The following is a 288358-nucleotide window of genomic DNA, read 5'->3' as shown; positions in this document are numbered from 1 at the left end:
GATAAAGTTCAATGTTCCTGTATTTGCATACCAGCTCACATTTTTTATGCAAGTTTCCAGTAATTCAAAACATTCTTACTTAGATCTAATGGCAGGAACAGGAAATGATTGTTTACTCTTTCTCTCTTCTTTGAATCTATTTACTATCACTATGCAAACCTGCGCTCAGTAGAAGCTAACTTGTGAATGAATCATTTAACCAGTGCCAACTAAACAATTACTTTTGGGTCGTTTTTAGAAATATGTGTGTTGGTTTAGAAGCAGAATTATTGTTCCAAGTCCAACAATCATATTTGTACAGGCAGTGTCCTAATATTCACTCTAGTGATATACTGTGTTTAAAATAGATCATTCCTCGTCAAGGAGTAAAGTAAATGACCATCGTGTTGTCCTTACTGCTGTAAAATGCAGACACTGGTGACATCTCCAACCTAGTCCTGACGTGCTGACCATAGATGCTGCCATAAACAGCACGTCCTCAGGAACAAAAGTCACGTTGTCTGGGACGAAGCATGAAATCCAACCCCTTTCGGTCACCCCACTGTTGTTTGCCTCCACCCATTATAGGAGACAGCCAGTGAGATGAGAAGTGGGAGGGTTTTCATTTTCGTAGAAAACAACTAGTGTTGAGACTGTGCCTTCTAAATTCTCATGCCAGTTGCCACTCCAGGCCACATTTTGAAGCTCTAGTTTGAAGAGTTAGTTATACCAATAATAGTTCTACTATTTTGGGGGTGAGGAATTTTGCTATCTGGCAAGAGATTAATGGAAAGCTTAAGTTTCCACCCCACCCTTCTGCTTTCCTGGCAGGGATCCTGTTCCTTGAAGCTGCTTTGTGGCAAGCAGAAATACGAAACGAGGCTTTCTCAAGCACGAAGTTGAACACTACCTGCTGAATTTTCTGTCATGCAGCTGTGAAAAGTGCACTGTGAGAAACAGATGACACCCCCTACAAAGTATTTCTAGTACGAAACACTAGCTGGCAAAGATTGCCTCGTACATTGCTCACTGGCCCACGTGGCAGGACGATGTGGGAAAAGGGCAGCCTTCAGGTGGCGATGTATCGCACCTTGGTCAGTATCCAGGCACTTCCGAAAGCAATTAAAAGTGCATGCGCAGAGAATGACGTAACAAGTTAAGGTACAACGTGTAGGAATGGTTGTAAACTCCACCACCCCCCTCCTGTGCAACAGCCACGTGAAGAAAATTCAACCGGTGAAGTTATTCCCTTCACTGCAACACGAAGGCTGGGAAAGGCTTTACCCGCAGAATGTTTTGTCCTGCAGCTGTTACCCAATGCAGGCGGGCTGGGATGTGTGTGGTGGAGGGGCGGGTAACTCTACGGGGCAGCAACCCGAGAAGGGCGTTTCTGTGGCCCTTCTTGCACGTCTAAGCTCGACGAAGCGTCCTGTAGCATCCGAAAGCTTGCTCCCCACATTTGAAAAAGCCCGTATCCTATCAGCGTGCTTCCAAGCAGCCAGCTCCTCACGAGCCCAGCGCTCGACCCGGCCTCCCTGCTGCGGCTCCGCCTTCGCCGCCCCTTCCCTCAGCCGGCCTCCCCTCCCTAAGAGCCGGAAGTGGACGCGCGGCAGCAACAGCCATCCCAGCGCGGGGAGCGAAAGAGGCGGGGAAGCAGCAGGAGGAGGAGGAGAAGCGGGCTTGGAGTCGAGCTCGCCAGTAAGTTTCTCCGCGGCGGGGACGACGGGAAATGGCTGCGGCGACGGCTGGTGCTTCGGGATGGAGGCTCGCTGAGGTGAGGGCGAGTCTGGAAGGCTGCGAGGGGAAGGAGAAGGGAACGGGAGAGACCCCTCGGGGGGCGTTTGCTGCAGGCGAAACGCGGCTCCGAGGGGGCGCATCCCCGCGCTCAGCCTCTCTGGGCCGCCTGCCTCCTCGCCGCTGAGGCCGCGCTTCCTCGCTCGGTCCGAAAACCCCAATGCATACTCAATCCCAAGGCGCCCGCCGAGGGGCTTCTTCGCTAACTCCCCTAGAGAAGGAGGAGGAGGAATGAATGAGGGGGGCTGGTCTGCTTGGGTCGTCTGGCGCCCGAGGCCAGCCAATTAAGGTGGCGCCGAGGAGGAGCTGCCTGCGTGTGGCTCCACTTCGGGGTAAGGAGACGCTGGAGCAGATAAGGAGGCCTCTTCCATGCTGCCTTGCGAGAAATAGGGCAGCCGAGGAATAGTCTCTGGCTTTCCCACTCCTCCCACCCACCCCCTCGCCTTCGCGGCCTTGCAGAGCAGTTGTTTTGTTTTGGGGTTTTTTGGCACACGCAAATGACTGCGTCTTCCCGCTAATCGTATTGCGTCGAGAGACGGAGAACAAGCTGTAGTTTTGACTCACCGAAACAAATTCCCACGGGTTTGGTTTGTGGGGGGGGGTCTAATAAATTGCGGCTTGAGCATCCTTGGGCAGGTTGGCACGCAACCTAGAGACATACGATTGCTCGCACCCCAGCGCGTGTTGACAGTACTTGCAAATGCTGCTGGTGTATCACCGGTGTCCATGTGATCAAGCCTCAAAGTAGTAATTAACGGTGGTAATATAGATGCTGTGGTGCATAGGAGCAGGTTTTTATGGCCAAAGGCCCTTGGGTACCACAAGTTGTAAAGCAGCAGTTGGGCTGGGAAACGTTTAATACATGCAGCCAGATTTGATTATCACCGGTGTTATTCCTGGGGTGTTCTAATAGATGCTAGAACAGCTAAACAAAACACTGTAATGTTGCCATGGGTGCTTATAGGAACTGTAGTAGAACTCTCTGGTTCTAGATTCAGACACAAGTGGTATTTGATTGTATTTGTGGACATCAGATATAAGGAGCAATATTAGTTACTGGCTGTTTTATATTTTGTATCATGTAAATATCTTTGTTTACTGGGATACTGAAGAGCTTAATTGATTTTACTTGTTGGCCTTTTATTATTTAAAAGTGGGTTTACTTTTAAAGGTCTGATGCTCAAATGCTGAGTTTTTATCCCTTTAGACTTCTTGGATGTATAGTCTCTTTGCTGCGAGAAAGCTTAGAAGTCTTCTGAGTGTTTATACTTCTTACTAGCTTTTTGTTACAGAAGCTGGTAGGGAGGACATATACAATGCATTCTGTATTATTTTGCAACTGCAGTTTTCTGAAGAGGAATCATGTCACAGGGTGGGATTCAGCTCTGTTTACTCAGAGTAGACCCACTGAAATATATGTACCTAAATTATTCATGCTTGTCAATTTCAATGTGTCCTGAGTAAAACTTAGTTGAATACCACCCATAGTTTCACAGAATTGAGACATGCTGTGGTAAACAGAAAAGAGCAAAATTGCTGCATTCAAGTTAAACTTCACTTGTATATGATACTGGTTTTTGATCTTAACTGTTTGCTGTTCAAGTGACTCATTGGGCAGTTTTATATTTCACAAAAGAGTAAAGGTCTTGTTATTCAAGGAAGAGGCATAAGAAATGTAAAAGTTTAATGTGTACAGTTTTATTTGAGGCAGAAGCCGATAAGAACTGGAGCATACAGTATATGGTAGTAGCATAAGTGTAGGTTGTACTTATTTATAGCCATTCAGTGGAAGTTAATATATTTATGGAATCTCTATATTTAGTATGCACTGACGTACAGAGGAGAAAAATAAACTATAAATGATTAGAAAATCTGTTGCTTCTGGCACCAGTACAAAACAGGACATAGTTAAAGTTCTGATTCTGCAAGTATTGAAACTTATCCACAAGTTCACTGTTAGTTGTATTTTTGCTTTAGCATGTCAAGTTAGGGACAGGAAAGAGAGAAGCAAGATGTGACAATCCTGAAAGCAGAAATAAAAGGTAATCTGGGAAAACCGAGGGAAATTCACATTTCCTAGGGATTCTCCCTATGGTTTCATGCTTAATATCCCCACATATCTTCATACTGGATATTTTCCCCTGAGGAATGTTTGTCCTCCACCCACCACATTCCATTGTCCTTTGTGGCAGGCTTTTTTGTCATTCTGCGTATGTTGCTCTTGCCACTTTGTGCTGCAGAAGTAAAGATCCCATTAACATAACTATTTTTACAGTGACATATTCAGTGTTAGCATGCTGAACTCATTTGAATGTTTTGATATGTGAAGCTGCTTTGTACAGAGTCAGACCATTAGTTCATCTAGAAATTCCCCAGTTTTGAATAGATTTTTTCCAGCTTTGCCAGGGCATGCCAGGGATATCTGCTACTGATGTTATACGCCTTCTCTATCTCCTTAAATGCCAGTGGCTTCAAGATTTAATCCTATGTTTTTTGTTTGCAAAGATGCCAGTATTGTATCATCTTATTAACTATGCTGTGCATGCCTCTGGCAGCTGTTTTAATGTCTTCCATGTCTTTCATCACATAAGATTTAATATTCTGCAACCAGAAAATTATATGGATTGTGCATTAAATAAGGGTAGTGGGTTAAATTTGAGGGTGTCAATTCCAAGATCCAGGTACTTATGGATTCAGTGGTTTCACTTTGAGGCACAATTTGCCTCAAATGCAAGGAGTGCCTATTACCCGGTCAGGCTGATGTGCTAGCTATGCCATCTAGATAGCCATGCCATGATGATCTAGGCTCCTGTAGTCTCTAGTCTGAACTGTTGCAATGCACTCAATATTGGATTGCTCTTGAAGATGGTCTGGAGATGACTGCTAGTACAGTATGCTGACACAAAAGCATAAGCAGGTGTGTCTGTGTGCAGTTATCTAAGAGCAATTATTGGCTTTTAAAGTCCTTCATGCACTGGACCTCAGTTACTTTTCAAAGGGCCTTCTCCCAAGGGAAGCCTTGTTTCTCATGTTGATGGACTTAGTCCATTGTGTGGTGCCATAAAAGAGCACTTTCTCTTTTTTGTGCAAAACCCACACACACCCCATGCCCAGTAGAACTCTCTTCCTGTGGGAGTGTAGATGGTGGACTTGGGTGGATTTACCTGTTGTCCCTGGCATTTGGGGTAAACCTGTGAAGGACAGGATTTCTTTAGGTCTTCTCATGCTGTTGTTTATTAATTGGATTTACTAATGACACTTTTAATTAATGTATCTTTTGGGTTGTATATTTTATGATATGTTGTAAACCACCCTGGGATCACCATGTGATGAAGGGTGATCTACAAATTTTAAAATAAATAAAGTCTGGATTGAACCCATTGCAAGTAATTCATTGTATATGAGCAATGCCAGATGAAATGTATGGTTTCCAATGCAGAACATTCTTCTAAGTAAGAAATCTCACCTGGTTTAAAATGGATTCTAGAGTTGGACTGAGCTGTGTTGGCAAGACAGTGCAGCACAACTTTCCACAGTTACTGATGTAGAAATAAACTGCTTTTAAGTTTAGATATGCTCTTCCAAGCATTGCATTTGTGGCAATATATAGAAGTAATTAATATACATAAACAATGCACTTGTTCTAATAATTATGAGAAATATGTAGCTGTGAGTAGCTGCTTTTAATTACAGCTGAAATATTTTATATACATTTCTTGCTTAGTCTTACTGTTATGTGTGAGTGCAGCCACTGAGTAACACTCTTATTTGTTTATTTCCATCACCTATGTTCTTTTGCTGAATTCTAATGCCTGTGCTTATCTACCCTATTCAGCTCTGTTGGAAATACTGGAAGAAGGGTAGCCAGAGCTAACCCTGACACCAGTGGAAGTCTGAACAGCGTGCTTGCTGAAACTTGAGTGGCTGTACTTTTTCAGCCCCTGTTCTTGGACTACCTACAAAATTTGATCACACTCACACGTCATTCTTAGGGTTTGCATGTTCCCCTCTAGTTGGGTTATGTGTGTCTGTCTCACAGATGAAGAACCTAGGCTTTATTAGAAACCAACAGTCCTTGGGACTGTGCACCTGAATGACACAAAAGGAAGCAGGAGCAGCATTTATGTGCTGCCTCATGACACAAAATTCTATAGGCTATAGGCTACTTAGTGCAAACAAAATGCATATGCAGCTGGTTTGAGAAATGAGACAAGTGGTTGCTGATTGATACTGCATTGTTTTTCATTTTACAAGCATATAATAAAAGCTTGGACCTAGTTCTTGAAGCGGTTTTAGAAATCTACCATTTTGAAATACTTTTTCATTTGATTTTGCAAATATAGTTCATTTTGTTTCTAACGAGTGTTTTCCTTTCTCCTTCCAGTGCTTCTGAATCTGGCTTTGAACATTTTGGGGCCAAGGATTTGCAGAAGAGGTGACTGGAGTTGTTAATGGACATCTGTTTTCACGGCATGGCCCAAATATCTAGCAGCAATGAAGTCAAACAGCGTTCATCACCATCTTTGGGCACAGCAAAGGCAAAAGAAGTGGACAAAGAGGAGGCGCTGCAGATGGAAGCTGAGGCTCTAGCTAAGATGCAAAAGGAAAGAGTGGTAGCTGGTAACAGACAAAGTGTTGACATTTTAAGCAACTCTTGGCCAACTGTACAATCCCACAGGAAACAGGACCACGATCTTATGATGTTTCCAGAGTCCGATGCCAAGAGAAAGATGGATGATAAGTTAAATACAATTGAGATAGAAAAACTAAGCCATGCTGAACTAGAGAAACTACTACTTGAGGACAATTCTGAGTCAAGCAAACACACCACGTTGCCAGCAACTCCTATTCTGAGTTCATCATTTTCTTCACAGTTTTATGCCAACCCTACTATTCAAAGAGGACAGTGGACACCTGGGTTTCCTGGGCCTTCTACTTGCACTGTACCTTCTATTTACCCAGCAAATTCTTACAGCAAACAAGTTGGTATCTTTCAGAATGGCTTCCATCCAGGTATGTCCACTTACCAGTCTTCAAAGCCTATTTATCTAAGTCTTCCAGAGAGGTCCCAGTACATTACATATGCACTGCCTGCTACTTCAGCCTTCCATCCACAGAGAAGTTTGCCTATATATCATCCAACACTTACCCCTGAAATGGCAAAAGTATTTGATAAGATAGCAAGCACTTCAGAATTTCTGAAAAATGGGAGATCAAGCACAGACTTAGAAGTGACTGCTACTAAATCTACAGTTAACTTACCAACCTCTGAAAACTCCAGTGATATTAGTAAATTTGATTGGTTGGATTTGGATCCTTTAAGTAAACCGAAAGTCGACAGTATGGATATATTGTATACAGAAGAAGATGATGCAAAGGTGACTTGTAGTACAGTTGTAGAAGATCCTTGGGATGCTGTGCTACTGGAGGAGAAATCCCCAGGGAAATGTCGTCTTGAAAGAAAAGTTAGTGGGAAGTCTTCTTCTGGGGCAACAGTTACAAGAAGTCAGTCTTTAAACATTCGAACCGCTCAGCTTACTAAGTTACAGGGCCAAACATCACAGGTAAAACATATCCTGAAAGCTTATTTTCATTTTGTAAGCTTACTTTCATTTTGAAAAGTTGATACTATTTAATGGAATGAAGAATTTGTTCCCTGCCCAACCATAATTCTACAAATAATTGATTATTAGAACTTTTAAGAAAAATTGTGAATTCGGTAACTTGTGTGTTTATTTTGCATTAATTTTTAAATTGGAAATTTTAAATTAAAAAATATTGTTCCTGATAAGTACTACAGCCACATTTTCTAAAGAGTGCAGTATAGCTTCAGACAATTGCCTTCTAGATGTGCAGAAGTCAGAAGAAAGAACGGTGAGTAGGGAGAGTTTTATTTGCCTTCATTACTGCCCCCACCTTGCACCCCCCCATCAGAAACCAGGTTTGTGTAGCTGCTTCATTACTGAACAGTACACAGCTGTGGGTAGACCTTATGCAGCTCCATCAGATGACAGACCTTAGAGTGAGACACAAAGTCAGCAGATTAAGGGAACCCTCTTGTTACGATAATTTTTTGACGTGATATTTTTCCTCATACTTGTAAAGTCCGTCAACCTCATGAAAATACACATACTTGGGGCAATCCTGACTGTGGGTGGCCCTGGTTTGCAACCCTGCTAGTAAAGTATAGGATCACAGAATTGGGAATTAGAAGGAAAAATTTAGGACCCACAAAATGTTGCCGAGTAGCCTCCTGTTGAGGCCCCACCCAGTCTAAAACAGAAGGCCTGGTCTCGTGTCTGGAAAACTTTTCGTACTGTGCTATTTAGTTCCAAAGAGATTCAGAACTGGCTTCCAGAATGGGGTTTTGTTTATGTTTTTTTTGGTATCTAATAGCAGTGATGGGGGGATACTTTATTTGAGGAATGTGAGTGAATACTCCACATAGTGCTGTGATAGGAATCCTAATCTCATGGTTTGCATACCCCAGACTTTAATTCCTCTGAAATACTGTAGCAGTTAGCAGCTCAAATATGCCAAGCCAATGCCCTCTGCATCCCTTTCCCCTATTATTAATTATTATTATTCTCCAACTAACACTTTCAACACTGTGCTTCTTCAAAGCTGGTGACTGTGCTCAGTCCCCATTAGGATGTTTTTGGAGTTCTTTTCCTTTTTTAAAAATGCAGAAACTACTGTATTTTCTGTGGGCAGCTCCATTTCACCGCTAAACTAATTGGTCCAGAATCACCAAGTGTGGTATTAGAAGGGATGATTATTATTCAGTTTAATCATTATCGAAAAGTCACAAACAGTTCAGGTAGGTCAAGAGTAATCGAGTGTATGTGCAAGTAAACTTAATTGTGATGAGTTCTTAAAGTCTTGTTATTCCTATACTAAAGACTTACTGACATCACATGGGCTACTTGTGAGGAAGTGGTTTCGGGATTTCTGCCATTGTGTAGTTGGTTACTTTGCAGAACTACTGTAATAAGATACTTCTGCTGAAAAACATAATTTTTAAATATTATTTTTCCATGTAAACAGGCTCTTCTAAAAAAATGACATTAGAAACTCTTATATTCCATATTTCATACTGATGTTGCACACATAATGTGCTATATACTATATTAAATATATAAACTGCTTCTAAATTAGGTAGTATACACATATCATGGCCAAAACTGTTAACTTGGTCCCCAAATCTCTACGGTATATCCTTTACAAAGAGGCTCCATCTGTGTGATTTGTCATGAGTATTAGGAGGAAGTAGACATTTAGGCCCCATGCATGATCAAAACTATCTGGCATGGGAACAAAGCTTTACAACTCTGCAGGATAACACTTCAGCAGAACAAAACAAAGGCCTGAGATTTAATATGCTCACAACGGTTCTCAAATATTGAAGTGTTTTTTTCCTAGTGTAGGAAGTGGCAGTCATATTAACCCCTACTGTTCATTTGTTATTCTTTAGAATGTTCATATAGGACCTCTGAGTCTGTTGGGATGTGCGCTATTTGTTTGCCATGACATGACAGCCAGATAACAATAAGATGGATTAGTCAGTTCATTTGAATGTCTAGGGTGTGGGTGTTTTCTGGGGCTTCTCTAGTTGTAGTTTTTGTCTTAAATTCTTCTGCAGGGATAGTCAGAGTGATGGGAGTTGTAGTCCACAGCACCTGGAGAGTACCACATTGGCTACCTCTATTGTAGATTATGGGTTCCGTATATGTGGTGGTGTTAGATAAGATAAGATAATTTATTACGGTCAAAGACCAGCTCATATGTGTGGTGGTGTTTTTATTATATTCAATTATTTTGGTTTCTACCATTTTTATTGTAAACCTCTAGTTAGGGTTTGCACTGAAATACAGGATAGAACTAAATGCGTCAGATAAATTTGACTGCCGTTAAAATTAGGCATTTTTTATTCACAAAATTAAAATTAAATTAAAATATCAGGTATTAGCTTGATCTAAGACTTGGGCATTTAATTTTGTTTCCAGCTACAGAATATAATTGTTATGCTGAATCAGACCATTTAATTCAGCATTCTTCCTTGCAGGTGAAACTAATGAATCAGTTGTCTATTAAATGTAGCAAAATCCCTGGAACAGGAGCTATTGCCATTTAATGTCATGTTCACTTCTGTTAAAACACTATGTGATATCTTCATAAATTAAACCCTTACTCTATTCACAATTTAGTTATGATAGGTAAAGCTCAGTATTTAAATTGGAGACATGTTTTTCTTTCTTTCTTCAACACAGGTTCTTCAGAAACCTTGATGTTGTGGAAAGTTTAAAATGACATACATATTATCAAAACTAAATCTAGTGCAAGTCACATTAGCACATTGGAAACTTATTTTCATTTTTATCACATTTGCAGCAAAATCAGAATCGTGTTTACATGGAAATAAAATCTGTGAGGCTTAATATATGAATGGTTGGTTTATACCTTGGAAAGTAGGAAGAGATATGTGAGGTTAAAACATCTGGTATATTACTGTATTGTAAGCCACAGTCTTTTTCTTTGAGGAAAAAATGACAAGCCAAATAGGCAACTAGAAGTAAACACAGCTAAAATTCTCCTCCCATCCACACAGGAGGGGAATGTACATGTTCAAGGTTCACTACAATACACTTACATTGTGCTAAGTTATGGTTTAGCATTACATTCAAACATGGCTAGCTTGTTATGTCTAGGATGAACTGTGGTTAGTTTCAACTATAGTTTGTACAAACAAGTATACTTCAAACTGTGATTTAGAATCTTGACTTGTTAAGATAAACTATAGTTGAAAATAATTGCAGTTCACAGTTGAGACAGAATGATGCACTGTGGTTAACTGAAAACAGAAGCAAATGCTTCTAATCTTCTCTTGGCCACGCTGTAGGATCAGGGGAGGAGAGGCAAGCTTGTGCATATAATGCTAAATTTTTTTTAGTATTCCATCCAAACCAGGTTACTTTTTTGTCTATCAGCATCGTCATTTACCCACATTTCACTCTCAAGGTCCTGGGGCAGGCTACAACATTAAAACAATATTAAAAAGGGTTTAAAACAATTTACAACAATCACAGAACCTTGAAGAATGTACTTCATGAGAGTTGTAAAAAAAATGCCACTTTCTGTGGGTTAGAGCCAAAGATCTTCAGGTATTAGCAGAAGACACTTGATGGCTCCCCCAGAGTAGTTTGTAGTGTGGTGGAGAGGCTGCAGCCTTAATCCAAGCCAATGTAATTTTTTGGTACCCATTGGTTTAATTGATGCTACCCAGCAACGTGACAAATGGCAGACCAGGACCAACATACTTGTGTTATTTTATTTTACTGTTGGCTATTGAATGGAGGACTAATCATATGCTGCCTTTCAGAGTGTATTTTGGCACTGATAAATGGGACATTTCCTCTTGTGGCATGTCATATGGTACATGTGCTTTAAATCACAAGCGAATGTGTGATTTAAGCAGTTGGCACAAAAATGGCACAGGTGGCAGGAGCTATGGCATTAAAGCAACTCCTATTTTGAAGTTGTTCATATAAGACATTGTATGAGTTACTTTTTTACATTTCCCCCTAGAGATTATCTTTAAAATTTTGGATTTTGACTTGACTAATAGCAGCTGCATAAATATTTGTTCAGGTCTTTTAATAACATGAATAAAATGTTCCATAGACTTTTGAAGTAAACCTACTCACATCTTATTTCAGGACTTAATTCCACAAGAATGCCATCAAATTCTGTATATTGGAAATTAGAGGTAGAAGCCATAAAACTGGGATTATTTTAAGACTAAATAATTAGAACTAAGAATTCCTTTAGTAGGAGTTCCAGATCATAATCCATTTCACTTGCTTTTATTTGAAAAGTGGAATCAGAGAACAGAAAATACCCTGTTTATGTCTGTTGCAATATCATCATATTAAATTTGAGACTGTACGCCTCAGTTTAAATAGATGTAGGCTGCAATCCTGTACCCACTTACTTGGGAGTAAACCCCATGGAACCTCTTTCTGAGTGAGTGCATGTAGGATTATGCTGTTGGTGGTGGGGTTGGGATGAAAATGTGTTATAATTATGTCATAATGATGTGTTTAAATCTGGTTTTTCCATCTTCTGTCTATATGTGTTATGCAATATATACTGTTGATTATATTGTGTGTGTGTCTGTGTCTGTGTCTAAATAAACAGAAAACGAATCCATCATCAGATAATGAGAGTACCAGGTTGAACTGGAAATTTTTCAGAGACACAGTTGTTGCGTATTAAGGTGGAGAATTTTTCAAAAAAAAATTTTAGTTTCTATACTGGTTTTTGGTAGAAGGCCCCCACAACAGTTAAAAGCATATTAATACAACAGAAGGTACAGTACAGTATATAATAATCTACCAGAACAATATATGACAACAAAATCTCAAGATAGAGACAAGACTAAAATAGAATTTTCCCAAGCTAAAGAATTATCTTAACAACCCTACATTCCATACATTTAAGTGTTAGAAGCCTGAACAGACAATGAGCCACACTAAAAAAAAAATACCGTATTTTTCGCTCTATAGGATGCACCTTTTCCCCTCCAAAAATTAAGGGGAAATGTGTGTGCGTCCTATAGAGCGAATGCAGGCTGCGCGGCTAAGCCCAAAGCCAGAACAGGGAGACGGAGCGCTGCGGAGTGCTCCGTCTCGCTGTTCTAGCTTGGGGATGGCTACGCACAAAGCCTCTGCAGGGGTGCCTTCACCCCACTCCCCTGCAGAGGCTACAAAGGCTGTTCCCAAGCCAGAACAGCGAGACGGAGCGCTCCGTCTCGCTCTTGTAGCTTGGGGATGGCTGCGCGCAAAGCTATCCCTGAAGTGTTTGGAGCACAGCGGGACCTCGCGCTGTGCTCCAAAGGCTTCAGGGATCTTTGAGGCTGGCAGTGGGGGAAAGCAGCGCTTCCCCCCACTGCCAGCCCCAAAGAGCAGGTCGAAAGGAACCTGAAGCCTCCGGAGCCCAGCGGGAACTCCCCCCCCCCCCCGCGCGCTCCAGAGGCTTCGGGTTACCTTCACTGAAGCCTGGAGTGCGAGAGGGGTCAGTGCGCACCGACCCCTCTCGCTCTCCAGGCTTCCAAGGTCTGAAGCCTCCAGAGCGCAGCGGGAACTCCTGCTGCGCTCCCAAGGCTTTGGGTGAATGCACCTTGAACACACCTTGTTTTAGAGGGGGAGAACAGGAAACAAAAATTTTTCCCCTGTTCTCCCCCTCCTATGGTCTGGTGCGTCCTATAGAGCGAAAAATACGGTACATCTGACAAAAGGAATTAAGCGGTACTCTCACTTCTACCCATTCTAACTATTCAGGGGTTTAGGGCAAACAAGCAACCCATGTAAAATGTACACACGAAAACAAAAACCAACAGGGAGCATGCCCAATATCTATAGCTGCCACAATTTAACACACATGCATTTTTTTTTTTTTTGCTAAGACAGCAGCAGAAGCAAATACATTTCTGTGATCTTGAGACTTGAGGCATTTATAGCACAAAGTGATAGCAATAACCTGGAACTGCAATGTTTGAAGCTACCTGAAACATTGCCAGAGGTGAGCAACCCACGGTTTAGACTAGAGGACCCATGGCGCCATGCACTACTTCTCTTGGTACACTTCACCCGCCCCGAGAAGCCTGAAGGAAAAGAGACAGAGAAAGAATGAGTAAATGGTGACCGAGTGATGTGAGGAAAGGACAAATGTTTGTGTGAATAAATGGGTGTGTGGTATGAGAGAATGAAATGTTCAGTGAACAGCACAGCTAGACAAGGTGTCTGACCCTTTATGTGCTTTGATCCCATTTGCAACCATCAATAGGACCACTTCCTGACCATTGCCCCATCCCCTGGGAATGTGGAACTCAACCCTGGGAAGGTTGCCCACCCTTACCTACTCTTAGCAGTGGTAGACTGCTTTCTATGAAACAAACATATTTGGAATCAAATACACTTAGTTTTGCCAACTCTCTCCCACCTTTAGCCACTGCAGGTGAGACTAGGGCTATACTTTCACTGGCTTCTTTCTTCAAAACTTTCTTAGGCATTACAGATATAGACCATCTTAAAACATCAATATATGCAAAAAATTAAAATATATACAAAGAAGCAGCCTTCAAGATATATAGTAACAGAATTTTTCATTGGAATGTCTTCCTGCCAAACCATGCCATTCACCACTGTAAAAGATACTATTGACAGAAATTCAGCCACCCTTTCAGCCACCTTTACCTCCAGGTTAATATCAGACAGGTAGAATCTGATATTTTCATTGTGGCATGATGTTAAACTACTCAAAAAAAGGGGATAACACACATTTATGTAGCTGGTTGTACAGTGGACAGTAGAAAATAATATGTTATACAGTGTCTAGCACATTCAAATAACATCCGCAATGTCTATCATTTCTAGGGATGTTTAAATATCTGCCCTTAACAAAAGCTGAGGGGGAAACATTCTGTTGGGCTAACATAATTGCCCTGTGTTGGGCTGGAATTATTAACTTTGAGATAGAAGTGATCCTGTTATTGGTTGCATTTAAACCATAGAACTTGGGGGAGCAGATTTTATTTACAGCTGATTAAATGTTTTCTTTTTCAATATCCCTTAATCAAATTTGAATATTGCAATAAATATATTGCTTACTAGAATTATACAGTAATTCCAAGTCAATACCAATAGATATAATTTTGCTGTGTATGAGTTGGAGCCATCTGGATTTATAGGAGTCCTTAAGTAAATCAGAAAGCAGACTCAAAGGTTGGGAACAAAAGTGACAATGCAGCCAGTATTTTCTAGTGCTGGTCCGTGCCCAGTATTCTATCATGTGTATACGAAATTCTGCACATATTGTCTCATACTTGGTTGAATTTGGGAGCCCAAGGAATAAGTCTCAAGAAAGGCTTATAGGAGTCATGTCTATCACTGCTTTACTTCTTTATTCTTAAATTTCAGACAGACAATGGGACCAGTAACCTGCCAACAGGAAATAAATTTCTCAAAAATGGTGATGGCCAAGATCAAGAACAAGCAGCATTTTGTGATGCCATTGCAAAGTAAGCAGTAGTGTGGTGCAAACATCTTTAAGGAAGTAAATGACAGCACTAGTTTCATTTATAGGCTTGACACTTGAGTATTTTGTTTCATGTGTCATATGTTATATTCATGCTTTTTTACTAGTTTGGAGGAAAAATGCATTTTTTTATAGTTATTAAAGCAGCAAAACACTAAGATTGATTTCTGATTTTTTACTGCATATTCATCTGGCTGTAGGATGTTTTACCATTCCTCTATTCCTGAGCTATTACAATACTATGTAATGGAGAATTGGGGGAAAGGGGAACCTGAGATTTGTGCACTAGGAAATGTTGAATTCTGTGATTACTTAATTTATTCCATGATGGGTAGATTTGCATAAACTTGTTCACTTTTAAAATCTGATTCAGATGTATTTTGTATAGATTGGATGGTTTGAGATTTTTAGGATAATGGAACATTAGGTTCCATGAGTACAAGGCCAATGACTTGTCTCATAGGGTGGAGGGGAAACAAGTAAAACAGTTTTTAGGCAGATGAATTAACTGTGTGAATCTAACTCTGTTTACTATGAAATAAGTAACATTGTGAACTCCATGTAAGTGTACTTTATCTTCATCAGAGCAAGGAACTTACATACATATTGCTTACAGGTTGAGGACCAAGTTTCCCCATGACAATCTTGATACAAACTCAGGCTTTGTGCTGAGCCCAGTAATGTTGCAAAGAAACATCAGTGGGGAGAACTCAAGCATCAAGATTTCAATAGAAATTGAAGGTTTCCAACAGCCAGTGATATTTACATGTGATGGTATGGGTGTTTTCATTTTTTTATAAATGATGTTTCCATAGATCAAAAGATTACATCAAGATGAAAATTCCAAGAATTATATGCATCCTAAATGATTAGCACACAGGAGAATAGTCATTATTCTACAGTTTATGTTTTAGTTGGTTGTAAATATCAGTAGATAACATTCCTCTTATCAAATGCATCTGGTGTAATTATTAGGGAACCGTTAAATGGGCTGGGTTTGGGTTTTTGTTTTTACTAGAACTAGTTTAAGTGTTTCAAGTCTATTAATTGAGCAGCCATTGCATGTCATGTCAGCCTTTTAAATAAGTCTGGGAATAAGCCATCTCCCGTGTGATAAAGTTGGCTATCTTGGGTTCTAAAGTAACATTTTATTATTTAGATTATCACCGCCACTCTCTTAAATCAAGCAGTTTAAATTAAAGTATAATGAACAAATCATTTTCCTTGTAGTTGAAAACTTGCAGACATGTCATTGATCTTTTTAACGGAGAACCCTCATAGAACTCACTGCATATTCTGGTATGGTCACCAGGTTGCTCTAATAGTGACCACTCCCCTAATAAGTTACCTTGTACTGGATTTTATGTCTTTAAAGGACTTCTGCACTTAAATCAGCTGGAAATACAAATTATACTTCATATAAACGTCTATTAACTCATTTAAATTGGAAAAACCTCAAGAGTTAGTGCAGAATAAAATAGTACTTTCTTAATTATTGTCTTCTATGTTGTTGTTTTTTTTTGTCTTTAAATAGCAAGTTCTCCAGTTGAGCTTATAATAATGCAAGCACTTTGCTGGGTGCACGATGACTTGAATGATGTAGACATTGACAGTTATATCTTGAAAGTTTGTGGACAAGAAGAAGTTTTGCAGAAGTAAGCAGATACTTTCCCTCTCAATATTTAAGTGGGCTTAGGGTGCTTTCAGAAAGAGAATATTGCAAATAATGCAAATGTTTGTTAACTTACTGGATTTTCTGCAAAAAGAGTAAATCTGGATTAAATGCAGGCTCTCATTTTGATGATGATGTCATGTAAACACTGGGGGGTGGGGTGGACTTGTATGTATAGCCAAGAAGATTTTTTGCTGATTCCTCTTCCACTCTGCACCTAAAATCTGTTTGGGAGAGAGGGTCCTCCACCTCTCAAACAGATTTATTGGGTGGTTTTGAAGCCTGCTGTATCTCCCAGACTCATCACACAACTATGCTAAGCCATAGTTAACAAAGAAAAAGAGAAGAAGCAAGGGCAGTAGTGAGTGGGAGAAGAGGAAGGGAGTACATGTTGACTGCAAAGGCATGTTACGTCTGCATTGACCACAGTGTTGCTTTCCAGATTCCAGTCACTATTACTTTCCAGGAAAATATTTTAGAAAAGGTTTTGCAAATTTGAAATGGTAGGCAACCACATGCATTTCTTTTATAGTAAGCACGGTGTAGGAAGCCATGAATACATTCAGAACTGCCGAAAGTGGGACACGGATATTAAACTGCAGCTCTTGACCCGTAATGTTATATGCAGAGATTTGGCACGAACAGTAAGTACAAAGTGAACACACATTCTCAAAACAACCTGACTTTATTGATTTCATGTGTATTATTGAGGTTGTGCACATTCCTTGCTCTCTTCTTGTAGCTTGGAACTGAGGAAAAATATAACTTGTTTTCATTATAGTTATAAGTGAGGATTAAAAAAACATTGCAGCCTCTTAACTGTTCAGGAGCAGGGAGAAATAAATACTTGTTGCTAGTGATTTCATTTTATATATTCTGTAATATTTTGTCAGCACTTCCTTAAAGTGTTAAAAGAACTTGATAAAGCACTATAATTCCCCCCTCCCCTGTCATCTACTGCATCAAGTATCTAATTTTCTTTTATAAGACAAGCCAGTCCAGATACATAGAATGTTAATCTTGGTTTATTGCTGTTTTTAATTTTTAAAAAATGTCTTAAATGCCCATTTTAAACTGTTTTTACTTTACATTATATTGTTTTATGCTCTCTTTGTAAACCACTTTGATGTTGTTGGTTTTTGTTTTTGTTTAGAAACAAGCGGTATTTAAAGTTTATGAAATAAAGGAATGAACAAAAAAAATTTTAGCTTATTTCTTGAGTTAGGAAGGTTCTTTCCCATTGTTATAGTTAATAAAAATTAGTCCTACTGAAATATGCTGTAACATATCAATAGATATTAACAGTGCTTTAAAAAAAAGTTTAGGGGTTTTGACTCAAGAAAATCACCATTTTATAGTTCAAATCAGGAAAAATAAATACAGTAAATGGACAAAAGTACAAAGATTCACAAAATGTTTCGGGGTATGCGTACCCCCGCATACCCCCTCAGAAAAAAACACACTGGATATTAATCCAGTTCAACAGCAGACATTTCTTCCGTCGGGATTCTTCTTTTGCAGATGATGGGTTCCAAATTTATCCAACATGTTAAAGACCAGAGCACAATTCTTACTTAGAATAGAGCTTTTTTTTGTCACCCTGTTGTTAAATGGTATTGTTGCATGTGTCATAGTATACTGTTAGTGTAGGTCTTAGGAAAGTTTCTGTAAAATGATCTTCAGGTGTTACTTAACATTAAAACATCTTAGCCATATATATAAAACAGCAAGTAGTCTTTGTTGGAGAAGTAAGATGCCCAGTGCTAGATGTTTTACACATCTTTTGGAACCGTCATAAATTAACAAAATTTTGGACTAACATTAAAGAAATTGAAATTCTCACAGGACATACCATGCCAAGGGACCCATTGAAGCTTCTTTTTGGTTGCCTATGGGCAGCAGGGGGATGATCCTTCATTAAGTGCATCACATATCACTGTTTTTATAACTGGAACAAAATCTGGCCTCCAAGTTTGGAGGACTAGCTGATTAGTTTGAGATATAGCTTGCATGGTTAAATTGACCAATATGATTCAGTTCAAAAAGGGTAGGCACAACTATGATTGTTTTGTTTAAAAATGGATTCTTCATCATCTGTGACAAGGCACAAATAAACTTAAATCTGTATGCTTTTTTCGATTCTCTAAGATCTTTATTTACTACGTTAAACATAACCAACTTTTCCTCTCCTTTTTTGCTGTTTTGTTCTGTTTATACATTGTTTAAAAAAAACAAAGAAAATAAAGCAACTTTAGAACAGCAGTCATCACAATGAATAGGGCTGAAAGCAAAAAATGCAGGAAATTCCTGTGCACATATAAACGTTTTGTACATATTATGGAGCTCTTTAGCACCTGGCCTGGGGCTTTTTAAAGTATTTGTAGAGGTGAAATAGGTTCATTGGAGAGCTTAAGGGCTAACAGTGCAATCCTTTTCATGTCTGCCCCCAAGCAAGCCCCACTGAGTTCAATTAAACTTACGTATTCCTAGGTCAGTTTTGGCTTACCGCCTAAAACATTAGTTAACCTGAAATGGATTTTACAGTAAAAAAAAGTGAGTTGGCTTTCAAAATTCCTATTTGGAGAGTAAAAATATTGGTACAAGTTTATAGACATTGTGACAAACCCTTAACTAAAGTATTTGAAGATAGAGATTTGTGCACTTTATTCTTTAAAGGAAGAGTGGGGGAAAGCCAAAAATCTCATTTGCTAAACTCCAGACAAATTGCTGTCCATGTTTATATTACTTTTTAGAGTTCCTTTAGAAGAAACATGCAGTTATAGCCTTCAAATAACTTGCATATCTCTCATTTTTAGGAAGATGATGACAGTACACCTGTAGATTTGATGAAGCATCTTTATCATGTAGAAAAGCTTTTCAGAGAAAGCATTCAAAGGTAACCACTGTCATAATATCCTTTGTATTGAAATGAATTACCTCCAAGTTGTCAGTATATTTCTTTTTCAAATGCATATAGTAATATAATCATTGTTCGTTTCAGTCAGTCTCTTGAAGAGCTGTTGGAAGCTTATCATAATCAAGTCGATAAACTACTTAAGAATGAGGTAAGCATTATATCTTGCTGCACTAAACTTACTTCTATGGTAATAAAAAAAATTCTTCCAGTAGCGCCTTAGAGACCAACTAAGTTTGTTATTGGTATGACCTTTCATGTGCATGCACACTTCTTCAGATACACTGAAACAGAAGTCACCAGACCCTTATATATAGTGAGAGGGTGGGGAGGGGTATTACTCAGAAGGGTGGTGAGAATGGGTGATTAGCTGATAGGTGTGGTAAACCTGTTGATGACTGTTAACGACTGCAATTGGTCTTACAGGAAAAAGCAAGGGGTGAGATGGCTAAAAATATTTTTTAGCGGATGGCGCTGTGGTCTAAACCACAGAGCCTAGGGCTTTCCAAGCAGATGGTCGGCGGTTCGAATCCCCGCAACGGGGTGAGCTCCTGTTGCTCGGTCCCTGCTCCTGCCAACCTAGCAGTTCAAAAGCACGTCAAAGTGCAAGTAGATAACTAGGTACCGTTCCGGCGGGAAGGTAAATGCCATTTCCGTGTGCTGCTCTGGTTTGCCAGAAGTGGCTTAGTCATGCTGGCCACATCACCCAGAAGCTGTATGCCAGCTCCCTCGGCCAGTAAAGTGAGATGAGCGCCGCAACCTCAGAGTCGTCCGCGACTGGACCTAATGGTCAGGGGTCCCTTTACCTTTAATAGTAGTAGAACTGGACTATTGCAGCTTTCCCCAAATCTGCTAAGTCTCACCACCATGGTCCATACTTCCCCATGTCCACATTTCTCCACATTAAAAACAAATAATGGTGCTCATGTGTATTTTTCAGAGTACAAATGAGAATCCATATAGATCTTAATAAGGGGCTATACACCCTTTGCTGGACAGGGATAGCTTGGCTGCTGTGAGTCTTGTGTTCGTACCCACACAATTGGACTCCTAATTCAGGACTCTGTCATGTGCTTTTCTCACCAGAACCAGACTAAAGCTGTAGATCATATCATTAAATCTGTTCGGAAAATTTGCTATACATTGGATGGGGTAGAGACTCCTGCAATTACAACATCTGTAAAGAAGCTAAGAAGAGCAGTTAACCTTCCAAGGAGTGCGAGTCCTGAGGTAATTGGTTTGCCATGTTTTGTGCTGTGTACATGCTTTGTGAGATATAAGGAACATTTACTCCCATCCCTCGCATTACCTGCAGACACGTTGATAGGGCAAATTTGGGAAAGACAGGTTTTTGTTTCACTAGCCAAGAAGCATGGCGTGAGGTAAATGGAAAATGTCTCTTCTTTATTCTTTTGAGGAGGGGGGAGGAAAACTATTTGTTTTGGAGCAGGTGAATTTTGTCCTTCTGCAATTACAGCCTTTGAAGAGACTTGGGGCAGTGATAGTGATGACGTTCCTCCTCCCATATCCAATTCTGTACTTTTACAGTGGAGGGTAAGAGGACAGAGAGAACTGTGGCATTTACAGTAGGTGACAAGAAACCCATATTTTGCCTCTACAGAAGTAAAGAAAGAAAGAACTATTATGAAGTTTTCATAGGATAGTTTTAACAATCGGTTGGATACCTGAATACCGTATTTTTCGCTCCATAAGACGCACTTTTTTCCTCTTAAAAACTAAGGGGAAATGTCTGTGTGTCTTACGGAGCGAATGTGTGGTCCCTGGGGTTGGGGAAACCCGGGCTTCCCCCGCCAGCCTCGACAAGCTTTGGAAGCAGCGGGAAGGCTGCGTGCAGCCTGTCCGCTTCTCCCTGAGCTGCTCTTTGGGGCTGGGGGGGGACTCTGGCTTCCCCCGCCAGCCCTGGGAGCAGCGGGCAGGCTGCGCGCAGATGCCCCGCACTCCTGAGCAGCTCTGGGGTAGCCCGTGAAACCTCCGCAGGGCTGCGGGATGAAGGCTCCCCGCTGCCCTGCAGAGGCTTCGCGGGCTACCCCAGAAGCCAGAACAGCTAGAGAGAGCGCTGCGCAGTGCTCCCTCTAGCTGTTTTAGCTTCTGCCTTAGCAGCACAATGCCTCCACAGGGCAGCGGGGAGCCTTCATCCCTGGCTTTTGCGGGGGGTGGGGGAAGGGACAGAGCGCGGCTCTCTCACTTCCCCCACCTCCCGCAAAAGTGCCCAAGAGCCGTGCTCCCTTTAAAGAGCCACGTGGAGTGTGTGTGTGGCTCTTGGGGGGCTTTTCCTCCTCGGGGAAAAGTCTGCAAGCACTGCACACACGCTCCACGTAGCTTGTGAAAGGGAGCGCTGGGCAGAGCCTGGGATGCATACAGGCTCTGCTCAGCACTCCCTTTAAATAATATTTTTTTTCTTGAATTCCCCCTCTAAAAACTAGGTGCGCCTTATGGTCAGGTGTGCCTTATGGAGTGAAAAATATGGTAACTTTCATTTATAGTATAGCGTAACCAAGGGTTTTCACATATGTGAGGTTTGTGTTTTCCATATATTATTGCACAGGTGTCTTTAACATCTTCTGATGAGACTAGCAAGAATGCAGTTGGTAAGTACAAAACTTGAATCTAATTTTGTCTTTAATGTTTGTTTTAATGGTTACCTTCCTAAAGCAAAATGTTTCATTTTAGGTGCCTTGCAACTTGAAAACCCTCTGCAAACGAGCATAGATCAGCTGACCTCAGCAGTATATGCTCTTCTTCAACTCCACTTGAACTCGTGCAGCAGTCCCTTAAACACTCCAAAGATTCAGAAAAGCACTAAAGAAGCATGGACTGCCACAGAGCACCTCCAGTTCACAATATTTGCAGCTCACGGAATCCTTAGTAGCTGGGTCTCTGTGTGAGTAACTAAAGCAAAACGCACCTTTTACCCCAGTGCGCATGCACAACAATGTTTTGATTCATCATAATGTTTGTCTCCCTTTTACAGTTATGAAAAATACTATTTGGTTTGTTCTCTTACCCACAATGGAAGAGATCTTTTCAAACCTGTGCAGTCCAAGAAGGTTGGCACTTATAAGAATTTCTTCTATTTGATTAAATGGGATGAATTGTAAGTGGTGATTTTTTATTTATCTGACTCATAAAAATATTATGGTCTCTCAGAGCAGTAGCTATCACATCCCCTGAGATTGTTAATTAATGCTACTGATTCCGTCAGACCACATTGTTAACAATGTCTTTCATTTTCTATGCTCTGTCAGTGCATGAAATTCTGAATAGTTTACCAGGTCCTTCAGCGTAATTTGCATAGATCCTCCCAACTTTTCAAGATAGAAATAACTAAAAATAAAATTGGTGTTGTTCTACTCTTCAGTTATTAATGTATTCAGCTGGTGAAGAAAACAAGGAAGGAAGCTTGCAAGCCCAGGTCCCACCCCCAGTAATGCCTTGGGGATCAAGCTGCTTCCCACACAATGGAAATCCCTATACAGAACTGGGAATTTCCTCATGTGGGAAACTATGAGGAATCATGTGTGAAGCTGATAGCATATGAGACATGTGCATACAACCAAGTAGGCATGTGCTTTTTCCCAGATGGCAAACAATTTCTTACACCAAAGTGATGGATGTTGGAAATAGCCATCACCATATTAAAAGCATGGCTTTACAAAAGTCAGTTGATTATTCCCGTTCCATTTCTCATCATGCTTCTAATGACTCCGTTTCTTTTGTCACTAATGTTTATAAATATTGCATAAAATATTTTGTCCATGTAAGAGGGGTTTCTGTTGAAGTATGGTGAGGGTTAGTGAGATTTGCAATAGTGCAATTGTCTACATTTAGTTGGCAATGGAGAATAAAGCACTGTTTTAGCAATGGGGGAACTACGTATTGATCTTCTTGAACATATGATATATTTTTAAAGCATAGTAGTCAGTAATTCCTAACGATTCTATTTCCTTGTTTTACAGAATAATTTTTCCTATACAGATCTCTCAGTTGCCATTAGAATCCATCTTATGCCTTACCCTCTTTGGAATATTAAATCAAAATGGTGGTAGTTCACCAGATTCCAATAAACAGAGAAAAGGCCCTGAAATGTTGGGTCAAGTTTCCTTACCTCTTTTTGATTTTAGGCGGTGAGTATTCAAAATGTCTTCTGTGGCAAATAGTATAGTTTTGTTAGAGAGAGGTTACCAATTTTAATCCAAAGAAAATAGAGTTGAACCTAAGAAAATGAAAAGAGAAATGCATTATATAGGTGGGATGGACTCTAGATAACAGTCACCTCCTATTTTGAATAATATATTTTAAATACGTTTATTCTTTGGAGGGGTGAAGTGATAGGCTGGCTCCAAGTTAAGGATTGTGATACTTTTGAATACTGAGTGGTATTGATTGCAGCCCTGCATATGGACTGATTAAATCCCTGATTCATAAGATTTCAGCTATTAAGGTTTTATCACCCTAGAAATTCCACTATGTGTACGAAATTCTCTAGGTTCCCAGTACATTGTCCAACCAAATGTAGTTGGAAAGCAGTTCCCATCATCCTTGACCACTGGCCATGGTGGCTAAGGTTAATAGGTGTTGGGGCCCTCCAGATGTTTTTGGTACTACATGTTAACAACCGCAGAGTGAACTTAAGGAATACTGCAGGTACAGCCTTTTTTCAAGTGGGCACTAGAACACAGTCAAGTTGGTTGTCATCCTCCACTTGCTAGAAGGCAGGGAAAAACATTACCACTTCAAAATAACCTGTAGATTACTCCTGTCTTGGAGTGGCAGTTTGTTTTTCTAGCCTTGCTTGAAGCAGACCTGATTTTGCTGGTGCTCTTCTGCCCCAGTCTTTTCTGGCTCATTGTGTGTGCGATCTGTGATATTCTAAGTGTAGTGAGTGATTCTCTGTTGTTGTCCCTCCCCACGCCACCCCCTGAGGCCTTTTCCTCAGCATTTGTGTCTTTCATTCTGAGCCATTTCCCCCTCAGTGTCTGTCTTTCTTTGTTTTTCCATTAATTGTACAGCTGATTCTTCTCTCTCTCCCTTCCAATTCTTTCCTTTGTCACCAAATTGTACAGTTGGCTATCTATTGCCTCAACCCCAAGTAGGGAGCTTCCTTACTTATTAATTGTAATTTTCTTACCTGGGTTCAACCTTCAATTCCTTTCTCTAATTATCCCTCCTGAATTAATTCAGTTTAACTCTTGAATGTATGCATGAGGCAGCAGCATTGTCACTGTGAGCATCCTGCACGACTGTGTTCTTCTCTAGGGTAGCTGTCCCGACGGATGGGCGACATCCTCAGCAATTCCACTCTAAGATGTAGATTGCCTTCATAAAACATCTTTCAACTTCTTTAAGGTTGCTGTGTTTGTGGCAGATGCATCTGTGGACACAGCCCATTTGTGTCGCATGCTATGGCAGCGGAAATAGTAGCAAGACGCATTGTGTGAGAAAACTGATCCCAACTAGACTGATCTTAGCAACAGATTCTTTTGATGGCAGGGAGCTTGTGGGAGATGACAATTCATTAGGTGACATTCTCATAGAGATGGATAAAAAGAAGACAGTGCCATAAGACTTCTGAAAATTATCTTTATAAGCATATGGAAAATTATCTTTATAAGCCTGATGATGCTGAAGTATATAAATCAGGTCTTGGATGATTCTATGAACAAAACTTGTTTTTTCTTCCTAGTAATAACTGCTTAAGTTGGCTCCTTATTTGATTTAACAAGCAAATTTTGTCCTCACATTCCAACTGCTATCATTTTGTAACTGATAGTTCTTTCTCTGCACAGAGCACTAAATTCTTCTTGGTTTTGTGTCTGTAGAACGTTGACTTGTGGAACAAAACTTTTACACCTTTGGACACCTCCCACAAACCTTGTCCCTGGAGCGGTCCATAAAAAAGGAAATTTAATGGAAAGAATAGTATTGCAGGTAATGCTAGTTCCCTCTTAATTGCTTTTAAAAGCTTTTATACCCTATGCAGAATTATTTGAGTAGTAATAAATGATCCCTTCACAATCTCATCTTCTTTAATCCACAATGAAAATTTGAGTGCTGTATCTCGTCATTACTTGGACTCATTTTGCAAAACCGTGAGAGGATATATCTGCCCTTTTTCTGCTTTAGCCTTTTTGTATATGGCTGTGCAGTCCATGCACATACAAAAGAGTAAAATAACTGCAGAGTGATGAAGAAATATGAAAACTTCTGTGACATAGCTTGCCTCTGAGGGTTTAGACTTAAAGGTCTCTGTCTGAGGGATTTGCACATTACAAGTTCTTATACACACAACCCTTTTTTTGGTGCAAGGGTGAGTGTTTAATGCAGTTTATCATCCTGATAAGCATGCTGGGAAATGATTGCACGGATCACATTCTCAGTATCCTGTAACTGCAAAAATATACATAGATCCTTGTACTTGAGTATGGACCTTTGCATCCCAAAGTGTGATGCATAATGTCTGGCCTATACATACAATGTAATGAGATGGTGTAGTAGAGGCAGACTGTAGTACTTCAAACTGCTGGCAGCCATAATACTTTTGAATGTGCCCCTATGTAAAAACAAAAACTAAAAAAAATATAACAGAAAGTTAGAACCTCTCTTCTTAGTACTTCAGTTACTTGTAATAACTTCTAGGGAACATTTTAAAATGGGCTTCTCCACTTGTAGCTTCATTTGGTCGATTTTGCATTCTAAGGTCCGCTTTACACATCACAGTAAAGCTATTTTTAATGGTCTGGGCACATAACACCAATCCTGGCCTGACTGCACCGGCTGCCAATTAGTTTCCAGGCCTAATTCAAAGTGCTGGTTTTGGTCTACAGAGCCTTATGCAGCTCAGGACCACAATACCTCAAGGATTGTCTCTTCCCATATAAACTGATCCAGACCCTGCCGTCATCATCTGAGGCCTTTTTTCATGGTCTCCCTCCTTGGGAGGTCTGGAGGGTGGCAATATGAGAACAGGATAATTCAATGGTGGCTCTCACTTGTTGAATGCTCTCCTCAGGGAGGTCTGCCTGGTGCCCTCATTACATAGATTTAGGCACTAGGCATTTCTTTTTACCAGGCCTTTGGCTCTTAATTATCTGTGGTGTCCTTGAGTGGGTGGGGCATTTTAATCCAGTGTTTTAAAAATAGTTTGTCTTTGAGATCCCCCCCGATGCCAATTTTAATGTATATATTTGTTTATATATTGTAAGTCACATTTTGCAATGACAAACGTCATATGGAAACTTTATTATTATATACTATATGTATTATTTGTGAGAACACTTCACACTAAATGTTCCTTTATGGTCTGTGGCTTTGATGTTTTGTTACTTTATTGTGAGGGGAAAGAGGACAAAAAGTGGGTGCTGGAAATGAGGTCATAATTAGGATGTAGAAGTTGTTCTCTTAGTTGCCATGTCATAGTTTGCGTCAATAATAAGTTTACTTTTTAAATTTTTCAGATTGATTTCCCTTCCTTATCATTTGATATTGTATACAAAATTCCTCAAGCTGCAAACAGTACCACATGTCATTCCATAGAAACATTGGAAAAAGATTCAAGAGAGCGTCTTCTTTCCATTCTTTCCAAGGAGGGTACACTTGGGTATGTTGCATTGCGTTAAACGTGGTTAGTCATCATGGTGCCCTCCAAATGTTTTGGAATTCATATCTCATCAGCTTCAGTTAGTACGGCCAATATTCAGAGATTATGGGAGTTTTAATCCACAATACATGAAGGACTTCACTTTGGTTATTCTTAATATTAAGAGTAGTGGTTTGCCTTTCTACATAATTATCCTACAGTCACCTTTTAATTTAATATGCATGATCAAAATGTTGCACTTTATTAGGATGTTGAGTTTCTCTGTCTTCTAGTTTACAAGTCCTGACAAAATTATCTTCATGTAGACGTAGATGCAGAACAATACTGTATTTCCACACATTTGAATCTCACGTCTAAATCTTTCCTCTTTTGTGTGCGAGACAACTTGAAACCTGACATTCTTTACAGAAAATACTCATCAGAATACCATAAAGCATGCTGCCCATCTGTATATTGTCATATGTGGCAATCATCCCTGCATTTATTTTTGTTTTTTATACAGCTTGTATTTTGACTGGATTTTTGGTGATCTGGGGAAATATTGTCTTTTTATCGTCCTGTTTGCAAGAAATAAGTGGCAAAAAGCTGGGAGATAGTTGTTAGTGCCTCCCTGAAGGAAAATTGCTTCTTGCCCATTTGAAGTGAGGGATGATTTACCTTTTTATGTCAATATGTGTAGATTGTGTTGATCCTGATTAGACACATCACAATCATTCCCTTTTTAGGGAAGCTGACTGAAGATGTGATACAGTATATTTCCAGGCGTTGCAGATTCAGATGTCTTTTCAGTATTTCAGTAATCTCTGTCCAGAGGTCAACATGTTAAATTTCCCGGGTGATTATCCTGGACCTCAAAGCTCCTCCTCTTAATCTTTTTGAGTCTGCAGAGCCTGTTGACATATAGTACCACAGAATAATAGAAGGGTTATTCCATGTCAAATGATCCAGGGACTTTTACCTTACAATTTCATATTGCTTTCATTTTCAGTTTCCTAAAAGTAATATAAGAGAAGCTACCTGATCTCAGTTTTTAATTTTTTATCTCCTTCTGTTTTTGAGTTATGAGCGTTTGAAATTTCAAAAAATTGACAATTTTGGCCTTGCTGGACTACATAAAAACCTTAAAATCTCAGCCCAGGACTGAAACCCACCCTACCCATGATGTCAAGGCCAGGGCTTGGGCAAAGCCCACTTAAGCAGTTTCCAAAGTTCTGTTGGGAGCCTTTGAAATGCTTCACAGAGTAGGGTGCAAAGGATGGCAATCCTGTTGGGTTGTGTGTGTGTTCCTGGTCTGGGTGTCCCATCCCCCCCCCATTCATTTCAAGACTTTTCTCCTTTGAGATTGGGACTTCAAAGCAGCAAATCCCCTGACTTCATTTGTGGCATCAAGTGATTGTCAGATTTGACTCGTGAGGCAGATCCTAATAATGATATGGCCTTTGGAGTCAAAAGTGTTGCCGGGGACTGGAAAAAATTGAACCTCTGCTGCAGTGGATCTTCTCTCTGACTAAACATAGGAATATAATAAGGTTTACTTGCTGACTTTTTATGGGGAATACAGTACTTTTTAGCGGTATATGGAACAACCTTTTTAATTTCATTTGTGACAGAGTGTGAAAAGCAATGGTGCATTAGCACTAAAGTCTCCTAGCATGACTTCAACTCAAAAGCCTTGCTTTACCGTTCTGACTGTAGCAGCATTTTTCTGCTTGGGCCTTTTGCAACAGTAGAGTATAATACAGTGGTACCTCTGGTTGCGAACGGGATCCGTTCCAGAGGCCCGTTCGCAACATGAAAAGAGCGCAACCCGCAGTGGTGTGTCTGTGCACGGGCGGATCGCAATTTGCTGCTTCTGCGCATGCGCTTAACGTCATTTTGCACATGCGCGAGCGGCAAAACCTGGAAGTAACCCTTTCTGATACTTCAGGGTCACCGCGGGACGTAATCTGAAAGAACGTAACATGAAGCGGACGTAACCAGAGGTACCACTGTATTGTGTTCTGCATGTCCTAAACTTTGCGGCTGTTTTCTTCCCAAGGGGCATGCATTAATGACGGCTGTGATAATCATAAATATACTGTCATGAACTAATAAAAACGTTTTGTCTTTCTTTCTTTCTTTCTTTCTTTCTTTCTTTCTTTCTTTCTTTCTTTCTTTCTGTAGATTGTCTAGAAAGGATAAAGCATTTTTGTGGGAGAAGAGACATTATTGCCATACAGAGGCAAGCAGCCTTCCAAAGATATTGGCCAGTGCACCAAACTGGGATATGACAAATCTGTCTGAAATATATTTGCTGCTTCAGCAGTGGCCTCCCTTACCTCCTCTGACTGCATTAGAATTGCTGGACTCCAAGTAAGTAACAAGTTCTGAACTATGTTGTGCTATTCTCTTCTTCAAGTGAGAAGTGCAAGTCACATTCATAATTCATTAACTAACTCTGCAGCCACACAAATGTGTCCTTGGAGATTGCAGATGATTAAATGTGCATCTTGCAAGGCTTAGGGTTATAAATTGCTTTTTTTTTTTTAGTAGGCTTATAGCCTGATTACAGTGGTGCTGTGCCAGTTCATAAGTGGGATGGAACGTGGTAGTCACCTCAGCAGAACATTACAGTGTTAATGTTGACATTGGAAGAATGTTATATAGTTTTGCAGGCAGATTCCCAATTAAGAATATCCCTTATTGGTACAATCAAGTGTTTCCTGTTGTGTTATACTGTATGTACTGATTTAGAGAGTCACAGAATGACAGTGCATTCTGAGAAACATTTCAACAGTCCCCATAAGGAGGCGAGGCTGTAAATTCTCAAGACAATTTTCTTTGTTCCCTTGCGGATTATAGCACATTTTATATATACCGAGAACTGGTTTAGATTCTTCATTAATAAAAATAATTATTTATTCCAAAAACCACCAGGGAAGTATGCGCTTGTCAAAGTTAAACGAAACGCTGTTTGTTACAGATGTTATGCTTTGTAGCTTTGCAGATCAGGAAGTAAGAACAAGAGCTGTGCAGTGGATTGAGGCAATTAGTGATGATGAACTTGCTGACTTTCTTCCCCAGTTTGTGCAGGTGAGATGAATGACACATTTAAATATCTTGAAAGCGAGGGGGTAGGGAGCTTGGCATTTACTAATTGCACACAAAAAATATGGATCATTTTGACGTTTTGAAAGTGTAGCATTTAGATACAGTGTTATTTAGTCCAATAAATTCAAACTATGGTTTGTAATTTACCTGGTGTGATTGGCAGTTGCTTTTAAAAGACAAACTGGACCTCCCACCTTTTTTCCTAACCATTTCCATGCATTCCTGGTTGCTTTTGATACCCCTTTAATATAGACACCCTCCTTCCTTCTTGGCAAGGGCCAGAGAGAAGGGAATACTGAAGGATTAATGCCAGGCGAGGCTGTGTGCATACAATACTGGAGAAATATTTCCAAGGCTGCAATGGAACTCAGTTCTTTGGTTCCTATCTAAAATGATGAGAGTGAGCCTGCCCAAATGCTAAGATCATTTGAGACCATTTTCAGTGCCTCCTCCCCACAGCTTCTGAAATAAGGCACACAGTGACTGAAGAGAAGCCTTAAAAGTGGTTAATTGTTGCTGATCACAGATTTTATTGTTACAGATAGGTAGCCGTGTTGGTCTGCCATAGTCAAAATAAAAAAAATCCTTCCAGTAGCACCTTAAAGACCAACTCAGTTAGTTCTTGGTATGAGCTTTCGTGTGCATGCACACTTCTTCAGATACACAGATTTTATTGTGTATGCTAGTTGTTGATTGCCCATTTGCTTATAAGCCAGTATAAATTTTGTTTTATACTTAAAATTCATGTTTTGTAAGTAGTTCTATTTTTCATTGTTATAGGAGGTGTCAAACAAAAGGGCACATATTCTAAATAAGTACATATTTTCTGAATGAATAGTAATTTAATCTGTGCTGAATAGCTTAACATACCCAGGAATATGGTTATGGACATAGTCTCCCCCTTAAAATATCTGTAAAACTACATGTGTCTGGTTGTAGTAAGCCACCTACAGTTGTGTTCATTGAGTATTACAACTATATTTTATACTAGTTCACTGTAGCCCCTCAAATAGACAGCTGCTTTAATAACTATGTTGGTTAAAACTTGATCTCTCTTATATATTTAGGCACTAAAATTTGAAACCTATCTGGACAACGCTCTAGTCAGATTCCTTTTGGCCCGAGCATTAGGAAATATTCGAATAGCACACTATTTATATTGGTAAGAAGATCTACGTTCTTTTTGTTATCAGATTTTTGTTCTAAGATTTTATATTCCCAGACTTTAGTTAGTCTGAGAATATAAAGTATATTATTATTATTATTATTATTATTATAGATCACAGTTCCTTATAGCGTAGAAAAATACCTGCTGCCACCACTGGAAATATTTTTAATTACGTGTTCTGAAAAACCAGGAGTGTACTTACTTTATGATGCCCTGGGCTGCTTCTTTCTTTTCCAGCAGGCTAACTTATATTGTAAAGTACCACATTTTACATCAGCCTTTCTCATACTAGTGCAGTTAGTTCATCATTCTGTATCCTAAGCAAGATGATGCTTCATAATGAAAACCCACGCACAAAGGGTAACAAAACGATAACACCAATTTAACCTCAAATGTAATGTTCCACTGCAAATGTAGTGGAAGTAGCATGGCCCTGAACCCAGAGATGAAAAGTAGTTAATCTATAACAACACTTTCTCTAAAAGTCATTGATAGGAGTCTTCTGTGGAAGCTGAGGACCCTTTTATGCAGTACTAGAGAGAGCATCTTAACTTTTAATTCTCATTTCCTTGCCCAATCCATGGCATGTTTACTCTGGTGTAATTCCCACTGCCTACACTGGAGCTTACTTCCTTGTATTTAGGATTGTAGCCTCTCTCCCTTCACACCTTTTCTTGCATTGCTTGTGTTGTATGTGTCAACTAATACTGTGTTCTGTGGCACTTTATAATCTAGTTACTGCAGCAGAAAATTTAGTAGCCTATGGAGGGTGTGCATGTGTGCAGTTTGTGAAGAAAACTAATCTAATATGTAATATTTCAGGTTACTGAAGGATGCCTTGCATGATATCAAACATGGTGTAAGGTATGAGCATATCCTTGGTGCCTTCCTTTCAGTCTGTGGCAAAGGATTGAGAGAAGAGCTGGAAAAGCAGACAAAATTGGTTCAGATTCTGGGAACCGTAGCCGAAAAAGTAAAACAAGCAAGTGGATCTTCCAGACAGGTTTGTTACATTAGGAATATATATTTGTATGTGTATTGCTAATTAAAATCACTTCTTAATCCAGGTAAATTTTAACCTTGTACTGTTCATTAACAGATTGTCTTACAAAGCGGAATGGAGCGTGTTCAGTCCATTTTCTTAAAAAACAAATGCCGTTTGCCTCTCAGTCCCAGCCTTGTAGCTAAAGATCTGAATGTCAAGGTATGGTGTGTGTCTAGATTTCTAATCCAATATAATATGTATGTACTCACATCTAGTAATACATGCAAGAATAACCAGCAGGAAAGAGCAAAACTGTTTGGCGGGCATAGGGCAAATGACTTGAAACTGTAAATGATTAAAACCATTGTTGGATGAGACGAAAGGTCAATCAGTCCAGTTTCTAATATTAGCCAGACAAGTCCCTCTGGGAAGTTCACAGAATGGCATGAAGTCAAGCACTCCTCCCTTTATCTCCCTAGGATATGGCACTTGGAATCATGTTGCCTCTGTATATAGAAGTTCCAGTAATAACCAGAAGACAGAACCTAAAATTCTCTGTATGGGAATTTTCGGCACAGATTTTGAAAGTGCTAAAGAAAATAAGACCACCATAATTAGAAATACGCATACAGTGTTTGCATAATCTCATCTTGACTTCAGTGCTTTGTGAAATTTGTAGACAAATACAGTCATACCTTGGAAATCGAACCGAATCCATTCTGGAAGTCTGTTTGACTTTCAAAACATTCGGGAACCAAGGCGCGGCTTCCAAGACAGGAAACTCCTGCAGCCAACCAGAAGCTGCAATGGATGTTCAGGTTCCAAATAACGTTCGCAAACCGGAACAATAACTTCCAGGTTTGCAGCGTTGGGGAACCAAAATGTTTGTCTCGCAAGGCGTTCGACTTCCAAGGTACGACTGTACCGAGGTACCATTGTACTAAACTGTCAAATAAATTTGCGTAGGTGCACAGCTGTAGGCAGAAACAGGAAGTTGTTGAAGCCATACTCCTTTGCAAGTCCCCCCCCCCCATGCATTCGTGAGCGCAGGGTAAAGCTTTTTTTTTTTAATAAAAAAAAGATACATTGCTAATAAGATACAAAATAAGTAACAATAAAAGGAGGAAGAATGAACAATATAGATAAATATGTATAGTAAATGCAAGCAGATTTTTTATTTAAAAAGCTTTATAATACTGTTGGAACATACTTTGCTATTTTTATAATGAGGCACTAGGGTTAGATGATACAATTCACATCTCTGTAAATCTGTGATCCTCACTTCATCAATATGGCCATGAGAAATAACAAAAAAATACTGCTTTTAAGTTGGGCTTCCGTATCCTTTGTGGTTCCCTTATTTGCTAGTTTAGCAAAATTAACTATAATATTTTCTTGTAAGGATAGTTGGAGCTCTTTGGTTGCCTTTGTATTGCTAGTTAGTTTGCTGTTGCAGTAATTAATGTAAATTGTATTTTGCAGGCATGTTCCTACTTCAGTTCTAATGCAGTACCTCTTAAACTTGCTCTGGTGAATGCAGATCCCTTGGGAGAAGAAATTAATGTCATGTTTAAGGTACAGTTTTTCAGCATGTGTTTGACAGACATATTTTTGTGGTAACATAAATTTGATAAATCTTTTAAAACTAGTTAGCTTTATGATACATACCTATGGCATGTATGGCTATTGCAGTAAAGTAATTGGGTGGGGGGCACCAATACAGCTACTTGCCAAGGGACCCTAGGTATGCCTCTGAAGGAGATATACCGGTAGATGGCAACGAAGCCCTGAGCACAGAATGCTGTTCTCTGAGTTTCTGAGGTTTTTCCAGGCCTTGCCCATTCATCTTCAAATAAGAAGTACTGAATTTTCTAGCCAAACATCCATTTCTGGTCTTGTGTAGAAATGTAGTTGACTATGCACACCCCAGCTTATGACACATGTCCTGTTGAAAGTCATTCTCTCTATTTGCATCCTTACTTTTGTTCTAGGTTGGAGAGGATCTGCGTCAAGACATGTTGGCGCTGCAAATGATAAAAATTATGGACAAGATCTGGTTACAGGAAGGACTGGACCTGCGGATGGTTATCTTCAAGTGCCTTTCAACTGGCAAAGATAGAGGTGCGAACCGTTCGTAGTTCCCAGAGCATAATGCCTTCCATGCCATCTAGATTTTGGTCTGCTTTTCGTGTCTGTTCCTAGTGGGAACACAGCTTTAGCATGATTGCTCTAAAGCCTATGCCTCAAAAGTATGTCTGCATTTGCAGAGCAAGCTAGAGAAGCACCTTGCAAGTGTAGTAGTAGCATCTTTGGGGGATGACATAAACAGAGCTATCTGATATAAAGCACCCTCCTGCAGTTTCAGCTGTGTTTGAAATCAGTTGGATAAAGTGTTAACATGGATGTAAAGGAAATTCTATCCCATATGAAGAAATCTCAAATATATGATTGGAGAGGAGATCTAAAAATTGTAAGGATTCTGCTGCTAGCAGCTTTTAAGTCTAAAACTGTTAACATCTTTTTGGTTATCTACAAAGTATTGATTTGATTTAAAGATCAATTTGAATGAGCACGGATACAAATATTTCATGTCATGCAACATTATTTGTCAGCAGGCACTTTGGATTCACAGAAGAATTTCTTTAAAATGTTTGAAGTTAAGACTTAATTAAACCCATTCTAGAAATAGAGTACAAATCCTGTATGTCTGACAGTAAATATTTTTTTGCTTATTGGATTTAAGGTTTGGTGGAGCTTGTTCCAGCTTCAGATACACTTAGGAAAATTCAAGTAGAGTATGGAGTGACAGGGTCCTTTAAAGATAAGCCCCTTGCAGAATGGCTAAGAAAATACAACCCTACAGAAGAAGAATATGAAAAGGTAACTTTAATATGCAACTGATTGAAATTCATGAGGAAAGAACAGATGCTGGGGAAACACACATGGAGCCAAGCCACCTCTCCTCCTCCCTGCCCCCTGACTTTTCCTTTGCACACCAAGGATTACTGTCTTGAGTCCTGCTTCCCTCTTTCCTTAGAAGAGCCCTACTGTGTCAGTCAGAAGTTTATCTAGTTCAGCAACCTGCTTCTTGCAGTGGATAGTCAGATGTCTTTATGTTTTTCATAAGCTTTACATTGTTTTAAAGTATATTTTATGTAACCCATTAAGAAGACCATTCAGTGAGCGGGAGGCTATAAGTAAATATGGCTTCAGAACATGAACTGATTATGATATGTAAACTGCTCTGTGATGTTTGGATGAAGGTATACACACACACACACACACACACACACACACACACACACACGTTATGAGATGTAGAGTAATCGTTGCTATTGAGAAAAGGACATAGCTCAGTGGGAGGGCACATATATTGCATACATAAAGTCCAGCTTCAACCTCTGACATCAGAAGCAGAGATAATGACGTCAATGTTTAGATCCTAGTAAATAGCTTCTGTCTGAACTAGATGGACAAGGATGTTACTTAAGGCAAACTTTATTTTCTTGAGGAAAAAATGGTTAGTAGGCTTAGCTTAATTTTTAAAACTAAGATGCTAAATATTTATTCTAGCATTTATTTATTTTAAAAGGAAACTATTCTATTGTGCCTTGGGGTGGTCACTTTGGTGCTGCTAATGCAGCAGTTTGACTTCACCCCCAGAGGCACATTCTATTGTCTCTCGAGGCAGATGGATGCCAACCAACTAACCAACCAGATTCTGTTGTGATGTTTAGAAAGTCCTGTTGAAGTACATAACAGGTTTTTTAAAGCAAATATTACATATTGGAAAGAAAAGGAAGATCTACAGTAACTTTATTACAGTGGTACCTCGGGTTACATACGCTTCAGGTTACAAACTCTGCTAACCCAGAAATATTACCTCGGGTTAAGAACTTTGCTTCAGGATGAGAACAGAAATCGTGTTCCAGCGGCGCGGCAGCAGCAGGAGACCCCATTAGCTAAAGTGGTGCTTCAGGTTAAGAACAGTTTCAGGTTAAGAACAGACCTCCAGAACGAATTAAGTTCTTAACTTGAGGTACCACTGTACTATATTACTTTGATACTTTTTATTCTAATTTTAGTGCAATTTTTTCGTTACACTTCCTAATTGCGCATGTTTCCTATTAATTTGTAGAAGCCATTTTACTGTGTGCCTTAGTACGTTTTTAACTTTTCAGGTTTTCTCTCCCCTAACCCTTCTTAACACTGCTAAAACCTACTTGCAACACCTGACACAAGATGGTGCTTACTCTTTTCCAGTTGATCATATTACCCTATTAACTTCTCAAAAATTAAGCAAAACTTAATACAATCCTTAAAAGTCCCTAATCATGTTCTATTTGAGTGACTGGCAGTTCTGCTACCACGCTTGACTTATATATGATAAACCACAGGAGTATTCTCCAAGTAGTAAATTAGTAGTGAATTAGATTGAATCTAACTTCACATTTATTTTTCCTTATACTAGGCTTCTGAAAACTTCATATATTCTTGTGCTGGGTGTTGTGTGGCCACCTATGTCCTAGGTATCTGTGACCGTCACAATGACAACATCATGCTTCGAAGTACAGGACATACATTCCATATTGATTTTGGAAAGTTTTTGGGCCATGCACAGATGTTTGGGAGCTTTAAGAGGTATGATTTCAAAGTAAAATTTGAGGCTTCACTATACAGCTAACTTTACAGCTATAGTAATAAATGGTCTTGAAAAGATCGATAGCTTTCTGTGGCAGTATGCTCTGTTAGCTGTAACTTTTCTTCCAAAATAATGTTAAATATGACAATGTATGATTGCCATACAGACTCTGCACCTGATAAATAGAGCTACATTGATCTTATTTCGACCTATGAAAATATACAAAGAAGGGAAGGGGGCTGTGGGCCACTGATACACTCTGAACCATTTGCTTACAGCAGTTGCTTCCTTCTCCATTTTGCACAATTTGCAGAGTTCCTGTGAAATTCCCTCAAGTTAGAAGTTTAGAAAATGAAATTTCAGTACTTAAAAATCTGTATTTGATTTATCTCTTCTTTCTAAAGGGATCGGGCTCCTTTTGTGCTGACATCAGATATGGCCTACGTTATCAACGGTGGTGAAAAACCTACCATCCGTTTCCAGTTGTTCGTAGATCTCTGCTGCCAGGCTTATAACTTGATAAGGAAACGAGCCAACCTTTTTCTTAACCTCCTATCACTGGTAATAGTTTTTGTATTGTTGGAGGTTTCGCTAAATAAGGCAAGAGGCTTCCTCTCCTCCTGCAACCTCTGTTCCAGACTGTCCCTCAATCTTCAGGGCATATTTTGGAAAAAGGGGGTGCAGGATGCTGAAGCAGAGAGGAGAGGATGAGGAAGTTCTGTTTCTGGGAGGGGAGGTCAGTTGTGCACGTGGGCTTGTAACCTTTGGATGTTTTCAAGTGAATGGTTCTTGTGCTTAAAGACTACTACGTAGTGTTAAGTGCAGGAAACTGCAGATTAAATTTATGTCATAATGACTGCAGTAATAAAACCTGGAAATGCTATTTTAAAATATAGTACTGGTTTGGGTTTGGTTTGGTTTGGTTTGGTTTGGTTTGGTTTGGTTTGGCTGTACCAGTGAATAATTGATCTTCTCCATTTTTAAAACATATCTGTTCACTCTATAGATGCTCTCTTCTGGATTACCAGAACTTACTGGAGTTCAAGACTTGAAATATGTCCAGGATGCTCTTCAACCCCAAACTACAGATGCTGAAGCTACAATTTTCTTTACAAGGTACTACTTTTTTCCTTTTTACAAAAACCTTATTTATGCATGTTCATCAGTTTTAATAAAGTAGGTGTGATCAATTCTGTGATCTATGAAAATAGTTTTCCTTTTTACTCCAATTAAGCAAATGTACTGTACATCTCAAAGGAAATGAACATGATCTGATTTCCTTCCACTTTTTTGTTTTTTAGGTTGATTGAATCAAGTTTGGGAAGTGTTGCCACAAAGTTCAATTTTTTCATTCACAACCTTGCTCAGCTGCGTTTTTCAGGCCTGCCTTCCAATGATGAGCCCATCCTCTCTTTTTCTCCCAAAACGTACTCGCTTAAACAAGATGGTCGAATCAAAGAAGTGTCCGTCTTTACATACCATAAGCGATACAACCCAGATAAATATTATGTAAGTATGTGGATCCATACGGTGTCTTTAAGATTTCCAGGTTTTGCCATTTTTCATTTTATTACTGGTGCAACTTGCAGAGTCCTGAAGCTGTTGCTTCTCCACAAATATTGCCTATGTATTATCTAGGAACTTGACATCAGGTTCATCAAGACATGGGGTGAAATAAGTAGTTTGTTACTTTATTAAGAAGGGTTCCAGCAGAGAGGCAGTTGGCCATGGAAAAGCTCCCTTCATACCATAACGGGATAGACTCTGAAATCCTTGTTCTTTTGCCTTGCATGCTTCTGCAGATCAGGAAGCCATGGCCAGTTCCTGTCTGCCATCATTCAGTGTTTATATAACAGCTTAGCAATACTATTTCAACAGCTCAGGATCCCAGGTTATGATCAGTCTGAATTGCGTTGTCCACAAATCTAAGTGCCAAGCTTTAATTCCACAATCTAACATTACAAGGGAAGCATATTTCCAGGATAGCGTCATACAGTAGAAAATGAATTCTGTAAATGTTGGGTGGGCCTGCTCAGCTTTTTTGGCTTCCTGTTCATATACATAGTGTGCACACGCACCCTGTCACAGCAAACATAAAACCAATGTAACCTTGAAAATAGCTTGCAGCCTGTCACTGCTGCTTTTCTCATTAATGAAACTCCGCTTTCCTGCCCTCTTATGCAAGAGCTTTGAGGAGCTATAATTCTGAGGAAGAAACTTGTATACACACTTGCAACACCTGGTACTGAAATTATTATTGTTCTTTTTGTGTGTTTACACGCTAGAGACAATGACACTATCTCTTTGCTTTCTTTTGTTGGGTGATGGGAAATAGATAAAATAAAGAATTTATGTGTGTGTGTTTTTAAAAGTTATTAAAGTGTGTTCCTTTCTGATTTGGCAGATCTATGTTGTCAGGGTTTTAAGAGAGGGGCAAAATGAACCCACGTTCATTTTTCGGACATTTGATGAATTCCAGGAATTCCACAACAAGCTTGGCATCCTATTTCCTCTTTGGAAGTTACCAGGGTAGGTTCCTAAAAACTCAATTAAATATAAACAAAGTAATTTGAAATCCACTGAGCTTTCACGTTTAGCAACAATTCAATTTTCTCAGTAACATTAAAAAGTGGACATAGCAATAGTTCAATGTGTAAAATCTATGCTATGCCATGCTATCCCCATCAGCCATAGCCTTTCCTGTGAACTGAGGCTCACTTCCTGGGATTATACACAAGTGTGAAAGTTAACCTTTTATGAGATACATTTCCCCATGCATGCAGTACTCTTAAATTCCAGGAGCTAGGCTGTGAGTATACAACACTTTGTTGTAATTGGCTCTGAAGGAAAGTATCAAAGAAGGATACAGAACAGTCACTGTAGTTCCATAGCCCTAAAGCCTTCATTTATTTCAGTATCTCCTTAAGTGCTGTTGAGCTTTTTACTTTTTGTAAATGTAGTAGTAGCTTCTCCCTGAAACAAACTGTATTTCATGACTCATTTTTTAATTGAGGAAAGCATATCATTTTAAATTAGTCTAAAATTCTGCCTGGGTCACAGACTGGTATACAATTTTCTGGCATTCTTAAGGATATGGTGTGTGAGAATGACTCAAAGGATGTTATAGTAACATACTAAGGGTAACATGCAGTGCTGGTCATTCACCATTTATTTCAGCAGGTCTGCTCTGAATATGACATAGATGTCACACACAGAACTTTGACTAGTAATAGCTATTGTTGCTCAGTTCTCTTGAGTGATGCAGACACATGAGAATTTATTTTCTGTATTTGTCATTTCATTTCTGAAAGGGACTATAACAGTTGATGGTGCTTGAGTATTTGCTTTCAGTGATTTTAGAAAAGGGAGAGGGGGCAGAAGGGAGGAAAATATTTCCTTGGAGCATGTGTGTTGCCATGTTACCTTATACTTGGAGTACTCTTGATATAGTAACAAATACTGGACAGCTGACAACAGTATAATTTGCAGTGTTCCTTCTGTTCTCTTGCAAGATTGCCCAAGCTTTTGTACCAACTCATAGATTATAGTGGTATCTTGTCTTACAGCAAAAGTTAAATACTGATTGTTGCTACTTACTCTTGTTATTAATGTTGTGTTCATTGTATCTATATTGCAGCTTTCCTAGTAAGATGGTTTTAGGAAGAACACACATAAAGGATGTAGCAGCCAAAAGGAAGGTGGAACTGAACAGCTACATACAAAGTTTAATGAATGCATCTGCAGATGTTTCAGAGGTAATTCTGCAAAGTAATATAAACATCATTGTTTTAATTCCTTTATGTTGGGTACAGTCACCTCATAATAACATTTTGTCTTTCCACATCTAGTGTGATCTTGTTTATACATTCTTCCATCCCATACTTCGTGATGAAAAAGCTGAAGGAATAGATGGAATAGCCAAGTGTACAGGTAAGAATATCACTTTTAAAGAAGAAAAGGCAACTTGGATCATGTCCTGAAAAGTGAAAATATTTGTTCTAGTTACATTCTATCAAGCACAAAAAGGGAAAATCATAAAGACAGGAGGACAACTGTATTGAACTAGTTATTGAACATTTCAGTCATCCCTCCCCCCCGCCCCCAGTTTTTCCTAGCATACAAACCAATAATTCAAAATAACTTGAGTGTGAATAAAAATATTTGCCTGTTTAAAGTGTCCTTGAAAGAGAATGTATCTCAAAACATTTACATTTGAGGGTTTCTTTTTCTTTTTCTATTTTAAAATACAAGTTCAATGATTTTGTGTGCTGGCTTTCTTCTCCCCTCCTCCTTTTTTTGATTCATTTCTTATTTTATATTTAATAGAAGAACCAGCAAATAGAATATATTTCAACAAATGTCACATTTCTCATTTTGCCAAAGAAGTCCACCCATGAATAAATGTCTCCCTTCTACACTCATCTGTAATTTAAGCTCTGTGGGAAATTGTCAAACCACAAACATATTGGTATAAAGTAGTGAAAGTCTTTGATGGAGAGGAGGTGAATTTGTTATCTAATAAAGTGTGTGTGATTTGTCCAGTGGGCTTTGTGCAGTTCACTCTATTTTGTCACTGTCTCCTCAATGACAGTTTGTTGGATTCATCTCTGATAGTAATGTGATATTACATGTTGTCATTTCAAGTAGTCAGAACTCCATAAACTGGCCTTTTCAGGATGACCAGTACTGATCACAGAGAGTGCTTTTCTCTCGCATCCCAGTTAACCATGGTGCCACTCTCTGATAGCAGGGAATGATTTTCCCTCTGTGGGAAAAGGGAACGACAAGTGCACAGGTTAGATAACGTTCTGACTATGGAATGTAGAGGGAAATATCATTCTGCCTTTTCTTTTTTTAAGATGTGAGCCCTTCAAGTCCTACCTCGGGCAAAGTAGGAGGAGAAGTAAAACTATCTATCTCCTATAGAAACAGCACTCTGTTTATCATGGTGATGCACATTAAGGATCTGGTATGTACAAAACTGGAAAATGCATATGATAGTTCATAGTAGATTTTGGTGACAAGTAGTTTGCTCTTACCAACAGTAATTTCTAAGGGTATGATCCCTATGATAAAAATCCCTGTGTTATTTAAACAGCAACGCCAGTGTCTTACTTTATTTCAGTATGGTTGATGGTTGTTTCTTACACCAGAGATGTGCTCTCATTCTCAGGTGACTGATGATGGCACAGACCCAAATCCATATGTGAAAACATACCTGCTTCCGGACATACATAAAACCTCTAAACGGAAAACCAAGATATCACGGAAAACAAGAAATCCAACATTCAATGAAATGGTAAGCTGAAATAAGCTATGTATAAGCAAATCCGTGTTACATAGCTATAACTGATGGAACACATCAGAGGGCCCCCATTGAATTGCCCCATTGGGAGTAAGACACATACTCTAAATCACATCTATCCTGCAGCTGCCGTAACCCATGCTGTATGAAACTGCTTGGGGTCAGAATATATATATGCCTGGCTGTACAATTTTCCAGTTGCTTTTACATCCCAAGATGCCTTAAGAGAAGTCTACCACCTTTTCAGGATGACCAATGTGGATCACAGAGAATGCTTTTCTCTCACATCCCAGTTAACCATGGTGCCACTCTCCAATAACAGGGAATGATTTAAAAAATTGGGAGGTTAGCTTTATCCTTGAAAGCACTGTATCCCTGTTTATGAATTCGGAGTGAGAGAGGAGAGCCTCTTCTAAAATATTTTCTTCAAGCAAGAATCCAGTGCCAGGATTTTTCCTGAAAATCTGCCTCTCTTAAAAAAAAATATTCTCAGTCTTCTGAATGTTACAGTTAAAACAATGGAATATGAAATTGGGGGTGAAGGTAGGGAAGGAACTTTGTAAGTCCATTTTTAAAGCTTATTTATACAAGCCTATTTTCAGTAGATCAAATCACTGAGGTTTTAAACTGTACACACTTGGGGGAGTGGGTAAGCTCAATTTGGTTCACTGGTATTTACTTCTGAGTAGATACCCAAAAGGTTACAAAAGGCTTGTGCAGGCAATCTGGTGATCCTTGTACGTCCCTCTTCCTCTCTCCCTCCTGTCCTGTACCCCAACAAATCTCTTCTGCCTAGGGGGTGGCAGACTAGAAATACACCACTGCAACTGCATTTAAGCTAAAATGTTAGAATATTTGTGAACAATCCTTTGACAGCAGAGCAAATAGGTCAATGACTAATTGAAGAATTTTTCATCTAATGTAGGTGGGTGGGTATAGGTGGACATCTAAATCCATATATTCACAGCTGAATGAAACATTCCAGATATATTTATGGATTAATCTAAGGGTGTGCCCACGATTACAGATGTTCCCATATGACGATAACCTGTTGAGGGGATTTAAAATCAATGCAGACACTTGCTGTTGTAATCCCAGGGGATGCAGATGGGAAGTATGTGCATGGAAATCAGGGACATGTAACTACGTTGACATTGTCCCTTTCCAACTTTCATCACTAATTAAACTATTGCCCTTCAAAGGGTAGGTGCTAGTTCAGGGAGTGGAATGTTTTGAAACATAAATTAGTGAGCAAATTCAAGTATTTAATAAAAGAATTTAAAAAAACAACAACCCAACACCATTCCCCCTCTAAATGAATGAATGAATGAAGGTCAAAAGAAATACAGTGGGATCCATTCCAGAGCCCTGTTCGTATCCTGAAGCGAACATAACACGCGTGCATGGGTCACGTTTTGCTGCTTTCGCGCATGCACGTGACGTCATTTTGAGCATCTGTGCTTGCGCAAGCGACGAAACCTGGAAGTAACACACTCCATTACTTCCGGGTTGCCGCGGAGCGCAACCCGAAAATGCTTAACCTGAAGCGTATTCATCCAGAGGTATGACTGTACCTTAAAAACATATATTTGTGTTCAGGTACCAACGGGTGGCACTGTGGCTTGCCAATCAGAAGGTCGGCGGTACGAATCCCCATGATGGGGTGAGCTACCATTGCTCGGTCCCAGCTCCTGCCCACCTAGCAGTTCGAAAGCACATCAAAGTGCAAGTAGATAAATAGGTACCACTCCGGTGGTAAGGTAAACAGCGTTTCCGTGCACTGCTCTGGTTCACCAGAAGCAGCTTAGTCATGCTGGCCACATGACCCAGAAGCTGTCTGCAGACAAACGCCTGCTCCCTCGGCCTATAGAGCGAGATGAGCGTGCAACCCCAGAGTCGTCCGCGACTGGACCTAACAGTCAGGGGTACCTTTACCTTTACCATATACCTATCTTCCATATGGTTGATTGAGGCAGAATGTTACCCCAGTCACCCAGCAAATGGTAATAAGCCTAGGAGTAGAAAATAAAAGACGTATTCTATACAGGGATCTGTCTTACTCACCATCAGTTTTTGTAACTTAATCCTGGATGTTTTGTAAATAAACTGTCTTGACTTTCATTGTTTATGAATTACTGTGTGTGTGTGTTTTTATATAGCTTGTATACAGTGGATATAGCAAGGAGACCCTAAAGCAAAGGGAACTTCAGCTAAGTGTACTCAGCGCTGAATCGCTGCGTGAGAACTTTTTCCTGGGCGGTGTCACACTCTCCTTAAAGGAATTTAACTTGAACAAGGAGACTGTCAACTGGTATCGACTTGCTGCTGTACCATACTTGTGAACCTGGCAGCTGAGAGAGGTGAAAATAAGAACAGAATTGAATAAACTCAACTTCACCCATATTTGGTCACTTTTTCCTACTTGAAGATAACTCACACACTTTAACATAAAACATGGCAATTTGGCAGATTGCTGTTGGACCAGCCTTCACAAAGTTTAAACAGGGCTTCTGGAAAACCAGCTCTGCTTCATGCTTTTACTGTAATAATATCCAAGCATTGCTGTAAATGAATTGTATAAATTTAATATCTGTGGATAATGAAGTTATAAACCTTGACTAGATGTTCCAAATTAAATCTAAGGGGTGGGTTTTTTTAATTAAAAAAATAGATTAGATTCAGTCACATTTGAACTGCTTGCCTGTTGATATATTGGAAGCTTGCTTTATGCTGCTGTTATCGGACACAGTACCATGTCAAAAAATATCAAAGTAAAAAAAAAAGATTGCTCCTTGTCAGAAAAGAGTTAGTGGCTGCACAAACTGTCAAAAGGGAGTTTTAAACAGACAGCTGGAGATACTCCTTAGTGAGCATTTGGACTCATTAAATCTCTTTGAGGCTATTATCAGAATGAGTGCCAGTAATGGAAGTAATAAACAATGGTGCCTTATTTTGTCATTCAGCTGCTTCTTATACCTCATTTCTGATAATTGTTTCTAAAACACTTTTTTATCCAGCTTTTTTTTAAAAAAAGAATGAACGTTTGCTCACATGGTTTGCTATATAAATACTTCATTTAACATTCCTCCCCCCTTTTAGTTTATTCAGCTTCCTTAAGTCAAACTCAGATGGCACCAAAATGTTAAATGCTTATCCAGTTGACTTTGATCATTTTTGTGCGCCCTTAAGTTATACCTTGATAAACTGCCACATTAAGATATACATTGAAGCTATTTTATGCCATGGTTTGCTGCATAGCACATATTTTTCCAGAAAGTAAATATTATGGGTTATGCATTATTTGGTAGGGATTTGGGATTCCGTTTCCAGGTCACTTTAAAGAGCAGAAGAGCATAGTATCAGCTGCCAGTTGAGAATAAGTTGCACTAGAAACTTTGGGTGATGTGATTGGGCACAATAACAGTTTTTCAGTCTATGAGCACTAAAAGAGTAATCCAAGCACCTTATTCACTCCAGTAGAAATTGACTTGCTAAAATGCGTGGAAGATGCTCTGCACCACCTTTTAGTGGATTGCACTCTGAATCCACTGATTTTAATTGTATTCTAATTTTCTACATTTGTGTGATACTTAGGGATAGGTTGCTATAAATAAAATTTACTAACTGGTAAAACAAAGATTTTAAAAAGCTGATGTAGGAAGTGTTTAGATTGCACCATGGCCAATATCCAATATTCGTCATACTTTGAGTATGCCCAGTGAAATCAATGGACTCATAATTTAAGTCCATTAATTTTATTGGGTCTACTTTGAGCATGACCTAGTTGGATATCACCTGATACATTTAAAGCTAAAGCCCAAATACTTCTGAATAAAGCTGATCTCTCAACTGTCCGTAATAATGAGCTTAAAGCAAAATTATGCAATGATAAATGAGGATAAAGTAGACAATGACAATCTTTATTTGCCGGGCAACTGAACTAAAATGTGATCTAATTTATTTACCCTAAAGCATAGTGAGGTCTCCATTTTCGGACCCAATATTAAAAAATGCAGGGGAGAAATGGGAATAACATTTTGCTGCCTGAAATATTTGTGGTCCAATTGTACAATAAAACCTTGGAATATTTCTCAGTGTCAAAATTACATTGTGGCTAACAAAAGCTACTTGAGGTTTAAAAAGTCCTGGTTTTATTAGCTCTGAGTTCAGCATGTAAATAGTAACCTATATATAAACTAACTAGATTGTATTTCCTGCTCACTTGATGCTTTTTGAGATGCATTCCATTTCATCAATAGAACCACAACCAGACAGGAAAGTAGACTACTGTTTTTGTGAAACGTTCCATTAAATTACTGGAAGCAATATGTACTGCTTTTTTGCAGTCTGCTACTAGAGCACAGTATGCTACAGCACAAAACGTGACATTAAAAAGACTCTTGGCTGGATGCTGGATAGAATACGTATGCTATCTTAATGGTAGCATTTGCCAGTGTTTGTCCATGCCTGTGCCTTTGCCCACCTTCACCACTTTCAAAATAAAGTACACGTTGGTAGATTCTTAAACTGTTCTTCATTTACCATTAAAAACTGTAGAGGAACAACATTAATTTTGCATCTCTTGAATTATTTATAGTGGTGTGATACACAACAGATGATTATCTTACTTTGGTATACACAAAAGGGGAGGAGGGAATAATTGGGTTAACATTTAACACTTTCGTGTTTTTAAAATGTGGTCTTACTGGCATTTTATACATTGTTAATCAAAGAAAATCTTATGCAACATGTATGGACTGCAGCTAGAAAGAAAATTGTGTCTATGTACTTTTGAGGAAAACATCTTGCTGTAAGAAAAATGACCTCCACGTTTTCTGTACTAAATAACCTGGCTATGACTTTGCACTGAATTTTTTAAATATTACTGCTTTTTTATGATCTACACATATATATGAAAGCTCGAGAGGTCTTTGATATTTCTCTATTTTTAAAATTAAAATGGTGCAGAAATCTTAGTACGTTGCCTTAAAAACCTGATTGCTCTTTCTAGGATACTATACAGTGCAGCTTTCAAATTGAAGAAATTTTATTTCTGGTATTTGCTGAGTTAGGGGCACAGTATAATGCAGTTATGTATGCTTAAGCTCATTTACACCAATGGACTTAAGTCAGTTTGTTTTAGATTGTAGCCTATGCATGTTACATGGAGGAAAACCATTCAGGCAATATAGCACCATTCTCACAATCCATAGGAATTTAATTTCCTTCTGTGCTTTGTACTCTCATACTGTGACTAAAAAAAAGTATGGCAAAGGTTCATAGATAATGAAATGCATTGGGAGCAAATGTAGAAGTTTGCCTTGAATTGTCTATTTATCTGTAAGAACCAAATACTTCAGTTATATTACACTGATAGCTAATAAGGATGTACAGTACAGTATTTCTATCAGTATCCTAACCCATAATATGTGGGTTAAATGTGACTCCATAACTGTCCTACAATTACATTAAACACTATTCTGGAATAAATAACGTATTGCCTCTTTTTCTACAAACACTGGTATGTGTGTAGGGTAGTAGAAAAACAAACACAAGCTACAAAAATAATGTAGGGGCCTTGTAATAGATTTTACTATTACCCATTCACTTAGCAAAGCCTAAATTCTCTGTTGTTTGCTATTAGCAAATTTCTATCTTTGGCTACTACTTGTGTCTGGTTTGAAGTACAAAACTCAAAGCCACTGCATTTTCTGGAGTTGGTTCTACAGCTCAAATAAGTCTGAGGGCACCTTTAAAATTTCATCAGCTTAAGAGTGCACAGCTGCTATATTTTCCTTTTCTGCAGAAAATGTAGACTAGCATTTGGTCACATTTTAAAAATTACTGCTGTATTGTCTTTATTTCACTATACCTGGATGACTTTTGTGGCAACAGCACACAAAGCAAATACTCTCAGCGATTCACACAGTATGTTGGCTGGGTTTGCAAAACTGATGGCAGTTCTTTGAGTGCTTGGAATTTTATTTAAAACCATGCTGCCATTGGGCTGAAATTGGATGTGGAAGGGGCTTCCTATCCTTTTCTTCTTTGTGCTGTTTTCTGCTGAATAGCATCTCCACTCACTGCTTTTACTTCCTCAGTGGTTGTAAAAGTATAGCTGTTTCCTGCAAGAAAGGAAAATAGTCAAGAAAAACAGTTTCATGTCAAAAGTACATCACCTGAACATGCTCACATCTACCAAGCATAACAGCTGCCATTCACTAGAGTTTGCTTCTTTGTAATTGAATATGTAAAAAATTTTAAAAAATGATATCTCTATTAATGTCTCTATTAAGACCTGGTCTTAATAGAGATACTGGATTCCTGTCTCATTACACATGCTAATCATCTGCATACTATCCCTTGCTTTTTCCTGTAGGACTAATTGCAGTCATTAACAGTCAGCAGGTTTACCCATTGAGTCAATCACTCATCTCCTCCTACCCTCCTGAGAAAAGCCCCACCCCACCCTCCCACTATATATAAGGGTCTGGTGACTTCTGTTTCAGTGTATCTGAAGAAGTGTGCATGCACACAAAAGCTTATACCAAGAAGGAACTTAGTTGGTCTCTAAGGTGCTACTGGACAATTTTTTAAATTTTTAAATATATATTTTGACTGCATCAGACCAACACGGCTACCTACCTGCCTCTTTGTAATGTCAAATATAGTGCTTGATTGGACAAGCAGGTGGTTTGCATGTTAAATATTATGGATTAGTAATTGCAGAAAACACTTGTTTCCTGTAACAACAGACATGGCCCAGCACATCCAGAGCTCAACACCTTTAGATCATAGCTGTCAACTTTTCCCTTTTCTTGCAAGGAATCCTATTCAGAATAAGGGAAGTTCCCTTTAAAAAAGGGAAACGTTGACAGCTATGCTTTAGATGCAAGTTTATTTTAAAAGAAAAAATACACAGAGCATGAGATTCTTAATTTCTGGTTGTTGGCTCAAGCCCTGCGTTGGGCAAATAGAACTAGGGGTTCCCATTTTACAATTCAGTGAAAACATACAGTACTGTGCATGGTAGTCCCTTCTGGAAACTATACTGTAGGTGTCATGGTAGTTGCATTACAGCACTACACATCAGCGCTCTAGCACAGGTCAAGCCAAGGAACTCAGTTACTCTGTTTTACTGTCTCCATATTTCAGATGGAGGTGGAGGTTTCATAATATACAGAGAGAATATATATATACTGTATACAGAGTGGCAAAATGTCACTTGAGGAAACAAGTTCTGCGCCTGCATTATTTGACTGTCACCTCTGTAATCAACATTTTGGAGAAAACAATGTTCAATCTGAAATATAGACAGGCTATGCTCACAGTATCCATATGAAGAAATAGACCTCTCAGACACTCTGGGTCTTCTATGGAACCTGTTGCTCCATCCCTGCAAAAACAGCATAGAAGCGATCGATCCTCTCTGAGGGTTAAAAAGAAGCGCCCTTAGTGAGCTCCGTGAAGAAGCCCCTGCCCAGGGAGACTGTGTCATTTGTCACAGCAGCTGTTTCTGATATTTCGCATCACTATGAAGTGCGTAATGAACCGTATCGATTGGTTTTAAGGAATCTGTTCTTAGTTTTGCTGATGTGCTACTGCCCTTTCGATATATAGCGCTTGTAACGCTTTATGTCACTTAATTTGAATGCCATTATTTGAATGGCATCTGGAGGGTCGCCTGCTGTTCTCTACCGGAGCCTTTCGTCACTGAGGTGTAGTCAACCCCTGTTGGGATCCACTAAGGCTCTTATGGCCACTGGCGCTGAAAAAGCCCCTTCCCGCCAGCCGCGCTCCCCACCGAGCGTCCCGCGCCTCCAGCTCCCTTCCCGCGAGTGAAAATAGACCGGCTGCGCTGCCCCTCTAGTTGCTGCGAACTCTATGGCTCTAGCGAAGCAAAATGGATGTCTCCAAACAAAACAGGAAACCCGAGAGCGGAGGCGGCCGAGCGCGCTGACGTCACTTCCGACTGCAGGAAAGGGTAGATCTGCGCGGCCGCCTCGCTTTCCTCTTCCTTTTCGCCGCCGCCGCCGCCATCATGGGTCGCATGCACGCTCCTGGGTGAGTCGCCCGCGGAGCGGGGAAAGGAAGCGAGGGCCGGGGCTCGAGAGGAGGGCGCTCTCTCTAGCGCTCCTGGGGCCGGGGGGAGCTGGTGGGGCCGGGCTATGGGCTGGCGGCGCGTTGCTTCGGGGCCCTTTTCTCGGAGGCCTCGAGGAGAGGAGCCGCCTTGTCTCCCGGGTGTCCATGGCCGGCCTCGGCCTCGCTGTTCCTGGCTGACCATTAGCCTGGGGCTGGATCTTGGGGCTCATTGTGAATGGAGACTCAGGGTGGTTTTCACCCTGGGCTTCCCGACCTTCTCCCGGGGAGGCCTCTGGAGTCGGGCCGCGGGAAACCGCCACGCTTGGAGACGTGGGCTCACACTTGATTTAGTAAAAATGAAATCGTCGTGGGGAGTAGCTTTCCTCCCTCCCTTTTTATAAAACCAGAAAATAGTGAGGCTGTTGTAGTTCAAGAGTTTTTATTTTTCCATTGGTTTGACTGCACACGGTACGGTCTTGGAAGCATCACGGGTGGTCATAACATTTATGGGTTGCTGCTGCAGCAAGTTGGTGACTGTTGGGTATCAGATAATGAGCTGCTTGTCTGCCATGTTTCCAGAAATGCATGTTCTAAACTTTATACTCATTTCCTTCGGTTTCTTTTCCCACAGGAAGGGCCTGTCCCAGTCTGCCTTGCCCTATAGGCGAAGTGTGCCCACAGTAAGTAATATCTTCAGTTGTTTGTGATCCTGCTTTGGCTTAACATATGTGGGGAATGTATTGTGGTGTACAGTCAAATAATATTCAAGTGGGTTGCCATTGTAGAAAACTATTTTGGCCTACAGTGTATAGATTAAACAGTGATGCTATCATGCATTTGTCAAAGTGTCCTGTTTTCTAAAAGCTCTTAGTACAGCGAAGTACTCTCTAAAGTGCTGTTCAACAGGTAGTTAAATAATAGGCAAGCCTTTCTCAAATATTTATATTAATGAAGCACACTGAAATTTGTCTGTGGCTGCAACAGTCTATATTCAGTTTAGCGTGGCACTGGAAATGGTTTGAAAGGTAATAACATAAGAACAGCCTGCTAGATCAGGTCAGTATCTTGTTCTCACAGTGGCCACCTAGAAGCCTGTGGGAAACCTGCAAGCAGGATCTGGGCACAAAGGTGCATTCTCTCCTCCTGTAGTTTTTAGCAAGTGGTATTCGGAAGCATGTTGCCTCTGACCATGACAGAGGAGCAAAATCATCATGGTTAGTAATCATTGATGGTCTTAGACAAATTTGTATAATGTCATTATGATACTGGCAGTTTTATTTTCAATTATTTTCCTAATGATCCCTAACATGGTATTTGTCTTTTTCGCAGCTGCCACAAACTCAGTTACTCTCTTTATCAACCTGTCTACTATGACTACAAAATTTCCTTCCTAGTCAGTCTCTGTTGGTTCAGACCCCAAGAGCATATATCTTTATACCTCCCCCCCCATACACACATGTGCCTCTTTATAGTTTTTCACACTGAATTACATTTGTCCCTTTACTAGTTTGGAGTAGTCCTTTAGGATCTCTTTACAATTTCTTACTGTGTTCCTGAACAAAAATGGTATACATTTGTACATATGTACAATTTAAAAGCTAGCAATTAAAACAAAAATGCAACATAAAACGAATAAAACAGCATAGCAGCCACTGTGGGTTACAATGCAACCCACCACTACTTTCTGAAAACAAATGCTACAAGAATATGCATTAAGATTTAGCAGAGAGGATTGTTTGAAAGACTCCTAGACAGTTGCATTTTCTAAAACTGCTTGATGTAATGTATTGCATGGTTAATGTAGTCCCAATTTGATTCTGGGTGTTAGTTTATACTACCAACATAAACTATGTGTGAACTAATCTGGCTCATAATTGAATTATTACAGTGGCTCAAACTTACTTCTGATGATGTCAAAGAACAGATCTACAAGTTGGCGAAGAAGGGCCTAACTCCCTCACAAATTGGTATGTTGAGCTAATGTACCACATTTGGCAGGTACTACTCCTGTTGGCTACATAGAGTTTTTACAGTTCTAGTTGTGTTGCTTGACTATTGCTAGTGGAGTTCTCAGTTGTAGTGGTATAGCTGCATCTCTGTCTTGGGTTAAGCATATGTCTTAAATCATGTGTAATACATTGGATTGGAGCTTTAAGTGTGTGTGTGTGTGTGTGTTGCTAAGTAAATATTTCAGTCCATTAAATTTCAAAGATTTATTTGGTTTCAGCCCTCAAATTCCATTGCTTCTAAAATTTCAAGGTGCTGTGTAGTCGCTATTAGGTTGAGTTTATACTTGACACACCCATCAAGTACCTGTATTTCTGAGTGTGCATAGCACTGTTTTGCTCAGGTTGCTCTCTGTGATAATTGTTAGAAACCATTTTTTATTTCCATCAGAATAGTTCTCCCTTGTATTGACTAATAATTCCTTGGTAGAGTGAGCATTTCCAATCATAGCTGAGTTGTCTTGTATTTCTAAAAGTGTGTAATTATTTCTCTGTTTCAGGTGTGATCCTCAGGGACTCCCATGGTGTTGCCCAAGTTCGTTTTGTGACAGGCAACAAAATTCTAAGGATTCTTAAATCCAAAGGACTTGCCCCTGATCTTCCAGAAGACCTTTACCACTTGATCAAGAAGGCTGTGGCTGTCCGTAAGCATCTTGAGAGGAACCGGAAGGTAAGCTGGATATACTCCATCCTCAAGGTTATAAAATGGGACCTGCAGTTGTTCTAAGAACAATTACAGAAGGTCATGCCTCTAGGTTGGGGTAATCCATTATGTAAGATTTCACTGAACATCCCCTTCCCTTTCTAGTTAGTTTCTTTTGTTAAAAAGCAGTATTTATAAGAAAATTGGTTTTCCCTCCTTAGGATAAAGATGCCAAATTCCGTCTCATTTTGATTGAGAGCAGAATTCATAGGCTTGCTCGTTATTACAAGACCAAGAGGGTACTCCCACCTAATTGGAAGTAGTAAGTATAATTTGCTCTTGATCCTGGTGTAGAAATTTTCCATGAAGAAAAAAAAAGTAGGCAGCAGGTTTCAGTTTCCTAACCTTATGACATTGGATTAGGGACGGGGGGGGGGGGGAGATAGCACTTACACAAGGAAAGCTGCTGTCATAATGTTCTAAACATAAAATTTCTGTTACATCTGATTTGACAATAGGATGGCTACCTGTAGGTTCAGTTTTATTTTAAAGGGTAATGTAGCCATTAAATGCAATTGGGACATGCTTCTGTAAAAGAACTCTTTCCAGCCCAAGTGAGTACTGTTGGTCTACAGGTGCTATATATGTAGTACATCTATAATAGAATAACTTGTTAGAAATATGTGCTAATCCTTTTAACAGGTATACTAGGCTAGATTTCCTCCATAGTTCTTTAAGCATTCAGTTGCTTCATTTGCAGATTGCTCACTGTGATGATTGTGTTCCAAACATTCGTAGTTTCCACCAGAAAGGTTTTTCTTTTGTGTTGGCTCAGCCCTTCCTTGGATGTCTGAGTGAGCCGCTGGAGTTGTCATAAAATTCCTAAATGCAGTCTTGTGGGTGTTGCACTTGCCACATCTTGACATCTCTCTTTTGCCTCTCTCTGTCTAGTGAATCATCCACAGCTTCTGCTCTGGTGGCGTAAGACCTGTTCTATTCACCGAGGGATCACATTGGTCATTTTTTGTGTCCCGTGCAATGCCTCTTCAGAGAAGGATGCCGTAGAGCTGAATAAGATGTTATCTTGACCATGTGAATAAAAATCTGTTTTTTCCACCAGATTTGTAAAGATTTCTTAATGTAAAACTGCTTTTGTGCTGCAAATTAATTTACATGAGTTGTAAGCCAGTAGCAGATGGTGGGATGGGGTGGAGGTGCTTACCTTACCTCCTGGCAGGTGAATCACTGCAGCTTTCTGAGAGAAGCAAGATGGTGGTGATGCAAATGCACCAGCACAGCTAATGTGGTGGTGGTGGTGTATTTGCACCATGCTGTTCTCCCTGCCATGCCCTTGCTTTTTGGTAAGCAGCAGTGACTTCCACTTCACTATCTGCTACTGCATAAGATGATAATTGAAGGATGCAAATGTTGACAATATATTATATTTCGTTCTAGATTGGAGAGTGTTCCATTTGCAAATTGAGTATTAATGAAATTTTGAGACTTGAATGTAAAAACAACCAATAATGGCTTCCTTCTTGCAGTTGCCTATTTCCAAGGGTTGTGCAGTTTTCCTTAAACTGATGAGAATATAAATCACTTCTTGTTCACTGATGTATAAGCAGTCTTAACAGTGAGTGTCACCCCCCCCCTTGTGCAACAGGCTTCCATTTGTGCATTGGAACTTTCCTTTTCTCTCCATACACCCTAGAAATCTTACCTGCAGAGGGGTTGGGGGAACCCTCTGGAGCAGACACTGCAGGGGAAACAAGAAGTGACAGCTGCTGATGCATTGTAGGAAATCACACCAGGACAGCACCACAGGCGGCATAGTGCATCTGCCTGTTAACCAGAAAGTTGGTGGTTCAAGCCCACCCAGGGATAGCTGTGGGCAGGATTCCTGCATTGCAGGGGCTTGGACTAGGTCCCTTTCAAGTCTTATGACCCAGAATGTTCAAAGAAGCACCCTTTATAAGAGGCCATTTTAACAAATATTTCAGTTGTTGGAAAAATGGCTACTTCAGGCTGAAAGGTGTTCTCTAAATAGATTCTATATGACTTGTGTTGCCCTACAAAATCAACTTTGAATGAGGGGTTCCCTATTCAGATGTATGACTTGTTGCCACATCAAGGATATTCCCAAGTCTTCCCTTTCTTCCACCCCTCCACCTTTTCCCCATTGTTAAAGGCAGCATGAGCCACTTGCAAGTTTTTTGTTCACTAATGAACATTTCCCCATCACTCATGCATTGCCAGAAGTATTACCATTTGAAACCAAGTCTTCATTCACTTTAGCATCACTGTTCCCTGAGCTATTTTCATTACATTCTAGTTACGTTTTGCTTTAGGCAGCAAATGATACAAGCTTTATTTAAGACACCTAGTTAAGCAGCACACAAAAGATACGTATGCACCTCTGCTGTTGACTGGTTCGGGAATATTTTTGCATGGTACTGCAAAAGCATGCAAAATTACACAAACATCTTTCAAGAACACAGGCAGGTTCTGAGAGCTTCCAGAGTGTCAAACATTTTGAGTTCTCCAAGAGGGGCCAGGGGAAATAAAAATACTATTGGAGTTAAAGCCGTATACGGTAGTTCGCATTGGTTTTCTATTTTTGAAGTGTTTTCTGCAGAGGAACAATGCTTGAATTTCTATTCACAAGCAGAATCTGGCATGCATTGCATAGCATAAGAGCCTACTACACTAATCCAGTCCTCCGGCAGGGATTTGGTTTTTCCTCTGAAGCTTTCTGTTAGCTTTATGTGGCATAATGATGGCGTCTGAGCAGCAGAAGCACAGTGGGGTAGGCAGGGAATATTCTGTGTAGACTCTAGAACTGCAGTGTTAAATATAAAGTATTATCATATCAAAGAATGGAAAATTTTGATCTTCTACAATACAAACACAGTGGTTAAGAGTTTGAATAGGACTGGGGAGACCAGCCATGAAGCTCACTGCTAAGCTGACCGTAGGCCACTGACTCAGCCTAACTTACCAATAGGGTAGTTGGGAGGATAAAATGGGAGGAAGGACCAATAACACCTTGAAATTCCTGAAAGAAAGTGTATAAACAGAGGATGGTTTAAGCTATTATTAAACCAATTAAGCTATTCCTGAAGTGAATCGATTGACCATGCCATTTTTTAACTTTGATACTTCAACAACTACCAACAAATAGTATGTGGATAAGCAGATGCACAAAAGGCTTTGTTAACTTGCAAATTAGTTATTTTAAGGCACACAGGAAGCTGCCTTATACTACTGTATATTCTACATTGGCTGGCACCAGAAGGAATCCATTCTCAGACCTTTTGTGTGTAAAAAGCATATGATTTATCTTGCTCCTAAAATATTCTGCACTGAAGAAAATTATTCATTATGCATTTCCAATAGTAAATCAGGTTTTAGGCTTCATCCCCCAGAAAGAAGAATGAGCTACTTGTAAATGTTATCCTGTAAAAGAGGTTGCCTTTTTTACTTATTTCAAGGAGATGTAATTTCAGTAATAACAATCCCTTAGGAAACTTCAACTTTCTTGTGCCTTGAAAATGACATATAACAGACATACCACCACAGATTTCCGTAGAAAAGTTGAGTATGTGCTTAAATTTTTCACAATGAATTTGTTGGCACTTAGTTTTGAGTGGATTCTAATATTTTACAAACTAGAACAAGATGCTTGAGATACTGTACATTTAAATCAAGCCCAATATTTCATGTTAACTCTGCTTTCTAGATGAGGTGGGAGGGGCGGGAATTAGGTCTTGCCTGGAGTCCTCAAAATACTGCACCTTGGAGAAGAGCTTTTGGAGTTAATACGAATGGCAATAACACAGTCAAGCTTTTGATTCCATGTTTGTGCACGCAATAATCAAAAATACTGCAGTACATCTCTTGTGATCCAGGCGGAGGGGGAAAGCAAGATTACTGCCCTTTTATGCAGAGCCCATAAGCAGCTGTTGCTGTGAAGTATCAGCAGAGGTCCCTATGCTCCCAGCAGTGTTGTATGTTGACACTGGCCTGGCAACATTTTAGAATGCAGATCATGTGATCAGCTTTTCTTCTGCAGCCAATGCTACCGCCTTAAAGCTGCCAAGAAAAGTATTCAGAAAGCACTGCATTTTGTGTGTGTGTGTTTGCCAGATCAAAGTCCTTGTGCTAACTCAAAATGGCAAAACACAACTTCAGTGGCAAACCTGCGGCTGGTTTTTCTTTTACCACTAATCTGAACTGCTGGCTTTATTTGTGCTCTGTTGCTGAGCTGAACAGATCTTTAGAATTGCTCTGATTGCATTAATATAATACGCTACTAAAAGCTTGCTACAGCAGGTGTATCTTCTGGTGAACTGGGGACAGGTGTTTCACAAGGGATGCTGGTTTCAGGATTTTTATTTCAGGTTTTTCGAAACACAATCTGGCTAAGGCATTTTAATTCTTTGTAGTAAAACACACATTGCATTCCACAAATATGCAATGTGTGTACCTGTGTCTACAAATAGCTAAGCTGTAGTTATTCACCTGTAATGTTCAATGCATGTACAGTCTGTGTACAACCATAGTTGAGATGCATAATAAATGAGCAAGTGTACAGCACACAAAATGTGTAGTGACAGATTTACTTGTGTTCAGTGTAATATGTGAAATGTAAGGCTTATGGTGGTGGTGGTGGTGTTTTACAACTCACAAGGCTGGAAAACAACTTGTAATCAATAGCAGGCTTAAGTTATTTCGGGTTTTTTACTCCATTGGAATTTTTGAAATGTAGCTTACATGTCACTATCTAGTTGGTGGGTGCCTACTGGGAACATCTTGCACAAGGGCACCATATAACTTAGTACTGGTGCTGTTTCCAGGGTGCCTAATCACACACACACACACACACACAATTTCCTGTTTTGTGAACAAAAAGCTACCAACATTGTTCAAGTGGCAAGGCTGAACTGCCAGTGGCTAGGGAATTTAGTCCAGGGAAGCCCAGGGTGAAATCCCTTCCACAAACCTTACTCTGGAAGCCTTGTGGGCTTGTAGTGAGAATAAAAGTGAGCTGTTGTGAGGTGCTTTGAGGAAAAGTGAGATAGAAATTAAGTGAGTACATCACTACATCTTTAGATCTTCAGATGCAAGGGGGGGGGGGGGAGAGCTATAAGTAGCCCCAGTGGCACTACTTATAGCCCAGGGCTCCACTTAGAAAAATGAACAGGAATACAGCAGGGCTGGCTTACTACCTTTTGAAGTTAAGTGTGGGGCCCCACATAACACCATTAAGTCCAAAGTCTAAAAATGTTAGCAAAGTCACTTAAATAACACAGATGGAGTCCAAAGAGAAGCATGTTAATGAGAGAAATGGTATGCAGCTTGAGGAGAAAGAAGCAAAAGAGGTTTTGTCCTTCTTAGGTCAGGTCTTGCTGAGAACAGAGTTAATGTACAGTGCAACTTAACATCCACCTCTCAGACCTATGCAGCCAATCAGAGCAGGCACCACCTCACCAGAGATATGCCACTCTGACCAGTTGCTAAGCAACACCTCCCATGGGCAGTTGACTAACACGGAAAACAGAATTAACCGCATAAGTTACAAACAGAATGATCCCAGATGTTGCACTTTCAACAAATACCACCTTCCCCAATCCTGTGCCCTCCAGATGTTTTGGACTACAACTCCCATCAGCCCTAGCCAGTGCCACTGTGCTTGTAGTCCAAAACATTTGGAGGGCACCAGTCTGGATAACATAATATTTCTCACAAGGAGCCTGTTTTTAAATGTGAACATAGAAAACCAGGCTAACTACCATATTATAAATGCTGCATAGGATCCTTGGCAGCTGCACTTCAAGCTGCTTTGCCTATTAACAAGTGTTGTAGATCATTACATGTCTCTCATTCATGCCCTGATAAAAAACGCAAAAATATAAAGTCACCTTATCCCCCATCTTAAAGACACTTTTATCTCATCCTTACTCCAAAGAGATCACAGCAGCATACATGATTCTTCTCTCCTGCCCACCACAACAACCCTGTGAGGTAAACTAGGCTGAGAGAGATAGGGACTAGGCCAAGGTCACTTTGTGAAGTTCACACAGCTGAGTGGTAATTTGAACCTGTTTCTCCCAATTCATGTTGTCATCACAGCTCTAATCATTGAATCACACTAGCCCTCCATATTTTAACTCGCACCTCTAGAAATCATCAATCCTGCACTGGTTGTAACTATGTGTTAGTCATCTCAAGACTCCCCAGCTCACTGAAGGTTCTTTAATAGATAAAAAGAGGTGAGGTTGCACTTTACTTCCACTCAGATCAGGCAGGAAGCCTAACAGATCGATCACACATGATAGATGCTTCTGTCTCCTGCAATAAGCTCCAAAGACCTTAATGAAAAACTACACTTTTCAAGCAACTCAGTTGCATCTGGCTGCAGCCACTGTGTGCTTTGGGCATAAAGAAAGAGCAGTTTGACTTTTGTTCCCCCCACTCCCAATAAGAGCTGAGGTATTTTCATGATGGTTAGTGGCTGTAATCAGTAATACCTTTAGTAATAAGCTGAGAGCTAATCTTTACCTCAGCCACCATGCACATTTGTTCTTGAACATGTGACTATTTAGTAGTTCTCTCAGACACACAGGTAAAGACAGATGTCAGATAAAATTTCTTCAGTTTAATGTTGTTTCATTTACAGTATTTTAGGACCACGAGCTAGGTTTAGTATTTGCTCCTTAATGATCCTATCCTGCACTAGCTGGCTCATACACAATTCCCACCTGATGTCCAGATGAGGCTTCACCCTCCTACATAAACCTCCCAGAGGGTTTCCCTCCAAAACACAACAAGCCTCTTAAAGAGATATCACCACAAGGTAGCATCTGTTTTCACTGACAGAGGAGCACAGTACTAGTGAGGGGATAACATGGATTTTCAGCTGCTGAGGATGCTGCCTCAAGATAGCCCTTTCTGGGGCTTGAAATTTGAAAGGCCCAGCTTTACTTCTGGGATCCTCTGAAACTACAGAATCACTTCTTCACCATTATTAAGAAAATACATTTAATGGTACCAGCATGCATTATAAAGGCATGTGTTCGGGGAGATAACCACCGATTCCTCACTCTGCTCTAAAGCAAGGATAACATCTTAAACTGAGAATGGGGAGGTAAGGCCAATCTGCTTGGAGTCTTGATCCTTCCAGGCCATAATTTCATCTCTGCATTGCCCTTGAAGTTTGACTGTGGAGAATCCATCGTCTTAAGCCAGTAGGTATATATTATCCTATTTCCTTTTATGCATGTTAACTTCCCATAGTATATAATTGTATTACATACTATTTGACCTGAGACAGCAGATACAGCTAGTTTGGTTCCTAAAAAGAATCAATGGCAGAGCCTGGATTTTAATTCACGTGTGCATTGAGAGTTGCTTGAGTTGCATGCCATGCTTCTGGTAAAGCAATTGAATGGTTAACCCTCCTTCCTTTCTCATGTCAGTTTGGTTGTGGGAATTTAGCCCTACGAGTGGAGTCATAGGAAAGAACATAGGAAGCTGCCTTATGCTGAGTCGCACACTGAGTTCAGCATCATCTCTCTAGGGTTTTTTTTAGACAGGGATCTTTTCCAGGCCTACCCAGAAATCCTGGGAACTGGACCTGGGGTCTTTCGCATGCAAAGCACATATATTCCCACTGAGCCATAACCCTGCTGCATATTACCTCAGCTATCGCTCAAATTGGCACCCAGGTCAAAATTCCAGCATATGGGAGGACTATGCCTCTCAGCTGAAGGTGTCTATAGCAGCTTATCAGCAGGAGCAATACATCTCTGCCACCCTTTCCCTCATCTTTTGTGAGAGGCTCCTTAATGAGCTGCTTAGTCATTGGAGATGGCTTTTATACTGTTTGACCCACTGCAGAGGCCAAAAATCCAAGTGGAAGTAGGTCTAGACATATAAATACTTGGCAAAGGGTAGGTGTTAGGAAAAAAGCAGCCCAATAAAAGACATGCATGGTAAGAGACCTCTGGTGCGCTGGCCCGTAAGTGCAGCTCTTGACAGGCAGCGAGCGGGTAATAAATGTGTTGGAGGTAGCCAAAGCTGCACATGGGTAATCAAGGATGACACACTCCCCGGTGAGCCAAGATCCTACACACAAACTTAAGGCTGTTGCCACTTTGTCAGGAAAACAGGAGGTGCCTGCAGCTCCCATTGGTTTCAGTGAGATTTGTGGTTGCTCTAAAAGTCAGGCAAACCGGGTATGCAGTAGTATATGGTGGCTGAAAAGCTTTCTAGGCGGCTAGATTAATGAGTCCTGAAAAGAGCTTTTCAAAGAGTGCAAATTAAAGTTGAACTAAAAGAAACCATGGGAGCAGCACAAAGGCCAGGCATTTACAAACACAGTAATATCCTCCCACAGATTTCCTGAAGCAGCGTGTTCTTACAGCACTGAATGCTCTAGAGTTCTTGGGGCCATTTCCCTCCAGCCTCGTGGCAAATCACAGGCTTGTTGATCACATAGAGTTGCGCTTACAGCTTCCATTTTATTACTGTGGTACAAAACGCTTTCACTACGATTCCCCCCCCCCCCTTTAATCTTACTACTTCTTGGGGGTGGAATTATTATTAACAATGGAAATAAGTGAGCTTAGAAAAGCTGCAAAGTGCTTATAGAAGCAGGGCATTTATTACCAACTAGTAATTTTATTCTGGTCTGATTCTTCAGCTCTCACTAGCTCCTAGTACAGCCATCTATGAAGGACAGATTGCTTTACATCGGAAATATATTTACATTTAATCATATGTATAAATGGGAGGAAGGCTTTTTAAAAACATGATTCTTTTATCTCAGGATATGTTTTGTTTATTTACACTTAACAATACTAAGAGGTGTTATCTCAGGGTAACTAAATGATTTTTAATCCATTAGAAAGGAGGTAAATTGCATTTCATCTAGTGAAAACCTGTTGCACACTCTTCCTGTCAGCCTGCTTATTTGATGGGTGAGTTTTGCCGCTTCAGGAACTGAAGAAACAAGCTTTCAGTTTTGAACCTAACATGCTGTTCCCTGCAGGTTAATAACCTCTGCATGGGCTCTGGCCAATCTTCTTCACTTGTTCAAATTGTCTCCCAATTCTACCGCACATGGTGATTTACTACAGTGGTTATAGTGACACAGTGCTGCTTTCAATCAAGATTGATTCTAGAACCTGCAATCTACCAGGGTGGGCGTGCTAACTTGCTGCCTATTTAAAACCTTCCCCTTGATTAGGCTATCCATACCTTTACCTCCTTGCCCAATCCAGGAGAATGAAGAAGGCCTACGCAATGTCATTGGGCAGGTGTGGCTACATCCTCCCCACTGCCTTCACCTGCTTTCAAATGGACAAACTGTGGGGTAATGCAGACTCAGTCTGAAAGGAGCTTTTATTTTTGGAACAAAACCAATTTCTCAAGAAACGCTTTTCAAGGGCAAACAATATGCAGTAGATCTAGGTTGTGTGTGGACTATGTAGAAAAAAGTCTCCATTGATTCTAGAATAAAATGTCGTGTGCATGCAGCCTCAGTTCTGCAAATAGAATGATTCCTTCTCTTCAGAGAAATGACTTCAATCCAGCACAGCTTGCTGCTTGAGGGAAGGGAGGGAGATGTTTTTGTTAGCAACTGTGAACTGCCCTGATTTCTTTTTTAAATGAAGGGCTCTATAAATGGTTTAAATGAATAGAATTAAGTCAGATACACCCAGCTCACAATAAATGCATAGAAAAGGAATGTGAGCTCCTTGGGGAAAAAGGTGGGATATAAATGCAATAAATAAAATAAATAGGGAAACTATTCAAAAGTAGCCTCCGGGATCTTAAAGACTGGTGTTCTCTCCCCACTCCTGCTGCTGCCCCCAATTTGACTTCATATGCTATGTGGCTCAAACACAGAGCCATGGAACAATAAAGCTATTCAATTCAAACCTAGGTCCAAATATTCTATTACCGTAGAGCAGCCTGTTTATTTACTTAGCACCATCTATGTACATAGCACTTTATGAAGAACAGGTATGACAGGTCCTTATTCCAAAGGATGACTATATAAAATAAGACACTAGGAAACAACATAAGAAAGGGCAAGGTTAAGCAGGGTAAGGATATGTGATTATTTCAGTTTTACATACTTGGAATTAGTTACAATAAGGCACAGGGACTAGAGGTGATCCAAACGTTTCTTGAAAAGGAAACAAGCAAGGTGATTCTGAGAGACAGTTCTAGGCAGCAAGGGGAAATGGATGGAATCGTTTCAGCAAGCAGGAGATGTTTGAATGGCTGAGGGTGGTAGAGCAGGATGAGCAAAAGTCACAGGAAGGGATGTGTTGGAAAACAAGTACAGAGCTCTTAAGGAAGGGCAAAGCCATGGAGGGTTTTAAAGGTGAAGATACGGAAACTTGTGTATGATCCAGGAGTGGACTGGAAGCCAGTGAAAGCATTGAAAGAGACAGGTCTGTTAAGAACCTAGATGCAGCACTGAGCAGGTGGGGCTTCCATCTTCACAACCTAGCCCAGACTGTAAAGCTATGCCAGTTGCTCCAAGATGCTGTTGAGGCTACGTGCTCCTTCTGCCTCAGAAGTTGTGCATGGTCCACAGCTAGCATCCTCTCTGAGGATCTGGCTGTGCTTTGCAGTTTCTTTCAGAGCTCCAGTCTTACTGATTGCATCTGACTTGGATCCTCACCTCCTTTTGGTGATGGCTATCTCAGACGGACATTTTCAGTTTGAGCACACCCTAGGACATGTGAGTTTACTATATTAGAAACTTCAACTATGCAGACATTAGCAGCTTGAAACACAGCAAGGTTGTTTCCGCCCACTGCATTTCAAGTCACTTTTTTATGTTACTATTCACCCCAGAGATGTCTTCACCCAAGGCCTATTATACCTGATTTGTTTCCCCATGCCAAAATCCAACTCACAGAAGTAGTCATCTGCACTTGCACAACAGCTGCCTCAAATGTACGTACTTCAGCCCAACAGCGGCTTCTACTTCTTAATCAGATGAAAGCTGGTTTGGGTGAAAGGGCGTTAAACAGGAACATTTCTCAAGAAGCTACAGAATACCTGTGGATTGTGGCTTAACGTCATGTGTACTTGGCTTCAAACTCCAGGGGTGGGAATGTGCTAATAATAATAATAATAATAATAATAATAATAATAATAATAATTAATAATAATTAATTATTTATTATTTATACCCCGCCCATCTGGCTGGGCCTCCCCAGCCACTGCTAGAGCCAGAGTAAGCTGCAATGTGTACACAGTCTTGGTATAACCAAGAGCCATGCCACTGAACTGATTTCTTAAAAAATATATGGACTCTAAATTACAGACTGAACTGTTTGAAGTGGTTTACTCATGCTGTCAGCAGCCACCAAGCTATCCAGGAATCCTTTCTAGGGATATATTACAAAGGTCAAAAATAAGACTCATTCAAGCATTATTTCTGTTAAAGAAGATGCTATGGAACACTGAGTATGGAATAGAATAGCGGAGATCACTCACATAGGTCCAGGCCAGCTTTTAACCCAGATACTGAGATGAAGGTTATTTTGAGTTCAAATGCTGCTATAGTGATGACAGTACAGGATATATCTAACTATGTGGAAGGATCTAGACATGACTGCAGCAGACCTCTGAAATAGGACACACTCATGGATCGGGGCGGTGGGAGAGGTGATGTTAGACTTTTACTTCCCCCTGTAGAACTGATGCCTTCCAAAAATCAGCTTTGTGCAAGCAAATCAGGACAAATGCTGAATAAACACATCTGGAATAGCCTTGGTGCAGTGGTGATTAGGACGTGGGCGACCAGGATTCAAATCCCCACACTGTCATGACCTAACCTACCTCACAGGATTGTTGCGGAGATAAATAAAACAAAACAATGTATTATACTTATTAAAAAGATTGTGAAAATGCAAACAATTTTGGCTGAAGCAATTGTACTGACCTTCTGACTGAATTTGGAGCACCTTGATGGGGAGAAGAGTCATGGGGTGAAAACATGAAACAATCAAGGGGTGCTGCATTTGGGAACCTCTGGTATTGCCATTTATTAGTAACCCCCAGTGGTTTGGCAGGAATTCCAAGCCAGCACCGAAATTCTTGAAATATCACTTGTACTCACACATAGGCAGAAAACCTGAAGCAGTGCCTTTCGTCCTTGTGCTGGTCCACTCCTCACTTCTGCTGCATTACTGCTGCCATTGTTCTTGAATCTTGAGTAATGGGATAATCTACTTAGACTCATTTAGGTTTCACAGGCCATTGGGTACAGCACACTTAATAAGGAATTTGTGAGCTTTTCATGTCAACTCAGCTGTTTGCAGCCCTCCTTCAGTTGACTACTGTAGAGAATAAAGGAGACCTTCCAATGCATTTTACAGCACAGTTGTTGCTCAAAAGCACTTGATACTTGTCAGTAAGCATTGTTTAAAGCAGCAGATTTCCCCCCTCCCTAGAGTTAATTAAAGTAATAAACTGGTTATGCATCTTGGCTGGTAAAATGTGATAACCTCATAACAGTTCCCAGAAGTAGGGGAAACTTGCCATTTGTCAGAAAAGGTCACCTTGTCCGCATGAGGCACAGGATAAGAAGTAATCAGTTTCAATAAAAAAATAATGCAGTGCTCTTCTAGACAACAGGAGGTTGGCAATTCACATAAATGCATAGAAAATTCAGGCTAACCAGTGGGCGTGGCTCCATTTTGAGTGTGGCAGTGATGGCCATTCACATCAGTGCAGCACACATTTTTGAGACTAGAACCAACTTGCTGAACATTTCAGTACCACTGTCTTAACCTCTCTTGTCCTGCCATGTATTATTTGAATCCCTTGTTCGGTTTTTCCAAGTATCTGTGGTGTTTCGCCTTAAGCCTGTCAAACCACATTCAGTCCAAGCTTCAAGAGCTTTCCAGATATGCTTACTCCACAGAAAAAGCTGCAGGGAATCAGAATGAGAACAACTATTTTAGGCTGATAAACACAACTGTTCAACTACTGACAATCCTTTCTTAGCTGGTTGTAGTCACCATTCTGGAAATTACGGTAGTACAGTCGTACCTTGGAAGTGGAGCACCTTGCTAGTCGAACATTTTGGCTCCTGAATGTCACAAAACCGAAGTGAGTGTTCCAGTTTGTGAACGTTCTTTGGAACCCAAACGTCCATTGCGGCTTCCACGGCTTCTGATTGGCTGCAGGAGATTCCTGCAGGCAATAGGAAGCCGTGGCTTGGTTCCAGAGTGTTTTAGAAGTCGAACGGACTTCCAGAACAGATTCCGTTCGACTTCCAAGGTACCACTGTATATTTATCTATCAACAATATTCATCTACTGTCCACTGACTAACGTTCTCTGGGCACTGAGCAACACAATTTAAAAGCCTTACTGTTGTTTTTAGTTGTTCCTTTGTTGCTTTTTAAAAAACTAATAATAATAGGGCTTTTAAATTGTGTTTCTTAGTGCCCAGAGAACGTTAGTTGATTAAAAAAAAAATAAACCTATGCCATGAGGTGGGGGGGGGGGGAAGCTACCAGGACTTCTCAGATTACAAGATCTAAAGAGCAGCTCCCAACCACACCTGCAGAAGGAGACACCTGCTGTGTTTCCTGGGGGTGGGGCCATAAAAATGCTTGCATGGAAATTGTTAAGTTGTGGGTGAACATATCAGACGACACAGCGATTCTTCAAACAGCTCTTGTTTATTCAGAGGCCAGAACAGAACTGAGCTGAAGGGTTCAGTCAGCCTGCTTATATAGAGCTCCAGTACACATAATTGTAACAACTTTCTAAAACTATCCAATCACTGAACATCACTTTCGATCCCTTATCTGCATAACTATCTACAGTATCCCCCTGCTGGCCCAGGGTGAGAACTTCAGTACATAACACAAATCTCCAGGCAGAGGCTGCACAGACATCTGTTGTAGGGTTGCCATGTTGAGCTTTTTTTTTTAACAAAGCACTGCCTTTTGGAAATTCCACAAGGACGTCAATTCCATCTTTGAAATCCGGTAATGTCTAGGAAAATTCGGACGTATGGCAGCCCTATCTGTTGGGGATATTATACCTTTCTGCACTGAGTAGGCAATTGAACAAACTGGTGTACTAGGTCCCTTCCATCCTTCTGAATTCTCCTTGTTCTGCCAATAATGTAACTGCATTTTATTTTATTTTTAGCTTTGGTCTTTATATCCACAGTTATTGGCACTTGTTTCTGTTCTTAAGGCTTGCTTTTCTTAATCTATGCAAAATGTAATAGAACAACCTGGATCAGCATTTCCTCCTTTTAGAACAAGTGACCTTTTATAGAAATACTGTCCTAATGATAAGTTAGGTATTTTTGGAACAACTGAGATTTATTTATTGGCCCTGTGCATATTTTTAGAGTTCCATATCCATCAGGAAGACCCATCATTATTCATGTGACTGACTCAGCAAATTGCATCTGCACTGCTATACTGCCAGAGCAATAGCATTATCAAAGTGATTAAAAGCAATTTATTCCGTGTGTGTTGTGTTGATGCTGCCAAATTTACCCTGTTAAAACATTAACGTCCCTGGTAAAGAAAACTGGGACAATCTTTAAACAGGTCAATTGATCCAGTGTAACATTATTTTCTGCAGCAAATGCAAGCCTTTCCATGTATAAGCGGGAGTTAAAATATTAAACATTAAAAAGTTCCCTATACAGAATTGCCTTCAGATGGCTCAAGGGTCGGATAATTCCATACCCTCCAACATTTTGCTAATGAAAATAGGGACGTCCTAAGGAAAAGTGGGATATTCTGGGATCAAATCAGAAACTGGGATGGCTTCTCTAAATCAGGGATGTCCCTGGAAAATAAGAACACTTCTCAGCTATACAGCTGCAAAGAAAACATTTTAAGTGTGTTTTAAGTGCAATATACAATGTGACACTAGATGGCGATAGCGAGCCTTATGGAAAATTCAATGTATTTTTAAAAACGCTTTTTTTAAAAAAGCATTTTCAGAACTGTTTTTATATTTGTGTAGGTTCCATCTTGGAGGGCCTGGTAAATAGATTTGTTAATTGCATAAGGGACAGATTAAAAAAAACAAAATCAAAGTTGCTGAAATATTGTTTTAGTTTATCAGCCTCTCTACACATCAGATGAAAAACAACTTAGGAAGACCCACTTCCTAGATCATGGATGGGGGCTCTGTTGTCCTCCAGATACCTTTGGGTTCTAAGTCTCATCAGTCCCTGTCAGCATGGCCAATGTGGTTAAGCCTCTCTGGGTAGTTCTAACTTTTCTCTAGTCTTAGACTATCACTTTAATTTGTTTGGAGAGATGGAAAGGAGAAAAGCTCAAAAGGAACCTGAATCTTTGAAGGGAAGGGCTTGGCAAATAAAAAGAAGAACAGGAGGGGAGTTGAATTCTTGCCCTACTTTCTTCTGGCAGGTTCTAAATAGGACTAACTGGAGCATGCGCAGTTAATCACAGACAGTCTGCTGCAGCTTGGAATCAGGCCAGTCCTAGCCTCCTAGTAAACACTTTCTCTTAAGAGCTTAGTTCACCTCCCTTCCTGCTACTTTCTAAAATGTATCATGTTTATTATGTGCTATTTTTCACTTGTTATCAGCCACCTTGGATGCTAGTTGTCGGGGGGAAAGTGGGATAGAAATATTTTAAACAAACAATATAATATTGCTGTCAACTGCCCTGAGATGTAGAGATGAAGGGTGGTAGACAAATTTAATAAATAAAATAAAAATAAAGTAACAAGCAAACAAATAATGGCTTTGCATAGGCCCTAAAGCAGGACTACCATAAGCAACAGTAGGCTGGGCAGGAATTGGAGTGGGCCTGGGTATGGCAGATTCAGGCTAAGACCTTTGTCTGCCTTTGCAGTGCGGTGCTGCAGTATACAGTCTTGCTCAGAGGACGAGAACAAGTGTAGATTGGGACCCACAGTTCTTAGGTTCCCAGATCTTGTTGCACTCCAACTCCCAGTATCCCCAGACAATTTAGCCGATTTTCAAAGAATTATGGGTGTTGTAGTGCAATGACATATGGGAACACAAAGTTGAAGATAGCTTCACTAGTAGATATCTGAGTAAAGTGAAGTAGATTGACAAGCATTTCTGACCCACCAACAGTTTAACAGTGACAACCACAAAATTGCTACCTCATTTTATAACACCGAAATGAAGTGGTGAGCTGCATGTGATACCTAGGAATGGGGTTTTATGTAGAGGGACCTCCATTAAGTTCTGGTATTAAAAGCAAATTCACGGGTTTCTAATTAGGAAGATAAGAAGCTGCTTTCTACCATCTCAGACCACTGGCCAATTTAGCTCAGTATTGTACACAGTGGTTGAAAGTTGACTCTCCAGGGTTTCAGACCAGGGACATTCCCAGCCTTACCTGGAGATAAGGCACCAAAGGTAAGCACTTCTGCACTCAAAGCAGATGCTCTACCACTGAGCTACAGCCCATCCCTTTCTTTAACTGTAAGTGTATATCTTCTGCCCTTGGCTCCAGCTGGTAGATCTTTTGAATTTTAGTGAAAAACAAATGAGATCACACTGGCCTGAAGTCTGCCACCCCCACCCCCCAAATTAGAACAAGTGTATGCTTCACTTGTGCATACAAACCAAAAAGCTTGCTCCTGCTGCCCCAAGCTACTATATCAATTTCCACTGAAATATTGCACAAACACATTTATCAAACACTATCACTGGGGACAATTTTTTATTTTATTTTTTTGCAGAGCCATGTTAAGTGGATAAAGGCTTGGGAATAAAACTGTCTGAAGCCCTTAACTACATTAGTATGCTTGATATTGTCACTAAAATAGACTTGGGTGTCCAAGCAAAAATATTTTTTCTTATCTATAACATGGAAAAAGGTTGTATAAAGCATTCAGTTTCCTTCTTAGTGCTGTGCAATGTAATGTCACACATCCTAAATATAGAACTTTTCATAACGGCTGAAAATTCCCCAGTTTTTTTTTTAAAGTTCTAAATCTTTATTAAATGTCTAATATCTACAGCTATTTTAATGTCTGGTTTCTGTGTTAAACACACATTCATTGCATGATTCATTTAAGTAGCAATTGCTATACCTGTAATGCCTGGTTTGATAACCAATCAGCACCCTCTCAATCTCATAATCGCTGGCAAAACTCACCTCAACATTCTTCTACCAGCAGGAGCCTATGCTGGATCAAAAGCCCTTCCAAAAACAGAAGAAAACCTTCCACCCATGGAAGTGAGAGTTGTGATCCATGCCATGCTTTCTTATTTTCACATGGATTTCCCAGACTGATTCAGAAAGATAGTGCTTTCTGTTTGGAATGTTTTTAATACTTCCCTTTGCTTTAAGTTAATAAGATAGTAGTGTTCTGTCATTTCCCTTCATCTGCTGTCTTCTAAAACACTTGCAAAATATATTTGTCTCTTCCCTCAATACAGTATTATCAATTTCATGATACACTCTATAGATAAGGAGATTTAATGGGTCAGATATTGCTATAATTTGTTCATTCTGATGGAGCTGTGTTGAAATCTTGAACATAGTTTGGACCACTGTGCTGAAAACTGACAATATTCCGAAGAGTGTATGTGTAGGACCTGTGCAGGAATCCACATATTTCTCATAATCTCTTCTTAGCATCTGTTCCGCTCCCCCTGCAAAAAAAAAGCTCCCCATCTCAACAAATGCCTGAATTTAAAGAACACACAGGGACTTTAGCAGAAAAGCTCTTTAAATTATGCAGGGGAATACAGTGCGCGCATGCACTGATGGTGCTTTCACTTTAAAATATTATCATGCCAAATCCCCAAACTGCTTTTTAAACTTAAGATGCATGCGCAAGTGTACATCAAACAATTCCTGTGGCTACACTGTTGCAAAAACCACTCCCTGTTTGGCTCTTTGTGTGAATGCTCAGTGAAGTATAAAGGTAGTGGATGGGAAGAATGGAAAATGCATCTATACATGAACAAAATAGGCACTCAACATCCACTTTAGGAGATAGGAAAGCATGGATGCTAACACTTAACATTCAAAAAAGTGTGGACAATGCTGTGCTATCCCATATTCTGATAAAAGCGGAATGAGAAGGAAAAAAAGTCAGAAGTCCTCCATGCAGAAGTGCCCAAAAGCTCCAGTTTGTATATTGCAGAACCGGAGATTCTGGACATGGAGTAAATTAGTTTTGCACTGGCAAGAAAAATGCTATTATAATTCCAAGACAACATGCATACCATATACTGCATGATATTTAATCTAGAATAACCTCAATTGAGCGACTCCATATATACTCACCATGACTGCCATGGCTTAGAATCTTACTTTCACCCTTGTGCACACACTAAAACAATAGGGAGGAAAATCCATCAATCTGTCATTGTTTAATAAACCTAACCATGACTATGAGATAGTGCTTAAAGGGTATAGAAAGGCAGCTCTCCACATTAATAATAATTTAGAATAATCATAATGTATTATTTATACCCCGCCCATCTGGCTGGGTTTCAGCAGCCGCTATGGGCGGCTCCCAACCGAATGTTAAAAACACAATACAGCATTAAACATTAAAAACATCCCTAAACAGGGCTGCCTTTAGGTGTCTTTTAAAAAAGTAAGATAGTTGCTTATTTCCTTGACATCTGCTGGGAGGGCGTTCCACAGGGTGGGCACCACTACCGAGAAGGGCCTCTGCCTGGTTCCCTGTAACTTCACTTCTCGCAGCAAGGGAACCGCCAGAAGGCCCTCGGTGCTGGACCTCCATGTCCAGGCTGAACAATGGGGTTGGAGACGCTCCTTAAAGTATACAGGACCGAGGCCGTTTAGGGCTTTAAAGCTCAGCACCAACACTCTTGAAAACACTGACGCGTTGGATTTAGAAGGTTTCAACAATGCATTCGGCTGGCATGCATATTTGTGGTACGATAAGGTAAAAGCACATAAAGCGTTTAAAAACCATATTGTTAGAAAAGCATTGTTTAATGTTTGGATAAGATATAAGGATTTGTTAGAAAAGAAAACCCCAAGATGGTTGTCACCAATGGAAGCGAAGGCACAGAAAAAACTCAATATGGAGGCCAAATGGCCGAAATATTGGGAAATTCTGGAACAAGATGGAGACAGAATAAAATTGCAGAGCTTTGAAAAATTGAAAAACAAAGTGCGAGATTGGCTCCATTATTACCAAATAATGGAGGCATACAAATTGGACAAAAAAGTTGGTTTCCAGGTGGAAAAATCAAAATTGGAAACAGAATTGTTAGATCCAAAAATCAAGAATTTGTCAAGAATGTATAACTTGCTGTTGAAATGGAACACTCAGGATGAAATGGTGAAATCAGCTATGATTAAATGGGCACAAGATGTTGGACATAACATAATGATGGCTGACTGGGAACAGTTATGGACCACAGGTATGAAATTTACGGCATGTAATGCCCTAAGAGAAAATTTAATGAAAATGATTTATAGGTGGTACATGACACCAGTCAAGCTTGCAAAAATCTACCATTTGCCCGACAATAAATGTTGGAAATGTAATGAGACTGAAGGTACATTCTTTCACCTTTGGTGGACATGCCCAAGGATTAAGACATTCTAGGAGATGATTTATAACGAAATGAAAAAGATATTTAAATATACCTTTCTGAAGAAACCAGAGGCCTTTCTCCTGGGCATGGTCGGCCAAATGGTGCCAAAGAAGGATAGAACTTTTTTTATGTATGCAACAACAGCAGCAAGAATACTTATCGCGAAGTATTGGAAGACACAAGATTTACCCACCCGGGAAGAATGGCAGCTGAAGTTGATGGACTATATGGAACTGGCGGAAATGACTGGCAGAATCCGAGACCAGGGAGAAGAGTCGGTGGAAGAAGACTGGAAAAAGTTTAAAGACTATTTACAGAAATATTGTAAAATTAATGAATGTTAGAAAAATGTTGGAATGAAGTTATATGGCTTTAGTAGAAATGTTATAAGGAACTAAGTATAAAATTAATAGAGTATTAAAGGAAAAAATAAGGTTAGAATAAGGTTAAGATAAGTATAGGATAGAAAACAGAGGAAGATGGAAAGGAATTGCTGAAACAATTAACAGAAGTGGAATACAAAAAGGGAGGTGTGAGGAGGTCGTTGAAATAAGTGAATGAAAGATAAGATATTGAAATTGTTTGATGTTGATTTGATGTTGTTTGATGTGTTTTTTGTTTTGTTTTGTTTTGTTAGTTTAATGTGTTAGTGTTATGTAGTATTTTTGTATTGTACTGTATTGTCTTTTTTTTGTAGTGTTTAAATTGCTGGAAAAGTAATAAATATTATTTTTTAAAAAAATAAAACACTTTGAATTGTGCTCGGAAATGTACTGGGAGCCAATGCAGGTCTTTCAGGACCGGTGTTATATGGTTTCAGCGGCCACTCCCAGTCACCAGTCTAGCTGCCGCATTAACATTGCAATCCTAAGCATGTTTATTTAGAGGTAACTACAGCTGCTGTGCCTTCATTGAGTTTCACTCATTGTAAGTTCCTTGCTTAACATGAATATATGTCGAGCCAACAAGAAGGTTGCATAGCAGTGGAAGTCTCCAGTTTTTCCACCTCCTTCCCAGATTTCTAACTGAAATCTTTCCCAAGGTTTCTCATAGATTTCTGGGTATTTGGCAAGACGTTTACACGTTTTCAAACCATTTGGGTAGCAGCAATGAGCTCACAGCATTCTTTGTTTTAAATCAAAGCTAAAATTCTCAATAATTAACAGCTTTTTTTACTGTTTCAGTTTCCACAGAATACGTCTGTCCAAAATTTTAGCTTGATCTCAATCAGTATTTTTTTAATTACCAGAATATTTTTCTGAATAGATTAAGATATTCACAAAAACTTCCAATGTTCCCTATCTCATCAGATTTAATATTCTAGTAGCTTGCAAGGTTCATTTTTTGTATGAGGCAATTAAGGCTGGTGACACAAACTGCAAAGAGTGATTACAATTAGATTATTTGTTTGGCTGCCTATTCACAAATAATTCAAGTGCTTCATTTCTTCTAAGGTGCTGTCAGAGAAGAAATGAACATTATGGCAATATCATATGCCAGCCTATGAACAAAGCTAGGTTTAATTTAACATTCTACTGGTGCTTCTTCTAGTTGGGTCTTTGCCTGATAATGTCTGAGCAACGCACAGGACTGCAGGGAACGGTCCCTGTTTTGCACACAAACTTGGAGCCAAATACATTCACAGAGTGCTCTGATTTTTGACAGAATTCCCAAACAGAACACAGTTGTAAGAGGAGATATAGGCACATTGCTATTATATTTTATTATATTTATTTATGATAAAACTTTATATCCTGCCTTTCCATACTGTGTATCCAAGGCTGGTCAGCTGCTGTCTCAGCAACTAGAACAACTTGCTATGTCAGTTTCCTGACAGATTTATCCATGTACGTATGTGAATGCAACAGTCCCACCCCTCCACCTTAAAGCAGAAGCATTTTGGAAGAGAGATGCAGAGGCAGAGAGGGACTTGGCTGAAGACATGCTGAGGGAACAGGGAATTTCCCTCTAGGGACCAGATGACATGGGAGGTCCAAGGTCTCCTCAGTACCCATCCTCTTGGCCATCACTTGGCGGCAGTGGCGGCCATTACTACCCACTGTGCTATTCACACTGCCACTCTTCCCCTCAATTCCATTTCCCAAGTATGTGTGTCCAACACAAGTTAGGGCACTTCCAGACAGGCTGTTTATTCACACAAACTGGTCATTATCCCACACTTTCCAGTGCAATTATCCTGTCGCTTTGCCAACTGCAAAAAAAAAGGTCTGATAAGAAAAGTGATGGAAAATTGCTAACTATGCTTTCCAGGGTCAAGATAAGAGAAAAGTGGTTCTGCTGGTCTGTAGCAGCAACTTGCTGTGCCCAGCACTGATTGGTTGGTAGCTGTGCATAACAATCCCTCCCCTATTCCCTGAGCAGTTTTGCAACTTGTTTAACACTGATGTTCTTTTCAAAAAATTAAGGGATAAAGTAAAGTTTGTCTGATTAAAAACAACAGGCTAAAGCAATATAATTTGCAAGGTAACATTTTTCTGCCCTGTCATCACAATTATAGTCTGTCTTGGGAGACTTGCATTCCACCCTCCAATAAACCCAAGAGGGGCTACTTATTTAGCGTACAACACACCATAAAATCTGGGTTCATATGCCACTGCCTTACAGATTAATGGCACAGGTTCAGGAGAATTTCCCAGTGGATTGTGTCACGCCAAGCCAGTCAGTCATGGCATATACTTGGCATTGTATAAAAACCTCCACACTTCTTTGGCACTACATGACCCCACTATCAACTCTTTAATCAGGCTGCTGGTGTTTCTGTATCAGACATCTTAAGATTATGAATTAGGCCATGAGGGGATGAGAAAAAGAATTGGGATCAAAGATTAATTGCTTCTCCTGTTATTTTATCCCTTTTAGAGAGGAAATCTATGAGACAGAGGGAAGGGGCTATTTTTGGAAGCCACTCATGTTCAGATTAGTGGGGAAACTGCATTTATTCCAAAAAGTATATATTTCTGAGGTATTACATTCTATGCATGTTTGTGTAGCAAGTTTCAGATCTGTATACTTTCTTTGTCCTACATGCAGTATGTTCTGTGCAACCTGGCACATTTATTGATTATTGTTTCATTCTTCCATGTCTATTTTCCATTGGATAGATCAGATGTGCAGAGCACACTCATGTACTCCTCTCCAAGCAAAGAGGGCACATGAGGCTGTGCCCCAGCCTACAGACTACCTGGCCAGGTTGCTTGCTCATGCGCAGTGAAATCTTACGCATGTCTCCTCAGAAATAAGTCCAACTGAGTTCATTGAGAGACACTTATTAGCAAGGTTATATAGCCTTAGGTTACAATCTCAAACATACTTTCTAGGGAATGAATCACATTGAATTTGAAGTTACTTCTGACTTCTTTTAGCACAATCAACTCTGCATGCATAATAGACTCTGCATACATATTTTATAATTGGGAGCAGAAATTAAACTGACTAATAAATAGCATGATTTTACTAGGAGATAATAATTTATTGCTACCATTGGGCTGTGTCTGAGGCTCAGAATATGCAGTCTATGGCATGTAGGGATGTATCTCCCAGTGCTCTCATGCATCTGGAACCAAGAGGGGAGGTTTACAAGGTTCATTCAATCCATGAAATAATTACTGAGGTGGTATATGAAAGTAGTACAATGCTAGCTCCATTTGATAAATGACCCAGCTCAGTTATTTATTTGTGATGCCAGAGCACAGCCAGCCTTAGATTATGTAAGAATATAAACGTTGCAGTTGATTGAGTTAGTTAAGGAATAGCAAATGTTCAAAAGACCTACCCATCTAAGTGGATGTAGTGTTACAGTCATCATCCGTAAATCAGGCTAACCTGTCAAAATCAACTATTTAGGAGTCTTGCTTCCAGGCTTAAAACCAGAGGCAATATGTATGGGAATGCTTAGAGTTCTCTGACTACTGTAATCCAGTGATATCTGATGAGCTTCTGCTAATGCTGCAGGTGGGTGAGTTTCCACTATTTTTGGCTACTCTGTGTTCCATCTGATCACAAACATCCTGGGGAAGGACACTGGAGGCTGCAATTGAAATAAGAGCATAAGAAGAGCACTACTGATCAGGCTTAAGACCAGTGAATCTAGTCCAGGATTCTGTTCTCATAGTGACCAACTAGATGCTTATGAAAATTCTGCAGGCAGGACCTGAGTGCAACAGCTTGTGATTTCCAGCAGTTGGTATACAGAGAAATACTGCCTCAAATAGAGGCATCAACATGCTCAGGCAAATCCAAAGTACAGTTTGTAGAAATGCAACTTTATTTTTCCCACTGAGAACAAAAAATCCCCAGCGAGGATTAAGTATGCTCTTAGTAGTCAAGTAATGTTTGAGCTCTTGATTGCTCATAGAACTCTTCAGCAGGGCATGGCTGCCGGGCTGAAACCCTGATAACAAGCACTTCTGCTAGGAGGTGAGGGTGCACTGCAGTGCTCTGTTGCAATAAATTCCACTTCTAAGTCATACAAAAAATTCTGTGAGCCAAGCCTTGACATTAAATACTATATGATATACTGGCATGGCAAAATACATCAAGGTTATTATGGACACTGCCCTGATAAAAAGAGAAGTCATTTAGTGTCTCAGGCTGTGTCATAGTGCTGGTTCTACCCATTCCACCCAGGGGATAAGATTTATCTGCAGAAACATGCTTGGTCTGCATTCACAACACTGCAGTTGCAAAACAACATGCCACTAGCGTCTGATTCTTCTTTTGCATGGACTCACTTTTGTTTCTTCCGATGTAGGTTTTTTTTCCTGCTTCTTGGGAGAAGAGCAATGAAAAAAATGGACAGCATCTTAAAAAGCAGAGACATCACCTTGCCAACAAAGCTCCGTATAGTTAAAGCTATGGTTTTCCCAGTTGTGATGTATGGAAGTGAGAGCTGGACCATAAAGAAGGCTGATAGCTGAAGAATGGATGTTTTTGAATTAAGGTGCTGGAGGAGTCTCTTGAGAGTCCCATGGACTGCAAGAAGATCAAACCTCTCTATTCTGAAGGAAATCAGTCCTGAGTGCTCACTGGAAGGACAGATCGTGAAGCTGAGACTCCAATACTTTGGCCACCTCATGAAAAGAGAAGACTCCCTGGAAAAGACCCTGATGTTGGGAAAGATTGAGGGCACAAGAGGAAGGGGATGACAGAGGACGAGATGGTTGGACAGTGTTCTCGAAGCTACCAGCATGAGTTTGACCAAACTGCAGGAGGCAGTGGAAGACAGGAGTGCCTGGCGTGCTCTGGTCTATGGGGTCACGAAGAGTCGGACATGACTAAATGACTAAACAACAACAACAACAACAATAATAAACCTAAACTGAGCTAAACTTACAGAATCTAACCTCAAATATGTACTATCCTAATATCAAGGTATTCAATAGAAAGTCTGTATTGTATATGGACACTATGTTAAAAGCAGCACTAAATGTACATAGAAGAGAACTGTAAAGAGGCACATTATTTTTTCATGCAGCTACAGGTGAAAGCGTTCCCAGAGGCTATTAGCATAGATTTTAGCAAATCACCATGGATTCATGTTGTGTATTCTTGCAGGTAAACTGACTTTAATTTCAATAAATTGGCTTGACTAAGTAAAAATAGCAGGTGGTATCCTTTGCTAACCTTGAGGCTGATTAGCATGGAAGCTGTGTAGCTATCTCCAAAGTAGGCTGATACCCAAAATCAATTTGCATAAATACAGTTTCAACAGGAATCTCAAGACTATCTTGCTGAAATGTTCAGTTCCAACATTATACTAACTTACAGTATGTTGTACATTAAATTCTTTATCATATTTACAGCTAGAATTGGTGTTATGTTGCCCCTCCAATTCAGATTCACACTGTAAAAGTGACACAAATGCATCGATTTTTATCATATTTGTGTGCCATCCTTTCTCAGGCAGTGTTTCACACCCACCCACACAAAGTAATCATCATACCCACATGGTGCAGTAGATTAGGGTGACAGCCCTCTTCAGACATTCTGATGCTCTGGTGTTCAGTAAACATGTGCCGGAAGTGGTGACCGACTGCACACGTTAGCTTTGTCCACATCATTGTTCCTATTGCCCTATACAAGTTGGAGGGCAAACTTGTATGTGAGGGCCTGCTGTGCTTGTGGACACCCTCTGTACATTTTACAACCCTGATTTTCAAGCATTCTAAAACACAGTCCTTTCTCATATGCCTATTGAACATGGTCTCAGAATTTCTGAAGAGGGCTAAAATGAGTAGCCCAAGGTTACCCATTCTGCTTCATAGCCAAATGGAGACATGAACCCAGGACTCTCTGGTCTAAGAACAACACTCTGCCCATTATCCTTTATTGCATACTGTAGCATAGCAGCAGCAGCAGCAACGACAACAATGGTATGCTTCTCAGGCAGTTCCTTACATTGCTCCCTGGGGGCATGTCCACACACATCAGCATTCTGTGACACTGATTTAAGGTATTTCTAGATGGCTGCTTGTAAATTACCGTATTTTTTGCTCTATAAGACTCACTTTTTCCCTTCTAAAAAGTAAGGGGAAATGTGTGTGCATCTTATGGAGCGAATGCAGGCTGCGCAGCTATCCCAGAAGCCAGAACAGCAAGAGGGATTGCTGCTTTCGCTGCACAGCGATTCCTCTTGTTGTTCTGGCTTCTGAGATTCAAAATATTTTTTTTCTTGTTTTCCTCCTCCAAAAACTAAGTGCATCTTATGGTCTGGTGCATCTTATAGAGCGAAAAATACGGTGCACTGTGTACACAGTTACTCAGATATCCAGGCATTGGCTCTTCTACCAACAAGTTGCATCAATGGCCTACTATGCCGTAAAACTTAAATGTGTATTTGTATTGTACATATATGTATAATCTGGAACATCTGCAGGAATTGTAATATTGTAAGCTTTGTATTTTAGACAGAAGGTTAATGGGACTGCTTAAAGTTCCTTAGCTCAAGCATGCCAGGTATATATTGTGTTAGGGAAATTCCAGGTAAATGTTCCACAGTGGCAAGGAAATGCAAGGACCTGCCAGAGATGAGAACCCTTTTAGCAAATAAACACTCCAGATCCCCACACCCTGCTGTCATCCAGCTAAATATGATGCAGTCTATGTCTGTGCCTGTAAAAAAACAACAACCAAGAGACTGTGGTTTTGAGATGCTGTGGGCCAAATCAAACCTTTGCTTAAATTACCGATGCACAGACAGGTGATCCTTACAGGCAACACTGTCATTGGGGACTTTTTCACTGGCTCCTGTTAACACTTATATCTTCCATTTATGGCATTAATAGATACGTGCTGTTATGCTAATTCTAGTACAGTATAAGAGATTATGCGCATTATTGGAATAAAAATTATACTAGAATAGATTAAATCATGATTTCTGATACTTTAAAAGGGAATCTAACAAAAGCTGATATTGGACTTCTGACAGTATTAGATCATTAGTACACATGAGCAACACCACAACTAAACTGTAATAATCTCAAAACACCAATCTGCACTTAAACTCAGAACTTCTCTAGAACTCAATAACAACAGAAAGATAGAAAAAGATATAAAATAACTCTTTGAAAGTCATAACCAATAACAGTACACTCCTGCCTTATTATGGGATACGTCAAAGGCAGTTCTTGGAAGTGCTTTCATATCAGAACAAAGCAGGAAAAATAAAAATAAAATACATGTACAACCACAACTTTAAAAAGAAATTGCAGAACTTGAAGCAAGGCATAAAAGAACTAATCGCAACAGAGTAAAAACTATTCTAACAAGGAAAAGAATTGAATTAGACTATTTTTAAACCTATAGAATTGCAGGATCTTTGCAGTTCTTAAACCAAAAATACTATGAACATAGCAATAAAAATTCCAAAATGTTGTCACATCACCTTAAAAAAATTACATTGAAGTAATTATATTTTATCCTTAAAATTACCAAATAAAACTAAAACTTATTTCACACTTCTTTGTGTGCCCAGGGCAAATGTAAAATTCCCAGCATGCTACAACTCTCTCTCTCTCTCTCTCTCTCTCTCTCTCTCTCTCTCTCTCACACACACACACACACACACACACACAGGCACATAGACATGTTGTGCCCCTTGCAGTGACCCCCAAGTGTCCTAGTTTTCCCAAGCATTAGCCACTTATATCTGAAGACAGTGATCTGTCCTAGTTTCAATAACACATTGCATTTTTATACAGTGGTGTTTTTTTATCTGTGACTTTTAATGCATGATATGAGCAGCCAAAGTAAACAAGATAAGTAAGTGAGGGAGGTAGCATTCATTTCAACAGCCATGGGGTGAGGAGCAACAGGACCTAAACTGCACAGACCAAAGGTGAAAATGGTATTGGGCAGATGAAGCTGAGTGGAATGAAATGATCTGTCATTTGGCTCTGCACCACTGAAGCTGTAATCAGAAGTCATGACTAGGATTTCTTTTGAGATATGTGGAGACTTCAGTAAAGCAAAACCCAAGCAAGACAACTAGCTGAAGCTGGTTCCTAAGGGTATTGCACTCCTTGCAACATGAACAATGCAGCTTCCAGAATTGACATAAATATTTTTACCTATTTCCATGTACACATAAATTCACATGAGATGGCATGCTTGTCAGATGAGGGTAAAAGTTATTCCAAAACTGCTGGGCCACAGAAAGAGATGAAATATGGCTTGAAGAATGAAGACACTATATTGGGTACATGCACCACTCTGCAGTCAGCAGAATGGGGAGGACTCATGTAACAGTGATACACTTCTCTGTGTCTGTATATGGGTAGTGACATCAACATAAGAGAGGAATTAAGGACACAATAGGATTTCTTGATTCAAACTATGCTACAGCTGACAAGCAGGTGGTGGGCGAGGACCTCTCAGAAGTATCAGCATTACTCAGGAAACCTCCCAACTCTAAACCCTTATGGTGTCAACAAAAGGAAAGGCAGGATGTCAGGAGACATAATGAGCTGGGCTACCCTGCAAATACTGTAAAAGGAGACTAACCCACGGTCTGGAAGCTAGCTGAGAAAGTGTGTGTGTGTGTGTGTGTGTGTGCGCGTGTGTGTGTGTGTGTGTGTGTGCACATGTGCATGTGCGTGCATGCATGTGTGTGTATATATATATATGCACACTGTGTGTATGTGTGTGTATCAGGAAACTCTGAGCTAAAAGTACACATGTGACACAAGAGGAGGGTTGGTGGAGGCTTCTCATAGCATGCCAGCAGTTTGGCAACACTTCAAACAATTCAATTTCTTGCAACATCAAAAGCAAATTTCCAAATGCAGGCATAGGAAAATGTTTGTTAGCCAACAATTTAAAAGACTTAAGCTTTTTGCCATTACATTATTTTGCACGGAGGCCTCTTGTCCCATTTAGCGTCAAACTGAACAGTGCTGACAGCCCAAGCTGGGGCATACCAGGAGATCAGCTAATTATTGGAATAATGGAACTCTGCCTGATCTCTTGACTGCACCTCCTTTATATTGATGCAAACGCCTCATATGTTTCAGAAAGCACCTGCTACACACAGTGAGAAAACTACTGTAGTACTGTAGCTATGCAGTGGGCACCAGGTAAAGTTAATGGGGTGTATACAATAGTGCCCTCCTATAAAAGGAAGGTGTTCTTCCATTCACAGGAGATTCTTTGATTTTGCTGAGATTTCTTCTAACCTAAGGAGCTAATTTCCCCTCTTCTGCATTCTGCACCAACTTCCACACTGTTCTAGAGGGTCCTCAACCCTCCTGAGCAGAATTCAGGGAGTGGAGAAGGCTGAAAATGGCTTTGATGCTTCTGCTATTAAATAAAGAGACTCCCATTTGCAGAAGGAACTATTAGTGCCAGATTCAATGAAGTTGCTGCGCTAGCAGAAGTCAGTGCCATGAGTCCCACTAGCTAGCCCAAGGGAATTTCCTCTCCCCTTGTGCCCCAGTGCCCTGCCCAAATCTGCTCAGGATGGTCAGGAGAACCCCCTGGAATAGCACATGCAGGGAGGAGAGAGGAGAGTTTTCCATCTGGCAAGCAGAAATGCTTGTGCTGATAGAATGATCACCTTAGCAACTGGCCAGTAGTTATGTATGCTGTATGCTTGAGCCCTCTTCTAATTCCTGGCTCTAGCATGGATTCAATTTCTGGAATAGCTTCCTGGTGAGGTAATGGCTCTCTAAGTGTGGGCCATTAAAGTAGCAAAGAAAGTGATTCTGTGCCAGATAGCAATTGGGTGGGCCCCACTCCTTCAACTTGCTGGTAGTGAGAAAGACAAGAGTTGAGTTATTTGAGCTAGAAGCTGGCTAGGCTGCAGGCACTCACCCATTTTATTCTCACAACAGCTCTGTGAGATGGTGACTGGCCCAAAGTTGCCCAGTGAGCATCATGACTTAGTGGGTAAACAGATGGCATTACAGTGGTACCTCAGGTTAAGAACTTAATTCGTTTGGGAGGTCCATTCTTAATGTGAAACTGTTCTTAACCTGAGGTACCACTTTACCTAGTGGGGCCTCCCGCTGTCTGTAACCTGAAGTGTCTGTAACCTGAAGCATTTGTAACCCGAGGTACCACTGTATTTGTGGGGGTCCACAGCAATAAGAATATCTGACAACTAATCCTATGGCACAGGACCCATTCTGCCAAACAGTTTTTGTTATTAAGGGTGTATACATAAACTAGAAGCCTACAGCCTAATAACTGACTTGTTATGCCCATTAAATACATGAAATCAGCCCCACCTACATTGCTTTTTAGCCCTAAGGGTTGCCAAGTCACAATGACATAGCAGTGGTAAAAGTCAGAATGGTCAGAATTCAACAGTCAGTATCTAGGCTCTAGACCAGGCTTCCTCAACCTCAGCCCTCCAGATGTTTTGACACTACAATTCCCATCATCCCTGACCACTGGTCCTGCTAGCTAGGGATCATGGGAGTTGTAGGCCAAAAACATCTGGAGGGCCGAGGTTGAAGAAGCCTGCTCTAGATAGACCTAGCAGTTACTTCCATTAACCACCCTGGTTTTTTGACCTGGATATCAAAAGGGAGGTTTCTGTCTCTCTCCCTGGCCTCACTCCCATGGCTTTTGCTTCCATATGCTATTTGGGGGATTCACATTTTTGTTGGACTTTCTCTCAATCTCTCAGCAATCACCTATCAATTTCCTATTCTTTATATTCCTGCAGCCTCCTTATCTCTGGATTTCCTGACATTCCCAACATTCCAGGTTCTCTTCCAATTCTCAGCCTCAGAGGTGTTAATTCCAGACACAGCGACATTTGCCATTTCCTCACAGATGCTGGACTGCAAACATCAGCCACCATGCTCTTCCGTTCCACCATATCAGCTTAGTAAATCGGTGTCACAGGCTTCACCACCACAAACATAAACTTATCACAGTCTACTCTCTTGGCAAGGTCATTCTTAGCTGATGTATGACAAGAGTGCAATGAAGAGAAAGTCTCTGCCAAAAGAATGCAATGATTTAATCCACGGGATGTTTCTATGTTTCTATCTCTCTCAATCTCTGATCAAGCATGTTGGTTTGGGACCTGAATTCAATTAGTTATAGGGCTCTAAATGCAAATGCACTACAATATATTAATGTTTTTTGCTATTAAAATTTTTTTGGAATGGTACCTGAGTAAATCCCACCTGCACATCTGCTTCAGTGTAATGAAAATACTAGTAAATAGTAAATACTGTTGCCGTTTTGATTTGGTAAAGTATCTGAGCTAAATCCAAACTCTTTGTATATTAATTGACAATTATATTGTTTTGCTTGGTCCATCATCATTACTAACACTACCAGTTTAATTATAATCTGTGCCTTCTGTTTCCCTTACAACTGTAGTCAACATGCCAAAAGGATTGTTGTGAATATGGCGTTGCATTCCATTAGAGTTCTGTTTCTTATATGCCTTTTCAGTCACAAAATAGGATTATGTATAATCTTCTCAACAGCTTTATATTTTCATGATGTGCTTGTATCTTTTCTTTGTCCTGTGTTTTGTGGGTAATTATGCAGAGATCTGTCCAAGGCATTTCAAATTGTCATGCTGGCAAATGTTTGCTCTAAGTGGCTTTGGATTCCTCCTGGAATTCCAAAGAGATTTATTTGAATTGGTCCTTTGCAGTATGCCTTGCATGTTAATTCCATGCAGCAATCATTTGGCAGCAGTGCACTAGATATTTATGTCAATTAGACGGTTTTTATTAGATTAAAAATGTCACCAGATGCAAGTCAAAATGTTTTGCAAAGCTATTTTAATAATGCACTAGCTAACTTGGTAAATATCCCACAGATTGTCTATTCTTTTATTGCTGAATTTCCCTTGCTCCCAACACAAGAATGCCATTATCCTGCTCAGATTTGCCAGCTAGCCATAGGTGGTCTGCCTACAGCTACTGAAAGTTGCATTTGAGGTTTTGTAAAAAATTATCCTGTGCATGGAGTATTATTTGTTATGTTTCCTATTTTCAATTTTATTTTCATAGACCAAAATGAGAACAGGGTGATAACAACTGAGATACTACAGGTCTGCTACCTCATGGGTACGCTGTGCCTCCTGAAAACTCTTGTGTGAACCCCCCACCCCAGCTACTCATCCTAAATGCGCCCCAGAAGGGACTATATAAATTTTGGCAAATTATTCTTTATATATAAAGCACCTAATGTTGTCTAGGGGCTGTATAAAACCAGATCACAAAAGCAGGTGCCATGTACAGGCATATAACAGAAAATAGTGTGCTACTTGGACAGAGCCCACAAGTGTCCCTATTTTCCACCGACGTTCCTGATTTGATCCCAGAATGTTCTGCTTTTCCTTAAAAGGTAAAGGTAAAGGATGCCTGACAGTTAAGTCCAGTCTGGGGTTGCGGCGCTCATCTCGCTTTACTGGCCAAGGGAGCCAACATTTGTCCACAGACAGTTTTTCGGGTCATGCATGACTAAGCCGCTTCTGGCAAAACCAGAGCAGTGAACGGAAACGCCATTTACCTTCCCTCCGGAGCGGTACCTATTTATCTACTTGCACTTTGACATGCTTTCGAATTGCCAGGTTGGCAGGAGCTGGGACCAAGCAACGGGAGCTCACTCTGTCACGGGGATTCGAACCGCCAACCTTCTGATCAGCAAGCCCCCTAGGCCCTTAGGACGTCCCTATTTTCATTGTAGAAATGTTGAAGGGTATGCTTGGAAGGAAAGTGTAAAGAAAGCTCTAAGGGGATGGTGGGGAGGATCAGGCAGGATAAGAGAGGAAAAAGAGATAAGTGTAGCAGACTAATATAGGCTGTAGTAGACTGATTAGTTATAGAGGGCCTAAGTAATGCAAGTAGTCACAGGGGCATAGTAAGGGGGGTGCGGTAGGTGCGGGCCGCCCCGGGTGTCCCCACTGAGGGGGGTGACAAAATGGCAGGCGGCACTCACCGCAGGGCCTGCAGCATGCCAGAACCACATGTCTCGGGCGCCTGCAGGCTCCATGCTGTCCGCCCACTGCCTCCCCCCTCCAGCTGTAGGGAGGGTGAGATGCCCCATGGACGCTGTGCGCCCCGTCTCATCCCTTCCTAAGGCTGCCCCGCCCCTATGGCCGTTTGCCCCACCCCTGGGCATGCCATCCCAGGTGCCCGAAAGGCTTCCTCCGCCGCTGGTCACACAGACTCTCACACACACTAGATCAGGGGTCAGCAAACTCTTTCAGCAGGGGCCAGTCCACTGTCCCTCAGACCTTGTGGGGGACCAGACTATATTTTTTGGGGGGAATGAATGAATTCCTGTGCCCCACAAATAACCCAGAGATGCGTTTTAAATAAAAGCACACATTCTACTCATGTAAAAACACCAGGCAGGCCCCACAAATAACCCAGAGATGCATTTTAAATAAAAGGACACATTCTACTCATGTAAAAACATGCTGATTCCTGCACTGTCCACGGGCCAGAATTAGAAGGTGTGATGGCCTGGGATTCCGATTCGGAGGATGAAACAGAGGAATCCCAGCCTGCACAAGAGTCCCCGCCTCCAGGGCCGGCTGAACTGGGGCAAGGCCTAGATGCTGAAGAACCTGCACCTGTGGCAGTGCATCAGGAGCTGGCCCCAGGTGAAACCCTTCTGGCCCCAGAGAGGCTTGACGACTCAGTGGCCACAGGTGAGCCTCCTCCAGGGCCCAGTAACCCTTCGGCCTCTCCTGATCTGCAGAGGCTTAGGGCAGAGAGGCGAAGGGAACTGGTTGCCCCCAGGAGGAGTGCTCGCCTTAAGGCCAGAGGAGGCGGGGCTCCTGGGGGCCGGGACCGCCCCTGGCCTTAGAAGAGGATAAAAGCCCAGTCAGCCCGGCCCCAGGTTGCGGGAGCAACGTCGTTGTTGGCTTCGGACCTTCCTGTGTTCCTGATCCCTGCTCGGCCTCCTGTTCCTGACTATCCGGTACTCCTGTTCCCTGCTCGGCTTCCTGTTCCCGACTATCCAGTACTCCTGTTCCCTGCTCGGCCTCCTGTTCCCGACCATCCGGTGTTCCTGCTCCCTGCACAGCCTCTTGTTCCAGCGTTCCTGTTCCCCGCCCGGCTCTCTGCCTCGGACCTCGCCCCTCTTCGTGTGGACTCTGCTACACCCAAGGTACCTTACCCCTGGGACCAGCACAGTTTGCTCCCGCCACACCCGCACTCCCCCTTCGTAGGGGTGCGTTCGGGAAGAGCCAGAGGCCATGGCTGAACAGGCGGCTGCACTGGTGGCTTTGGCCCAGAAGAACCAGGCCTTGACTCACACCGTGCAGCAGCTCAGTGACGCGGTTGTGGCACTTCAGCAACGCTTGGAAGCCCTACCGGCTCCTGGGGCCGACGCCCCGGCTCCGGGCAAGTACCCAGTGGCTTTGCCTGAGAAGTTTGATGGAGCCCCGGCCAGCTTTCCCATGTTCCTGGCCCAGGCCAAGCTGTATATCCAGGGGCGAGCCCGGAACTTTCCTGACGACCGCACCAAGGTGCACTTTTTGATTAGTTTGTTAAAGGACCAGGCGGCCAAGTGGGCGTTGCCGCTACTCAGGCAGGACTCCCCCTTGCTGGCAGACTATACGGGGTTTTGCAATCGTTTGGAGGCCGCGTTCGGCAACCCCCAGAAAGGGAGTCAAGCCAACCGGGCGATTCGGCGTTTGAAACAGGGCAAGTCCACGGTGGCTGCATATACCACGGAGTTTCGGCTGTTGGCACAGGACTTGACCTGGAATGACTCGGCACTGCGGGACCAGTATCTCGAAGGGCTTTCGGACAAGGTACTGGACCAGTTGGCCACAATGGAACGCCCCACCACGCTGGACACCCTCATTCAACGGAGCCTACAAATAGACGACCGGTTGGAGGATCGTCGTCAGGCCCGGGGTCGCCGACACTTCCAGTTCACGGCACCAGCTTTTTCCGGCAGCCCCACAGTCACAACTGATTTAATGGAGGAGCCTATGCAGCTCGGGGCAGTGCGGCCACGCCTTTCCCCCACAGAGAAGGCGCGGCGTCGGGAGGGAAATCTCTGTCTTTACTGTGGCGGAAGTGGACACTTCGCTCGGTCCTGCCCTGAGAAACGCCAGCCGCAGGGAAACCGCCAACCCCAGTAGCTGATGGCCCTAGCTACCGGGGGTCCCAAACCGTACAGAATGGGCCCGCACCAATGGACTTGCAACATCTTATGGTTTCGGTACGTTTATACCCTCCAGGGGGGCCCTGGATCCTCACCCATGCTTTGGTAGATTCAGGGGCAACCCGCTCCTATATGGACGCTGCTTTTGCCACCCATCATCAGGTGCCACTTCGGAACAAGCCAGTACCGATCCAGGTGGAAGCGATTGACGGACGACTTCTGCGTTCAGGTGCTGTTACTCAGGAGACCCAGCCCCTGGTCCTGTGTCTCCAGCAGCACCGGGAGTTGCGAACTTTGGACATTGCCTCTATGCCCCGCTTCCCCCTGGTGCTCGGGATGGACTGGCTGGAAGCCCACAACGTTCAGATTGACTGGGTCAAACGGACCGTGCACTTCCCAGACCCATGTTCCCATGCTCAATCCGGAACGCTGGCGGCCGCGCCCTCAGAGGAGGCAGCACCCACGCTCCCAGCCGTGTACCAGGACTACCAGGACGTGTTCGAGGAACGGGGGGCAGACCAGCTGCCGCCGCATCGGCCTTTTGACTGCGGCATAGACCTCCAACCCGGAGCGCCTTTACCAGTGAGTCGCTTATATTCCCTAACAGAGCCAGAGCGCGAGGCTTTGCAGGACTTCTTGCGCAAGAACCTGGAGCGTGGGTTCATTAGGCCTTCCACCTCGCCTACCGCGGCACCAGTGCTTTTCGTTAAGAAGAAATGTGGGGAACTCCGCCCTTGCCATGATTACCGAGCCCTGAACAAAATTACCGTCCCAGACCGGTACCCCTTACCCCTTATCTCGGAGCTGCTGGAGCGGGTGCAAGGGGCACAGGTGTTCACCAAGCTGGACCTCCGAGGGGCCTACAACTTGATTCGGATCCGAGCCGGGGATGAGTGGAAGACAGCGTTTGGGACCCGGTACGGGCAGTTCGAATATTTGGTTATGCCTTTCGGTTTGTGCAACGCGCCTGCTGTGTTCCAACGCTACATCAACCACGTGTTTCAGGACTTGTTAGACAAGTACGTGGTGGTGTATTTGGATGACATACTGATTTACTCCCGTGACCCGGCTCACCATGAGGGACATGTCCGGACCGTGCTGCAGCGCTTGCGTGAGCACCGTTTGTACGCAAAGCTCAGCAAGTGCGAGTTCCATCAGCGGACTGTGGACTTCCTTGGTCACCGGCTCTCTCCAGATGGGGTGCAAATGGACCCGGGGAAGGTGACAGCGGTTCGAGAATGGGCGGCACCCCGGAACCGCAAGGACCTACAGCGTTTCCTGGGGTACGCCAATTATTACCGGACCTTCATCGCTGATTATGCTCATCGCACCACCCCGTTGACCCGGCTACTGCGCCCAAAGACGCCGTTTTCCTGGGACAAGGAGGCAGAGGAGGCGTTTCAGGGGTTGAAGGCCTGTTTCCAGAGGGCACCAATCTTACAACATCCTGACCCCTCTCGACCCTTTGTGGTGGAGACCGACGCCTCCAGTACGGCTCTCGGTGCCGTCTTGTCTCAACAGATTGGGCCTGAAGCGCCACTCTTACCCTGTGCCTTCTATTCCCGCCAGCTCCTACCAGCGGAGCGTAACTATACTGTGTGGGAGCGGGAACTACTGGCCATCAAGGTAGCCTTTGAGGTCTGGCGCCACCATCTTGAGGGGGCACGACATCCGGTGGAGGTGAGAACCGACCACCGGAACCTGGAGTACCTCCAGACCACCCGCAAGCTGAACCAAAGACAGATCCGGTGGGCGTTGTTCTTTTCCCGGTTCCAGTTCCGGATCCGCTACATCCCTAGCTCTCAGAATCAGAAGGCGGATGCCCTGTCCCGGAAACCTGAAGACAACGCAGACACGGTACAGCAAGCAGAACCCACCACGATCCTACCTCCGGCTGCATTCCTGGCCACCCAGGAGGCGCAGCCACTGCAGGTTCGGGTGCGGGAACAGCAGCGGGTCGACGCTTGGGCCCAGGATCGGCTCCGGGAGCTGGCTGAAGGGTCCAGCCCACAGTATCCAGGGCTGGTCCTGCATCAGGGCCTTCTGCTGCATCACGGTCGTCTGTATATCCCGCCAGGGCCACTACGGCTGGAGGTTCTCCGGATGGCCCATGATGCCCCAGCAGCGGGGCACTTTGGACGGTATCGGACCACCCATCTGGTCAGTCGTGAGTTTTGGTGGCCCCGCCTGAAGGCTGACGTGGCTCGCTACGTTGCTGGTTGTGATGTCTGCCGGCGCGCCAAGGGACCTACCGGGCGACCCCCCGGCCTACTTCAGCCATTGCCAGTTCCACCGCGCCCTTGGCACACGGTTTCATTGGACTTTATAGTGGACTTACCCTCGTCTCGTGGCTGTACCTGCCTTCTGGTTTTCTCTGACCATTTCACCAAGATGGTGCACTGCGCTCCCTGTCCATCTGTACCCACAGCCAAGGAAACTGCTCAGCTGTACCTTCAGCATGTCTTCCGCTTGCATGGCCTACCTGAGCGCGTGGTGTCCGACCGGGGCGTTCAGTTCACATCCCGGTTCTGGCGAGCATTACACCAGACCCTCGGGACAGAGGTCTGCCTCTCGTCAGCCTACCACCCACAGACCGATGGCCAGACGGAACGGGCGAACGCGGTGCTGGAGCAGTACCTCCGGTGTTACTGCAGCTACCAGCAGGATGACTGGGTCGACCACCTGGCATTGGCAGAGTTCGCCTATAACAACGCGGTGAATGCGTCCACCCAGCAGACCCCGTTCCAGGCCAGTTATGGTTATCATCCACGGCTGTTTCCAGAGGTGCTGCCGGCGTCCGCGGTCCCGGCGGTGACGGAGTGGCTTCAAGAGCTCCAGTCCCAGCAACGGCTTTTGGTGGAGCAACTGCACCAGGCCAAGGAAGCGTACAAAGCCCAGGCCAACCGCCACCGCCAGGTGGGGCCGGAACTTCGCGTCGGTGACCTGGTTTGGCTCTCCACTCGCCACCTCCACCCCTCTCGACCTTCGCGGAAGTTGGACGCCCGCTTCACCGGCCCGTTCCCTATCGTAGACCAAGTCTCTCCTGTGGCATTTCGTCTCCGGTTACCTGCAACCCTGAAGGTTCACCCGGTCTTCCACAGGTCCCTTTTGAGTCCGGTGGCCCCACCCGACGAGTTCCACCCGAACCGTCCCCGACCGCAGCCAGTGTTGGTTCGGGGAGAGCCTGAGTACGAGGTGGAACGCATCCTGGACTCCCGATACCGCAGGGGAAAGCTGCAGTATCTCATTGACTGGAAGGGGTACGGACCGGAGGACCGTTCCTGGGAACCAGCGGCCAACGTCCACGCACCTGCCTGCCTCCGAGAGTTCCATGAGACGTACCCCGGCAAGCCGGGTCCGGACCCTCGGTTGAGGGGGGGGCCTGGGAGGGGGGATGGTGTGATGGCCTGGGATTCCGATTCGGAGGATGAAACAGAGGAATCCCAGCCTGCACAAGAGTCCCCGCCTCCAGGGCCGGCTGAACTGGGGCAAGGCCTAGATGCTGAAGAACCTGCACCTGTGGCAGTGCATCAGGAGCTGGCCCCAGGTGAAACCCTTCTGGCCCCAGAGAGGCTTGACGACTCAGTGGCCACAGGTGAGCCTCCTCCAGGGCCCAGTAACCCTTCGGCCTCTCCTGATCTGCAGAGGCTTAGGGCAGAGAGGCGAAGGGAACTGGTTGCCCCCAGGAGGAGTGCTCGCCTTAAGGCCAGAGGAGGCGGGGCTCCTGGGGGCCGGGACCGCCCCTGGCCTTAGAAGAGGATAAAAGCCCAGTCAGCCCGGCCCCAGGTTGCGGGAGCAACGTCGTTGTTGGCTTCGGACCTTCCTGTGTTCCTGATCCCTGCTCGGCCTCCTGTTCCTGACTATCCGGTACTCCTGTTCCCTGCTCGGCTTCCTGTTCCCGACTATCCAGTACTCCTGTTCCCTGCTCGGCCTCCTGTTCCCGACCATCCGGTGTTCCTGCTCCCTGCACAGCCTCTTGTTCCAGCGTTCCTGTTCCCCACCCGGCTCTCTGCCTCGGACCTCGCCCCTCTTCGTGTGGACTCTGCTACACCCAAGGTACCTTACCCCTGGGACCAGCACAGAAGGCAATTGGGCCAGATTTGGCCCCCGGGCCTTAGTGTGCCTACCCATGCACTAGATACAAGGATTTTGTAATCACTTCTCACTTGGGATGATATCGTACATCATGACCCCACTAAATACACCATGAGCATTGTCAAGTGTTAAACCTCCCTTCCAGTGGCGTAGCGTGGGTTGTCAGCACCCGGGGCAAGGCAAGTAATTTGCGCCCCCTAACCCGTGGATTTGCGCCCCCTAACCCGTGGATTTGCGCAGCCTAACCCTAACCCCCAGATGTTGCGCCCGGTGCGGCCGGCCCCCCCTGCACCCCCCACGCTACGCCACTGCTCCCTTCCCAGGACTAAATGCGATAGCAACTGTTTTATGGCAGCCAGAATGTCTCCCCTCCCTCCTTCTATAAGCAGCTTTCTTTGGAAGGCTCCTGGAACTGGGGGGGGCGGGGCAAGGCAGATGCAAGTAGCATATTTTCTCATGAAATTCCTTCTGGATCACGCTCTTTCTGCATTGCTGAGATCCCTTGGCTACTGCCTGAGAGGCAGTCCCATATGGCAAATGGTCCTAACCAGACTGATGGTTCATGAGTGTTAGCAAGAGTGGTGTGCCCTTGAGCTGTCCTTTGCCTTTCTCCCTGCTGCCTGCATCTGTGCCAAGCATATTTATGTGTTGCTTCTGCAAATGTGTGCATCTGCAACATGGCTTTGGAAAAAGTCATAGAAAAATTAGCCACCCTGAAATACATCAAACAGCACTGCTGAAATGGAAAAAGCCTGACTACCCTTTTTCATTGATTAGTATGTGGAATAGAAATAAGTGAAGCAGAACATTGCTGCTTGTGTTACTTGTCAATCATACCAGAGTCCTTATACATTGACCATAACACTGGCAGAGGTTTACTTCCTACTGAGCAATTGGGCAGAATATTTCAGGCAGGCCCTGCTCACAGCTACAGACCTAATTAATGTTCTCCTAGCAAAAACAGCAGCTTGAAAGAACACTGTAAAAAGCAGGCTTTGTGCATGCCTGTAGTATAAAACTACACATGATTTTATTTGAGTAATAGAATACTATTAATAAATCTATAGTTCTAATTTTTGAACTAATTCAGTGAACATCATTAAATAAAATTAGTACATTCTAAGCACTGGATCCAACTCAAAGTCATTGGTTTTTATGACATTTGAGTTCCCACTATCCACTATCTTTCTTATACAGCTCACTTATTTCAATCTGTTTCTGCTTTGTATACAATATCACAAGCTTTCTGTATATCAAGGCTTCCTAATAAGGAAAAATAAATTTATTGTCAACTGTACATAAATTTGTGACGTAAACAAATTCCTCCCTCTTCATCTATAATAGCTACCAATCCTTCTTCGCACCCAAATGTATCATTCAATCCATATACGGTAAATATATGTAAATCACATTCACAGTGGAGTATTTCAACACTTTTAAAAGAGTACTGTTACATTTATATGTGTATATCTTTCTTCAAAATCCCTTTACCCCATTTATCATTTGTTATGCTCTGAAATACATATATGCAGTACAAAAGTACTATGGCACAATTAGTTAATATGATTGAATTCAGCAACTGCTCATTACTGTATATAATACATTCATATTAAAATGTATCTGTAAAGCCTTAATAGCTCTTTGATGGAAGTACATCATCTACTGCATAAGCCTAATGTTCAGTGGTGTCTCTAAGCAGATAAAACTATAAATGCTGAAATGGAGATAATCCTGAGAAGAGCTGGGAATTTCAGGGTAAACAAAATAAAGTATTACGATGCTCATTTTTAGAAATGACAATGTAAAATGATTAAAATTCCAAAGAATATTTCAGCTAACACGCTCTCATGTAATGTAATAGTCACAAAGGGATGTGCCACACCATACGCTTTCAAGTCGTCCACTGCCCTGCTGCAATGTCTAGGATCAGATAATCACAACATGTATTTTCCTGCTCTTGTTTCACATCATTCAATGTGTCTAGTGGAGTGGGGGAAATATATTTGTGTAAAACTCCTTGGCTCCATTCCTGGGCCTAGCCATGAGGATTGGTTTCACCCCCAGGCCCACCAATAGTTGTCCTGCACCCCTGGATTCACTTGGGCCACATGCAGGTACCATAATTTTGCAATGATGTGTAATCCATTGTTCTTCCCTTGTGTGACTTACATTTACTTCTGTGCCACACAACTCTCATAACATCTCATAACATGCCTAAGCATCTCATAACATGACTAAGGTGGTATATCCTGTCCTGCCACGGGTTTGGATTGCCCTTCCTTTGGAATCAGAAAAATAGGGGGAGGTTTTTAATAGGCCAGTCAACATAACTTGGAATCTAATCCTCATTTCTAACTTTTTTGTTTTGTGCATTTGTATCCTGCCTATTAGGGATGCGGGTGGTGCTGTGGGTTAAACCACAGAGCCTAGGACTTGCCGATCAGAAGGCCGGTGGTTCAAATCCCTGCGACAGGGTGAGCTCCCGTTGCTCGGTCCCTGCTCCTGCGAACCTAGCAGTTCAAAAGCACATCAAAGTGCAAGTAGATAAATAGGTACCGCTCCAGCGGGAAGGTAAACGACGTTTCCGTGCGCTGCTCTGGTTTGCCAGAAGCGGCTTAGTCATGCTGGCCACATGACCCGGAAGCTGTACGCCGGCTCTCTCGGCCAATAAAGCTAGATGAGCGCCGCAACTCCAGAGTCGGTCACGACTGGACCTAATGGTCAGGGGTCCCTTTACCTTTTATCCTGCCTATTATAAAATCAAATTCACAATTACAAGTAAAAATATATGTGTCAACATGAAATCAAGAAAAAAAACCAAACACATAGCAGTAAAAAACATGTCATAAACTTAATAAACTTTTTTGCCAACTCTTAAAGCCCAACCTACGTGCTTTAATGTGAAATTCCCACTCTTCGCCCTATAAAAAGTAAATGAAACTTGACATAAAGGAAGATAGGGGGATGTACCTGGTGAGATGTGGACATTTATGGAGCTTATAGTGGGGCAGTGCTAAAAACCCTGAGTCTGGAAATAATTTTAGAAACAAATGAAAGGGCATATCTGATGCACAGCAAATTACACCTATTTCCTTTCCCAGGTTGCTTAGTGACAAATAGACCCAGAGTGGGTATTAATATAATGCATTTCCTGCCCACCTTTACTATGCACCTATCCACAATACACCTGATATGTAGCTATAATGGCTTCTTCTAATTCATAGTATCAGAGGATGTATTTGGATGGTAGCTTCCTATCACTCCCCCCCCCCCCGTGTGTGTGTGTGTGTGTTTGGGGGATAAGCTTTAGTCTATGCATTTACTGCAGCCTAAAGTGTAAATGTGCAGATAAAGTAAGCAGACCAGCATGGGATGGAGTGTGAGTGTGGGGACTGCCTGAAAAAGATGTAAGCTAGATAATATACCTTTGTCCCAAACAGGATATGCTCAGACTGTGACATGACCTTCCCTACAGACTGTGATCAAGACAGGTGTGGATGCCTCTCAGTTACTACCTTCTGCTCATCTTCAGAATGTGTTTAGATTGGTATAAAAGGTAAAGGTAAAGGGACCCCTGACCATTAGGTCCAGTTGCGGACGACTCAGGGGTTGCAGCACTCATTTCACTTTACTGGCCGAGGAGCCAGTGTACAGCTTCTGAGTCATGACTAAGCCGCTTCTGGCGAACCAGAGCAGCGCACGGAAACACTGTTTACCTTCCTGCTGTTTACCTATTTATCTACTTGCACTTTGTGCTTTCGAACTGCTAGGTTGGCAGGAGCAGGGACCAAGCAACCTAGGCTCTGTGGTTTAACCCACAGCGCCACCCACACCCCTTATTAGATTGGTATAGTGCACCTTTATACTTTTAGCAGAGCCATGCAGGCAGATGCAAGGACTATGTTTGTTATACCGCAGTAGGCCTGCATATGAACATCATTCGACTATACCTACATAGCTACTTCACCAGTTATAGTATGAATTCAAGCCTCACTTATATTATCTAGTAGAAGTCTACTTTGCTAATACTTGATTCCATAACAAAAATCTTTCTTTTTAAGAAGTCAATATTGTGGAGAAACAAGTCTTGATTATGGGAATTTGTCATCCTCTAAAACGTATAGCAGAATATTTTTATATTAGCGCTTGGTTATAGTTATTTGTGTTGTGTGTATGCATTCAGATCATTTAATTGTATTTTTACAAAGGCTATTCTTTGTTAAGCTGTTATTTCTTCAGTAGTCTGAACAGAATAATGTATAGTGTTATTTGATTACCTGGATGTTTTCCTAGTGGCCTGGAATCTCACCAGCCTTTCAAAAGTGACACTGCCTAGTTAGAAGGATGGGGCAGAGCACATTTCAGAGCCATTTTTAGCAGTTTGAATTCAGTCAGAATCTGGTAGTTTTTGAGCTAGGAATTTTGTTCTACCAGAATAGCTGAGTCAGAAGATTAGCTATAGGATGAGGGGAAAACACATCGTAGGCTATTTTACACTACGTGCGCCTGCATAATAGAAAGGTAAAGAGGAAATGCAAGTGTGACAATACATATTGGAAGTCATTGGCTTGGAGAGAGGTGAGCAGAACATGGAGTGTATTATAGACTCTTTTAAACTCCATCTTATCCTGTTACTACCTTGGCAAGAGGGATCAATGTCATGAGTCCTTCAGTGCAGTCAGGATTGGGCTTTGGTTGGAAGCTCTGATGGGGGAAGAAGAAAAAGGAGAGGAATGAATTGTGGGCACTGGGGGGGGGTGCCCTCCCCTTTCCACTTTGACCTTAGCCATCTTGGAATGGGGAACAAAGATGCCAGCTCTCTCTTCTGCTCTGCAGACAGCTGAGGGGAAAGGCTGAACAGAAGATGGCAGTGACTGAACAGGAAGCTGAACAGGAGGGTGCAGTCATGTCACATGGAAGTTGCCACCTTTGCAGATAGGAACGGACTAATCCGCCCTGACAGAGCATGCACTTCCATTCGAATATTCCCAAGTGGCGGAAGAGTTTCATGAGTGAGCATCCCATGGCTCATCTTTAAAAGCTTGGTGGCAGGGGAAGGGATACTTGTAGAAACGTATTTGTTACTTCCATCCGGTCCTTTACTTCTTGCCCTGCTCCTGAACCGTGACTCCTGAGCACTCTGTCTGCTGCCGAGCCTGCACTGTTACTTGCCAAAATAAATATCTCTTTCTTATAACTGGCATCCCAGTCGCCAAGCTGTACTAGTGACTTGTGCCACTATAGCTGAAGCATGGTTTTAAGCCCTGCCAGTCAGGAAATCCTGACCCTCTTTCTTTTGAACACTAGATGTAGCCAGTTGTTGAGCTGCAACTGAGCCTCGGCTTTCTTTTGTTAGGCAGAAGCCTGAACAATCAGGTCCCTTGTTGTTGTATTCCAGAGACAGGCCCCAAAAGTGGGAGTAATTCAGAAGTTCCAGTGTGGTGTTTCAGTTAGCATAATCATAAAATGCCCTTGAGCCTACAAAAGTGCATGTTTATTTGGACATTGGACCATACTTCCAAATAAATGGTTTTGCATTGCTGGCTCTATCTGTTTTTGCACTTTGGCTGTGTCTCATACACTACATGTCCACTGTAAACCTGATAGAGCTGACTTATTTTTCAAAGATGTATGTGTTTCAGCTTTCTAAAATACTTGCCAAGCACATAAAGAATATTGGAAAAACAGGATTAGAAAGGGAAAACAAATATCATGTAATTATTGTTGAGTAAGCACAACACTAATTTTGTGAAGCATAAGCCCATAAGTGATACATTGTATGTTGGGCAATACCCCCACATAATAATGATTTGATGGTATTTAGTGGCTAAACTAAATGTGCAGCCACTTTATTTGAGAAACAAATAATGTAAAAGACATCTGTTCAGTTGATAGTACAAGGGAAGAGTAATTATTGCTAAGCCTTCTAAAGCACAAATGGAATTAGCTTTATTAAATTTCCACTTGATTATTATCATTGTAACTGAATGAATCAATATGCAAAACCAAATTAAAATAAACCCAAGGAGACGCAGAAGAAATATAATATTTGATAGTCATTCTGAAGAAGTCACACAAAGCGGCAAATATAGGCAATTTGTGAGATCGTCTCTGTTTTGAATGTTCCGTTTAGCAATTTCAATAAGCTGTTAAAGAAATGTGAATATGTTTTCAGGGTAGATTAAGGCTTTTTAAATATAAATCAATGACCAAAATAATTTCCAATAAGTTGTTTTGAAAAAATACAAATAAATGTAGGAGATTAGAAGGTTATTGCTTCATTCTAGTAATTTGTTACGGAAGTGAGGCAACATACTGAGCTCCTATGAGTCTCCATTAATTTCTATGGTGGAAGAAGATGGGCATGTACTGTACCTCATTGACTGCTGGATACACTATTGGCCTTATCTGCTCAATCTTCCAGAGCCTGTCTTCTCATGCAAGGGGAGGTCCCTAACTCACTAAGGGTTTGAGATAAATCGGCTACCCTCACCTGGCTTAGTTGGCCAGTCAAAGCCATTTCCTAGGGGTGTGCCTGCTGTCACATGCTGACAGCTTCTCAGATCCACAGGTGAGAGTTGAGTGCAGGTTGGGGACCCTAGGTGGACAAACTACCCCAGAAGGAGCACAATGTGTCCCCCACCAGAAGCCCCCCTCCCTAATGCCCCATACACCCCATTTGTCAAAATACTTCAAGATACATCAGCAAGGGAACAATGTAGTCAAAAATAGCTGTTCATTTGGAAGTTGTGTTTGTGTATGTGTGCATGCATCTGTGGATTGGTAAGTACAGTGGTACCTTGGGTTACATACGCTTCAGGTTAAATATGCTTCAGGTTACAGACTCCGCTAACCCAGAAATAGTGCTTCAGGTTAAGAACAGAAATCGTGCTCCTGCGGCGTGGCGGCAGCAGCAGGAGGCCCTATTAGCTAAAGTGGTGCTTCAGGTTAAGAACAGTTTCAGGTTAAGAACGGACCTCCGGAACAAATTAAGTACTGAACCCGAGGTACCACTGTACTATATTGGTAAGTACAATATGCTTTTTAATTATATATGTGAGGTTCAGGTCTTCCAGAAGCTATAAGTATGCATATATTTTAAAATATTAACCAGCACTATTTAAGTAGGGTAAAATACCATTTTAATTCAAATAAAACAATACAAAATTTCTCTAGGACCCAGTGTTCGTATTAATAACCCTATTTATTATGTTGTCTGCATTGTCAATCAGTTTGACAAACCTCTGTTTTTTTAAAGTAGGAATGAAAGGTGAAATATATGTATAAGTGCTTTAAATTACAGAATAGAGTTCTGCACCCCACTGACTTCTTCTATTGTACAAAATGCTCACACATAGAATCTATTTTAAACCTGTTTTATGGAAAAATAAGCTGCAGTTTGAAGAAGAAAGTTTAATATGATGTTTTGGAAGTTTCTCTTTAACTCCACCTTCGTCAATTGATTCACCAGCTTCTGTACCCATTCACACACATACCAGACTCGTCACTTACACACTGCTCCACACAATTGTCTGAAGACCGCCCAGATGCCCCATTCCCACACCCAGCTTAAGAGGTGACCTTCCTTGCAGTATTTCTGCCTCCTAACTTCTCTGCATCCTTTATGAAGAACAGGTGAAAGTTCTATCTACCTCTTTGACCTTTGCTTTGTGTATCTATTATATTATTATTATTGAGCATTCCATACCACTGCAAAAACTCATGTTATCAATAGTGTGGAGACTTACTGTATTTCTCTGACCTCAGTGGTATCACAGTCACTTCAATGGTATTGAAATATCTTAAGAAGTGGTTGACCAGGAAAATGTCAAAGACTTCAGACTGCATTTACCTCAGGTTTTATAATTCTTTTTGTGGTGTCTATGACCTTTTAGAACAACAAAAAATACTAGTGTGCATTCAAAGCAGGTCTTGCCAACCTTTTGGGACCACTGGACACATTTCAAATTGTTAGAAAATTCTAAGAACTCTAGTTATAAAATAGCTGTCATGTGGGGTGGGGTGAGGGGAGCCAGAATGGCATAACACAACATGGCTTCTATAGGAGTCCTGCTAGTTCTGGTTGTGGAGCTCACAAAATATCATCTCCACCCACTGTCTAATAACAAAAGGGAACATTTCCCAGTACTCAGAAAATAACACAAGGCGACTACACTCACCCTCTCTCTCCTTCTCTCACACACAGACACACACTCACCACAGACATACCGAAGGCAGATGCATATGCATATTTTGTATACACACACTTCACATATGCACAGCTGCACATACATCTCTCCCTCTTTGTCTGTCCAAATGCATCTCTGTCTGTCACAGACCACACACATAGCTGCCCCTCTCTCTCCCCCGCCACCTCACATATATCTCTCCCGCTCTCTCACATAAAAACCACACATTCATTCATAGATGCCTCTCCCCCCTCCCTTCTGCGCTCTCTCTCGCTCTCTCTCACACACACTCTACACATCACTACACACAACATGACACATGACACAACACTACACTACACAGAAAGAGCATCTCCCCCGTTCTTTGCCCAAGTGCATCTTTCCCCATCAAACACACACACAGCCACCTCATCAGGTGAACAAGTGCTTGTTGCCAGGTTCACATGGCTGGCGGGCAACAAATAAGCCAATGGGGGACCAATAGATGAATGAGGAAGCCAGCCCTGTCACTTCTTCCATCCTCTCCCCAAATGCTTCAAAACTAAACACAGTGCGAGGAGGCAGGCTCCAGCAATTGCTCTGCACTGTTCTGCATTTAAAGAAAAGTTGTTGTTTTCATAATATTTGGCATCCCACCTCTTCCAAGTTAAGGGAGCCTACTGAGGGTGCAGTGCCAAAAGGGACCCACAGGCTTTAGTTCCAGGAAACTTATCTATAACAAAAAGAATAGTTTGTTGTGGTACAGTAGACTGGGCTATGCCACAGTGGTGCTTGTTCACCAGCAGTGCTTTACTACAGCAGACCATTTCTGCCCAGGAAACCCCACATCTTGTAAACAGCACAGGAATGTGGCTGGCTATGATGGTCAGAGTGATAGATAGATAGATAGATAGATATAGAACCGCCAACGGGAAGGGGAGGAGGTTGGCTGCATATATAACAACTTTGTCATTCTCTCCTCAAGACGGATCCCAAAAAGGAGCTGCTCTAGGCACCCTGTGAACACAAGCCAGGAGAAGAGAAACCCCAGCCAGCCCTGGAGGGGCAAGAAGGCAGCTTCTCCTTGCTGTCTGGTGTAATCAGTCGCTTATAGTCACTTTGAACTGTTTGCCCTTGTTTCTATCTTTTTAAGTTATGTATGATATAATCACCTTTTAATTACTATTTTTTAAATCCCTTACCTGTTTGAAGTCTTATGTGTTCAGTTTATACTGGTCTGTGACCAAAATAAAGTTTGATACTGATACTGGTGTAAACAGCAATGCAAGGAGACAGGCTGCAACCTTTCATCTTCCGGGCAAAAAGTAAGCTAAAAAGTGAGGCAGACATAGAATTGAACTTTTTTTTCCTTTTGGGTTTTCTCTCTTCCTGTTGTGTTGCCTCCCAACTTACTTATTAAAGAGCAACGGTTGTGCTCTTGCTGGGGACTTGGCAAAAGTTTCTTTTACTATCCACACACTGCGGGACCTCAAAGGTTTGGTTGCCAAAGTAACTTCAGGAATTCCCCTTGGAGTGGACTCCTCCTCTGTACTCTGAGGCTGCTGGCACACCTGCACTTTTACAAATTGATTGTTTCAGAAAATAAATTAGTCTTGAAATAGTTATTTTTTAAAACTAAGAGTTCTGAATTCCTAAGCATTTGCATGTATGTTTCATGGAGCTTCATATACATTCAAGGTTGAGGGATCACAAAGGATCTAATTTTGCTAACATTATGAACACTGTTTTTGTGGCATTTCCACATATTTTCACTTGAATACACTGCAACCCCTCTAGGCTGACCAATGTGTGGCCTCATCAGTCAGATTGCATAGCATGTTGGTGCTGTATTTATGATGAATATCCCTGATAATATTGTTATGACTTTGGAGGGGGGACGGCTGTATGCCTGCCCCCCTTTTTAATTCCTGGATGCAGCACAGGTTCATTTCATGGAAAAGTAATGGCTCTTTAAGTATGGACCATTAAGGTAACAAAGGAAGTGGCACTGTGCCAGATAGTGTATGGGTGCCTCCCCCCAACTTGCTGGTAGTTAGAAATTCAAAGGCCAGAGTTGAGAGCTGAGTGTGTGTAAGGCAGCAGGCTGGGAAGGCAGAGGCAGTGTTATGCCTGATTTGTGTTGGAATCCAAGGCTGTGGCTATGGAAAAAGCAATACCCTATTGTGGTGCTGATGCTGTGAGGCCCTCCATCCAGTGGCGTAGCGTGGGTTGTCAGCACCCGGGGCAAGGCAAGTAATTTGCGCCCCCTAACCCGTGGATTTTAGCACTCGGGCAGAGAGCTGCGAGTGTGAGCGCCCCCCCCCCAGATGTTGTGCCTGGTGCGGCCGGCCCCCCCTGCACCCACCACGCTACGCCACTGCCTCCATCGTAGTTCAGTTTGTTTGTGTATATATATATGTAAATCAACAATATATCGTAAAGACATCACAGTCTCCACTGTCCTTTTCACTGCTCAGATGGGGGGGGGGCTGGAATAATATCTTAAGCTTCTTATGCCTCCTTCAAATAAACTACAAAAACATCTTATGTATGTGTATTTTTTCCAAATATTTGAGGGGGAAAATAATTTTTAAAACCCTTAGAACCCCTCTCCCCACAGTAACCTACTTCCATCTACTGTACAATCCTATGCATGCTCATGTTTTCAATGAGGTGTCCACCCTAGTAAGTGTGCTTAAGATTGTAGCCCAATCCTAGACATGTCTGCTCTGATTTAAGTCCCGTGGAGTTCAATGGGACTTACACCCAAGTAAATGGGTGTAGGATTGAAATTTAAGGTGATAATCCTACATATACTTAACTGGGAGTAAATCCTGTTGAACTCAGTTGGACTTCTGAACAGACGTGCATCAGATTGTGTTAATCTTAGGTTATTAGCTGAAGATATGCATCTTTAGATAATTGTGTAACCATGGCATATTCCTCAGAGTGTTTAATTCTGCCCAGTATTTCAAAGGATCCAATATATATACAAATAAATGGCAAAAATTTGTTATTGGGGTAGCCTCTTTATGTTCTTAAATTAGCCTTTGCTTTGTATAAATTTGATAAAAGATTTTGACTCTTTCTTCTTTTGTATATGTAGGCACAAAGGCAGTTCTTATAGTGTCTCTCTTGAAGGTGATTGTTTAGTTTATTAACCTCCATTCCCTTTTTCAAAGTTATTACAGATATATGAATAGAAGCTGTGACCAAACTATACGCCCCACGTTTATTAATATTTCCATTCAATGCACTGAATGGAAGTCGAAGGAAGCAGTCTACAATGGAGAAAAAGGAGAGATTTCTGTAATGAACATGAAAGGCATTATTTACCAGTTAATTTGCATGCAATTATTTGTTGTCTGATACTACACAAAGACTAGATGCAGGAATGGCACCCTGCTACCAGGCTTCTTCATGTTAATCTTTGACCCTCTTGGGAAGAAGTACTAACTTTCCCATATGTCTCACAATATCCCTCCTCTATTCATTCATCTGCTCTTCCTACTCCATTATCATTCTCCTTTTAAAAACACTTTTAGACTAATTCTGTGCATCTCTGATAACTATGGTCACCAACAAGGGAGAGGGGAAATTGAATTTTGTAGCTGGCCCCCTGAACAGAAACCAACACATACACTGCAAGTACAAACGTCTCATGTATCTCTGTAACATCCGATGTGGAACTATTTCATATTCCCCTTCATGTGCAGTTATGAGTGGCTTGTGCTTCCTGTTTTACCTGTATTGCTTATGATCAAAGTGACTCCAGGCATTCTGTTCACATCATGTCCCACATAGTACTCTGAAAAACTGTACTCATTTTTATTTTCCTTTGTAACTCAGTGCCAGAACTCACCATGAACGCCTCCCTTTGTTCTCTTATAATGACAATGGCGCCCACCTGAGAGGTGCCAGAACTGAGTTCCGGTGAGTTCCAGCTGAAAGAAAGACCTGTTGCAACTCATTTGGAGATCTCTGGATGCTGATGACTACATATGACAAGTGGGGTCCTATCAGGACCAGATTTGGGTTTGAGGCCCTATGCTACTGAAGGTAATGGGGCCCTTTACATGTCCAGCTGTCCTTTGTCAACAACAAACTATGGTAATTTATGGACCTAATAGGTATCTAAAGCCAGTTGCACATATCAAAATATGTATTTTATTAAAGTAATTGTTGAACTGAAATACAATTAAGAAGAAGTATATTAATGTTGTTGTTGTTTAGTCGTGTCCGACTCTTCGTGACCCCATGGACCAGAGCACGCCAGGCACTCCTGTCTTCCACTGCCTCCCGCAGTTTGGTCAAACTCATGCTGGTAGCTTTGAGAACACTATTCAACCATCTCGTCCTCTGTCGTCCCCTTCTCCTTGTGCCCTCCATCTTTCCCAACATCAGGGTCTTTTCCAGGGAGTCTTCTCTTCTCATGAGGTGGCCAAAGTATTGGAGCCTCAGCTTCAGGACCTGTCCTTCCAGCGAGCACTCAGGGCTGATTTCCTTAAGAATGGATAGGTTTGATCTTCTTGCAGTCCATGGGACTCTCAAGAGTCTCCTCCAGCACCATAATTCAAAAGCATCAATTCTTTGGTCAGCCTTCTTTATGGTCCAGCTCTCACTTCCATACATCACTACTGGGAAAACTCTAGCTTTTACTATACAGACCTTTGTTGGCAAGGTGATGTCTCTGCTTTTTAAGATGCTGTCTAGGTTTGTCACTGCTTTTCTCCCAAGAAGCAGGCGTCTTTTAATTTTGTGGCTGCTGTCACCATCTGCAGTGATCATGGAGCCGAAGAAAGTAAAATCTCACTGCCTCCATTCCCCCCCCCCCTTCTATTTGCCAGGAGGTGATGGGACCAGTGGCCATGATCTTCCTTTTTTTGATGTTGAGCTTCAGACCATATTTTGTGCTCTCCTCTTTCACCCTCATTAAAAGGTTATTTAATTCCTCCTCACTTTCTGCCATCAATGTTGTGTCATCTGCATATCTGAGGTTGTTGATATTTCTTCCGGCAATCTTAATTCCGGCTAGGGATTCATCCAGCCCAGCCTTTCGCATGATGAATTCTGCATATAAGTTAAATAAGCAGGGAGACTATATATTATAGTATATTAATAGTGAAATACATTTAAGAAGTATATTAATAGTGAAATACAATTAAGAAAAAGTATATTTTTGGCGGGCCCCAAGAGAGTGGGGCCCTAAGCTATAGTTTGTTTAGCTTATACATAAATCCGGCACTTGGTCCTATAGCAAAATGTTTCAGTGTTGAGTGCTTCTTTTCAGGTACTAGCTAGCCACACAATTCCATTGCGTGGCTATTCCCTCCCCCCCCACACAGGTGGAATAAATGAAGACAACGGACACAGAGTTTTAGGTTAATGGGCGTAAATGGCCACAACTTTATTGATTACAGGAAAGAAGGGTATTGGCTTTAGGCATTGGCCCCTAACCGACTATCCGGACTAACCGGGAAGGGTTAAACACCAACAGGGGGAGCCACCCGAGATGCATATCCCTAGGCGCTCCCCGAGGGGTTACCGCTCGGGGGCGCGCTTTAGGCCCTAGCCTCCGTAGGTTTCGGATGAGGCGTCGCCCCTCGGAGTCCTTTAACGAACTACCGGCTCAGTTCTCATTAGCCTGTTTGAGCGTTTGCCATTGCCTCTTCCCACATTTTGGTTTTTCTCCCAGCCACATTGATGTCTATGGGCTGCTCTCTTTTCTAACCTTGGGGACATTTTAAAACAGTGTGAAGTAGAAAATGATCTATCCAGATGATGAGATGTTTCTTTCTATCCCTTTTTATGTCTCTGTGTTGTTTCCTCCCTTTCCAGCCACTCCACGCCATCCCCGCCTCCTGCCCACTTTTTTGTTTTTCACTTAAGTTTCTCAAAATTCTTGGTTTTCATTGGACTCTTTTCCGCTTATGTCCTCTTAAAGTTTTTTTAAAAAATAACTTCTGCAATCCTTGGGTTACTCTGAGTCTGCTGACTGTTCTCTCTTGTGTGCAGTGTTGGCTATACAAGCACAAGCAAGGAATTTTTTTGAATTGGTATTAAAAAAAATATTTATTTTTATATACTAAGGATATTTCCAACCCACCCTTTCACACAATGGATCCCAGGATGGAGCACATTACATGATTATAAAACACAATCCAAAATGTGATGAAAATACATTACTGCTGAAAAGCCATCCTTATGGTTGCCTATAATTAAAAATATATAACAGAATGAGCTCTGCAAGAGAGGATAAAATTAATTTAAAAATGGTTTCTTCAGCTATGTTTGAAGCAAGAGGAAGAACAAGCAAGTGATAGGTCCTCTGGGTGGAGAAGACGGAGAAATGTTATTAGGCGACAGAGAGAAGGGGAACTGCTCAACATATACTTTGGAAGACATTCTACATTTGTAGGGCAGCCACTGAGAATACTTCATTAGGCATTTTTCTGTTCATGTTTGGAACTGTTAATATTTATATCTAGGAAGTGTTCTATAGGACAAAAATATTGTCTTGTACTATCCCTGTGGAACAATAGGGAGACACTACAGAGGCCACTAAAGATAGCTTATACGGTACAGCACTACATTCTACAATTTCACTACTTCTTGTTGTTTAGTCGTTTAGTCATGTCCGACTCTTCGTGACCCAATGGACCAGAGCACGCCAGGCACTTCTGTGTTCCACTGCCTCCTGCAGTTTAGTCAAACTCATGCTGATAGCTTTGAGAACACTATCCAACCATCTCGTCCTCTGTCGTCCCCTTCTCCTTGTGCCCTCCATCTTTCCCAACATCAGGGTCTTTCCCAGGGAGTCTTCTCTTCTCATGAGGTGGCCAAAGTATTGGAGCCTCAGCTTCAGCATCTGTCCTTCCAGTGAGCACTCTGGGCTGATTTCCTTCAGAATGGATAGGTTTGATCTTCTTGCAGTCCATGGGACTCTCAAGAGTCTCCTCCAGCACCATAATTCAAAAGCATCAATTCTTTGGTGATCAGCCTTCTTTATGGTCCCGCTCTCATTTCCATACTACTCATTTCACTACTATCACCTCGTAATTCCTCATTCTTGTACTACATTGAACAGTTTCATTACTGCTAGTTTTCACAATGATTCCATATGATCAATGGACTACAATTTCATTTTCTGTTCTCTAGACAAATATTCTAAATATGCTGTTTACGGAGAGAAAACCTTAAATAAATTAATAGGAAAGGACTAGAGATTAAACCTTGAAGGTTATGTAACTGAATAATATATTATTACAGTCTTCTCTTTCTTAAAGTTACCACCTGAGGTTAAAAAACACTACTGATTCAAAATGTCAATACCAATATAAGAAGCTATTACCTCTGTGCGGGTGCAAACAGCATTTTAATGGACGTGTTAAGGTTCCAGAATCAATATTGGCAAGTAATTATCTGAGGCAGGATGAGTAGCATTCAGTGTGTTGTTTTTTGTTTTTGAAAGTTCGGAATTGCTTACACACCAGATCCTGAACTGTATTATAACTTTAAAAATCCATTTCTTTTGCACTTCTGAAGATATATTCCAACAACAATGACAAAAACCCTTAAGGGAGATCCACAAGAAGGCCCGATGTTTGTATCCTCGTGCATAAGTACCGTAAATCCAGAGGACATACAAGCCCCTAGAACTAGGAGAACTACAGGAGTGAAAAGGACCTCAACATGTGAGTCAGTGATAAGTAGTGGGGGAAAGTAGGGAGGGGAGCATGGGCATGGCTAGGATTTTTGTTATGGGGGCAGGCCTTTTGTTTTGGGAGGAGCAGAACCTCAGTTAGCTATGCATTTTTTTATTAATGGGGGGGGGCAGCTCCCCTTCCATGTCCCTCCTTGGCTACGCCCATGGAGGGAAGAGCAATGGAAGCAGAAAGTGAATGGGTCAATTGTAGGGAAGGTGAAGAAAATACTACAGGGTGTCATTGTTTTAATTAGGAGATTTAAAGGCTAAGGCCTGAGCCAGTTGCGACATTATGAATTCAGGGTATGCTCATGAAACAATATAAGGTCAAGGTTTTAGACTTGAAGTTACTCCAAAGACAACAATATAATTACTGCATATTTTAAATTTATAGTAAAGAGAAGAACAGCCATCATCTGAACTTGGTTGTATACTGCTGGTACTCTAAACTAAGAATCAAATGTAGAAGCTGAAATAATTGGAACGGTTCATTTTTGAGCACCAACACATACTGTATAGGCAATATTGAAGTAAATGAGAGCCGGTACAGACTGAAGCAATAAAAGCTTTGCACAGGTTGGACAAGTGACTACAAGGATATGTCTACAGAGAGCTTCCATATTTAAAGGAATTTCCTTAATCTTTGAAGTATTGAAATAACAGTCATGATTTTATACACACAGATGGAGGGCCTGTATTTTGCAAAAAATACACTTGGGGGTTGTGTACAGTGTTTCTCTGTTTCTACGCAGGCTGTACAGATTAACCTTCAGGAACAGCTTTGTATTTCTTTTCATTTTGTTAAAAAGGAAGAAATATTGAGGAGTTTTCTTTTGACAATAACAAACAGGAACACAATTGCTGGAAAAAGTAGAGATTTGCCCTGCTACTTTCTACAATATCACTGTTCTGTTGACACAAAATAGAATTTCAGTAACTAGAAATATGCTGTGGATTGAGATGCACTATTTATTTTAGGTAGGTACACACTGCATAGTATTAGCTAAAAATGCAACAAGTCTTATATTTAGAATTTCCCCTACAGTAATTGCCAATCTCAAAACATCAAACAATTATGATCACATCTCTGATTGGTTCTTTAATGTAGTTCAGGGCTGCAGAAAATATTACAATCCCCACAGCTGACAATCTCCACTGACATGTGATTTAGCCTGTGCAGCAATGAAAGGAACAAAGTTATCTTCACTTTGCTTGCTGATCCACTCCAACAACTCTGATTTTGTCTTCTTCCATGCCCTGCTGGTTTCTCTGTAGATTGCATTTTTCACCAGGAATAGAAGAGAAACAATTTTACAGAAAGGAAGGAGTATGACACTGTATCCTGGGTAGACCATGTGCAGAGCTGGGTCAAATTACATAGAGCGAAGAGACATGTATCCTCTTGTATGTTTGTTAGGAGTTTATGTCTGACAGCATTCAAAGGAAAACAGAACAAGCGAAACAAAGTTTGCTACCAGACTGCCAGTATTCTGCAAGCAGGATTCAGCTGCACACCAGAAATTTAGTTTGCACAATAAAAGTGAATTGAATGCTTTACTGCAACAAATCAAGGTTTTAAACATTGACATTTTTTGTTTAGGAAAGTGATGGGGAAATGCACCAAAAAGTGTGTGATAAATGATTGATTAATGGGAATACATAAAACTTCTGCCCAAGATATCAGAATGAATGCTCATTGTTGTATAATCTCTCTGCAATAAATCAGAATAAATGCTCAATATATACCACACATTGCATAACATCCAAGTATGCTTTGTGCAAGCAAATTAGGATAAATGCTTGATAAAATGGGTTGTCTGGAGGAGCCCAAATTCTGTTTCAATTAATGAACTGTCCTTTTATTTCCACTGATGATACAAAAGAGTACAAATTGTATTAAAATGAGGATCCATTGTTTCCATACAAATCAATTTGTAGGGTAACATGAGTTGCATATTCATATTTTTGGAAGGAAATTCAACTTGAAATTTAGCCTATGGGTGATATCCAACTAAGTCATACCCACTGAAATTAATGGAGTTCAGTACTGAAGTTCATTGATTTTAATGGGTCTGCTCTCAATATAACTACCACTGAATATCACCACAGAAATTCTATTCATGTATAGGCAGCATTCTCACATGTCAAACTTTATTTATCATTGATTGGTTAAAAACACGGAATGTAGAAAAAGCAAGTGTCTTTGAAACTTCTTCATGTGTTAAATTGCTGTTACAATAGCCTGTTGTATTAATTACTAGATAAACTGGGCCCCAAATTTATCCTCATGATAGTTGCATATGGTGGTAGTTCTGGTGTGGTGGACAAAGAGCTGTGAGAAGAAGCTAGTTTTGGTGGCAGCACCATTAACAAAGTACAGTTCCCAGGATTCTTTGGGGGAAAGTGATGTAAGATTGCTTTTAATGTATGGTGTGGATGATCTATTGAGGGCAGCTTAATTTCTGCCATGTGTCAAGGGTGGCAAAGTATCCCACAAAGCCAACAGTGTAGACATTGAAAAGTATCCTATGTGTTCTTGCCTATGCAGTTAAAACACTTAGCTGAGCCACCACAGTTAGATACAGTAGGAGGGTTTCATTTAGAGACGTGTGTGTGACTTTTATTATATTTACACTTTAATTAAAAAATAATTCAGGGAAAGTTTGTGTTTAGGAAGGGGAAAAGATCCAGATCTTGAGTCAGGAAAAAAGTTCACAAATTGGCGGGAAAAGAAGTAGCCTTGCTCATGTGTTGTGAAAAATGCGACGTTATTTCAACAGTTGGAGCATTTAGACTCCTTCACAACAAGGAGTTAATATCTGTATCTCTGGAGCGCCGATTGTCTGAAATTGGAAGTGCGACTGGGAAGCTCAGGTAGCATATTCTTCGTTTCTATTTATTCACCTACAGCCCTAAGCGTTGCTGTTTAAGGGTGGCACCTATTAAGTCCTAAACAAGGAACAGCGGACTTTAGCTGGGCACACACAACCTGTTGCCCGGACTGCTATTATGGGATACAGAACCACAGGCTTGTTCGAAATAAAGAGTTCCCTCTCTTTCTCTTCTCCCGTTTCCAAACACGGGGCAACGAGCCGTCTGCCCAGTCTGCCTGCTGGGCTTAACTGAAAGGGTGGGACACACACACACACACACACACACACACACCGTTCTTCCCCACCCAGTCGGGGGAGGCGAGCCACCTTGTGTTGCGTTGCGCCGCGTCGCGCGCCTGCCCGCGCGCCTCCCGCTCTCCGCTGCCGGCCGGTGGCGCTGCTGAGCAGAGCCGGGCACTTGCGGCGGCCGCCTGCCTGCCTGCCTCGCCTCGCCTCGCCTTGCCCTCCCGCTCCCTTGCACCCCCTCCGCCCCCCTCCGGCAGGCGGGCGGGCTGTGCGCGCGGCGAACATGGCGGCGGCGGCGGCGGCCGAGGCGGTGGGGCGGGACACTCTACCTGAGCACTGGTCCTATGGCGTCTGTGGAGACGGCCGCGTCTTCTTCATCGAGTAAGGCGCCGGGCGGCGGGAAAAGGATTTGGCGGTGCGTGGGTGGGGGCGGGGGCCGGTAGCGTTGCCGCTTATTCCGCTCCTTTCTTTCCTCCCCCCCCCTTCACGACGGGCTCTAGTACTAACAGGTGCATGTTTGCCGCTTCTCCCTCCTTAGCGACCTGACCCGCTCAACTACTTGGCTGCATCCTCGCACCGGGGAGCCCGTCAACTCAGGCCACATGATCCGCTCAGGTGGGTGCCCTAAACTCCCCCTCGCCCTCCCCAACTACACTTTCCCGCTAGGGCACTTGTGGTGCGGTGGGGGCGGGAAAGGGAGGCTGAATGGGACTTTTCTGCTCCCCCCCCTTCGCCCCGCGCTCGTGTTTGCCTTTCTCTCTCTCTCTCACGGGGGGGTGGCGGAGGGGGGGGGGAAGGATAACGACCTTTGTGTGACTGGGATTTACGCTCGCCTATCTCCAGGGCACTGAGATCTCGCTTCCCTCGTCTTTCTCTCACTGCCACTTTCTCTCTCTTTCTCTCTCTTTCTCCCCCCTCCTGCTTTTGTTCTTTTTTTCAGATCTTCCCCGTGGATGGGAGGAGGGATTCTCGGAAGAAGGAGCCAGTTACTTCATTGAGTTAGTATTTCCCACTCTCGAGATATACTCGCTTACTTAACCCGGGGTGTGTGTGTGAGAGAGAAAAAGAATTAATCTTCCGTATCAGAAAATGGGATATATTATTGTCTCCCCCCCCCCCACTTTGCTTCCCCCCTCCCCCTGGAATCAATATCACCTTATTTTGGGTCCCGTATAACTGAAGTAAAGGAGACGTGTGTGTGAGAGAGAGAGCATGAATTCTGATACTCTCTGCTGGTTTTTTTTTTTTAAATCAATGGTTATAATAGTGCTTTATATTGCCGTACTTTGGTGTTCTCTTGACACTTCCGTTGTCTGGCAAGAGCAACAGGCTTTTACCTTTGTAGCTTGTTTATATTGCTTCTGGATTTCGTGCCGTAGTGAACGGTTGACTGAATGTCAGCCAAACTTGGCTGAATGTGTTACTAACACACTGGCTGGAACCTGTTGCCTGCTGCTGAATTGAAGTGTAGCGATGAGGTTGTTTATAAGGCAGGCTAGCAGTGTTCAGTATGTGAAAGATTGTCACGTTTTTCTGCAAAAAAGAAATTTAGATCAAATTAATGGTCACAAATCTGTTGAAGCATGGAATGGGTCATCTTATATATCACAAGTTACATATTGAAAATACAAACAGCACTGCAAAAAACAGAGAGAACGTCATTTATAAAACACTGGTGGTGAATTAAAAATGATTTAATTTGAACAGTAGTCTGTTTTGGATTATAGTTTTCTTTAATGTTCTTAATTTTTCTGTTGCAAAAGGGGAGGCTGTTGTCTTAACATGGGGCAACATTTTGCAAGATAGATTTTTCTTATTCATGCCTTTTGATTATTCCATTGCTACTGTTGTATTTGAATAAAAGAGGAATGTTGCTATAGATCAGTAATAAGTAATGCCTAATCTGATACTATGCTGGATTGGATCTGTGGAATTCTTTTGGTTCATAACCTTTGATGAACACTGACATCTGATATTTTAGGATCCAGCCTGTTCTTGTGATTGTAATGTGTTTTAAACAGGTTTTACTGTTGTATCTTAAATTATTGTGACCCATTTTGGGATGAAGGATGAGTAATAAATAAAACTAATAAATTTATATATATTGCAAGAGAGTAGAAAGATAGATTTTTGCATGACTAAAATACTAGAAAAGTTGTCTTACAATATTACTTGTAGGAAATAATTCTTGCCTGAGCACTTAGTTTATTGTGGTTGGAATGTCACCACAAGAAAACTGCATTCACTTTGAGCAGTATAGGTGGTGCAGAATTACAATGGCTTTGTGCACCTGTTCAGTATGTACTACTTAAAAGACGTGATCATATTCCCAGGAGCTGTAAAAGAAGATAGTCTGGGGACATTTTAAGAATACATTGATGCCCAAAACAATGGAAGCTGTTTTAGAATGCAGTGTAAGTGGAATTTTGGGGGTATTGAAGGAATCTAGGGTGTTGAAGGATTACCAAGAATATGGACAATTTTTAAAAACTGGCTGCCATTTCTCCACCTCCTTAGCATATTCCATTCAGATATTACATACATATGATCTGTTGTTGTGCAGGAAGGAACATGGTAAATTGAAGAGTTTGATCTGGATGGACTGAAGGGAGGATGGGTGGTATTGGCAAATAATACAAGTTACCACCAAATGTAAAGGCTTTACATGATATATACTTCTTCTAATTTTTTCTGATTGCTCTTAGATTGAACAATTTCTAGGTTTTTTATAAAAAAAAACTGCCAGACAAAGTAAACATTTTTAATGGACTATGTGTCACATGCAGAACCAATTGCAGAAATAACGAAAATACATCAAATAATTTTAAATCTAGCTTTATTTCTGGAAGGCCAGCTGTGGTAAAGAGTTACTTTTACAAACTTCAGCTGGTTTGCTAGTTATACCCTTTCCAGGGGAATAAAGAGTTTGAAAGAATACATACTAATTTCTTGTTTAGACTACTGCAGTGTGATTTATATGGGGCGGTCATTGAAATGTGACTGCCCAACTGAGTAATCGGGAAAGCGGTTGCCCAGTTATGAATCAATAATACAAAATTTAGATAATACGTTACATCTGAAGTAAGCGACAGTGACTATCAGTTTCCCTATGAAAATCCTTGTCATTACATATTTTACATGGCTGTTTATTTGTATAGATTTCACAATTTTATATATGGATGCTTTATGATGGCCTATACTTGTAATGCCTAATATGCCTAATAAAGGTTTGGCGAAGTAGACTGTCATTTTCAAGATGCAATTCAAAGACCTGGTTTGCATGTCACATTAAGCCATAGGGATGATGGGAGTTGTAGTTCAGCAAGAATCGGCATGGTTTGTACAAAGGTATATCCTGTCTTACCAACTTTTTAGAACGGGGTGAGGAAGCTTCTTCAGCTCAATGACTGCATTTCCTTCTGGGCAAAATACCAAAGTCTACATACTGGTGGTGGGCAGAGCCAGAAGCAAAAGTGTGCAGAGCAGCAAATGTAAATGTAACCTTTGTACAGTAGTTTAGTTTCTACACACACTTGCACACCACCCCTCTGTATCCAGAGAAGCAAGAGGCATTATCATAGTTCAGAAACACATTCCAAAAGGCAAAGCATCCAGTGTGTGAAACAGGAATAGTGAGGCTTTTGACCTAGGGAGAGAGGGTATGTTTCTGTGGGAGAGTTCTTAGGGTAAGGTAGTGTCCTGGAGGGTTGTATTCATCTCCTGGGTCTGAGGTTCCCCACCTATGTTTTAGAGTTTGCTGAGAAATGTCAAGAAATATGTGGATAGGGATGATATGATAGACACTGTATACTTAGAATCATAGCAGGGTAGAGTTGGAAGGGATCCTGAGGATCATCTAGTCCTGCAATTCAGCAATCCCAACTAATGCATCCATAACTGAAGGCCATCCAACCTCTGCTTCAAAACCTTCAGTGAAGGAGAGAGTCTGTTCCACTGTTGAACAGCTCTTACCATCAGAAAGTTCTTTCTGAAGTTTAGTCATAATAATAAAAAATACTGGCATGCCACTGCTATCCTTTTTCAGCTGGCTCCCAAATTGTGGGACCAGAATCCTGACAGAGGAGTGAATAGCTGGTAGGAAACAAATGATCTCCTTCTTGAACTTTTTACAATTTTCTCTGTATTTTTAAACTGGCCTTTAAGGCACTCCTTTCCCCCCCTTTATAGTTTGCCCACCTATATCACATGAGACTCACTGTCACCTTTTTGTATGATAGTCAGTGAAGAAGTTTTAGGTTTTCAAGGTTTCCCCCCTCACTATATCCCTTACCATGAACTCAGGCTCTCTCTGTTCTCCCATTCTATCTTCCTGGTTGCAGCTGTTTATTGGTAGAGAGAATGAACAGTTTGCTTCTTGACATTGAGAGGTTTGCTGTGATAAAATAGTTGGGAATAATGATACACTTTGTTGACCTTTTGAAAAGTCCCTCACCAAAGGCTCCTTAGCAAACTTGATAGTCATGGGGTAGTAGGATGTGTCCTCTTGCGGGCCAGTAAGTTGTTAAATAACAAGAAGCAGAATAGGAATAAATGGGCAGTTCAAATAATGGAGGAAAAAGCGAGGTCCTTAAGGATGTGATTGGGCCGACTTTTTAACTTGTGCATAAATGATCAGGAGAAGGATGAACAGAGAGGTTTGTTCACAAAAAAGAAAAAGGGGTCACATTCCTGAGCAGTCATCACCATTTCAGACACCATTAGTATATACAGTACAGTGGTATCTCGGGTTAAGAACTTAATTCGTTCTGGAGGTCTGTTCTTAACCTGAAACTGTTCTTAACCTGAAGTACCACTTTAGCTAATGGGGCCTCCCGCTGCTGCCGTGCGATTTCTGTTCTCATCCTGAAGCAAAGTTCTTAACCTGAGGTACTATTTCTGGGTTAGCGGAGTCTGTAACCTGAAGCATATGTAACCTGAAGCGTCTGTAACCCGAGGTACCACTGTATATGAAATCAGGAATTTTGTTTGCCCCAATGTACATCACTTTACACTTGCTTACATTGAATTGCATTTGCCGTTTCACTACCCATTCTCTCAGTTTGAGATATCCTTTTAGAGTCCCTTTTTGTTTTAACCACTTTGACCGATTTGTTACTGGCAAACTTGGCTATCTTATTGTTCAGCCCTAACTATAGATCATTTATGAACAAGTTAAAAAGCACAGGTGCCAATACTGATCCTTTGGGGACTCTACATCGTTCATCCCTCCAGAGAACTATCTAGTTATTCCTATTATCTACTTCTCATTCCTTAACCAGTTACCAATTCATAAGCAGACATCTCCTCTGATGACATGAATGCTAAGTTTACTCAGGAGTCCTTTGTGACAGACTTAATCAAAAGGTTTTTGAAAATTATAGATTCAGTATTTAAATATATGTAATAAATTCAGCATTCCAGTGTTCACAGATTTTTAATTTTTTCTTTTTGTCCTGGCAAAGATCAGTACTGTGGCAAGGTGGGGATTATTGGAAAGTGATGAATAATGTCTGGAGGCCATGAGCCTGGAACACGTAGTCATGCAAGACATTGAAGCACTGCTCTCTGAATACTGGAACTTGTATAGATGCTCTCGCAACATTTTTAATCATCTTTCAACAACTGTAACAGTTAAAGCTCTTTTTTAAATAACTGTGTTTTCTACGATATGGTGTAAATTATTCAATTTGCAAAATTCCATGCAAAATTCCCTGTGTATTGAAAACTTTCAGCTGAAAAAAAAAAACCCTCAAGGAGAAAGCATTGTTTGAGTTCTCTGTGATGGCACACCTCTCTTTTATTACACACTGCAGCAGGGGTGGGTAACCTGTGGACCTCCAGATGCTGCTGAATCACAACATGCATTTCCTCTGACAATTGGCCATGCTGCCTGCAGAGCTGATGAGAGTAGGAGCCCAACTACACCTGGAGGGCTGCAGGTTACCCATCTCTGCTCTGCTGAATAGCTGAATGCAAACTATTTTTGAATGGCTCCTCTTTTTTTAATCTTTCTTACCTTATAATCTATTCAGTTTTCTAATCTTATTGCTATATTTCACATTTTACATTTGAAGTCTAAAAAACTTGTCATTTAAAAATTAAGATTTCTTACTATTACTCAACCATGATTTAAAATGTTGAACAGGCTCCCACAAGAGGTGGTGGAACCTTGGAGGTTTTAACAGATTGGATGGCCACCTGCCATATAAGATCTAGTTGAGGTTCCTGCATTGCAGGGGTTGGACTAGATGACCCTCAGGGTCCCTTCCAACGATTCTGTGATTCTATGAATTAATAAAGCAACTTGTTAAAACTTCCTTCCAACATATCTGGCTCTTTATCTCTGTTCAGATGTGAAAATATGTGATTTGTTCTGATGCCTTCTAACTTTTTGGATCTACTTTAGGAACTCTCTAAGCAGTGCTAAGAAACTCTCTAAGCAGTGCTAAGAAATAAAGAGGGGCAGATTCAATTAACAACAACAACAATCTATACCTCGCCCATGTTGCAGAAGCTCAAACAAGGACTTCCGTCAGCACAGTGGGACTTAGCCTTCTCTCCTTTCCCCATTGGCTTATGGTGGGGGGAGTTGGGAGAACCCCCAGGGCAGGGGATTTCATTCTATCTGGGAAGCTGAAATGCTTGCACAGACAGATCAATTGCCATAGCATTACACTCAGTGTAAAAAAGAGATGCCAGAGCTCACCAGGAACTTCTCCTTTGTTCTCTTAGAATGGCAACGACACCCACTTGAGAGGTGCCAGATTACACTGGATTCCTCCCACAATTTGGGGGAAAATATTTTTTTTGTTTTTATTGCATATATCTGCCACATATCAAACTGGGTTTTATATTTATTTTAAAGTAGATTGGTTATTGGTGGCATGCAGATAATATCTCTAAAAATTAAGATACAACACAAGTTTCAAAGTAAACATAAAAGAATTTATTACTAACACTCTTGTACAAGATGAAGAAAATGTTGTTTTTATATCAGGGAAGGGGTGTAGCTTAGTTGTAGAGCATCTCCTTTGTATACCAAAGGTCTCTGGTTCAATCTGCAGCATCTCTATGTAGGTCTGGGAGATAACCCTGTCTGAAGTCCTGGAAATGGAGATTTGTGGTAGAATTCCAAACATGTGATACATAAGTTTAGGCTTAATAAAAAATTTGTAAACTGATTTAACAACATAAAATGTCTATCAGCAGGGTCTATGACCAAGACCTGGGTGACGTTACTCTGACACAGGTTTGCCCACCTGGGTACTTGGTCCAGCACCAATGCAGGTGGGAGGTGTTTTTCCCATAGCATGTAGGGATTCTGTTGCCGTCAACAGAAGGTCCTCCCACTCCAGTACAGGATTCAAGGACTTGTATCTGTTGTTGGGTCATAGAGACAGTAACCAGCTATAGATCTTCTTTGACTAGTCTTTTTCAAATATGTCTCAATTAGTTCCAAGGAATTGCCAGTATTTGCAGAATACTTTGTTCTGTCTGTGGCAACATCAGTACATGATCAGTAAGTAGGCCACAGGTGTGATGTCAGCACATGTAGCGCCTTTTCAAGAAGCTCCCATTAGTCTGACAGTGGCGTGAACAGGCTGTGTCGAGTTCTATGCCTGGATGCACATGTTCTCATGAACTGATGCAAACAGGTGTTTGTTGGAGTCCTCCCTTGTCAGAATCTCATCTTTTCAGCATAGCGCACTGTAGACAGTTGAAAGAGCAAAATACTGTGAGGGAAAAGTTGGTGCCTTTGCTATCAAGTTTCCTTCAATTTTTACAAGCAATTCATCTTTAATAAAGCAAAACTCCAGACTCATAATCCTAGTATTTAAAGAGAGATTTAAAATGTTTGCAACTAGACTAATGATCAAGTGAAGGTTAATAAATATGGAACTGTAGGAAACAGCTTCAGTTTGTGGAATCTAAAATGCTAAGTAGCCTTGAGATTCAAGCCTTTGAAATGTTTCACCACGTTCAGAAGATCTAACTATGTTGGGTTGTAAGTTTTCATTGCTCAGACATAATTACTGGCTGAAATACTAATATTCATAAGAAATACACTGCTAAGCATTGATGTCCCAGACCATTTCTAGTTGGATGTGACTATTGATGCCAGAATGTGAATAAAAACGTAAAGGTAAAGGATCCCTGACAGTTAAGTCCAGTCCCGAACGACTCTGGGGTTGTGGTGCTCATCTTGCTTTACTGGCCAAGGGAGCTGACGTTTGTCCGCAGACAGTTTTCCCTGGTCATGTGGCCAGCATGACTAAGCCACTTCTGATGAAACCATAGCAGCGCACGGAAACGCCATTTACCTTCCCTCCGGAGCGGTACCTATTTATCTACTTGCACTTTGATGTGCTTTTGAACTGCTAGGTTGGCAGGAGCTGAGACCAAACAACGGGGGTTCACCCCGTCATGGGGATTCGAACCGCCAACCTTCCGATCAGCAAGCCCACAGTGCCACCCATGTCCCAAGAATGTGAATAGGGATGTGCATTTTCTTTGAAAGCAATGTAGTGCAGATTGAGAATACTGGCATTTGTGTGTGCCCCTGTCTGCTCCTGTGCCTAAAATCTACAGTTCTTTAGAGGAGGTAAGTGCATGGAAGGATGCCTTCTCTGATAAGGCTGTGAATGCACGTTTGAAGCTTGAACCAATATTAAAGTAACTACAGATAATTTGTTGGATTCATATTTGTGATTTAATACAAATAAGCACTTCTGGTATCCAAGCAGCATGAATTAGAAAATTTGTACTATCATTTCTGACTAAAATAAAATGTGTTGGAAAGAGCTAGTGGCTAGAAGGGTTGAGCTTTCAATGCTTCTCTATATCAATCACTAGCCATTTGTGAAACAGATTTGTGGTTTCTGGATAAATGCTTTTCAGCTTGCATATGAAGGTATTATTATGTTAGTAAATGTTTGTAATTGTATTACCAGATAAATACAGTTGATATTGCAGATTTTCACATATACAGTGGTACCTCAGGTTACAGATGCTTCAGGTTACAGACTCCGCTGACCCAGAAATAGTACCTCGGGTTAAGAACTTTGCTTCAGAATGAGAACAGAAATCGGGTGGCGGCAGCGGGAGGCCCCATTAGCTTAAGTGGTACCTCAGGTTAAGAACAGACCCCCATAATGAATTAAGTTCTTCACCTGAGGTACCACTGTACTGGGAAATAGAGGTGATTTCATGAGGAGATGGTATGGGTTGATAGCTGGAATGAGAGAGTTGAAAAACAGTGCTGGTAAAACCAGAAGCATAGTATCTTTTATAATATACCTACTTCCTACCTTTGTGAATGTCAACCTTTGTGAAAAATTTATACAATTTCTCAAAATAAGAACTTTTGATGCTTTCTGTGTGCAGCGTTTGCAAGAACTAAGGTTTTATATATTTCACACTTCAAATGAAACATTTATCAATTATTATTGTGTTAGAGCCTCAACCTGCTGATCTAAGGCAAATACTGATTCTTTCAGAATATAACATAAGACGTAATGTAATGTGTTATAACAATGAATAATGTTTAAACCATGTGCACATTTTAGTAAAAAAATGAAATATCATGTGACAAGAAAGCCACAGATATAGAATGCTTTTCAAGTAGCTACTTTATTGTATCTTCATATTTAAAATGTGTGTGTTAAAAGTTTTCTGCTGATGATTATCATTGTTAACTGTTCTGTAGCTTTTAAACTTTCTTGTTTTAATGTTTATGGAAACTTCTGCTTTACAGTAATAGTGGTGAGTTCTTCTTGATAATAAACACAGTGCATGTCATCTTAAGGCCATTTTGAGCACTTATTTTGCTGCCTCTTCTCCCACTCCTATTTTCTTTTATGAACACTACTTATTGAACAAATTTTAGTGGGGAAGAAATTGTCACTTGCAGCTTCTCTTTGAGTCTATTTCAGTTGTAAGCTTTGCTTAATGTTGTGGAGAAGACTGATCTGAATCTACTTCTCTACTTCCATTTCCCATCCTCTCATTTTCCTAGGTTTCCTTCTGTCTCCATAGCACAGCAGCTTCATGGTACATCAAAGGCATTGGTGCTGACTATATTTGCCAGTTAAGGCATCACAGTTAGGACAAACTCACTTCAAACCATGGTTTCTGGATTGCTAGTTGATTGAAAACCACAATCTGTTAATTCAGGCGTCATGTCAATTCATAGTTAGGCAATGGTTTGAGATAAGTTTGTAACTACTGTAAGTCTATAAAGTGCAGTGTATTTTTTTTAAAAAAATATCTGTCCAATCTTTTCTATCTTTTCCAAAACCTGGAATCAATTCCCAGTGCTATGGATGACTTCATAAATGCTTCTTGTTTAAGAGCTGCCAGATACGAACTACAGATACGTTCCAGTTTTTCTGTAGCTGCAGATTAGTACAGTGGTACCTCGGGTTACATACGCTTCAGGTTATAAACTCCACTAACCCAGAAATATTACCTCGGGTTAAGAACTTTGCTTCAGGATGAGAACAGAAATCGTGTTCCAGTGGTGCGGCAGCAGCGGGAGGCCCCATTAGCTAAAGTGGTGCTTCAGGTTAAGAACAGTTTCAGGTTAAGAATGGACCTCCAGAACGAATTAAGTACTTAACCTGAGGTACCACTGTAATTGGAAGCAATATATTTGTAGTGGTCAGAGAATCCTGATACATACCGGTATATATTGACCTCTGCTTAAGAAGCCTGCTGCTTATACCTCTATGGGTTTGATCCAGAGCTTTCCTCCAATGCCAGTAGCATCCCCTTAGGGGAGTTTTGCTCAGGATGCTCCTAGCAGCAGAAAGCAGCTAACTTATACCAATTTCCCCTCTACCCTCCACTGCAAACTGGGGGATCACCCAATCTGGAGCAATTTTTGGGAGGGCATAGAGGGCTGCAGGAGAGGGGAAATCACTAAAAATCTGATCCTCTCCCATTCCACCAGCATGATTTCTTCATTGAATCAAAATTATTCCATGGACCGAAGAGGCCTTCCATTTGTCTTGACTGGGTCTGTCCCAATATGTGTATGCACTTAGTATTTTCTTTTCTAGATTTGAAATCCATGTGGTGTTTTTCTTTCTTTCTTCTTGATATCTGAATATATGACATTATCAGGAGTTCATTTGTGAAAATAATAATGAGGAAGAAAGAATGTATTGGGCTTATTGGGATAAAATTATTGAACCTGGAAAGGTCCACACCAACACTAGATGTTATGATACCTGCAGTCAGTTCTACCTGTGGTACTAGCACCCCCCAATTTATTACAGCAGTATTGCTTACACTGAAAGTATGTCTCTCTAATGCCCATGTAAACACATTATTGCACTATCTTCACATAATGCTCTCATTGGAAAAGTAACTATAGATTTTCCACAGATGGTCTCCCTCCCCAGCATTGTTGCTGAAGATTAAATGGACAGTTGACTGGCTCAACAAGATGTAAATAAATGTTAATGGTTTTAAAACAGCTAGTTTTATTCATTAGAAAAATGTCTACTATGTGCTTTCATGCAATTCTCTTTATTTAGGTAAAGCAATGATTGTTATGCAATATTCATAAATAATGCTAAATTTATTTTGAAATTTTGTTCTAATGCATGGGAAATAATGCAAAAATTAGCCCCAAATGTGCTGCTGTTTTTGCCCAATGCTGCTCTCATTGTTATCCTTGTGCAGGAGAAGAGACACAATTCAGTCTTTTGGTATTAAGGTTGTGGCATGTTGATGAGCCATTTCTGTAATCTGTTAGCTTTCCTGTAAACAGTAGCAAAAGCACTCGAGAGTGTCTGACAGGTCTCAGTCATATCACCAGCATCTCATGGTCAATGGTAACAAAGGTCATGGAACGATCTAACAGGATCAATGGAGTATAATTGGTTTTATTGATCTTTTGTAGTAGACTTTTTAGCCAAGGTCATAAGTATACCCCCAGTGCCATATCTATATACAACCTAGACTGGCAGAACTTCGAAAAAGATAACAAACAGGTATGTTTGAAATAGTTCAATGGCCAATTTCTCAATAACCTTCTCTCTGACAGTACCTGTTTCATCCTTTGTAGAGTTACCTATCCACTGAGAGCAGTAGAAGAAGCCCTGCTTTGTGTCCCACCACTATTGAGGTTTTTTATATAATCAGACATTAATAATTTTTGACATCCAAAACCCCAGGTCTCCTTTGACCACTTTCATCAGCCAATATGAACAGGGTTCTTGTGAACGTGTAGTGTGCCTTGCCACTATAAGGATCTTATCCATGTCCTCAGGTTCGCCTAAACATGAGAACATGGTTCTAACCAGAACCAACCTGCATTTAAAATGTGGAGTCCAGGTTTGAATGGATGATATTTTATTATTATTTACTAAAATATTTATAAAATGCTTTTGGGGACAAATGTGCTCAGAGAGTGGCTTCCAGAAGAGTAAAATGCATTTACAAAAATTTTAATATACAACTATATCAATATCAATTGGCATAACATCATTTAAAACCGGCTAAGCTTCAATATAAGTTGCTGGGAATCATATGTGGGCAATGTGCTGCTGAGCTTAAGTCCTGCTTGTAGGCTTCCCAGTGGCATGTAGTTGGCCACTGTGAAAATAGGATGCTGGCCTCATTGGGCCTTCAGTCTGATCCAATAAGTTTCTTCTCATGTTAATTTTGCTGATAGACATGCATGAAAATAATGCATCTGTCCCAATGCTGCACTGAAGTGAGAGAACTGCAGTGATCTAAAAGGATATTCTTCTAGTGTGTTCTGAATTCTATGGAAAATGACCTGTGCTTTTCAGCGATTCTGAATTCGCTGAAATATTTCAAATTCCTAGTTTCCAGCAAAAATGTTTAGTAGCTGTTGGGGATAATATTCATAACTAACTGCAATAATTACGTGTAGGATCTGGTAGAAACAAAAAAGTAGTGTACTTTATGAGACTGGAGTCCACTGTGTAATTAGTTATATTTACCATCCAGTCACCAAGAAAAAACAAGAGGCTGCCCAGAATAGTTGTGCTTCCTAAGAACAATGGCTGAGCTGGGAGAGCTGCTGGACTCCCCCCCCCCCCCTTTTCATATCAGTTTCCACATTTGGTCTTCTGTGGTATTTGATTGTCACAGTGCTGAAGTTAGGTTTTAACTCTTGATCTTGTTTGTGTATTCATCTGTTGCTAATTCTTAAAGCATAATTTCAGTATTGCAGATCAAATGCAATCTGATCAAATGCTTTCATACCCTTAACAACCTTTATGAATAGTACTACTGCTACAAAAAAACTAACCCTTTGCTTTATTGCAGCCCCTTCACAATTGTCAACTCCTTGGAAGCTGCCATCTTTCCACCAGTTATCTTGCCTTTATCGGATTTCCTCCTTCATGTTTACTAGAGTGCTTATATTACCATTTAAAATGATTGTATTTCAAGCTAGTTGAAGTACAATATGTCTGTGCCCAATGAAAATACCTATTGCTGGGATAGAACCTATTTTTTAAAGGCTGCTAATTCCTTGTCCAAATATTTTCTAATGTTTTTGGACAAAAGTAAAGATAGGCTGCTGCGACATTCCATATAATCCAAAAATTGTAGTTTTAGGTTATCTGAAAGATCTGACTTTGGAGGATAATTTGAATTAACCATATGCCTGCTGACTTCAGAAGATGGCTGTGTTTACAAGTAACCATATGTGTTTCATGCATGAGCAGGAAGGAGTTTGTGCAAGACTTGTGCCCTCCCGTCCCCTTCTCCCACATGACCAGGAGAAGGACTTTGCTAACATTTACTTTTAGTTTTAATGAACATTGGTTTATTGTGTTTTCTGGCTCATAAGCAAACTTGAAATTGTGGTTTCTGAACCTGGCTTATGCACAGAAGTCACTGTTTAGTGTTGTATCCCATGGGTGGGATTTTAAAAATGTATTTCTCTTTCAACTTTGTTTCATTTCTGTGGGGTTTTATTGTTTGTTTGGTTGTAAGTCATTTTGGGTTGCTATGGGCAAGATAAAGCAACTGACAGATTTACTTAATAAAAATGAATAAATTTGAGAGTGTGGCCTGTATATAAAGCCTTATATTGGAGATTTCTAAGGCCATCGCCTTTGATGGACTGCTACAAACAGATTTGTTCAATAGCTTTAGATAAGTAACTAGTCTTATAAATAAGTAACTTATAAGTAACGTATAAGTGAGTCAAAGAAGGAATATTAGTTATTTAGAATATCTTGGAGATGAATATTATTGTAAATTACTATAACAGAAGGCAGTGGAAAGAGAGGATTGGGAAAAGTTGTCACCTCCCTCTACTTGCTAGGGAGAGCATTTTAGCCGTTGGGAGTGAAATATGGACCCAATCCAGGCATAGGCAAACTCGACCCTTCAGATGTTTTGAGACTACAACTCCCATCATCCCTTACCACTGGTCCTGTTAGCTAGGGATGATGGAAGTTATAGTCCCAAAACATCTGGAGGGCCGAGTTTGCTTATGCTTGACCCAATCCAAAGTGTTTTGAAGTGTTCTGTTGAAAATCTAGGGACTGAACTGTTTTCTGAACTCCAAACCAAATACATTTTTTTGCTGGGGGTGGTGGGCTATATTTTGGCAGTGCATGTGGTACTAACAGGTTGTTATAGGAGCTTGACTAATCTGGATGCTTGCTTTTAACTGTGTTTCTGTTGAATTTAACATGGTTCAGTGTCAAAATAAGCTTTCTGTTACTACTTCCTTGTCCACTTGTGCTGTCTTACTGTCTGACAATAATACCTTTTTGTACCACAATCAACCAGTTTTCATGGTTTGCTGTCTACTGTTGAGGCAGCTCTGTTGCTTAGACACTTCCTTAAAAAAATCTATTTTATTGATTTTTGAAAAACAAGCAGTGATGACTTGACATATGACAGGGATAACATTAAAATGAAGTTTAACTCTCAGCAAATGTTGCTGGTATACTTTCTATAACAAAAGGAAATGTTTCTTATTAAATATTTTGAAACAATCCTTAAAAAAATCAACATTGCTTATTGCTGGATGTGTTGGACTTATAGTTCAGTAGTACTAAAAATATCATTCAGAACAAATTAGAGGCCCTTATCTGGAATTTGCATGTTATCAGTGTGCATTCCTCCAGCACATTATTTTAGGAATTTGGTAGCAATGGTTTACTCTGCTATGAAAAGATAACTAGAGCTGCAACCCTACATCTAATTACCAGGGAGGAAACTCACTTTAACTTACTTCTGAACAGGTATGCATAAGGTTGTATTAACACAGTTTACAAACAGACCTTTTTCCTCACTTTAAGCTGTGTTTTTAATTTGCAGATAAACCTTTTAGTTAAACAGTAAAGGGACATGGTTTATAATAATCACCCATTCAAGATCAAGATTGATTGGTCTCATTATATGCAAGTAGCACTGAAGAGTGTAGTATGAAGTACACAGCTGATATTTCAATGAAACTGCTTATAATAAAAAAACCCCAAGACAATACTGGTATGTTTATGGAACTCCCACTCAGGAGACATTCAGCTGACCCCCACAGTAGAGGCCTTTTGGCATAAGCGGGAATACATTCTTATTTGTTCAGGCCTTTGAACTGTAGAAGGAGTGGTGCTGAGAGAATTGTGATGCTATAAATGTTCATCACTGCTCAGTTATGTTAACTGACTGTGGTTGTGTTTTTAAGTCCTGTTTTTATTGTACTGGTGGTTTTATGTATTTATATTGTAAGCTGCCCCAGACTCCAGTTTATAAGAAGTGTGGGGCATAAAAAGTGTGCATGTATAAAATATTACAATGTGATGGGCACAAGAATTTCAAGGCTTAATAAATAATGAATATAATGGAGCCATTATTTTTTTTAATGTACATTATTCAGTTTTAAACGTTTGCCTTTAAGAAATCATTTTATTTTTGTATTCAAATTTTGCAAAAGTGGAAACTGATGTAGCTTCTGCAGTTAAGGGGTAAAATAAAATAATCACCATAAAATTATGATATCAAATCAACCAGAATGCCTTAAACATTGCTCCTACTTGTAAACGCCTGCTGGTATAAGAGAGCTTTTACTCATTTCCCAAAGAAGCCAAATGGTTACTTATCATTTATGTCAAGTTAGGGCTATAGGCTTGAATTTTTTGTTTTGTTTTGTTTTGTTTCTATGCTAGATAAATCAAGAATTTTCTATGCATTGGGGCACACATTGATCCGACAGTGTTGATGGGGGGCATTAGCTTTGTTGTTGTTGTTTAGTCGTGTCCGACTCTTCGTGACCCCATGGACCAGAGCACGCCAGGCACTCCTGTCTTCCACTGCCTCCCGCAGTTTGGTCAAACTCATGCTGGTAGCTTCGAGAACACTATCCAACCATCTCGTCCTCTGTCGTCCCCTTCTCCTTGTGCCTTAAATCTTTCCCAACATCAGGGTCTTTCCCAGGGAGTCTTCTCTTCTCATGAGGTGGCCAAAGTATTGGAGCCTCAGCTTCACAATCTGACCTTCCAGTGAGCACTGTTTATTATGCCCAAAGTCCCCCCCCCCCCGTTTAATCATACATTATTTAACTTGTTCTTATTGCATTTCAAATTTCAACAGTAATTTGTACATTTTTGCAATGACATGATCATCATTCATACACAACTGTATTTCAAAGTCTGTCTATTGTTCTATACCGAAAGTCTTTTTATCTTATGTAACTTAAATCTCTCTGTAAACTGTAAGTAGGAAAACTGTTGGAGACTGTGACCTTCCCTTGCTAGTTGTTCCCTTGTTTTAACTTTACAGTCTCCTTGGTTCCATGCTAATAATTCTTGGTACTTTAATCATTTCTCTTTGCCTATCACCTCTTTTCCATGAAACACTTCTAGTGTTGAGATTCATAAAGGTATCTTCACATACAAGCTAGTTTTATATCTATTCCAGATTATCAATATAGTACATCTGATAAAATGGTTTTTAAAGTCCACGTTGAGTTTCACCTTAGGTAAAGGTAAAGGGACCCCCGACCATTTGATCCAGTCGTGACCGACTCTGGGGTTGCGGTGCTCATCTCGCTTTATTGGCCGAGGGAGTCAGCGTACAGCTTCTGGGTCATGTGGCCAGCATGACTAAGCCGCTTCTGGCGAACCAGAGCAGCGCACGGAAACACCGTTTATCTTCCCGCTGGAGCGGTACCTATTTATCTACTTGCACTTGGACGTGCTAGGTTGGCAGGAGCAGGGACCAAGCAAAAGGAACTCATCCTGTCGTGGGGATTTGAACCGCCAACCTTCTGATCGGCAAGTCCTAGGCTCTGCGGTTTAACCCACAGCGCCACCCGTGTCCTACCACAAATATTCACGCCATCCAAACCTTAAGGCATAAGCTTCTAATTTCAAAAGTCTCTTGTTTCACAGACACCCACTCCTTCATCCACACTAAATAACAGGCTGCAAAATACAGTTTCAAAATAGGCAAACATTTACAAATGTTTATGAAACGTTGATGGAGAATTGCATTTCTTTTGACAGAAGAAAATGTTTACATCTCTCATTTGGAGCATGGAATAATTGCTTCCCAGGACCTAACAATGTTGTCTTTATGGAGAATGATGTGGGTTGGAACAGATGACTGTTATAGGAGCTAAGCACTAAAAAACTTGAATGCAAGCCGCTTTTTTGGTCTTGCTTCTGTGTTTGCCTTCCTGTTTTACCTCCTATGACCTCACTGTGATGCATTCCTACTTTACACCTCACAGATGCCATAACTTTCTGTAATTTATTGTAATTGACTCAGTTTATACATAAATTGGAGTAGAGATCTTGTCAGAGACCAATTAAGATTAATTATGTGTGCCTCATGAATTCCATTCATGCAACTGGGTTATAATCAATGGGAGAAAACATAGGAAAGACATTCTGGGCTGGTACTGTCCACAAGAGATGTTTGGGCCAGATAAAAAGCATTTTGCATTCATAGCCTGTGAGACACTATACAAAAAAGATCCACTTGATGAAAATAAATAGTTATTTGCAAGGCATTTCTATAACTAGAAAAAGTACATTCAGAAGTCCATGAGTAGTTGTGCCACAATTGAAGTAGAGAAGGACTGAAATTTTTGGCTCCAAGAGTCTGAAGAGATTGAAGCACTCGTATGAAGAAACATTCATTTTTCAAACGATAGTATGACTGCTAATTGGAAATGCCAAACCTCTGGCATACGGGCACAAGGTACAGTATAATCTACTTTTGTGAGTTTTTTAAAAAAAGAATTAGACTACTATGCATTTTTGCTTACCTGAGATTTATTATATATACAAGCTTACATCAGTATTGCTGTTCTGCTCCTACATGAATTCTGCAGCCACTCCCTATGGTAAGTTCCCTCCATGAGAGCGGAGGGATTGTAGGAGAGAAAACATTGATAGAAGCATTTATTTTGGCACTCAGAGAGGAAAGCTTATGCAAATTAGTTTACTGGTCATTGTGAGGCATTTCTGATAAAACATTAAAGGTGTTGTTAACCTTTAGCTAGTCCTTTGAGCCACTTCTGCCTGACTCAGTCACGATGCCTGTTTCTGTCCTTGGGTATCCTTTGAGACAGCTGTTTCAGTAGCCCTGTATGCTTCAATGTAAGAAGCCATATTTGAAAGAACAATGTTGACCTTTAACTTTTCTTTTTAAACTGAAAACATGCTGAGGGAAATATGGAATGCAAAGTACTGTAATGACTTTACAGTAACTATTCAAGAGTTCAATGACAAATGCAAAAGTCTAACCTTTTAGCTGTAATTTTTAATGAAACTCACATGCAGCTTCATAGAGTATGGTTAACTTTTAACTTGTTTGTGCAGCATTCTTAATCCTTGTAAGTCATTTGTTCATTTGCTGATGTTAGTGTTGTTGACAGTAGTTTTATTTCCCTGTTTAACAGCAAGCATGTCTTCTTTCCTTTGTATTGCGGCAATGGTATGCTTTATGAGCTATGATGACAATGTGTTTTTTTTAACAAAAAATGCAAAACAGTTGCCTAGAAATAGTAAGGTAACTTATTTGTGTTTCTGTTCTGAACCTTGGGCTTAATGAGCAATGAATCTGTAAGTGAAAGTGCACTGTTTCAAAAAGCACTTAATTTTTTATATTCTCAGTATATTGAACTTCTTTGGGAAATTTTGAGCTGTCTTTCTTCATAATTTTGAGATTATATAGGTCAAACGTTTAAGGGTAAACTTGTTTTCAAATATAATCTAAATATTTGCATCACCAAAATGCTGCAAAAGGAGTGTGATTTCTACAATTAGCAACTAAAGTAAATCATAGGAATTAGAAAAAGAGAAATGTATCCCTTTCTGCAGTGCTTTAGACATCTTGCAAAAATGTTCTCTTACATATAGAGAAGCCTGGAATCAATTCTGTTAGCATGTTTAAAAATGCAAAAATGTAGTAGTAAATATAACTCTAAAAGAAACTTCCATCCGTCTAGATTAGAGGGCTGGGTAGTGATGATAAAGAAAGACATTTAGTAAGACATTGTTGGATGGGATGACCAGCCAGTCACAAGAGTGATCAAATAATATTAGCTCCAACCCTTTTCACACACCTCTAGTTTTGAGGTGCCTCCTAAAAGTATGTCCTGTAGTTGCCCCCTTTCTGCAACTGTACCCACCATGGACTTCCATGCTTGTGGTGATGGGTAGAAGGAACAGTTTTGTATTTTTTTTATTATAATATCCTCAGCATAACGGTTTAGCTTATTGCAGTGTGTTATATGTACAGTTGCCTCCGAAGACGGTTCAGAAACTTCAGCTGGTGCAAAATTTGACTATGGGGTTGCTCACAGGGGCAAGACAAGTTCAGCTTCCTATCCTATAAAACCTCAAATGGCTCAGAACCTCAGTACTTTAAGAACTGCCTCTCCCCATACAAACCAACTTGTACCCTGCATTTGTCATCCAAGGTCTTTCTCTGTATCCCTCCTTCCCGAGAGATTTGGAGTGTGGCAACACAAGAATGGCCTTTTCTGTGGTGGCTCCCTGTTTGTGGAATGCTCTCCAGAGAGGCTTGCCTGGCACCATCATTACATGCCTTTAGGCACCGGGCAAAAACATTCCTCTTTACCCAGACCTTTGGCCACTAAACAATCTATGGCCTTTTAAAGTGGGGGACTGTTATGATTTTTTTCTGTGATTGTTTTATTGTTTTTAATTATTATGCTATGTAAATTATGTTTTTAATGTTGTATACCACCCTGGGATCTTCAGATAAAGGGCAGCATATAAATTGAATTATTATTATTATTATTATTATTATTATTATTATTATTATTATTATTATTAGCTTCAATTCTGTGTAACAATTGTTAATCAGTAAGTTTTATTTTGGTTCCCGAGCACTAAAAGTTAAAGGTAAAGGACCCCTGGATGGTTAAGTCCAGTCAAAGGTGACAATGGGGTGCGGAGCTCATCTCACTTCAGACTGAGGGAGCTGGCATTTGTACACAGACAGCTTTCTGGGTCATGTGGCCAGCATGACTAAGCCACTTCTGGTGCGACGGGACACTGTGATGAGTGCCAGAGTGCATGAAAATGCCATTAACCTTCCCGCTGCAGCAGTGCCTATTTATCTATTTGCACTGGTATGTGTTTGAACTGCTAGGTTGGCAGGAACTAGGACTAAGTAATGGGAGCTCACCCTGTTATGCGGATTTGAACCGCCAACCTTGCTATCAGCAAGCCCAAGATGCTCAGTGGTTTAGACCGCGGCGCCACCTGCTCCTGAGCACCGTGGATAGCTGTTGAACCTTTTAACACTGTTTGGATGATTTGGAAAAAAGTTGTCATTGAAAGAATTCTCCTGCACTTGCAACAACAGTGTATGTTGCAATATGACGTCGTTGCTACTGTGCCATTCTGTGAATTATGTAGCTTACAGGCACAGATGTCCAATGTGGGGGGGGGGGGAGACATTGCTGCAGGATTTGGCCCTTATACATTGCTGCTCAAGGATTCTAGGTATAGGCAAAGACTCTTGACTAAAAATAATTATTGGCATACTAGGTCCATGATTTGTTGTATTAATTTTATTTACTGATTGTCATATCCTGATGATTATGTTTGCCATTGGGTAATGTGTTCAAGTCATGGTTGTAATAGCATTTTTTTTTAATTGATCTCTTTTTAGGCTCCCCCTGCACCTTATAACTGCTATCTTTTTGCAGTTAATAGCATTCAGTGCTAAGTTTCAGCCTGGGAATTTCCTGTTATAAATGTACTCTATTTTCTCCACTAATGTGATGGGCAGTGTTGCTTTAACCTCTAAATGTGCTCCTTGTTCTTTCCAGCAATGCAGGGTGTACATACATTAAGAAACATTGCACTGCAGTGTTGCCTTGGGTCAGGTTGTGCCCCATAGAAACGGCACAAAAGCAGCTGACTGGTGCTTGTATATTAATATAAGCAGTTGTGGGCACACATATGCTTTTAGCTGTAACTGAATTTACATATGACCTGAATACAGAGTATAGGTGTGTGGATCTTCTAAACCAGGGATGGGGAACAAGTGGCCCTCTAGATTTTACTGAACTAGAACTCAATTTATTCCTGACCACTTGTCATCTGGCTGAGGTTGATGGGGATTGGCATTCAATAACATCTGGAGGGCTACACGTTTCCAATTACTGTTCTTAAGCAATTTTGTATGAACTTCAACTCCTCATTCTTCAAAATAATGGTATGGAGGAAAAGGCAATTATTACTGGATGCATAACGTGTACAGTCCTACCATAAAAGAAGCATTAAGAAGAGCATGAGAAGAGCCTTACACTGTTAGGTTGAGGGTCCATATTCTTGCAGTGGCCTATGGGAAATTTAAAAGCATTCACCATGACAGTATATTCGACACTGTCACATATATTTTTACATAGCTGAAATGCTAGAAGTGTGGCACTGAAACAAAATGATTGCTGAGCGAGTGTTTCTGTTCAGGGTTTCAGCCACTATGTTCCCCCTTCCCCTGATTTTTCTGCCTCTACCCATAGCTGTCAACTTACAGATTTGAAAATAAGGGACCAGCAGCCAAAATAAGGGACCTGCAGCCTCACCTGATCCAGGCACTCCAGTCTTCCTGTCTTCCTGCAGTCTGGTCAAACTCATGCTGGTAGCTTCGAGAACACTGTCCAACCAACTTTGTAACTAGAGGTTCAACTGAATAGAATCTGAATCACATGCACCACAAGGCCTATGCAGCCTCAACTTAAGATGGCTCCCCGGCCTGGCTTTGCACTGCAAAGTTTGCAGCAGCACGTGCAACAAAATGGCGTCCAGCATTCAAAAACCTCAGCTTGCATTAAATAGCCACACACAAGGCATGCAAGCTCCACCCCGCAGTTGTTCTTAGACTTCTTATTGGGGGACTTCCGGGTTGGTGCCTCCGGCAATGGCGGATTTCCTCTGACCGGGAGGAATCTGCTCCGTGGAAATTTGGGTCTGGCCACCACGGCGAAGGCGGAGACACGTAAAAATCACAGGCGGGAGAAGCCTGTGAACGTGGGATTTGGCGGGCACCTTTTGCGCCTCCCCTACTCGCGGGGAAACCCGGTTTCGGGGATCCGGAGCGACGTGGGGTGAGCGGCGCGGTGCTTCGAATCGTCTGCTTCTTCCACGGAGCGAAGCCGCATAGCTGTTGCCAGAGAGCATTGACTTTTTCCTGTGGACAATTTGACTCCAAAGTAATTACCCGTGAGTAGAGCTGAGACGGGAGAATCGGATTTTAAACATTTAATTTGGTATAAAAACGGGGAGGTTCAAAACAGGAAGTCCGCCTTCCCTATTTGTAAACAGACTGAGGCAAGGAGGCTGTAGGCTGAAGTCTTGGAAAGCCTTTTGTAAAAGACTAAATTTCCATCGGTAAAGAGCATAAAACCCCCCTTGGAGGCAGGAAAAGGGGGGGGAGTTGTGGACTGAGTATGCCTGCAGGAGAGAGTGAAGGGAGTTAAAATACCGCCACTCTGACCCTGGAAACGGGCTGCCAGTAGGACTGACGTTTTGGAATGTTCATTGACAGCACTTAGAACGTTCCTTGACAGCTAGCAAAGGAAGAGAAATACATTGTTTCTATTGTCTCCGGCTGCTTCTAAAAAGGAGTAAAAAGTATCTGAAATCTGAAATTAACTTTGGATTGTATGAGTTGTGTTTAAAGGGGACATTGTTTCCCTCTAGTGGAAATCTCTGAAATTGGTTACTTTATAAGAGCTGGGCTAGGGGGACTTCCAGCTGTAAGATAAGAACTGTGAGACTCTGAGATTGACCTTGAATTTCTCAAGTGTTATGGCAAATGGAAAGGAAAAAAACAGATGAAATGTCGACAGAAGAGGCCTTAGTGGTCGCATTAGTGAAAATAAACGATACGCTGGAACAGCTTCACAGGAAAACAGACAATCTGGGACAAAAGGTGAACACCAACACAGAAACCATCCAGAGATTGATACAGGAAACTGCGGATGAAGTCAGGGAGAAAACCCTTGCTGCTGAATGTAAAACAATACAACTGGAGTGTGAGAGAGCCCCATCCATTCAAAGACAACTCGATGAACATAAGTTGACATCTGATATGATGGAATTTAAAGAAAAACAGATGAATTTTAAGACCAGAGCCCTACCTGAATTGGGAAAGGAAAGCTTGACAGAGCTTCAGGAGGAGACAGGACTAACATCGGTTGAGAAAGAGAGGCTTTTGGGGGTCAGTATGGCCGCCAAAAATGTGAATTTATTTAAGGGTAACTGTGAAGGACGTTGGATTGAAGAGAAGGGGGATTGGGAAATAATGGACAAATCTGAAGTTGCTATTGTTGGGCCGAGCTGTTGTGGTGGGGATGAGGGTTGCTGTGTTGCCGGGGATGTTGCTTTTGTTCCAAATAGTGCAAGTTTTGGATGGGATGGATTGTTTCAGGAGGTGGCAGAGGGATGTTTCTGGATTTGTTTGGCAGGGCAGGAAGCCTCAAGTAAAATTTAAGATATTGATGGATGCTAAAGAAGGAGGTGGACCTGTTCTGCCAGACCCCTAAACTTTGTTGTGAACCACCTGCTTTTTGCTGGCTGAGAGAATGGTTGTCTCTTGGAAGCACTGAAGTGTTGGATAATGGCAGATGAAGTTGATGGATTAGATGGAATTGGCAGAAAAGACTGGCAAGATCCGAGACCAGGGAGAAGAGTCGGTGGAAGAAGACTGGGAAAAGTTTAAAGATTATTTATAGAAATATTGTAAAATTAATGAATGTTAGAAGAACGTTGGAATGAAGTTATATGGCTTCAGTAGAAATGTTATAAGGAATTAAGTATAAATAGATTAATAGAGTATTAAAGGAAAATAAGGTTAAAATGTGTTAAGATAATTATAGGATAGAAAACAGGGGAAGATGGAAAGGAATTGCTGAAATAATTAATAGAAGTGGAATACAAAAAGGGAGGTGTGAGGAGGCCGTGGAAATATGTGAAAGAAAGATAAGATATTGGAAGTTTTTCTTTCTTTCTTCCCTTTTGATGTGTTTTTAAATTGCTTTTGTTTTGTTTTGTTAATTTTTATGTAGTGTTTTTGTATTGTAATGTACTGTTTTTTCTTTGTTTTTTTCTGTAAGTGTTTAAATTGTTGTAAAAGGAATAAATATTATTATAGACTTCTTATTGGGTGAGCAACACAGCCAAGCAACACAGTTGGAGCCTCCCTCCTCCCTGGCCGGCAGGGAGGGAGGGAGAGGACAGTCAGTTGCTTTTTATGTTCACCTATTTTGTGCCCCCCATTTTGTTTCCCAAACTCCATCATGTTGTTGTTGTTGTTGTTGTTGTTGTTGTTGTTGTTACAGCTGGTGGTCCACTAATAATAGACATACTAGTGTGCAGTCCCAGATATATTAAAATCTTGGATTTCTCCATTGATTTCAGTAGGCAGCTCTCATTATAACTCCTGGATACATTTTAAAACAGCTTCTCAGTGTGAACTAGAAAGTGATCAGTTTATACATCTGTGTCTAGCCACTCTATTATATTTCCTATCCCATCTGGTTGTCCGTTTCCCCCTCAGTCTCACAACATTCTGTGCCACTGAGTTTTTATGGGGATGTTTTAGGGGGCCCTTCTTTGGATTTTTTTCTTTAAAGATGTTTTGAGCATCTGCAAACCTCAGAGTAACTTCAAGTCTAGTAATAGCTCTCTCTTGTGCATAGATGATACAGGCTTGCATTTACACTTTCAATAAACATGAATAGCATAGTAATGCTTTTGTTGTATAATATTTTAAATTGATATCTCTCTAGAAAAGTCGGTATTACTTTCTCTCTCCTTTTAACTGAAAGATGCACTAAAAACAATGCTTATAAAGTGAGCAGGGGACATATCAGGGGAAATGTGGGTTTTCCAAACCTATCCATTCTCCTCAAATCTTCCTGAAGGATTTATTGAACACACTCAATTTTAACTTATGTTTATTATTTATTACATTTATATACCACCTTTTTCTTCCAAGGAGCTCAAGGTAGTTCACATGGTTCTCTTCCCCATTTCATCCTCACAACAACCCTGTGAAGTGGGTTAAGCTAAGAGATGGTAACTGGCCCAAGGTCACCCATTAAGCTTCATAGCTGAGTGGGGATTTGAACCCTGGTCTCAGGTCATAGGTCAATGCAGTCTTTTGTATTGTTAAAAACAATATTATTAGACAAAATAACACACAATGTAGTGCTTTCTGTTCACTAAAGATGTTGTGGAATGTTTTGGAATTCTACAGTTAAAGGGATAATGTACTTCTGATGTGTCATTCTTATGCCTCTCTAAATCTGAAATATTTCACTGGGGAAACTGATGTTTGGAATACTGTGTTTTCTAACATTGTGGATGTGTTCAGAATGTTAAAATAGCTGCTAGGAAGAGTCATCCAGCTACCTCTTTGTTTTCAAACAATGCTTGGTAAAATTGCCACTTTTCTGCAAACTGATGTCTTCTGAAATTATAAGCTTCTCTTGCTGTCCTCCCCCTTTCATTCTAGGGTGGAACTTCTTATACAAATGATACAGCAATTCAGAATTTGTCATAGTGAGAAAGTAGGCCAGTTTGCATATCACTGTAAAATTTGGTCAAGGGTTTATTGTGACTAAGCAGTTGTTCAATGGTTCCCATTTCACTCCTCCTCTGGTTTGAGCAAAAACAACAAGCCATGAAACTTAGCTACATTTTACATATGAATTTGAGATAATGAAGCCAAGGTTTCTTAATTCACAGCAAGCAATTAATCATGGCTTACCATGACATGTGAACTGGGCCATAGGCTGTTGTTGCTAAGCATCAGTTGCACTGGTAGAAATTCATGTACCTTGATCTACCCTCCTCCGATAAGGGTGTTCTGATTATTGCATTTGAATTTATGCTGTTTGGTTATTTCACCATACATTTTACAGTGGCCTCCATTTCATCTTTTGTGCATTTTAGATTGTTTGCTTAGCATGGTAACTTGCTATTCAGTTTGTTGTGTAGACTTCCTTTAATGCTCCATGCATACAAACATACCAACACATCTGAAGCTGTCTAGCAAATTTTTCATTTCTATTTGCATTCTTGATTTCTGTCCTAATATTTTAATTTGGTTTGAAATAAAAGTTTTGTAGAAGGAAAAAAGATTCCCAACTTTTTGGTACTGTACTGTGTCCTTTTTTAGGACAGTAGCAAGATACTAAGAGAATAATAAACTGCAATTGTAGAAGGGAGCCTACTAATTTATTCTGTTGAACAAATTATGTTGGTTGGTAATAAACTTCTTCCTTGAAGGCAACAAAACTATATTAAAGTAGAACAATGTAAAAGGACAGTGTTACTGTAAGATTTTAAAGTTCCTGTACTAGGATGAAGAGTCTATTCATATCCCTTGCATTTATTTCGTTGTTTGTCTTATTGATCCTTGGTTGGGTTGAGATGTGGAACACATATTCCACTTTTGCTGTAGCACTTTGTGAGCTCTCACAGTGGCTCAATTCGTCTGTAAGCAGACCATGACTTTTCACCAATGAAAAATGTACCCGTGTACATTGTTCATTGACACCTGCCCTTTCCTCCATGTGCTGTACAGGAGAGGAAATGAGTCAGGGTGCTTGGTATTTCATGCAATCCAGCACTTGTGGTTTGTTTCCTTCAAATGAATCTTGTGTGGTAAGTGAAGAACAAACCTTGGCTTCCACTTGTGGTTTGTTTAGAGAGAAACAGGGACTGGTTTGCATGTGGCAGTAACCCAACACTCTGGTTTGTTTCCTCCTGGCTGGGGACAGGAATGAGCACTGGAGGAGCAAAGCAGGGCATGATTGAGCAGCATAAAGCATGCTGTTCATTTAACCATAGTTTATTTTTAAATATGGCTTACGGTGATATGTGAACCATGCTACAGTCTTATACAAGTATTTGTGAATGAGTACAATAATTTATTTTCCTTTGTTTCACAGTTCTTTACATCCAATTCTAAATTTGTTACCTCTCCTAAAAATAGTTGATTTTGTTCAGTGGCTCTAAACCACATAAAAAAGATGAAGGCCATTAAAGCCATCTGTTTTTCATGTAATTCTCCAGCTAAATAACTGGTGCAAGCCTGTGCATTGTGCAGTTGCCTTGTTTATCATATGCCTAATTATGTTAAACACATCAAATTAGTGACCAGAAAATATTTCTTTTGAGATTGTCTACAAAACGTAGGCAGCAGTTTTATACCCACTAGGAGGAAATGCTATTGAACACAGTGGAACTTACTTTTGAGTGGGCATATAAAGGTGAGCACTGTTAAACCTATTGTTTTCAACACAGACCCACAGCAGTGGGTTGGTATCATTAATTGAAGACAAAGCTTTACATACCAGCCTTATGATGACTTGTTTCTCATTTATAAGTTGGTATGCAATGCATTTAGATTAATACAATGGAAGCTCTGTTGAAGCTTTAGTGCTCTAGAATGCTTTAATGAGGAATGGTGTGCCCTCAATGAATTCAAAATGGTGCAACATATTCGCTACTCTCCCCTTATAGCAAACCTTTTATACACGGTGGAGAGATACTCTTTGCCGGAAGCCGAAAATGTAATTTTCTTTTTGATAAATCAGTTAGGGTCTATCTAATCACCATATTTGGAGTGATGAATTTCTCCTCAAACCATTTGAAGAGCCCTGCTGGATCAGGCCAAAGTTTCATCTAATCTTTATTACCATTCTTTATTGGCATGCATTTGTTTTGGCAGAGTTTATTGTTGTGTTTCATTCTGATTTTATTATTCTGACTTATGCTGTTAAAGGAAGTAAATGCAAATGTAGTTTCTGCATAAGTGGCATGTACTCTACAACATAATCAGTGGGGGCATGGAGGGGGGGAAAGTCCTATTGCATGAGTGGACGCCACTTGTGTAATGCTGGATTTTGTGCTTTGCAAAATCATAATGTATCACAATAGTTTCTGCCATTCTATCTTCAGTCTGTGAATTAAAATATATCCCTATTGATTAACATCTGTCCTAGTGATTAGTCTACTGATTAAATTGATTTAATCTACCAGCCTTAATCTTCTTGTCTTTTTCTAAGTTTAAACATAGACTTAATTATCACAGCAGAGTTGATAATGTATTTGCTATTCTATGTAGAGAGTAGAGTTCTAAAAAGCGTGAGCTTCCTTTTTATTGTGTATTAGACCACTAATGTATATTGTAAATAGAGACACATCTAGGATCCCTTGTACCCTTAGCAAGGAGCTGTATTGGCAACCCCCATCCTCTGAATAACATTACTTTACCCCACACCTTTGTGCTGTTGTGCAAGAAGGATTGAAAGGTTCTCTCACATTTGATCTCGCCATGTTACTGGCATCATGTTGCCACACGTATATATCATACAGTCCCTGATAGGTGATTTTTGTGTCCTACTCCCCTGGGCCTGTGCCCCTAATGCAGTCCGGTTTCATCAATCCCTAGGTACACCTCTGATTGTAAACTTTATGAAATACTACTACTACTACTAATTTTATTATTTATACTCCACCCATCTGGCTGGGTTTCCCCAGTCACTCTGGGTGGCTTACAGCACATATAAAAAATTGTAAAACATCGGACATTAAAAATTTCCCGATATAGAGCTGCCTTCTGATTTCTTCTAAAAGTTAGAGAGTTGTTTATTTCCTTGACATCTGATGGGGGGGGGCATTCCACAGGGTGAGTGCCACTACCGAGGAGGCCCTCTTCCAATGACCTTGGAAAAAATATTTGAAAGGTAATAGAGGTATCCTGGTGTCCCACAAGTGGAAGTCTGTGCAAGGACTTTGGATAGTGCCATGGGGCTTTTCCCTTCTCCTTCACCCTGCCCTCCAAATCATCTCAGAGGGTTTGGGAGAACCCCCAGAGCGGTGCAGAGGGAGGAGAGTGGAGAAGTCATTCCATCATGCACGCAGAAATGCTTGTGCTGAGAGGGCAATCTTCTTAGTGTTATATTGAATTGCTCCCATAATATTTTGCAGATATACTACTACTAAATATATCTGAAATAATGCCAGTCCACATATCACACACAACCATTGTGCTATGTAGCACAGGAGCCCTTAGTCCCTTAGCTGATGGAGGGGTCCAGAGTATATAGCTCTACAGTCCCAGAATTGAGTGTACTTTTGGAACTCTTCTGTCAGGGAATTTTTAGAAAAACAATCTTTAATTTGAAAATAGATTGATTCAGTATGTGTGGGATTGCTTTTCTCATGAGGCTTTTCTTGGCAGATTACTTTTCTTTTTGTAAATAAGAAATAGAGCAAGTATTCAAACTTACTACTAGTGGGAAGATGTGAATTCAACATGGAACATCACATTCTGTTTCATGTGATTATCACTGGTGACATTTAAATAAGAGTTTTGAATGCTTTGAGTCTTCCCATCGTATTTCAGTATAACAGTGAGATGAATATTTTGAAAGTTTTTCTTGTGAGTGGGCAAACAGTATATTGTTGTAAAGTTTGGAAGCAACACAAGTTACATAACAACATTCCAATCTAAATGTTCTTTAGAAATATATGACATAAAGCTCATTAAAAGAACACACACACATGCAAACACAGAAGGATATTATTTTTTAGTTAAATTTCTATACCACTCTGTATATTATAAGGCATAATATATGGACTTAATAAGGAGATGATGAGTGGCCCAAGGTCACTCAGTGAACTGTACAGCTGAGTGGGGATTTGAACTCTGCTCTCCTACGTCCTAGTCCATCTCTCTAATCATTATGCCCAGTGACGTGTCCTTTGCTGGCACCCAGGGCATACATGCATACATGCTGGTTGGGACTGGGGGTGGAACATGGTGGGTGAACAAACCCACCCTGCACTTGCCAGTGATGCTGCTGGGTGGGCACAGGGCATGGATAATTAATGGGGCCACATTACGCCACTTGCCCACACAGGGGGAAGCCCAACTGGCCAATTGTACCCTTGGTAGGTGCATCCCCACAACACTGGCTGGGTGGTCATTAAGTGAGGGGCCAGGGACATGGCAACAAGGTCAGGCTGGGCTCTGGCGCCCAAAGACCCCTGGCAGCAGGCAGAGTGGGATGGGGATCCCTGGGTGAGGGGTGCGTGGTTGGCACTCCCTCAAAATCATGCTCCCAGGGCTATATCCCTCCTGGCACCCCCCCTGGCACCCCTTCCATGCTACAATCCTGATTATGCCACACTGGCTCTTTTTCTGTTGTTTAAGTATACTGATACCTACTAAGGTTCCTGTGATGAAAAGGTCTGTCAATTTAGCACTGGTTCATGGTACTTGTTAATAGTGGTGTGCTTTGCATTAGACTGCCCCTGTCCTATCCTGTCATATATATGTAGAAGCATAGAAAAACTTAAGCTAGCTAAGGGCTGCTTCACACAACCTGTTTTCTCTATGTGAAGAGAATATCCATGTAGTCAAATGACTTGTGGGAAGTGTCTTTGAGAGTGCAGAATCAGGCAAAGGAGCGGTTTACTGACAGTGAAATTGTGCTTTCAGTTCTGCAACCACAGATTAGATTAGATTTCAGCCAAGTGTGGACTTTCACTGCCTAATCACCCTTCTAATCAAGACAATGGAATGTAAACAATGTTCTCACTGAGCTAATTCAGTTCCATTAAATTGATTTGTTACTGGTTTTGAAGTATAATGTGTTTGTAATTTTTTTAAACAAATCTGTCTAGTGCTTAGAATGCAATTCACAATTCCTATGCAGTTTTTCATAAATGGTAATAAAGTGACAGTCGAAAATCGTGTTTACAGGCACACTGTTCTGTTGTCGTGGATGTTATTTGGATTTTTAAATTATTATTGACTGAAAACTACATATACGCTTAAGTTTGGGTTCTTTGGTGGATTGGTCTGAGGTCCACAAAAGCTTATGCCAAATAAAATGGGTGGAGTTTGTGTACTTGTTTCTGTTCCTTTATATGTTATAATAATTGCTATAATTTGACAGCAATCACTACAGTCTTCAGGTGTTTTCATTAAACGTAGATTCTGACCTTACTATTCAACATATAGATTTAGTTTTCTTTCTGCTACAGCTGCATGTTTGGTGATAGTGTACTTTTGGAAATCTTAGGCTGAGCTACCCCGTCAAGGTATGGTTCAACAACATTTGGGATGTGACTATCTCAGAGCAATTAACTGGGTTTAGAAGGGTAACAAAAGGTGCTGTAAGGAAAGACGATAACAATTCTCTCCCACCAACATTTCAGTTTGTCTGTGGATAGGCTATATTACCATTAATGTCTTAAGAATGTGCTTGAAATGACATTACAAACTCAATGTAATTTGTGTGTGTAGATAGTATTGTATAACTAGACTCTTACCCAGTTGCTATTGTTAAAAGTTTTATTATTTTGGAAAATATTTTTTTTATTGCAAAAAATGGGGGGAAATCAAACAGAGAGGAGATAAATACCATAAGAGGCAGCTGACCACACAGTTTTTGAGGAGTAGATGGAATATGAACTGTCTCAGGTTTGCTAAAAAATATTTTACAAATATTTCAACCAGCTTCTGTGGCCACAGCAGTTCCATTAGCAGTGCTTTTTTCTAAAAAATGTTTAGGGGTACTTTCATTTTCCTACTCCTATTGAAATACTGCCCCTCAGTGAGGCCAAACTTAGATTCACAAAATGTTTAGGGGTATGTGTGTCCCCCAGGAAAAAGCACTGGTGTTAAGAGATAAGTTGGGCTTCTTTCAGTGAAGTACTAATTGAATTATTATTATTGCAAACAATTTCATGGTTTTATTACAATCAAATGGTATATAAATTTTGCTGAATAAAAAATATTAAAAACGCATATTATATTGTGTGCTTTCTGCCAAAAAACATGTTTTTGGTGATTGTGTAGGAAATCGTTTCTGAAACAATCCTGGTTAGTCAGAAGCTGTGGGGTTGAATTTTGAATTTGATGTATCTTATGGCTGATTTAAATGCTACAGTCCCTATAGGGAGGCTCTAAAAATTGTTTCGACAAAGCTGCTATAATGCTGTGCTATTAATGCCAGCAGTTTCCAGACATTTGAGCTGGCATGTGTAATGAGAGTGTTGAAGCATTCATTACACCTATAGTTGAAATATTACCAAGAAGGTATACCGTAGTTTACTTATCTGCTGGTGGTGGCTCTTCTAAATCACAGTTAATGATTTGATAAGATTAAATGGACTTTGCATTTTTACATGTGGAGTAGCATTGCAGGGAAAATCAAATCTAGAATTTGAGTTCCTGCTGGACTACAGTATCAGTGACTAGAATGAATAAACACAAAACACAAATATTGCAGGAAAAGTATCCCTGTGTTCATGAATCATTGTCAGATAACTGTTTTAACAGTGGACCTTGGCCCTTACTCTGAAGTAGCATAGCTAGAATTGCTAACATTAAACAAAGTAACTAAGGAAACATTTAAATGACAAGAAAACCTTCCACAAATGCTTACAGATCTCTGTGCAGTTGCAACACATCTGCAGATGGAATGCCATTTTGAACATCTCAGGATGTAATTATAGGGATTGAATATTTTGAAATTATTTTCAGATACCATCTTGAAAATTTAGAAGAAAAATTAAGTAAATTTATCAATTTAGACACAGTGTGTCTGAAAAACTACAAAGTACAACCATCTTCAAACTGTTACCTATTATCTCTTGAATATTAATCCTCCTTATTAGGTCTTATTACAGTTTAATATCAGTTATCACTTTTTATATTTTGCTGGGTAAGCTACATGATGACTATCAATACATGTTGTCAGTCATGGTTGCCTTTTGATCTCTGTCTTCTTCCTTGATGATGGCACTCATGTTTTGTTGTGATGGAAGTAAGTCTAGATGATGAGTTCTGGGCTCATGCACTTTTCCATCTCCATTCTCTCTCTTGTGTGGCCATGAAAGGGAAACTGAAAGCTTTTTGATTAAGCACAATTTCATTTTATGTCTGAACCCTAAACTGTGGCTAATCCTAGCTATGAATTGTTTGAAACAAGCAACACTATAAGCCATGGGTTAAAGTTGGCTTGTTTCAACCAAACCACAGTATATCTGGTTTGGATCAAAGTATTTTGTAGATGTTGCCAAGTATCTATTCATGGTAGTCAGCTTTCTGTATTCTCATTCTTTGTCAGTTATGAAATGTATCATGCTGATAGAATTGCTTTTTAGAGAAATGTCAGAGCTTTTCCTATATCTAGTACTGACATATTATACTAATGGCCCTTCCCATGTTTGGTTAGACTGCTTTCAAGGTGTTAATGATTTATTTTTTTAAAAGTTAAGTTCTCTACTTATCATAATTAACCACTGAACTCCTCCTATATAGCTTTCTTGATTACATCATTCACTACATTCTTTAACAGAGAAAAATGTTTGCTCTCATTTTTCCCCACCAGCTTTATAAATGTCATAGTCCTCCCTCCCTATCTTATGTATGCAATAGTTGCAGCTTCATATTCACTTTTAAAAGAGGGCAGAAATAACTTACCTTGGCCTCAGTATTCTATATTACTCCTTCCTTTAATCATTTTGGAGCTTGCTAAGTCTGTTATGAAAAAAATTAACTTAGTAAAATAAAAATAAAGGACTATGTGCTGTTCAGTCTATTGAAACTTTGACTTTTTTGAAGTCAGGACTGTGACATACTTGACATCTGCCACGCTTGGGCGCTACTGAATTCTGTTTTAATACCCTGTATATTAAGCTGCTGTTGGAAAATGGTTAATACTGTTGCCTAAAACTTACAACTGTCAGTCACAAACAATGTTACAGATAACTTTAATACTTAAAACAGCAGGATAGAAAGGATTATGCTGCCAATTTAAATTCAGAATGGTTTATGCTGCCATCGTGAGGAGATATATAAAATATCATTAACTTAATTATTTTCAGAACTTTGCCTTTTAAACAGAACTTTCTATCATTTCATTTTTAGTATTTTTATTGATTTGTTTAAAAGTACAAACATAGAAAAGAAAGAAAACAAAGAATAAAAAATGTGAACTATAAAGCACCACAACCTGGAAGGACAAAGGTATTCTTCACCTGTGAGTTCCATCATTATTGCAATTAAAGGTTCTATAAAGTCTTAGATGAGCGAGGTATTTGCATATACTGGTGACATAGGACATATGGGGGAGGGAGGCCTTTGAAGCTCTGTTCTTTAGTTACTTGCAATTTATGAGATATCATTTCAAGGATGGCAATTTGCCAACCCCTAGTGTACCAGCAATCCAATTTTTTAAAGATTGAAGGTCTTCCAGAAATAAAAAAATTGTAGAGTTCATGTTATATGCCTGTAGCAAAAGAAGACTTCAGATCAAGATGGTTCTCTCTGCTGTGCTGCTCTCTTTGCAGATTTTTTTTTTTAATACAGGGGAGCATTCGGATATGTGCGTCCTTTCCTTTAACAGTGAAATAATAGAGTCCGTTCTGCAACTGCATTCTCCAGCATTTATAGATTCAACCTTAGTTTTATATAGCCATCCAGATTCTTTATTTTAAAGCTGCCAAGAACTTCAGAAATGATGGATAAAGAAATCTAGAGAGGTGGATTTGCTTGTTTTCTAAACTCTGTCAGTTCACATCCACCAGGGTAGAAGATGGAGACATTTTTTCTTTTTCCCTTTCTAAGCTCCAGGCTGATATGGTTGAGAAGCTCAGGGATTAGGCCACTATGGGGATCTCTGGATATCTGGATCCAACAGAACCAAAGTTGTTAGTGTCCTGCCCCAAACACACAGTTTTGGGCTTTCTGCCAGCTAACTCAGATGGTAGCTTTCCACCACCTGCCTGAAGCTGAAGCTTCCATCACAGTGGAATGAAAATAGGGACACCCTACCATACCCTCCAACATTTCTCCAGTGAAAATAGGAGGAAAAGTGAGACATTCTGGGGTCAAATCAGAAGCCAGACGGCTTCTCTAAATCATGGACATCCCTGAAAAATAGGGACACTTGGAGGGTCTGGTACATATGGGGACATGCAGAGGTTCTTCCTGAGAAGCAGGAAGTGCAGCTTCCCAGTGGTGCTCAGTGCCCTGACTAGTGACAGAGGCCAGTTTCCTTTTAGTTTTCCCGTCTTGCAGTTAGGAGTAGAGGGTTCTTAATGCAGGAGAGGAGGGAAGCGATATGGAAGTATGTATAATACAGGCAAGGCCAAAGTTGGCCCTCCAGATGTTTTGGGACTACAATTCCCACCATCCCTGACCACTGGTCCTGTGAGTAGGGATGATGGGAGTTGTAGTCCCAAAAACATCTGGAGGGCCAAGTTTGGCCATTCCTGGTATAATACTTGCCACCCATACTGACTGTTTGTTGCAGGGAAACCGTGGTGTACACAAAGCAATCATCTCTGCTACATAAAGCTATGAGTGATTATTGGGAAGAGGGCTGCCATCTTTGTTAATAGTAGGGTTGATAGCATGATTACAATGGTAATTTTGTCAATAAACCTTAATTCTCAATACTAATATGCATTTGACCTGAAAGAAAATGCTTTTCATGACTCATGTAGATCAGACATATGCTGCCTTATTCATAATTATATACAGATTCTTGGTTTTAAATTAGTCAGTTGATTCAGACATTCAGGAGTTTATATTTTACAGGTCTCTTATGCAATGGTATCTCTTCACAAAGTTCCTGAGCAATTATTTGCTTGAAAAGTTTTCAGTGGGGAGGAAATAGCCTCTTCATTAATTGCTTTGGTTTTGTCAAAGCCAAGTACAGTTGAGGTTCAAATATTATTTTCAATTTTGCTATGCAGTCTTAACAGATTTAAATAAAATAATTTATTTCTTAGGGTACTTTGAGGCTGTTACTCATATGAATGTTTCATATTTTCCGAAACAGTGCTGAGCTAATTATTTCAATAATGCTCTATCACTGCATATTGAGATAGAATGTAATTCTACCATCTGCCTCATCTTTCTGTATTCACATTTTTAATTTGTTCCTCTTTAAAGTTAAACCTCTTAAATCTTATTTGGACTTCTTAATCTCTCCATATGGAAAGTTCAGGATTCTTTTAACCTTATAAAACATGTCTTGATTTTGGGTTGCTATCTTGGGATCTTGTCTGGTTTGTCTCTTTTAGATTCTGCAATTAAACTGGAAACCTAGCAATGAGAAGGGTATATCTGCTTATGTAATTTAATAAGTGTTCCCCTTCAATATATTGTATTTTAAATCCTATTTTAAGTGTAATAAAAGCCTTTTTGTTTTGGAAATGAATAAGTTTCTGCAGCAAATATTCTTAATTCATTTGCTGTACATCATCAATTATTACTTTTTCCTCTACAATTGAATATTGACACTGATTTTAAATAAAAAAATACCTCCGGCCTATTATTTGAAAGTCTATTTCTTTGTACAATGGTGGCACATTAGCTCAAAATCCAAAAGGTTAAAACAAAATTCCATATTTTTATATTCATTTTTAAGTGGCTTCTAGACTATCAGTTATAGCATTATGAATAAAATAATAGTGTTTAGTTGGATACCTGGTTATAATATTAATTATAATCAGAAACGCTAGTTATAAGTGTGGATGAACAGTAGCAATCACATATTAAATATTCAACAATTCACAGTGCAAGGGGTATATGCACCTTGGAGGGTTTTTAAAAAACAATTATTCTCAAAGATATGACGGAGAATTACATCGGGTAATGAAAACGATTCAAACAGATCTGACTATTGGGCTAAATTACCAATTTCATGTTTAGAATGGGTGGCAGAAACAAAAATGAAGGTGACACGTCCTGTATTATAGTTTTGAACTAATGTCATATCAGCTTTGTTCATTGTTGTCCTCTAATCACATGATTGCAAATCATCCCACTGGAAGAGTCTCCATACACATTTTGGGATATGGTAATACAATCCTATACATGTCTACTAAGAACTAAGACCCACTGGATTCCTGTTAGAATCCTTCCTTATCTCTTAGAACTATATGAACCCAGGATTCACAAATTTAAGGCTCATTTATGTAGGCACCAACTTGAAAAAAACTATTCGGGGGGCTGCTCCACCCCCGCCAGAAGGTTGTCAGAAGGACAGAGGGAGGAAGGCTAAAGCCACATGAATGCAGCCCAGGGTGAGGCCTCCCTTCCTCTTCCACTTGGCACTTCCGAGGCATGGGCAGCCAGGCTCCAAGCTTGGGAGGCAGTGTTGCTCACGTTGGGGCCGCCACTAAGAGGCTGAGCTGGGGGGCTCGCGAGGGCACAATGGCAGACCCAGCCTGTGCACCCCCCTCCTTTCCCTGGCCACAAGCTAGCAGACAGCGGGAGGCAAGGATGGAGGGTGCCCTGGGAGAGGGAGGTGGGTGCTTGATCGGGTGCCTTATCTGCACTCTCATGTGGCAGCAGTGGAAAAGGAGGCTGGGGTGGCTTGGTATGGTCAGTTTTTTGGGGGGGGACACTCCCTAAACATTATTTTTGTTAAGTTGTGGGTTGACATAGCAGCCGGCACAGCGATTTCTTCAAGTAGCTCTTTTATTCTGGTAAGCTGGAAATAAACTGACAGCGAACAGCTCAGCCGGCCTGTATTTATAGTCAGCCGGCTGTCAACATTGTAACCACAACAGCTCAGAGTTCCCGCCTAAAATAACGGACGCGGACCTGAGTGAAAACTATCTACAGACCTGAGTGAAAACTATATACAGTATCCCCCTGTTGGCCCAGGGTGAAACTACACTACATAACACCCCTCCCCACCGAGATAAGGCGTTAGTTACAATCGTAATGGTTTCCTTATATACAGCACTACGCGTAATGGTTCAATTAGGCACAAAAGCATATCGGTTACATTTCCCCTACTTAGACCAACAGTGATACCTGTCCAACAACATAGTCCTTTAAATAAGTTGGGCGCTTGGAAACTCTGCCAGACCGCCGGGGACTGGTAGCCAAGTCCGGAGGGCCACACAGTTCCCGCTGAGGCTGTGGTGCGACCCTAGGTGGCATTGGAACCAACTCCCCTGGATCCGCTGCTGTGGGTGGAGCCTCCGCAAGTGGAGTGGTCTGAGTCTGTTCTGAAACGGCTTGGTTCGGCTCCACGCTGGCAGTTTGCGAGGGAGGTGTAGGTGGGGCCTCGCCATCTGTACGTGTCTCTTCTGGAGCCGCAAGCGCAGTTGGGGGCACCTCGGTAGTGTCCAAGTCCCCAACCCTGCGCCTAAGCTGGTCTATGTGCCGTCGCCACAAGCGTCCGTCTTCGAGTGCCACCTGGTATGAGCGAGGTCCAGTGACTCCCACTACTGTGGCTGGCACCCAAGGGATGTCCCCCACATAGTTCCGGGCAAAGACCTGGTTTCCTGGGACAAATGACCGTGGTGCGTTGGCACAGCCTGGGGGTTCAGCCACGGCAAAGTCTGGGTGTAGCCGGTCGAGCGGTGACCTGAGGCGGCGGCCCATAAGCAGTTCAGCAGGGCTCCTCCCTGTGGCCGCATGAGGGGTGATGTGTTGCACGAACAAGTATTCGGCGACCCGCTCATGCCAGTCTCCCCGGTCCAGGCGCGCCAGTGCCTCTTTTGTCGAGCGCACCATTCTTTCTGCTTGCCCGTTGCTGGATGGATGAAAAGGTGCCGTTAGGGCATGGCGGATGCCCAGTCCCAAAAGATACCGCTCAAACGTGCCTGACGTGAACTGCGGTCCGTTGTCAGAGACCAGGACATCAGGACACCCATGCGTTGCAAACAGGCCTCGCAGCACCCGGATGACAGCTTCGGTAGTGGTGGAGGGCATCAGGGCGACCTCCAGCCATTTGGAATAGGCGTCCACCACTACCATAAAGGTCCGGCCGTGAAAGGGGCCAGCCAGATCGATGTGCACCCTCGACCAGGGTGTCTTTGGCGTCTCCCAGGTGTGTCCCTTAGCTGCCGGTGGTGCAGGCCTCGACTCTTGGCACGCTTGGCAGGCGGACACCCAGGCAGTGATGGCATCGTCCATATTAGGCCACCAGACGTAACACCGAGCCAACGCCTTCATTTTGACAATTCCTGGGTGGCCAACGTGCAGAGCCTCCAGGACGCGCTGACGGAGTCCCTGGGGAATCACGACGCGGTCTCCCCACAGCAGACAGCCGCGATGAGCTGAGAGTTCATGTTGTCTGGTTGCGAAGGGCTGGAACTCCGATGCAAAAGGCCCTTGTGGCCACCCCCTCCACACCCAGTTGAGCACCCGGCTGATGGTGCGATCCTGGGCAGACGCGGAGGCCACAGTGGCAGCCGATACAGGCGCTGTCGGAAGATCCTCAATCAGAAGGAGCGATGAAGCTGGAGCCGGGTCTTCCACAAATGCTGGAAGAGGGCAACGGCTGAGGGCGTCGGCATGGCCCATCGATTTCCCCGGGCGATGGATGAGCCGGTAGTGGTAGGCAGCCAGGAAAACAGTCCATCGCAGCATGCGTGGTGAGAGGACCGGCGGAGTTGGACGATCACCGGCGAGGAGGCCCAGGAGTGGCTTGTGGTCAGTGATGAGGTCAAAAGTCCTGCCATAGAGGTATTCATGGAACCTCTTCACCCCAGCCACAAGTGCCAATGCCTCCTTGTCGAGCTGGCTGTAATTCCGTTCCGTCGGAGATAGTGTCCTGGAAAAGTAGGCGAGCGGTGCTTCTCTTCCATCTGGAAAACGGTGACTAAGGACAGCACCGATGCCAAAAGGTGAGGCGTCGCAGGCAAGGACCAGCGGCCTGGATTCACTGTACTGTACCAGCACACTGTCTGAAGAAAGGAGAGCCTTGACCGCGTTGAAGGCCGCCGTCTCCCGATGACCCCAGGCCCAAGGCGTCTTAGTGCTAAGGAGTCGGTGAAGAGGCTCAGCCACTGTGGCTTTGTGGGGCAGGAACATGTTATAAAAGTTCAGCAGCCCCAGGAATGCCTGCAACTCCGTTTTGTTCTTTGGGGTGGGGGCCTGCTGGATAGCGCGGATCTTGGATGTGGTTGGATGAAGGCCGGAGGCATCGATAAGATAGCCCAGGAACTCTACCTGTGAAACGGCAATCTGGCACTTCTCCCTCTTTACCTTGAGCCCGGCCTCCTGGAACCTGGTCAGCACGGCACGGAGGCGCTCGAACAGCTGCTGGTGTGAGTCTGCAGACACCAATACGTCATCAAAATATGGTACCACGCCCGGAAGCCCTTGCAGGAGACGCTCCATAAGGCTTTGGAAGATGCCAGGAGCCACACTCACCCCGAACTGCAACCGGCGGCAACGGAATGCCCCCCGGTGGGTGACGATCGTCTGGGCCTCAGCAGTGGCATCATCGACAGGCAGTTGTTGATAGGCTTGGGCAAGGTCCAGCTTAGCGAAGACCTTACCCTCACCCAGGGAATGCAGCAGGTGGTGGACAACAGGAACCGGATAAGCGTGCTGCTGAAGTGCCTTGTTAATCGTGCACTTGTAGTCAGCGCAGATTCTCACCGACCCATCTGGCTTGACAGGTGTGACGATGGGGGTTTCCCACTTTGCGTGGTCAACCGGCTCCAAAACTCCTTGGGCGATCAGTTTGTCCAGTTGTTCGTCCACCTTAGCCTTGAGAGCAAAGGGAACCCGGCGTGGCTTTAGCTTGATGGGGGCGACTTGTGGATCAAGGCTAAAGGAGATGGGCGTACCTGTATATTGCCCCAAGGTGCCGTCAAAAACCTCGGCAAAGTCCTTGACCAGACCCTCAGTCTCTGCGTTAGAGATGCAGTTGATGCCGGTGATTTCCAGGCCGAGGGCATCAAACCAGTCTAGCCCTAGGAGGCTTGGCCGCTGACCTTCGACCACCACCAACCGGAGCAGGCCCGAAAAATCCTTGAAGGCGATCCGGAACCGGCCAACGCCTACCACGGGAATGTCGTTTCCCTGGTAGTCTCTCAGGTGTACGCGGTGAGAGTCGAGTTGCCTTTTGGACACTCTGGGTACCAGTCTTTTGAGGGTGCTCCATGACATGATGGACAGGGCAGACCCGGTGTCGATCTCCATGTCACATGGAGCTCCTTCAATGAGCACCGTGACGTTCAGCTTGCGTCGCGTCGACGAGTCGGTTTGGCCAATCGTGGTTCCAGACGGGCAGCGGCAGTGGGTGAGTGCGAAACAACTTTCCTTGGCAGACTGGAGTGAAGACTTGGACTTGCGAGTCGATGAAGGGGGGGTGTCAGACGGAGCCGATCGGCAGACCTTAGCGATGTGGCCCCTTCTGGAACACTTCCTACAGATGGCGTCTCTGAATCGACACTTGGCACGGGAATGGTTGCCTCCGCAGCCAGCACATTCCGGTTGGCCCTTGGAGTTCTGTTGGAACTTCCTGCGCTCCCGCTTTGTCTGGTGCACATCATCGTCTTCACTGGAGGATGCCTCATCACTGCTGGCCTCTTCATGATGCACCGGAACTGGCTCCCTAGCAAGACGCGGGCTGCTGGACTTGCGGATCTCCTGAGCAGAGCGTTCAGCAGCTTCTGAGGCCACAGCCTCCTCAATGGCTTTCTGCAGCGTGAGGTCTGGCTTGGCTAGGAGACGCCGTTGCAGATGGATGTCCCGGACCCCGCAGACGATTCGATCCATCAGGGCATCGTCTAAGTCTCGGAACTCACAGTGCATTGCAGCCTGTCGCAGGGCGGTGGTGTAGTTGTTGATTGACTCCCCCTCTGCCTGGTTCCGGTGGTAGAACGCATGGCGGGCAGCAATCTTGGACGGCTTTGGCGCGTAGTGGCTGCGGAGCTTCTCTTGGATCGTGTCCCATGGTGTTTCCTGGACTGCTTCAGGCGCAACCAATGCTCGGGCCGTCTCAAACACCTCAGGCCCACAGAGGCTGAGGAATAGGCCCCGTTTCCGATCCTTTGATACTGCTGTCAGCTCGTTGGCTTGGAGGTAGCAGTCGAACCGAGCGAGGTAGGAGTCCCATGATTCAGATGCTGGCGCAAACGGCGGTAGAGGCACAAGTGAAGCCATGATTCCGATGCCGGCGTGAAGGGCGATGGATGGACACAGTGCTCCAGCCAGAACAGTCAGCTCTGAATTGGTTCTGCCCAGTGATTTCGCTCAGTGATTTCGCTCTGTGATTCAGCTCAGTTCAGAGGCTGGCCGCATCTGGCTGTGCTCTGATGTCCATCCATCCCATCCTCGTCGCCAGTGTTAAGTTGTGGGTTGACATAGCAGCCGGCACAGCGATTTCTTCAAGTAGCTCTTTTATTCTGGTAAGCTGGAAATAAACTGACAGCGAACAGCTCAGCCGGCCTGTATTTATAGTCAGCCGGCTGTCAACATTGTAACCACAACAGCTCAGAGTTCCCGCCTAAAATAACGGACGCGGACCTGAGTGAAAACTATCTACAGACCTGAGTGAAAACTATATACAGTATCCCCCTGTTGGCCCAGGGTGAAACTACACTACATAACAATTTTGGGAGGTGCAAATGTGTATGGGCCCTTTAGTGTTGGCGCCCATGGTTTAGTGTTATGTCTGAACGCAAGCACTGTGTCAAAGTCCAGTGGTCTTTATGCTTCCATATTGCTGTTTGGTTTTCTAAGGATCAGTATATAAAACCTATGTTTTGTATTGCATAAGTCTAAACAATATTGGTTTCCTGGAAACACAATTATATTACATACCATTAATCAGTGTAGGAAATCTGACTCCTTTCAGGATTCAGAGTTAGTTCTAATCTATCTTGCTTACCTGTCAGATTAGGAAAGTAATTGTCTTAAACCAATTGTCTTGCACATTATTCATGAATGACGTGTCAATTTCATTTGGTTCATAAAAGCCTGAGGATGGGAATGGGAGATAAAGTGATTTTTCATTATTTTGTAGCTGTCTTTAAAGCCTCATAAATCACTATCTATAGATCAGAAGAATGCACTGGGGGGTCGGGGAAACAAGACTGCTTTAGAAAACAAGTTTGTTTGGCTTTGAACATAATTTCTTATCAGCAATATTAAAAGCATCTAAAATCATATGAATCACATGAACAATTTTTGTTGACAGTGTAGATGGAAGCATATCAATGCATCGGTTACAAACTCAATAGGTTACTGAGATTTTTCAAATTGAGAGCTAAATGTAAAACTAAAAGACACCTATGCTGAGTTGACTACTGCTTTGTGCGGATAACATTGCAAAAATATAGCCATTGGAATTTAGAGCCTGTTACAACCTGATTGTGTGTGCATCTGGTGTGGTTGCTTTTGCTACCTGATGTCAGCAATTATAGTTCTTAGAGAGGCGTCTTTTTTATTTTGGTGAAAGCCTGCTTTAGAAAGTTAAATTTCTCTTTTTCTTAAAAAACCGTAACCAAAACCCTCTGATCCCGCTTGATTTGTTTAAATCAGGGTTTATGAACATTTTCTGACCTGCTCCCATCAGCTCCCACCTGCAGAGCTGGAATTTCTACATTTGTTATGAGTGCAGTGAGGTGCATATACGTAATTAATAAATTATGAGTTAAAATGTATTCTAACAGTGACATCACAAAATTTCCAAATGAGACCTCTTGTTTATTAAAATAAGAAAGACTTGTGTAACATAAGAAAGCAAATAAGACTGAGGTTTACTTGCACCATTAAGTCACTAGAGATTTCTCTTGTAGGAGGAGCAGGACAACAAGAATGACAGGCATAAGATGATAAACATAAAACTCTAATGAATGGATATGTGGTCTGATCCAATTCTATACTTCTGATGTGCTTGCTAATCCCAATTTTTTTTATTCAAGAATAGTTATGTTGTCTGAAAAGTATTTAATACTCTTACAAAACAATGTCTCCTGAGTTCTGAAGTCCTGGTTTATCTCAAACCTCCCTCACCAGTTCTGGTAATAAAAAAGCTATGCAGCTCCAGTAAGTGGCTCGTGTCTGTTAAAGTGATTGCCTTCTTTGCTACCAAGAGCAATTTCAAAAAGGAAGTTCACTTTCACTGTTAGAAAGTATGGTACTATTAATTCTAGTAATATAATATGCTGCAAAAATCCAGGCACCCAAATTTATTGACCCATGTCTATGTAGGCATTTTTATAGTTTCAGCAACACATTTTATAGTTTCAGCAATATCCCAAAAAGGTACGTAATAGCCCGCTGTGGTTATTTCATCTCAAATTTATGAAATGATGTGCTTTTTTTCTGTTAGGATAAGGTATGAGAAAACAGTGCCTGTTGACAGGCAAAGTGTAATTTAAATAGAAGAGAATTTTTTCCTCTTCAGCCTTTGTATGGCTCTTGGAGTTGGAAATACACATAATACACATTTGCCTTTAACTCAACCTCTAAACCAAGGGCATGAACATGTGATAACTTATGAAACCAGTCAGCAAATATTGCATAGTCCCCACATGAAAAACTGCTACACGACAAATATATATTCTGAACAGGAGTTATTAACATTAGCAAAGCACCTGCACAGTGTACCTTCCATTTCATTTGAGCATCTTATTGGTAGATTGTTCTCAGAACTTTATTAGCAAAGCCAACAGGCCACAGCTATACAAGAATTAAAAATAAAATAAAATAAACATAAAGAGGGGATAAAAACATACAAAAGGATGTGGTAGATTATACAGAACCTCTGCTAAAACAGCCTTTCGGGTTTTCTTGTTGCTACTTCTTTTCTTCTCTAATAAATTTGTACAAAGGCCCTGGCACTAGTAATGTACAACAACTAGTGCCCTTGAATGGAGATCATAGAATTGTAGAGTTGGAAGGGACCTCAAGGGTCATCTACTCCCACCCCTTGCAATGCATGAATCTTAACTAAAGCATCCATGACAGATGGCCATCCAACCTTTGCTTAAAAACCTCCAAAGGAGAGTTCGCCACCTTCCAAGGGAGTCTGTTCTACTGACAAACAGCTCTTACCATCAGAAATGTTTACTCAGAACCTCCTTTCTTGTAATTTGAACTAGCCCTAGCCTTTGGAGGAAAAAACAAGCTTGCTCCATCCTCCATGTGACAGCCCTTTAGATATTTCAAGATATGAACTTTGCAGCAGATTGAAGCAGTCAAGTCCTCCTCAGGGGCGTAGGAAGGGGGGTGCGGCCCGTTTCGGGTGTCATCCTTGAGAGGGGTGACAAAATGGCACATGGCAGGGGCGGTGCTTACAGAGGGGGCTGGCCAGCAGCGTGTCCGAACCACACATCTCTCCTGGGAGTGACGCGGTGGCTCCGAGCCCTGCACTGCCCGAAACGGCAGCATGGGGCTTGCATCCGCCAGGCGGACTCTGTGGGCAGCTCGCCGTGGAGGTCCCGTGAGCGGATTGCCACAAGGCCCCCGTGCGGCGCCCCTGTGCACAGCTCACCCCGCCCCCATGCGTGGCTCACCCCGCCCCACCGCTCCTGGTGCCGGAGTAGCTAGCTACGCACCTGATCCTCCTGGACCAAGTTTTTAAACTATTCTGTTGTTTCATTACCTTTTTGTAAATTGTCTGCAAAGGCAGTGCTTCTGAAATATCAGCAGCATGGCAAACATGTTGATAACATGGGAAAGGCCAGCACTTAAACCACTTGAGCTATAGACTTGCAGGGGCTAAGTGTGAAGAGTGTCTTTTAGACTAGGAGACTAAACATTGTCAAAAATCCCTGGACTGCCAAAGTTTCTTGGATATTCTGGCTATTTGCCAGTTCAGAAAGCCTTCCCTTTCTTTTCTTTTTCTTCTTCTGATCATGTTCACTATTATTTATTTACTTACAAACTGAGGCCAGAAAAGGCCCTACCTAGGTAGACAGCATTATAAGCTGACTGTCAGTAACTAGCTTGGGGAAATTCTGAATTCAAAGGATTTGGTTCTAAGGTCTAGAACAAGCTAAAATAAGAGCAACACTAGTCTTCCACAAAATAACATGCATACTACCAGTATTTAGACTAGTTTGCAATGGAAATGTTTCAACATTTTATAAATGTTAATAAACAGATGTCAACAAGCCTTTGCATTTTCAATCCAAGTTAAAGACCTTCAAAGAAATGTTGTAAAGGAACTGAAATAGCTTATAACAGCTCCTGAACTTAATGGACTGATAACGAGAGAGCTTCCAGAATTAGCTTTCCTTATTAAGGCTTAGGAAACTATGCTAGCTGACATTCACTTACTATCACTTCCACAAACAATCTAAACTATTCCTGATAAAATATTTGAAGTACTGCTGTTGCTTGTTTCCAACCTACAAGAGCAGGTTGAAGGTCATTTTTAGCCTCAGGAATAGGAAGTCTCAAATTGAATAAGGGCTGAAATATTAATCTTAAAAATACAGAAAACATTTTAAGAACAATTTCGCAACATGAATTGTATTTTGGCTCATGGGAATGAGAATCTACTAAAGTCTGAATGTAGAACTGGTTTGGTATTTTTTATATGTCTTAGTATAAATCTGCTTGCTCTACAATGCTTTTGTTTTATCCATGAAAGAACACAAGGCATTGTATTTCCTAAGATAGGTCAATTCTGTATTAATGCTACATTATGAAAATAAATACATTACACTGTACTTGCCAATCTAGTTAGTGAGTGAGTGCCAGGCCTAACTTCCCTTCCCAGCTGGCTATGCTCCACCACTATTTCTGTTTGTTTGTTTATTTATTTATTTATATTCCTTGGCATCCTCAACTCTCTTCCTGGATCACTATGTCTGCAGAGTCACTCATTTCTTTCTAAACAATAGCTCCGCTGATAGCTGCTATCTCCAAAACTCTGTACATCCACATTAATTTTTGAATAATTGCTCCCAGATCTGTTAACCATGACAGCCTACTGTCTTTTCTTAGTATGAGATCTGTTGGTTGGTTGGCATGCCAACTGATCTGAGATGTGGATTGGGACCAACATAATTGGAGCTGCCATAAATAAAAAGGTGCCTTAAAGCTTAGAAAGCTCTTATTTGGGGGGACAGTAGTAGCCAGAGATTTTACTTTCTTGGGCTCCATGATCACTGCAGATGGTGACAGCAGTCATGAAATTAAAAGACGCCTGCTTCTTGGGAGAAAAGCGATTGCAAACCTAGACAGCATCTTAAAAAGCAGAAACATCACCTTGCCGACAAAGGTCCATATAGTTAAAGCTATGGTTTTCCCAGTAGTGGTGTATGGAAGTGAGAGCTGGACCATAAAGAAGGCTGATCGCCGAAGAATTGATGCTTTTGAATTATGGTGCTGGAGGAGACTCTTGAGAGTCCCACGGACTGCAAGAAGATCAAACCTATCCATTCTTAAGGAAATCAGCCCTGAGTGCTCACTGGAAGGACAGATCCTGAAGCTGAGGCTCCAATACTTCGGCCACCTCATGGAAAGAGAAGACTCCCTGTAAAAGACCCTGGTGTTGGGAAAGATTGAGGGCACAAGAAGACGGGGACGACAGAGGACGAGATGGTTGGACAGTGTTCTCGAAGCTACTAACATGAGTTTGACCAAACTGCAGGAGGCAGTGGAGGACAGGAGGGCCTGGCATGCTCTGGTCCATGGGGTCACGAAGAGTCGGACATGACTAAATGACTTAACAACAACAACAGTAGCCAGCAGGTCAGTGCTGTTTACCTGGCTTCCCAAGATGGAAGTAGCTGCTAGTAACTGAGAGAGTGGGGAGCAAATCGGTTGGGAGGTTGAAGCAATGCAGGCACAGGTGAGGGGGCAGCATTGGCTCCATTGGGCACCTGCATCACACCTCTCCCTCCCTGCCAACTTCCCTCTGCCCCTCTCCCGCCCCCCAGATTGGGAAGCCAGCTAGGTCAATTCTGCCCATCCAGCTGCTACTGCCAATTTTGCACTTATGCATAACAATAAGATATTCATTCTGCCAATAGTAGTATAAAACACCACAATGATAACATGTAATCTTAACTTTAACAAACAAAACTTTTAACAAACCAGCAGCGATACCAAAGTGTGCCAAAAATAATCCATAAGAGGAATCCTAATCACTCATGATACACATACATTACTTTCAAATAACAAACACAATCACAAAATCAGTTTCTAAAATTACAGCCAGAAACAAAACATAGTTGCTTATTTTCTGTATTGCAAAGATTGTATATTTGCTTTTGAGGTTCTGTGATATGTGATTTATGCAGGTTTTCAGCAAGAACGTTACAAAACACAAGAGTAACCTTTCAAAATAACACAAATGAATCAATCAAACAAAAAAGTTTGGTAGGTTTCAGGAATTCTAGACAGAACAAAGTGCTGAAATCAACTAGGTCAATGATCAGAAGAGATCTGATTATAAGCAGATAAAAGTAGCTAGGAGATAAGTGAAACCTGTGATAGTGCCCTTTCTAGAAAATATGGAGAGTTCCCCGCTCAGCCACACTTTCCCTGCAAGTCCATGCATCTTTGCTGTTTCAATTTGGTCTGGGGTTGGGTGTTCCCACTTGTGATTATTGCCTCAGATTTTACTCAGGGAAAAACCCATGAAACCCTGTTCATTCTTCCTATAATCAATAGTCTGTTTTTGATGTTGTCTCCCCACTGGCGGAGGAACGGGGGGACCATTGGGGGGGGTACCATCACTGTCGCCCCCCTGGACACGCACCATGCGCTCCCTCACCGTGCCGGGTGCCACGCCCCTGCAGGTGGCACGCTACAGCCCCAGGATGCACACCACACCCCTGTGGGTGGTGCATCATGCCCCCGGGACGCACGCCACGCCTCCAGGATGCGTGCCAGCCACGCCCCCGCCTGCTCTCCACCCCCAGTGCCGGAGTATGCAGCTTCGTCACTGTCTCCACCTTTAGTTCCAACCACCTACGGCAGAAAGTCAGCGAGTCAATCGGATAGTCAGAGAATTGGATAATCAGATAATCAGAAAACTGGATAATCAGACAACTGAATAGTCAGAGAGTTGAAAATAATTATCAGAAGCAAATTATGTTCTCATAGCCAGACCTCAAACAAACTGCTAAGGTGCCAAAAATTACTTTTGTGCTTCTTTCATACAATCGGTTGGGTTGGCAGTGCTGAGAATGGACTGCTCAGAAGTTGAAAAGACAACTGAAAAATGATCCTTGAGGGGTAGGCAGAGAAATAAGGAGAGGAAGTGAGAACGCAACTCTGGGGAAAGTACAAGAAATCCTGTCCAGGAACTATTTTTTGGGAGCAGCTTCGGAAGTAGGGCAAATCTTTCTTCAGATTATCCCAGGATCTCACAGAACCTGATTCATAAGTTAACATTGGGTTTTAACCCAAAGCAGTGGAATAAAAATAAATATAAATGTTTTGGATTAATAAAGATTAATAAAGAATATGATGAAAATGAAATGAAAGTAATTCTGCAGTGATTGGGAGGGCATCCATCAATAATGTTTGCCTTGGATGCTGAAAGATTATTATGGTTCTTAGATGGCTCTGATGGATTCATTACTCTGCAGGCATAGCTGGTAATACTGTAGAAAGCCTAGTTTACCTCCTGAAAAGTGGCCTAAGCATTTGGCACAATCATGCTTAGAATTTTCTACTGGCTAGAGCCCAAGGATCCCCTTTGTTTTCTGAGGAGCTTGGGGGCAGTGAAGACCGTGGCAGTGATAGAAGGCTCATGATGAAAACTAACGGATCATGGCTATAGACTGTGGCAATTACATTGTCAAATATGGTATGATGTCAATCTTTTGCCATTGGGTGAATGTAGTGCCATTCACAGAAACTGTCCTGTGTGGTTAGGAGCCCTTTACACACCCTCTGCTCTGCTGTGACTCATATGCTTCACACATTACAGATTAGATCATTTGCAACTATTCTGATTTGGAGGGCATTTTCACTCCAGATAAGGATTTGGATGTGATTGAATTTCCGCTAGTCCTTGTGTGTTTGGATTCTTGATATCTTTCAGTTTGTGCAACCTGGAGCTGTGGACAAAATTTTTGGATATGTGATATCCACAACTAGTTTTTTCCATTAGTGCCCACCTTGTCTAATCAGATCTGCTACTAAAAATAATAAATGACAGAGCAGGTGACCCCTATGGACTAACAAGATGCCATGCTTCCCATTTTAAAAAATGGAAGCACCAGCAAACTTTAGTCCACTTGGAGGAATCATGGAACATATTGTGACATCTGAACTCCAGATATTCTTCAGTTATATTGATTACTTTTACCCAGGTTTGGAACTGAAACTGCCCTGGTGCTCCTGTGGATTATCTTAAATCAGGAGGAAAGCATCCTGTTGGTTCTTCTGAATCTACTAGTTGCTTTCAACTGCACAAAATCATACAGTTGGAAGGGATCTCAAAGCTCATCTAGTTCAACCTGCCAATACAGGAAAACGATTGACATTATAGGCTACATTCAACTAAGTTATCGCGTTATCACAAGCCAGCACAATGAGTTCCCGTAGTGCATGGGACTTCCCTTCTCCTTGCTTCATGCTCTCCCCTAATCTGGTTGGAAGAACTCTCAGAACAGAACGCATGGGGGTGAGAGAGAAAGGAGATTTTTCGTTTGGGAAAGCCTTAGTGTGACTTCAAATTATACCCTATATCTTTATGGTGGACCAGCTGAAACCAGTCAAAATAAGCAGGCAGAAGTGAGTTCAAGTCCTCCGGACTTCCTCAGAAGGTGCTGGATTCACCTTTCTGATGGTAAGAGCTGTTCCATAGTAGAACAGACTCTCTCCTTCACTGGAGATTTTTAATTTTTAGTTGAGATTCCTGCATTGCATGGGGTTAGACTAGGTGACTCTCAGAGTCGCTTCCAACTCTGCAATTCTATGATTCTATGACAACCTCAGCATTTAAACTAGAGCCTTAAGTACAGCAGAATCTGAGCAACTTTGCTTGTAAAGCAAATGCTAAATAGGCAAATGGTGGACATCCACCATGGTGGATTTTCAGACAGAGACTACATGAATACAACAGCTTTTTGTTGTATAAGTTGGTTTAACATACTTTATAGAACAGTACACAATTTTCAGAGTACATTGACAGTGCTGGTGAAGTAAGAGGTTAAAAGACTGAGCTACTAATCAGGAAGTCCTTGGATGGAATATTTTATTTCCTGTGTGCTCACAATATGGGCTTGGATAAGCCAATTTCCCCCAGCAGTCAGCATATGGAGAATAATACTAGTTTATCTTGCAGTGTTGTTGCAAGGATTACAGTTATATAATGCATATGAAAGACTTTGAGCACTTGAAAGTGATACAAAAACTTTGAACACTTAAAAGGACATTACAGTACTTAAGTTCAGACACTTACGTTTTTTAATGACATATAATATTCAACTTTTCTAATTGTGTCTGAACAGATAGTACTGCGATGAAATAACTAAGGAAAGTGTCAAAGGTCTAATCTACAACTCTTATGGATGGCATGACTCATCAGTTGACAGTCTGGAAACCTAGTTAAATCTGCCCAGTTTAAGTTTGTGTTATTAATGCTGGCATGTGTAGGAATGTGAAATGATTTTAAATTATTTCACTCATATTGTTTAGAGAAGAATATTCTGGGAGTTCACTTGCAATGCATACAGTCTTAGTTTTATTTGTAAAGTAAAAGTTGAAGATTTAAAAAGGTTACTATGTTTGGTCTCACTTTAATTTTTCTAAAATTGGCTTTCTGGTCATACTTGAGGAAGATTAATTTTAACCAAGATATTTTGAATAACAGCCTCAGGCAAAAAGAGCTGTAGGCTGTCTTTAAAATTTTGATATGATATCATGGATCAGAGTAGGTATAGGTTTGGGGTTTTTTTGCCAGCTTGCTAAATCACTCCCTTCGTGTAGGCAATGACTGTTGGGCTGAGCAGTTAAGCACCATGATCAGCATCCAAAAAGAATGCCCTGGGCTGCAAGAGCTACTACTTAGGGTTCACCCGCACATCCTTTTGTTCCCCCCACCCCCAAAAAATCCACAGTTTAGCACTGAATTGGAACAAACAGCAACCAGATTTGCCACAGATTGCCATGTGTTCCAATTTAGCACCAAAGAGCAGGTTTTCTAGGGGAAAGTGACAGGGCAAAGGCAAAACTGCTCAAGGCATGGGGCAAGCAGAAGTGTGGATGAGTCCTAATAAGTGATGGTATCCTCTGGGCAAATGGGTGGGTGCCCTCTTTACCTGGTTGTTACTTAGAAGGAGAATAGCTAGTGTTTGTCAGTTGAGCAAGAAAGCACGCAGCAGCTAAAGAGACAGAGACACATTTGCTCTGCTGGGCTCTGGGGATCACCTGGAAACCTAGTGGGGAAGCAAGATCTGTTACTGTATTAATGTTTTGAACTCCTTAGGTGCCTGTTGTATGTTGTTGTCATCCGTCTGGAGACAATACACCTTTGGGGGTGAAGTCCAAACCGGTGGACAGTAGCAGTGTTTGCTGTGGCTGTGGAGACCAATACAGGAGAGACATGTTTTGTTGCAGCTGGGGGAGATGAATGCGTTTGGTTGTGCTGCTGCAGAGGCACCATGGCATTTCTTCTCTCTGTGCTCCTCTCAGCAGTCATCCCTCCTCTGGTCATTGATATGGATGCATAACCTGACTGTTTTTCTCCAGGCACTGCAGTCATCTGCAAGGGATTCCCACAGAGCAGGCTTAAGTTTGCTAGTCTTCATGTCACGTTTGCAGACATCTTTGTAACACAGAGTTGGTCTGCCAATGAGCCTTGTGCCTGAAGCCAGCTCCTCATAGATCTCCTCACAATCCCTGGTTGTACATATGTGTAAATAAACTAAACTGTGCCTAAAGACACCACAGTTTCTGTTGTCCTTTATTCCAAGGAAACCCAACCCTGGATAAGTTCCTGAACCCCCTGACATCTGTCAGAAAGGGGAAAGGGGAAAGGGGGGTATTATTTTTTGCCAGTGCCAGCAGAGAATGATCTTGACCAAGTGAGCAGAGACCTTTTCCTGCCTGTCACAACTAAGGACCCAACCCAATGCCTCTTCATCCAAAAGTTGCAACATTGCTATGAAGTAGGTGAAACCAGTCAATTTGTCTTTAGGAAAATTCACATCCTGCCTGTAACCAGCAACCAACAGATGCCTAAAACCATCCCTTGAATGGACCTGGATAGGAGAAGTTCTCACCCAGGTCCACTTTGAATTCTGCCCCTCAGGAGCCTAGCTAGGTGCTGATTGGCTCCCAAGATCCCAGGCACCCTCATCATCCCCTACAGTCACAAATTGTGGGAGAACGCCTCCCCCCACTGCTCCCAGCAAGGTGGGAAATGAGAATTTTTCACTCGTCTTGCCTGCAGTCTTCAGCCAAGCCCTTCTTGTGTGAGAACTCAATACATCCTGGGTTTCTGCATACGGTGCTGTTCAATTGACTATGCACAGCACCCTCTGTCACCTACTCCAATTATCTGCATTAATTTAAAACCTCCCAAAACTGTGGTATAGACCTCACAATCTTGTAAGGAATTTTTTAGAATGGCATTCCTCCTTAGCATATTAAATCCAGCATGATTTTCAGGCATGGCTGTGCTTTCAGTTTGCTAGCTTGCTGCCAGTTCAGAATGTAAGTGCTCATAGTAGTGTCTTTGACTGTTGTGTATGTGATGTTAAAGTTTTATTGGCATTGGATAATGCAGAAGAGGTTGAAATAGACGGATTTACTTTCTCTTGATAGTTCCAGATATGATTACTTTCCTCTGAAATGGCTTATATGTGATCTTATAGAAATCAGTAGGAATTTATGACCATTTTTTAAAAATAAAAGCAGCTAATTAAATCCTTCTATGTGCTTTTTAAGACTTCAACCCAGTGAATTCTTGCATTGCTATGATATGCAGAAACATTAGCTATGGTAGATAATATTATACAAACCGTGCCATTTGGTTTAAATCGTTGCTGTTTTTAATTTCCTTTACAGAATTCAAGGTCATATATCTTTGTATTTCCAAGGGAATCCTTGTCATAGAGATAAAAATCATGTTTCACCTGCAGTCTTGATCTTCATTAGCTGATAGGAGGGATTTGCAGCATTGGCAATAAGTTCTGCTGGTTGCTGGCTGACAGCCAAACCAGGCTGCTGTTTAAGATACCAGGTCTCTCGCTCTTTTTCTCTCCCTTGTTCTCGTTACAGCATTCCAAGCCTTGTCTTTGAAAGAAGAATACAATACAAGATTTTATATCCAGTTGGGAATAAGATGCTTGTTCCTTGCTTATACAACCATATGTTTCTAAATTTTGTGGTATATAGTATTTAGAAGACTGTTGTGAGTGGGAAATTTTGCCGTTGAGGAAGAAGCAATCAGATATGCGGTCAGAATTTTAAGACCAGCTCAGAGTGCTCTTGGCTTTTTTTAGTAGGCTGCTGAACGATGCTGAACGATGCTGTACAGATGGATGTGGGTGTTTTAATACTCTGGTTTTAACGTATGGAATATGAAAGAAATGTAACTGATTCTAGTACACGAACACAATGGGGAGTAAAGCTGGATTTTCAAACTCTGTTTCTCAGCCAGAACATCCATTCTTCCAGGTGTCATGCAGGTATGTACATGTTTAGATTTAGTATATGTATTTAGTTTTGTAAAACTGCAGTGTGGTGCTTCTCTTACGGATAGCAGTATGAACATTTGCCTGAAAAGACTTAGAACTGGAGAACAAAGGCAATATTTAATGGTAAAATTATGGTGTGCTTTTCTGTGCTAATCTCTATTCAGTGTTTTAAAAAGATGTTGCATTTTAAACGGGTAGCTGATGTTTCCATGATCAGGTATTTGAAGCTTCCTAATGTTTTGAATGGAACAAAAGTGAATCGTTTATCATTCAGTTTTTTAAAACAGTGTCTGTAGTGCATTTGGATGGTTGTTTTGTCATGCTGTGTCAAATATGTGTCTCTTATAGTGCTGTTAGGTTCTTATTAAAAGAAACCTGTTTAGTCCCAGAGAACATGATCCTGGTAAATCAATGTTCTGGTGACTTGATTATACTTTCAAAGCTATAGGGCAAGGCATGTTCAAAATATTTACATATGGGGAAATTAGTGAATGCTGATAAGAATGATTCCTGCATTTTTGTATGTGGTTTCCTCTGCTAAGCAAGAGATCAATATTGCCTTTAGAAATAGTTTCTCATGTAACTTTTCCAGGCATGTTGTGACATGGCTTGAAGGTTCAAAGATTTCTGTTAAATTATGTTCCTTGTGTTGATGACTGAAGTGTAATAAAGAACAAATAGAAGTTAAACAAGTTTCATTCTCAGCTTTCACTAACTGTCTTTGGTTTCTGGCACACCTTTTTAAAGGAATGCAGTCTTTGTTTACTGTGTCTGTATCTGAAACCTTTGCCTCTTTCTGGTGCAAGGTTGTAAAAAGAAGCGAAAACTAGAGTTCAGAGTTTCTGTAAAATTACTCATGTGTTTGAAATGCGTTTGAGGAAGAGAGTAAAAGAGGAAGTTAATAATTAATGTGTCTAAACATAAGAATGTACCTGGTGATAGGACTTGGGATGTTTGCAGTTGTGATCGCTAATATTAACCCCCCTGAAGGAATCATGGTGAATATGGTTAGCTTACACTACCTGGCATATGAGGAGCATTGTGTAGAGAGTGTGGGTCATTCCCACTAACAGCAAAATCAGGTGATGAACTACCCATTAGTTTGGAAGCAAAGCAGGCCTACCCAAAATTAAATGCAGGACTCCCTAGTATTTATCTGGAAATATATTTATTTATATGTATACAAAAGCCCTAAATGGCCTGAGAAGGACTTAGGCACTTCCTATATTGAAGGAATGTAATTGGCATTTGAGTCTACAGAGATAAGTAACCCATGAAAACTCACCTCATTATCTGGTGATGAAACCTATTGAAGTACATTGATACTAAAGAGAGGAACACATGCCCTTTGTTGCTGCCATTTGTCTGCGAGGGTACTTGCTTCTACCTATTTGCAGCTATACTAAAATCCTGGATTTCTCCATTGTTAACATATGAACATAAGAAGAGTCCTATTGGATTAGACCAAGGCCTATTTAATCTAACATCCTGTTCTGAGTGGCCAATCAGATTGCTTACTTTTCCTCAGCAGTGTGAGACTAGCTGATCACGTATTGATGTCTGAATAAGAATTTTGCCCACTCATGAACAAATTAGCCTTAGCAATCAGCTTGTGGTGTGTGTGTGTTAGAATCATAGAATCATAGAATCATAGAGTTGGAAGAGACCACAAGGGCCATCGAGTCCAACCCCCTGCCAAGCAGGAAACACCATCAGAGCACTCCTGACATATGGTTGTCAAGCCTCTGCTTAAAGACCTCCAAAGTAGGAGACTCCACCACACTCCTTGGAAGCAAATTCCACTGTTGAACAGCTCTTACTGTCAGGAAGTTCTTCCTAATGTTTAGGTGGAATCTTCTTTCTTGTAGTTTGGATCCATTGCTCCGTGTCCGCTTCTCTAGAGCAGCAGAAAACAACCTTTCTCCCTCCTCTATGTGACATCCTTTTATATATTTGAACATGGCTATCATATCACCCCTTAACCTCCTCTTCTCCAGGCTAAACATGCCCAGCTCCCTTAGCCGTTCCTCATAAGGCATCGTTTCCAGGCCTTTGACCATTTTGGTTGCCCTCCTCTGGACACGTTCCAGTTTGTCAGTGTCCTTCTTGAATTGTGGTGCCCAGAACTGGACACAGTACTCCAGGTGTGGTCTGACCAGAGCAGAATACAGTGGCACTATTACTTCCCTTGATCTAGATGCTATACTCCTATTGATGCAGCCCAGAATTGCATTGGCTTTTTTAGCTGCCGGGTCACACTGTTGGCTCATGTCAAGTTTGTGGTCAACCAAGACTCCTAGATCCTTTTCACATGTACTGCTCTCAAGCCAGGTGTCACCCATCTTGTATTTGTGCCTCTCATTTTTTTTGCCCAAGTGCAATACTTTACATTTCTCCCTGTTAAAATTCATCTTGTTTGTTTTGGCCCAGTTCTCTAATCTGTCAAGGTCGTTTTGAAGTGTGATCCTGTCCTCTGGGTTGTTAGCCACCCCTCCCAGTTTGGTGTCATCTGCAAATTTGATCACTATTAGACACTGCATGTGTGAGCTTCTGGAGGGCTAAGGTAATTTTTGGATGTAAATCAGGCTGCAGCTGGCTTAGCAGTGTGGTTTAGGAATAAGATTGAACTAGAGACATTGGTAATTGAGGCACCACTTATGATGTTGGACCTCTACTACCATCATTCCTGGTCATTGGCCATACTAATGGCAGATGCTTATGCGAGTTGGGGATCAGGTTCCTATACCTGAAGGTGGGCAACCACTACAGGTAGAAATCACATTTTGCTCCCATCTAAAGGGGGTGCTGCCACCTGCCCACTGATGAAACAGCCACCCAGAAGCGGGGAGGGTAGTTAGTAGGGGCACAGCCAGGCCATTGAGGGGCCATTCTGAGCTCCTGGGTGCCACAGCCTGCGCATGATCTGGCTGCCTGCTTTTGAATGTCCCTGTCTTCATTCTTTTGGAGACTGCTTAGTCTGGGTGTGCAGCTCTGACAGGCATCTCTGAGCACATTTTGGATGTGTGGACTCAGGAGCAGTATAAACAACAACTAAAAGGTTTTGATGCAGGATGGGGTCATCCATTTGGAGACTGGAAGTCATGTCTCACTCATCAGCTCATAGCTTTCTGCAGTTCCATATGTTAATCAGTGAAGTTGTGACTGTCTTAAACTTTAGTTATTTATCCACCACAATTATTTATATTCCAACTTTCAGAATATAATTTCTATGAAAGAGCTGACTAGTAGCATTCAGTTATGTATTTTAAAAGCACAGGTTTGTATCTAATGTTAGTCATACTCAGAAAAGTCTCATTGAAATTAATAGACATGACTAGATTAGATACATTAATTTTATGGTATAACTTAGTTGGGTACAACATACAATAAACAACATTATGGGTCTTCATGTCTTGTCTGTGCACAATTCCCATTTTATGCAAATATTTTAGAATGACTTGACTTCTCCAGAATGAGAAGAGCACTATGATTATCTTCCCTAGTCTGGTTGTCTGGAAGTATCGTAGGCAGGGTTTTTTTCAGCCAGAGCTTGCCGGAACCTCTCAAGTGGGCGCCTTTGTCATTGTAAGAGAACAAGGGAGGTGTTCGTTGTGAGTTCTGACACCTCTTCCTAGAAAAATAACACTGAGCGTAGGTATTTGGGACTCAAACACACAAAACTATGCAATGGATTATACCAGTGGTTCCCAACCTGTGGGCCACAGAGTTATCCCAAGGGTTCTGAAAAGAAGTTACCCCCCCATTCCGCTTGAAGAGAGTCTCTACACTGTCTTAAAGCTGCATAGTGGGTAGCTACTTTAAAGAGTGTTTTAATGATCAGTTTTTAGAGGAGTGAGACTGCGGTGAAGACTTTCTTCAGAGGGCTTTAAGATAGCGCCCCCTGCTTCTGTTTGTGCTTTTGGTGTCTCAGATGGGAGTGGAGGCAGGCTGTCTTAACACATTTGCTAAGTCTCTCTGTGCTCCTATTTAATTTTAGCAGAATCCACACTGAATCCTTGTCAAGTTTTCTGCCTCCTAATTACTGATTGCATTCAGGTTTCTTAGTTTTGTCATTATTGGGGATTACTTTTGGTGCTTTATTGAGATGAATTATGTGACTGAGGAGTTGCCTATTTTTGGGGGGGGCGGGTAAGACTTTTATGTCATTGTTCATTTTGGGACAGACATTTTAGGGTTGTCTGTTGTTCCATGTAGCATTTGCTGCTCATACCAACTTGGTTACAAAAAAGTAAAATAAATGCAAATAGCAAATATAAAGAAAATAGAATCACAGTAATTGTATATATAAATAGCTTTCCTTACATGGTTTGGGATTTTTCATTGAAATATATAATTGGTAGTCCTGATTCTAGACAGAGGAATATTATTTATTTATTTATTAAATTTATTGGTAGCTTTTTTTGCCACACCAACTCAAAGCAACTTGCAGTATTTTAAGCAAAAAATGAACATATACATACATTAAAAAGCATTAAAAACCCTAAAAGTTAATTCTCTCTCTATATATATTTTAAATTACAGTACATTAAAACATTTCACCCTCACAAAAAGGCCATAGAAAGCTAAAAGGGTCTGACTAAAAAGGCATTTTTGCCTGGTGTCTAAAGATATGTAACGATGGAGTCAAGGGAGCCTCCGTAGGGAGAACATTCCAAATGAACATGCCCATTGTGATGCTGCCACCCTCTGGACCTGGCATACATTAATTTTCCCTTGTTCTAAAGGTAAAGGTAAAGGTAAAGGTACCCCTGCCCGTACGGGCCAGTCTTGACAGACTCTAGGGTTGTGCGCTCATCTCACTCTAGAGGCCGGGAGCCAGCGCTGTCAGCAGACACTTCCGGGTCACGTGGCCAGCGTGACGAAGCTGCTCTGGCGAGCCAGAGCCGCACACGGAAACGCCGTTTACCTTCCCGCTAGTAAGCGGTCCCTATTTATCTACTTGCACCCGAGGGTGCTTTCGAACTGCTAGGTTGGCAGGCGCTGGGACCGAGCAACGGGAGCGCATCCCACTGCGGGGATTCAAACCGCCGACCATGCGATCAGCAAGTCCTAGGTGCTGAGGTTTTACCCACAGCGCCACCCGCGTCCCTTCTTGTTCTAAAACAGGCTTATAAATAACAACTCACCTTTTCATTGATAACAAGTAAAAGTAAAAAGGTAAAGGACCCCTGGACAGTTACGTCCAGTCAAAGGCGACTATGGGGTTGCGGTGTTCATCTCACTTTTAGGCCAAGAGAGCCAGTGTTTGTCCACAGACAGCTTTCTGGGTCATGTGGCCAGTATTACTAAACTGCTTCTGGTGCAATGAGACACCGTGACAGAAATCAGAGCGCATGGAAACACCATTTACCTTCCCGCTGCAGCGGTACCTATTTATCTACTTGCACTGGCATGCTTTCAAACTGCTAGGTTGGCAGGAGCTGGGACAGAGCAACGGGAGCTCACCCAGTCGAGGGGATTCGAATTGTGGGGACCTTCCGATCAGCAAGCCCAAGAGGCTCAGTGGTTTAGACCACAGCGCCACCCGTGTCCCTTTTGATAACAGGTATATATGATAGAAAAAGACAAAAAACTAATTTCAAGACCAGTAGTGTGCAACTAGAGTAATACATAGAGCTTTGCAAATACACATTTGAATCTGTATGAAAATGTGATAATCGGTCAGGGAGGAAAGCTTGAAGAAAATGCTTGAAGGCAAAAATACCTCAAAAATACCTCAGTGAGGTCTGTGCATACTTAGTTGTCACATAATGTTCAGTATCAGTTGTGGGAGAAGAGAAAAATATTTTTGGGTCACCCTTCAGTAAAATAACCAGACTGGCATGTGAGAAGATAATAAAAACATCATCACAATGCAGAAGTTTTGAAAAACGCCACAGAATTTTGAAAGATTGTATAATTGGCATGATTTTTCATGCATTGTGTTGGAATATGTTGTTAAGATGAATGAGACTTTTTAAACATGGTTTTTCAAAAGTGAAGTCATTCCATAGTTGGGGACAGTGGACCTGTTTCATGCAAAGAGAAATTCCCTTGTTTGACACTGACATATTTAGATGAAAAATAAGTTATATTCTTTCTGTGTTCAGTAGACTGTGACCTGTTCACTTTCTGACTTTTGGTTCTGTCATAGTTCCTTTTTCTGCTATGCTCAGCAGAAGCTAGAACAGAAGTAAATCTGGGAGTTGTGTCTTTCTGCTTCTGACAGAGGCAGGCTCATCAGCCTTTATTGACCCCACTGACAGTGCTATCCATCTGTGCAATATATATCATTTCCCACATGTCTTCATGACAGGCATTTCACTAGTATTTTAAATAAAGCATTCATAGGAATATATGGATTGTATAGGGAATATGTAGGGAATGTAAAGTGTAATATTAAACATAGAGAAACATTAGGCCACCAGATAAAGCTGTATTTTAATCCAATAAACCTAGAAACATTCAGTTTTATATGGTTAGAACATGGATTTGTTCTATGTCCTTTTAATGCAGAAAGAATAATTCCTTCCTCTACAAGTATGAGTGTGCATACAGTGGATTAAATAAGATAAAATCAAAATGCAAGAAAGTGGCACAGTCTAGTTTATCCACTCCTGAAGCTTTGCATACAGAAGTAATTTAATGAAAGGGTATAAAATATGATATAATTACTTTACTGGCAAATCAGAAAATTGATTTTGAGAAACGTTTTTGGCAGACAGTTAAAATGTCAGCACTTATTTGGGCTTCACAGAATAAACAACACAGTTAACAGTTGCATATTATAAAAATAACTTGCTAAGCAGGAATGTACTTTAAAATAAACAGTAGACTCATTTTGCTTGAAGGGAATAATACTTGAACATTCTCTTCAAAGGCAAAGTAATAGTAGAGGAGCATTTTGAAGCTTCAGCATGTTGGATAGACCTCCGGTTTATTTTGTTAGTCATTTGTAAATCAAAGAGCATGAGAGATTTGGATTACTGTGCAGTTCAGTCGATTGAATCAGAGTTTAAAATTTCAACAGTAGTTCTTAAACTATGGGAGTATTACAACAGTGGCTCTCCAACTGGATGGAGGGGGAGCATGAAGTTTCACATTGTATTACAGAAATCACATGATAATTATGTGAACCAGTGTGGTGTGGTGCTTTAGAGTTTCAGACTAGGACCTGGGACTCCAAATCTGCACTCGGACATTCATTCATTTTATTTGTATGCCACTTTCCCACACACACAAAAATCACGCTCAAAGCGGCTTACGATAAAGAAACAGTAATGCATTTCAAACAAACACTACAAAAACAATCTCATAATAAAAAAGCAAAACAATGACATAGTAACAATTTCATAATAACACAGCAAAACAAAATATATAACTCATTTCAATACATAATAACATTTCCGTTCCATCACAGAAGAACTCAGGATCTTCTCGTCTTCCTCAATTGGAGATAATGTTAGGAATAATATTTGTAATAGTCTACTTTGCAGGAAAATATTGTCCTCAAGACAATGTAAAAGGGGGAGAGGGGTTTAACCACTTGTAGAAATCCTCAGTCTTCATTCCAAACCACCTCTCTGTCTCCCACTTGGGGAACTTGAACGGTTTTCTTTCAAGAGCAATGTAATGCCCACTTCAGGAAGTCACACAATATCATCATTCCTCTTTCATTAAAAGAATAATCACAAAGTTGAAAGATGTTTGGTATATTGGTAGAGGTTGAATTTTGATTTGTTTCTGCTTATATATTGTCCTTTTGGATTTCTCCTGATTACAGTTCTAAATACTGTGCAAGCTGAAACTTACTGTGAGAATACAGTTATGATTAATGCAACTGGAAAATGCAGTGTTTTATTATAAATCATACTAGCAGGCAAAATGGGGCTTGGAAAGAAGGAACACTGAACTTAATGCCTTCTGTTCACACTCCTCTTCAATAAAATAAAGAAGATTAATATAAAGCAAAGCAGTATTGCTGTAGAGGGTATTGCTCTACACTCCCATGATTAATTAACTAACATTATGGATATATTTTTTCTCCATGAACTTATTGTGGGGCAGCACACATCTAACACTCTTTTAATAGAAGGGGCTATAAAACTATATTTTATTGCATTTTGGCTAACTAAAAATTTCAGTTACAGTTACTACCACATTTCCAGAACAGTTGGTCAAAACATTTCTTAAAAATGTATGGTACCCACTTTGGTTGCTTGTGCAAGAAGAAAAGAAAAGAAATCTGAATATTCCCTTCATTTGCTTCATGCATAGAAATACCAAATGATGACTTTAAAAAATCAGATGTATTACTCTGTTTATTAGTGATATATTGAATTATTTGTTGATGTTGACTTAAAGAACTAAGAAATACAATGGTGCCTTGCAAGACGAAATTAATTCGTTCCGCAAGTTTTTTCTTCTTGCGAGTTTTTCGTCTTGCGAAGCACGGTTTCCCATAGGAATGCATTGAAAATCAATCAATGCGTTCCTGTGGAGACCGTCCGGGGACAGAGGGGAAGCGCCGTGCGCCTTCCCCCCTGTCCCCTCTTTTGAAGCAAGGGGCGGAGGGAAGAAGATCGCTTCTCCCCGTTGCCGCCCCTTGGTTCAAAAGGGGTCCGGGGAGAGAGGGGAAGGTGCGCGCGCCTTCCCCTCTGTCCCCGGAGATTGCGGGGCTGGCAACGGGGAGAAGCGATCTTCTCCCTGCCGCCCCTTGCTTCAAAAGAGGTCCGGGGACAGCGGGGAAGACGCGCTGCGCTTCCCCGCTATCCCCGGAGCTTGCGGGGCAAGCTTCGTTTTGTGAAGCAAGCCCATAGGGAAATGCGTCTTGCGAAGCGGCTAAGAAAACGAAAAACTCCTTCGTCTAGCGAGTTTTTCGTCTTCCGAGGCTTTCGTCTTGCGGGGTACCACTGTAAATAAGTTTTCAACACTGATGGTTCATTGAACAGAAATATCTCAAATTTCTTAACCTTAATTCCTACTCCGTTTTATGGTCTTTGGGTCTCAGAGGCCCATAACTGTTCATGCTCTATCATTTTCTTGAGTAGATAGAACAATCATTGATTTCCATACCATATATAGTTTCTGATACTCCCACTTAATCCCTGGCTCAGCCCTGCATTTAAGTAAAGTTCCATTAAAGGGCAAGTTATAACTTGCTTGATTCATTTTTGCTGCCTGGAATGGGGTCTCCATTAGTTATTCTACCTTAGGCACCACAGTTTCTTGGAGGAGACCTGTTTAAGCCTAACAAAATCTGCATAAAGTTCCTAAGTCCTGAAAGTATTGAAAGGCTAGGTTCTGCAGTTACAAAGTATGAAAGTGACTCTGGTATAAGAATAAAATGAAATTTTAATGTAGCTTTCTCTCTACCCATGGTGTCTCATATATGGCACACCTGCAAGTGCAATAGCGACCTCGAGGGCTTGCCCAGGTTGTCCATGAAGCCGCCACTGTTTTGTCAGAAATAGGATGTTAAAAGACCATCTCTTTCCCTCTTCCTATTTCCACTTCCTCTTTTCAGCACTCAGATCAGCAGGCAAACAGCTGAACACAAAGTGGAGTGACAATGAGAACAGGGGCCAGTGGAAAGATAAAGCCTCCTTTGGGGTTGCTTGGGACTATTGTTGTACCTACAGAACTCCAAGTTTTTGGTGTGTGTGTGTGTGTGTGTGTGTGTGTGTATTTGAACTTGAAACATTGCAGCCAACCTGACCTTACTTGTGACTCATCAAGCCACACATAGCACACTAGGTCACCAGAGACTCAATACACCTGGTTTTTGCAAAATTATGGTGGGGTGAGGAATTGGCAAGCACCTATCAGACCAAACTGCATTTGGCTTTGTAAATAACTTTCAAAGGTCTGATTTAAGCAAAGTTGGCTAAACACTAAAAGCACAGATGGGGAACCTCAGACCCAGAGGCCAACTGTGACCCTCCAGGCCTCTCTGTCTAGCCCTTTGGACTTTCCCCAAGCCATACCCCTTATTGGCTCTGCTTTGCACCCTTCTTGAGTGTGTCTGGTTAGAACATGTCCTTAAACTTTGATAATGCCTCTAAGTTGTTGAGCGGTGGGATAGAGTGGTGTGTGTTTGCATGTGTATAGAATCTAGCCTGCTGCACAGAGGTAAAAGTAAAAATTTTTGCTCCACACACTTTTCCCTCTGGTCCTGCCCACCACTGGCCTATAGTCCCAAGAAAGTTGCCGAGATGAGAATGTGGAACTCAGGCTAATCCATGTGAGATCCAAGGTGTCCCTTTTTTCTTCATAATGATTAAGAAGATTGAAACACCATTGATAGTTTCTGATATGGAATCATCTTTTCTATAGTCTTGTTGTCCAGGAGAAAACAAGCATCAGCCAACATGGCTGTGTTTCTCCATTCTTTAGCTTCACATAGAGTATGTGGAAGAAAAGATGCTGTAGAATAGCCCTCCATCACTGCCTGAAATATCCAACAGCATGAATTGGTGAAGGCTCCCCACCTCATGGCTTTGTTAATGAGACACCTGCATTTCTGATACACCTGTGTCCCCTTTGGTGACAGTGCCCGAGAACCAAGTCATGAGACCCAGTCGTATTCTACATTAATGAAGGATATATCAGTTTCCTCTGTTTCTGGACATGACAGATCATACTCCCCACCCCCTTCATGGATTCAGAAACTGAGAACTGTTAAGTGAAATTTTAAACAAAAGGGAAGAAGGATCAAGGTCAAATAGGAAGAACAGTTTTGTGTGTGGATCACTTTTCTATGGGCAGAATATGTACATGTGTAGCCTTAGAAGTCCTGCTTTCAAGTTATCAAACCTGTCTTCTTTATAGTTCCTTTTTGCAGTCCCTCTGCCTATGAGTAGCAGTGGTCAGCGGATGGAAGAAGCAGACTGCAAACTAATAGATGCTTGCTAGGGGATCCTAACACTGACTCATTGGAAGGCAGCAACCTGACAAAGTGCAGCCACAAAACCACAGGAGGAAGTGGTTTTTACCTGCTATTTAAAAAGAGAAAATTACTCCTAGCAGGTATTAATAGATCCTAACTTTCCCCAATTTTCAGTTCAGCGCTGAGATTTTTCTGCTCTTTCAAAAAGCTGACTGACAGATAACACCATATACAGAGTGTCCTGCATTTTAAAAGCATTCATTAGTCAGCTGTAACATCCAGTGGAAAATAAATATTTATTGCAGAGGAGTGAGCAAACAAGCTACTTTTAAGAAGAGTAGAGCATTCCTAGCAGTATGCAGCTACATCCAGACAAAATATGAAATTTTTGCATCAGTATGCAACTTCCAGAATGCAGCAATATTCGTCTCAGTTAGTGATTGGCATGAGGACAATGCTGGGGTGAATATGATTTACCACAAAGTAATGTATGCTGTCGTTATGGGCAATACACAATAACTGGTAGGCTCCCCATAAATAGTATTTGCACAATTCAAACTCCACCACATTGGAGATCTGATAGTGCTCCTAATAAAAGTTTACAAAAATGTGTGGAGGACATCCAGGAATTGATTATTTTGTCTGGTTCAAAGGATGACTGCATGCGACAAGTCTTTTATTCCACTTGACTTGCTGAACATGGCAAGACAAAGCGCCTGTTACTGACACTGCATATTTATCTGTGAGATATGGCTTTCTCTCCCCCCCCCTCCCCCCCGAAAAACCAAACCACATGCAGCATGGGGCTGGATGCTGACAGTGCGGTCTAAAGCCACCTTGGCTCATGGAACTAGTTTTATGGTTGTTTAGTTCGATACTTCAGACAGATGCCTCCTTAGAAGATGTAATATGGTTTGTCGCGAACACAACACACATGTTTACTCATTTATATAAATTTATATTTATGTGGCAATAGATACTGTTAGTACAGCAACAGAATTTACTGCATAGGTCCAGCAGCCAGGAGACCTTGGAAATGTAGTTCATGGAATTTGGGTTGTGTCATGTTACAGTAGTTGTCATCTAGCTAACTTGGCTGCAGTGTGGCCTTGGACATAATGCTGAGATGTCAAACCTCCCTTTTCAAGTGGAGAGGTAGGAGCCCATGTACCAGTTGATGAGATGAGATCACTAGAAAGCGCTGCATGAGCTAAGCCATGGTTTCGCTTGGTGAGCTGTCCAAACTCAGAATCATGATTTAGCTCTCTTCAGGCAAGGTTTTTCCTATGTTTTACAGCTTGTGGTTTGTGTGAGAGAGCTAAACAGTGACCGAAGGTTTGGACGACATGCTAAGCCAAACAAAGGCTTAGCTCATCGCAGCACAACAGCAAAATGGGGAGAAGCAAAGAGGCCACATTATCCTTTTGGGGAGCCCACACATTTATTCACTTGCACTAAGCTATGATTTAGCTTGGCATTGCATGTAAATGAGGACAATGTCTAGTTTGTCCCTCAGATGTTAACAGCCAGCAGATCATATCCACAGTAGTATTGGATACAAATTTCTTAAAAGTCGCAAAGAATAAAACTATTAGGAAGAGTACAACTTTACTTCTTAAATCTTGATTAGTATTTACTGCCTCTTCATTTTTGGCAAACTTTTGTTCAAACATTTTCATTCAAATTGCAGAATGGATGGCAATAATCAAAATGTCCATTGCCTTGTTTATCATGAGAAGATTTTTGGGTTGCCATGGTGATATTTGAGTGGCAATATAAAAATAAGTAAGTGTTAATGAGAATTAATAATAATAATAATAATAATAATAATAATAATAATAAATTTTATTTATATCCCGCCCTCCCCAGCCGAAGCCGGGCTCAGGGCGGCTAACAACAATAAAACAGTACAAAAGTACAGTACAATTAAAACTTCATTGAGAATAGTTTGCAGAATAAAACTGTAGACTTCTGTATAATGGGCACTTTAAAATGTCATTTAAATTTGCTTAGTGGTATACAGTACTGAGTGGAAGACAGGCGTGCCTGGCATGCTCTGGTCCATGGGCTCACAAAGAGTCGGACACGACTAAACGACTAAACAACAACAACAACATACAGTACTGAAATATGTGAGATTTTGTTGTTAATTTGCTGTGATTAGCATGATAACATTTTAAACTTTTATGCAATTGCTTCCTAACATGCTTGCTGTTGTTGTTTAGTCGTTTCATCATGTCTGACTCTTCATGACCCCATGGACCAGACACGTCAGGCACTCCTGTATTCCACGGCCTCCCGCAGTTTGGTCAAACTCATGCTGGTAGCTTCGAGAACACTATCCAACCATCTCGTCTTAAATAAAAGAAAATTTATTAAAATAAATTTATTTAATTAAAATGAAATTTATTACTGTCATTTGTAATTTGTAAAAATTCTATTCAAGTAGAGTGCAACTCCTTGTTTTAATCAACCATGTCTTTTCTAATTTATTCTTTCATGGCTACATGAAAATATCAACTTTAAAAAAAAAAATTATAGTAGGTCAGCTGTGGAGAGTGACACTATCTTCTTGTTCTGGATGTTTTATCATCATCAGTCATCAATCTTTATTATGGTCTAGAGACCCAATAAATTGTTACAAAGCAATGCACAATTCAGACAGCCTACCTCCAGGTTAAACAAGCATTTTGTTCAGACTTAAAGATAGGGATCATTGGTTCTTGCAACCACCGATAAAAACTTTGCCACTGCTAATGTTCTAGCATTTGTCCAGTCTTCCAATAGGAACCTAACATAGTGAGCCTCTGATTTTCCCGGGAAAGGTACCAGCAAGGGTAATATCAGTTCAACCCTGGCTTGCTCATATTTTTCACAGTGCAGCAAAATATGTTTTATAGAATCGATGTCTTGAGCACACGAGCAAAGTCTGTCCTGGTAGGGAACTCCTCTTCACCTGCCATCCAACACTGCAGAAGGAAAGACATTTACACTGGCTTTGGTGAATAACCTTCGATAATTTGGAACTGTCAGGTTTTTAAAGACATGCCCATATTGTACTCCTACTGCCAGCGGACTGCGTTTGATCGAGATCGCAAGTCACTGTGTGTATTATCCCATAATCTTTGCTTTAATGTCTTTAGGGCACCTTTATAACCCAGGTAATAAAGTTTTTTTTTTGGGGGGGGGGTGTGACAGACCAATAGAGGTGGCATTTCTAGCCGTGGTTTTCTGCCATTTGCTGACAAACTCCTCATTGGTCAGGTGTTGGTACAAACCCTTCCCTAGATCAAACACTCAAATCCTGAGCCATTGTTTTAGGGCAGCAGATGTTTTATGGGTTCAGCGTCGAGAAATTTATTTTTTCACAGTTACCTTAAAGCTATACAGAGAAAAGCTGTGTTTGGAAACCATGTATTGGATTCTTAAGCCCGTTATTTAGTCAAGATGTGCATGAGCCTTTTACCCATCTATGTAGTCCATTTCATCATCCCATTAGATGCAATTAAACAGAAAGTTTCTAAATAGCCATGCTTCCTCATCCATCTTAACGGGGGAACCAGGGTTATGAGCCTTAGAATAAGCCAGGATCTCAAACCCCACAGTTCTGAAGCTGATTTAAATTCCTGGCTTGTTTCAAAGTTAGTATCCATAGGTTTTTGGCTTGAATGAAGTGGGAAGCTATGGTTGAGTTAGCATTTCTGGTTTAATCACAGCTTGCTTGAAGGCAGTAGTGAAGGGGTTCAGTACACAAGCAACTTGAGATGTCTTGTAATTAGTGGTATATAAATACTTTTATAAATAAATATAAACAAATAAAAACTTGTGCATGCTTAGAACAGTGTTTCCCAAACGTTTTTGGGCAACGGCACACCTGCTTACCGGAAAAAAATCTCGCGGCACACCACCATTAAAGCCCCGCCCCGTGACGTCAGCGCGCAGCGTCACGCGGGGGGGGGGCGCACAAAAGTGAACGTTTTTTCCCTTCCCCTTGCCGGGGTGGGAGGAGGCAGCAGAGCGAGGGCAGCTGAGGCGGCGGCGGCGATAGCGGGCGGAGGAGGAGCCGTCGCCGGGAGTTGCTGCTGCTGCTGCTGCTGCTGCTGCCCGGACATGCCGGCCTCCTCCTCCTCCGCTGTCTCGCGCTCCTCCCTTTTGCGCGAGCTGCCCCGCCGCTCGGCACCACCACCGCGGAGCCGCCCCCGGCTCGACGCGGATCCTCGCCGCCGCCGCCGCCGCCTCTCGCCGCCCGACTCGCCCGCCTCCCTCCCACGGCACACCAGCCGGTGTCTCACGGCACAGTAGTGTGCCGCGGCACACCGGTTGGGAAACACTGGCTTAGAATAATAGAATTGTGGAGTTGGAAGGGATCAAGAGGGTCATCTAGTCCAACCCACTTCAATGCCGGAATCTTTTTGTGGGGCTCAAACCCAGAGCCCTGAGATTAAAAGTCTTATTCTCTACTAACTGAGCTATCCAATGGAGGCTTCATTTTAATAAACTGACATATAACTGTCCAAACAGGGTCATAGGGATTAGCTGGTCTTCCTGTATAAGAGGAAAGCTAATTTATAGATCATTCACCTTTCTAACAGAACTGATTTCTATCTACTTTTCCACCTTCTGGTACTTATTGAAGTTGTAATTCATAGCTAATGACTCGTGCATAGTGGTTTTCCTTTTCTTTTTTCTTTAATCTCATTGTTGAGTTTGAGTATTTTACAAATATATATAGGATTAAACTGTGTTATGTTAATTGTATTCAGTGAACACGATGAATATTTCTACTAAAGTGTGATCGGAGTGCACATGAATTTAAACATCTGCTAATTTTAGGAAATGTTAACGTTCAGGAACTTTTTCAAGTGTAGAATTTACTTGATATTTCTAGAATATATTTGAAAGACTATTTAGTGAAACTTAATTTTGTTTAGAGTTCAGTGCTCTATGTTTTCAGTATTTGTGCTCTCAAGTATACATACCGTACTTTTTCTGGAAAGGCTATTAATACAACAATAGGTGAAAACACAATATAAGAAATTGTCGTTAGTGTTGCATGATCTGCATCAGGGCCATCCAGTTCCCCATTGGTCACATCTGGCACTTGAAAACTGTACCAAATTGTAATCAGTGCATGCTTTTTTAAAAAAAAAATGATCAAGGTAAAGAAGCAAAGACCCTTTGTATTTCATATACATTTGTAGTGTTTCTATTTCACAAATTGGAAAAACAAGCAAGCGAAGTTTCATACAACAACTCAGCTTCTATTTATTTTTTATTCTGGATCCATAATTTCTGGATTATAAATATTTATAGGCTAGTATTCTGTGAATCTGAAAGCAAACACTAAGAAGTTATTCTCCCAGCTGTGCAGGAGTAGGGGAGCTTCACTGAGGTTTTTCCCTGTTCCTATGAACCAGCTCACTAATTGCGTGGTTTGTTAAGAGAAGGACTTACCTGCATGTGAAAGATCTGTTCACTGTTTAAAATAAATTCATTTTCTGTTTAATCTGAATATGAGAGACTGTGCTTTCTGCAAATAAGAGTTAGTTAACAAATCAGGATATCAGACCATCCAGGCTGCACATGCCTTAATCTTGTTGTGATTTATATCTTCTTCTGCATTCACAATAAAAGTTTCCTGCATTTTTAACACAGGCACTAATAGGTTCATGAAAACACGTAAGACTTCTTGAGTTAAGAATATGCATATATATGCATCAAAGCTCTTAGTATGTCAAAATGATGGGCTACCTTTCCTTTTGTTAAGAATGCTTATGATATTTAAGCTGTAATTAGAAGTGATTGCAGTCAGAAGAATATATCTGAAAGGCATTTGACTATCTTACTGGTAATTGAGTATAATTAATTAAGTATACTTAATGTGAATAGTCTTACTAAACCAATAAAGATTAATAGGCAATTAATATAAAAACTTCCTGACACAATTGTATAATTCTAGTAAATTTAGGGCTATAGTTGAAAACACAGAGAAGGCAGATAGTTATGCAAGGCTATCAGCTATTTTCCACTACTAAACATATGGAGTTCACAAAAAAACTCATGATGAGCTTTTGCCCCCTGACTAGTACAGAAGCCTTCCAGCTCATGGGCTATATTTATAGTTGAGCTTAAATTTGTTTGTCTGGTATATTATCAAGCTTCCCTATCACTGCTTGATACTGAAGATGACAAAAACTGGCATAATATAGCTGACAGTGCAAAGTATGCTCAATAAATAACTTTTAAAATACCACAGTTTATTCCCAACTGGTGCTGATAGAAACCACCTGCCAGTTTGATAAGTGTCTGTCAATGCCAGGTTCATTTGCTTTATACTAATAAATAGAAAATCTTACAATTACTGTATTGTATATCTTCTTTTATGGCATCAACTGGAGTGATATCCATCACGAAATATGTCAAACAGTAACCCAACTTGGTCAAGTATTTGAAGGCAAGTTGTTCATCTTAATATCCTGGAACCCCTCAAAATACTATCCTTAGGCTATTAACAACATTAATATGCTACTGGAATAATGCTAATGATAATGACAAAGAAGTGAGAGTCACCTCGAAGGGGGAGTCCGAGTTGGCCCTGGGCGGTGGCATGGGATTCGATCATTTCGATCATTTCCAATTAATAACCAGGACCCTGCGCTGCATCTTTAAGAGCATAAATGGGATCTCCATGCAGGTGAATAATCTACACCAAAAGCTTGAGGCCCATTTGCTGGAGCTGCAGCATAACCTCACTCTGCCTCCGAGGGATTTAAAGGGACAGGGGTGTACCTCCCCTGTTAGACATGAAAGTGGTACTGGTGGTCACCTCTTAAAGACTCAACTGGACTCTCAATCTCTGATCTTACAACCAAACAAAATATGTCTAACTATACGCAGCAGTGACCCCAGGTCCCCTAGGTGGAATAATCCGAGAGATGTCAATGATCATCTAAGGCAACTCCTTCAGATTTGGCCTCCGCTAATAGATCTCAGTACAGTGAAACTTTTATACTACCACCATCGGTTCCAAAAAGTACTGCTCTCCTTCCAGTCACCAAAAATTCCCTCCATACTGGTCAGGCGTAAAGCGTTTTTGGCCACCTGGGGCATCTTCCCAACGAGAGTCTTTAATGACACCAGGATTAAACCTCTTTTCCGTAGCATCGTACAAAAAGGTATCCGCTCGCCAGCCAGGCGTGACATAGTCTTGAAACTCAAACCGTCCATTCGGGAACCTCACCCTCCCTCTCAACCCAAGCTTCCTGGTTTATCTACTCCAGCAACAGAGAAGCATGACCAAAGCGGGACCAATACCAAGATCTGCCCCCTCTTACCAAACTGCTTGTTCAAAAAGAAAGCAGATAAGTCTGAGGGTCCGCCAATTGCCACGACCCCAACTCCCCTGGCCGCAGATCTAATCAGCTGGATTGACGCCCCCCTGCCTCCACTGACAAAGGCTATACATCTGGAGAATTCTACGGAGCGTGAGTTACTTCTATCCTTCTCCCAATTGCCAAAACTGGAGCGAACAGAGATAACGGACAGATTGGACGAGTTGCTACTCTGTCTCCGTAACTCAGAAGATCATGCTCATGTAAATAAGATGAATTCCTCACCAATTGTAGATCAGTCTACACAAGCCCAAGTGGTACCTGCTTTAACGACCTTTGATCTGCAACCTGGCTGTGCACGGCCTCGGGATGTCAAGTCCGGGCAGGATACAGTGGAAGATTCAACAACCCTCTGGTCAAACTCGGAAGCTGTGGCAAGACTGGATGCTCTTTTGGAAGCAAACCGAAAAGGATGCCTTCCACCTGCCTTACACTGCATGTTCCCTACAGCATCTGCAGATCCAAAAGGCCCACCCCCCTCAAACTTAGAGCACACTTTAAATGTAGAGTCTATGGACCTGTCGTTAAGTGATACTCCTGTGCACCAGAATCCATCCCTGCAGCTACCAATAATTAAGCCTCAATCCATGGCTGCTGCTGCGGTAAGTGGTGCTCGGAAATTGCCTTGTAAGCAAGCTACAATTACTTCCTTCTTCCAGCCTATTGTCCCCCCTCGCCGCATGCATTCCCAGGTGGATTCTGCCGTGCTGGTTCCGCAAGGCCCAGCATGACTCGAAGGGGTGACCAGGAGATTACTTACTTTCTTATCCTGGAATGTAGCTGGCATTAAACCTAAGCTGATGGATCCATCCTTTGTCGCCTACATAAAAGGCAGTCATATTCTTTTGCTGCAAGAGACCTGGGCTTGTGAGGGCTTCTCCCTATCAGGGTATAAGGGCTTCTACCTGAATGCACAACAGAATTTACTATCACCTGGCAGACCACAAGGTGGGTTGGCTACCCTAGTTTCTTTGGCCTTAAACCTGCAGGTGGAACAAATCGACATCCAGTCGTCATCCATGCTGGGTGTAAAGCTACAAACAGCGGAGGAAGAGTTTGTGGTGATTAATGTTTATTTGCACCCAATCTATAAGAAAAACCTGGTGGACCAAAGACGGAGGGAAATTCAACAGACTCTTGAAACTCTCCTAGAGAAATATCCTGAAGCCACCTTCCTAGTTGCAGGAGATTTCAATGGCCGATTGTCTCATTCTGATAAATCATTATTTGCTAAATATAATAAATATCCCTCACTACCCATTTTAACCTCAGACCTTTTACCAAGGAATTTTAAAGACAGTGTTGCTACATATGCAGGTTTTAAATGTAGACAAACTTTGATGGCTCTTAATTTTCACCTTTTAAACGGAGCTCTTAGTTCTGATTACCCTGCCGAATTTACTTTCTGGTCAGGCTCCCGAGCCTCTACCATAGACTTTATCTGGACATCAGTAGACCTAATCCCCAAAATTTCCAACTTTAGGGTGGTAACGAGGCTGGAAAGTGACCACTTTCCATTAGAACTTTCTCTGACCCTGGATGGAGAATTGGCTACCTATTCCTGTGTGCCTATTACAAATAACCAGCTTCAGATGAGGCCCACTGCCTTAAAATGGACCGACAATATGGCTCAACGGATAAATGAACTCCTTTGGTCTGACCAACTGCAAGAGACAAGGGACTCCCTTATCCAGGCAGTTGAGCCACTGCCAATATATGACAATTTAGTAGAACTGCTAAAACCTTCGTTGGCTAAGACCCCGGTATTGAATAGTAACCATTTCTCTCATAAAAAGTGGTTTGATGAGGAATGTAGGCACTTCAAGAACAACCTATATAATGAATTCTTGGCATATAGGGCATCAAATGACTCCGCACCTAGCAGTCACCTTATGAACCTCAAGAGAAGGTATAAAGCACTATTAAAGGAAAAGAAGCGTGCGGCAGAAAGAAATGATTGGAAGAACCTTCTAAAAGCTGCAGAAAATAGAAATCCCTCCTCCTTTTGGCACCAAATTTCCAGATACCTGGGTAGACCGTTGTCAAGGATAGAACCCCAAATTTCAGCTGACACCTGGGAAAGCTTCTTCTCCGTTTTATATGCAGCTCACGCAGCCAGCGGAGGAAGGTTAGATTTGGCCCCCTTGCCAGAGTGGGATCCTGTTACCTGCTCTGAAGTGGAAGCACTTATAGGCCAATTTGAGGCGGGCAAGGCACCCGGAGACGATCTTATTTCCATAGATGTTATTAAAGCCAATAAGGATTGGTGGTGTCCACCCCTAGCAGCTCTTTTTACTTATATAAACAAAACAGCACAATTTCCTCCAAGCTGGAACTCTGCACTGATTGTGTTAATTCACAAGAAAGGGCCGCGCACAGACCCGGCCAATTTTAGACCAATTAGCCTGCTAAATGTTATCGGGAAGATCTATTCAAGATTTCTACTTAACAAATTAACGACCTGGATGGAAAGCAACAACATCATCGCAGAGGAACAGGCGGGTTTCCGCCCCGGAAGATCAACAACAGACCAAATCTTAATCCTAAATCACTTGGCCACCAAGTACGCTGGCAATGGCCTAAAAGCCCTCCACGTCGCCTTTATAGACTTCAAGCAGGCCTTTGATCTAATCCCCAGGAACCAGCTATGGACAAAATTGGCTGCGACATCTATCGACCGCCGCCTTCTCTTGCTGATTATTAATTTGCATACAAATACCCTCTTGAGGATTAGGATAGATAGTAAGGGGCTAGTCTCCAATCCGGTTGCCACCACTAGGGGGGTAAGACAGGGCTGTTTGCTTGCCCCTGCTCTGTTTAACTTCTATATTAATTCGCTAGTGGTGCACATGGCAAATGCTGATTTCCATCCACCAAAACTGGCAGGACGAGCCTTAAATGTCCTACTGTATGCGGACGATGCCGCCCTATTAGCTACCTCCCCCATCGGATTAAGGAGGATGCTTCGAGCTCTTCATGAATATGAGACCCAACACGAGCTCCAATTAAATTATGCCAAGACCAAAATAATGGTCTTTGCTGCTCGACCGAAACCTAATTTATGGTCAATTAATGGTATTCCTTTAGAGCAGGTCAGTTGCTTCAAGTACCTGGGCCAGGTTGTAAGATCAAATAGGTCCTTCCTGGCGCACAGAGAATACATAGCCTCGAACGCATCCAAAGCAGCCCTGATGATTAGAACCCTGTACTCCAAGAAACAGGCACAAACTGTCAATGTTGCCTTACGTCTCTTTAAAATGAAAGTCCTCCCTCTTCTGCTGGTGGGCATTGCCTTGGGCTCACGTAGGGATTTTGAAAAATTGGAATCTATCCAAACCCAATTCCTCAGGGCCATACTCAGGATCCCCCCCTCGGTGGCAGGCGCGATCATGAGATTGGAAACCGGTTGCCAAGCCTTTAGGTATGTGGCCCTGAAAGCGAAGCTATGGCTATGGCTCAAGCTCTGTTTCAGACCGGTGGGTTTGGCCCCCTTGATTCTGAGGGATAACTTTAAATCTCCATGGGAAGGGGAGATAGTGGAGGAAGTGCAGAAGTGCGGGTTGTCCTCCCTTTATATAGAGTCCATGACGTACAGCCACGCAAAGGCGGTGATCGCGCAAAGATTAAGGGATATTGCCAGACAGGAGGACATAGCCCGTGTGAAACCTGGGTTGTTTCTGGGGGAGCAGTTGTATCGGGCTGCTCCAGCTCGCTACCTGGCGGATATCCACTACGTGGAATACCGCAGACTATTTACTGCGGCTAGGCTGAATGTTCTTGACTCGGCGGTCTTGAAGGGAAGATATGGAGGAGTCCCATATGACCAGAGATTATGCCACTGTGCATTGGGTGAGGTAGAATCCACAGAGCACATTTTATTGAGCTGTCCCTTCTACAACGATTTAAGACAGTATCTTATAACTCCATACTTAACCCAGCTCAGTTCCCAACAAAGAGGAAAGCAGACAGCATATCTGCTAAATAAGTCTTCTGGGAAAACAACCTTGTCAGTGGCTAAATTTCTTTTCCTGGCACTCAAGTGTCGGAAACGTATAACTGAATGCCTTGATGTGGGTTATCTGTGAGAGGTCTAGTACTGTGGCCCTACCTTACTTATGTACCTCCCATGATGTTATAGCTTATAATTATTGTGTAATGTTTTAATTCTGACTATCGGTCGAATAAAGATATTGATTGATTGATTGATTGAAATTCCAGTACTGATAACACTTCTGCAGCGGTAGAGCCTGCCCTATTTTAGGTTGTTCGTTGCAACAGAAGCAGTGGGCACCATCTGAAAGGCAAAAAGCAAAAGACAAAAACATCACAAGAGGAGACTATAGAGCCAGAAATGATTCAATGAGAGCCTGAAACTAGGCAGCAATACTTGCATTCACAGAGAGGAGGTACCGGTAATCAAAAATTGGCCATACTACTGAGCTCAACCATCTTCAAGCCAATAGACATCATTTGTTAAATGTTTTCTTCATTCATTCATTCATTCATTCATGCGCGCACACACACACACACACACATTTAATCAGTCACTAAAACGTTGACATATGACACTTGGCTGGTTAATAAAACTTTTGGAGCTGGTTGTGAACTAAGTGGTTCTGCGTAGTAAGTGGTGTTTTGTTTTGCAAATCCAGGGTAAGGGATATATCTTTTGTTGCATTTCTTCCATGAAAATAAGTTTCTCTCATTTAACAACCACAGTGTCCAGAAAGTATGGTCTGATAGCCAAATTCTAAGGTTTATTTTTTTTAATAGTGATACAAATAACTAAAATGGTATTATAATCCTGGCAAATAAAGTAGAGCCATCCAGCTCTAATCCACTTTCCATGGAAAACTGCTCGCAAACAATGTTCTCTTTACAACTCCCCAACATTGTGCTGATCCAATAGTTGAGATCTAGACTATGCTAATTATTCCGTTGATGGATTATTTGAAAACATATATACAGAATGCAGTTGTAGTAGACTGACACTAATTCCATCCCAGTCTTTGACTTTGCACTCATCCATGCTACTGAGAAACCACCAGACACTATGCTTTCCAAAAAAGGAGATATATTATTGTAGTGACCATGATCATAATTCTTCTGGGGCAGAGGACTGGAAAGTTAGGAATTTCAGGTGTTGGGATGCTGCAGCAGGGGAGAGGAATAGTCACTGGTGCAAAACTGCCCTACTCAAGGCAGTTTGTGATAACTACACTTTAAAGTAAGTGATCTGTGGTGCTTTGTGCTATCCAGTGTTTCCTTTCTTGACAAAGCACTTGCTATGCTGCGACTTTTCATCCTGTGAATTTTCCATTCTGGAAAGCATTTTTGTGGCTTTCAATAACTGCCTCTGTCTTCTCAGAAACAGCAACTTTTTCCTTTGAAAATTAAACTCCCCAAAATTATTAGTGCTAGCTCAAGAGAAAGAAGGAAGACTTCCTTCAGGTCTCTGAAGTAAGGAGAGTGAAGAAACTTCAGGGAGTTCCCTTTGCTTCATTTCTTTTGATTAGCTCCTTATGATAGACAAAGGCACTATTCTGTAGCTCTAACAAGAATACTACCTTTGGAAAACTTAACCCATCAAGCTGAGTTTTAATTAACTTCCTACACTTGCACCCACAGCTGGTTCCTTTAAAATATTCAGAACCTCATGAAAACAGTTTTCAGCTTCCACCATCTCGCATAGGTCTTAACAATCATTATTTAATACATATATTTCAACCTGTTAAGCAATGAGTGGGGGCTTCCTCAATTCCTTACATAAAACCCCAACGATACCTGTTTGCCACCAGCATGAGCACAACAAAGCTTTTGAGCATGAAAGGCATGGAGGGTTTAAACCGACAACCCCATAATGTGATAACATGGAAAATTAGGTTTGTGCTTAGGGGATAATCATATGGCATGCAAATGTACAATGCAAGAAGTATCACGAGTCTATGAGAGCGTGGGGATTTAGTACAGTTCAAGGTTATTTTCTATCTTCTCATTGGAATTGTTTTAATTTAGTCCATGAAACCCTTTGTAATTATAGGCCATACATCCTTTCCCTCTTGGTATGTAAATAACATAGCTATAACCTATACTTCTTTATTGGCAATTACGACAACTTACCTTTTTAAAACTGATTTTTCTATCATTTCCTTTTCTGTAACTTGTTTGTTATTAAAGATTCCATCTTAAAAATTGGTGGGGAAAATGTGGCTAATAAACCAGACTGTTTTTATCCTAGGGTGGTCTGAAGGAAATATCATGTACTTGTGCAGTTACAGGATTCTATAAGTTAAATGTCTATTTTGCAAAGCCAGATCCAGGCAGAATGGTAGAGACTGGTTTTCATTTTTGCCTTTGTAGATGTTGTTCAGAACAAGGAAGCTGGAAACAAGCGGTTACCCCATAGCAGGAAAAGTCCAGTTGATAACTAGATCTGCAAAGCTCATGAATCTCCTTGATCCCATTCTTTTAACTGAGAAAAACTAACAGAAAAGCTGATTACTTTTTCTTGTAAAGCAAACTTTTGGACTTACTTTGGACTTGCTTTTCTGCAGAGGGGAGGGAATGTAAATTATAAGGCCCTATGTGTACCTTCCATTGCTCCCTGGATGGTTGGAAAAAGAACTCCAGCTCTTGACCAGCAATGGAGCTGGCAGGAAGTGAATCTGGTGAGTGAGGTTGAGGTTCTCCAGCATTCAGGAAACCCCTCTGAAAGATTCCACTTCATGCCAGTGGAGCAAGTGGGCCATGACAGCTCATTCTGGACTCGTTTCCTCCTCTGCAGGAAAACTGTTCTTTTATGTTAAATGGTATTTAAATTGTCTAAGTAAATAAATATGGGGATAGTAAAATATAAAAGCTTATGCTAGTATGAGGTGTTTGTTTCTCCATGCTAATATATGGTAAACTAAGCACCCCTAGTCTTCTACATCAGTGCTTTCCAAACAGTGCGTCAGCTGCAGTGTGTAGGTGTGTTGCGTGAATGCTCCCTGTGCTCCTCCTGGGGCTGGAAAGGGGTTAGTTTAAGCTCCTGTTTGCTAGTAAAACTAAATTACTGTGTCACAAAATGATGCACATCTAAAAAGTGTGTCACCAATATGAAAAGTTTGGAAAGCTCTGCTCTACATGCTTAGCTGGGAATAAGCCCCATTGAACTAATGAGGCTTTCTTCTGAGGTCGGTATGCACAGGAATGCACTATTAAATGCTGGCTGATTAAGAAGAAAAAGGAAGGTGACTATTTTGACAACCCTCACCTCATGTCTTTGATGTGACTGGGAACTAAACTGGACTCTGCCTATTGAGATCAAGCAGGCGCCTTCACTGTGCTCTTTTTGGTGCATTCCTGTTTAGAAAAGCCTTCCCAGATGCTTAGAAAGTTGAGATCATTTCAGTCTGTTTTAGTACTTTTAACTTTTGTATGTTTTAAAGGAAGGTTGGGAATTTTTCTTGATTTTACTATTTTATCTTTTGTAAACCACTTTGAGGGTTTTTTAAACAATCAAGCAGTGTATAAATTTTATGAAAAAAAATAAGTAAAATAAACTGACAACTCTTTGAGATAACATGTTTAGGGAAGTTTTTAATGTTTGCTGTTTTGTCTTCTTCTTCTTCTTCTTCTTCTTCTTCTTCTTCTTCTTCTTCTTCTTCTTCTTCATATTCTGTTGGGAGCTGCCCAGAGTGGCTGGGGAAGCCCAGCCAAATGGGCAGGGTATAAATAAATTATTGTTGTTGTTGTTGTTGTTAATGTGCTGTATAGTGCACTCAAAAATTTACTGACTTGGATCCTAGCGTAAGTTAACCTAGGGAAAGTCATGGCAATAATGTTCCCCCCTTCCCCTCCCCAACAGTCACTTGCATTCCTCAAAAATCCTCCTTGGACAATGGGGAGGCCTTCTGTAAGAATGTGGGGTGGGGCATGGGGGGGCTGCTGTAGGGAAGAGAGAAGGGGAACGTCACTTCTGTGAACTCCATTAAGTTATCTTAAATTTTAAACCAATGAAATCATTTTTCTCAGTTGGGAAAGAAAAACTTATTGGTGTGATCTAGCTTGAAGATGTTTTTTCCCTAAAGTTTTGCTGATTTAAGTCTAGATTTCTAGACTTTACGTTGCTGGTGGTTAATCAAAGTGCTGAATTATCGTGTTGTGGAAAATATTTCTTACAAACAAAGCAGTGCTGGAGTCATATACCAAAGCAATCAGTGCTCTTTGTTTATAGCATATTTTTTTTTCATTTTTATAGTAGATATGAAACAAAGTACGTGCTTCAGTGTCTGATAAATTAACCTTCACGTAATGTGAGATGATGATTTAAATCAAGAGAATGCTGAAATATTACGTAATTTGCAGAGTTCTCTGTAAATAAACGCTAAATAATACAATACTGTATAGGGAAGAGTTTTAAATTTCTCCCATTCTTTATTCTGCTCAATTCCATCAAACATGGTGCTATAGCTAGCATGACGACTATTCATTGCAGCATGTTATTCTCCTCACCTTTTTCTACTGCAGTGGCATCATCTCTCGTATAGCCAAGAAAAAATGCTAGTCAGAGAAATGGGACATGACACTAACCCTTAATTTCCTGGCCAGCAACACTTGAGCTAGTCGTTGGGAAAGCTCTGGCTACTGTTTGGGTGGGGGTGGGGAAAGGCACAGCTTGCAACTCTTTTGGTGCCTCTTTGATGCTGAGGAGCAGAGGCTGTAGCATCTGAGCTGGGGTGGCAGACTGTTCCCTTGTATTCCCCCCCCCCCCTTGGTCTTGAAACATCTGCCCTGCTGAAAACTAATGGCACTTTAAGTGCAGTGGGAACTTTTCTGACAGCTCAAGAGTGGGTATGAAGGGAAGTGACACTAACTTTTGATTGAATCAACTGAGCTAGTTCTGGGTGCTTCCTTAGGAGCGCTCTGGTTGGCATTTTGTTCGGGGACAATAGGAAATGCCACTGTGGGTGTCAGAGTGCCTTCGTTCTGTTACCCTGGGTGAGAGCCAGGGAATAGAGGAGTTTTTGGTGGGGCCTCCCTATGCAAAAGGTGGGTTGGTTTCATACGTCTTCCTGGTTTTCTCATGGCTTTAATGGGAATTTGAGGTGAGAATCCATTGGTTCATCTCACTATTGTGTATACTGACTAGCAGCAGCTCTCCAGGATTTCCCATAGGGTACTCTTCAGCCCTATCTGGAGATGCTGGGGATTGAACCTGCATTTTATAATTTAAGGTCTAAAAATTAAGCCAAATATGCAAGTTCATCAGATTAGACATTCAACTGGATCAATTAAACAGCTGATCAATCCAGTATTGCTCATCAATACATTATTACTATATTACAGTAGCCAGTACAGTGGTGCCTCGCAAGACGAAAAGAATTCATTCCGCGAGTCTTTTTGTCTTGCGATGTTTTTTGTCTTGCGAAGCACGGTCCGTCGCAACTGCGCCTCTTCAAGCGGCTTTAAAAAAAAAGTGCAAGACGTTTTCGTCTTGCGAAGCAAGCCCATAGGGAAATTCGTCTAGCGAAGCAACGCAAAACCGAAAAAACCCTTTCGTCTAGCAAGTTTTTCGTCTTGCGGGGCACCACTGTACTTTGTCAAAGATACCTATAATTTATCCATATATTTAATATATTGTCAGGCTGTGTATATTACTGAAGACAATGACTTGGATCCAGAGTAGTTCTTTCATGAATAAGAGAACTCCTTTCACCTTCCACTTTTCCCAGGCATTCAGGAGAGCTATAAGCAAATAGAAGAAGGGATTAAGTATCTCAAGTACCTTATTTAGGCAGTATAATGGAATTGCCTAAAGTAGCATATTGGATCCCAGCCCTTGTAAATTTTGAGTTTATAGTTTAAAATAATTGAAGCTTGGTTGTGATAGATAAACACGTTATAAATTACTGTTTGCATAGATTTGCAACACATATTTTGTGTGTGCTCCTGGTGATTTAATAACTTCAATACAGTACCTACTCCTGGGATGGAAGATCTCAAAATTATGAATCTAATTACATATTTTTATGTGCATTTAAAAAAATCAAATGGGAACTTTTTTGATATATATCTGGAAAGCTAATTAACAGACAAAAGAGAAGTGTAGGAATGTGTAGAGAAAAGGTGTTTTGTGCTATGTCTGATTTAACCTGCCCAGACATGGAAATATGCAGCCAGTTGCAAGTCTTCTCTTCCCCGTACTCAGCAATCTATTGAGTCCTGTTAAAAAGGTATTTAGCAGTTAACCTTGAGCCATGCAGGAATAATTAACCAACGGGAAAGGACAGAATTTGAATAGCACTTGCTGGTGAAAAGAGCAACAGCTGACCTCCAAAGCCAGGTGTATCTTACTGGAATGTACTTCAACCAGATTAAATAGCTGTTCAAAGTATAGGATGCTAATTGAAATATTTTGAGGACCAGTGAAGGAATTTAGGCAGAACTGATTGCCATTTTTGGTGCTTTATTTAAGAGCTATTGTTAGAGACTGTTTAAATATAGCTCTTAAGGAGATGGAACTATCTCCATTGCTGGTATTTGGAGGGCTTTTACTGTTGTTGTTTCCAGTAGATACGGAACAGGTTTTGCTAGCTACATAGCGTACTTTGAATATTTAATTTCTTCTTCTATTTGCTTATAGCTTTTCTGGATGCATTTTGTCACCCTCTTAGATATATTCAGATGATCTCTATGAGCCGTGCACTCTCACGATCTTTGTTGTTGCATGAACGGAGAAACAAGCCAGGAAGAACAAGAAGAACTTCTTGTTATGTTCTAACTCAGGGAACTTGCTAATTTGTTCAAAACCAGCAAGGATATAAAGCTGTGGTTTAAAGGTGGCTTACTAAACCTGACTTGTTTAGTAACTACCGACCTTAGTTCTCAGTTACAGTCATACCTCAAGTTGAATGTGCTTCGGGTTAAGCGTGTTCGAGTTGCGCTCCGCGGCAACCCAGAAGTAACGGAGCGCATTACTTCCAGGTTTCACCGCTTGCGCATGCGCAGATGCTCAAAATGATGTCATGCGCATGCGAGGAAGCGGTGAAACACGACATGTGCCGACGCGCCGTTGCATCTTGTGTTCTGTTCGGGATGCGAAGGGGGCTCCGGAATGGATCCTGTTTGCATCCCAAGGTACCACTGTATTATATGCTGCACAGCTATGATTAACTGTGGCCTTCTGGTTTGTTCCCATTTGTGCACATGGGCTGCATACCCGTCACACAGCTCATGCATATGCTGTCTAAAAAACATGCTTCATGCAAATAGGCAGTATGGTCAGAATCCAAAGACCTACTTTAGGAATGCCCCAGAACTTAAAGATAGCTGGTGTGATGTTCACCATTTTTTTCCTTGAAGAGTAAGCGGCCAGGCCAATTGTTTTCGAAAGTCCCTTCAGTTTTTCTGCCACAGAGAGTTCAAGAAATGCCAAAATACCAGGTCAGTGACTAGGAGATTCCTTCTTCATTTCCTATCATTTTAGGGTTATATCTTTGTAGGAAGAATACAATTGTGAATGGCTATGAAAGCATAGGAGAGCCTTATGTACAGTACTACTGAACACTGACAAACTTTCCCTGAGATTACATTATAGGTCAATAACACACCAGTCTCATCAGTGGAGATCATTTGTACAATAGCTTTAGCTAGCTTTAAATTTTGTTCAGTAAAAGTCAAAACTATATTGGGGAAATAAATGTTGACAGCAACATTTCTTATTGCTAGAGCTGTTTACTTTCTATGTACTGATTGTACAGCATAACATTGAGTGTGTGGTATAGAATTTATCTCTTGGAATGTTTGTTTATTTTTTTGAGACAAGACTCTGTTTCTCCTGCCTGTACAAAAAAAATGTAACCGGTGTTCAATATGGGAGCAAGCATTTGGTGGTGATGATAGAAACACACTTTTTTGTTTCTATTAAATATCAGAAGTGTATGTAACAAATGATGTCCTTATTTTGGACTTAAATGGGATAGTAGATCTCTCATAGATTCAATAAGCCTGTGACAAAAGAGATAAAAGGATCTAATGTTCCTGCTGCACTGCAGGAAATATGATCTCTTTGTAAGATCATCAACTGGGCAGAGCAAATTTTTTTGAAAAGTTGTAATTTTCTCAGAGTTGTCCTTGCTTTGGTATTAAATTACATTCTGATTTTCCTTTCAGCCACAACCAGCAGACCACAACATTTAGGCATCCTGTGACTGGCCAGTTTTCCCCAGAAAACGTTGAGTTTATTTTACAAGAGGAGTAAGTAGATTGATCAGTCTTACTACTTTTTACAAAATAGGATGTATTGTAAACATTTGAATTTTTGTGTTGCAAGATAAACGCAAACATGTACAACTAAAATACATTATTTATCAACATTATTCCCAACTGCAAACTTACCTTCTGCATTGATACTAAAAAGTTTTTTAGAAATAGTAACTTTAGAGAATTTTTCTGAAGTCAAAGATTATGGTCAGGGTCTTAGGCTTTTGTGGACAACTCTCAAGGAGCCAAAGCAAACCCACAAACCTGCGTGCTTCTCCTTCTTCCCTCCTTCTCTCACACAGCCAGGAAAAGAAATTCTGCCAAGTTTAGTTTCACTTTTAAGAATCCCTGCTTAGCATTGCATTCAAACCTGAGGGTCCTGGTTTAAAACAGTCTAGGTAGTTTACAGCTTCATAAACCATGAAACAGCCTTACTGTGAAACTATGGAGTTAGTTTAAATCCAGGATGCCTGGTTTAAAATAATATTACCCCAAGATTCTTTAAAAATGAAACTAAACTCTGTGAAAGTCATTCTCCTGGCTGCACAGGAGGAGGAGGGGGGAAAGGAGGAGCTAGTAATCCTGAAGTTTGTCAAGGCTCATTGAGGTTCATTCACATAGATCTAAATAATGGCTGTGGAACATCAAGCCCAAGGGCCAAATCCAGGCTTCTCTGTCTGACCTTTGGGATTCTCCCCAGGCCACATCCTCTTTCTACAAGGCCACAACACTCAACTGCCATCTTCCACATTAACGTAAGTGTTTTTGTATGGAATATGCCTTTGAACACCGACAATGCATCTTGCTTGCCTAGATGGATGATAGCAAGGAGTGTTAGAGTGTGTGTCAAACTCGTCTGCTGCACAAAGGTAACCTTTATTTGTACTGTGCATCCACTTCTGACTCTGGCCTTTCCCACCACTGGCATGTGGCCCCTTGGAGCTTTGCCATAAATAGAGAGAGATCATATCACTTCAATGCTGCTACAGAAACACATCTAATAACTTTGCTTGGTCCACAATTAATTGCTGAAGTTCTGCAACTTTTCCTACAGTTCTACAGTCACAGTCAATACCTAGTATTTCAGTCCAACAGCTGATTAGCTAGTGACCAATTACTTGATATAGGTCTCTTTTTTAAACCATTTATTCCAGAAACATAAGATATACTTCATATAGTAAATTTTATCCAGTCTTTCACATACTGCTTCTTACTTCACACCGTGTTCTAGTCACTTGAAAGGGCATGGAAGAGTGACAATCCTATCCAGAAAGCTTGCAGTATACCACAGATTGATAAAATAGGGATGGCAGAAGATGTTAAAAATTGATAATGAGACAATGACTGCCAGTGAACTCAGCCAGAACTCCTAGAGATACCTCTTTTCATCTCTCAGATCTCTCACTAGTTGAAAATGTGAAAGGCTCAAGGTTGCTTTTTGGAGGAAGTATATCATCTTTATCTGTATCTTTATTTCAGTGAAACTTTTTGATATTCTTGCGATGAAGCTGGTAAAATTTTGGATGGACAAGGTAGCTATTAGGTGAATTTGTAGCTGGTTGATTGACCAAACCCAGAGAGTACTCGCTTTCTGGTTTCTCGTCATCCTGGAAAAAAGTGGCAATTAGGGTTTTGCTGCAGGGTTCAATCCTAGGCCCTTTGTTCAACATCTTTGTAAATGACTTGGACAAAGAAATTGAGGCGATGCTCATCAAATTTGCAGATGATGAAATTGGGAGGAGTAGCTAATGCCGCAGAAGACAGAATTCGGGTGACATTAACAGATTGAAGAACTGAGCCAAGGCTAACAAAAAGAATTGCCATTGAAACAAACATCAGACAGGAATAACCAACTGTACAAATATAATATGGGGGACACCTGACTTGCTAATAGTGTATCTGAAAAGGATCAAACATGAGTCAACAGTGTGCAGTAAAAAAAACACCTAATATTCTAGGATGCATCAACAGAAGTAAAAATCCTACTCTATTCTGCCTTGGTCACACCCTACCTGGAATACTGTGTCCAGTTCTGGGCACTGCAATTTAAGGACAAGCTGGAAGGGAGGGCAGCCAAGATGATCAAGGGTCTGGAAACCAAGCCTTTATGAGGAATGGTTGAGAGATTTGGGTATATTTAGTCTGGAAAAGCAGAGACTGAGGGTGAAGCTACACACAGAGGAAAAAAATGCTATAAATAAGTCAAAAATTAGATCATTATCGCAAAATAAAAAAACCTCTATGAAGGTTTGTATTCCTTCCAGCTGTACAGTTCCTTGATTTTATGATTTAGCAAGGAACTGCAGGAAAGAAACTTTTGAGTGCAATCTATCAGGAAATTTGCCGCAGAAACTCCAGTGAAATTAATTAATGGAAAGTGTGTAAAAGGTGCAGATATTAGCTGAGAAAGACAAATGTATTATCTGGGTATAGATGCATCTGACAGCATAATAATTTTCAAAGTGTTTATTTGCCAAATAGAATTCTTTATGTAAATCACCATACGTATGTTCTCTCTTGGCAGTGAATGAATAAGATAGCAAAATACTAAAAATATCTTTTTCCTCTGATGTAGAGAAAAGAAGACAGCAACTGTTATAGCATATGCTAATATATAAGATAAATTATTCAAAAAGGTCATCAACTTTGTTTGAGACTATTATTAAAGAGCTCTGAATCTTCCACTTTCTGAAACTCAGCCTTCCTACAAAGTCTAAATGGAAGGCATCCATACCAATTGTGGGGTGTGAATTAATTTGCTTTTAGTGTTAGCTTTTGATCATTGTTCTAAGCCACCCTGGGATATTGTGAGAGGAAGGACAAGGTAGAATAAATAAAAATTAAGCGAATTCTTAAATAGTGCACATGCAAGCATCTAATATTGCAAAACCTTTTAATGAAACTGCCTTTTTTTGAAGGGTGGAATCAGCTTAACAGTTGGGTGCTAAAAATATAATTAATCCCAAGTAGATGTTGGAGGCCGACCTGTGCCTGTCTTGAATGAAACCATGAAGCTGATTGCCATGTTCACTAGCTGTTTTCGTCTGATAGGTTGCTCTTTTGTAGGAGAAATAATGAACAATGACCCAAGAATTGCTGTTACCTACCTATTTCGCTTATTCTTTCATTGAATATCAGTGACAGCCACAGAAACATTCAGGACAGCCAATTTGTCAGAGCTCCCCTTTGGCTGTGTTAAAGGTAGATAAGAAGTTGTAAGGTTTCTGTGCAGCAATATATTGCACAGTATAGCCGCATTCAGCTGTGCTCTTAGGCTCAACCTTCTGTTCTTTATGTTGCTAATTTGAGTCCTCTTTTTCCTTTTACAAATTGTGCAGGTTGTTTAACAAACTCTGTTGTCTGATGCTTTAAAATTAGTATGGCATGAGCACTTTGGTTTAGATGAATAGGAGTCATTGTTGGTATAAAATAAAACAGAAAACCTCACCACATTCATTCATGCATAACTACATTTTCTTCCATATTCTGACACTTTCTCTAAGCTATAGTATTTTTCTCTTTTAAAAATGGGGATAGATGCTAGCATGCAAAGAAACTGTTTTAAATTAACACTTGTAAGGAGCATGTTACTTCTGGCACAACTAATGTATCATGTTTTTACTTGCATGTGAGCCTATGTACACCAAAAGACTAAAGTAACTTATTATAAAATTGGTTTTGACAACTGTCATTAAATGTAAAAGAATGCACTCATCTATTCTCACATGTCTCTATAATTTGTGAAGGTAGTGAAAATTTATTCTCTTAATGTATAAAACCCTAATTAAGGTTTATTAAATAGATGTGTTCAGTTAAAATTGACTTTGTTAACTAGCATGTTATGACTTGATTCTGCAAGAGATAATTAACTTAATGTGGCAACCTTTTTCTGTTGGCAAAATTGAGCATCTTCCTTGTCCTCCAGAGACCTTGTCCTTTTAAACTGCTTTTATTCCTCTGAGTCTAAATAATACTTCATTGTTTTCTGTTTGTTTTTCCTGGCCCCCTTCTATAACATAAACAACCAAATCTCCCGTGGCATAATGGCATATAGCTTTGTTCAAAAACTGCTGTGTGGGTTTGATTTTTAATTAATATGCAGAGCTAGCAAAATGTGTTTACTGATACTGACATATCATTCTTTCCTTTTCACCTTAGTCAGTTTGAAACCAACCAAGTCAAATTCAGAGTAGACCCACTTAAATCAAAAGACATGACTAGTGTAAGTCCATTGATTTCAGTGAGTCTACTCTGAGTATGACCCATTTATTTATTATGAAAATAAAGCTGCATGATATAAAATAGATCTTGAAAGTTTGTACTACATTACTGGAATAGTAATCAAGCACAACCATTCTTCAGCTAGGATGCAATGAACCTTGTGCTGATTCAGTCCCATTCATTCCCCACTTACGTGATGAGTTTTCCTCTTGCACTTCTGGTTTTGTGGCATACCATGGTTTGCTTGTACAACACTGGACTGAAAAACAACATTCAAACTGGTAGTTTCCAATTCTAATTTGCAGGCAGGTTATGGTTTGCTCAAACCATTGTTTTCTGGTTTGCATGTAACTGGCACATATGACACTAAGTCAAGTTGTATGATTTGTTTAAAACTTCCCCAACTTGGTGCTCTCTGGAAGTTGTTGAACTACAGCTCCCATCGGTCCCAACCAGCATGGTCAATGGTCATGGATAATGGGAGTTGTAGTTCAAACTATCTGAAGGGTGCGGGAGGGGAGGCTTGTTTAAACCATAATGTGCAAAAGCTGTGTTCTGGATCACAGCTCAAGCACTCCCATTTCGTTCAGGGAACAACAGGTGACAGCCTTTGGCTTCGTGTGCCATCCAAACATGCTCCCCCCCCCCCAAAAAAAAGCCAAGGTTTGTCTGAACCTGCTCAAGGGCTACCTAAATGTGAGGCACGAAACACTTCTTGGCAATCAGGAACACCATGTGGGCTCATGCACTTCCACCTGTCTTGTAATCCAACTGTAGTTTTCCACAACATTCAGATCAGACAAACAATGGTAACTGGATTTGCCTCCAAACCATGTTTTGAAACAATGAAAGTCAAGAAGAAATGGGTTTGCGAACCATTATTTTGAGGCAATTCTGGTTAGTTTGTCTTTCATATCCTCCAAGTCACCCTGTTTTCCAGGGACAGTCCTGGAATTATGAAAGCCATCTTGGCTTCTGTTTTGATCCCAAAATGTTGCTATTTCCCCTGCCAGTGCTGCCGCTGCCAAGCTCAAGGAGGGGGAGCTGGCACTTGTCCCAAGCGGTGGCAAGGGAGCATCCCGTTGCCTCTCTGCTGCTGTCAGCCTCCTCCCTTAGGCAGCTTGTAGTGGCTGCTTTCTTTGATTTTTTGAAAAATGCTTTGTGTGTCTGCATTTAATCTTGCCACTTTCTAACATTTATTTATTGGTGTGTGTTTTTCTTTTTGCAAATCTACCAAAGAATAATAATTTTTTTGCTTGCGTCCCAAGCAAAAAAATAAAAATAAAAATTATTATTCTTTGGTAGATTTGCAAAAAGAAAAACACACACCAATAAATAAATGTTAGAAAGTGGCAAGATTAAATGCAGACACACAAAGCATTTTTCAAAAAATCAAAGAAAGCAGCCACTACAAACATTTCTCACTCCTCCTCAACTCCCCCCCCATTTTGTCCCCACCCATGGAGCATTTCCTATCAGAAGAAGGGTGAGTGCCACCAGCATTACACCAACAGGACACAGCATACACCAGTGGCGTAGCGTGGGTTGTCAGCACCCGGGGCAAGGCAAGTAATTTGCGCCCCCTAACTCGTGGATTTGCGCCCCCTAACCCTAAACCCCAGATGTTGCGCCCGGTGTGGCCGGCCCCCCCTGCACCCCCCACGCTACGCCACTGGCATACACACCCTCCACCGTCCTGAGAAAACCCCTTAATCATTGAACCTGAATCAAGCCATTGTTGCTGCTACTGTCTCCAGTATTTACAATGATCACGACAAAAGTAATTTATTTATTCAGTCAAATATTTTAAACAGTTCCATACAAGATAATTTATACGAACTTTGAATAAGCTTGCTCATTTATGCTGGTTTGGCATACCACCACCACCACCACTACTACAGATACCAGGTTAGATTTTAATGAGAAATGTCAGCATAACATTACTTCCCTAGTAGATTAGTGGTGGTGCATGGCAAAGTTAGTTCTGAAACATGAGGAGCAAGCTCTTTTACTCTGAAAAAGAAACACCCACCCACCCACCCACCTCTGACCTTGTAAAGAGGCAGATACCGACTTTCATAGTAGGAGGTGAAATAAGAAATCCTATTTTTCTTTCTGTGCACAGCAAGGAGAACACAATGGGCAGATGTCAAAGGAAGAAGCTGAGTATGCTTCTCCACTATTAGAAATTGGAATAAAATTTTCTTTTAAATTAAAATTCCACCCTTGCCATCATTAAGTTGGCTGGAATTTTCTTCTCATCTGTCTATCCTTTCAGTAGAAATTCTTAGTTTTATATTTATTCTATAAAATGAAATATTTCACATGATTTGTCATAACAATGGGGATGCTCTGGGAAGAGGGAAGCTATAAGAATGGTTTCATATCTGCAGGAAAAATCAAGAGTCTTGATATAGTTAATGGAAAAATGAAGAGGCAACATGATCAGTCTTACAAATATGAATGTGGGAAATCACACACTTGTCTGTTATCTCCTGGCATTCAGAGACTTGGCAGCTAAAGGCATTTATTTCACTTGCTGATTTTCCAGTTTCTAGGCTGCCCCAGTATTAAAGCTTATGTGTATATGTGTGTGTGTGTTCCCAGCTTTCTAATGCAAATAAACACGCTTCAGTTTTTGTAGTGGAAATTTATAAGACAGCCACCAGCAGAAAAGTGTGCTTTACTTTTTAAGTTTGACATGTAGAGGATCATGTAGTCAAGATGATATTGTGAGTCAGTAAGTCAGCTTCCCTGTTTTGTACTTGCTGGAGTGCCAAATAATTGCTAATGGTAAGAACATTCAATTTCCATGGCTCATGAATTGGACCTAGCTCAAAATTTCTTGCCCATGATAGCTTCGGTTATTGCTTGCAATGTGAAATCATCTGAGCAACCACTAACTGAAACACCTAAGTGAACTAGGTCTCATGCTGAAATGAATCCTGAATGGTTGATGTTTTATTTAATACTGGCTTTGCATTAACTAGTAGCAACAAAAACTCATGTGGCACTCACTGACCTCATCTCTAAAGTAGGCGCTGCTTACCTGCTCCTGTTCCCTTAATTAGTTTTCTTAACTTATTTAATTTATTTTTTATAACATTGATGTGTGGTTTTAGCTGTATCCTCTTAACAATAACTATTATTATTATTATTATTATTATTATTATTATTATTATTATTATTATTATTTCTATACTGCCCTTCATCCAAAGATCACACAGTGGTTTACAATATCAAAACACAGAAATACATACCATAATAGCAAACAAAAACAATACCCCCCCAGTTTAAAAATCACAGTTTGTTTAATTAGCCAATGACCTGGGAGAAGAGGAAAGGTTTTGCCCGGCACCTAATAATATGTAAGGCATCAGGCAAACCTCCCAGGGAAAGCATTCCACCAGCAGGGCACCACTGCAGAAAACACACATTCTCTGGTTGCTGCCCTCTGGACCTCTTGCATATGAAGCATATGAAGAGGCATATGAAGAAGGGCCCCAGATGTTGACTGCAGGCTCTGGGTTGGTTCATATGGGGAGAAGCAGTCCTTAATGTATTGCTGTTCTCAGCCATTTAAAGTTTTAGAGGTCAAAATCAGCACTTAGATTTGGACCCAAAAACTAATTGGCAGCCAGTGCAGTTGGATCAGGATTGACATTATATTGACATTATATGCTCAAACCGTCTTTCCGCGGTGAGAAACCTGGCCACTGAATTCTGCACCATCTTCAGCGGCAGCCCACTTATAACGTGTTGCAGTAATCTAACCTAGAGGTTACCAGGGCATAGACAACAAAAGTTAGGCTATCCTTATCCAGATAGGTGTGCAGCTGGGCCACCAGCTGAAACTGATTGAAAGCCCTGACGATTGGCCATGCTGGCTGGGGACTGATGGAAGTTGTAGTCCAACAACATCTGAGGAGAGCTACAGGTTTGCCACCCCTGCTCTGCCTACTGACTGTGTTGGTTCTCATTTCAGCCTCTGCACACTCCGGCGCTCTTAACCTTGTGGCTCTTTATCTCCACACATCCTTGGCCGCCTGTGACACAGGATTGGCCACTAGGGGTACCACTATCCCCCGGAGCAGGTGCTTCATCAGGAAGGAGACTACCTCCTCCAGGTTGTTGTCAGAGCTGAGAGTGAGCTTGACCAGGAAGTAGTTGCTAGCCCAAACTGGGTAGGACCCCAGGCTTGTGTAATGCCTGAAGCTGGTGTTGGCCTGATGTTCCCCTCTTGAGTCCTGTTCAGTTGCATGAAATAACTAAATAAAAATTTCTTGCACTCTGCAGAAAATTACAGTTACTGACTGTATCAGCTTATTCGGCTCATAAAATCATTTCACTGTATAAATGTGTTAAATATGATGTAAGTAAATTAATGCACATCTGTTAGCTGAACTATAGAAGATTGTGTTTAGATTGCAGGACAGACTTAATGAGCATGCTTCTGTTAGCAGTGATATCTGTAATAAAAGCTGTTGTAAGTGAACAGTTTACTGCATTGGCGCAAGTGTAGAAAAGCTCACAAGTTCTATCTATCCTTTTGTGGCATGCTTATACAAGAGCAAAAGGCCCCCAGGGGTGGGGGAGCTTAAATATGTCATAAATGCCCTATTCTTTTTTTCCTAGGCAAAATTCACTTATGTCCAAGCATCGGATAAACCAAAGACCCTCAAGCATGGTCAGTGAAACATCTACTGCAGTGACTACATCCACTGTAGATACAAAACCTGGCTCCAAGGTAAGACACATACCCGCCCCCCTTATTCTGAAATGTGAACAGTATCAAGGACTGAGCTTAGCCCTTGGGCAAGGTGATCATTGCACTTCATTAGATCTGCACAGATATGGCACATCAGTCATTTTGAGGTCATATAGTGATTCGTGGCTGAGTTAAGATTTGAGCTAGAAGCTTCCTGTTTCTCTTAACCACTGTGGTACATGTTCTCTGTTTCATTGCTTTCAGTTTTTTCTTTCACACTGTTTACCTGGACAATATCAGCTTTAAGCATTTCTTTTAAATCATTTTAAAAAATTATATACTGTATCATGGTGTTTGGCTGCACCATTCATTATATTGGACAGTGTCATTTTATAAAGCTGCTCTGGTAACAGAAATTAAAGGGAACCCCTTATGGACTAGGGAGCTCTGTATATGTATAATTGGTTGTGGTAGATTTTCTTGATGGACTGTTGTTGTTTGCATAATATGTTTGGGAGGAGTTTGAGAAGGAAGGGCACGGGTGATGCCATCCCAGTTTCAGTGATCATGGGTAGTGGGAGTTGTAGCCATGGCGATAGGTTACCAAGGAAGATGGGGACAAACCTATGTACGCCTTGTTCCTTGCTCCCACCACTGCCATGGGCTGGTTCCTGGTTGCTTATCTGCTGTGCTCACTGACCTGTTATCCATTATTTGTTCCTGGATTAGAGTGCTGATCTGGCGTGTATTACTGAGCCCTGGGTGGGTGTGCTGGGAGGAGTTGATCTGACCCGGCTGCACCCACCTGGATACTCAGTGCTGCATAAGCGTTGGCTTGCAGGAACTGGGGACAGGATGGAAGAGAGGAGTGGCTATGGTCCGTAGAACTTCCATCACCAGGAACACCCTCTGTCTTGGAGCTTACTGTGAGGTCCTGCACCTGGTATCATGCCAAGGATACAGTGATCTATAGTTCTTGCTGGTGTACTGTCCACCCTGCTGTCCAGCAGTTTCTGTGACTGAGCTGGCAGAGGTGGTCTTGTATGTGGTGTTTGATGAATATCCATATTGAAGCTACCTTGGTTGTTCTGGCTCATGACTTCATAGCTTCCATGACAACCATGAGGCTGTCTCAGGTTGTCACTCATCTGACACATAGTGCAGAGCAAAGTATTGATTTCAGTTTTTGCTCCAGAGGGAGGAAGGCATGGTCTGGAAACAGGGGTGTAGATGTCACCCTATTTTCATGATGAGGTTGTACTTGTAGCTTCAGTCATTCCCTGCAGGGGTGGTAGATAGATTATGATGATCTACTCCTGGATACCAATGGAATCCAATAGATTCTTGTCATGCTGTGGAACAGCGAGATGGATCAGGCCAGCACTTTACCCAGCTAATTGAAATAATTGCACCAGCTGCCATTTAGCTACTGGACTAAGTTCAAGGTGCTGATTTTGGTGTATAAAGCCCTATTTTAGAAACTGGAAAAGTTTTTAGTTGCATTTTCCTTCAAAACAAAACAAAAAACATGTAAAGATCATTACTAGGATACTCCTCCAAGTCCCACTCTTGTGTAGCTCTTGTTGAGGCGTAAAGTATCATTTTGCTCATTTCCAAGCAGTACTATTCAAATGATTGTATGTTTGTGTAGTCGAAACAGCTAGTGGGGTCAAGTATGGCTTATTGTTTCTTAATTTGGTATGCCCCTGAGGTGAAGAGCTGTAAAGATTGTTGCATGCTGTGATATGGCTCTAGTTCCTTTCTTTTTGTAACTCATTTCCCCATGCTCAGGTTGAGAGGACAACCAGCTATAAGAGTTATTGTCTTTGTCTGGCTGTCATGCTTGAGGATGCTTCAGCAGTTTCTTTCATGACTGGGGAGCCCTTTATGACACTGTTGGAGAATTCCTGCTACTGAATAGTTATAAAAATGTGATGTGCAGTAAAAAAAAAAAGACAGGTTTTAGCAAGCCACTTCAGGGAAATTATGGACCGTATGGAAGCCTACATTTAAGCAGATTTATTTTCTCACTATACCTCCTAACATAGACATGAAGGTAGAAAGAGCTTAACCAAGAGTAAAAGGCTTTATTCTATGGTAAATTCAGTCATAGTGATTCTGATTCTGCTCCTGAAATTAAGATTTGTGTCTATGGCATGAGTGTAAGGATTTTACTATATTGAGGAATAAAATGATATATCACTCACTAGTGCAATCATGTTATGCCACCCTAAGCTCATGGCAGAAATTGAACATATTACCCATGTATAATCAATATTGATATATTACAATGTGCTTAAAAATAGAAAAGGAGAAAGCTGCGTACTTGATCTTAAAGAGGACTTTGGTAAATTTCCAGACATGCCTACACAGAAGGATGGGAGAAGACAGGGCTAGGCTCCCTGCCCCCTTATATAATCGGAGAAAGAATGAATAATGTAACTTAAGACTTACAATGGGAAGTGACTGTGATGTGGCAGATTTTCACTGGCCTAGTTCACACATCACTCTGAGCATGGGTATGACTTACCATGACTAGGCAAATGTTGTTGGTAAACTGCCAGGGAGATAGTGTCCATCATGAGCCCCCAAGCCGGAGTTCTGGACGTCCATCGGCCTCCCGTACTCACGCAGATCCAACAGTTAGGGGCACAAAGCCTTTGGAAATTCTTAGCCACATTCCTAGGCTGGTGCACCCTCTTTATCAGCAGAAACGCAGCCGAAAGCTTGCACCGCAGAAGAGCAGAAGAGCATAATTTACAGACTTTATTTAGCGTTTAACAGAACAAAAGAAAACACGTCCATTCTGTCAGCGTGTCTGAGCCGACTGGAATCGAAAGGAAAAAACAGCAAGCATAAACATCCTGTGAATAGGACATGCGCAGACTCTGTTGCTTACAAAAGCCTGCTCCCTTTTAAGGTGGAACGGAAATATCCTAACATCCTCCCCCTTTCCGTGTAACCTGTTGTACCTGTGGTTCACCCAATTGCAACTTTTGTACATAAACCTTTAGTTGTTCTCTGTTAACAACCTTAGACAACAGATCAGCAGGAATTTCATTTCCTGCCATGTAGGACACCTGAATCAGTCCTTTCTGGATACACTCTCTTGCACGATGTAACTTAATCTGCAAGTACTTGGTTCTCTGCTTGCAACTCTCGGAGTTCAGCAAAGCCAAACACGATCTATTGTCTTGATACACTTGTATAGGACATTTCACAGACACCCTGATGTCCTTAAACAGTTGCATCAACCATTCACAATCCATGAGTGAAAATGACAGAGCATTGAGTTCTGCTTCACAGGAACTTAGGCTCACTGTTGTTTGCTTCTTGCACAACCAGTCAAACAGGCAGTGGTTGTACATGTAGCACACACCAGAAGTGCTTGTCCCATCCGTGGTGTCACTTCCAAAACTTGCATCTGCAAAGATTTCAAGACCTCCAGTCTTCTGACTGGTGAATCTCAGCCTGTAGTGCATAGTCCCTTTCAAATAGCGGGCTATGCGCTTCAGAGCTTTCCAATCCTGAACCGTAGGATTGTTGGCATGTCTGCTAAGCAGATTACAGCTTACAGCAATGTCAGGTCTTGAACATCTGGCAATGAAATTCAGCTTGCCTAGAATGCATCTGTATAGCGTTGTGTCAGAAAACGCTTCAGCAGTACTGTCTACCTGGTAACCTGTCACCATCGGTGTGTCTGCTGGGTTTGCATCAACCAAATTCAACCTGGTTAACACATCAGCAATTTTCTGTGTTTGGTGTACCAGAAAATTACCTGCTTGGTCCTTCTCCACCTGCAGAGAAAGATAGTTGGATACCTCACCAAGATCCTTCATGTCAAAGTGCTCCTTCAGCTGAGCTAGGGTGCTTTGGTAAAAAGCCTGATTCTTCCAAAACATCAGAAGATCATCAACAAAACATAAACAATACAGTTTGTTTTGTCCCTCCTCCTTGACAAACACACATGGATCAGCTTTGCCCTGGTGAAAACCTAGAGAAAGCAATGTCTCAGTGAGTTTTGTGTTCCAACACCTGGCACTCTGCTTGAGACCATATAAGGATTTCCGCAGTTTACAGACCATACCCTTCTGTATCTCCATCCCATCAGGTGGAAGCATGAACAGCTGTTCATTCAAAATCCCGTACAAAAAAGCTGTATTAATGTCGTGGTGGGAAACATGCAGTTTCTCCTCCGCAGCGACCTTGAGCATCAGCCGAATGCTCTCATATTTGACTGTGGGAGAGTAGGTCTCGTGGTAATCCTGTCCTGGTACCTGTGAAAAACCTCTGGCAACCAATCTGGCTTTGTGTCTGACTACCTTGCCATTCTGGTCTGTCTTGGCCTTGAAGACCCATTTGCTGCCAACCAGTCTCATTCCTGGGACTACCGGTACCAGTTCCCAAGTTTGGTTCCTGTTCAAGGAATCAACTTCAGCCTTCATGGCATTAAGCCAAGGCTCAGCATCTTTAGAGGTTAACTCCTGAACCTCTTTGAAGCTTGAAGGTTCCCATACCTTCTCTGAGCTACTAAGAACAGCAGTTGCTGTCTTAGCAAACTCATCAGCATACCTCTTTGGAGGTCTGCCTTTGGTCGCCCTTTCAGATCTGCGTACTAGACGCAAGTCTTCTGGACTCGTCTCCTCTTTCTTAGGAGAAAAGTGACCAATGGTGAACAGTGGTTCTTCCAGTTCATTGTCAGATGCATCAGATGGTCTGACTGAGGCTTTTGCGCTCTGGTAGTCTGCTGTGTCGTCACTGTCACTGACACCAGCAGCAGCAGCAGCGCCGCCCACTGAACTGGAATCCGAACTCTGATCATCATCATCATCATCCTCATCATCATCATCCTCATCCTCATCAGCAGCAGCTTTCTCATCTTTAGCTGCTTGCTTGACATCACCTTCATCCTCCTCTGGGTAACTCTGGAAAATTCCCACATTTTCCCCCCACTTAGGATTGTACTCAACACTCCTTGTGAACTTAATGGACTTAGAGTCAGTCATCCATACCCTGTATGCACCTTTTTCGTACCCCATGAACAAACCATGTGCCCCACGCTTCCCAAGCTTGTTGGTTTGTTGTGTGCGTACCCACATGTCAGAACCAAAAATTCTCATGTGTTTGGTGTTGGGTTTCTTGCCAAACATCTTCTCATAGGGGGTACAACCAATGGGTGATGACAATCTGCGATTAAAAGAATAAACAAAATTCCCCAAAGCCTCCCCCCAAAACTTATCAGGGAGATTGGCATCATGCAACAAGGTCTTGATTCCTTGCAGCAATGTTTGATTTGCTCTCTCCGCAAGCCCATTCATCCATGGCGATCTGGGCGTTGACATGTCATGCTGGATTCCCTTCTCAGTCAGGAAAGCTTCAAACTGCTGAGAAGTAAACTCCCCGCCCCGATCAGTAAACAAACAAGAAATACGTTTACTGTGCACATTCTCCAACCAAGCACAGAATTCCTTAAACTTCGGAAACGCTTGCGATTTCTGTTCGAGCAAATACACATGAATGTACCTAGAAAAAGAATCAATCAGAATCATGAAGTACCTTGCTCCTCCTAAAGAGGGCGCAAGTGGCCCAACCAGGTCTGCATGCACTAGCTGGTAGGGTTTGGAAGCCTGCCTGCTAGACTCCTTGCCCTTTGGAGCAACCTTCACCTTGTTCTCTGCACAAGATACACATTTCATGTGAAATTTACAGGGTTTGATGTTCAAACCTTCAACCACCTCTGGCATCTTGGCCAGTGCCTTCCAAGAGAGGTGACAAAACCTTCGATGCGCATCGTGAATGCAACCTGCATGAAGAACATTGTTAGTTTGTGCAACACAACAAGAATCAGCATTTGACACAACAGCAGTGTCCTCATAAGTTATATGGAACAAACCATCCATAAACTTTGCATGCAAATAGTCCTCTTTGCCTTTACTGATGACACAGATGCTCCTCTTGAAGGAAATCTGAAAACCACGTCCAGTAAGCTGTGGGACGCTCAACAAGTTGCTTGCAGCGCCTGGAACATATAGTACACCGCTGATGGTTGTGTGCAAACTTGCAAGTTTCACAGTCCCTTCTCCTGCAATTTGCAACGTCCTTCCATCAGCCAGGTGGATCTCACCTTCCTGGGGCTTGAAGGAGATAAAGAGATGCCTGTCCTTGGAGACGTGGCGGCTGGCACCTGAGTCCACAATAAACCTGCCTTTGGCAGTTGGAGCAGTCTTTACAGCAAGCAAACCCTTGTTTTCCAGCGGTTTGGGCTTTTGCAGCTTGCCCCCCTGCTGCTCCTGGCCAGCAGACGTGCCTTTAGCCTTTGGTGAAGCTGTGCCAGCAAGCAAAACCTTGCTTTCCACTGGCGTGGGCTTTTGCAGCTTGCCCCCCTGCTTCTGGCCATCTGCAGACGTGCCTTTAGCCTTTGGTGAAGCTGTACCAGCAAACATCGCTTTGTTTTTCCCTGGCGCCGCGGGCTTTCCACCCCCCTTCTGCTTCGGGCCACCTGCAGGCTTTTTCCTCTGTTTATTTCCAGTCTTTGGACAAAACCTCTGAGTATGACCTTGGTTCCCACAGTTCCAGCACTTCACAGCTGCCAACGCTTTGGCTCCCCCTGGAGGCTGGAATGCTGTCCCACTTTGCTCCCCCTGAAGCGCACAAGCCGATTCAGCTGCATTCCTTCTATCATATTCATTTTGCAAAGTTGCCAAGACCTTTGTAGCAGTGAGGTCTTGCGCAGGGAGGGTCGCCAGCTGACTTGACACGGCATGATAGCTTTCATCCAGGGAGTCCAGGATGAGAATAGCAAACAGTGACTCAGGCATATTGAAACCTCTCTGAGCCAATTCCTGTCTGAGATGCTGCAACTGCAAAACGTGGGCTCTAAGATCTTCCCCTGGCTCCAAACGCTTCCTGTGCAGCTTTCTGAAATAAAGCAACACAGACCCAGCCTCTCGTCGGAGATGACAGGCTTTAAGCCCATCCCACATTTCACGGGCAGTTGCCTTGCCAGCCAAGGTGATTAACTCTTCAGGAGCTACTGAGAGCAAAATTATCCCCATGGCTTTCGAATCCTGTGCTTTCCACTCATCTGTCACAGGGGCTGGGGGGTTCTCAGAAACAGTATTCCACACTCCAAGCCTTCTCATCTGGCCCTCACAGTACCTTGCCCAGGTCTGATAGTTGTGGCCATTCAGCTTTAGTGGACACGGAGCAGTTTCTGAGGTCTGTAAGAGATCCATCTCAGCTTTTTACTTGAGCCGCGAGTCTATTTTAACTTGAAAGACTCCTTATCTTGGCAGCCATTAATCACGAAGCCTTTTTGGCTCAGCTCCCAGGCCAATTAAGCCTTGCCGGAGATCAAAGAGGTAAAACAGAAAAGCCAAATGCCTCCCTCATTTCTTTCGCTTTTCCCACCATACCTCTTAAACGCAGTCTGTTGCAGCTTTACTCTTCTGTAGGTGCCGTGAATCTGGGCCCGAAACCTTGTTGTTGGTAAACTGCCAGGGAGATAGTGTCCATCATGAGCCCCCAAGCCGGAGTTCTGGACGTCCATCGGCCTCCCGTACTCACGCAGATCCAACAGTTAGGGGCACAAAGCCTTTGGAAATTCTTAGCCACATTCCTAGGCTGGTGCACCCTCTTTATCAGCAGAAACGCAGCCGAAAGCTTGCACCGCAGAAGAGCAGAAGAGCATAATTTACAGACTTTATTTAGCGTTTAACAGAACAAAAGAAAACACGTCCATTCTGTCAGCGTGTCTGAGCCGACTGGAATCGAAAGGAAAAAACAGCAAGCATAAACATCCTGTGAATAGGACATGCGCAGACTCTGTTGCTTACAAAAGCCTGCTCCCTTTTAAGGTGGAACGGAAATATCCTAACAAATGTTTGGGCTCCTGCTGAGGAGCTCACACCTACTTTGCTCCTCCTAGCTTTTTAGGTCAGTGTGGGATGTCAGATAAAACAAGGTTTTCGGAACTTGGGATCATGGTTAAGGTCTCTCCTTCTTGACTATGACATCTAACCATATGACAAACCTTGGCTACAGATCATGGTTGAGGAAGAATGACCTTAACCGTGATCCCGGGTTCAGACAATACTCTGAGTGTTAAAAGCCCAGAGAGGAGGAAAGTGGCTCATCCTGAGGAGCCAACATGTTGACACATTCATTCTTACGCCATGGTTTCAATTAACATAATTGATCAGTGCGGTCAGTGTGTGAAGTTAAGGAGGAGTTGAAAGAGAAGATTTGATTTCAAAATACCAGTATTTAAGCAGGAGGGGTTTTTCACAAAAGCTGTAGTCTAGTCTGAATTTGGGTTCAGAAGCCCAAGGACTTCTGCTAGTTTCCTCCCTCTTGATCAGCATAAATTAATATATTCAGATTAGCCCCAAGATACAATGATAAATTGCTAGATATACCCCCAGTTGAGGATGTTTTGTCTGTAGAAAGGAGTTGCTGAATAACTGGATTCTTAGAAAGAATTAAAAGATGTAGAGGAAATGGAAACATGTGTAATTGTATAGTAACTGATAATACCCATTTTGTGGCAAAATCGTTTAAATACTGCATTATTGTGTAACAAATTAGGGAACATTATAAAAAAATACATTGTATGTGTACTTTTTATGTTTGCTCATGTCATGCACTTACTATTGCTGTATTATACTTGTCTGAAGGTGGTAAAATCTGGCAATAAAATACACAGTTTTGGGAAAAGAGACCAGGCTATTAGGAGAAACCCTAATGTTCCTGTTGTGGTGAGAGGCTGGCTTCATAAGCAGGTGAGTTTGTAATTATATTTATGTGTTGCAGTGAGTTAAATCAGAACTGCCTGGTGAAAAGGAACTTTTTTTTGCATAGCATTTGAAAATGCTGGAGTGGAGCAGAAGCGGGGGAAGTGAGTTGCGGTGGGTGTGGGTCGCCCCGGGTGTCACCACTGGGGGGTGGTGACAAAATGCCGGGTGGCACTCACTGCGGGGGCTGCAATGTGCCCGAGCCACGCATCTCTCCTGTAGGACAGCTGAGTGGGAGGAGGCAGGCAGACGCCGGAGGCCCCACGGTGCACCTCGCTCCTCCCTCACCCCGCCCCTGTAGGCGTCTCGCCTTGCCCCTGTGGATGATGCACCCTGCCCCTAAGGGCAACTCGCTCCGTCCTCCCCCTGCCCCTGTGGGCAACTTGCCCCGTCCCTATGGGTGACTCGCCCCACCCCTATGGGTGACTCGCCCCACCCCTATGGGTGGCTCGCCCCACCCCTGGGGCAACTTGCTCCGCCCTCCCCCTGCCCCTGTGGGCGACTTGCCCCACCCCTATTGGCAGCTTGCCCTACCCCTGGGTGTGCTGCCCCAGAAGCCTGAGTGGCTTGCTCCACCGCTGGAGTGGAGTTCCTGGAATTCAAATTTCATGTGATCAGGGAATCTCAGAATTGACCTTCAAATCTTCTTGCCTTGTTTTCTGTCTCTAGTATAAGTGTACAGTCTTTGTAGAAAATCTAACATAGGAAAATACATGTTTATATTATGAGTAATCTAATAGGCAGGTAGTTCTGCAAATGAGTTATCTAGATAGCATACTAAAAAGTCTACTGTTTTTCCTTGGACAACTTATGAACAGATCGTGATTGTTAGGTGAAAATAGACCACCAATAAGAGCTTTAACACAACTGTAATATTTGTGTGTGCATGTGAATAAGTACCACAGTTGTCAAATTATATAGTGTAGGAGTGTTAGATTTACAGCTTAGGATGCTGTGTATTTAAGGCAGAGGCGGATAAAAGCTTAGTCATATCAAAATGTGAACAGTTCAAGTTGAAAGATTGTAACCTAAACACCTTTCCAGGAGGCAATAAGTATGAAATACCAGACTCTATAAATATAATTAACATTTTTAAAAAATTATCACAATGCAAATTACTGTGTCCTGCACGTATATTAACATAACTAGTTTTATTGCATAAAATTACAGCACAGCCCTAGGCAGCATGTAATAAATAGCCAGGCAGGTCAACTATCTGGAAACAAAAAGGTCAGCGGTTAGTGCCTGTCAGTGTTCTACTGACATGAAAGATGAACTCTGCCCGTATCATTATTAGCACTGCAGTCTTGAAAACCTTTCCCAAGCTATACAGAATTAAAAACATAAACATGTTCAGATATATCATACAGTTGCCACTACTGCTCCACTGATCTTGATCCATCCAGCATACTAATAATATCTGTCATTTGTGCATTACTGATGTCTGCTAACTAGCATTCACTAATTGTAATATGCTTTTTCTTCATAATAATGGTATCTAATTAGTGATGGAAGAGTTGATCCAGTGGGTGGCTCCACTAGCAATAAAGAAAGAGATGTGATTTTTGCCTTTTCTGGCTCCTTTCTGCCTCCCCCAGCACGCCCTGAAAATCAGTTCAAGAGAGTTGGGAGACTTGCCAGAAGAGGGTAGAAAGCAGCATGGGGGCTGCAAGCGAAAGTTCCGCTTTTATTAGTGGAAGTGGTTGCAGAATCAAAAGCCTTCCATGTTCTTAAGAGCACCAGTTAGATTATGCCCAGTAACAAAAAAAATTAAGCTTTTGGGAAGTAGTATGAGAAAATCATGATACTGGGAAGGTTATGCCATAGCTTTGCATGATTGTTGATGAGCATATTTTCATATGTTAAAGAAAATATATATACATTTCAGATTCTGTTTAGTGCTGTGTCGTTTCTTCTACTGTCTGTGTTACAATTTTGGTATTTTATTATTTGTATTTTTAGGATAGCTCTGGCATGAGATTGTGGAAAAGGCGATGGTTTGTGCTTGCTGATTATTGTTTATTTTACTACAAAGGTTAGTGAATAAAGATCTGATTTTAATATTTTTTGTGGAACTGAGAGCTGAGCACAAATGTTACATTTGTTTCTAAAGTCTTAGAAACTGAGCTTTTTAGTGTTCAAAATGTCTGGGAGAATGCTAGAGAACAACTCCCTACCTCCTGCTTGCATTAATGTCAGGGCGTCATTTATGGAAGCTAAACTATGCATTTCTTACCTTTTTGATTGAAGAACATCTATGCAAACCAATTGCCATTCCCAGTTCTTGGTGACAACAGTTCTCTCTCTTCCCTCGCCCTCTAATTTGTCTCCTTCAAACAATTCTTGATTGCTAGGAGTATTTCTTTCTCTCTGCTCCTAACAAACAATAACAGTGTTCTGGAAAATACAGAGGCCTGTGAGATGCACAAAATGTTTGTGTTGCTAAAAGAGGAGAGTCACATGTAACATTAATAAAGCACATGAAATTATCAGAAAAACTGATCAATGTTTTTGTCTATCTCACCCAGTATTGTCTATTCTAACTTGCAGCAACTAATCAGGGCTTCAGGCAGAGATATTTCACATTATCCGCTGATCCTTTTCACTGAAAATGCCAGTGATTGAACCTGGAACCCTGAGTGCAAACCCTGAGTGCACCTTGTCCCTCCAAGGTTTAGTCCCTCCATAACCTTTCTGTCAGCCTATATCTCAAATGCCATCTACTGCTGTTGAACAATGGTACTAGCTCCTGGGATCCTAAATGGCTTGTGGAACTGTATTGTGCCCAACTGCCCCCCAAAGAAGCACACAAGTTATACACATAGTGCAGCTAACATAAGTCACACAAGATGTGGGCTGTTGCACAATATATGCTTAATAGCATGAATACATTTTGTGTTTCATTTGAAATATGGAAGTTAATTTGTTTCTTTCTTCATTCAAAAGACAGCAGAGAAGAATCTGTTCTTGGAAGTATACCATTGCCTAGCTATGTAATATCTACAGTTGGACCTGAAGATCATATAAACCGCAAGTACTCATTTAAGGTAAATTTAGTAATTTCAAAGTTTGTGGTTTATTTTAAACAGTAAACCTGATACATTTTTGGGAAATGTCATTTCCTAGCATTTTTCATGTATATCTGCAGCAAATTGTAAAGAGCCACTGATAGTTTTTGCACACGTATTGGAACCTCTCCTTTCCAGCACAGTTCTTGTCCTCCCTGCAAACTTGTATGGTCTTCCTTGAATAGCTTCCAATGCAATGCGACATGTTGCAGTTGGAAGGGAAATCTGGAGAGTGCCTGTGCACTGGTAGAAGGTTTTGTGTGCAGTTGTAGGACTTCGAACCTTCTTATATTTTTATAACAATGTATCTCCTTTCTTAAAAGAAAATTATCAGACCAGATCATTGTTCCACCATAACACAATGTTATTCATTGCTTTAATGTGCGTTTTCCTACATTAGTCTAAATTATGATTCTCTGTTGTCTATCTAAATCATTAAACCAATGCTACTCAGAAGTAGGTTTAAATGAGTAGAGAGGAGTTTACATCCAAATAAATGATACGGCAATACTGTTTTTCTTCTGTTTTTCTTCTGTTTAAATTATTATTTTGCTTCAAAGTGCTTGTTTAATTTGAATTCACTAAATGGAGCTGTTAACAATTTGTGATAATGTGCCCTCTATGTTTTTGCAATGCGAGAGTATGGCAATGTTTAAATCCACTTTTGTGACTGTATGCAGTCCTATCACTTGGGCTGTTCTTTGAACACTTATCATTACAGTGGAGCTTGATTCCAGGCAGATTGATATGGGGAAAAGTCCTCTGTTCAGTTTTATCTATCCAGATCCTAAGCCATATAATGTTTTACATGTTGGTGCAGGCATCTTGAACTTGGTTTTGTAGCATATCAGCAGCCAATGCAACTCCTTCATAAGCTGTGCCAGTTAAAAGCCTAGCTGCGGCATTTTGCAATAGCTGCAGCTTCCAGACCAACTTCAAAGGCAGCACAACATACAATACATTGCAATAACCCACTCTTGAGATTACCAGTTCAAGAGTCATTGTGGCCAGGCTGCTAGCTTTTTCTGTTTCATCTCCATGCCCCCTTTTTGTGTTTTTGTGTGTCGAGGTTGTTTTTTGTTATTTGGTGTATAGGGTGTTACTTAGGAACATTAAGGGGACACCAAGCAATGTGTTCTATTTCCAGGTTAGTTCTTCATTTTAGGAATCATTTGGAGAAGGCTCCAAGGAGGTCAACTTGTCTGTAAAAATTAGTTGGTATTCCATCAGGATATTGGGGGTGAAACGTGGTGTGCAGTACTGAAAGGTAGACTGTCGCATATATCCAGAGAGTCATCCTCCTAAGAAGAAAGTGCCAGATTATATTCAGTGAGAAATCAGAATGTGATGTAACATGTCCCTAATAAACAGCTTCTGAACTGAGCAACCCAGTGGTTACAGCTATTTGTGCGAAGGAGGAGAAGAGCTGGGAGCATAGTCTCACCTTTCGGTGTACCCCTGTCCATAGAGGCATAACAAAATTCTTAAGAGGCTTACAAATATTACTAAATTCAATCAGCCGACACATGTTTTGTTCCAACAGTCTTAAAAGTGTCTTGCAGTAATTTGATTTTTCATTCTAAAAAACTGGCTGGCTGCGCCTGCAGAAGAGGACTTTTAACCTCAGCCCTTCAAAGAGCATCTTGTGTCCAATCCCCAAACCCCTGTCAAGATCAGCAGTATAAGTTCAAGGTATAAGGAGTTGATTTCAGAAGAAACGTGCCTGTTTCCCATTCTCATGCACAAATGCTTCCCACTTGCACTCAGAGAGGTGGTGGTGTGATTGAATCTTACCCCCTGGCTTTTTAAAATATAAAGTGTAAATTGGATTGCATTCAACATATAGTCAAATTTTGGATTGGCTGCAGCAATGCATTGATGCCTCAGCCCAGTATTAAAATATATGAAGTTGCATGCCTACTCAATAACATGCTGAATTTTGTTAATGCTATGCATGACTAAGGCTGCAACCCTGGGAGCAAGTCTCACTGAACTTAATGTGACCTCCGTCTGTCTACATAACGTATAACAGTGCACTGTGAATCCTTAATTCTTATTGGAGATAACAGTGATGTGCAAGGTGTTAACCGTAAATTTAAAATGTCAAGGAATGTCTTGGTTTTTAATTTCTTTTTAACTTAGAAGTACTTTTGTTTTTTATGATTAAGCATCACTTCAATGAAGACTAGGTTATTTGTATAATGGAATATGTATAGACAATGACTGAACTTCAAAGCATGCACATTTATCATCTATGCTCGGAGTACCTGAAATAAAACCTATTTCTGATGATGATATTTGAATCTATGTTACCCTTTAATCATCTATTAGTGCTTAAACTCTGAACCTGCTTCCTAAGCTTAATATTATGGGATCAATGAGGGAAGTGTCTTAAAGGAAATATCAGCATATTTGTATTACATCCAAAATCCTTCGGGTAAAATATTATATTCTTTCCAGTTGATATCAGTATGCATCTCTGCATATTTGACATCATAGATGGATTTAAGGAAATATCTACTTGATGCTGTTCCAAGAAAACCTACCATGGCCTGAAGTATTGATATTTCTTCTTGTTAAATAATTCATCTGCTTTCTGATCCTAGGTTTAAGATCAAGACCACTTCAAATTGTATATCATCATCTAGAAGTGAAGAACATATTAATTTTTCTAGAAGTTCCAAAGCAGTATTTTAAAAATGCTTGTTAAAGTGCCATTGCTTGTCAGCTTTAAAGTACCATCTGACCAGAATTCTATCACTCATTAGTTTTATAGCTAACTTTTCTAATCAGTTTAGTGCTGTTTAATGCAGTTTGAAATAAAAAGCATAGCAATAATGTGTGTTATTTGAATTTAAAGTGGGGAAATCTAAATATTAAAAAGTAAGTTGAAAAATAGGTCCTATTACCCCTGTGTAAGAGGCAGGGAACGGAAGATCTCCAGGGTGGGAGGATGGAAGAAGATAGGGAAGTTCCCAGCTGAGAACTAGGAGGGTTCACATCTCTCTGTATGGCACAAGTTAAGATTTACCTGTGAAAGAAGACTTTGTATTATTATTTTATTTTTTTCTATTTCTGTTTAGATTGGCTTTTTTATTGTAATGTACTATGAAAGGTCTTAATACAATTTTATTCAAAATAAAAAGAAGTCCTATTACAATGGGTCCCTTCTTCTGACTAAAGGCAGGGGCGTAGGAAGGGGGGGCAGTGGAGGCAGTCCACCCCGGGTGTCATCCATGAGGGGAGGGGGGTGACAAAAAAGGCACACTGCGGGGGCTCACCTTTTTGTCACCCCCTTCATGGATTACACCCAGGGCTGACTGCCCCCCCCTTCCTATGCCCATGCAATGAGTTAAACATTAGGGCATAATATACTTTATTCTAGTTATCAAACGGTAATGCTAAATTATTTGTTATCATTTGCTCCAATTACCATCATATTAATTTCTGTTTATTAATTACTGTAATAGGGCAGTATTACATTTGTCGGGGAAGCAATTCCCATATACAGATACCCAAGGAAGCATTATACATTAATGCATAAATGCTGAAACTTGCTTCCTTATCCATTGCATGTGCTACATTAAATTCTGGAATATTAGAACATGTAGTTAATTGGAAAAGGGAAATAAATGGTTGACGTTTCCACAGATCTCCATGTTTAAAATATTCTTGAATGGGATCCCCTGAAGAGAAAATGTGCTCGCTGAATTATCCTTCTAGACAGTTTGCTTCTAAGGATCTATTCAGACGTCTGCTTTTTTATTTTTATGGAAAGGCATTATAAGAGAAAAAATGGCCTAATCTTTTTATCTCTGTCTTCCCCTCTTTTCCCTGGTGAAAAATGTAATATCTGAATTGGTCCTTTGAGGCAAACAGTGTGGTTATTTGTCTCTTCTGCAGTGCTTTTCTCTTTTCTGTATCCTAAGGCGTAAGCTCAAAGTAATTCAATTTCCCACATTACTTAACAATGTTGGGTCCAACTTAATGTATGTATATATGATAAACAACTGCTACCTTTGGATTTATTATTACCACTTTGATTAAAATGTATCCTTATTTGACTGCAGTCATAAACATACGTGCTGGGCAGTAAATTCAACTTAAATCATTCCAACTTTCAAGAAGGATTGTTTGTCATTAGGAAATAGTTGTATTTATTATTCTAATGAAAGTGTTAGCACTGCAGACTTTCATTCTAAAAATTCTTCAGGGTCCAACTTTCCTCTGCTTCATACTTTGCATTATTGATGCAAATTTATGTGGATCCTTTTCCAAAATGTTTATTGTGTCATAAACACTACTTGCAGAATTGTTAAGATGTGTTTTATATTAAACAAAGCTGAAATATTATATTCAAGCTCATTATTAAATCATTTTAACAGTGCAATTCTTGTACATTATGTTCAATGTGACATGGTCCCAGGTTAGTTCATATAGGACTAAAAATTGAAGTTTGTCAAATTTAATGCGGCCTATCCAACTCATTTCTTACTTGAAAAGTAACACTCCTTTTAAAAAGCTTCCAGAACAGTTTTAAAATAGGACATTTAGAAGGATGTACTTATTTATTTAGGGTTGGGTGGTTTGTTTTTTGTTATCTGGTATAAATCAACTTTTTCCTTTGCAAGAATCACAATGATCCATAGTGTATTGCTTGTACATTACTCAATATTCCTTAGTTGTCTCTGCTTAGCAATGCTAAAATTTAAACTTCAGAGGCAAATAGCTAACTTACAGAGACGTTCAGTAGATTGAGTTATTACACATTTCTTCCTATCTAGTGAGCCTCTGCGCTGAATTAGGTTGCCTGGACTGGCTAGAGGTAGAGAGAAATCTGGAAGGCACTTTGCTAGCAATTACACAGCCCCTTTGCAATTCTTCTTAATTATTTCAATTCAAGTAGGTTGCATTTAAAAGTGCTGCTGTATTTTGACCCTGAGGGCTTGTGTGGGAGGAATTAAGGGTGTGAGCATTTTGAGTAGGTGAACTTCTAAAGAGCTCAGTGTGTAAACAGGTGTTGTGTGAAAATAAGTAATAATGCCTGTGTCTGAGGGGATGGACTTCAATTTCTTGTTTCATCATGCCAACTTTCTATTGTTTAGGAATTCTGTTCTTTTAACTTACTGAATTTTTGTCCTTGTTTTGTTCTTATTGGTATGCTCTTGGGGTTTGCTCTCCATTTCTTCTTCTGTGCAATATGGGAGAGAGGCTGCCTTTTCTTCTCCCTCTTTCCAGAATAAGGGCATCTGAATGCATGAATAGGTACAAATATTACTTTTTCATCCCTATTGTGAATGTGTATGTGTTTTCCTGCAGACTGCTGTGCTTTAGAAATTCTTACTCATAATTTAAGACATCACAAAGCTCTTCTGTGTTTTCCTGTCACTGATTGTCCTCACGCTTACATTCACACATGTACATGTTGTTCATTTGCTACGTTGCTAAGAGATAACTGGATATGTTTGGACAGTTTAATTTAATCACACTGGAGCTGACCCTTCCAGTGGAAAGAATTTGCTGATAACACTGCACATGTTGCTTACTCAAATACTGTAAATATGCTTTCTTCAGCTGCTGGATGTGGAAACGTGCAATGTTCTGCTTGCTTCCATTTTAACTAGATAATTGATAATGAAACTGTACAGTATCTGCTTTTGCTTTTAAAATGAGATTGTAGCTGCTCTATAGGCAGAGGTACAGTGGTGCCCTGCAAGACGAATGCCTCGCAAGACGGAAAACTCGCTAGACGAAAGAGTTCTCCGTTTTGGAGGTGCTTCGCAAAACAAATCTCCTATGGGCTTGCTTCGCAAGACGAAAATGTCTTGCGAGTTCCTGCGGGGTTTTTTCCTCCCCTCCTTTTTTCTATGCCGCTAAGCCGCTTATCAGCTGATCCGATAAGCCGCTAAAAGCCGCTAATAGCGCTAATCCGCTAATCCGTCAATGGGCTTGCTTCGCAAGACGAAAAAACCGCTAGACGAAGAGAATCACAGAACGGATTCTTTTCGTCTTGCGAGGCACCACTGTACAATGGAGAGGCTGTCACTAGCCAAAAGAACTGCAGTAATAACAGTCCACCATATATTGAGCTTTGAAGGAAGTGTAAAAGACCTTTATTTGAGTTCATTTGTACAGTGGTGCCTCGCAAGACGAAAAGAATTTGTTCCGTGAGTCTTTTCGTCTTGCAATGTTTTTCGTCTTGCGAGGCACGGTCCGTCGCAACTGCGCCTCTTCAAGCAGCTTTTTTAAAAAAGTGGAAGACGTTTTCGTCTAGCAAAGCAACGCAAAACCGAAAAACCCTTTCGTCTAGCAAGTTTTTCGTCTTGCGAGGCATTCGTCTTGCGGGGCACCACTGTATCAGGTGTGGGAAACTTTGGGGCTCCATATTATGCTAGACTACAACTCTTATACCCCCTGGTTTTAGACATGCTTATTGTGGTATATGGGAGTCATAATTCAACAGCATGTAGATAGCCAACAGTTCCCCATCCCCGGTTTTGAATGAAGGCTATTCCCTACTCAGAAAGTTTCAGTACTGTTGTGTAAATGAATGAGAGGAGTTCAGTGATTCAGAATATACTAAATGCAGTAATGGGGGGTGGGGAAAGACTTGGTTCCAAGAAGTCTGCATGTGCATATGGGAACTTGGTGGTGGATTTATGAAGCTTCGGTCTTCTAATAAATACTCAGTAATATCCAGTAATGCATGTAGTTGAGATCCTATAGGGAGGATTAGATGGATTTTGTGCTGTCAAAAACTATAATTATATTTTGAAACCAAGTAAGCATTGTAAATTATTCTTCAGTCTAATCCTTCAGCAGGGAGAAGATGGGCTTTATCCAATCTATAGCTTGTATATAAGAGGCAGGGAACCTGTGGCCTTCCAGATGGCTGTTGCTTTATTAAAACATCTGGAGGGCCACAGTTTCCTGACCCCTGCTGTATAGGCAGCATAGGGATTGTATGAATTGCTATATCGGTTAATAGCTTACTATCACAAGCCAATATGCTCTGAAGATCTGTTGGCTGAACCCATACAAAGAAGGAAGTTATGGACATACATGGGAAAAAAAGAGATTCATAATTAGTTTTGCAGAAGTGAAGACCCATGAAAATGTTTGTATTTTGCCCCTCTATTTTTTATTACATTCCACCATCACCCTTTTCGCTACATGATGTAAAAAAATTTGAATATTGCATTTCAGCTTTCTAAATAGTTAGCCGTGCTTCAAGTGTAGACCCTGCTGTTGGCATTTTTTTTACTCCCAGAGTCGCCGTTCCACCTGACCCCACCCCACCTTCCTTATTCTTTATTTAAGTATCCATAATTTGTTTTCTGGCTTGCCTGTGAATTTTTAACTGCCAGTGCATTACTTTATTCCTTTCCTTAGGTATTCTGTGTAATGTTGTCTTTTTTATTCCTTTAAATTTTTGTCCCCGTCTTTCTCTATATGATTTTTCATACATCCCTTTGTAGTGTTGCCTGTCTTATACAACCATGCAATATATTTCATCCTCAGTGTTAGATATTGGTTTCTCTTTCAGTCTGTAAATTATCTTTCTCTTACAAAGTCTGTTGTGGAATGAGCAGCTGACATTTTCAAATTAAAATCTCTATCAAACCAATCAACATCTTTCTAATCTATGCTCTACTGTTTGCCAAGTTTTTCTTCTGCTTGTGCTCAGATGTAACAGAGAGCTCTGGTTAGTTTAAAATAGAAGGCATAGCTTTTGATCTCCCCCTGTTCTCATACGCGAAAGAAGTGGGGAGGATGCATGCCAGTGGCTTCCCATGACTCATACACATAACACTAAATTATGGTTTAATGTTATTTCCAAACTGGCCCTATTTTTTTTCTTATCTTTCGTGCATGTTCAGAAATGCAGGCAATCCCTTCTGTATAATATTATCTCCCAAGTCCTATTTTTAAAAGTGTTGCTTTAATAAACATAAAATAATAATACCACACACACATGCAGTCTCTCTCTCTCTCTCTCTCTCTCTCTCTCTCTCTCTCTCTCTCTCTCACACACACACACACACACACACACACACACCTTCAGTTACATACAGTACTTCTCTTTATGTCTTCACATAGCATTCAACCACCATTTCTCATTAGAATTTTCCAATTGCACAGTGCAGTCTATTTATTTTACCCTTCCCCCCCCTTTTTTTGCAAATCAACCCTCCCTCCACATATTTTGGAGTTTTTTTGCCCAGGGCAACCCAAACTGACCTGTAACCCAGCAAACAGACAATAAACCCCAGATAGATACATTAAAACCAAAAGGACAGAAATACATTAAAAACATCCCACTAGATAGTTAAAGGTCAACGGCCTGGTTACAGAGAAAAGATTTTGCCTGGCGCCTAAAGTGAGCTTCCCTGGGGAGAGCATTCCACAAATGGGGAGCCACCACAGAAAATGCTCGCAGCCTGATTATAGCGCTATATAGGACAAGCACACCAAGATGGATTTTCCCTATTGCAAACATTGCACAGGACCATGTCAGATTGGTCACATGATTGTATATAGGTTCCCTTATTAGAGAGGCCACAACTGAAATCCTATAAATTAGTTCACCAGTGTTCAACAATCAGGAGGCAGGTTCGATATAAATGTGAGCTAGGCCATGGCCACACATGTTGAAGCCTGGAGGAGATGTAGGTGTGCCTGAAGTGGTGTGTTGTCTAGTCTGTCTGGCTGTATGTTGCAGTCACAGAAGCAGTTTTGGTTCTGATATCCTTTTATTAGTTAAGGATCCACAGTGTATCAAATTAAACTGTAACACCCTTTCATGAGGGCAGTCTCATATTAGGCTACTTTAGACATTTCAGGAATACCTAGTATGTACAGGTCTGCATACCCATGGTAGTCCCTGCCATGTACAAAACAGAACTTCTGCTTTTTATTTTTTATCTTGAGTAGATGTTGTGGTGACCTGTGGTACACACAGTCTACAGCTGCAGCCCTTTGCAGATATGTATCTGCAAGTTTCATTGATGCAAGTTTCATTGATGCATATTGCCTTGAATGACTGCAGGTGACTGAAGCAATGGTTAAAGAGGTAGCAAAAATACATATAAAAAAGATACACTTGGTATCAATTGAATTTTCTCTCCATGCCAAATTTTCTCTCCATGCCAAATAGTGACTGCGGTGTGGAAGGTAAGGGTTAACTGCCACACACACACACACACACACACACACACACACACACACACACCATAGTACCATAGTCCTTATACTGATTGGAGAGTCCCCATCAGCTGCTATTCACAATAAAAAGGGAAAAAGACAAGTGCAACACCAAACTAGACAGTTAATGTCACATGTAGTTTGGTGCACAGAAGAAGAGGTAGGACACTAGGCCTGAGAAACTAGGCAAACATTGCAGGACACTGAGTTTCTTTCATCTTTTCTTATGCATATAGGAACTCTGAAGCTCTAATGTTCAAAATTTGCCAACAATGGCAGGGGTGGATGGGTGGGTGGGATTGCTCTTGCTGCCATTGATTTTAACTCTGTTAACTATTGAGAATTATAGTTTTATGTCTTGCTTTACATGACTGATATTGAAACCTGTGCTGCTCCAAGCCTACAAGTAACATGCTGCTTGTATTTAACTATACCCTTTAATATTTGGAGCAGCACATATTGTTAGGGCTTTGTGAATAATGTGTTTGTGTTTAGTGTTGGTGTTGCGATTCTGCAGCAATATTTATTTCTGTATTTATTTCCCTCTGGCATCTTGGGTGTATCCCTTCCTTGTCCATGCTGATGTGGCTGTACTGTACTTATTTTGTGCAATTTGTAATCTTCTAGTTTCCCCTTTCACCAAGCCTTTGTCCTGTGCTTCCTTGCATGTTATTACTATTAGGGGCATGCCTTGAAAAACCGCTGCAGTAGAACTCCATTCCTTGTACTAACATAGCCCCATTATGTTGGATCCCGTATGATTATGCCACTCATTTTCTTTACTTTTTAAAGTAAAGACATTGTTTTTACTTTTTAATAGAACCTTTCATTATATTTTTATTGAAGCATATTTTCCTCAATATAAGCTCAAAAGTACTATTAATTTTCATTCATCTCTAGTGACCTTTCAACAAAGCTTTTTCAAAGACCAAACTATAATTAAAAGGGAAATAATTTCTTCATTACAAAATGATACTTTAACATTTATGCACCACAAGATATGTAGCCTACTTTTCTTCTCAACTGATTAAACCTCATACAGTGATCTATAAAATATATTCAAGTTTGTAAATTCAGCAAGGGAAATAGCAAATAAAATAGCTAGTAGCTTGTTTGTGTCACATTTGCAGTAAACAAAATGCATCAAGAGGAACATCATGAAGAATTAATTTTACTGGTACAAAGGCTAAATAAAATTCTGTAACAATATCACAACATTATGAAAGACACACACCCCCACCACAAAAATACCCTATCACAAATGTGCTTAGTGGGAGGAAAAACTACAGCATGCCAAGTTGCTGCTCTGCAGTGATTTTGGTAGTAAAACTTTCTGTTTAGTTACAAGGACTACCCTGGTTATTTGGAAATGTGATGCAGTCCTGTTGGGTTTTAAAAACTACCAAACTATTCTATTTTATTTTAAGCTCAGATTTATATACTTTATATTGCCATATAGTTCAGACATCTTAGCACTGTCTCATCATTGGTTTTTGTGTTTGTGTGTGTGTGTGTTTTTAGTGGGAGAGTGGGGTGCTCAAACAATAAAATGTTGAAAGCAAATGGGAGGGAAAGCAGCACATTTCATCAGATGTGACCAACAAACAGACAAAAAAAACCTCCCAACCTACATTCATATGTAGGGAATTTTGCCTACCCTCCTTCCTTAAAATTACCTAATTCATCTTTCTTTCTACTGTTGCAGGCTGTCCATACAGGCATGAGGGCTTATATCTATAACAAGAGTTCTGTTATTGGCTCTCAGGCAGAGCATTCAGGGATGCGCACGTACTACTTTAGTGCAGATACTCAAGAAGATATGAATGGTTGGATCCGTGCTATGAATCAAGCTGCTCTTATGCAAACACGTTCATCACCAAAGAGGCAAGTTCGGGGATCGTTTGTATTTAGATTTCCATTGTTTGTGCCTCAGATATCAATGCAATGTTAAAAAGTACATTTTGCATTTTAAAAAATATTCATATATTAAATCTGAATGACGTCTGCATAAATGGCGTATCAGCCTTTAGGCGATGGGACAAAACTAAGAGCTCTGAGGCATCACTTAGCATTACAGAAGTTTGCTAAGCATTAAGTCTGTACAAAGAGAACTTACTAAAGGTACAGTGTCAACAAATAAAGTGTTGACTTTTAGTGCACATATTTTTTTCCCCTTAGAGAAACAGGAAATCCAGATCAGCAAGCTGTTCCTCAAGCTAATCATGTGGATGCCTGCAAACAATGTGGAAAGTTAGATTCTGCTGATGCAAAGGGATGTTACAGAAAATCTCCTGAAACCTCTGCATATGATAAGCATGAAGAGATGAGAAAAGCAATAGAAGATGAGCATTATGCTGTCAGGAAGAACATGGTGGAATCAAAAAGGGAGAAATCTAAACATCCATTGGTATCGGAAGTTGGCACATTGAATACAGAGTCAAGTCTGTCTCGGTCCCAGAGAGCTCAGCCTGTTGAGAAGAATGGAACACTTTCCAATTCGTTAAATACAAGTCCTGGCCTAGTGGAGCAGAATGGTATCGGTTTATATAAACAAGGATTTGTTTCCAGACCAGCTCAGAAAAAGCAGACACAGAGGAAAAACAATATGGCTCACATAGAGCATTGGGTAAAAGTCCAAAAAGGAGACCCTAAAAGGTTAGTAATAAGCTTAGATGGTCTGTTTTATTGCTTTAAAGTGGGTTGCTAGGGCCTTAGCAAGGGAGGGCTGCAAGACGCTGTCAATTTTAGTGGCAGCAAAACTTCTACACCTGGCTCTGTGTCCTGATAGGGATGCAAATTTCCCATCCTTAGTCATCAAATTGATCATTTGATGAGAAGGGAAGGGTGATAGCGCCTCCTTACCTGATCTGCATGGATCAACTAAAGAAGGAGAGGTGTGTGTGTGTGTGTGTGTGCGTGCATGATTCTGTGGCTGGGTATGTCCTGTGTGCATGTATGTGAGAGGCTTGGGTGGCCACATCCAACCTTTGCATGTGACTTCCTGGAGGCTTGGCCAAGAGTGAATGTGGCACTTGGACCAAAAACTCTTAGCCACCTCTGCTTTAAACTAATGTGTGATACTCACATTACTCACCTCTAGCATGCTAGAGATCATTAGCAAATGGATTGAAATGAAAAATACCAACATCATAATGACATTACACAAATCTGTGGTGTGACTGCGCTTGGAATGGCTTCAAACATCTGTCCAGAAGCCTTCACATATTTGCAAATTTGTTCTAAGCCAAGGTTTCGCTTGGTGTGATGTGCAAAACCAGACCTTGCAACCTTAGCCTCCCCCGCTGCATCAACTCTCTCCATTCTGGAAAGCAGCCACATCCCCATTGTTGGGAAGTTTTGTTTCTAATAATAATAATAATAATAATAATAATAATAATAATAATAATAATAATAATACTTTTCAATAGAGCAAAATACAGATGTCAGCAATGCTACCTGTCCCACCAGTTAAGCCTCTTGTCTTTATTAGTAGAACAGAATTCCAAAAATTGCTTGAAAACATTTGGGGAGGGTTGTTGGGGGGCATTGTGTGTGTTTGTGAGTGAACCAGTGGTGTTGCCAGCTGTCCCTTTTTTGTATTGGTGCTGCCCTATGCACAGTTTAAGAACTATATAGCATTATTATATAAAGGACTATATACAAAAGGCGTTAAAGCTCACATTTCTCTCTCTCGCCTTGGTTTGTCATGTAAGTTGTGTTTTAGTATTGTGTTGCTGTTTTTAAAATTATACTAGCAGACGCAAAAATGGAAATTAAATGGATTGAATAAAAAAAACTGCACAGAAGGGAAATAGTCGGATATTGTGCTCTGCAAATGCTTGGATAGCACAGTAGTTCACATGTGTTATAGTAGGTTCTGTAGCATGCTTCTGCTTGTACAACCTCTTGCAGAAGTGGAAGAAAAAAAATGTCGTTTCACTTTTCCTATGCAATACTTTCAATACTCTCAAGCAAAGGGGATATCTGTCCTCTGCTGAACGGGAGACAGCTTTTGCATCTGATAGCACATGTTTGAATTCAACCAAATGTGTGCTTATTCCCAACTATTTTATAGCAAACCTCTCAATGTCAAGAAGTAAACTGTTCCGTCTCTCTACCAATAAATAGCTGGGACTAACAGCATTCTCTCTAAAACCAGAAAGATGAAATGGCAGGACAGAGTTCATTCAAAATATTCATGGAAAGGAATATAGTGAGGAAGAAGCCTTGCAAAACTAGAACTTTTTCACTGACCACATAAAAGTGACAGTGAATTTCATGTTATACAAGCTGGAAAATTGTGAAGGGGTAAAAGGAGTGCCTTAAAGTCCGATTAAAATGTACAGAGAAATTTGTGCAAAGTTCAAGGATGAGCTTATTTGTTTTCTGCCAGCTATTCATTCCTCTGTCAGGACTCTGGTCTCACAGTCTCGTATCTTTTATGATTCCGACTAAACATCAGAAATAACTTTCTGATGGTGTGGGCTGTTCAACAGTGGAACAGACTCTCTTGGAAGGTGGTGGACTCACCCTCGTGGCAACTTTTAAGCAGAAGTTGGATGGACGTCCGTCATGGATGCTTTAGTTGATATTGCTGCATTGCAGGGGGTTGGACTAATTCATTCATTCATTCATCCATTCATTCATTCATTAAATTTGCATACTACCTTCACCCTTAGCTCTCAAGGTGGTTCACAGCAAGAGAATACAAGATCAAAATACAAAATACATAATAAAAACAAAAACAAAACAAGTCAATAACCCCCTTCCCCTTCCCCTCTCAGAGTCTCTTCCAGCTCTACAATTATATGGTCCTTTGTCTTCCATCCATTTAGTTCTAACACTTAACTGATGGGCACCCTTCACAGCATGAGCATGATGAGCTTATGCTACCCAACAGCTACTTGGTTGATGCAGTCCAAGTGTTTCTGGTCCTTGCTTGTTTTCTTCCAAGAAAAAAGTGAGAATGATTTTTAATGTTAGCTTGGCAAAAGGCCCAGTAAAGTCATTTGATGCATTAAATCAATAGCTCCTTAATTGTGCAACAGATGAGACTACTTATGTGACATGATGGTTTCCTGTTAAATTGGCTGCTCAGGCTTTAAGCTACTTTTGTCATGAAGCATAATTAATCTTGTCATGAAGCCAGGTAGTCAAGTCATGTAGAACCTTGGGAGAATCTGCTTGTTTTTTTGCTGAGAATATTATTTTACAAATAACTCAACTGAGGATAGAGACATTTTTAGCAAATGATAATGTATCAGAAACGTCCTTTCTGTTTCCACAAAATGCATGTATGTTTACTGAACATATCTTGTTGAAAGCTTCCTTTTTTCAACTGCAGGTGATTGTTTTCTTTGGGATAAAGCAGGGGTTTCCAGCCTACGGTCCATGGACCACAAGTGGTCTGCAAGCTGCATCCAAGTGGCTGTGGCATGTCCACGTTAAATAATCATATTTATTTTAATTGTGTTTTTATCGCTTCTTTCATTCTTTTATCTATTTTGTTACAATTTGAATTATTTGGAATACAAATCGTAATGCAATAGAATACAAAAAATAAAATAATTCATGAAAATACAATTACAAATCATACAGCATCTAGCACATCACATTTGCTGCCACAGACAGAAAATCATTAAGTGCTCTGCCAAGACAGGCAGCAAGTGCTGGTGGGAACCCTTAGGATAAACAAATAACATTTTGTTTAATAGCATGCTCCACCTAGTGGTCAACATGTTGCTAAGGAAACTGTCTCAGGTTTGAGACCGTTTTTAAGAAGAGCTGAGTAACTTGCTTCACATGGTGCAAGCACACTTTTTAAAATCCAAATTTTGCCTGCAGATTTTGCAGGGTTTTGAACATGATAAAACAGAGGCAAAAGTAGCCTGAGTAAGTACACCATGAAAGGGCATCACTCTTTCAAATGGCTGTCAACTCTGAAAAAATGGTTAAAGGCTATTGTGGCCTATGAGATTCTACACATACTTGTTTGCTTCAATTAAATAAAGGAATTCTAAAGTTGGATTTTGTGAAACCTTGACTTTAATAATAGCTGCATTCTCATTTAATACTTAATGAAACAATTTTTCTCAAACAGTCTTGCATCTGATCAGTCCCTTATTCGCCAAGTGCCCAGTCATTCCATATCTTTTCCTGAGAATTATCATACCTTGCCAAAGAATACCAGGCAGCCTTCAGGAAGTTCACCGCCCTCAAATCGCAATCTGCCAAGTGACTACAAGTATGCTCAAGACCGGGTTAGCCACTTGAAGATGTCCCATGATGAGAGACGAGCTAACAAAGATGGTACTGTGTGGCAGCTGTATGAGTGGCAACAGAGACAGCAGTTTAAACATGGCAGTCCCACAGCACCTATTTATATTGGTTCTCCAGACTTCACAGACCGTGGTAAGGGAAGAAGTTCATTAGATGTTCCACGTTCAGTTTCTGTTCCCCCATCTCCTTCTGATATACCACCACCTGGGCCCCCTAAAATTTTTCCACCTCGAAGACCACACACTCCTGCAGAAAGGGTTACTGTCAAACCATCTGATGAGAGACCAATGATAGATGTTCCTTTTGCTGGATCACCCATGAAGATTCGAAGTCAAACTATAAAAGTGAGTAAATTTTACTGATATATTTTTCAGACTTTACTAATGATGTGTAATAGAATTACCCTGCAACGTTTCTAAGTACTAGCCTTTAGATTATTTGATCAATGTTCACTGTCAATATTCTTACATTATCCACTGAAACTTGTATTTTCAAAGCCAGGATTTATGTCCTCAGTGAATGAGATGCAGCCTTTGTCATATATATATATATATATATATATATATATATATATGCAGGTTTTGGTGTCCTCGGGTGTCTTCCCGTGTAAAAGTTGGGGTGTCTAGGCGACGTTTCGACGAGGTCTCACTCGTCATCTTCAGGCTGGTGCTTTCGGCTTCTTGTTACTGGAACAGAGCGGGATCTCAGTGTTTGAGTTCCTATAAATACTGTAGAGGGGTGTGGTGTATTGCCTCAAAAGTTCTGGGCAGAGGGGAAGTTCCCAGGCTAGTGTTCTTTTCTTCTTTTGTTCCTTAATTACTTGAGGGATATCTTGAGTGATTTCTTGAGTGATATTCTGAGTACCACTTAGGTGGGTCATTAGGTGTGGATTAGTTGCTAAAGCCTTCGTGTCTTGACCTCTTGAATTTGTGAAGAGTTTTTCTGGGAAGATGGCTGTACTGCACTTAGTTGTGCTTTGGCTTGGCTTCGTGTATAGGGGCGAGCTGTGGTTTTGTGCCCTGTGCCAGCCAGATCTGTGTAGGGATTGCAGGGGGGTGCAGCATCCGGAGGTGCCACTATGGTTTGGTTACTGGATGGTGTCTGTAATTTATCTGTGGAGAGGGTCTGGGTTTGGGTCTGGTGTGGTTGATTGGTGGTGGCGTTCTGTGTGCCTCTGGATCTGGTGTCGGTTTTTGTGGGGAGGGCTAATTTCCAGATGTCTGGCAGGCGGGACGTGTCGTCACGCTTGTTCATGTTGTGAGGGTGTTTCTCTATCTCGATGGAGAGGGTCTGGGTTTGGGTCTGGTGTGGTTGATTGGTGGTGGCGTTCTGTGTGCCTCTGGATCTGGTGTCGGTTTTTGTGGGGAGGGCTAATTTCCAGATGTCTGGCAGGCGGGACGTGTCGTCACGCTTGTTCATGTTGTGAGGGTGTTTCTCTATCTCGATGGAGAGGGTCTGGGTTTGGGTCTGGTGTGGTTGATTGGTGGTGGCGTTCTGTGTGCCTCTGGATCTGGTGTCGGTTTTTGTGGGGAGGGCTAATTTCCAGATGTCTGGCAGGCGGGACGTGTCGTCACGCTTGTTCATGTTGTGAGGGTGTTTCTCTATCTCGAGATAGAGAAACACCCTCACAACATGAACAAGCGTGACGACACGTCCCGCCTGCCAGACATCTGGAAATTAGCCCTCCCCACAAAAACCGACACCAGATCCAGAGGCACACAGAACGCCACCACCAATCAACCACACCAGACCCAAACCCAGACCCTCTCCACAGATAAATTACAGACACCATCCAGTAACCAAACCATAGTGGCACCTCCGGATGCTGCACCCCCCTGCAATCCCTACACAGATCTGGCTGGCACAGGGCACAAAACCACAGCTCGCCCCTATACACGAAGCCAAGCCAAAGCACAACTAAGTGCAGTACAGCCATCTTCCCAGAAAAACTCTTCACAAATTCAAGAGGTCAAGACACGAAGGCTTTAGCAACTAATCCACACCTAATGACCCACCTAAGTGGTACTCAGAATATCACTCAAGAAATCACTCAAGATATCCCTCAAGTAATTAAGGAACAAAAGAAGAAAAGAACACTAGCCTGGGAACTTCCCCTCTGCCCAGAACTTTTGAGGCAATACACCACACCCCTCTACAGTATTTATAGGAACTCAAACACTGAGATCCCGCTCTGTTCCAGTAACAAGAAGCCGAAAACACCAGCCTGAAGATGACGAGTGAGACCTCGTCGAAACGTCGCCTAGACACCCCAACTTTTACACGGGAAGACACCCGAGGACACCAAAACCTGCATTCCTGTACCCGTGAAAATCTACGAAAACATATATATATATATATATATATATATTTGCTTTCGTAGATTTTCACGGGTACAGGAATGCAGTACAGCCATCTTCTCAGAAAAACTCTTCACAAGCTCAAGAGGTCAAGACACGAAAGCTTTAGCAACTAATCCACTCTTAATGACCCTCCTAAGTGGTACTCAGAATATCACTCAAGAAATCACTCAAGATATCCCTCAAGTAATTAAGGAACAAAAGAAGAAAAGTCACACTATCCTGGGAACTTCCTCTCTGCCCAGAATACACCACACCCCCTCAACAGTATTTATAGGAACTCAAACACTGAGATCCTGCTCTGTTCCAGTAACAAGAAGCCGTAAGCACCAGCCTGAAGATGACGAGTGAGACCTCGTCGAAACGTCGCCTAGACACCCCAACTCTTACACGGGAAGACACCCGAAGACACCAAAACCTGCATTCAAGAAATCACTCAAGATATCCCTCAAGTAATTAAGGAACAAAAGAAGAAAAGTCACACTATCCTGGGAACTTCCTCTCTGCCCAGAATACACCACACCCCCTCAACAGTATTTATAGGAACTCAAACACTGAGATCCTGCTCTGTTCCAGTAACAAGAAGCCGTAAGCACCAGCCTGAAGATGACGAGTGAGACCTCGTCGAAACGTCGCCTAGACACCCCAACTCTTACACGGGAAGACACCCGAAGACACCAAAACCTGCATATATATATATATATATATATATATGTAGGTTTTGGTGTCTTCGGGTGTCTTCCCGTGTAAGAGTTGGGGTGTCTAGGCGACGTTTCGACGAGGTCTCACTCGTCATCTTCAGGCTGGTGCTTTCGGCTTCTTGTTACTGGAACAGAGCAGGATCTCAGTGTTTGAGTTCCTATAAATACTGTTGAGGGGGTGTGGTGTATAGCCTCCAACGTTCTGGGCAGAGAGGAAGTTCCCAGGTTAGTGTGCCTATTCTTCTTTTGTTCCTTAATTACTTGAGGGATATCTTGAGTGATTTCTTGAGTGATATTCTGAGTACCACTTAGGTGGGTCATTAAGTGTGGATTAGTTGCTAAAGCTTTCGTGTCTTGACCTCTTGAGCTTGTGAAGAGTTTTTCTGAGAAGATGGCTGTACTGCACTTAGTTGTGCTCTGGCTTGGCTTCGTGTATAGGGGCGAGCTGTGGTTTTGTGCCCTGTGCCAGCCAGATCTGTGTAGGGATTGCAGGGGGGTGCAGCATCCGGAGGTGCCACTATGGTTTGGCTACTGGATGGTGTCTGTAATTTATCTGTGGAGAGGGTCTGGGTTTGGGTCTGGTGTGGTTGATTGGTGATGGTGTTCTGTGTGCCTCTGGTTCTGGTGTCGGTTTTTGTGGGGAGGGCCCAAATTTTTGTGGGGAGAGCCCAGACCCAAACCCAGACCCTCTCCACAGATAAATTACAGACACCATCCAGTAGCCAAACCATAGTGGCACCTCCGGATGCTGCACCCCCCTGCAATCCCTACACAGATCTGGCTGGCACAGGGCACAAAACCACAGCTCGCCCCTATACACGAAGCCAAGCCAGAGCACAACTAAGTGCAGTACAGCCATCTTCTCAGAAAAACTCTTCACAAGCTCAAGAGGTCAAGACACGAAAGCTTTAGCAACTAATCCACACTTAATGACCCACCTAAGTGGTACTCAGAATATCACTCAAGAAATCACTCAAGATATCCCTCAAGTAATTAAGGAACAAAAGAAGAATAGGCACACTAACCTGGGAACTTCCTCTCTGCCCAGAACGTTGGAGGCTATACACCACACCCCCTCAACAGTATTTATAGGAACTCAAACACTGAGATCCTGCTCTGTTCCAGTAACAAGAAGCCGAAAGCACCAGCCTGAAGATGACGAGTGAGACCTCGTCGAAACGTCGCCTAGACACCCCAACTCTTACACGGGAAGACACCCGAAGACACCAAAACCTACATTCCTGTACCCGTGAAAATCTACGAAAGCAAATATATATATATATATATATACATGACTATAAACATGTTAACTCTACATTTACTGAGTCAGTGACTCTGTTTAAATTTATTTGGTTGAATTCAGGAGGCCAAGGCACTTAGTGCCCACTGAAATCAGTAGGAACTAAATTAATCATGGGTAACTTCATATTGGTTTCAGTGCAACCTAAGTGCAACTAAATTAGTCTGGTTCTAACCCTTTAAGTTTAAAAGGTTATATTTTTCTATGTAAAAAATCATGAGGAAAAATATCTTTTGGAGGTAAAGCAGTATAAATATGACACCGTAGATCATATATTATTGTAGGCTTTATACTGAGAGACCCAGAGACTGGTAAGTCACCACAGGCACAAAGATTCATTCCCTGGCTCCAGGAGATACCATCCTATATATCTCTTGGAAGTCTGTCCATTGTGCCCACTTAGGTGACCCTGTTTGTTGCTCTTTTTATGCCCTTTAACTAAACCATGCTTCATGCATTATTCACATGACAGCAGGGGAGGGCTTACATAACTATAGCATAGAAAGCTGCCTTATTTCGAGTCAGATTATTTGTTCATCTAGCTCAGTATCGGCTGCATCAAATGGCAATTTAAGTCAATCCACCTTGATGCAAGGATGGGAAGTGTGAATTTGAAGGGTTTAAGAAAAGAAAATTCCATTTTAAATTACTCTTTAATACTGCCTTTCCATTTATACAGAACTCAGCACACGTAGATAGGCGTTCCATGCCTACAATGGGATATATGACCCACACTGTAAGTGCTCCAAGTTTGCATGGGAAATCGGTACGTATAAGCATTTCTAGTTTCCTTCCCCTTCTATGTACCAGCTGAATTTACTAGAACTTCTAAGGATGTCTGAGTCCAAAACTCTCTTTATTGATTTTTCATGTCTTGTTAACGGAATCGAGTAACTTGAACTTCCTGGCTCTAAATGTGGCCTACATTCAACTGCCATTGAAGTCATTATAAGCGGAACTGTTCATGGAATTTGCTTTTGTGTTTTCTGACATTAAAGTACAATATTCCAATCAAAGACAAAAATACAAACTGGTTGCTTAACTGTGTCAAATATACATTTTCTGGGCACCTTAGGTGAAGAATTATAGCTACAGTGACTCTCCCTGAAAACTGCTAATTTCCTCTTTACAATGTGTCCAAATACCTACAGCCTGAAGAGCTAACATTGCTTCTCATTCGATTAAGGAGACATCAGGCTAAGTTGGCTAGTATACGAAATTACACAATCGCCCAATTACTACAGCACTTGCCAACTAATTCCTCTTACCAGGTCAGCTGCTGATTGGCTCATTTGTGCTGTATATGATATTCTGTGACTCTGCAAGTGCTTCACTGGTACCATGCTCAAGTCTGTGCTTTCTTGCCCATTCTTCAGTATGTTCAAGTCCCCAGTTCATTCATAGTTTTCCTTTGCTCTGGCATGGGCTAGAGATTGTAAGCATTTTTTTAACTATGGGATGCTGTTGCATATGAATAACTGCTATTATTTTGCTTTGATGTTCGTTTTTGTGATTGTTGCCTTAAAAATCCGTTCAAGAGGCAAGCTTACTAACTTGCAGATTTATTAATTTTGGCTGAAAAAAGTAAGCTTTTCCACTCATTCTTGATGGAAGTGGCTTAATTCACTACATGCTGCTTGTCCCCCCCCCCCCAACTGAAATATATTAAGGAACTAGAGAGGGTATCTGTATTGGCTCAGCATTGTGTCAGCTATTTGTGTGTCCATTAGTTTATCATAATCTAGTTGTCTTTTTGCACCATATACTAGTAACAATCAAAGGCAGCAGTATAACAATAACTCTACTTTGAATGAATAATTATCAGATTTAATACGTTTTAAGCTAGGAGCTTTAGTTTATAGTTTAGGATAAAATTATTTGTGTCACAAAGATGTGCCTCATGGAGCATGAAATAGTAGTCGTCTCTGTATATTATTTGAAAATTAAAACTAAAAATATTTTGTCCATCAGTTAGACTAATTAGATGAAAGTAATAGATACATTGATAAAAAAATTTAAAACAAACAATTAATACTTCTATCAAGGAAAAATTTTACATGGTGAATTTAATGAAGATGTTTTCATATCTTCATCATAAAAAGGTCTTGATAATTAAAATAATTTTAAATGTACAAGTGATTTTGATAGCCCTGCATGTTAGCTAACTGCGTAGAAAGGAAAATAATCTATGATCTTGATGTTTGTAAGGTTGATGAAGATGATGTGCTGCCATTGATGCACTGTATTCATTTGTCATTCAACCATAAACATCAGTGTGTTAATGATAAGTCTTCCTAGATAGCTAGTTTATCATTTATATGCTTTTGCAGAAGTTCCCAAAAGTACTTGCTAGTTAGTTACAGAGTTCAGTATTGCAATAGATTGTTCTATATTCTTTTTATGTACTTCCATTTGCAGGCTGATGATACCTACATCCAGCTGAAGAAAGATCTTGAATATTTGGATTTGAAGGTAAAACATGTTCGTATAAAATATTTTAGTATTTTACAGTTGATCTATCCTCTATACAACCCTCATTAGTGTATTTATGTTATAGTATCAGTTTTCAATCCTTTGCTATTCTGATTTCTTTTTTCTGTAACTGGAGTAAATTTTAAATGTAAAATACACTGGATATACAGTATAACATGACATCAAAACAGCCTCTTTATTTTGGAGAAAATCAGAGAGCCTCATGCACTACTTGAAGGCACATCCACTCATGCAAGGAAATGTATTTTTGCCAGTTCCCCCTTCTTCTGCACCCCCATGTCACAACATATTTGTGCCAGGGGCTCAATATTATCAGCTGCTAATAAACAGATGGTAGTGCTTGCTTCTTACTCTTTAATTCTATTTCTGCTAAAAACTGCCTGTTTTACTAATAATTATTTGTTCCTTTATTTGTCTACAATATTTGTATTACCTTATTTGCTATCAGTTCCAAAGTCAGCTCCTAATAACGCAAAACACTAACAATGTAGGTCACATTAATAATAATATAAATGCCACCATAAAAATCCTTCATTAAAAATGGCAGCAACAGTAAAACTAGCAACAAAAAACGCAAAGCAAATAAAAAGCACCAATTTGACAAATGTTTATCATGACATTCTGGTACCGTCAATAGTTTGGTTTAGGAGTAGGAATAAAAATTAAATATAACAATGTTAACTAGAGTTAAATGTGAATGCAGATACATGTTAATAATACTGTAATGTTTTACATGTTCAATCAGAAACCAGAGTGCTTGTATTTAGTGATGCTTACTCCCAGATGTGCGTGCAATTTATGCACTCACCTTCATTCTATTAGGACAGAAAAATAGAAATAGGTTTCTGAACTTACCTTAACCTAGGCTATGTTTTCTGTTAGGAAATGTTTCCAAAGCAAATCTTTGGGGAGATGTGATTTCCTGATACTAAAAATAAAGGCTGTGGTTTGTGAAACAACACAACTGTCATTTGAAGCTATTTGTTTGCAATATGCTCCGTACAGACCTAATTGAAACCCACAGTTAAGGGTGGCAGGGTAAAATTGTTTGCAAAGGGGAAGAATATAGAAAATAGAAAAGGCACATGCCTATAGCCTGTTATTAGTTCCCTAACCATAGTTCAAATGTAGTGTTGTATCTGGGAACATAGTCATAATGATATTTGCCCCTGGTCAGAGCAGATACATTTGATATTGATATAATGATATTTGCCCCAAAGCAATACATTTTCTTAGAGTTTCTGGACTGCACATAAAAAACAAAGACATATTTGAAAGGTTTATTTTTTAAAGTATTCCAAGATAGAAGGTTCCATTTTGAAGTTGTTGTTCTCTGCTTGAAGGTAAGTGGATGAGATATAGCTTTTTATTTTTAAAATACAGTTCAACAATACGATATGAAAGAAACAAAAACATAACATATATGAATTAAGCAGAACAAAACAGATACAGCAGCAGTTAACTAAACAGTGTTTAAAGGTAGTAGGAAAACATTTCCAAATTTATTCTCACCAAAAGATTGTGTAAACAAGACTCTGTGTCATCAGCATATTGATGGCCCCCCACCTCAAATCTCTGAAAAAGTTATGCAGATGTTAAATGGCATGGAGGACAGAGTAGACCCATCTTTACCTCAAAATGTACATTGCATAGGAGAGAGCAGAAGCCTCCTGCCGCTGCCCCACATTGCTTTGTGGAACCACCTTGCCAGGTTGGACTGGAACACAGTGCTTCTGATTCCCATCCCAGATTCTAATATAACTTTAGCTTTCCTTAGAGATATTGGGGGGGGGGGGAGATGGGCAATGTTCCTCAAGCCCCTCTTCTTCACAGCTTCCATTCATAGAATCTTAGAATTGGAAGGGACCCAAGGGTCATCTAGTCCAACCCTCTGCAATACAGGAATCAACTAAAGCATCCATAACAGGTGGCCTCCCACCTCTGCTTTAAAGCCTCCAAGGAAGGAGAGTCCACCATCTCTTGTGAGAGTCGGTTCACTGCCAAACAGCTCCCACTGTCAGAAGGTTCTTTCGAATGCATAATGGGAATTGCCCAACATCCAATGTTCAAACAAAATCCTGAATACCTAAAAATCCTAACATATCCATACCATTGTGTCTCTCAAGCAGAAAGCAGATAGGCTCAGGAAAACCATGTCTGAATGATAACAGATTGTAATGATCTGATTTAGACAACCATTTCTTTTCTAGTGCAACCTCATACATTACCACTCAGAAATAAGTTGCATTGAGTTCCATGGAACTTGCTCCCATGGAAGTAAGCATAGGATTGCAGTCTTAAATTCTAGAGATATTAATGTTAAATATCTAACATTCACCTCTTTAAAATATTCTATATATTTTGTATGTATATATATTGTCTAGCATGGGCAGCATTTCATGTAACATGCAGTTATTCTGATGATGGAATATCAAGGTAACTGTTGAGTCTTGTAATGGTTTTTGTTTTCTGTGTTTATGAATTGGGTACAGTCAGTACTTTTTTCTGGGCGTACACAGGGGTACGCATACCCCTAAACATTTTGTGAACCTAAGTTTGGCCTCATTGAGGGGCAGTATTTCAATATGAGTAGGTAAATGAGAGTACCTCTAAACATTTTTTAAGAAAAAAAGCACTGGGTACGGTATGTTTTGAAGAGTGTTGCTTTAAAAGCAGCTGCAGCATGAGTGATACTGTAAATGTTAAGTTTATAGTTCCTTGGTAGCCACTATTTTTTGTTGGTGGAGTTTGAAATAATGCTTTGGATGATATGCTGCATAGAATAAATTCAGTTCCTACTTTTTGACCAACAGTTGACAATATTAAAGACATGAAGGTGTGGAAAATAAGGTGAAGGAATTAATGCATATGCAGCCAATCAAGATGTAAAAAGAACTGTCATAGAATGGTGGATGGGAAGTCAAATAGAATTACTGTATAAGAATAGAAAAAAAGGTGTAATTGTAAAACTTGAAAACTTTTTTTAAAAATAAAAATAATAAAAAAGAATAAATTCAGCTCCTAAATCAAGGCAAATTCAAATTAGCCTGAGATACTCTCTTGAGCTGTTAATCTGAGGCTTGCCTGCTGTATATTGCCATCACAGCAGTATCCAAGCCCCTCAGAATGTAGAAGAGGAAGGGAAAAGGAAATAGAATATACAAGTAATTACCTACAAATAATCTAGAGAGGCTGCAATCACATGTTATCTGCAACAATATCCTTCAGGTTTGGATGGCATGCACCCCGTGGCAGTCCTCTTGCTGCTGAAGGGATCCTGGGGTGATCTGGGCTTTAATATGATGCCATATCCTCCAGGGCTAATAATTCTTCCTTCCAGGATCCTTCCAGTGATGAAGGGCCACCAAAAGGGTCATTTGAAGAGGAAGACTAGCCTTAGAATCCCTGAGAGTCCAGTTCCCTTTCTCACCTTTGCATTCAGTCTGTAGGGATTGTGGCCATCTGCTCCCTTTCAGCCTGTTCTTCTTTCATCCTCTCCCTCTGCAAGTTTTGGATATTTGGTGGAAGGAAGAGGGAGTCCCCAATATTTGTATGCAATGGTAGTAGGAGGTATGTTTTGTTGCTAAAGACTCTGTGCTTCCATGCCTTCCCAGTGTTTAGACACAAGGACACAAATAATGCACACAAATTGTGTTCCACACAAATAATGCACACAAATCATGTTTTCTTTATTCATTCATTGGAGGAGGTTAGTAGATAAACCTAATGCCCTGAATTTCTTAACAGTTATGCTAGCAATCAGAACATACTGAAGGCTGTTTCATATTAGGCATATATAGCTAGAATTTTTTCTATAAACAAACAGTGTAGGAGACTGATCAGTACATTTTTTTATTTTGAGTCCCTAGTTTGTATTGTATTTGAAAGTTACAGAAAATCACCACTTATTACTTCCATTGTGAGCATCAGAACATAATAAGAGCTTGATGGATCTACAGTAGTCTAGCTTCTTGTTCTCAGAGCGGCCAACCAGATGCAAGCAGGAGTTGAGCAATAGAGCACACTCTCTGGTTTCTAGCGACTGGTATTCAGAACCATAGTACTTCCTTTGACCATGAAAGCAGAGAATAGCTTCCATCATGGCTAATAGACATTGATAGACTTATCTAAGAATTTTGTCTAACCCTCTTCTAAAGCCAACCAAGTTGATGACTATCACTGCGAGCTCCAGGGTTAACTACATGCTACATGAAGAAATCCTTTCTTTTATGTGTCCTGAATCTTCCAACATTTGGCTTCCTTGGATGTCCATGAGTTCCAAGGTTATGTGCGAGAGAGAAACTTTTCTCTCTCCACTTTCTCCATGCCATTCATAATTTTATAAACTTTAACCGTGTCACTATTTATTCACCTTTTTCTAAAGTCCCATATTGTGCAACCTTTTCTCTTGGGGGAGCTGCTCCATATCCTTGATCTTTTCGGTTTCCCTTTTCTGAACCTTTTCCAACTCTACAATATCATTTTTGAGGTGAGGAGACAAGAACTGTACACAGTATTCCAAAGGCAGTCACACCATAGGTTTGTATTATGATAACAGTTTTATTTTCAATTCATTTCCTAATGATTCCTAGCTTGGAATTTGCCTTTTTCAGAGCTGCCACACACTGGATTGACATCTTCATTCAGCTATCGACTATGACCCCAAGGTCTCGTTCCTGGTCATTCACTACCAGTTCAGACCACATAAGTGTAGATGTGAAATAAATATTTTTTGCTGCAAAGAATCTTTGGAGCATTTACATTGATTTGCGTTTTCCATTTTGACACCCATTCATTCAGTTTGGAGATGTCCTTTTGGAGCTCTTCACAATCTGTTTTTGTTTCAGTAACTCTGAATTACCTAGTATCATCAGCAAACTTGGGAAAAGAGCACATGAGAAGCAAAAAATGCTTTTACGTCTCCCCCTGCCCCCCCGTCCCTCCTGCCACTCCAGTTTCTAAGAAATGTGTTAGTCAACTAACTGTATGGAGTGTTGAACTGCAGCAAGGAGAAGTCATGCTGCTAAAAATAATAGTATACATATATTTTTATTTTCCTGTTTTGTTGTTTATTGGCTTCTAGTGTCAACTTTTCCTCTATAACAAGATATGTATTAAAATTTTGTTTGAAACAGATAAAAAATAATGGACCTCTGATCAACATGGTTTACAAAGTTCTAAAGAGCTCAGCACAAGGGTTACTATCCAGTATAAATGTAAGAGTGCCTGTAACGGAAATGTAACCATTCCATTGCTTTCTTCAATGGCAGTCAATGTTTAAGTGGCTAAGCATCCACAGGTGTCTCATGATACATACGACACCACAGCTTTCTGCAAGATGTGTGTTTTTGGAGGCTTTGTGCAATCTTATGGCTGGCACAGTACTGCTTGATTTCATTTTCATGTGTTGGAAACTAGTGGTGGTGATTCCATTTCTATAATTATGAAAATACAGAAGCATGCTAATTTTGTTTTGATTTTGCTGCTTTGACAATGAGTTGATTTTATGTGTACTGTTATATGATATAATTTGATGATATATTTTTTCCTTGGCTCACTGTGCACTGTATACCTTTTAGATTTCAGATCAGTTCCCTTGCTTGCATATTTGTTGTTATACTGATTACTTACATTCTGTTATACCAATATATAGTATGTGTTGCTTATCTTAGAAAGTTTTAAATCCACACAATATTCTAGGTGGCAGTTTAAAAGGAAATGGTGCTTTACTGCAATAAAAAAAACCTAAATCTAAATATTGCCAAAAGGCAATAAGCCCTCCTGTATTTGATTATTTGGTTTCCATTTTATCAGTTTACAATGATGGGAACTTGAAGATGGAGCTGTGACAAATAGTCATGAATGGTAAATAGAACTAATAATAGTACTAATATTAATTCCAGCTTTTTTATAGTGCCTTCTGAATGTTCAAAGGCTTCACATACATTTTTCTTAGTAATCTTTGTAACAGAAAGTCAGAATTATTATACAGAAAGTGCCTTCTGAATGTTCAAAGGCTTCACATACATTTTTCTTAGTAATCTTTGTAACAGAAAGTCAGAATTATTATACAGAAAGTCAGAATTATTACACCACCTTGCAGTCACATAGCTGCAGCTGAAACAGTACCTTTTCTAAGGCTACCTAGTGTAATAATGCACAAGGTGAGTTTTGAACAAGACATTTTCTGGCTGACTACTTGTTCTTGTTATACTAACTACTGTCTTCTGCCTCAAGAGTTAAATATCATTTTCATATCCTTTGGGTAAATCATGATGGCTTGGCCCCTGAGGTGATTTCATGTGGTGAAAATAAAAATATATTTCAGTTGTAAAAAAAACCGACCCAGTAACATTCATTATTACATTTCTTGTTTGGGTTTTGTATGTAGCATTTGTGAAATATGTAAATATACATATATGTACATGGGTGCATGTGCTGAGTAACTGGGAAACACTTCTTGTAGCACCAGATTTGTTACAGACGAGGCGTGAGGAACCTCAGACCTGGGATTGAATGCTTCCCTCCAGGCCCTCATATCTGACTGTTGGAAGTCTCCTCCAGCCACACCCCTCACAGGCCCTGCTTCATGCCCCAAGTATTTTGTGTGGCTGGAATGTGTCCTTGAACTCTGATAATGCCTCTTGCTTGCCTGGATGGGTGATAAAGAGATTGCCGGGAGGAGGGGCGGGGCATGGGACTAGCCTAGTGTACAGATATAAAATTAGCATTCATTGTTCCATTCGCTTTTGCCTCTAGCCCTGCCCATCCCTGCATGTCTCCCTTTAAATGTTGGCCAGAAGGGAATGCAGCCCTTAGACTAGGCCTATAGGGCTATAACCATGTTATAGGCCAAACATATACAGTGGTACCTCGGTTGAAGAACAGCTCTGTTTACGAACTATTTGATTTACGAACTCCGCAAAACTGGAAGTAGTGTCCCGGTTTGCGAACTTTACCTCAGTCTAAGAACGGAAGCCAAACGGTGGAAGGGCACTGGTGGCAAGAGACCTCATTGGTTTAAGAACGGTTTCGGTTTAAGAAACCAAGGTACCACTGTATTCTATTCACTTGAGTATTTTGTCTGATCTATTAGGATGGTTGCACATTCCACTCCTGTCTCTACTACCCCCCCTCCATTTTTCTATGGGTCTGCTCCCAATGCTGGGTCCATCCATCCATCCATCACATCCATCCATCACACTTTTTATCCTGTATAGTGCAGGAACTTAACACCTTATAGGGTCAGTATATTTCTCTTCCAGCTATCAGCAGCATATTGCAGGTGAACATTGTTTGCATAAGGAAATTTATCATTTGGAACCCAGCCAAATTTGAAAGAATTGTTGTGCATGTGGATCCTCCCTGAAACACTTTGGATCAGGGCCAATATATCAGGCTGCTATACCAGCAAAGAACTGGTGACATTTATGGGTATTAAAACAATTTAAAACAATATGTTTTTGAAAAAAGCCCAAGAAACCTAGCCTTTGAAATAGAACCACAGATGTTTAATTTTCAGCATTAAGAAATCAAAGAATTAGTTCTGGGGGGATGTAATCCAGCAAAATCTGCTGTGCTATGTTAATATAAAATGGATTTGTTTAGAAATTTTGTAGAAGAATCATAGAATGTGTAAAGATATTAATAATAATAATAATAATAATAATAATAATAATAATAATAATAATAATTTTTTTTTAAAAAAAATATCCTGCCCTCCCCAGCCGAAGCCGGGCTCAGGGCGGCTAACAACAATAAAACAGTACAAAAGTACAGCATAAACAACACTCTAAAATCATTCATTATAAAATTAATTAATTCAAGCCACTGGCAACCATTGGGCCAGAGCTCCGCGAAGATTGCCGAGGGAGGGAGTCAGGCTGTGCCCTGGCCAAAGGCCTGGTGGAACAGCTCTGTCTTGCAGGCCCTGCGGAAAGATGTCAAGTCCCGCAGGGCCCTGGTCTCTTGTGACAGAGTGTTCCACCAATGGAACAGCAATGCTTACTTGCCCCGTTTGTTAAGAATTCACATTGCTGCTATAAAACTTTAAAGATAAATTAAACAACCATATTTTAAAAGATCCCAAATTTTATATAAGATATTTGTAATACTACTAGTGTAGGCAACATCATCATGTGGGGATATATCTTTTTTGAAGAATCTTCTCCTTCCTAAGCCCTACCAGGGTTATGCTGGCTGCCCACGGGAGATGATAGTGGGTGGCTTCTTTCTTTTTCCCTCCCTTCATTTTTCTATTAAAAAACAAACAAAACAAAAATGTCTATTGGTTTCAATGGGCAGGAAAATGACTGTGGTAGCTTCAGGGCTGGTGTAGTTTTTCTCTCTTATTGGGAGAATGGGAATTCTGTAGATCCTATGTGTCCAAGGCCTCTTGGATCTGTCTCAATAAGCTCTTTTCTTCTCCTACTACTGTCAAAAGTAATGGCGACAGACCTTGCTGCTGCTGCTGCATTAAGGAGACCTCTGGTTGCAGTCCTCCTTCTCCATCTGCAGACTACACTCTAGGTCCACAGCATCCAGAGGCCCTTCTGATGCCTCCCAAGGAGCTTAGATTCCTACTTAAATAATCTTTAAAATATAGAGGGAATTAGTAAAGTTTTCTCCAAACCTTTTTTGTTTATGGCCAACTTTTAATTTTACTTTCAAATCTTTATTTTTTATTTTTTAGGTAACAGGGCGTGATACAATAAAAGAACGAAATGCAAAACCCATCAGGATTGGAGAAAGTGATATTGATGTAAGAATAAAGCATAATTTTACTAAGGATGTAGTTGTCTTGATGAACCAATCAGAATCCAGTTCTGTTTTATTATTCTAATCTTTCTTTATATACGTTCTTGTTTGTAGGTGAAACTAAGTGTTCTCTGTGAACAAGACAGGATTCTACAAGACCTAGAAGACAAAATAAGAGCCCTGAAGGAAAATAAAGTAAATAGTATTGCAATCCTTCCATTGCCTTGTTTCTCTAACAGGTTTTGCAGTAAAATATGGCAATCATTGTAGTTACTGCAATTGCTTATTTTGGATAGTATGCTCAACTGCTGTGTTCATTGATGGGAACAGGGTTGAGATGAAAATAGGATGCATTATTAAAATACAGTGATTTGGCAAATAGATGTCACACCATGTTTTGCTTGCAAGCCCAGCTGTTGGGTATGGAATTGGAATTAGAATGATCAAGGCAGAGGTCAACAGTGGTTGATAACTGCTGTCCGTAATCAACTTTCTGGAGATGAGGTCTGAAATTTCCCATGTTGTAATATTGCATTGAGTAGCGAAATTCTGTTTTCTGATACCAAATGAGGACGATAGTAGATGCTGGTAGCATCATTAACAACATAGAATAAAAGTGAACAAGAACTAAGGCTGATTTGAGGTTAATAATATGCTAAAAAGAAAATAACAGCACAGTCCTATGCATATCTCCGTCAGATAATATGCATATATATTTCCAGGGCTAAAGGTCAGTTAGATATGTGTATAAATTTGTTTTAAATTTGCTGATGTGTTGCTTTTCAATATCTTTTAAATCTTCTACAGGATCAGTTGGAATCTGTCCTGGAAGTGTTACATCGGCAGATGGAACAATACAAAGACCAACCACAGCACACAGAAAAGATTTCATACCAGCAGAAACTTTTGCAGGAGGATCTCGTACATATTCGGGCAGAAATATCCAAAGTGTCTACAGTAAGTAATTCCTAGAGATACAAAAGTTAACTTGTAGACAAATATTTTAGTGTTCAGCCATTTTAATTCAATTTTCATGGCAGACCCAATGAAATGGAATATGGTTATCTGCTACCAATACTTTCAGAGCAATCTGAACTGGGACTGGGAAGCAGTAGGGCAGAGCTGAACTTTGCATCCAAAGTTATGCTACCTCATGCTATCTAGGACAGAAAGTGGGAGAACAGGGTTTGTTTTTTAAAAAATTGGACTCGATGGCCCTTGTGGTCTCTTTCAACTCTATGATTCTATGATTCTACTTCCAGAGTTGAGCCCTTCAGGGATCCTCAAGGTTTTGGAGCTAGTGAATCCAAAGCCATAGTAATTGCAAGTAAGAATGCATAGTTTTGTAAGCTAAAGTATATTTGTTTGTGGTATAAACAGCATAAAGTAGTTGCTTTAATACTTAGATCAGCCTGCAGCGTTTTATATCTTTTATTGCTTGTTTGTTTGTTTGTTTATGTATTTCACAAGATGTAAATACTGCTTGATTGTACTATAACCTCAAAACGGTTTACAAGAAGAATAAAACAATAAATTATCAGTGAAAAGTAGTTTAAAGCAACTATTTAAAACATTGAAAAAATAATTATAATCAAAAATAAGCTAAAAACCAGATTAAAACTCATGTCAGCATTCTACTTTTCTGAATAGGCTTTCCTAAACAAATATGTTTTTAGCAGGCATCGAAAACAGTACCATGAAAGTGTGTGACTGATGTCAATAGGCAGGGAGTTCCAAAGTGTGGGTGCTGCCACACAAATATCTTTCAAGGCATTGGGGAGCATCATCTCACACAGTGAAGCATTAATGATGCTCTAGACCCAACCAGTCAGACCCCCCCTCTGCTAGATTTAATAAGCAAGGAGGGACAGGGGTCCAGAGGGGTCCAGAGGGCAGCTGAAACTGTTGTGAGTTCACACATCTGTTGTGAGTTCACACAACACATCATTGATTCTGGCGCTGGTTACGTCAACCAGAGTGGCAACAACTGCAGAGTCAATATCACTCTGAACTCTAGAGACTTTATCCTTAGAGTGTGTAGCCAGTTGATCCCAGTGGGTCCTTGAATGTTCCAGATGTTCCTCCCCACAATGTGAGTCAGTAACCTCTGAACTGTCTAAAAGAACTCCATCAGCCACCTTCTAGAGGATGCAGTGCAAACTGCAAAACGAGCCTTCTTCACAGCTGGTACTGCTGCATGGTAAACACAATTATGTGCTCTAAACAGTGTCCCATCGGCTTTAAAGTGAGACTTGCACCAGTTGTGCTCTGATCTTTGTCTGGCTTGTTTCATATCCTGGAGCTCCCCAGAATAACAAGATGTTACTCTGGCTCCATAGTGCTGGAGAGGACATGTAGGAGCATAGGGAGATCAGGGCTTTGACAGGCTCATCAGCTTTATCCACTGGGAAATATCATCACCATCCTGCCTTTTTCTCTGAGAGGGATTCAAGGTGACTTACAGACAAAACTGAAACAGCTAAAAACATAGGTGGGGGTGGGGGGTATATTCAGTCTCCCAGAGCATTCAGGAACTCCTCAGATTCCATCTTTCTCTAAGGGTGGGGAATCCATATGGACCCACCACACACAAAGGATGGTGGGGATGAAAGGATAAAACTGAATATTTTGTCTTTGCCAACAGGAAATGGAAAATGCCTGGAATGAATATTTGAAACTGGAAAAAGATGTACACCAGCTGAAGCAAGCCTTACAGGAACAAATGAACAGATCGTTTTTTTCTCAGGTGAGGCTTATTCAACTTCATGATTCAAGCAGCTTTTGCACAATGTGCCCAAGCCCTTTGGCAGCGTAGCCAGATCTTGTCCCACTATGTGATCGAATCTTGAGGTAAATGCAGGGGCCAGGATTCCACTTGCACAATGGGGCTTTCCCCTCTCTCCTCCCTATGCCCCACATATCCCCTGAAATTGTTTGGAGGTTGAGAGAATTGCCAGAACAGCATGCAGGGGCAGAAGAGGGGGAATCATTCTATTTGGCAAGCCAAAATGTTTGCTGTGACAGAACAGTCGCTTTAGACCAATATTGAATTCCTCACACATGTGGAGAGTTGCACGTGTGGATTCCACCACAGTGTGCTGTAATAATGCACCACTATGACGTCTGCATGCACAGTATCTCCTGTAAGCTATCAGAAAGAAAACTGAATTGCCATGCAGGAAGCTATTATTTGTTGTTGTCCCTTAGGAAAACTCTGAGGCTGTATGCATTGTGTAAGCTCTCCTTTCCTCTCAGTTCTGGCTGCTTTTTCAACAGCAACCTACACCTTATACCAAAAAGCATGTATCAGTAGCCCAGTGACTTCCTTTTTTGCTCTTGGGAAAGCTGCTTTAGGAGCGAGGGATTGGCAATGAATAAGTGAAGGAAATGGGCAAATAACAATTTTCACACAAGGCCTGAGGTCTTGGAGTTCTGCTGCCAGTCAGCATAAATGGTACCACTGGTCTGATTTAGTATGAGGTAGTGTCATATGTTTCTGTGTTCATTTAGACTTACTACATAAAGTTTCAATATCCTCATTCTTTATTTTCAAATTCATACTTGATTGCTTTTAGTAATGAGGCACAAACACATGTATGTTTGGAATGTAGACCAATTATGCCAAGCAGGCTGTTGCTCCTTTTTGGTCGCGGGGACCTTCATTCAAGGAATTAGGATTTCTTAAATTGCATCTCATATAATCTTTTTTAAAAAGATTATGCACATTCCCCATTTGCTGAAATGAATTGATCAAAATTGACCTTTGTAATTTCATCTCTCAAGCAAACTCTTAAAATGTATTATAAAGAAAAAGTCTGTATTACTTAAAAGGAAGTTATAATTAATTTTGAGATAAAAGTAAGATTTCGATGAGAACTTGGTAGTGCTCCTTGACATTTTACATTGTTATATTAATAAGCTCTTGGAAAAACTGTGGGGTGGGGGGGAGGTTTGGTATTTGGATGGAAAAAAGGATGTCAGAAGTTGCACCCAAGTTAAACAGTATATTAGTGTTCATCTCAAGGATAAAATGGCTTGGCTTTATAGGTTATTAAGCAGATTATTTCTGCTTATTTAATATATTAACTTTTTAATTTTGCTGCTTCTGAAAAGTGTCATGCAAATAAATAAAAATATTAACAAATAAAACATTCCAGTAATTCATATTTAAATCAAACTGTTACAAATCCATATCACACTGGAATAGAAATCCACATGCCTGTCTGGAGAGATTTTTTAAAATTTCATTTCTACACCTGCACATATAAAGAGATGAGGGTTTTTACTCACTAACAATAGCCAAAAAAAAAAAAAAAAGGAATAAAGCCTCTCTTATCTTGATTTTTGAGTTTCATTCATTTTAGTGGTTTAAACCCCAAACAGAATGTACACATCAGGGTTTTATCACATCCTTACCTACTGTCCTCCCATTGCCCCGTGAAAGACTGTTGATTGCAGTCCACAGACTCTCTGGAACAGTGTACGGTGAGGTACAGGTGGCTATTGCTTGAGGGACAGGGTTGGTGAAAACTAATGCTCCCCGCATACAAAGGCAGAAGTTACATCCATTTACACATGGATCACTGCATTCCCAGTGGATGTCTGTTTTCCAGAAACTCACACTTTGTTTCTTTCAGCCATACATATATCATAGAACTTACAATCTACCTAACTGCCCAGCACTGAGAAAAAGTGTTTTACTTGCCATCTATCTTTAATACCTTCATTGTAGCACACTACCATACTGGATAATGACATTATCCAGAATATTGTACAACTAGCAGAGAGCATAAATGAGCAAAATGTATTAAGTTAAGGCAGAGCTTCTTACCTGATTTTTAAAATTGTTTCTCATAGATAAATTCCATGTGTCAATCATCTTGTAGGTTGGGTTATCTATTTCTATTATTTATTTGTGCGTGATAGGATAAGCCCAGTGTTAAAGATGCTAACCACAATGCTGTTTTTTCCACACACATATGAGAAGAACAGACTTGACAATCAGGATCAGCATTGTGTGTGCATTGGTCTGTAGCAGGGTAGCAACACCAGTGGTTGCTGCTGCCCTTGAGTTAGACTTTACTGTCAGGACCATTGTCCTTTCATGCAAAAATGATGTAAGAGGTCTCTCATTTTCAACTATGCTGTTTTGTAGCCAAAGCAACCATATATATTTGATTTAAAGCAAAATAAATGAAAAAATATGTTTTGTACTTACATAACTATTGTTCATATTTTTGCCATTCCTTCACCATTTTCCTGGTCATTGCTTATTAGGAGAAAGCCCAAATGCAAAAAGATTTATGGAGAATAGAAGATGTTACGGCTGGCCTAAGTGCAAACAAATCCAACTATAAAGTCATCATAGAGTCTATAAAGAATCCAGGTAAGTAAAATGCACACATTTTAATGCATACATTAAAAGCTATATCTCCTTATCCAGATCTAAGCTTGAATTAAATTTGGCAGCCACATTTGTTTCTTTGAAGAGTTGCAGCTGTTATTTTAGGGCAATGATGTCTGCATCACAGAGGAATCTCCTTGGTTCACTTCTAATCCTGCATAATGATGGGAGATTGTCCAACATTATGCATTCAAATTGGCTGCTTATCATTCTTAACTTTTCTAACAAAAGCATATCCCATCTTGCACTTCTGGCAACTTTTCTCTCACCTTCTCATTGGCGTTACCATTCAGGGCCTGCTGAAATCTGTCAGGTTCATACATAGAAGAGTATGTATTTTTATATTTCCAAAAGTAGTTCAATAAACATTAAGGTGCTATGTCTAAATATTATATTTAGGTTCGTATTGTGCATGTGGATTCCTCAGTGTTTCTGACCTACATCTGTGTACATTATGTCTTCCTCTTTGCAGAGAGAAAAACAGTGCCTTCATTTTCAAAACCTCTAGTGCCTTCATTATCCTCTACTCTCATGTCAGGGGACAGCAAACTTTCTACTCAGCAAAGTTCACCATCTAGTCCTGTCAAGCCCTCTTTAGAAGTCAGACTTCTTCCGCAGCCTTATACGCAACCTAGAATGTTCTCGCCATCCCAGCAAATGAAAAAAGTTGAGCCTCCAGTTCAGTCACCTGTAAAATTAACGCCAAATGTTGTAAGTGTCATAGCTACGGTATCATGTAATTAGTGGGCTAAAAGCAGTTCTTTTTTCTGGGAGAACGCAGGAGTATGCATACCCCTAAAAAAATTCTGAATCTTTGTACTTTTGTCCATTTACTGTATTTATTTTTCCCGATTTGAACTATAAAATGGTGATTTCCTTGAGTAAAAATGAGAGTACCCCTAAACATTTTTTTTAGGGGGAAAAAGCACTGGCTAAAAGTATTTGGGAATGGGTTTTCTTTGTGTATACAACATACAGTAATGAAGCCTGATACCAGACAGCATATTATTCTGACTCTCTTTACTTCAGTTTTGCAATGCTCTGAATTGAGATGTAACGCTGTGACTTGTTGGCGCTGCTTAAGAAAGACAGGAAACAGGACTGAAGAAATACCCCAAACACATTCTTGAAGCTGTGTTCAGGCCATTAAGTTTGAATTCATACACATTATTTTCTTGAATTTAAACAAAAGAAATGTCAGTTTTATCATTTTGTGCCTGTTGGAAATGGCTGAACACCGAAGGCTAAAGGACATGTTTGCTTCTTAATATTGTGTCAGGAAGATGAAGCGCCACCAAGACCTCCTCTTCCACAGTTGTACAGCCCTGATGACCACCCACCAGCCGTCCCACCTCTTCCCAGGGAAGCCACTGTCATCAGGCACACCTCAGTGCGGGGCCTGAAACGCCAGTCAGATGAAAGGAAACGAGACCGTGAACTAGGGCAGTATGTCAACGGAGATTACAGGGTAAGCACGCAGGCCCTGGTTTTCCAATGTAGTTGTATTGCTTTAAAAAGTATGTTTCCTCAAGTATGACCATTGTGAAACATAATATGATGACTTCAGGGAGACAGTATATGACTCCAACAAAATTATGAAAATGTGTCCTATATTTTTGCAATCTGATTTAATCAAGTGTTCATCTGTACAGGTAGAACTCCGCTCATATGTGAGTGAACCTGAACTGGAAACAATAGGCAGTGATCTGAGCCAACCTTCTGCTGGTTTTCTAGGTACTGACAGTAGATACCAAACATTACCTAGCAGAGGTAAGTTAAGAGATTCACCAATACATATAAATATAGATTCTAAGCTGTTTAGTTCCATTTGATACATGGCTGTGTTAGAACTCTACATGATTCTTGAAGGGACAGGGATAGAAGGATCCTATCCAGTCCTATACTAAGTGCTTAAGCTTTCATTGTATCCCTTTCCCTGGCAGACTAACCCACCTAATTGAGACTGTGTTATCCCAGAAGCAGAGCTTTTAGTGACTCACACCAGAGATGAATGAACAATTCAGTTAAAAGAATCTACATAGCTTGAGTCTGAAGCCACACCTATCCATCAGCAATAATGTTATCACTAATATTTACTTGTAGATTCTCTGGGAGCTAAATGCTCTAAATAGATCTTTTAAAAAAGAAAATCGGGTGTTTCATACTTGAGCTCTATAAAAACTGTTGTATGGATACTATCTAGACCCAGTGATTTGTTAGTTTTTAATTTGTCAATACACTGCTGTGTCATCCATACACCGATAAATCCTTCAACTTTGCCTGCTTAGCTGGCCCTTTGTATGGAACAGATAGCATTGCATTTCAGAGAAAGTTGCCTTGCCTTTCAACCTCCTACCTAGCAACCTAAATTTAGCTTCCAGGACCTCATAGCTGCATTTCTTGTTCCATTTCAAACACCTCTTTCTTGAAATTTGCTGTTAGTTTTGACCATATAGCCTGTTCACAAATCAGGACAGCCAGATTTTTTTACATGTAGTTAAAAGGACATACCTGGATAGAAAGAAAAATATATATTAAAAAATAGATTTAGAAAGCACTGAGTACATTTCTTCCTAAATACAATTTTGCTTTAATAGCACTTTTTTCCTTTGTAAAGGATTATCTGGCTCAACTTCCAGACTGCATCAGTCATCAACAGCTTCATCATATGCAACATTTCGAAGAGATGGTTCCAAGGTAATTCTGCACATATCTTTATGGATACCAAATCTAATCAACAGAGTTGCTTTTTGCTTTAATATATAACAAGTTCAGCCACAATATAAGATAGGCGGGGTTATATAATTCTGTTCAGCTTAGGGTTTATAGTTATTGCAACTCCAGTTGTCAGAATTGTTAATTACCTATGCCTCTTGTGTAAAATTAAGTGCTTGCAGCATAGAGGTGTATTTACTTTCGAGAGAGAGGTTACAATGTATGGGAAACTGACAGCTTTTTTGTTTCCATTGAAAGAAGAAAAGGATTGGTCACTGTCTTTAGCCTTTTATAGTGACATACTCTAAATAGAATTGTTCTATAGTATGTGCATTACAGTTTGGAAATAAAAAGGGAAATCCAGTACAGTGTATGGTCTAGCAGGTGCATCTACTATTATAAGAGAGGGGAGGCAATTTTTGCTGATGCTTCCATCCTCTCCCCTTTTTTAAAAAATAGCAGACACCTCTGATGGATCAGAAGCCATTCTGTATGTAGAACAGGAGCCTTGGATTTCATCCCTAGGATACAGCTTTAAAAGTATTAATTATCATACGCTGTTGTTAACAGGATAGACCAAAGAGTGCCTTGGAACGTTTATACTCCGGAGATCACCAAAGAGGCAAGATGAGTGCCGAGGAACAACTAGAAAGAATGAAACGACATCAAAAGGCATTAGTTCGTGAACGCAAGAGAACTCTTGGTCAAGGAGAAAGACAGTCTGCCTCGTCACGATCATTCGTCCGGCCTGTTTCTGCAGACATAGGCTCAGTATGTTAGACATGCCTTAAGAGGACTAGACTAAAAATATGATCTGTAGCTTCTCTAGTAAGCACTTTTATTTGAAAGTGCATTACACTTGTATTATTTAATTATAGTGCTATATCAGTTTCTGAAGTGCAAATAACAGAATATGGCTTTTAACTCTAAATAGTCACAGCTTAATGTAGCAGGTGCAGAAGTAACTTGGCATAAGAAAAGTCTAGCAATGAAAGAATTTTGTGGAAATGGATTCATATATGGATATTGGGTTGGTCTTGGCTTATCCCCCCCCCCCATTGCAGGGGTAGGGAATCTGTGGATCTCTAGATATTGTTGAACTCCCAGCCAGCATGGTCAGTGGTTAGGAATTATGGTATTCCAGCAACATTTGGAGTGCTACAGCTTTCCCACCTCATCCTATTGGCTTAAGCTATGCTATGAAAACAATAAGTTTGCATTTTTTTCTGATTGAACCATAAAAGAATGAGCTCTGTAGATGTAGGTAGTACATTAAAGAAACTATATTGCAAGTTTAGTAGACCATAGTAGCTATGGTTCTGTCAAATAAAGATTTTTTTAAAGAAAGCATAGGATTTGACAAATTTTATATATTAACTATAAAGTGTAGAAGCTAATTTAACAGATGTTTATACAGCTGCTAATGTCAATTTATAAATTATTATTCAGATTCCTAGAATAGTCTAGCAAGTATCTGCATTCAGTTAGCAAAAATTAAGTTATTTCAATGGTTAAATGTTGGATTAAATATAAATGTAGGGTGATTCATTTTGGGTGGTTAACCACAGCATTTCTTATTGGTTCAGTCATTTCTATTTTACAAAGAAGTATATCCCATTATAATTAGTAAGATTTACTTCCAAGGAATGGGCATGATCTAAGAGTGATGTGCACAGGACAGAATTTCATGCAGAGCAAAGTTTCATTTGCCATTTCTACAACAGCAGTTATCATTGCCAAAGAATGAGGCTCTTAAAAAAATGAATAGTTTATCTCTTTAATTATGGTAGCTATCTGGGACAGAAACAGTGAGCAAAGCCTTTTTTTACGGCATGTGCTGGTTTTGCTTATGTGTGCACTGCATTTTGGGATTGCAACCATCCTGCTTAGGATCCGGGTGCTAGGCTGCTGCCTTAAACATATTTACATGGAAATAATCTCCACTAAACTAAATGGGATTTACTTTCAGTATTTGGCCTCAGTCCAATGCACAGTTAAAAGTACAGAGCGCCTGTTGAGATTTTGTGTTTTTAGCATTCTTTGTGCATTTTCTAAGCATTGCTCAGAATACTTCTTTCTCTGGAATGTGTCCGTTGTGAATGTTGATGTAAAAAAAAGCAGAAAAGAGCCATTTTTAAATGAAAGTAATACACCACCCAATGTAGATTTTAAGTATAAATTTATAGTTGTGGGACATACAAAACCTTGCTGAAGTGTCACTTCTGAAAATAATGTTAGGTTGTGGCCAATGTGTTTAGGATTATGATAAATTTCAGATGGGTAACCATACTAGTCTCTTGCAGCAAAACAGATTTATTGCAGCTTGATCTGTGCCCAGATGCATGAAGTGGTAGTCTAAGAACCAAATTATTTTATCTGTTAAATAAGTAAATGCACTTAATATGTCTGATTTGAGTTTTTTGAACTGCAGCTGCTTGGGTGGGAGCGATCAAGGCCATGGCACAGCAAGTGGAGAAGTCTAATCCCAAACGGTGATTTGTCCCAGTAGGGCAGCTGCATAGACAGTAATGGCAACTTCCCTCCTGGGACACAGCAGTTTTGGAAAGGCGGGTGCCACAGTCCCAGCATGCCAAAGTCCTCATTCTAATGATACACACATTTTGTGACTGCTATTTAATAACAAAAGTCAGAGAAGTTAAGTGCATTCATAAATTTAGAATACTGGCACGTCAAGCCAAATTCTGGCTTGTTCCTGACTGCATCTTATAGTTAGCAAGGATAGATAAGCCCAGTTTCAGAAAGTCCAGGTTCATTTGGCATGCTAAGCCTAACCTTGGCTTAGCTCAGTGCCTGGGAGAAAAATGGTCAGGGAGTAGCAAAGCAACTGCAAGTTCCTGTCTGGGAACCCATGTGCTCAAGCAGTCCGATACTTTGGCCTACCATGATGTGCAAACCAGACCATTATGTAGTTTGGCCCTTAGGTATAACTATAACAGTGCTTTTGGGGGCGAGGTGCTCAAGGGTACACAGTACTGATACCTCCCCCCCCCCATGTTAAAAGTGTGGCACTTACTGTAATAACTTCATGGTGAGTACTGGCACCATTCTATTTTTTTTAAAAAAGGCCCTGGGTATACAGATCTTGATTGTAGCCGAGGAAGGAGGATCAAAGTGAGTCCAAAAGGTCAAACAATGCAAGAGATAATGGTAGGTGAATTACAGTGTTATGCATAGCACAAATGAAAAGAAGATCCAATGAATATAAGATCCAATCAGTGTTGATGTGACCCTCCCCTGATTAGCAGCCACTGGAACCGTTACTTTCCATAGCAAGCTAGCCATTTCCATTATTTCTGGAGTGTCACATTTGCTAATGAATTCACATATAGTGGCTTTATATTGGAGTGTCACTTTGAAATCTTTTTCTTGGATTTCAAGTCCTAGAAGGTTAAAATGCTCTTCCACTGGTTTTTATGACTCTTTTAAACGTCTGATTTCTCTCCATATATCCTTGAGCATAGAGACCAGCCTGATTACCGGTAATTTTTTAATGGCATTTAGATGTGAGTGAACAAGCTTTTGATGTCAGACTGACATCGTTTGGTTATTATGTTGCTCTCAGCTAATACTTCTATAATTTGTTGTTAAGAATTTCCCTTAAAGATATAGTATCCTTTCCTGCTTCCTGTTCTTGTTTGCAGACAGACCCATCCCCAATCTTAAGCACTAATTGGTTGCCTAAAAGTGTGTAACAAATTCTAGTGTCAACTCTGGATGGTATCCTACAAAGGGCTTCCAGCAGTGCAAGGGTTTCCGCTTGTGCAATGGAACTTCTTCTCTTCCTGCCTACACCCTTCCTAAATCTACCCCAAAAGGGTTGGCGGAATCTCCAGAACAGATCTGGGGTGTGGCAAGACACAGAAGAGGGAAGGAAAGTACTATGGCACAGCCAAAAGCCCCTCTGCTAGCACTTTTTTGGATACCACTCTGCTTCCATATTTGATTAGATGTTGCATTCATTTTGATTGGCTGCTGTAATAATTTATAATAATTGAATAATTTATTATTTATACCCTGCCCATCTGGCTGTTTCCCCAGCCACTCTGGACGGCTCCCAACCGAATATTAAAAACACAATACAACATTAAACATGAAAAATGTCCCTAAACAGGGCTGCCTTCAGATGTATTCTGTATTCACTTGTGCTCTTCATAATACTGTAACACTGCCACAGATGTAGTCTTTGGCCCCACTTTGTAAAAAAACGCAATAGCTTAATTTTTCTCTCTGTATTTAAGGTGGGCACTGGCCTCTGAAAGCTTTCATCGCAATGAATTTGTTATTTTTTAAGGTGTCATGGGAATTTGTTGCTTAGGATAATGATTTGATTATAACACTGAGAGATTTACACAATCACGGTAACATTAATTCTTTGCATTGCCTTCTCCTCTTGGTACACTAGAACTATGTAATGCTCATCACCTGCCTAATTCATTGCACAAGGTCTCTTGCTTCTAGAGTTGCCACTCACATCATACATAATGGCTTTCATGTTTGTTTTTAAATTTTCTAATTATTTAAAACAATTTCTAACTAGACCACTCAGTTTCTGCCAGGCTTAATTGCATTTTAGTAGCTTTTTGTTAAATTCCTACTGAGTTTTTCATTTTTGTTGTGGGCTTTGCCCTTTAACCTTTTTTGTTCCCATTTTAAATAGTTGCTTAGTAGCACTAATTTGCAATCCATTTATGATTCATTACTTTACTAAATACACATTTGGACTCTTAAAGGGACCTGGTGCGTTCAGATTTAAATATTTGCAGTCACACTTTAATTGAGTAACAGTATATATCTTTTAGGAAAGGTAAAGCCCTGCCATATTCATGTTTTAAGTAGCAGGTTTTAAATCTTTTTAAAAAATGTATAGCTATTGCACACATACTTATTTCAAATGCAAACATTTCATAACTTTTTAACAAGTTAAACAAATAACTTTACATATTTGCATGCCATATTGGTCTGTGTTCTTGCTGTAAAATATACAAATGGCACAGTAGGGCCAAGAAGAAAATGTTTCATAGAGATCTCTTTCTTGTATGCCCAAACTGCTCCAGTGCACAAAAAGTAACATTTGATAGCACAATTTACAGCAGGACACTAATTTAGCAGCCAAATGGTGAACAATGGAATATGTAATTATTGTGCACAGTTTATAACATTGCATACATTGTATGTGTAAATCTACTTTTAATACAATGCACTGATATTTTTTTAAAAGATCACTTTTTAAATGTAGTATGACATTAAAAATGTTGAGCAGAATATATGGATTTGTCATTTAATTTTGATGTAAAAGACTCCGTATCAACACCAATAAACATACTTCCTAATACTGAATTCACGTTTTTCTTCAAGTATAGAATTAATTCAGAATTAATATTGTGTTTCTATTATACATATTCTGGCAATCAGGCCTGGTTTGAATATTGAGATGTCTGGTTATGGTGCATTTTAATGGTGAAGAAGATTGTCCTTTCCCCTCTTCAACAGTTTTAAAGGCTCCAATTTTTGCTTGAGAAGCAGCTGCCTTTAAATTAAGCAATATTTATCCTATTCCTAATACTTGATATGTTCTGAGTGAAAATCAAGAGCTTGTGCATGAATGATCGCCCCACCCCACTGAACTCCCCCCAAACCCACTATGGGACTACAGATCCAGAGTGTCCCCTTGGTGAACTGAAGGGCTTCTGTTCATGAAAGGGATTAAGATCTAGCAGGTGCTTTCACTGACGAAAGGGATGGGAGCCATTTTTGTTGATTCCCCTCTCCCTGGGCAACTTCCGACACTGTTCCAGAAGCAACCAGGGGCAAGTAGGAATCAGCAAAAACTACTCTCCTCACTTCTTCCAGCAGTCACTGGAACTCTTGACTCGGCATGAGGTTGGATCCCGTGTCTTACAAAGTGTAAATGCAAATATGCTGCTGTGACATCCTTTCTTTGTTGAAGTTAAGTCTTGGAGGGGAGATTGATCCCATAAGCACACTGGGAGAAAACTGAAATGTTCCTTTGTGAGTTGAGGTAATGGGTGAGAACATAAACGATCCAATTAGGCTTGTGAGCCAGAGGGCTGCTTGGTTTCTGCAAAGACTAAGGGAGGGTTAATTTTACTTTTCCTCTGAACAGCAGGGCCAATTGTATTATCATTAGCTGCATTATCAAAATCTATCTGCTACATAGCAACGGTTTGAGTAATGCAGGTCCAAAGGTCCACAGCCCCAGTAGATGTGTGGATCTCTGGACTGTAGCCAATGGATTAAAATTACATATTAATTGGAGAGGAAAATACAGGTATCATATTTTCACATTTGCATTCCCCCAAAGTAGGTATTCCATTCAAGCCTTTCGTTTTGTAATAGTAAAAACTTGGTTGTTTTGTGGGGAGTTGTATGAGTAGAGTATGCTAGCTCTAGGGCAGTTTAATGAGGTGCACGAAACTATTCTTATATGAAACATATTACGTATTTTAGAGATACTTAAAGCATTTTCAGGTGTCCAGTTAAACCAGGGTGGTCCAAATGAAGGTCTTTTCTGGCAGCTCTCAGCAACATATGACTCCCTCCTGACCACCACTGCCTTCCCAAAGCCAGGTAAGTGAGGCTTTGGGGATGAGGTGTGAGGATTCTGCAGGGTCCTAGAGTCCTCCTTCCCAAAACCTAGTTCACACATTCCCAGCTTTGAGGAGGAGGTGGGAGGGTCAAAGACCCAGCCAGAGCCTCACACCTCCTTCCCAGGGCCCAGGTTGGCTGGCTTTAGGAAGGCAGTGGGAGGGCTGGGGGGGGGACATCTCATTTTGACCTTGGCAAGGCAATGTGTGACCTGCAGTTTCTGTGTCGAGGTAGTCTTGTGACCCACTTGGTGTGAATAGTTGGGCTTCCCTGAGATAAATAGTAGGATTATTTTCACTGCAACTTAGAACATGCATTCAGTGCTTTTGAAGACTGTAAATTGATTAGAATACAGTGTTCAATTTTCTGTCGTTGTAAAAGGTACTCCAAAGGGATTTTGAACGAATATGGAGTGTTTGTAAGAATTAAGGGATCTAATATATAAACATTGTTTATTATAGTGGACAGTTTTCAAAACAGTGGAATTTGTGGAGCACATCTGTACAGCAAACACATTACCAGAAAGTTGTGTCTTGAAAACATTGTTTTGGCTTATCATTTGTGCAGGTTGTTTAACAGAATAACAACATGTATTTTCCCCTAGATGGTGAACCTACATGGGGTACTCACTCTCTTAAGCCAGCAATTAGCTATATCATCTCTCAAGACAGGACCAGTTTAAAAAAAAATAAAAAAATAGGCAATACCATTGGAAACAAAACCATACGTTTTGATCCTAAACACTTGTACATGGAAATAGGCTCTAGTGAATGAACTAGCTCAGGTCAGATTTTCCATCTGATCATAGCCTCTTATTAATTCCAAAGAATACTTCCTTTTCTCTTGTATTTTAGTGCATTTAGTTCTTTGTCCTGCTTTCCCCATGCAACCCCTATCTGTGCCATTTGAATGTGGCTCCTGACTGGTAAAGTCAGATTTAACCCTGGTCTACTGACAGCTTTTTTTGCTGAGATTTTATTGCCATCTGCTGGCTGAACAGGATGAGTACCTCATCAAGGACAGCCATCAAGCAAGCATCCAGAAGCAAATGTTATGGTAAGTCCTAGCTTCCCCTTGCATCAATCCAGAATCTGAGGTAATGGGAGTGAACATTTCTACATGGTGTTTTAGTTGGAATGGTCAAACTTGTAATTGTTTCCTATCTGTTAATAGTGGAAGCGGGAACAAGAATTTGACTTGCAGCTACTGGAAAGAACTGTACGCCCAGAACACAAAGAGGAAAATAACTGGCTAAGAGTTGAACCTGTGTTGGTGACAGAAGCAGACTTAGAACCTCAAGATTATAATTTGGATATTAGCAGAGAGGTAAGGCTAGTTGTCTGTTTTTGCATTGCTACATATAGTATAAAGTGGGATAAATATTAATGACCAGAAAGGCAGCTTTAAGTGATGAAGTCTACAATGTAGAAATGTGTTATGTTTTTAGAAAAAGGGAGATATAGTGGTACCTCAGGTTACAGACGCTTCAGGTTACAGACTCTGCTAACCCAGAAATAGTACCTCGGGTTAAGAACTTTGCTTCAGGATGAGAACAGAAATCGCGCTGCGGCAGCGGGAGGCCCCATTAACTAAAGTTGTACTTCAGGTTAAGAACAGTTTCAGGTTAAGAACAGACTTCCAGAACGAATTAAGTTCTTAACCCGAGGTACCACTGTAATGGTCTGCTGTGCACATCACATTCAACCATATTTAAAATACTGTGGTTTACTGTGAACGAGCAGCATGCTGGCACACACTGCTGAAATCATGGGTGCTTTGCTTTCCTCCGTGCTGCCAGGGAACAAGCCATCATCTGGTTTGTGTCATCTGAACCTGTTTCTCCAAACAAACCACAAGCAGAAGCCAACTTTCTTGGTGTGCCACTCCTCTAGGGTTGCCATATTTCAAAAAGTGAAAATCCAGACAAAAGTTGTGTCTGGACTAAAAAATTTTTTTCTTTTTCTGTTTTGCCCTATGGACATTAAAGCAATTTCTGCCCGGACGGCTGAATCTTGGCAATGGCCAGGAAATTCTACACACCTCACTTGTTTGTGGGGAAGCAAACCACTATGAGTCCAGGTTCAGATAACACAAGACATACTATGGCTTGTTTTCTGTCAGCACAACAGGAGTGGGGAAAGAGTGAAGCACCTGCAATTTCAGCAGCACGCACCAGCATGCTGCTTATTCACATTAGATCAGGCTTCCTCAACCTCGGCCCTCCAGATGTTTTTGGCCTACAACTCCCATGATCCCTAGCTAGCAGGACCAGTGGTCAGGGATGATGGAAATTGTAGTCTCAAAACATCTGGAGGGCCGAGGTTGAGGAAGCCTGCATTAGACCATATTTAATCAACTAATGTGATGTGCGAACCAGGCCAACGAAGGTCATGCATCCCATAAACTGATTGAATTAACATTACAAAATTGTTGAATCACTCGTCTTAAAATAAAGTCAAATAGAATTCCTATGCTTTCTCATTACCTATCAACCACGATGTCTATGAAATGGTGATCTATGAGAAAATGGTATCAGAGATTAAGATTCCATTGTGTTCTCCCCAAAAGGTAACACATAATCCCCATGGCTATTGGAAAAGCAAAAGGGTATTAACATTTTTAATGCATATATTTGAAAAGCTGTAGAGCCATCTGGTGGCCCAAATGAAGTATATTATGCTGTCACTGAAATATGAAGGAACAGGGAGGAAAATCTACTGAATGCAAGATCAGTTTAAAAGCAATAAAATCATTAAATGACTTTAAGAATTTTGTTGTTTTTATTTTCTTATATATGTCACCCATTAGCTTAATTTCTTTGTGTGGTTTACAGCTTTGAAAATACATGGTGCTGTGTGTGTGTGTGTGTGTGTGTGTGTGTGTGTTTGTCAGTGTCACACACAAGCACACAAACATATACACACACTGCAAATTACACAGGGCATGTAAAGCCAGCATAAATGTAGAAACATAAAAATAAAAAATGAACATAAAAACACTAGGGAGAAAAGAATGTGGTGCAAGAAATTAAAATCAACAAAAAATATTGTTTTAAATTAAAATTCTTGGGAAAGTAAAAAGTTTTTCAACAAAAGACTATAATACGGGCTTTCTCCCTCATCGCACCTACCTCATTTCATTAGATGCAGAAGGATTTCCAATTATGAACTCAAGAACAGGATTAGGTGCATATGGGAGAAATTCCATCAAATTTAATTCTGTTTTTCTAACATACTGCTAAACTTTGTTGTCTTTTGTGTCAGCAATTCAACATTGGAATTACTGTTTTTATCAAAACATTGTTTTCAGAAAAAAATTGGCCCACAAGTATATTATGTTACGATTTTCATAAGGAAGTGTTAAAATTCTTGTTTTGCCCTGCTTTTTTCCTTTGGTTGATTTGAACAGTTTTGTTTCAGTTGAATGTAATATTCTATATGAGCTACATTAATCACTTATGATTCTCCCTCCCTGCCACCACCAGTTGTCAAAACCTGAAAAGGTTGCAATTCCAGAGCGATACGTTGAGCTGGATCCTGAAGAACCTCTTACTCCAGAAGAATTAGCAGCAAGGCACCGTAAGGCAGAAAAAATAAAGAATATTCTTACAAGGTCAAGGTCAGATTCTTATAAACATATTACTCCCATTCATTTTTAACATTAGAAATGGGGGGGAAACCTACTGCTGCAGTCTTGGTAGAGTTATATGCATTTGATCATAGTACAGAAACTTACAGAAATATATTAATACTACAATCAATACTAATTGTACTTTTTGCATTGAATCAATTGCGGTAGGTGAGGTGGGGAGTAGTGCTGTTTGCCAGGCAGAGTGTGGGATACCAGGTTGGCAGCAAGTTCAGATGCCCTCTCCCCACTGCCGCTACCAAGATGGTGCTCTCCTGCCCTCCCCACCACTCCAGTTCTGGCAGGCAGCAGCACCACCACAGTTGGAACAGCAATGCAGCAACACCACCCACAGCACTACTGCATATAATGAATATGGTGAATCATCATCATCATTATCACATTTTATTTGCATGCCGCCTTTCCATAGTTAAAGCAGTGCTCAAGGCGGCTTATAGCATGACAAGATTTACATAATTGCCAACATAACAAAAGTCATAAGCAATAAATAAAACACATCAAAAAGTACACAACCAAATGGGAAACAATTTCCACATAAATCATAAAATCTAAAACTAAGAATGCAGTATTAATATCAATCACAATTTAAAATGGCATAGATAAAAAATAAAAGCAATAACAAAAACAAAAACGGAGCCCTCTTTGCCCAGCAGCAGCAGCAGCAGCAGCAGCAGCAGCAGCAGCAGTCCTTTATGGAGCCTGTCAGGTCCTGCTGCTGGAGGAGAGAAGGTGGAGAGAAGCAGGGCAGGGCTTTATTATCCTTTATTATCTTTTCCTATTCTCTCTGTATACTCTTATTTACAGCCTGAACACACAGCCCAGCCCTGCTTTCACTGACACAAGAAATGGCAAGTGCTGCTGCAGCAGCGTGTTCTGCCCTTGCTAGTGAGCAAAGACATGTAGCTCAGCTGCCTCACTTTCCCACCACTAACGTAGCAGAGCATAGCCTCTTCTGCCACATGGAGGTACAGAAGGATCAAGAGCTGTTGGGACCCTGGGAGCAGAGGCTAAAGCTGTGTCCAGCGCCACTACAGGGGAGGATTTCCATTGCTTCAGATATGATGGGATCACTGGTTGAGAACAGCAGCTCCTAGGATCAGGATACAATCATTAAAACTCAAATAACACATTTAAGTAGTCGGGTTCTCAGCTTGATTTATTTACAAATATATGTAATACATTCAGTTCACTATCTTGCCCAGATTACTACTGCAGCCTCTTCTCCAAGTTGACAAGAGATAATATTAAAGAAAGAATTTATGTCAGCCCACATAGAGCTTAGACAAGAAGGCAGTTGGTGGAAGCTGACTTAGACAGGTATTTAGGTGAATTGAGCCAACAGTTTGATGGTATAATTCAGCAGAATAAAAGATTAGACTGCTGTTGCTAAAGAGGAAGATTAAAGCCTCAACTGAATGAATATCCTAGAATATAGGAGGCTAGTGTTCATGGTCTTGAATTTCCTAGGAACAATGCCACTAACCTCAAGTAGGCTGATTCTATAATAGAGCCTTGCCTTGCTTTGACAATAAGAACAAGGGCATTCTCCTTATTTCAGTCTTTTTGATTATAAAAATATATTTTGTTGTATATTAATTAAACAGGACAGATCAGAGAGGTCAAAATAAGTAATGATGGATTAAAATGTAATAGTTAGTTAATTAATTATCCTTCTCTTCATCCCAGAGGTTTTTTAAACTATTCTCTAACCCCTAAGTCTGAAGAGTTGCTGAGGAGAGATGACCTTTTCCTGGCACAGTTTCCTGTTCTGGGCTTCTCCCTGCAGCTTACACTGCAGCAAAATAGGCTAATGAATACTGCTATTGAACTGCTCATCTCCCTCACCTTCCTGCATGTCCAGCCTGGAAGCAAGGCAAGGCAAGGCTCAACAGCTATGATCCACCCTGGGCATTGCTTGGCAATGCCCCATTGCCCCATGATGATCTGAAGCATCTCACAACAGCCATAAAGTGGCCTCCAGTAGCATCCAGAGCCCAAAGATGCCAAGAGAACAATGCAGGAACTGTGAATAGTAAACTGAAAGGGTTCCCTGGAGCGTCTCCTGTGTTTAAAATTTAAGTGTAGCCAGAGGTAGTGGCTTCCACGGACTGGTTTTTTTCCCTAGGAAGCTAATGTCTCTCACTTGGTGGAAGCTAGAGAACACAGCTGAAAATTCCTTGTAGTACAGGAGGTGCAGGGTTGGAATGGGACAGCAAATATTAATTACTACACTGCGACTCAATTTTTCAGACAAAACAAAATAAAAAAGAACAGCAGCTCTATTCTCCTCCTCTAGAGGATGCAACTCTCCAGCTCTACTTTCTGCTGAGCAGAAGAACTTTCTGTTTCAGGGCTTTGAAAATATATCTGTACATTCATTCATTCATTCATTCATTCATTTATTTATTGCACCACAGAGCCCCATGCCTTAGCTGTCCTGGCAGCACAGGGCTAGTTGATATACAGCCTTGCGAGTCGAATGTTTTGGCTCCCGAACGCTGAGTGTTCTGGTTTGCGAATGTTCTTTGGAACCCGAACGTCTGACGTGTGTTCCACAGCTTATGATTGGCTGCAGGAGCTTCCTGCAGCCAATCGGAAGCTGCTCCTTGGTTTCCAAACATTTAGGAAGTCAAACAAATTCCATTCAACTTATGAGATACGACTGTATTGTGCTTTTCCACTGGAATTTGGAGACTATTCAGCAACTAAGTATAACGTTTCAGCTCATTTCTGCTCCACAGTTGCTAATAACCAGGTGTTGGTTTTTCAGTCGAAATAACAATAGAACATGTTTCTCTGTATGTGCTAACAAGTCCTTTTATCAACTGAAATCAAATGAAACATTCAAACATGGTCCAAAGACTACAGTCTACTGTTGGATGCCCAGCTTCAAGAGTTTCATAATTGCATCATGATCCTGAGGACTTTGCCATTCTGGAAATGAGTGTGTTTGGGCATGTGACCCTTTTCTATTTTTCTACAATCAAGCAGTATACCAAAATGTCTGCGTACATGTGTAGCATATGCCTTCAAGTTAATGCGGTGTTTTTGTATTTTGCCCTAGTATGCACAACCTCCAGCCTTCAGCTCAGGACAAACACAACTCTGCTAATTTAGATTCACAGTTGCAAGAGCAAGAACGCATCATTACCATATCATACGCACTGGCTTCTGAAGCCTCTCAGCGGAGCAAGGAGGTGGCAGGTATTGCTCAGTTATTTATAAAGCAATGGCTTTGACAATATGTTCTTTTAATCCTATGGCTGCAAACTTCTAAGGTTTTGTGTTCCTTCTGGACTGCAGTACATACCAGGAACAACAGCAAGGCCATATCTACCCTTTGGGGTATACCCAGACAAGTGTTCTTTGAATGCACTCCAGTGTAGTTGTGAGACACTGGATTTACACCATGGACTCACCTGCACAACATAAATGGGTTGCTATCAGTGTTGAGCACAGTGTTACCGCAACTTGAAGCAATCAGAAGCTATATCATGAGTGGGGGGATGCAAGTACACGCCATATATATATATTTAGTGGGAATCGCTCTACCATGGTTCCATATCTTCTAAAACAGTAGCATGACATTGTTGTCTTAATACACGAAATTTTTACTACCCTGATTTGGAACTGAAATGGCAAATACTGTATCAAGTTGTTAGGGACACCATTTTTTTAAACAGCCTGGAAACTTATTGCAAAAAGCTGGATAGAAGTTTGACGACTGGAAATTAAATTGCATTATTCAGCATTATGTCAAAGCAGCCCCTGTGTGTACAGCTGTGCTGGCAGGTTCTCTCTGTACTTGCCTGCACAATACGGCTTCAAAATGGATCAGACTGTGCTGAATGATTCGTTACTCAAGGGGTAAAATTCCATCTTTGTTTCCCATTCCCTGCAAGCCTATGTTTAACTGTTATATCTTGCACTCCATCTTCTCATCTGTTTCTCTGCCCATGTATGTAGAATGCTCAAGTAGAAAAGGCATAAAAATGAAGTAGTGAATCTGGACTAACTTGTAGTACTGTTCCAAGATTTAAAATTGACGACTGCATTTGATTCTTCAAATTATTATTGATATTTTAGTGGTTTTAATTTTCGTAGAACCTAGTGTAGTAAAACCAAAAACTTTAATATTTGCACAATGTACATTAGACAAACAGCATGAGCCAGAAACAGCAGATGAAGATGTTATCGCTAATTACGTTTTCCTTGTAGCTCAGTGCTTTCAGTACATTACTAATATAGCACATTCTTCTCAGTTTGTCTAGCAGGGCCTGCAGCCTTCCCAGGTGACTTTATGTTTTATTTACTGATTTCAGTTTCTATCCCATACTCAGGAAAAGTAACAACAATTTTGAATCACAACACAATAAAATCACCAAAATATAATAACCAGGGTTTTTTGGTAATTCCTGTAAATATTGACTGACGAGTTGTTGTTTTTGTTTTGTTTGTTTGTTTTTAAAAAACCTTGCATGATTGCAAAGTCCTACTGCCTGCTTTACATCAGCCATGAAAGGTCGAGGCACAAAACAGGAATTCTGTAGATATTCAGGTTGAGACTTTGATACATCACTAGGGCAGGGGTTGCAAAACTGCAGACTGCACCCAACCCACAAATCTGCTTCTGGTGCCTCTCTCCCCATGCCAAATTGAGCACATCTTCCTTCACTGCACTATGCCTCCTTTGGCATAGTGTCACTGCAAGGTTATAGAGCTCAGAAAACAGCTCCTCCCTACTCCAGTGCCAAGAGAGGAAAGGTTCCTGCCTCTCTAGTACAGTGCTGGGGTGGAGAGAAGAAACGTTTTTTTGGGGGGGGGCAGTACTGAGCAATATTTCTACAGGTCAGGGAGTGGAGCTCCCCATCCTCTTTTTGTACAGGCAGAAAGCTTAAACAAGCAAGTTGGGAGAATTTTCAGTCATTTTTAACATTGCAGGAACTGGCTTTTTTGTTGCAGAATTTGGCATACCTAGGCACAGAATTTGTTTACTTCTCCGTGACCTTTCCCCTCTGCAGGGAAGTGGGACCGATTTGGATGGTCTGCCCACGCCACTTAATGAATCCAAATGGTTTCCAGAGAGTAATAGGGGGTGTTTTATCCCATGCTCATGGCCTTTCAGCTGATTTCCTGGAGGCCCACTGGAATGCGGAGTTAACCAGGGCTATTGACTGTCTGGCTCTGAAGCGCCCTCTCCGATTGCATGGAGCCCGGACAGCCCTGTGGTTTTCCCTGGAGCTGAGGGCAATGAAACAGTTGCTAAGACGGCTGGAGTGCCGGTGGCAGAAAACTCATTCTGAGTCAGAACGAACATGGGTTAGACACCAAATCAGAATGCAGCAGCTGGACTGGTGACTGGGAGCGGCCACTGGGACCATATAACACTGGTCCTAAAGGATCTTCACTGGCTCCCAGTACGTTTCCGAGCACAATTCAAAGTGTTGGTGCTGACCTTTACAGCCCTAAACGGCCTCGGTCCAGTATATCTGAAGGAGCGTCTCCACCCCCATCATTCAGCCCAGACACTGAGGTCCTCCTCCGAGGGTTTCATGCTGGTTCCCTCACTGTGAGAAGAAAAACAACAGGGAACCAGGCAGAGGGCCTTCTCAGGAGTGGCGCCCTCCCTGTGGAATGTCCTCCCTTCAGATGTCAAAGAGATAAAGAATTACACAACTTTTAGAAGACATCTGAAGGCAGCCTTGTATTGGGAAGTTTTTTACGCTTCATGTTTTTTGTTTTTAGATATGCTGAAAGTCGCTCAGAGTGGTAGGGAAACCCAACCAAATGGGCGGAGTCTAAACAATATTATTATTATTATTATTATTATTATTATTATTATTATTATTATTATTAATGTACAGTACTAAAAAGACCTAGCTGCACTGGCTGCTGACCCTGCTGTCTTGTATTCCAGCCCACGTGTCTGTTGTGTGTGACTGTAAAATCACGGTGCCTAATTCCTTTGTATGATCCCTTCTAGCTCCGCAATTGACCTATCCATCTAAAGCACCCTCACCTTCTGTACCTCAGCCACCCCCCTTAAGCAATGGATTTCACTACACATTTGTCTAAGCATCTTGAAAGTAAGAACTAACTGCTCTTGGCTGCTTATTTTGTCATTAATTGTATGTTTTAACATTGTTGGTAGCTAACTTGATCTTTAAGTGTAAACGTAACCCTAATTAATGCATGCAGACTTTAGTGATCTAAAAGATTCCTGCCTCCTGCTATTAAAAATTACCTTATGAAATATATATGAGCTCATAGAAATGTTCAGTAATTGCTGTGAGTTTGGGATTTTGATTGCCTCATCACTATGATGTAAAGTTTAAAGAGAAATGTTTAGATGTGGCATTTCATCAGCAACGTACTAAAGATTACACCTTTAAAAAGGTATCTAATGCAGCACATGTGCTAAATGGCACAAATAATCCCTTCCTGTATTAAATGGAAAATTAGAACCGTTTGAAACATACTACTGGTGGGACGCGGGTGGCGCTGTGGTCTAAACCACAGAGCCTAGGGCTTGCCAATCCAGAAGGTCGGCGGTTCGAATTCCTGTGATGGGTTGAGCTCCCGTTGCTCGGTCCCAGCTCCTGCAACCTAGCAGTTCGAATGCACATCAAAGTGCAAGTAGATAAATAGGTACCGCTCCGGCGGGAAGGTAAACTGTGTTTCCGTGCGCTGCTCTGGTTTGCCAGAAGGGGCTTAGTCATGCTGGCCATATGACCCGGAAGCTCTACACCAGCTCCTTTGGCCAGTAAAGCAAGATGAGCGCTGCAACCCCAGAGTCGTCCACGACTGGACCTAACAGTCGGGGGTCCCTTTACCTTTACCTTTACTGGTGGGCTGGGTCTAGGAAAAAGCCTCCATCAAATGACAAAGTAACGGAATAGCTGGGGGGGGGGGGAATAGTTCTATGATATATGTCATTTTCCTAACCTGTTGATTCCATAATTTTCCATATGAGAAATCTTTGCCATGAATTGAGGCATCTATTTTTGCCACAATTATAGCAATTGTAATTATTCTACAAAAGGAAATTTCATTTCCCTCTGTATTCCCATTTCTCTACCATGGTGCGATTTGGCATATAACTCCTCTTTAATTCCACCTACAATTTCACAATTTATAATTTTAAGGATTCCTTCTTATCAGTACAAGTATAAGATTTCAAAAGAACTTTGTGTTATGAGCACTATTTATAATTTTGGAGCTCTTTACTGTTAAATCTTAGGAAATCATCTGAAGAAAATATTAACAAGGCCCAGAAGTCACTGTTTACACTGTCACAGATTGCTGTCCCAGACTTAAACTTCTCAAGATTGCTGTCCCATACTTAAACTTCTCAAGTTCTTCTTTTAAAATGGTTTGTCAAAATGAGATAGACCTTACTTTAGGAGGGCAATCATAACTGACCTATTTGTCCAGGCCTGAGGAGGGTATTTTTCATTGTTGAGGATGTTTAAATGCTTTTGTGATTAATACATTGTTTTATGACTTTGGTTGCTCTGTGCTCCCATTTGGGAGGGAGGGGAGGATATTAAAAAGAACAAATAAATCACTGTGACATTATTCAGGAATTCCTCAAGCTGCCATGGGAACGAGATGGGCATTCCCCCCCCTTTAGTATACTCTTAATCCTGATCACCAAAACCCACCATATTTAATCAAAATGGTTTTAAAGGTTTTATGGGCAGTGTTCTTCACATAATATAGACATATCTCAATGAGTGAAAGTACCCAAAACAAGCCTTCAGCTTCACTGATAATATCCTCTTTCCTTCTTCAAAGACTAAGAAACTTCAGTTTAGAGGTGAAGCAAAACAATTAGTTTGAACAGGGAAAGTATTGATTGCATTCTCCATTGCCTATGTAGTATCAAGGTATATTGTAAACAGTATGCTTATTTGGCTACATTTACAAACTTTCTGAAGCACCTAGTGTTCATGAAACATCCATTAGCGTGCCATTAAAGGATATTGATGGATTCATCCTTTTGTGGATGTGTGTGCTAAACCTGTTGCAATAATATCTAACTTCATTGTTTCTCTTCAAACTAGCCAAAGCAGTAAATGAACGCTGATCCCTGATACAAACCTGTAACAACCACCTGAAGAAGAGAGCAGCACGGAGGAAGACTTCCCTACATTAGCTTTCTCTCTTGTTTATTTTTTATTTGAACACACATTACAAATAATAACTGCACAGAAAAAGTTTTGTACAAAAAGAACAATTGTTTATATAAACAGCACTTTTAATATACTATATTATATATTGACATTGTATATTGGCATTGGTTACAACCCTGCACAATCAACTGCATTCAATTCCTGTTGATGTTAATAGGTCCTAATGCTTTAAAGTGCCGGATTGTGAGCCAATGTATTTTTAGAAACTATATATATATATATGATTTGTGGTTGGTTGGGTTTTTTAAAGGGCTGCATTCATTTAAAAGTTTGAATGCATGCAATAAAGGCAGGTGGATGTTTTTAGCTTCTTTTTTTAAAAAGGAAGATTTTCGGAAGCACATAGCATTTAGGTAGGAATAATGAAATCTTTTCCTATTTTTTCAGGGTTTATAATACATTTGTTACTACTGATTATCAGTCAGATAAAATTTTACTGAAATATTCAAAATTTCAATGGCTCTGGAATCCCATACAAAGAGCAAAAGGCAGGTACAAAACATTGCTAATAGTTGTATGTCACTGTCCTTTTATTACGTAGCTTAGTCCAAGCAAACATTGTCCAGTTACTATTTCAAATATATATTTTTCTCTTTAACTTAGGGTGTGGGCACTGAAATATTTTGAATGTGATCTGGTTTCTATCACACTGCAGATGAAGCACCTGTGAACTACAGAGGGTTATCATAGAGGTCAATAGAGCCTCTATTCCTACTCCCTACTTCCCTCCTTAAGAGCTGAAGCATGACTGGCCATTAAGTGGAATATGAGATCTGGAGCACCTTTCACTCTTTTTGCCTAAACATGAGTTACTCATGCTCTGAGCTTGAGTAACTTGTGTCATGCAGAGAGGGAGAGCAGGAGGTATGCACAAAACCTCCAATTCCCTATAATAGCTTGTGCAAAGACCAGAAGAGGGAGTGAAGAGAAATTGGTCTTTTGAGCCCTTTTCTGCACATGGGTGCTGCACCTGAGATGGGACTGGATCACCCATGAAAACTGAAATATGTAAAGTGAGCAATGCAAATATTAATAGAATGTATAATTTTACATCTATATTCTTTTTTAATTAATGTTTTCAACAGCAAAAAAGCAAATAATGATTTGCTATCAGTTGTTGTTAGCTTTGTATAGTAATTCAGCTGGTGCCCTCAGTTTTGCTAAAACTTTCAAGTATATTTTCTTGAGTCTTGGACAAAAGGCTAGCACAACTGGAGAGTTCATGAGATGCTGGTGGTTTTTTACTTGAAAATGTGTGTGTGTGTGTGTGTGTGTGTGTGTGTGTGTGTGTGTACTCAACAGTGTGTGCTTTGCAACAGCCAACGCGCTGTTCATACTGAGTGAATTCAAAATGAATTCACACATAATTCAGTGCATTGTCATATTTACTGCAGCATTCTGCTATAGTGCACTCCTTTTATACAGAAGATATGCAAGAATGATATCAACTCATTTGAAGTATTTTGTAACAATGGTGTAAGCCATTAGAACTGCAAGTAGGAGGCCGAGATAGGCTGCCTTTTATTCCGCAGGAGCGGGCCTGGAGGAATCCGATGTTTCCACGGGCCCACCCACAGGGAGGTGTCCACCTCACAGGCCTGCCATTGATTGGCTGAATTTGGGCAGGCCTGAAACCAAGGTCCAGCCAGTGAGACTAGGCCTGGCTGCCTCGCCAGCTGGGAAGCCCCCAACAAACAGGGCTTCCTCCAGAGTGTGGCGCAGCACATCAAGACCCAGCCACAACACCGCCACACCCAAAGGGTGAGCAGACTTGTCTTACTGCTGGTCTGTATATTACACTTGCTTCATGGACTTTGCTGCAAACCACCTATTCATTTTGAGGACAGCCTACATTCCATTCCCCACCTACCACTAGGAATATCCAGCAGCAGTGAAGACTCATGAAGATCTCCAAGCAGTGTTAGATATGCACATTGTAAGCTGTTCTAGACCTGCAGGTGCAGAACACTTGCAGTGTAGAGGCTGTCTGAGTGGCCATGCTGTGGGGAGTGTAGTATATAGATTGGCAGCTAGTTGTTGCAGTACTTTGCCATGATGCAGAAGTCCTTTCCAGTCTCTTTTCTGAGAAAATTCTATGTGAACAATGGAGAACTCTGCCTTCTCGTAGATGAAAAAGGGGAAAACCCGATGCGCATGAGGTTCCATAGTCAGTTACAGGCTTTCTTAGCATTAGCAATATTAATGAGTTTTACAGTATATGTGGGGTGTGCTCTAGGCATTAAATGTGTGCAGAATTTGTTTAGGATGTCACTGCCCTGTTAGCCTCCCAGATAAGAGATGTAGACTAACTGGAGATAATGGGTTGTAGCCAGTGAAGTTGTCTTGTTTGTGGAAGGACCTCCACTGGTGCAATGCCCTTCCCTTCCTTTTCCTCTCCCTGTTTCAGAGGGTTGGGGGAGTGTCCAGAAAAGATGGGGAGACATGCAGGAGAAGGAAATGGAGGGGAAGTTCTGTTGCACTAGCAGAAGTCATTGTGTGAACAGGACTTACTTTGTTTTTGTACAGCAGTTCCCTGCACTGCATGGCAAACTAATGAGGTGATGCTGCCATTCAGTGAAGCCCTCCTGGGGAGCACGCAGGTCTTTTGGTCTCTCTGGAATCTCTCTGGATTCTGGCCCACACAATTTATTGGGATGGAATGGTCAAAATAAATGTGACAAATTCAAGTGTTTAGGAAGTGGTGGGTAGGGTTAAGGCTGGATTAATTTATTAATACTTTGAGAGAAAGAGATGCAGAAGCTAGTCTGAGGAAGAGGTTAGATATGATTACGCTAAAAGCAAGTCTGTGTTAAAGAACAATTTTCTTTTGCAACTTTGTGTTTGTCAACCTGTGTATTCAACCTGTACGGTTGTGGGGAAATGACAGGGTAGATAATTTTTCCTACTCATAAATTCTCTCTCTGTAAGACAAACCCACGTGTGTAGTGGCTTTAACCATTTTTCTCAAACTCATTCTTGTTATCTGTGTCTCTTGAAGTGGTGACAAACCCATTCTAATACAATTCCAGTTTTCCACTTCCTTTTGTTAAGGGCAGTTCAGAGATGGATTTAGGAATGTCTACTTCAGCAGTTGCCATTTAGCTTGAAGAAAAGTTTCACAAAAAGAAAAGTTCTCCCCGTCATTAGTAAAATATTGGGAAGTTATTTAAAAGTGTTGGATCCAGACTTCGCTTCTCCTGTTGAAGATAGAGATGCCGGAGACAAATTTTGGCAATTCCCTCTGCAGCCCCCAGTGCCCCCTCACACTGTTCTGGAGGGCCGGGAGACCTGCAGGAGATAGGAAAAATTGGAAAATGTCACCTGCCTCTTTCTGCTACTGGGATCCATCGGATAAGATCAAAGCCTTCCATATACAGAAGCCTTTCCATCTGTGGAAGGTAAAAGTCTAGATCCAGTCCTCAGTCTCCACCTAACTTATTGCTCTTATCAAAAAAGTAACTGTGATGGTGTTTAAAATTATCAAATAAAAAAATCTTACTCTATTTTGACTATGCTTGGAAGCTATTCTTGAGAAATGTATTTAGAAAATGGAGTCTATTTTTTACTAACTGAATACTGCCTGTGTCAAGTCTGTAACATTTTGCCAAAATGAAATTATTTTATTTTTGCCTTTATTAAAATGTAGAAATAAATATTTTGCCAGAAAACATTAATTTAAATAAAATGTAACAGTTTGGGAAAAATGTAAATGTACATATTAAACTATTAACATAACACTGGAACTGCCTTTGGATGTTCAGATATGGTTCATCTAATTTGGGCTTGGCTTGACTTGACTTTTAGTTACTGGTGTTACTAGCACTGATTGAAGTCCACAGTAAACTCAGTGAGAGGTTTTTCCTGAACAGTAGGATTTGAATCCATCCCTAATACTGTATGTTTACTGTTCATATACAATGCTGTAGTGCTTGGTGAGTGTCTCTAACTTCTGGCTCATTCTTTATCACCACATCATAGAGATTGCACTGCTGGAAGAGAAGGTGATTCCATAATACAAAATAGCATTTTGGTGCAGTACAGTGGTGCCTCGCAAGACGAAATTAATTCGTTCCGCGAGTTTTTTCGTCTAGCGAATTTTTCGTCTTGCGAAGCACGGTGTCGGAAAAGTTTTGGAAAAGCTTCAAAAATCACCAAAGTCTTCAAAAACCTCAAAAAAGGCTACCACACCGCGTTCTATGAGTTGCTCCTCGAAGTCAAGTCGCAACTGTATTAACGGTGTTAAGAAAAAGGAAACAAACTTGCAAGACATTTTCGTCTTGCGAAGCAAGCCCATAGGGAAATTCGTCTTGTGAAGCAGCTCAAAAACCGCAAAACCCTTTCGTCTTGCGAGGCATTCGTCTTGCGGGGCACCACTGTAAATTGGATTTGAATGTAGGAGCCCCAGATAGAGCCTTGCTGAATGGTCTTGGGCAACTCACAGGATGGCTAAGTGCATCCAATAGGACATGCTATAATTTACACTGAGCTTTTGGAAGTTCCAGAGTGGCTTTTGGGTTGGTTGCAGATACAACTGAATGTATCACTGATTATATTTGTTCAAGTATAATCCTATACTGTCAAGCTGTTGTTTCTCTGTTCTTGGTCACTGTGGCGCTAAATAAATTGCCCTGAACCCAGTCCAAATGGTCAAATACAGGTCCAAGTCCAATGCAAAGAGCAAGTTCCAAAGTCAAACCATCAGGCCAGGTTCCTGCCTTTGCAGAAGACCCAGGGTTGGAACACCTGGGGGTCAGTCCCAAAATCACAGTCCAAAAGCTGCCAAGCTCTGGCCCATCAGCAGAGAGAGCTGAGCAGACACAGAGGCTTTTGCCTTGCTTCCCTTTTATCCTTCTCAATCTTGATTGCTGCATCTGTGTTTGCTCCCACTGAGCAGCTGGGCCTCTCCACTCGACGAGGCATGTGATCCTCACCTGCACTCAGCCTAATGCAGCTGAGGGACCACAAACCTCCTCCCAGAACTAACGAACCTCATAGTCCTCACCTGGTCCACTAGTGTGCTGGGCTGTGTTCCCTTGCCTGCCTCATTCTCCTGCCACCTTCCTCTGGCTTCCATGAACTGTCAGCTGCCCCTTCAATGTCCTCCAATGTCCTGTGAGTACCTCCTAAGTCCCCAACCTCACCTTCCCTGTCTTCCTCTTGTCCCAGTTTGTGTCAGTCATGGCTACACACCTCATCCGTATCCTCCTCCCCTTCCTCAGTGTCCTGCCAGTTCGTGGCATAAATGCTTCGTAAGCATCCACAATAATTGTTTTTGAATTATTGTGTTACTTTTCTGGAAGATGTGAAACTTTGCACTGTGGCATTCTGTTCCAGGGTGTATATCAGTCTCCCCCCACTTTTCTTCTACTTATCAGTAACACGCACTTGTGCATGTGAATACGGTAATTGCTAGAGTCATACCAGGCATAGTTTTAGAATACAAACCTGCGAATGTTATCTGATGCTTAACAGGGTAATCTTATACTCAAATGTAAGGGTGAGTTCAATGGGGCTTGTTCCCATGTGAATAAGGTTGCAGTCCAAGACTGCATCACAGGAAAGTAATTTATTGTGTCTAAAACCCATCAAATTTGTTTTAAATAGCCTTACTTCAGCCTAAACATTGCTTCTTTTCTAAGTTGCAAATGTATTTTCTCATCTGCCATCTTTTTGACACTTGATTTAATGTGAATTTTAAATAGTCAGAATAACGTGCATATTGTGTATACAGAAACTTGTCAGTCTTCATTTGTAATTGTGGCAATGTGTTACACAGACACTCTTGTCCTGTAATAGGCATAAGGCATTAACCAAAGAAATGTCTGGCAAGGCAACCGGTTGGAATTTTAAATACGTCAGTAGCAAGGGACCCACATTCAAGTTGCACAATGTCTTGCTTCACACTCTGGATAATTCTGAGTTTGATCAAACTCAGAACTGTTGAATGCCACAATATGAATGAGAAGACCGCTTTATTTGAGAACTAGGTATGCATGTAAATGTTGTGACCATTAAAAATCCAGAGGTGGTGAAGGGAAGCTCAAAGTTAAGCTTCTTAGAAAATATTCTCTGTTTTATAGTGCTATCAGGTGAAACTTAAATTAAACTGGACAATCCAGCCATGGGAATTCTGTGCCATGACACTGCCAGCTATTGTAGCCACCTCACAATCCAAAGGGCTACAGCAGGATACATTCCCTGGGCTAATGAGCTGAATATATCATAATGCTTCTCCCAAACTGGTCAAAGTTAGCAATGGATATTACCTCAGTGGAACTTCCTTACCCTCTCTTCTAACGATTCCGCTCCAGATCTGCTCTTGAACAGGAAAACGGGGGAAAACACAGAACAAATTAAGGATGTGTGTGAGAAGAGGATTTTTTGTTGAATACCTGGTGATACATTTATTTTTTAAGCCCCATTGCTTTCAATGAGTGTTAGGCAGCAATCCAAAGACCTGCCCAGCCGGAGTAGGGCTTAATGTAGCAGTGTAATGATCACTGCATCCACAGCCCAACCACTTGCAGTAGCCAGGGTGGAAATTGGGGAGGGTATGAAAAAGTGCCTCTTTGCTATTCTGCCTCCTAGCTTGGTGCAGACTCTCTGTCTTTCACCTGGCATAGGTCATGGCCCAGGCAGTTTCTGCACTGAAACCAAGTACAATGGTCATCCAGATGGTCAGTCTCATCCAATATATTCTTTAGTGCCTTACCCAAAAGAGTCTGTAGTTATTACAATACTTGGGGTCCAAAGATGCTTTTCAAGAGCTGACTGAAATTCTCCATCAATCGAGTCATAGCTACCTATCCCCTCTTCCAATGGCCATCTTTTACTGTTAGGAAAAGCTTGAATTGGCCCAACGCCAACTCAAAGGACCTACAGAGTTCAGAAGCACACAGCAAATTCTGGAAGTATTTTCCTGTTTCCCATCCACTCACAATTTCATCTGCTTGCAAGATTGGAGAAAAGTTGTTTAGAGTTCGCAGAAACTTTCTGGCACTTGCTCACTCCCCTCAGAATATTCTATCTGTCGTTGCTTTTCTTAAATATACTTCATGAGTTATGGGACCGCCAGTTACTATCATTAGTGTCTCTTATTTACACGTAGTCCAGGTTCAGACTAATGTGTACTGCTACTTAATGGTTCTTGTTTCCACCTATTAGCAACAATATGCTACTGGAAGTATGGACAGTAACACTTGTGGCTTTGATCATTGTTAACTATGGTAAATGAATTCCCAGTTCTCTCTAGCATGCGTGCCAGTCCCAGGAAAACAATATTAATATTACAGGTTTCAAAATAAACAGCAAATGTATTGACAGCTAATAAGTTAGCTTCACCCAGGATTTTTTCTCTCACTTGAATGGCTTTCTCAAAAAATGTGTGTGTGTGACTTTCATAGCAATTTATTTTGTACACTTGAGAGATAGTATCAGTACTAAGACACAAACTTCAGATGTTGGAAAGGCATGCTTTTGAGGTTCTAGTCCTCTGATTTCTGTTTGTCTTTCTGTATTTGAAAACATTTGCTAATGCAGTTTGTGTCTGAATTACATAGTTATAAGACGTACAGAGGAGGCATGGAAAAATTGCTGTATGTTTTTGCCCAATATGCATTGCTATTGGTTGGTTAGCAGCATTCAAAAGGCTAAGACTTTTATTGCCTACTAGTGAAAGCAACCTTTCTTCATAGTGGAACAGTACAAAGGAAGAGCACAAAATGTACATACATCACAGTGCCTGGAATTCTGTTTGAACAAGTGTATTGATTGGGTCTGACCTCTTTACACTTTTTTCCATTATTTGAAAAGGTGCATCTAAGTGTAGCTGAATTGAACCAACTGAGATGAACTTTCCATGAAAACTTCTTGAGATATTTCTTTTAGTTCAAAGCTTTGGGATTTTTAAAGGGCATTTTTAATACAGTCTGTTGAGGTGTTCTGCGCTGCAGCCACACTTTGAATGTTTTAAACTACAGGTAAGTCTGAGAAGAAGGAAGAAAACGGAGGTGTTGCAGGAGTATCATGGTATGGAGAAATAGTAACCTTTTGGCCTATGGAATAAATAAAAATGTCAAATAATGCTTTGAGAGAGAACTTTATACTCCTGTGTGCCACATTAGCATGCTGCTTTGGAATCACAGAAAGGTATCTGAAAGAGATCAGCCATTCCAATTGACTATTTTGACAGCTAAACAATTCATGACATGCTTGTACTGAACTTTCCTCAAATATCTCTTAACAACAGATTTCACGACGGCTGGAGCGAATGTTTTTCATGGCCTATTTAGTTAGCCAGTGGGCTACACTGTATCTCATAAAGGCACTAATCAAGGCACAGGACAAAGGAGAAAAGCATTTTTAACGTGTCTGATTTATTTAAATAAGAAGCAAGAAAAAATGAAAAACTAAAAATTATGTTAAAATTGGAATGTGAATTAATAGCACCCCCATTTTTCAGTGAACCTGAGACAAAAGGAGTAAGAATGGAGATATGGAGGGGAAATGTGGAGTCTTTGCAAAAAGTGTATCTTAAATTGCCAACAAAGATATTCAATATGTCAGGTGGTTCTTGCTAGCATGGTAAATACCCACAATCAAAATATCCATGTTTTTGATATGGCAAACTACATGGGGCAGTGGCTCTGCAATACAGCCATAGTTCATGGGTAACATAAATCAGGTAAAAGGGCAAACATAAGAATGAATGTGTCAGTCCCTGAGGTTTGTGTTTTGTTCTGGGGAAATCTTATGGTTGCTTTGGGCATATTTATGTGCATACAAATGGAAATAGTAGTAATGATGATGATGATGATGATGATGATGTTACTCTGATCCATAAAGCTGAAGGTATCTATCAGTGAAGTTGGTAATCCTTAGCTAATGTAAGTAGGATGCCTGTTTGTGTGAAGGTAGGATTTGGAGCAGGGAAGCCAGTGTTATGCCCTCCAGATATTATGGACAAGTCCCATAATTCCTGACTATGGGCCATGCTGTCTTGGGCTGATTGGAGTTAGAGGAAATTCATTTTGTCGTCTTTTGGTTTTATAACAAAGCAGAGCAAGGGAGGTACGGCAATAATAGCTCAGAGGTTGCTCCAGCCCATCAGGCCCCTATGGTCAGGAACATAGAGGAGCCAAGGCTGCAGGCAAAGATGCCACAGCCTGACCAAGATGGACTGTCCACTTCCCCAACAGAGCTATCTTCCATCAACTGCCCAATGCAAAATAACAGGGTGAAAAGGCAAGAATATAAATAAAACTCATCTGTGTCAACTGGACTGTTGCACAGAGCCAGCTGTGGTGCAGGGAGCACCCTAAAAATGTGTGCGCACTGAGAGGTAGGTCTTGAAGAACCCACAAAAACAAGTCAAGGAGGGCTGCATTCTCAGTGGCGATGGAATGGTGACAGATTGTTGGGGTGAGGCAATAGCATACACTGAATGGAAGATGATTCAGGTCTCACTTGGAACAGGCTAAAAGCAAATTCATTGCCCAAGGGCTTAGCCTTATGTAGCCAAAACACCACCACAACCCCTACAAACAAGGCGGTTTCAACAACCTCAGACCCCAAAGAATACAGTAATGCCAAAAAAACCACACACAAAAACCACAACCCAAGGGATCAATGCTTTAAGAAGGGGGAGGGAAAACAGAGGATCAAAAACAAAAACACACCCTCTGAAATAGCCCCTTAAGTACCGGTATGCTCACTGGCCTGGAATCCTGTCTGTTTGGTGGTGCGGATGAAATCCAGATAGGGGAGGAAACTGAATGAAGTAAACTGGAACATGCAGGGTATGGCTGGTTGACTGGAACCCTTCATAATACACTATGCTGCACCATTTTGTATAGGTCTACTTGCATTGTTCTATTGTGATGTTATTACTGTTATTTTTATGTTACTTGGAAGTAGCCTTGGAAAGAATTTGTATTCCAAAGTGCAGAATAATTATAAGAGCTAAACTTTCAAACAGCCCTAACAGTTTGAAAAAAACGAGTGACACAACCATCATTACTTTGTAACTAGTTTCAGTAATGTCAGGGCTGCCGCCCAGTCCCAGCTCACATAGGACCAAGTCAGCCAGCGTTCAGTTTCAAAGAGTCTTTATTGGATTACAAGTTCCATTTCCAAACTGCAACGTGCAGCCCTACTTCTTCTAGGTCAGAACGACGAAGACCCGTCTGAGTCTCCGCCTCTAGCGCACCAGCTTAATACCCTAGCCTTGCTCCACCTCCTGCGCCTTTCCCTCCGTCTCTGGGTCCTCCTGCCCCCCTGGGTCTCTCCCTTCCTACTCTCTTCTGACGCGGACCCCCCTGACCCTTCCGCCTCCTTGCGGCGGGCTTTGGGACCCGGTTCACTCCCTGGGCTGCTGACTGCGCCAGCTTCCGCTACATTTGAACTTGGCGCGCGCGCCCAACTCTCCACTTTCCTCTTGATCGTTCCCTCGCTCCCCGAGGTGGGCGTGACTACTCCTGACTCATGCCCTCCCTCCTTCTGAAAGTCTCCGGAGTCCGATATCTGGTCCCCTTTCTCCCCGCTGCTCCCGGCTGGGAACGTGGGTCCCGATTTCCAACTGCTGCTTTCTGATCCCTCTCTGGACCCTTCTTCCTGGGGTGTCCCCCTGCTCTGCCCCCTTGCTCTGGCTGCTGGCGCTCCCTTCTGGGAATCCTCGGACTCGCTAGACAGGCTCGGTGATCTCGGGTCGTCATCCCCACTCATCCTTCCTTCGTATTCCTCCCCCTCGCTCTCTGTCTCCTCCCTTCTCTGCGTCTCTGCTCCTGAACCCCTGACAAGTAATTATATTTTTTTATATAAAAAAATTAAAAATCACCCAATATAAAACCAGACTAATCACTATAATATCTATTTATCTAATATATATAGTATAATATATTTTCATATAATGTACTGTGAAATAATGGAAGGGGAAGACTCTTAAGACCACAGATTACATATTATTCCTGACACTTTTCCCTGTGGCCTTAGCTATAAGCCTTTTTTTCAACTCTGTCATCCTTCTGACCTCAAGTAAATCTTCAACGTGACTATCAAGGTGGGTCAATAACTGTATAAAGTGAGCCACATATTTATCAAATGCCATATGCAAAGGACTTTTAAGATTCAGGGGAAAGTCTGATAAAAGTGGATTGCTTTTTCATATCAAATATACCACCTGGCCTTTCCATGTTTCCTGAACACTTGGTTCCTACTTCAAGTTTCTCCTGACAGTTCATAAGGACTCAAAGCAAACCATGATGTGAAGCTTTGATTATGAAGCCTACCAGTGGTGCCGAGTCTCTTTGTCTGCTACATTTTATAGAGGCAGCTTCAGTGCATAATTTAATCTCTTCTGGGGACTGTAGCATATCCACAGGAGATTTCCATGGAGCAGTCCTCCTGCCATGAGAACTAACGTGTGCATACAATCTTTTGATGTGAATTCCCCAACCCTAGCCTTAGAACGACCTGTGGCTTTGATGCTGCCCTAAAATTGTGCTTTCTGAAATAAAACTTTTTGAGGATCCTTAGGAACAGTAGATAGAAAATTCTAGAAATGTTGTATGAAGTCAGAGCACCTTCTAAAACCCTTCCTTTTTGACCACAGGGTCTCCTTCATGGTGAGAGCATGTTTTCCCTTGGCAATTGGAAGCCTTTCTTCCTTCCTTTCTTTTAACTGAGATACTTCTCTTGGGAGTGAGAATGCTGAGAAAATTAGGTAAATCTGTACCTGGACTGTAGTCCTCCATACTAGGTTCAGTAAAATGACAGAGTGGGGTGTTGTGAAACAGCAGCCAATTATAATTGTTATACTTTTACTGCCAGGAGGAAGAGGTGCTTGTAGGATTCTCAGCCTCTGTACCAAATTAACTTGATCTGTCTTGATTACTATGTACTATGGCAGGGGAAAGGCATTTGCTGCACTGCCCCAGGCAACGAATTGTTTCAGGCCAGCCCTGACCGAAGTCTCCCCTAAACAGGACTCTTTCACTCCCATCTTGAGACTAGCTAGACACCCAGCTTGAGTTGACCAAGGGAAATAAGAAGCAGAAAGTTTGAAAATCAGTTGTCAGCAATTTCCAGCATGGGGACAGGCAAAGCAAAAAAGAAATGCCACAAAAGGTCAATTAAATTAAAAACTAAAATGTTTTGGAATAAAAAAGATAAAAATTATTCAGCCAGTAAAAATTCAGGACTTGCAATGCTGCTTGTAGACAGTATCTTCAAGAGTAACTTGAAATTTTTAACCATTCATAAAATGAGAACTCTCAATCATAATTTGTATCTTTGGTTGCTTGATTTATTTCTATTTTTTTACTATTTAAATATGAATAAAATTCAGAGAGTGATAAGGAGTGAAAAACACTAAAACAGCATCATTAGTGCTATTTGAAGTTAGGGATAGTTTGTTTTTTCTGATTGTTGAGGGGCAGGGAGAGACATTTCTTTCCCTACTATTGTTGTTTGAAGGCTTGAAAGCCATTCTTTATTCATCCTGAAAATGGAGAAAGGCATCCAGAACAGAGGGTGAATTAGATAAGCAGCACTAACCGTGAATAATCAGTTCTCATTTTATGTCAGGTGCCTCAACTGTAGTTTTTCAGACTACAGCACTTTAATCCTTGATGTGAACAGCTCCTTCAACAAACAGCCCTTTTAGTTCTATCACTTTACCCACAGTACAGTCACACCTTGGGTTACAGACGCTTCAGGTTGCGTTTTTTTGGGTTACGGACCCGCTGCAACCCGGAAGTACCGGAATGGGTTACTTCTGGGTTTCGGCAGTCGCGCATGTGCCGAAACGCTAAATCGCACTTTGCGCGTACAAAGAAGTGCCGAATCACAACCTGCATGTGCGCAGACGTGCCGCTGTGGGTTGCGAACATGCCTCCCGCATGGATCACGTTCGCAACCTGAGCATCCACTGTACTTTCTGTAAAACACTGGATGGGTATAACTCATTTGGAAGAACCGCAGCAACAACATCAAACTCTCTTCGCAGGCTCTAGCTGGAATGGTTATGCAAAATCAATATAATGTAGGTAAAAGACCAAAACAGTATCAAGTTCTGAGGAAAAATGGTTTCACACTGAAACCAAGCAAAAATGATTCCAATGTACTACTAATTAAAATGCATAATTTAGATACA

General features: G+C 41.1%; 3 protein-coding genes and 3 long non-coding RNA genes across 38 annotated transcripts; 4 read left to right on the top strand and 2 right to left on the bottom strand.

Annotated features, from left to right (window-relative positions):
• The first annotated feature begins 1468 nt into the window (after positions 1–1468).
• Positions 1469–47752, top strand: PIK3C2A (phosphatidylinositol-4-phosphate 3-kinase catalytic subunit type 2 alpha). Of its 2 annotated transcripts, none has more exons than XM_083490141.1 (33): positions 1469–1677; positions 6158–7337; positions 14751–14851; positions 15485–15642; positions 16403–16523; positions 17073–17184; positions 19357–19436; positions 19542–19605; positions 20541–20684; positions 22021–22063; positions 22146–22356; positions 22447–22569; positions 23432–23599; positions 25295–25403; positions 26930–27072; positions 29236–29424; positions 30051–30144; positions 31230–31324; positions 32153–32333; positions 32430–32534; positions 33798–33890; positions 34307–34436; positions 35059–35195; positions 36787–36956; positions 37362–37518; positions 37964–38073; positions 38259–38466; positions 39362–39486; positions 40595–40712; positions 40806–40887; positions 41817–41926; positions 42131–42256; positions 44422–47752. In XM_083490141.1, exons 2-33 carry the CDS (start codon positions 6225–6227, stop codon positions 44602–44604), a joined length of 5103 nt encoding a protein of 1700 aa, XP_083346267.1. In that variant the 5' UTR covers positions 1469–1677; positions 6158–6224; the 3' UTR covers positions 44605–47752. The 2 variants fall into 2 exon arrangements, with proteins under 2 accessions (XP_083346267.1, XP_083346266.1); XM_083490140.1 differs by having other exon boundaries at positions 1477–1753.
• LOC310703720 lies at positions 46162–49723 on the bottom strand. Its single transcript, XR_014524331.1, has 2 exons — positions 49592–49723; positions 46162–48387 (listed from the first exon to the last, which is right to left on the bottom strand). It is a non-coding gene; the product is annotated as an uncharacterized lncRNA (long non-coding RNA).
• Positions 49724–50240: 517 nt separating this feature from the next.
• Positions 50241–54112, top strand: RPS13 (ribosomal protein S13). Its single transcript, XM_083495227.1, has 6 exons — positions 50241–50326; positions 50976–51024; positions 52233–52311; positions 52851–53020; positions 53215–53315; positions 53945–54112. The coding sequence occupies exons 1-6, from the start codon at positions 50304–50306 to the stop codon at positions 53976–53978; spliced, it is 456 nt and encodes a 151-aa protein (XP_083351353.1). The 5' UTR covers positions 50241–50303; the 3' UTR covers positions 53979–54112.
• A 54696-nt stretch (positions 54113–108808) lies between these two features.
• On the bottom strand, positions 108809–111773 carry LOC310695164. Its single transcript, XR_014519959.1, has 2 exons — positions 111636–111773; positions 108809–109456 (listed from the first exon to the last, which is right to left on the bottom strand). It is a non-coding gene; the product is annotated as an uncharacterized lncRNA (long non-coding RNA).
• PLEKHA7 (pleckstrin homology domain containing A7) lies at positions 111412–278947 on the top strand. 32 transcript variants are annotated; one of them, XM_083476547.1, is made up of 30 exons: positions 111412–111687; positions 111845–111921; positions 112247–112304; positions 196650–196733; positions 205596–205707; positions 214344–214448; positions 216423–216495; positions 217407–217507; positions 228498–228616; positions 228911–229387; positions 232833–233355; positions 238049–238135; positions 238521–238640; positions 239788–239841; positions 244998–245078; positions 248555–248623; positions 248734–248814; positions 249427–249576; positions 251264–251365; positions 253897–254005; positions 254496–254734; positions 255303–255491; positions 255676–255793; positions 256641–256720; positions 257309–257509; positions 264539–264691; positions 266850–266983; positions 270078–270217; positions 272997–273099; positions 275080–276238. In XM_083476547.1, the coding sequence occupies exons 1-29, from the start codon at positions 111590–111592 to the stop codon at positions 273086–273088; spliced, it is 4026 nt and encodes a 1341-aa protein (XP_083332673.1). In that variant the 5' UTR covers positions 111412–111589; the 3' UTR covers positions 273089–273099; positions 275080–276238. The 32 variants fall into 32 exon arrangements, 31 of the variants coding, with proteins under 31 accessions (XP_083332673.1, XP_083332659.1, XP_083332670.1 ...); XM_083476533.1 differs by having other exon boundaries at positions 228438–228616; positions 254496–254731; XM_083476544.1 differs by having other exon boundaries at positions 228438–228616; positions 266850–266977.
• On the top strand, positions 135447–135945 carry LOC310705263. Its single transcript, XR_014525205.1, has 2 exons — positions 135447–135510; positions 135575–135945. It is a non-coding gene; the product is annotated as an uncharacterized lncRNA (long non-coding RNA).
• Positions 278948–288358: the final 9411 nt, after the last annotated feature.

Source organism: Podarcis liolepis (genome assembly GCF_965112155.1).
Source record: "Podarcis liolepis genome assembly, chromosome: 1".
Classification (NCBI taxonomy): domain Eukaryota; kingdom Metazoa; phylum Chordata; class Lepidosauria; order Squamata; family Lacertidae; genus Podarcis; species Podarcis liolepis.
Note: the sequence above shows the minus strand (reverse complement) of the source record. Positions and strands in the feature narration are given on the sequence as shown.

Coding starts and splice junctions, on each gene's coding strand:
- PIK3C2A (XM_083490141.1), top strand. CDS start 6,225: ATGGACATCTGTTTTCACGGCATGGCCCAAATATCTAGCAGCAATGAA. Junction 32,334..32,429: donor CAAGTGGATCTTCCAGACAG/GTTTGTTACATT, acceptor GTTCATTAACAG/ATTGTCTTACAAAGCGGAAT. Junction 33,891..34,306: donor AAATTAATGTCATGTTTAAG/GTACAGTTTTTC, acceptor CTTTTGTTCTAG/GTTGGAGAGGATCTGCGTCA.
- PLEKHA7 (XM_083476522.1), top strand. CDS start 111,590: ATGGCGGCGGCGGCGGCGGCCGAGGCGGTGGGGCGGGACACTCTACCT. Junction 249,577..251,263: donor AAATATCCAAAGTGTCTACA/GTAAGTAATTCC, acceptor CTTTGCCAACAG/GAAATGGAAAATGCCTGGAA. Junction 255,492..255,675: donor ATGTCAACGGAGATTACAGG/GTAAGCACGCAG, acceptor TCATCTGTACAG/GTAGAACTCCGCTCATATGT.
- RPS13 (XM_083495227.1), top strand. CDS start 50,304: ATGGGTCGCATGCACGCTCCTGG. Junction 51,025..52,232: donor ATAGGCGAAGTGTGCCCACA/GTAAGTAATATC, acceptor GAATTATTACAG/TGGCTCAAACTTACTTCTGA. Junction 53,316..53,944: donor CTCCCACCTAATTGGAAGTA/GTAAGTATAATT, acceptor CTCTCTGTCTAG/TGAATCATCCACAGCTTCTG.